Source organism: Gorilla gorilla, chromosome 8 (genome assembly GCF_029281585.2).
Source record: "Gorilla gorilla gorilla isolate KB3781 chromosome 8, NHGRI_mGorGor1-v2.1_pri, whole genome shotgun sequence".
NCBI lineage: Eukaryota > Metazoa > Chordata > Mammalia > Primates > Hominidae > Gorilla > Gorilla gorilla.
This window is the reverse complement of record NC_073232.2, coordinates 112,048,670-112,303,313: the sequence shown is the minus strand read 5'-3', so window position 1 is coordinate 112,303,313 and position 254,644 is coordinate 112,048,670. Positions and strand designations below refer to the sequence as shown.

Here is a 254,644-nt window from a genome sequence, read left to right as displayed (position 1 = left end):
GTGTGTATAATGGTGGTCTCATAAGATTATAATACCGTGGTTTTACTATACTTTTCTATATTTAGATATGTTTAGATTTAGGTTAGATATGTTTAGATTTAGAATACGTAACACAGGCTGAGCGCGGTAGCTCATGCCTGTAATCCCAGCACTTTGGGAGGCTGAGTTGGGTGGATCACCTGAGGTCAGGAGTTCGAGACCAGCCTGGCCAACATGGTGAACCCCATCTCTACTAAAAATACAAAAAATTAGCTGGGTGTGGTGGCAGGCACCTGTAATCCTAGCTACTTGGGAGGCTGAGGCAGGAGAATCGCTTGAACCCAGGAGGTGGAGGTTGCGGTGAGCCGAGATTGCACCACTGCACTCCAGCCTGGGTGACAGAGTGAGACTCCATCTGAAAAAAAAAAAAAAAAGAATATGTAACACAATTACCACTGTGTTACAATTGCCTGCAGCATTCAGTATAGTAACATGCTGTCCAGATTTGTAGCCTAGGAGCAATAGGCTGTACCTTTTAGCCTATGTGTGTAGGAGGCTATACCACCTAGGTTTGTACAAGTACATGCTATGATGTTTGTGCAATGATTAGATCACCTAGGGATACATTTCTCAGAATGTACCCATATTGTTAAGTGACATGGTGTGGTGATCCCTTGGCACCCAGTTGGTTCCAGCACCCCCTCAGATACCAAAATCCAAGAGTGCTCCAGTTCCTTTTATAAAATGGCACAGTATTTGCATTTAGCCTAGGTATATCCTCCCATATACTTTTAAGTCATCTCTAGATTACTTATAATACCTGATACAATGTAAATGCTGTGTAAATAGTTTTGTTATATTGTATTTTTACTTGGTACTATTTTTATTGTTGCATTATTTTATTTTTTGTTTTTCTGACAGCCTCACTCTGTCACCCAGGCTGGAATGCAGTGGTGCAGTCATGGCTTACTGCAGCCTCAACCTCCCGAGCTCAAGAAATCCTCTCACTTCAGCCTCCCAAGTAGCTGGCCAACATGGTGAACACAGGCACGTGACATCATACCTGGCTAATTTTTAAATTTCTTTGTAGTGATAGGGTCTCAAACTCCTGGGCTCAAGTGATCCTCCCGCCTCTCCCTTCTAAAGTGCTGAGATTATAGGCATGAGCCATGGTGCCCAGTCTGTATTATTATTTTTTATTTATTTATTTACTTAAATAGTTTTGATCCAAGGTTGGTTGAATGGGAACCTGCAGATACAGAGGGCTGACTGTATTCCCATACCCATCAGAAAACATAGGTGCTCTAGCTGTGACAACTCGCCCTCCCCTGGAGGCCATTCGGGATTAGGATTAACACGTAATTCATTTTTCTGTTACCTGAGCAATCTCTCTATCTGTGGTCAAAAAGAAAACAGAAGGCCGGGCGCGGTGGCTCACGCCTGTAATCCCAGCACTTTGGGAGGCCGAGGCGGGCGGATCACGAGGTCAGGAGATGGAGACCATCCTGGCTAACACGGTGAAACCCCGTCTCTACTAAAAATACAAAAAATTAGCCGGGCGTGGTGGCGGGCGCCTGTAGTCCCAGCTACTCGGGAGGCTGAGGCAGGAGAATGGCGTGAACCCGGGAGGTGGAGCTTGCAGTGAGCCGAGATCGCGCCACTGCACTCCAGCCTGGGCGACAAAGCAAGACTCCGTCTCAAAAAAAAAAAAAAAAGAAAAGAAAACAGAAGAAAATGTATCTTTTCCCACTTAGGGAATTCACTCCTCAGGTTAAAAGGCTAATTTTTTCTTTCTATTTTTTATTTCTTCCTAATTTTAATCCCACGTTCCTTGGTGCCTTTCTTGTTGTTATAAAGAGGCAGCTATTTGAGAGGGTTTCCATTTTTCAATTCAGTGAAACTTTATACCTGAGGTTGCTGCATGCACTGTTTCCCAGATTGTCTGAATATCACTTACTTTGTGTTTAGGTTCCTTGGTACAAAGTCACCTGACAGCGCTAATGTTTATGAAATACGGTCACAGTACTTTCATTGGCGTAGCCACAGAATTTTATTCATTCTTCCATTTATTCATGCAGGGAACATATTTTGAGTCCTTGCTCTCAATAAATTCAGAAAATATAAAGAGGAAGAAGATACAGTCCATTATCTCAGTGCAGCCACAGGCTACTTGGGAAGGGAAACAGATCACTCCAGTATCTTGTAATAATTGCTGGGATTCTGTTGACTCTGGGGTGAGGACAGAAGCCAGTGGCAAGGGCCTTACTCTAGTCTTGGGAAGGTCAGGAAAGGGTTCCCAGAGCTAGCGGAGTCTAAGGTGAGATATAATGAGGTCAGATAAAGAGGCATTGGCCAGGTGGAAAGAAATGGGGGAAATAGTTAGGCTGAGGAGACAGCACAGCTTGAGGCTCTTGGAAGATTTGCAGCTTGTTCAAGAGAGCTGCATGAAATTCAGCATGGTGGCAGCTGAGTGAGATGCCAGAAGCCAAGGCCAGTGGGGTAGGGACGGACCAAATCATGAAGGACCTTTGAGTCATAGCACAGAGTATGGACTTTATCCTGAGAAAAACAAGTAGCCATTGAAGGGTTCTGCTGAGGGGAGTGCAGAATCAGTTTAGAATGAGTGCCCGACTGCTGCCTGAAGAGCTGGCTGGGGCAGAGGGGAGACCACTAAAAGCCAGGAGAAAAGGTGGCCTCAGCCCAGGCAGGCAGCAGGGGTGGGGAACACCAGGAAACTCCAGAGCACTTCCTGCCAGCTCCCTAGGGCTTCTCTGCTGCTTTTAGACTTCCAGTCTGACTCAGATCCACCCTGCCTGCCACCTGAGGATTTTAAGTACTAAAGGAGATGTAGATTTTTAAACCAAGCCCTAAAAACCATTCTTAGTAAAATGCACTCAAGCCAGAGGTGATTATACAGACCAAGTATTATATGGAAAATACAGGATCTGGCTATAACCACATGAAAATTTCTCTGTGCATACAAAGGGCACGAAATCAGGACTCACAGGACGAGAGTGGGCAGGGTTGACAGGACATGAAGGAAGGTCCTCCAACTTTGGGCTCAGCCCTCTCCTGGCTGGCACCCTTTCTATTTTATAGCTAGAAAGTTACTTTGAAGAGGAAACCCTCTGCTCGGAATGCCAGCCTGTTTCCTAAAGGGGTGTTTCCTAAAGGGGAAGAAGCCCCTAATGAAGGGCACAGGTTTTGGACTCCGACAGACGTGGGTTTTAACTCTAGCTCTGTTCCTTATTGGCTGTGTGACCTTGAGCAAATAACTTACCTTCTCTGAGTCATAGTTATTCATCTGAAGAAAAAAAAAAGAAAGAATATCTGGCCGGGCATGGTGACTCACACCTGCAGTCCCAGCACTTTGGGAGGCTGAGGCAGGAGGATCGCAGGAGTTTGAGACCAGCCTGGGGAACATGGCAAAACCCTCTCTACAAAAAATACAAAAATGAGCTGGGTGTGGTGGCGTGGACCTGTAGTCCCAGTTACTGAGGAGGCTGAGGCAGGAGGATCGCTTGAGCTGGGGAGGTGGAAGCTGCAGTGAGCTATGATTGCATCACTGTACTCCGGCCTGGGCAACAATGTGAGACCCTATCAAAAAAAGAAAAGAAAGAAAAAGAAAAGAGGAAAAGAAAAGAAAGAACAGAAAAGAAAAGAAAAATGAAAAGAAAAGAAGAAAAAGAAAATCTACCTCACTGTAATGGCCCATTGAGTATACCTTGCCTGCTGTGTAGACAGAGGTGATTTATCAAGACGGAAATTGCATGGAGAAAGAGTAATTCATGCAGACCTGGCTGTGCAGGAGACCTGAGTTTTATTATTACTCAAATCAGTCTCCCTGAGCATTTGGGGATCAGAGTTTTTGTTGTTTGTTTGTTTGGTTTATTTTTTTTTGAGACGGAGTCTTGCTCTGTCCCCCAGGCTGGAGTGCCAGTGGTGCAATCTCAGCTCACTGCAACCTCCGCCTCCCAGGTTCAAGCAATTCTCCTGCCTCAGCCTCCCTAGTAGCTGGGATTACAGGCACACGCCACCACACCCAGCTAATTTTTGTATTTTTAGTAGATACGGGGTTTCACCATGTTGGCCAGGCTGGTCTCGAACTCCTGACCTCAAGTGATCTGCCCACCTAGGCCTCCCAGAGTGCTGGGATTACAGGTGTGAGCCACTGTGCCCGGCTTGGGGATCAGAGTTTTTAAAGATAATTTGGTGGGTACGGTCTTGGGAAGTGGGGAGTGCTGATTGGTCAGGTTGGAGATGGAATCCTAGGGGGTTGAAATGAGGTTTTCTTAATGTCTTCTGTTCCTGGGTGCGACGGCAGAACTGGTTGGGCCAGATTACCAGTCTGGGTGATGTGTGCTGATCCATCGAGTACAGGGTCTGCAAAATATCTCAAACACTGATCTTAGGTTTTACAATAGTGATTTTATCCTCAGGAGCAATTTGGGGAGGTTCAGGCTCTTGGAGCCAGAGGCTGCATGACCTGTAAACTGTAATTTCTAATCTTGTAGGCAGTTTGTTAGTCCTGCAAAGGCAGACTGGTCCCCATGCAAGAAGGGGGTCTTTTTAGGAAAGGTCTATTACCAATTTTGTTACAGAGTCAAACCATGAACTGAATTCCTTCCCAAAGTTAGTTCGGCCTACATCCAGGAATGACCAAGGACAGCTTAAAGGTTAGAAGCAAGATAGAGTCGGTTAGGTCTGATTTCTTTCACTGTCATAATTTCTTCAGTTATAATTTTGCAAATGTGGTTTTATCACTCTGAGTTTGTGAGGATTAAAGGTGCCGCCCTTATAAATCAGTCAGGAGGCGGGAGGCCAACCCTCACCCCACACTCTCCTCGGAGGATTATCACTTATCTGCCAGCGACATCAAGGACTTAGGGGTGCAAAAAGGAGCTTGGAAGTGAGGCATTCTCCTGAGAGGCTGAACCAAGCCCACCCTGTCTTTCTTTTTTTCTCTCTTTTTTGAAAAATCTTCAAGCCACTCAGGAGGCTGAAGCAGGAGAATCTCCTGAATCCAGGAGACAGTGGTTGCAGTGAACCGAGATCACACCACTGCACTCCAGCCTGGGCAACAGAGTGAGACTCCATCTCAAAAAAAAAACAAAAACAAACAAACAAAAAAAAACAACTTCATACACTGGAATCCAACCTTTATTAGTTCCTTATTCTTCTTAGCACTTTTCCTTCTAAGTTGAGGATTTCGTGACACAGTAATTCCCCCCCTCACTTGAGGAGATAGGAGAATTGCCAGTTTTCAGACAGCATAACACCTGATGACTTCTGGACCTGGTACTGGTTCCCATGGAGGTTTCTGCTGGTGGGTTTCTGCTCCAGTAAGTTGTGACTGCCCCGTCTTTGTATCTTTATATCCCAACACTCAGAATATAAAGAAACGTATTATACATATGAACTGAGTGCACAATCTCCAATATTACTTTCACATTTTTTCTCCTTCTCTCCTCTTTCACTATTTTTCTTCTTCTATCTAGTAGTAATAGTTTTGCGCATCTATTTTTTAAATTAGAAACCCTGGTAGGGAGAATTCTCACGTCTTTGAATGACCCATGCACTTGTATAATTCTCCTTCCATGCATGTGGGTGGACTCTGTAAATACAAGATAGCATGTGTAAACCAAGAGTATGTCAGACAAGTCTCAATCAATTTAGAAAGTTTATCTTGTCACAGTTAAGGACATGCCCATGACACAGCCTCAGCAGGTCCTGACGACGTTTGCCCGAGATGGTCAGGACACAGCTTGGTTTTATACATTTCAGGGAGACATGAGACATGAATCAGTATACGTAAGATATACATTGGTTTGGTCCAGAAAGGTAGGACAACTCGAAGTGGGGAGGGGGCTTCCAGGTAATAGGTAGATAAAAGACAAATGGTTGCATTCTTTTGAGTTTCTGATTAGCCTTTCGCTGAATACACAAGGCACAAGTGAATACTCACTTATGCCTTAGTCTGGCTTAGTGAAACAATAGGGCAAAGGAAGCAATCAGATATGGATTTGTCTCAGGTGAGCAGAGAGATGACTTTTTGAGTTCTGTCTGTCCTTTGTCTACAAGGAATTTCCTTGTGGGCAAATTGTGAGGGGGGTATGTAGCTTTTATTATTATTATTATTATTTTAAATATTTGTGGCTATCTTACTTAGGAATAGAATGGGAGGCAGGTTTGTCTGATGCAGTTCCCAGCTTGACTTTACCCTTTGGTGATTCTCCTTTCACATTTCTCCCCTTTTTAATATCTTTTGGAGAAAGCTTTTTAGGAGGAAATGAGCCTCTGGTCTCAGGTTATGTCTCATCTCTCATGGCTAGGACGGTTTATTCTTAGATTAGTAAGTCCCACATTATTAGAAAAGCTCATTTTTAGCAGATTGTGGAGTCTTATGTCCAACAAAGAGAAAATAGGGGAGGAAGGGAGAAAACAACAACAAACAAAAAATGAAGAACAATCCTGGAAAATCGATACAGGCCACGTTACTCTGAAGTTCTTACATCAGTAGACATGTATGAAAGTGGCTTACGTATGTATTTTCTTCCAAAGTTTAAGTTGTCTAGCTTCAGTTCACAGGGCTTTAAGAAAGCAAAGCTTAATTTCTAGTGCTTTCTTTTCCTTTTTTTTTTTTTTTTTTTAAGACAGAGACTTGTTCTTTCACCATGGCTGGACTGCAGTGGCATAATCTTGGCTCACTACAATCTCTGCCTCCCAGGTTCAAGTGATTCTCCTGCCTCAGCCTCCTGAATAGCTGGGATTACAGACATGCACCACCACGCCCAGCTGATTTTTGTATCTTTAGTAGAGACAGGGTTTCACCATGTTGGCCAGGCTGGTCTTGAACTCCTGACTTCAAGTGATCCACCCCCCTCGGCCTCCCTCTGGTAATTTCAAATCAGGAAAAATGGGGGGAAAAAGGAAAGGAAATAAGGAAAAAAATGGAAAACATTATTTTGGAGACACGTAGTCAGGAAAAATTTTGAAATTCAGTTAAAACTGTGGAAAATACTAAAAATTGAAAAACACTAGGCAACACTAGAATCTAAAAACAGGTGTACTATAGTTTATTTTAAAACATAATTTTTCTCTCTCCAGTCCTGTTTTCATAAAGACAAATCACAGGACAAACTCATTTGCAAAATAAGTTTCAGTCTTATTATACTTGGCCAGAGTATTTGCATAAAGTCAGAAAGAATAATTATTTGCCATATAGGCTCCTCTTCAAAACAAAAAACAGGCTTTGCTGGAACTTTATTCCATAAAGAACCTCAGATTCTACTTTAATGCCTTAAGCCCAGCCTGTGCCTGCAAATACCTGTAATAATTGGGTGAATACCTCACTTCAAGGTCCCAAGAAAACTTGGGGCTCCTGGGCCTGTCAGAAAGTGACATTCCATACATACCATAGGTGAGGAACCTGTGCAGGGACTATGTAGATAAGGCATGAGGCCAGCGGTCCCAAGGGGCTTTTATTGGTTCATTGGCTCTATAAGTCAACTTTGATTCCTTAAAGGAGTCTGCATCTGAAAGCATACCATTCCAGTCCAAACCTTGGTAAAATTTAACCAGTGTCTCCAATTGTGTCTTGTTACAAAAGAAAACAGATTCTTATTGCACTTATGCAAATAACTATATTGCCATAAGTTAAGAATACTCACAACTAGTTTCCAAATTTTGGAGAAATCAGGAAGAGAGAAACATGCGTAGTGAGCCCACTGTCTCTACAAAAAAACATGAAAAAGCCAGGTGTGGTAATGCATGTCTGTAGTCCCAGCTACTTGGGAAGCTGAGGTGGGAGGATCGCTTGAGCCCAGGAGGTCAAGGCTGCAGTGAGCTATGATCATGCCACTGCACCCCAGCCTGGGTGACAGAGCAAGAACCAGTCTCAAAAAGAAAAAATTTCTAAAATGGTAAGGTCTCAATACAATGAAATCAAGTTTATTTCTGTTAAAGATCCCAGAAATGAATTCACAGTGTGATATTGTGACCTATTAAAAGAAAAACCTTAGACAGGTCAAGTGTAGTGGCTCGCACCTGTAATTCCAGTGCTTTGGGAGGCTGAGTCAGGAGAACTGCTTGAGTTCAGGAGTTCAAGACCAACCTGGGCAACATAGACCTCGTCTCAATTAAAAAAAGTTTTCTTAATTAAGAAAAACCTCGGCTGGGTGCGGTGGCTCACGCCTGTAATCCCAACACTTTGGGAGGCTGAGGCGGGTGTATCATGAGGTCAGGAGTTCGAGACCAGCCTGACCAACATGGTGAAACCCCATCTCTACTAAAAATACAAAAATTAGCCAGGTGTGGTGCCTCATGCCTGTAATCCCAGCTACTAGGGAGGCTGAGGCATGAGAATTGCTTGAACCCAGGAGGCAGAGGCTGCAGTGAGCCGAGATCGCACCACTGCACTCCAGCCTGGGCCATAGAACGAGACTGTGTCTCAAAGAAAAAAAAAAAAGAAAAAGAAAAACCTACATTTTCTGTTATTTCAAAAAAAAAAAACAAAACCTTAGATTAAATTTAACAATTTTTAATTGAGCAAAGAATGATTTGTGAACCAGGTAGCACCCAAACCAGAATAAGTTCAGGGAGACTCTGTCACTGCTGTGTGGTCTAAATTTTATAGACAGAAAAAGGAAAGTGATGTACATAAAGCAGAAGTGGACGTACAGAAGCAGCTGGATTGGATACAGTTTGATATTTGCCTTATTTGAACACAGTTTAAACAGTTGCCCACCTTTGATTGGTCAAAACTCAATGATTGGTATAACAGTAAGGTTACAGCCCATTTACACATTTTGGTTACAGTTCACTATGTACAAAAAAACCTTTAGGCTGAACTTAAAATATGTAAGAAGGCAGCTTTAAGCTTTCACATTGAATTCTGAAGGGAAACAAAAACAAAAGTGTTCTCTTAACCCCTAAGAGAAGTCCAATGTTCTGTTTCTGACTGATTATGGACCAACAAAGGTATTAAAATTTCTTGCCCATGTTGCCTCCTTATCTTCCATGTATCAAGGGATAAGTTTGTCCATGTACAAATAAAAGTATAGCCTGTGAGTGCACACAAGATACCTCTTTTTCAGTTCTATTGTTCATAGAGGCATAAGCAAGGAAAAAACTGAGAGATAACAGTCTCATGATACCAGAGGAGTCTTGATCTGTGATCCTGGGAAATAGCTGTCTACATCTAAGATGCTGTCTGCTTATAGGGAGAAACTTCCCTGGGTAGATTTCTTTCTTTCTTTTTTTTTTTTTTTTTTTTTTTTGAAAGAGTCTTATTTGCTCTGTCGCTCAGGCTGGTGTGCAGTGACACAATCCCAGCTCACTGCAGCCTCGAACTCCTGGGCTGCAGCAATCTTCCCATCTGAGCCTCCCGAGTAGCTGGGACTACAGGTGCGTACCATTGTGCCTGGCTAATTTTTGTATTTTTTGTAGAGATAGGGTTTCACCATGTTGACCAGAGTGGTCTTGAACTCCTGAGATCAAGGTATTAGCCTGCCTCAGCCTCCCAAAGTTCTGGGATTACAGGAGCGTGCCACTATGCCTGGCTACTTTTTTAAAGTTTTTTTTTTTGAAACGGAGTCTCGCTCTGTCGCCCAGGCTGGAGTGCCGTGGCGCAATCTCAGCTCACAGCAAGCTCCGCCTCCCGGGTTCACGCCATACTCCTGCCTCAGCCTCCTGAGTAGCTGGGACTACAGGCGCCCGCCACCACGCCCAGCCAATTTTTTGTATTTTTAGTAGAGACGGGGTTTCACCGTGTTAGCCAGGATGGTCTCGATTTCCTGACCTCGTGATCCACCTGCCTCGGCCTCCCAAAGTGCTGGGATTATAGGCGTGAGCCACCGCGCCCGGCCTTTTAAAGTTTTTGTAGAGACAGAGTCCCACTATGTTGCTCAGGCTGGTCTTGAACTCCTGGGCTCAAGCAGTCCTCCCACCTCAGCCTCCCAAAGTGCTGGGATTATAGGCATGAGCCAGCATGCCCAGCCAGATTTACATTAAGGTCCCCAAAGGGGGATAGTTCTAAGAATCTGGAGGGACCCTTCTGAGTTGTGAGATTAGGAACCTAAAGTTTAAGGTTTAGAAGTTTTGCTGCAATGTGGGTGACAAGGGCAGTCTTTCTCTAATGTTCTCAGAAGAACCCATCTTTTAGTCCTAGGTTGTGAAGAGTTTGATCAGTGAGTAGACCATGAAAAGCTTTCTTAACCTGATGAAAACACACTTTTGGGATAATGCATTAAAGTTTTTTTTGTTTGTTTGTGGTTTTTTTGTTTGTTTTCCAGATGGAGTCTTGCTCTGTCACCCAGGCTGGAGTGCAGTGGCACGATATCAGCTCACCACAACCTCCACCTCCCAGGTTCAAGCGATTCTCCTGCCTCAGCCTCCTGAGTACTAGGATTACAGGTGCTTGCCACCATGCCTGGCTAATTTGTGTATTTTTAGTAGAGACGGGGTTTCACCATGCTGGCCAGGCTGGTCTCAAACTCCTGACCTCAGGTGATCCGCCCGCCCTGGCCTCCCAAAGTGCTGGGATTACAGGCGTGAGCCACTGCGCCCGGCCATAATGCATTAAAGTGTTAAAGCATTTAGCCATTTTAGAGTTTAGGAGCAGAAGATACATGGGGTTCTATGATTAACAGCATAGGCTTTTCAGTGACTATTTCATGAGGATTCAATTTATGTTTTCCGCTAGAGATGGATCTGATTGTCATCAGTCTGCAATACCTTTGACCAAGGCAATCTTTTTTTTTTTTTTTTTTTTTTTTTTGAGACAGAGTTTTGCTCTTGTTGCCCAGGCTGGAGTGCAATGGCACGATCTCGGCTCACTACAACCTCCACCTCCTGGGTTCAAGCAATTCTCCTGCCTCAGCCTCCCAAGTAGCTGAGACTACAGGCACCTGCCACCACTCCCAGCTAAGTTTTTGTATTTTTAGTAGAGACAGGGTTTCACCAGGTTGGCCAGGCTGGTCTCAATCTCCTGACCTCGTGATCTGCCTGGCTCGGCCTCCTAAAGTGCTGGGATTACAGGCATGAGCCACCACACCCGGCCTTACCAAGGAAATCTTAATCTTATAATATATGTGTATCTATTTTTTGAGACAGCTTCTCACTCTGTCACTCAGGCTGGAGTGCAGTGGTGCTATCTCAGCTCACTGCAGCCTCAACCTCCTGGGCTCAGGTAATCCTCCCATCTCAGCCTCCCGAGTAGCTGGGACTAGAGACATGCACCACCACACATGCCCAGCTAATATATTTTTGTATGTTTTTTATAGAGTCAGAGTCTCTATGTTGCCCAGGCTGGTCTTCAACTCCTAGGCTCAAGCAATTTGCCCATCTCCCAAAGTGGTGCCTTTCTAAAGTGCTGGGATTATAGATGTGAGCCACTGTGCCCAGCCAATTTTTTTTTTTTTTTTTGAGACAGAATCTCACTTTTTGTCACCCAGGCTGGAGTGTAGTAGTGTTATCTCGGCTTACTGCAAGCTCTGCCTCCCGGGTTCAATGATTCTCCTGCCTCAGACTCCTGAGTAGCTGGGATTACAGGTGTGCACCACCATGCCTGGCTAATTTTTTTTTTCTTTTTTTTTTTGAGATGGAGTCTTGCTCTGTCACCTAGGCTGGAGTGCAATGGCATGATCTCGGCTCACTGCAACCTCCACCTCCTGGGTTCAAGCGATTCTCCTGCCTCAGACTCCCGAGTAGCTGGGACTACAGGTGCATACTACCATGCCCGGCTAATTGTTTTGTATTTTTAGTAGAGACACGGTTTCACCATGTGGCCAGGCTGGTCTTGAACTCCTGACCTCTGGTGATCTTCCTGCCTTGACTCCCAAAGTGCTGGGATTACAGGCATGTGCCACTGCACCTGACCTTTTTTTTGATACAGAGCCTTGCTCTGTCATTCAAGCTGGAGCACAATGACATGATCTCAGCTCACTGCAACCTCTGCCTCCCAGGTTCAAGCAATTCTCCCTCAGCTACCTGAATAGCTGGGATTACAGCCACATGCCACCAGGCCCAGCTAATTTTTTGTATTTTTAGTAGAGACAGAGTTTCTCCATGTTGCCCAGGCTGTTCTCGAACTCCTGAGCTCAAGCATGAGCCATCATGCCCTTCCTGGCCAAGTATTTTAAATACTGAAAAGAATTTTGGGCTGGGTGGAATGGTTCACACCTATAATCCCAGCACTTTGGGAGGCCAAGGTGGGTGGATCACTTGAGTTCAGGAGTTGGAGACCAGCCTGGGCAACATGGCGAAACCTCGTCTCTACCAAAAATCCAAAAGTTAGCTGGGTGTGGTGGTGGATGTCATCCCAGCAACTTGGGAGGGTGAGGCATGAGAATCACTTTACCTGGGAGGCGGAAGTTGCAGTGAGCCGAGATCACACCACTGCACTCCAGCCTGGGCTATAGAGTGAGACTCTCTCTCAAAAAAAAAAAAAAAAAAAAAAAGAGAATTTTGAAACTGTGTCACAGGTACCCTCCCCAATGTCTTTGCTAGTCGTCTTGGGTCTCATGTAGTCATGTGGCACCCAGAGGGACTATAAAGGGCAGGGCCTGAGTCCTGAATTTATATACCAGATGTAGAGCTCAGGACAGAAGACAGAGTGTGAAGATGATACCTGGAGGATCAAAGCCCTCCTAGAATAGGTAGGAGGCAAAGCTGGGGCAGGGAAAAGGGACCATAATTGAGTTTGACTCTGCCTTGCAGCTGGTGGTCTAGGCACTGGGAACATGTCCCCAGGCCCGCCTTTGTAATCACCCCACAGGTTCTTCTTGCCTGCTGCACAGACAAAATCAATTTATTGAGACCACCACATTGCAGTAGACAAAAAGTTTAACTGATGCAAGACTGGCCCATTTGACTGGAGTTATCAGTCAAATCACTCTCCCTGAAGGTTTGAAGGTTAGGGGATTTTATGGACAATTTGTTGGGCAGGGGGCTAGGGAATGGGTGCTGCTGATTGGCTGGAGATGAAATCATAGGTGTGTGGAGAACCGTCCTCTTGCTCTGAGTCTGCTCCTGGGAGGGGCCACAGGATCAGCTGAGTCATAAGTCATGAGTCTAGGTGGGGTCAGCCTGAAAGATATCTAAAGAAAACCAACCTTAGATTCTACAATAGTAATGTTTTCTATAGGAGCAATTGGGGAAGTTACAAATCTTGTGCCCTCTGGCCACATGACTCCTAAGCAGTAAGGGCTTATTGAAATTACACCTACAAACCTGGGAAACAATGTGAGACCCTGGTGATATGGTTTGGATATGTGTTCCCACTAAGTCTCAGTTTGAAATGTAATCCACAATTTTGGAGGCGGGGCATGGTGGGAGATGTTTGGGTTAGGGAGGCAGATCCCTCATGCCTTGCTGGAATCCTTATGATAATGAGTGAGTTCTCGTGTGATCTGATTGTTTAAAAGTACACAGCACCTCCCTCCCCACTCTCTCTTGCTCCTGCTTTCATCAAGTGAAAACTTCCTGAGGCCTCCTCAGAAGCTGAGTAGAGGCCAGCACTATGCTTCCTGTACAGCCTGCAGAACCATGAGGCAATTAAACCTCTTTTCTTTATAAATTACCTAGTCTTTGGTTTTTCTTTATAGCAATGCAAGAACAGCCTAACACACTTGGCTCTACAAAAATTAAAAAATAAAAAAATTAGTAGGGCGTGGTGGTATGCATTTATAGTCCCAACTACTTGGGAGGCTAAGGTGGGAGGATCAGTTAAGCCTAGGAGTTCAAGATTAAAGTGAACTATGATTGCACCACTGCATTCCAGTCTGAGCAACAGAGTAAGACTCTGTCTCTAAAGCAAAACAAAACAAAAGAAACTATGCCTCTATCTTAGCAGAATTCAAGCCCCTCCCATGATGCTATTCTTGTGCCCTTTCATTAATCTTAAAAAGGTAGGTTTCAGTCTCTGAGCAAGGAGTGGGTAAGTTTTAGGGAGGGACTATTATCATCCTTTCCTTAAACTGTAAACTAAATTCCCCCCGGAAGTTAGTTTGGCCTATGCCCAGAAATGACCAAGGACAGCTTGGAGGACAGAAGAAGATAGAGTCAACTATGCCAGATTTATCTTACTGTCATATTTTTTTTTTGACATGGAGTCTCGCTCTGTCATCCAGGCTGGAGTGCAGTGGCATGATCTTGGCCCAGCGCAACCTCTGCCTCCTGGGCTTAAGCAATTCTCCTGCCTCAGCCTCCTGAATAGCTGGGACCACAGGCATGCGCCACCATATCTGGCTAACTTTTTTTTTTTTTTTTTTGACATGGAGTCTCGCTCTGTCGCCCAGGCTGGAGTGCAATGGCGCAATCTCGGCTCACTGCAACCTCCGCCTCCTGGGTTCAAGCAATTCTCCTGCCTCAGCCTCCTGAGTAGCTGGGATTACAGGCATGCACTACCACGCCTGGCTAATTTTTGTATTTTTAATAGAGACGGGGTTTCACCATGTTGGTCAGGCTGGTCTTGAACTCCTGACCTTGTGATCCACCGTGCTCGGCCTCTCAAAGTGCTGGGATTACAGGCATGAGCCACCACGCCTGGCCTAATTTTTGTATTTTCATTAGAGACTGGGTTTCGCCATGTTGGCCAGGCTGGTCTCAAACTCCCGGCCTCAAGTGATCCACCCACCTTGGCCTCCCAGAGTGTTGGGATTACATGAGCCACCACGCCCGGTCTCTTACTGTCATATTTTGCAAAGGCAGTTTCACCATGACCACTCATCCAGACCCCAGAATCCAGAGGCTCAAAACCAAAATCATAAGCTCACAGTCAAATCAAACAAGTATCAAAAAATATTAAGAAGCAGCAGTAGTATAACTTTAAAACATGTAGCAGAGAGAGCATACATCTGTCTGACCAGTAAATCCAGGCAAAAATATCTTGATTTACTTTCCAACCTGACTCTGCATAACATTATGAGACAAAGAAGGTCAAAATATTTTACCCTAAAATACATTTCTGTCTGACCAGTAAATCCAGGCAAAAATAACCTAAAGAGATTAACTAAATCTGAATAGGAAACATTTGTCATCTATTGCCTCTAAGGGCAGCCACTATGAGACTTCAAAATAACTTTGGTCTCCACAATCTTTATCTTAACCTGAACATTCCCTCTCTATCAATCCCAGGTCTTTAGACAAACTCAACCAATTGTCAACCAGAAAATGTTTAAATTCACCTATAGTCTGGAAGCCCTGCCCCGGTTTGAGTTGTCCCACCTTTCTGGACCAAACCAATGTATTTCTTAAATGTATTTGATTGATGTCTCATGCCTCTCTAAAATGTATAAAACCAAGCTGTGCCCCGACCACCGTGGGCAAATGTTCTCAGGACCTCCTCCTGGCTAAACTCCACTCTTAAGCCTGGAACCTCTGCCCTAAGCAAAAACAGCTGACCCTATTTTTTCCGCCCAAATGATTGCCTTTTTGGCCCACCCCACCCCCTATCCTGTGTCCATAAAAACCAGACCAGTTGGCAGAAAAAAGAAAGAGCAACATGAGTAGCCGATGCAAGTGGTCCGGAACGCAAGCTGCTGAGCCTCAGGATACAAGCAGCTGAGCAGCAAGCAGAGAAGCAAGCAACTGAGCATCAGAGACTACAAATAGCTAACTTCAGATGGTGCGGCTTTAGGGAAAGATCACCTTCTTCCTGCACCATCCCCTTTCCAGCTCCTCATGCTGCTGAGAGCCAGTCTTCAAACAGTCTGTGTGATCTGATTCTTCCTGCACACTGAAAAAGAACTTGGGTGTCAAAAAGGCAGGTGCAGGAGGCTGTCACCCTGACCCTTCACTGAGCTGTTAACACTTAGCCATCCAAGGACTGCAGGCTGAGTGAAACGAACCACTCCAGTTCCTGCCCACCCACGAAGGGGGTCAGGGTCAAGGGAACTATCCCATCTCATGCCAGATAGTAATGAAGCTAAAGGATGAGCAGATTTAATTCCTCTTGTTCTTCCTTTTCTTCTTTCTTCTTTCTTCTTCCTTCTTTGATCTTTCTTCTTTCTTCTTCTTCTCAGAATCTTGCTCTGTTGGCTAGGCTGGAGTGCAGTGATGTGATCATGGCTTATTGCAGTCTTGACCTCCTGGGCTCAAGCAACCCTCCCACCTCAGCCTTCTGAGTAGCTGGGATTACAGGCACACATTACCATGCCTGGCTAAGTTTTAAATTTTTTGTAGAGACAATGTCTCACTTTGTTGCCCAGGCTGGTCTGGAACTCCTGGGCTCAAGTGATCCTCCTGTGTTGACCTCCCAAAATTCTGGGATTACAAAGATTTAACTCTTCTTATCGTTTAGTCACATAAGCCTTCTATTTACTCTTTATAAACAGTCTTTTTTTTCCCCTTTGTTTTGTTATTTACTTTTTTTTTTTTTTTTTGGAGACAGAGTCTCGCTTGGTCACCCAGGCTGAAGCGTAGTGACGCCATCTCAGCTCACTGCAACCTCTGCTTCCATGTTCAAGCCTTTCTCATGCCTCAGCCTCTTGAGTAGCTGGGACTACAGATGTGCGCCGCTACGCCCAGCTGATTTTTGTATTTTTAGTAGAGACGAAGTTTCACCATGTTGGCCAGGCTGGTCTTCAACTCCTGACCTCAAGTGATCTGCCCACCTTGGCCTCCCAAAGTGCTGGGATTACAGGCATGAGCCACCATGCCCAGCCAATTATTTACTTTTAAACTATGTTGTTCATTGGCATTTTCACAACATATAAATATCTTTTTATTTATTTATTTATTTTTATTTTTTTGAAGTGAAGTCTCGCTCTGTCGCCCAGGCTGGAGTGCCGTGGCATGATCTCGGCTCACTGCAACCTCTGCCTCCTGGGTGCAAGCAATTTTCCTGCCTCAGCCTCCCAAGTAGCTGGAATTACAGTTATCTGCCACCATGCCTGACTACTTTTTGTGTTTTTTAGTAGAGAGAGGGTTTTGCCGTGTTGACCAGGCTGGTCTTGAACTCCTGACCTCAGGTGATCTGGCCACCTCGGCCTCCCAAAGTGCTGGGATTATAGGCATGAGCCACTGCGCCCAACCAGATCTTTTTTAAAAAGCAATAAAAATATTGAAATCTTTTCAGAAGCTTCTGTACATCAATAATTATCTCTGAATGAAACTAATTCTGGAGACCTCGTTTTTTTTTTTTTTTTTTTTTTGAGACAGAGTCTTGCTCTGTCGCCCAGGCTGGAGTGCAGTGGCGCGATCTCGGCTCACCGCAAGCTCCGCCTCCTTGGTTCTCGCCATTCTCCTGCCTCAGCCTCCCGAGTAGCTGGGACTACAGGCGCCCACCACCATGCCCAGCTAATTTTTTGTATTTTTAGTAGAGACAGGGTTTCACTGTGTTAGCCAGGATGGTCTCGATCTCCTGACCTCATGATCCGCCTGCCTCGGCCTCCCAAAGTGCTAGAATTGCACGCGTGAGCCACTGTGCCTGGCCTGGGGCCCTCATTTTTTTAAACTTTTTTTTTGACACAGGGTCTTCTTCTGTCACCCAGGCTGAAGTGTAGTGGTGTGATCACAGCTCACTGTAGCCTCAATCTCCTAGGCTCAAGAGATCCTCCCACCTCAGGCTCCTGAGTAGCTATGACTACAGGTATGTGCATCACACCTAGCTAATTGTGTTGTATTTTTTGTAGAGACAAGATCTCACTGTATTGCCCAGGCTGGTCTCAAAGTCCTAGGCTCAAGCAGTCCTCCTGCCTCAGACTCCCAAAGCGCTGGGATTACAGGCGACAGCCACCATGCCCAGCCTGGGGCCCTCATTTTTAAATACACTTTTAAAAGTGCAGTATTCATTTGAAATGTTGTAATTTTGTATTATTTTTAGTAAGATGTTGCCATTTCTGTGTTTGCTGCTTCCAGGGCCTAATTTTTTTTTTTTTTTTTTTTTTAGACAGAGTCTGACTCTGCTGCCAGGGCTGGAGTGCAGTGGCGCGATCTCGGCTCACTGCAACCTCTGCCTCCCGGGTTCAAGTGATTCTCCTGCCTCAGCCTCCTGAGTAGCTGGGATTACAGGTGCCTACTACTACACTCAGGTAATTTTTTGCATTTTTAGGAGAGACAGGGTTTCACCATGTTGGCCAGGCTGGTCTCAAACTTCTGACCTCGTGATTTGTCTGCCTCGGCCTCCCAAAGTGCTGGGATTACAGGCATGAGCCACCATGCCTGGCTCCAGAGCCTAATATTTATGCATGTATAGGTAAGCATAGCTGGAAGGTGGAGTACTAAGTTCTTCAGTAGTAAAGGATCATTATTATTATTATTTTGAGACGGAGTCTCACTCTTGTTGCCCAGGCTGGAGTGCAATGGCAGGATCTCAGCTCACCACAGCCTCCGCCTCCCAGGTTCAAGTGATCTCCTGCCTTAACCTCCCAAGTAGCTGGGATTACAGGCATGCAGCAGCACGCCCGGCTAATTTTGTATTTTTAGTAGAGACGTGGTTTCTCCATGTTGGTCAGGCTGGTCTTGAACTCCCGACCTCAGGTGATCCGCCGCCTTGGCCTCCCAAAGTGCTGGGATTACAGGCGTGAGCCACCGTGCCTGGCCAGGGACCCCCATTTTTACTTTGGATCTTGTCCTTAACTCTCAGATCCCTTTGATTAACTTAGCTAATGCTTTTTTTTTCTACCTAAGTGTGCAAGAAAAGGAAACAAAAGGAATACTACAACACAAAAATCTCTGTGAATTTCTAAAAGCTGAAGTTCACAGCCTCTGTGCTATTACCATTTACTGCCAGTTTCTCTCTGAACCACTCAGACATCTGAGGCCTCTAACTGGATCAAAGCCAGTTAACTATTGCATGTAGTCTGATCCTAGACCTAGTCCAGTTTGTATCACAACTTCTAAACCCAATTCATATAAAAAATTCACTCAAACAGATAGCTCAAAACACAAACCCATAGAGCTTCAGAATCTGAGAGAGAAGATACCCACGATCCTCACTTGTAAGAGAGAGCAATGGACAAAATGAGTCTGGTTGGTACCTCGTTAGTCACTCAATGCCCCTGGTGGGTGTAGAAGCTCTACTTCAGATCCCATTTCTGACACCATCTGTTAAAAAGAAAACCTTAGGGCTGGGCGTGGTGGCTTACACCTGTAATCCCAGCACTTTGGGAGGCCAAGGCAGGTAGATCACCTGAGGTCAGGAGTTCGAGACCAACCTGCCCAACATAGCGAAACCCTGTCTCTATTAAAAAAAAAAACACAGGCCGGGCTCATGCCTGTAATCCCAGCACTTTGGAAGGCTGAGGCGGGTGGATCACGAGGTCAGGAAATCGAGACCATCCTGGCTAACATGGTGAAACCCTGTCTTTACTAAAAATACAAAAAATTAGCTGGGCGTGGTGGTGGGTACCTGTAGTCCCAGCTACTCGGGAGGCTGGGGCAGGAGAATGGCGTGAAACCAGGAGGCAGAGCTTGCAGTGAGCTGAGATCATGCCACTGCATTCCTGCCTGGGTGACAGAGCGAGACTCCATCTCAAAAAAACAAAAAAGCTGGGTGTGGTGGCAAGCACCTGTAATCCCAGCTACTCAGGAGGCTGAGGCAGGAGAATCGCTTGAACCCGAGAGGTAGAGGTTGCAGTGAGCTGAGATTGCGCCACTGCACTCCAGCCTGGGTGACAAAAGCGAAACTTCATCTCAAAAAAAAAAAAAAAAAAAAAACCCTTAGGCAAATTAAATTTAACAGAGAGTTTATTGAGCAAAGAATGATTTGCAAATCAGGCAGCCCCCAAAGCAGAATAGGTTCAGAAAGACTCCTGCACAGCTGCGTAGTCAAAAAAGACTTAACAGGCAGAAAAAGGAAAGTGATGGACAGAAACAGTTGGATTGGTTACAGCTTTGCATTTGCCTTATTTGGACACATTTTGAATAGTTGGTCACCTTTGATTGGCTTAAATTCAGTGGTTAGCACAAGAATAGGTTACAGTCTGTTTATGCATCCAATAAGGTTGTAGTTCACTATGTATGGCAAAATCTTTACACTGAACTAAAACTGTGTAAGGAGGCAGCTTTATGATAAACCTAACTTAGCAGACCTATTAAGAAATATATATTTTGTCTTTGTCCCCTGGCGTACAACTTCTAAAACCCTTGTAACTTCCTGAATGACAGAGGTGATAGGAGCTCTTTTGCTACCCGTAACAAGCCCCTGAATTTGAATTACACCTGAGTTTATGTTAATGAGATGACTGGTAGCTGAAAGCCCCTAGATAGCTTCAGGATGGGTCTGGTTGCCAAAGAAACCCACCAAGTGCTTGTGATGGCAGCGGCGGGCCATCTGGAGTGGCTGCTGCCATCACGCCGGCTGCAGCAGGGAGGTGCAGCTGGGGCTGCAAGCTCCATAGAGCCAGCGGGAGCCAGGGACCAGCGGGAGCCCCATTCCTTCCGAGTTGGGGCAGGAGCTCCCCAGGTGCCGCTGCAACTGCCCAAGGCATGGCTATGGACCCAGGCATCCCGGTCCTCTTGGGGCCCGGGATCAGGCAGGAGCCCCATCCTCCCAGGCACAGCTGCAGCCACTCAAATAGCAAGCCCAGGAGCCCTGTGGCAGGAAAGAGCCCACCTGGTTCTAGCAACTGCATCTCTTGAATGTAAGGGGGTGTGTGTGCATGCTCAGTTTCCTGATTTATGATCTCAATGTGCTAGAAGTCTAACTCAGCATAGGTCCAAGACAGCGTAGCATCCAAACCACACTGAGTCTATTAATAAGTGAGCCAGTAAGATTCACTTTTTCCATGGCCACAGAAAACACCCCTAAACCCAACCAGCCATCTCGAAAGCAAGGATATAGAAAGTAGGACAGCATGACTTGGTACAAATCTGCCATCAGAACTGGAGAAGTTAGACTTCCTGTGTCTAGAGCATCATCTTTACACATGTGGTACCACAATTTGTCTCATACACACACTCTCAGCACACACCCTGCACTCCATCATGCCCACCTCCTGCCTGGAATGCAGCTTCATTTCTACTTTAACACTAACTGTATTCTGGGTTTAACCATGAGTAAACATTCCCCCTGAGCAAATGCCTAAGCAAACATCACTTCTCTCCCTCCTCCCAGAAGTTAAATATCACTATTTATAAAGGCTTCCCCCTACCCCTACTGTCTCTTATTCTTTCCCTCACCACTTGATGATCCTCCCCACACTGCTACTCGTTAATCTTTCTTTCTCCCACCTTCATTCTGTTCACATACTTCCTGCACCCCTTCACCCCCACCCCACCAGGCCCTGCTGCAGGTGGGTGTAGCATCACCTAAGAAGCACGGCCTGGAGCCATTAAGGGATAGGAGGCCAGCAGCCCGGGGAAAAGCAAAACAGAAAAAGCACTGCTTGTTTCTGCTGTTACTCTGCCTGCCTCCCCCTGCAGTCTCAGGGAGGAGGCAAAGAAAGTCACCGCTTGGATCCATGTTCACCCTGCAGGAGGAGGGAGAAAAGGCATCTTTGACTTCCTTTTAGATTGTCCCATATGAGCCCTTTGGGATGAAGTCCATCCTGGGCACTAGATCAAAGGAATTGAGTGAGTTTCCTCAAATCCTTTCTGGAATCAGATGAAGAATAAATAAATGAAGAAATAAAGTGACCACAATTTTGTTCTTTTTAAAAATATCCAAATATAGTATTTGAAACACACAGTAGTTTATAGAAGGCTTTTATTTTACAAGCCAATGATTTTTTTTTAATGTCAGACATTGGTACATTACCAATGTTGTAGCAAGGTTTGAGGGAGGTACATCTCACACATGAGCATGAAAACTCAATCATCATGCTTATGACCTACAAAATGACCTAATTTTTTTTTAATGGAAGGATAGATAAAGGGCCCACCAACTTTCTTTTTTTTTTTTTTTCGATAGGGTATTGTTCTGTTGCCCAGGCTGGAGTGCAGTGGCACAATCACAGCTGCCTGCAACCTTGACCTCCTGGGCTCAAGTGATCTTCCTTTCTCAGCCTCCTGAGTAACTGAGACTACAGGCATGTACCACTATGCCTGGCTAATTTTTAAATTTTTTGTAGAGATGGGGGTTTCACCATCTTGCCCAGGCTGGTCTTGAACTCCTGAGCTCATGTGATCCTCCTCCTTCAGCCTCCCGAAGTACTGGGGCTACAGGCATGAGCCACCATGCCTGGCTACTTTCTATTTTGGACTAACTTTCTAATTTTCTATTAAGGACTATTGGTAAAATACAATTGTTATCCACTATCACCATCAATTCGTAAATACTCTAACACCAAAAATTAGGAAAGGTATAATCTCAGAATAAAGAAGTCTTGTAAATGAAATTTTTCTCATCTTACTAGGAAATAGTAAATCTTCCATCTTAGACTGGCATATTGAGCCAGTAGTTTAAAGATGAGAACTTTAGTGTCATATAACTAAAAATCCAGACATAGCTGGATTGAGGTGCCTAAGTTAGGTGGTATGGAATCTCTCTCCATTTCTTGATTTCATTGTCTTCAGTAGTGACTTCATTCTCACATAGTCTCTCTCCATGAGGCAAGGTGAACAACAGCTCCTTTTAGCTTATCTTCTCTCAGCTATCAAAAGACAAAATTACAACAAATTTAGATTAAAGATCGAATTGGCTTTTATTTGCAATTCTAGAATTGGGCAACAACTCATTCTATAAGGTAGAATGAGTGTTCAGATGAGTTGAGCAGAGAAATTTGACTTTATAGGCAGAAAAGGGCTGAAGAACGCAGGAACAGAACAAAAACTGATTGGTTGTTACAAAGTTACTTTCCTTATAAAGGTTAAAGCAGAGGGGGCCACCTCATCATGCTTCCCAAAACAGGCCTGTTTGGGGATTTGGCTATTATCTATTTCTTGCCTGATTTCTTGGAAGATCAAATAAATAGCTTAGTTTTGGCTTGGTGGAAACTTCAGTATGAGTAACTCCATTTTGGTTTTATCTGTTAAGCCTAGTGCAAGAGCTCAGTTCCACCCAATGGCCTCCTATAAATTTCATTTAACACAGTTTAGCAACAAACTATTGATTCTTGAGCATGAATCTCAATAGCACAAACTGGATTACGTGCCTATCTCTAAAACTATCACAGTGACTCTGATTGGTCAGTCTGGGGTCATATGATCACTTCTGGGTGCTGGAATGGAAATATGGGAGACTGCGAGTATAGATGAGTTGTTTCCCATTAAAACAAACAAACAAAAAATCCCTGGGAGATCAAGACAGGCAGATCATTTGAGGCCAGGAATTCGAGACCAGTTTGGCCAACATAACAAAACCCCGTCTCTACTAAAAATAGAAAAATTAGCCGGGCATGGTGGCACATGCCTGCAATCCCAGCTACTTCGGAGGCTGAGGCAGGAGAATTGCTTGACCGTGGGAGGCAGAGGTTGCGGTGAGTGGAGATCGTGCCACTGCACTCCAGCCTGGGCAACAGAGCGAGACTCCATCTCAAAAAGAAAAAAAACAGAGGAATGATGGTTGTGGACAAAACAACAAAAGAACATTATAATTTTGTTGAATTTAAGCATCATTTTGATTTTACTGTGACTTTTTTCTGTTTTATTTATCTTTCATTGACATATAATAATTGTACATATTTATGGGGTACAATATATGTATACATTGTATAATTAGCAAATCAGAGTAATTAGCAAATCCATCATCTTAAATATTTATTACTTCTTTGTGGTGAAAACATTCAGAATGCTCTCTTTTAGTTAATTTGTTTTTATTGATTCTTATTTTTTATTTTTAAATGGAATTTCGCTCTTGTTGCCCAGGTTGGAGTGCAATGGCATGATCTTAGCTCACTGCAACCTCCGCCTCCTGGGTTCAAGCAATTCTCCTGCCTCAGCCTCCCAAGCAGCTGGGATTACAGGCATGCGCCACCACACCCGGCTAACTTTTTTGTATTTAGTAGAGACAGGTTTTCACCATGTTGGTCAGGCTGGTCTAGATCTCCCGATCTCAGGTGATCCATCCACCTCGGCCTTCCAAAGTGCTGGGATTACAGGCGTGCCTCACCATGCCTGGCCCTTATTTTATTTTATTTTTTCTGGAGATGGAATCTTACTCTGTTGCCCAGGCTGGAGTGCAGTGGCACGATCTCGGTTCACTGCAACCTCCGCCTCCCAGGTTCAAGCTATTCTCCTGCCTCAGCCTCCTGAGTAGCTGGGATTACAGGTGTGCAACACCATGCCCAAGTATATTTTGTATTTTTAGTAGAGATGGGGTTTCACCGTGTTGGTCAGGCTGGTCTCAAACTCCTGACCTCAGGTGATCCCCCTACTTCGGCAAAGAAAGTCACCCCTTGGATCCATGTTCACCCCGCAGGAGGGGGGAGAAAAGGCATCTTTGACTTCCTTTTAGATTGTCCCATGTGAGCCCTTTGGGATGAAGTCCATCCCGGGCACTAGATCAAAGGAATAGAGTGAGTTTCCTCAAATCCTTTCTGGAATCAGATGAAGAATAAATAAATGAAGAAATAAAGTGACCACAATTTTGTTCTTTTTAAAAATACTCAAACATAGTATTTGAAACACACTGTAGTTTATGGAAGGCTTTTATTTTACAAGCCAATGATTTTTTTTTTAATGTCAGACATTGGTACATTACTAATGTTGTAGCAAGGTTTGAGGGAGGTACATCTCACACATCAGCCTTCCAAGTAGCTGGGATTACAGCCACGCACCACCATGCCCGGCTAGGTTTTGTATTTTTTGTAGAGACAGGGTTTCAGCATGTTGGCCAGGCTGGTCTTGAACTCTTGGCCTCAAGCGATCCACCCCCCTCAGCCTCCCAGAGTGCTGGGATTACAGGTGTGAGACATTGCGCCCAGCCATGGTTTTTACTTCTGAGTGTGAAATAATTCTCTGTTTTGCAGTAAACCAATTCAAGCTTCTGCAAGTAGATAGGAAGAGGAGTCCCTAGGCATCAGTATATCAATATATTAAGAACAGCCCTGAAGATAAACATGATACAGTCTTTTCTTCGGAATGCAGAAGCTTTCTTATAGGGTCTGTTCTCTTCTAGGAAGAACAAAACAAGACCTGGTCTTACTCTTGCCAACCAGGGTCTATCCCTAAATGAAACCAAATGGCCTCTGTTGTCTTCTAGGAGTTGGCCTTGTCCTAGTTCAAGTCCACCAGACAGATGCCCTCTGTGAAAACCATCCTGACTTGGCCGGGTGTGGTGGCTCCGCCTGTAATCCCAGCACTTTGGGAGGCTGAGGCAAGTGGATCACCTGAGGTGAGGTCAGGAGTTCGAGAACAGCCTGGCCAACGAGGTGAATCCCCATCTCTACTAAAAATAGAAAAATTAAATGGGTGTGGTGGTGGGCGCCTGTAATCCCAGATACTTGGGAGGCTGAGGCAGGAGAATTGCTTGAACTCGGGAGGCGGAGGTTGCAGTGAGCCGCGATCGTGCCATTGCACTCCAGCCTGGGCAACAAGAGCGAAACTCCGTCTCAAAAAAAAAAAAAGAAAAGAAAACCATGCTGACTTCTCCTTTGCCTATGAGATCTGATCACCAATCTTCCTCTGTCGATCTCTTTTCAACTTGAATTCTCACCGTTCTGAACCTTGGCCATGAGACTCCCGGGTGCATTGTGTCAACATTTTGATGAATAGTTGTTAGTATTTCCATGTGATGTCTGACATTTTAGGATGCAAACCTATGTCTTCATGTTCTATCACTAGGTTGTTGGATCACATTTTCTTTTATAACAGAAATAAGCATATATTAACAGTATTTTATCTATACATCCCCTCCTCCCCACCGCCCTGGAATTTGGTCCCCTGGCTATTCCAGGATGGACGGTTAGCTGACATAGCATGAGCAAGGCCAGCTTTGATTAGTTTCAGCAGCTCACTACTCTCATCTGCTTGCCATTGCAAACAACAGCTTATGGCTGTGACATGGTGCATTGTGGGGGGAAGCCAGAGGGAGTTGCCTTTGATATGGGGCCAAGTCATGCCAAACTGTTAGTTCATGGTGCAGCCCCTCATAACCGTGATAGAACTTACGGTATATCCTGACAGGTTGGATTTCAGTTCAGACAAGAGCTCAAAGGATGACACACCCAAATAGTTTTAATCAATTAGATGAATCAAAATATGAATTGAGCCATTCTGTGTTTTGGTTTATTCAGGATTATTCAAGGGGGAAAAACAATGTACTTTTTAGTTTTACTATGACATATACAGATATAATCCTTATTGTTAACAAGGCAGTTCCACACACATTTATCTCGTTTGGTTATTTTCATTTCAGTCCCTTCATTTGGGGATATTTTAATCATGTCTCAATACATCAACTTATCACAAAAATCAATCTCTTTACCATGGCTCACCAAACCAGGAATGACCTACATACTGTTTGTTAGATAGTTATTATTTGGCCGTGTGCGGTGGCTCATGCTTGTAATCCCAGCACTTTGGGAGGCTGAGGAGGGTGGATCACCTGAGGTCAGGAGTTCAAGACCAGTCTGGCCAACATGATGAAACCCCATCTCTACTAAAAATACAAAAATTAACCAGGTGTGGTGGCGCATGCCTGTAGTCCCAGCTACTTGGGAGGCTGAGGCAGGAAAATCATTTGAACCTGGGAGGCAGAGGTTGCGGTGAACCAAGATTGCACGCACTACTGCACTCCGGCCTGGGCGACAGAGCGAGACTGCATCTCAAAAAAAAAAAAAAAGAAAAAAAAAGGTAAGTTATTATTATTATTATTAAGAGACAGGGTCTTGCTATGTTGCCCAGGCTGGAGTGCAGTGGCTATTCACAGGCACAATCATAATGTGCTGCAATCTTGAACTTCTGGGCTCAAGTGAGCCTCTCACCTCACCCTCCAAAGTAGCTGGGATTACAGATGCGTGACACTGCACCTGGCCCTGTTTGTTTTCTAATCTGATCTCATAAAACTGCCTCCTTTGTTCACATGGCTTATTTTGTGTTTCTGAAACGTACTAGATGGCTTTCTACTTCAAGATTTTGCACCTGCAGTTTCTCCTGCCTGAAGAGCTCTTTACATGGCTGATTCTTTCTCTCTTTTTTTGAGATGGGGTTTCACTCTGTCACACAGGCTGGAGTGCAGTGGTGCCATCACGGCTCACTGCAGATCATGGGACTACAGGCTTGAGCCACCACGTCCAGCTTGATTCTTTCTCATTATTCAAGTTTCAGGTAAATGTTACATCCCCAGAGGGGATTTCCCCAACTATCTCTATATTCAGAGAAGGTTCCCATCCCTCACTTTGGCCTTTATCAGCCTAGATTCCTTATCTAAACCACATGACATAGAAGCTGTGTGGAGTGAATTGTCCTCTTAGTTCTTTCAAGTACTAAGTATGACTTGAACCGTTCTGGTTGCTGTTGGGGTCAGGTGAACTTCCTCTTCGCCCTCTGAAGTTTTGCTGAAAAATCAGGTCACAAAAGGCAGATTAATTGGAGAAAAGGCATATGCATCTGTTTGACAATAGTTTTATGTGACACGGAAGACCAACCCCCCAATGGGGTGCAGAAGCCTATGTACCATCTTGAGGCTACAGAAAAAATGGTGACTTGGATGCTGGCAAAACAGGTTATGGGATGGTGAAGAAGAGGAATTCTATTGAGGGCAATAAATGATTACTAGGGAGAATTCAATGAACTTGAGGAACTTCCAATGGTCTGGGACAAAGTCTGTTGGGCCTGCAGACCAGACAGTGGTTTGTGACAAAAGTCTGTCCAGGTTTATTGACAGACTTTGGTCTTCTTTCTTGCAATGTGGGTTCAGTTAATTAAAACTCAGGAAAGAGATCAGAGATAATTGTTTTTCTTTGGTAGGTCAGGACTTTGGACAGATAAGGAAACTTCAGAGAATACTATACTTTGGGAGAGACAGTGAAGAGGGGCAGGTGGGAGGAGGTTGAGAGAGACCTTGAGGCTGCTTTTTCAGCTCAACATGTACAAAGCACCCTATTTTAGGGTATTGGTTTCTAAGCCCCAACATTGCATAGGAGAGAAGTTAACTCATTACATACAACAAATGCCTAGGGCACTAGGCTTTAATTCTCTATGATCTAATCTATCACATCAGTTGGTTTGTTTCCTTCATAACACTCAACTACACCCCATGATTGTCTGGATTATCATTTGTTTATTTCTTTATTGTCTGTTACCCTACTCTAGAATGTGAGCTCCATGAAGGCAAGGATCTTGTCTGTGTTGGTCAGCCTGAATGCCAAACACCTAGCACAATGCCTGTTACATCACAAATGTACAGTAAGAATTCATTGATAAATGAAAAGTATAAAACCACCTTTGCAAAACTATAACTGAGGAACTTATGAAGTGAAAGAAAGCAGACCTAACTGACCCCATCTTGCTTCTAACCTTTAAGTTGTCTTTGTTCATTCCTGGGCATAGGCTGAACTAACTTTGGGAAAGAATTCAGTTCATGGCTCTGAAACAAAATTGATAATAGCCCTTTGCCAAAAAGACCCCCTTCTTGCCTGGGGACCAGTCTGCCTTTGCAGGACTAATAAATTAGCTACAAGATTAGAAATTACAGTTTAAGGCCGGGAGCGGTGGCTCACACCTGTAATCCCAGCACTTTGGGAGACTGAGGTGGATGGATCACTTGAGGCCAGGAGTTTGAGACCAGCCTGGCCAACAATGTGAAACCTCATCTCTACTAAAAATACAAAAATTAGCTGGACGTGGTGGTGCATGCTTGTAATTTCAGCTACTAGGGAGGCTGAGGCACGAGAATCGCTTGAACTCGGGAGGTGGAGGTTGCAGTGAGCTGAGATTGCACCCCTGCACTCCAGCCTGGGCGGTAGACTGAGACTCCGTCTCAAAAAAAAAAAAAAAAATTACAGTTTAGGGGTCATGCAGCCTCTGACTCCAAGAGCCTGAACCTCCCAAATTGCTCCTGGGATAACATCACTATTTCAAAACCTAAGATCAGTATTTGAGATATTTTGCAGACATCAAGTGCAGGCACTTGATGGATCTGCTGACACCATCCAGACCGGTAATCTGGCTCAACCAGTTCTGCATTGCACCCGGGAGCAGAAAACAGCAAGAAAACCTCATTTTGACCCCCTGTGTTTCCATCTCCAACCTGACCAATCAGCACTCCCCACTTCTCAAGACCCCACCAGCCAAATTATCTTTAAAAACTCCACAAGGTCAGGAGATGGAGACAATCCTGGCTAACACGGTGATAGTCCGTTTCTACTACAAAACTACAAAAAAAATTAGCCAGGCGTGGTGGCGGGCGCCTGTAGTACCAGCTACTCGGGAGGCTGAGGCAGGAGAATGGCGGGAACCCAGAAGGCGGAGCTTGCAATGAGCCGAGATCACGCCACTGCACTCAAGCCTGGGAGACGGAGCGAGACTCCATCTCAAAAAAACCAAACAAACAAAAAAAACTCCGATCCCCAGGCTGGGCGCAGTGGTTCATGCCTGTAATCCCAGTACTTTGGGAGGCCGAGGAGGGTGGATCACCTGAGGTCAGGAGTTCAAGCCCAGCCTGACCAAAGTGGCGAAAAAAATAAATACAATGAAATGCTTGATTTTTCATCTGAATTTCATATGGCATACTTGACTGCAAACAACTTTAGAAAGCTACATCCACAGAAAACAAAATTGTATGCAACTGAATAATAAGTTATTATTATTTTGGCTAATAACATTATCCAAAAATAAAGACAATAGATTTGCAATGTTAATTACTTTCTCGAGGAAAGAAAAGTCACTTGTTTTAAAATATTTATTTATTTATTTATTTGAGACGGAGTCTCGCTCTGTCACCACGCTGGAGTGCAGTGGCGCAATCTCAGCTCACTGCAACCTCTACCTCCCGGGTTCAAGCGATTCTCCTGCCTCAACCTCCCGAGTAGCTGGGACTACAGGCACCCACCACCATGCCCAGCTAATTTTTTATTTTTAGTAGAGACAGGGTTTCACCATGTTGACCAGGATGGTCTCGTTCTCTTGACCTCGTGATCCGCCGAAAAGTCAGTTTTACAGGCAAATGAAGCATTTGCTAAGAATTTTAATGACTCTCAGAACGTTGATATTTTACTACAAAATGTTCTCTTTACAGTGTTAACATGCTTCAAAAAGCAAAGGAAAAAAAACAGTATGGTGGCTTCTCAAAAAATTAAACACAGAATTACCACCTGATCCAGCAATTCTTCTGGATATATACCCAAAAGAATTGAAAGTAGGGACTCAGATATTTGTACACCCATGTTCATTGCAGCATTATTCACCATAGCCTAAAGGTACAAACAACCCAAATGTCCACAGAAAGATGGGATAAACCAAAGATGTTATATACGTACAATTGAGTATTATTCAGCCTTCAAAAGGAAGGATATTCTAACGCATGCTACAACATGGGTGAACCTTGAAGACATTATGCTAGGTGAAATAAGCCACTCACAAAAGGACAATATTGTATGATCCCACTTATATGAGGTATCCAGAGTAATCACAGAGACAGAAAGTAGAATGATGGTTACCAGGGGCTGGAGAATGAGGAGTTAGTGTTTAATGGGTACAGTTTCAGTTTGGGAAGATGAAAAAGTTCTGGAGCTGGATGGTGGTGATGGTTGCAGAACAATGTCAATGTACTTAATGCCACTGAACTGTACACTTAAAAAGGATTAAAATGGTAAATTTCGTGTGATGTATATTTAACCACAAGTTTTTAAAAAGCAAAGGGAAGGAGAAACATATATAGCATGGGATGAGATTTGTGAAATATTTATTTTTGTTGTGCATGCACAGTCTTAGACTCGCCGCCTTCTTCAGAATCCCCTAGGTAGATTCCAGAAACGTGAGGCGCAGCAATTCCAGCAACATAGCCAAGCTGTGTAACTTCGTGATCTTTAAACAAACAACGGGAATACTGCGGGGATTCAGAAACTGAGTTGGAGGAGTTCTGTCAGTTCTGCCCAATTCTTGCTTTCTGTCATTTCTTGCTGTCAAATTCTCAAAGATGTCCTGAGAGACTTTCCTCAGAAAAAAATGGGACAGATAGAGGCGAACCCCAGCGAGTATTGTGTGGCATAATAAGGGAAACTGCCTCGGGGTAGCAAAGAGGACAGCATCACACGCAGACAGGAATCGACTTGGACTTCTCTGAATGGAATTTTGACTTTTTTCTAGGTTGGAGGGTAGTGTCGGGAGTGGGGGAACAGCAAGAGGGGAGGAACTTGTCCGCAGCCCGGGCTGCACGTAGGACTGCGTGAGGCCGAGGCCCGACGAGCCGTGTCGGCGCGCTGCGGCGGGGGCGGGCCCCCGTGCCTCAGTTTCCCCGGTGGCCGTTCTGGGAGCGACGCCCCTCTGACGTCGCGAGGCGAGCAGGGCCGGGCCGGCCGCCAGGGGGCGCGAGCGCGGGGCGGGCGCCGGGGAGGTGGGCGCGCGGGCAGCGGAGCTTGGCGCCCCCGGGGCCGCGCGGACCGCGCCGGCAGAGGCGGAAGCCTGAGCGGGAGGCGGGGCGGCGCGCTGACTCAGACGGGATCGACCCGCCCGCCGCTTCCAGGGGCGGAGGTGACAGCGGGCCGGGGACGGGCGGCTGCAACTGCCTGCCGCGCCGAGGGACCGCCGGGCGGCGGAAAGCAGGTCAGAGGCCGGGCCAGGCCGGAGCCGGGCGGGGGCCGGGCGGGGAGCGGGGGTCGCGGTCCGGGGCCGTGGGCGGAGGGGACCCGCACCCCGAGAGACGCGCCGCGCCGCGCCGCGCCGCGCGGCTAGGCCTGTATCGGCTCTTTCCCAGCGGCGGCGCTGCGCTGCGCTCTGTGGGCCAGGAGCCCGCGAGGGACAGTGGGGCGCCGCGGGCCCCCTCGCACTCCTGTAGTCCCCGGGAGTTGGTGGTCAGAGCGATGCGAACGTGGGCTTTTCAAGCGGTGTCAAGCCCAGGGCTCTTTCTCTGCACTGCCCTGCCACTCCGGCGATGAGGCGGAATTTTGAGAGCTGGAAAAAAAATTCAGCGTTAGTCCACCCCGCTGATTTTACAGATGTTCGGAGCCTTACGGCATAGGAGGCCGTGATTCTGTGTCAGGGAGACAGGGACAGATGGCTTCCGAAGCAAGGGTTAGACCTGTTCAGCTGGAGATGCAGCTTTGGTCATGGTGGAGTTTTGCAGAAACCCGCGGACACCCGCGTTCCTGCTGCAGGCACAGATGTCCACCGGGCATCAGTGTCTCAAAGGGTGGTGATGCTGTAACTTTAGTAAAGGAATATTGAGGTTACCAAACAGGCCGGGGCCTGATGCAGATGAGGAGTATAGACTTAAATTTTAAGTGCAAAAACAACTTTAAATGCAGTCTCATTATTACTGCCTGTCTCATTTGTACTGTAATGAAGGGTGAATATTTTTGGCACTCACTTATTCTGGAATATGGGTAACTTGCCTTTAGGTCTGTTTTATAGTAATTCTTTTACACAAATATGAAGATCTTGTATTAAAACACTTTCATAACTAATGATGCTGTAGTATGTGGCAGGCGAGTGGTAACGCTAATATTTAGGGTTTGAGCATAGTCTAGCTCTGCTTGTTTACATAGCTGAGTTAAAGGGATGAGCAGGACTGATTAGTCTGTAGTAGTTTTTGCAAGACTGAAGTACCTGACAGCATTCGGGGATCATTTCTCAGTTGGTGTTCCGTTTATTACTTTCGCAGCATGAATACCGACACGGTGATCAGCAAGTTAGTTTATCCTTTACCCATTTTTCTCTAAAATATTGAATTAAAGGATCTCTAAGGTCCTCTTCTGTCTCGAGTTCTCCGATTTTACATGTTAACTTGAAACACGTCACTCATTGTGATAATAAAAATGTTTTAAGAAGAAAAGATTTTTAGAATTCTGCATAATGGGGCATAGCGAATCTTCGAATTCATTATTATTCTCAGCTCTCTCAGTCACTTTATCAGGGTTGGGCTAAAATAAGTGAAAAGTGACTTTTCAAATTGCAGATACTTACGTGTTAAATTCACTTAAATTCAGAGGCTGCAATGGAGTGATTTCTGGAGGGTGGAGAGTAGCTCAAGTCTGGCTTGGGAACGGGGTTCGTGCAGTGCACTGATAACTTTTGCAATAAGCCAAGAACAGTCTGACTCAGAGAATGTGATAAATTGACTTTTATACAGTGTTCATATTGTGTATTTTTTGGCTGAGATAATAATAATATTCATAAACGATCTGTGTAAATATGCACCAGTTATTTATTTGTCTTGCAGCCCCAAGGCAGGGCATTTCCCTCTATGTTCCATCAATCTCTTCCTCTTTTCTGGCTCCTGACTTCAGGTGATCTGCCTGCCTCAGCCTCCCAAAATGCTGGGATTACAGGCGTGAGCCACCGAGCCTGGCTTTTGGCTTATTTTCTAGGTTTAGTATTCTGTTGTTTCTAGAGTCGGCTAATGGATTACCTACAACATGGTATTATTACGAGATTATCTCCTGTGGAGTTCTCGAATGTGCTTGATCATCTGCCAAAGCATCCTTAGAATTCATTCAGAATACTTCTGGAAAGTTTTGCAACACCAGTTCAATTAATATGAAATAGTTTCTTATTATACACACTCTGGAAAACATCTGAATAAGCTAATTTTCAAGATTGGTTAACTTAGTCTTGTTGGTCAGGAGTTAATTATGAGATATTAGTTTCTTGCCTGGAAAGGCAGAAAGTTCTTAAGTAGCAGCAGTAAAATGAGCTCTCTAATGAAAGAGCCGTTAAACAAACCAAGGTGTTAACTTTTAGTTGTGTTCTTTATCCTCCCTGCTATGAAAGGCAGCTGTGGGAGGTGAAATAGAGTAGCTAAAATGTATTATTTCATTTTTAGATTTCTAGATCTTTTCTTCTCACTGAAGGACGTGACCACCAAGAACTGAACCAGCACTTGAGGGCAGGCACATAGGGCATGGTGTGAGGAGTCTGAAGGCATGGCTTTTGGTCCTTACTTGTTTATTCACTGAACACATTCTCACTGAGCACCTGTGTGTGCTGAGAGGGTGGGCACCTGTGTGTGCCGGGAGGAGGAACACCTGTATGTGCTTGTGGGGGGGCACCTGTGTGTGCCGGGGTCGGGGTAGCACTTGTGTATGCTGTGGGTGCTGGGAGGGGGAACCAGTTTGAACAAAACAGACTAAGCCCTCGTGGAACAGACACATTCTAATTGGGTGGAGACAGACAAATATGTGAATGAATAGGTCACAAGATCATAATGCTACGGAGAACTTTAGAGTCAGGAAAGGGTAAGAGTGTGTGTGTGTGTATGTATATATGTGTGGTAGGGGATTTACTTTTTATATAGAGGGGTCAAATAAAGCCTCTACTGAGATAACTTTTTTTTTTTTTTGGAGACAGAGTCTTGCTCTGTCACCCAGGCTGGAGTGCAGTGGCATGATCACAGCTCACTGTAGCCTCAACCTCCTGGGCTCAAGCGATCCTCCCATCTCAGCCTCCCGAGTAAGCTGGGACTGCAGGCTTGTATCACCACGCCGGGCCAATGTTTGTATTTTTAGTAGACGCGGGGTTTCACTATGTTGCTCCGGCTGGTCTGGAACTCCTGGCCTCAAGCGATCCACCCACCTTGGCCTCCCAAAGTGCTGGGATTACAGGCATGGGCCACCACACCTGGCCTAACTCATGGTGGGAGACTGGAAGGAAATGAGGAAGTGAGCAGGAGGCAGTGGGATGAGCATGTTCCAAACCCTGGTGCAGGAGCATGCTTGGCATGTTAGGGGTGGCAAGGTCATGGTGGCCGGTCAGTGTGGATGTGGGTTGCGGGGAGGTGGCAGCAGATGAGAGGGGGTGGGAGTGGGGAGGGCACATCAGTGTAGGTCATTGTAAGGATTTTGGCCTTTACACTGAGTGAGGGGGAAGCCGTTGGAGAGCTTTGAACAGTGAAGTTGATGATGACTTATATTTTAAAAGGATAACTGGCTGCTGGGTTGAGAATAGACAGGAGGAGGACAAGGGCTGAGTCAGGGAGACCTTTTCAAGCTAGAGCTGTGTGACTCACACCATAATTCTTCCCTGAGTCTTCGTTTCCTCATCTGTAAAATAACTGGGCCCTCTCTAGCTCAAGAATTTTAAGTTTTCAAGTAGTGCAGGGTATTATTTCTACAGGGAGGCAAGAGGATTGCGTGGGAAGAGGTTCTGAAAGTAAATCGCTTCAGATGACCTGAAAACTTGACACCAACCTGCCTGTAGCTGAATCATCCCAAATCAAGAGGTAATCAGGTCTTTTTCAGTCAGGTTGTCAGGTCATGAGAACAAAAACACTGTTTCGTAAATATTCTCTGCTCATCCCTTTTGTACTTTGCTGATCCCTGAATTTTCCCTTCCTGATTGAAAAAGGATGAAAAGCTGTTACTCATCAACAGAACTGGCAACCAGAGTAGCTTTTGTTGTTTGGAAAATTGGGAACTTTGGGGAAGGAAACAATTCTGTGTTTATCGTAGGTCATAAGAGTTTTTCTTTTATAACACGCAAGGAATCTAAAAGATTGGTTTTGTTGTAGAATTCCCTTGTCCCATTCATCTCATGTCTCACAGGTGTTCATTCTTAATGCATTGCATGTGTTTCCTTTTGTTTATGTAGGAGCTTGCAAAGTGGGAATGTTTGTTTTATGTGTATGTATCTTGATTTATAATGCTGTAATTCATTTTCCTTTATGTAGTGTTTTTTCTTTTTTTGGAGACTTTTGAGACAAGAGTCTCACTCTGTTGCTCAGGCTGGAGTACAGTGGCGAGATCTCGGCTCACTGCAGCCTCCGCCTCCCGGGTTCAAGCCATTTCCTGCCTCAGCCTCTTGAGTAGCTGGAATTACAGTCATGCGCCACCATGCCCAGCTAATTTTTTTGTATTTTAGTAGAGACGGGGTTTCACCATGTTGGCCAGGCTGTTCTCGAACTCCTGACCTCAGGTGATCCGCCTGCCTTGGCCTCCCAAAGTACTGGGATTACAGGTATGAACCACGATGCCAGGTCTCTGAGTAGTGTTTTTAAGATCCATCCATATTGTTACGTGTCTAATTCTCTGCTTTGGAATGCTGCATTTATACCCCATGCTGTTTGCATCCATTGGTTTTGCTTTATCTGCTCTCTGTGTAGTGAGTGGTTACTCAAGTTGTTCCTACTCCCTAACACCATAAATATTGCTGCAGTGAACATCTTCCTACATGTCTACTTACAAAGCTGTATAATATTTCTGTGGAATTGCTGGATTATAGGCTTGCAGAGACTGAATTTGATTAAATAGTGCCAGATGCCTCTCCACAGTGGCTGCCCCAGTCTCTGTGCCTCTGGAAGTATTAATATTTGAGGACTCCTGTATCCTCATGTCCCACCAGCACTCGCCTCTTTCCAGCTATCCATGTTTTTCAATCTCGTAAGCACAAAGTGATATCTTGTTTTAATTTATATTTCTTTGATGACTAGTGATTTTGAGTATCTCTTATACAGATAGCTTCCTCTGTAAATTGCTTATTCATGTCTTTGGCATTTTCTGTTGGAGTTGATATCTATTTTGTTGCTGTTGACTTGCAGAAATGATTTTATAATATAGGTATTTATTCCCTGTTATGTTTAGACTTTGCAGATGTCTTCTCATTTGGGCATCTTGACATCTGGTGATGAAATCTTCTCATTTAGTTCTCGTTTTGTCTTTGCCATCCTTTGATCAAGAAATATTTTTAATTTTGATGTAATCAAATAGATAAATTCTTTGACTTGTGGTTTATGTTTTTGGAGTTTTGTTTAAGGAACTCTTACTGAACCCTAGGTCATGTCTGTGACTTTCATCTCTCTAGGGCCCGCATTTTCATGTGTTGGATAGGAATCCAGCCCTATTTTTCTCCATTTAATGACCCAGTTTTTCTAATAACATGTCAACAAAATCCATGCTTTCCTCTATGAAATTATGGTATCTCTTTCTCATTTGTGGTTTCCATGGATACACTTGTCTGGCCCTAAGCCTTTATTTTGTTCCATTAGTCTGTCAGTTCTTACTTCATTTTTTTTATTGCTCTAATTTTATTACAGTGACTTTGTAGTATGTCCCAATGACTGGCACAGCAAGCCATTCATCTTAAAGTTTATTTAGCTCTTCCTGGACCAAAATTTATTTTTTCCATATAAAATTTGGAATAAGTTTACCAGGCTACCCAAACATTATATATACATACATACATATATATTTATATATATATATTTTTTCTTTTGAGACCTTGTGTCACTCTGTTACCCAGGCGGGAGTGCAGTGGCACCATCACGGCTCACTGCAGCCTCAACCTCCCAGGCTCAAGTGATGCTCCCATCCTAGCCTCCCAAGTAGCTGAGACCACAGGTATGTGCCACCATCCCTGGCTAATTTTTTTTTTTTTTTTTTTTTGTAATTTTTTTAGAGATAGGGATGCCCTTTGTTGTCCAGGCCGGTCTTGAACTCCCGGGCTCCAGCAATCTTCCTGCCTTGGCCTCCCAAAGTGCTTGGATTACAGGCACGAGCCACTGTGCCTGGCCAAAAAATTATATTTTTGAGGAATTTTTGTTGGAGTTTATTGAGTTTATAAATTATTTGAGGAGGGTTAACATCTTATTTTATTTATTTATTTATTTTTTATGTGCCATGTTACTTTTTTATTTTTTATTTTTCTTTTTAAGACAGGGTCTCCCTCTGTTGCCCAGGCTGGAGTACAGTGGTGCGATGATAGCTCACTGCAGCCACCACACCCAGCTAAATATTTTTATAAGTTTTTTGTTGTTGTTGTTGTTGTTTTAATAGAGATGAGGTCTCACTCTGTTGCCCTGGCTGGGCCCTGGCCAGTAACTCCTGGCCTCAAATGGTCTTCCCACCTCAAAGTGTGCTGGGATTACAAGTGTGAGCCACTGAAATAGTAACTCATTCCATCCAAGAGCATATAATGTGTCTTTCCGTTTATTCAGCTCATTTTTCTTGACAGTTTTATAATTTTGGAAATAATTTAAAACAGAAGAGTCCTAAGAGTATGTTTTCTTTGTGTGCTTTTTCCCCTGACCCCTTTAATTGTAGACATCATGTCCCTTTAATCTCTAAATACATGCTTCATCAGTTCTTTTTGTTTGTTTGTTTGTTTGTTTTTTGGAATGGAGTCTCGCTCTGTCGCCCAGGCTGGAGTGCAGTGGCTCGATCTCTGCTCACTGTAACCTCCGCCTCCCAGGTTCAAGCAATTCTCCTGCCTCAGCCTCCTGAGTAGCTGGGGCTACCTACCGGTGTGTGCCACCACGCATGGCTAATTTTTTTTGTATTTTTGGTAAAGATGGGGTTTTACCATGATAGCCAGGATGGTCTCAATGTGACCTTGTGATCCACGTTCCTTGGCCTCCCAAAGTGCTGGGATTACAGGCCTGAGCCACTGTGCCCAGCCCTTTCCCATTCTTATACTTCTTATTCATTTTTCTTTCCTTACAGCATTGGCCAGGACTTCCAGAACTGTGTCAAAACAGCTGCTACACTAACGGGCATCTTTGTCTTATTCTCAGTCTTAAAAAGAGTCTAAAGATTTCCTATTTCATATAATGTTTGTGTTAGGTTTTGTATGTAACCTTTATCAAGTTTTAAGGTATTACCCTCAATCCTAGTTTACTGAGAGTTTTCATCATAAATAGGTATTAAGCCTTACCAACTACTTTTTCAGGATCTGTCCTTGAGGAAATAAGATGGCATTAGGAAGGCTGTATACCAAAATCCTAACCCTATGCTGACTTTGTTTCAAGCAGAAGATATTTATTAACCCTACATATATAATTTATGGAAAGCATCTCAAGATTCCAATACAAGTTTATTTCACCATTAGGTCAGCGTTTTCCTCCTGGCATTACGAGTCAGAATTTAAATAGCTGATGTGAAAAATGAGAGAAAGAGCCATACTCAGGATGATAACTTTTGTTGTCAGCATGATTGTAAATATAAGATATGTAAAATTATAGTTTCCTTACTCTGTGGATCGGTCTTTACTCCAGGTATAAATCTTACTAAATTATATCTCAAGAAATATTGAGGTGGCTCGTCAGTAGAGCCATAGATAGCTGTTTAGCAGCACTAACTGCTAGGGTGTTGGGCAGTGAATTCTCATGGCCAGCTCTTCTCTCTCTTTCTTTTTAGACTAGCCATTTTTTTTCCTAATTGCAGAAATTATACCTCTTTATTACAGAACATTTGTAAAATATAGAAAAGCAAATCTATAATCCTGCCTTTTAGCACCAACCCCTGTTAAAATGTTGGTTATTTCTCTGTCTGTGTTTTTTATTGGGGTGGGGGAGCATGTTGAGGAGGAGAGGGCACTTAACATTGCACTATGTAATTTTCTATCACCCCTCCTTTTTCAGGGCTAGATCATTAACTCATGTTCATTTTGCTTGATTGGCTCTCTGGGGAAAAATCAATAGAAAACTTATAATTAACTTGTAGCAGTGGGGTGATAGCTTGCTCCTCTCTTGGAACAGTTTATGCCTGAGGGAGCCTCCGTGCACAAACAGCCCAGAGTCATTGTCAGAACTTGGAGCAATCCTAGCCCTAAGCCCAACAGACCAAAAAAACTAGCTTAAGGGTGTGGAGGGGAGAAGTACTTTTGAGGTCTCTTTGCTTCAGTTCAGTCCCCCCAGGTTGTCACCTTCCTTATCTAGACCACACTTGCTTTAATCTTTCAGAAAATAAATAGAATGGAGAAAATAGTCATTTATTTTCTTTTGACTCTGAAAACCTAGCACAGGCCACGTACGGTGGCTCACACCTGTAATCCCGGCACTTTGGGAGGCCAAGGCGGGCGGATCGCTTGAGCTCAGGAGTTCAAGACCAGCCTGGACAACATGGCCAAACCCCATCACTACCAAAAAATACAAAAACTAGCCGGGCATGGTGGCATGTGCCTGTAGTCCTAGCGACTCAGGATGCCGAGGTGGGAGAATTGCTTGAACCTGGGAGGTGGAGGTTGCAGTGAGTTGTGCTTGCACCACTGCACTCCAGCCTGGGCAACAGAGTGAGACCCTGTCTCAAAAAAAAAAAAAAAAAAAAAAAAAAGACAACAAAACCCCATCACAATTGTTTTGTTTCCCTAATCACTTTTTGCTAGTGTGGAAGTGACAGAATTCATAGGTGAACATCCCTATGGTGAGGAGATTCAATGTCTACCTGCTTTCCTTTCTCACTCTCTATCTTTTTTTTTTTTTTTTTTTTTTTTTTTTAACGAGACGGAGTCTTGCTCTGTCCTCCAGGCTGGAGTGCAGTGGTGCCATCTCGGCTCACTGCAACCTCCACCTCCTGGGTTCAAGCAGTTCTCCTGCCTTAGCCTCCCGAGTAGCTGGGATTACAGGCATGCACCACCACACCTGGCTAATTTTTGTATTTTTTAGTAGAGATGGAGTTTCCCCATGTTGGCCAGGCTGGTCTTGAACTCCTCCCTCGTGATCTGCCTGCCTCGGCCTTCCAAAGTGCTGGGATTACAGGCGTGAGCCACCGTGCCCAGCCCTTTTTTTTTCCCAGTGTCCTTTGGTGTTGAAACTGAAATTCCCCATTCCTGTACCCTGCTGGTTTTTTTTTTTTTTTTTTTTCCATAACAGGTGTCACTTTCTAAAACACGATGGTCTGCCTTCCCAATTCCTCAAGGAGAAAATTCTTCAAGGGCAGGAATCTTTGTTTTGTTCCCTGTTCATAACCCAAGCCCACCTTGAACAGTGCCTGGTACCTGATGTGCCCTCAACAGATGAATCTATAAGATGAATCAACCTGTAAAGAAGCCACACTGTGATCCAGAGAAGGGTCATCTAAGGGAGGGGTGAGAGAAGAAAGCTCTCTTAGCTTCCTTTCAATGCATAGGTTCAGCAGGCTAGTAGAATCCCCGTTTTTGTCTTTGACATTGCAAATGAAACCATCCACCCAGACACAGAGAAATTAGCTCTCTGCATCTGTTCTAGCCCCTCCTGCGGAGGCTGCATTTTCCTGAAAGTAGCACGTGAATGTTTGTGTTGCTGACAAACACATGGACTGGGAGAGAATAATCAGCACTGACATTCTAGCCATGGGTCTGGGCCCAGCGTGCATTCTGCATTGTTTTCATGAGGTGATTCTCTTAGGATAAATGAGCCTGCCCCATCAGCAGAAAATGTTGCAATGGATGTGCCGAGTTATGCTTACCTCCCCAGCCTCACACCCCAGGTCCTCCTGCTTTCCAGTTGGTTCTTTCCTCCCCTCCCCTGCAATGTGGAAACTTTTTAGCTTTTCTGTCATTTCTGAACAATAAGTATTCTGAACGGTAAGTATTCTAATCTGGTTCAGAATTGTTACAATGAACAGTTATGCCTTGCATACCTGGTCACTGTTTTCTAAAGCAAGACTTCAAATTATATTAATAGCACTATATAAAATGCTAAAAAATTAAAAAGCTGCCACAAATACACCATAATGGTGTTCTTGAGGCCAGTGTCACACACCCAGTCTATCCTGTAGAGGCCATTGCTTGGCTCATATTCCTGAAATACCGCTTTTGTTTATTATTCTATTGCCTGACACTTACCAGTGCCTACCACCTCTCCCAGTAAATTTTAAACTCTGCTGCCTGCCTGGCCCTCAAGTCTGGCCCAAATCCACTTACATAAAGTAGTCCCTGCTTTTCCACAGGGCATACATTCCAAGACCTCCAGTAAATACGTGAAACTGTGGATTGCACCAACCCTACATATACTCTGCATTTTCCTATACGTACCTACCTGCGATCAAGTTTAATTTATGAATTAGGTGCAGTAAGAGATTAACAACAATAATAACAAAATAGAATACTTATAACACTATATTGTAATAAAAGCTATGTGAATGGGGGCTCTCTTGCTATCAAAATGTCTTAGTAGTGTACTCACCTGTTTTTAGACCGCAGTTGACCATAGGTAACTGAAACTGTGGAAAGTGAAACCGCGGATAAGGTGGGGACTACTGTGTGTAACAACAACAATAATGTAAAAACAGCAGCTCATATTTTAGCTACCATACTACATGCATTGTCATTTAATTGTAAAATGATTTTATGAGGAAGGTGCTGTTAGAATCTTCATTTTATAGATGGAGAAACTGAGGTACAGATTGTAAGAAACTTGCCCTAAAGTTGTACCACTGTTAAGTGAATAGAATTAGAATTCAAACTCTTGTCTGTTTACCTCCAAAGCCCGTGCTCTTAACCGTCTTGCCATAGTGGGCCCCGGGTAAATGAGTGCCTGAAGACAGTGAGTGACTTGTACAGTCCAGCAGTTACTGAGGTTGTCCTTTTTCAGGGTATGCGAGACTAACTCACCAGCACTCTGTTAGCTGTGGAGGGAAGGGAGGATTCTGTGTGGAGCTGGAACTGCTCAGGGAGCCCCTCTGTGGATTCTGCACTGACAGCTGCAGACAGAAACCACGTGGCACCTCTGAAAGGAGAAAGCTCTGAAATCATCCAGGTAGCATTCTTTGACTTTTCAATCCTTTTCATAATAAAGTATTTAAAATGTACAAAAATGAATAAAGAATAATACATCTGACATCCATGTATCCAACACTCAATTTAAAATCTAAAAAGCTAACTTGGTTTCTGTATTCCACCTCCCTTTGCCATTTTATAGACCTTTTGGTTCTAATGACTTAAAAAAAATAGGATTCCCTTTTATTTACATATGACAACAATACCATTATTATCACCCCCCAAAACAGCAGTAATTCCTTAATATAATCAACAGTCTAGTCAATGTTCACAATTTCCCACTTACCTCATTTTTCCTTAAACAATTGATTTGTTTGAATCAGCGTTCAAGAAAAGTACATGTATTGTATTTAGTTAATGTGTTTCTTTTTTTTTTTTTTTTTTTGAGATGGAGTCTCACTCTGTCACCCAAACTGGAGTGCAGTGGTATGATCTTGGCTCACTGCAACCTTTGCCTCCTGGGCTCTAGCGATTCTCCCGCCCCAGTCTCCTGAGTAGCTGGCATTACAGGCGTGTGCCACCATACCCGGCTAATGTTTTTTGTAGTTTAGTAGAGACGGGGTTTCACCATGTTGCCCAGGGTGGTTTCAAACTCCTGAGCTCAGGCAATCCACCCACCTCAGCCTCCCAAAGTGCTGGGATTACAGGCGTGAGCCACTGCGCCCAGCCGTTAATGTGTTTCTTAAGTGGCTTTTAATTTATGAATTTATGGTTTTCCTTTTTTTTTTTTGGAGACGGAGTCTTGCTCTGTCACCAGGCTGGAGTGCAGTGGCGCGATCACTGCTCATTGCAACCTCTACCTCCCGGGTTCAAGCGATTCTCCTGCCTCAGCCTCCCGAGAAGCTGGGAATACAGGCGTGTGCCACCACGCCTGGCTAATTTTTTGTATTTTTAGTAGAGATGGGGTTTCACTGTGTTAGCCAGGATGGTCTTGATCTCCTGACCTCGTGATCTGCCCACCTTGGCCTCCCAAAGTGCTGGGGATTACAGGTGTGAGCCACCGCGTCCGGCTTTTTTTTTTTTTTGAGACGGAGTCTCATTCTGTCACCCAGGTTAGAGTGCAGTGGCGTGATCTCAGCTCACTGCAGCCTTTGCCTCCTGGATTCAAGCGATTCTTGTGCCCCACCCACCCAAGTAGCTTGAATTATGGGTGTGAGCCACCATGCCTGGAATAGAGATGGTTTTGCCATGTTGCCCAGGCTGGTCTCGAACTCCTGAGCTCAAGTGATCCACCTGCCTCAGCCTTCCAAAGTGCTGGGATTATAGGCATGAGCCACCGCACCTGGCCTCCTTTTTTAAATTTAAATTTTTTGCTTGTAATTTATTTGTTGAAGAAACTGGTCGTTTATTCTCTAGAGTTTCCCACATTCTGGATTTTTTAAGGGTGTCTGATATAACTTTGCTGTTGTCTCTGTAGTGAGTTAACTTACCCTTTAATCTGTTGGTCACTGCAGGAGGTTCCAAGTTATTCAGGCCTCCATAAATAGAAGGGATTCACTGGCCCTTGTAGTTTGGTCTGGCTCGAAGGTCATTTCTGAGGAGTCTTTCAAAATGTTCCAGGTGTCAGGGAATGACATTATCAACAGCAGGCCATCTCTAGTTGAAAACATTCTGCCTCAGAAGGAATTTTACAACTGCTGTGTGGAAAGGCATTTTCGTGTTCCCTAGTGTTAGGGGAGAAAATCGTTAAGAGGATAAGTACCCTGGTTTTCTTCTTTTAGACAGTGCTTGTTGCTTTAAGGATTTCTGAGGCTCAGTGCCAGAAACTCCTTGGGATATTATTGTCTTACAGTTTAGATCTGCTTATCAGGAAACATCTGAGAATCCCTAGAGGGTCAGGGAAGAGGAGGATGAGTTTACATTAAAACCAGACTTTGTTAGTGCCTGTTAGAGTGCCGTATTTTTGAGCAGCTATATGGGCTGTGGAACATAACACTCATCCATGTTTTTCAAACCCATAGTTTTAATTGCTTGTTCTTTTTGCTACCAGTGTCTAGATGTTGTTCAATAATTATAACATCTGGACTGCTGTAGACACGAAGAAATCCGTTTTGTTGTATTTTTCTTTTAGTTTTGCTGCCTTAACCTTCTAGTCAGCTGTGATAGTTCTGTGGGATAGTGAGCCAGTATTAAAGTGAAAAGAATGAAAATTGTTGAAGTATGCAGCTGTGTTTGGATTTATTTAGTGATTTGAAGGGTGTAAGAAGAAAGTATCTCAATGTCAATATTTTCATTTAAACTCAAATGGTTAATAAGTCAAGACTAAAAATCTAAACTAGAAAAAGAAAGACATTCAATAAATTTATTATAACCCTACTTAATACTTTTATTATTATTTTACTAGCTGGTTATTTTAAGTAAGGATTTTGCTTTGATTAAAGACGTTGAAAACAGTTATGAAAATCTTTTGGGTTGAATTTTATTTTTTTAATTTAGTTGGAGTCTCGCTTTGTCACTCAGGCTGGATTGCAGTGGTGCGATTTCGGCTCGCTGCAACCACTGCCTCCTGGTTTCAAGTGATCCTCGTGTCTCAGCCTCCTGAGTAGCTGGGATTACAGGCGGGTGCCACCATGCCTGGCCAATTTTTTATTTTTAGTAGAGACGGGGTTTCACCATTTTGGCCAGGCTGGTCTCAAACTTCTGACCTCAGGTGATCCACCTGCCTCGGCCTCCCAAAGTTCTGGGATTACAGGTGTGAACCACCACCCCCAGCCTTTGGGTTGAATTTTACCAATATGTTCAAACTTTATTCTTGTATCCCATAGGTGGGATTCAGGCTTGGTGAATATTCTCTTCTTGTGATTCCAAATGTTTAAAAATTAAAATATAATTATTATTCACAGTAAGTGTTGATGAGAGGTGATTTGCTAGTTTACTGATTGTTTTCCCTGCAGTGATCAGCTAACAATAAAAATAGCACTTCATGTTCACAACTGTTCACAGGTAGCAATAATACATACAGGAGATAATGTATTTGAAAAGCAGTCTGTAAATGTAATTGTACTGTAATAATGTGTCCACGTGGCCTTGCAGAGAACTGCCCATTGTAGATCAATGCCCACTGTGCCTGACGTGGCAGCACCTGGGTGACTCCACTGTCCCTTCTTGAAGACAGACGTGCTTATTATTTTGGCAACAGCCACTGGCCCCAAAAGGCAAAGATAATCAGACAGTGTTTATATAGTTGCTCTTCCAGATTAAGTTTGTCACATTCTTATAGAATAGCCTGTCTCTCTGTGTGTTCACTTTTATTTCTGTCCATCATAAGACACAGGTGCTCCAAGTCACATATCTGCAACCACTCTGGCCCACCAGCACTTCAAAGCTCACCCCATGAAATGCCCCCAACAACCCTGTTTGGTCATGACTTAAACAAAATTGGATGTCTTTTTCCTAGATTCCCCTGCCAGTATTTTGGTGAGGCTAGAGCTTAGTGTATATGGTAGGTAGAAGGGTGTCAAGAAATGAGGTCAAACTTGTATGCCGGGACTAGCTCATGACAAGCTTTGTATGATCTGCAAATAAGTTTTAGACACTTCCTGCAAGTGATGGATGGGGGAGCCTTAGAGGAACTTCAGGCAGTAAAGATGTATAAGATTTCTGTTTTTGCCAGGCGCCGTGATCATGCCTGTAATCCCAGCAGTTCAGGAGGCTAAGGTGGGTGGATGGCTTGAGCCCAGGAAGAGACCAACCTGGGCAACATGGGGAAATCCATCTCTACAAAAAATACAAAAATTAGCTGAGCGTGGTGGCGCACGTCTGTCGTCCCAGCTACTTGGGAGGCTGAGATGGGAGGATTGCTTGAGACTGGGAGGTCAAGGCTGCAGTGAGCTGTCATCGCACCACTGCACTCCAGTCTGGGCAACAGAGTGAGACTGTCTCCAAAAAAAAAAATTGTTTTCAGGCTGGGCACAGTGGCGCATGCCCAGCTGCTTGGGAGGCTGAAGCTGTAGGATCACTTGAGTAGGAGTTTGAGTCCAGCCTGGGCAACATAGCAAGACCCTGTCTCTTTAAACAAACAAACAAAACCATTTTTAAAAAGATAATCCTAGTTGGGTGTGGAAAATAGGACAAAGGCAGATAAGATTGGTAGGTAGCCATTTAGGAAGCTATTGCAGGAGCCCCAAAGAAAAGATGATGAGAATCATAGTTTGATGTGTTTAAAGGATTTAACAGTAATGCCAATGTTTTTCCTAGAAGTACAGGATATGTTTTAGAAGAGTCAGTAAATTGATTTCATATCCCTCTTCTGTTCCTGGAAGGCATTTGGCAAAGGCTTTCCTGGACCCATATGCAGGGATCTCATTTATAAATTTCTGCCAAATCCTTGTGGGTCTGCTGTGAAGACACAGCTCATTTTAGAGCTTAGAGTAGAGGGGCACGTCAATTGCGTTGTCCTGGTGACCAGTAACCACAGAGTCACATGACTCCCCCTTCCTCTCAAGAAGACAGCAGCAGTTTTGAGAAGTTGGCCCTGCCTAGAGCCTGCTGTCTCATCCCTATTATTTATGTTCCCCTCCGCCTGGGTGATGATGGTCATCATCGTCATCACCCGCCATTGTCATCACTGTTCTCATTGCTGACATTTACTGAGTACTGTATGTACCATTTACCAGGAAATGTATTAAATGTTTTACCTACATTATCAAATTTAATCCTTATACACCCTATGAAATAAATTACTGTTATTATCTTCCATTACAGATGAGGAAACTAAAGTTCAGAGGGGTTTAAGTAACTTGCCCAAGGTCACATAGCTTGATAAATGGCAGAGCCAGAAATTGAAACTAAATTCTGTCTGACTGGAGTCTGGGCTCCTAACTGTTATGTAGTTATTACTTAATACAATTCAGTAGCAAATATGACTTCTCTTTAAATTTGCTCTTTTATGTAGCATCATCCACCCAGTGAAAGTTCACTTAATCAAACACTGTGTTTGTTACCTACCCTCCATGCCCATCCTATAACAGGCATAAAACACAAGTTTAAAGTATCTATTAAAACATTAAGTGTAGGAAAAACTTTGTAGGGGAGGGGAGGTGGATGTGGGTGGCAGAATAGGGAAGATATTTAAATTTCTAGCTTTTTTCAAGGCAGAGTATTCATGTATGCCTTCTCTATTTTTTTTTCTACCTTCACAGTTTTTTTAAAGACAGGGTCTTGCTTTGTTGCCCAGGCTGGAATGCAGTGGCATGATCACAGCTCACTGCAGCCTCAAATCTCCCAGGCCTAAGTGATCCTTCCACCTCAACCTCCCAAGTAGCTAGGACTACAGGTGCACACCAGCATGCCCAGCTAATTTTTAATAAATTTTTGTAGAGACAGTCTCACTATGTTGCCCAGACTGGTCTTGAACTCCTGGCCTCAAGTGATCCAACCCCCTTGGCCTCCCAAAATGCTGGGATTACAGGCATGAGCCAACATGCCTGGCCTGCCTTCACTATTTTGTGTGAAGTATAGAGATTTCGGAAAGAGGAGAGACACTTACTTTTAAAAATCGAGATACAATTCACATACCATAAAATTCACCTTTTAAAAGTATATAATTCAGTGGTTTTTAGTATATCCACAAAGTTGTACACCCATTCACCACTAATTCCAGAGCATTTTCATTACCCCCAAAAGAAACTTCATGCCCAGTAGCAGTCAGTGCTCATTTTCCATTCCTGAGACATTCATTTTCAAACATATTAAATACCAAAATACATCCCAATGCTATGAAAAAGGTTTTGGGAGTGTCTATCTACAATTCCTCTCTCTTTAATGCAGATAATGATAATAGCTGACACTGGTGTAATACTTACTATTTGTGAGGTACTATTTTTAGTGCTTTACATATATTAATTTCATTATAACCCTATGAGCAGGTTTTATTTTTATTTTTATGTTGAGTCTTTATTTTTATTTTTATGTTGAGTCAGGTTCTTGCTCTGTAGCCCAGATTAGAGGGTGCAATCACCACTCACTGCAGCCTTGACCTCCTGGGCTCAAGTGATCCTCCCACCTCAGCCTCCTGACTAGCTGGGGCTACAGTTGCACACCACCATGCCCAGCTAATTTTTTGTATTTTTTGTAGAGACCAGATTTCACCATGTTGCCCAGTCTGGTCTTAAAACTCCTAGACTCGGCCGGATGCGGTGTCTTACGCCTGTAATCCCAGCACTTTGGGAGGCCCAGGCGAGCGGATCACGAGGTCATGAGATCAAGACCATCCTGGCTAACACGGTGAAACCCCATCTCTACTAAAAACACAAAAAATTAGCCGGGTTTAGTGGCGGGTGCCTATAGTCCCAGCTACTCGGGAGGCTAAGGCAGGAGAATGGCGTGAACCCGGGAGGTGGAGCTTGCAGTGAGCCGAGATCACGCCACCGCACTGCAGCCTGGGCGACAGAGCCAGACTCCGTCTCAAAAAAAAAAAAAAAAACTCCTAGATTCAAGCAATCTACCTGCCTCAGCCTCCCAGAGTGCTGGGATTACAGGCGTGAGCCACTTTACCCAGTCAGGTTCTATTATTAAACCCATTTTACAGATAAGAAAGTTAAGACACAGAGAATTAACTTGCTCCAAAGAAGCAAGTAAGTAATTAAGTAATTGTTTTAATAAAAAGTTAAATAATTGCTGTAATAAGGGATGGAGCTGCCATATAGATCTAGGCAGTCTGGCTCTATAGTCTGTGCTCTTAACTATTACATTTTGTTTTGTTTTGTTTTTGAGACAGGATCTTGCTCTGTCACCCAGGCTGGAGTGCAGTGGTGTGATCTCAGCTCACTGCAGCCTCAACATCCTGGACTCAAGCAGTCCTCCCACTTTAGCCTCCCAAGTAGCTGGGACAATAGGCACATGCCACCTCACCCGCCCAATTTTTGGATTTTTTGTTTTAGAGATGGGGTCTCACTATGTTGCCCAGGCTGGTCTTGAACTCCTGAGCTCAAGCCATCTGCCCCTCTTGGCCTCCCAAAGTGGTGAGATTACAGGCATGTGCTACTGCTCCCAGCTTAACTTACATATGCTCTAAGCTGATCATATTTTTTTTGAGGCGGAGTCTCGCTCTGTCACCCAGGTAGGAGTGCGGTGGCGCAATGTCGGCTCACTGCAAACTTCGCCTCCTGGGTTCACACCATTCTCCTGCCTCAGCCTACCGAGTAGGTGGGACTACAGGCGCCTGCCACCACGCCTGGCTAACTTTTTGTATTTTTAGTAGAGATGGGGTTTCACCATGTTAGCCAGGATGGTCTCGATCTCCTGACCTTGTGATCCGCCTGCCTTGGCCTCCCAAAGTATATGGGGTCTTTTGTGATTGGCTTCTTAGCACAATGTTTTCAAGGTCTTCATGATGAAGCTGATCATATTTCTATTTTAAAATGATATGAAGACCTTGAAAACATTGTACTAGGAAGCCAATCACAAAAGACCACATATTACATGATTTCATTTATATGAAATGTCCCAAATAGGCAAATCTATATATAGAGAAAGTAGATTAGTGTTTGCCTAGGGCTGGAGAGGAGAGGGGATGTTGTGGGGAAATGGGAAGTGACTGCTAGTGAGTATAAAATTTCTCAGACCGGCCGCAGTGGCTCACGCCTGTAATCCCAGCACTTTGGGAGACCGAGGTGGGCAGATCACGAGGTCAGGAGTTCGAGACCACCCTGGCCGACATAGTGAAACTCTGTCTCTACTAAAAATACAAAGATCAGCTGGGCATGGTGGCACGTGCCTGTAGTCCCAGCTACTCAGGAGGCTGAGGCAGGAGAATCGCTTGAACCCGGGAGGCAGAGGTTGCAGTAAGCCGAGATCACGCCACTGCACTCTAGCTTGGGCAAGAGAGTGAGGCTTCATCTCAAAAAAAAAAAAAAAATTCTTTATGAGGTTTTGAAGTTCTAAAATTGATAGTGATAATGGTCACACAACTCTGAATATGCTAAAAACTCATTGTACACTTTAAATGGGTGAATTGTATAGTATGTGAATTATGTCTCAATAAACCTGTTTTTAAAAAATGAGATGAAGAGAAACAACCAGAATAATGATGTTGCTTAGAATATCTTTGCCTTCACCTGGAAAAAGCTATATATATATATATATATATATATATATATATATATATATATGTGTGTGTGTTTGTGTGTGTGTGTGTATATGTATATGTGTATATATGTGTGTATATATGTGTATATATGTGTATATACATGTGCATATATATGTGTATATATATGTTTGTGTGTATATGTGTGTGTATATGTGTGTGTATATATATGTGTGTATATATGTATATGTGTGTATATATATATACACTTATACACACACTGTCTCTCTTTTCCTTTTTTTTTTTTTATTCATTAATTTGGGGTGTTTAGTCATTTGCAACCAATCCTATTTTTTATTTTTTTTTTTGAGACAGGGTCTGGCTTTGTCACCCAGGCTGGAGTGCAGTGGTGTATCTCAGCTCACTGCAACCTCTGCCTCCTGGGTGGAAGCCATCCTCCCACCTTAGCCTCCCGAGTAGCTGGGACTACGGTTGCACGCCACCATGCCCAGCTAATTTTTGTATTTTCAGTAGAGATGAGTTTCACCATGTTGCCCAGACTGGTCTCAAACTCCTGAGCTCAAGCCATCTGCCCACCTTAGCCTCCCAAAGTGCTGGGATTACAGGCATGAGCCACCATGCCTAGCCAGCCAATCCTAATTTTAACCATTGTATCTGCCTACTAAAAAATCTTCAGGTGCCGCTAATTGCCCAAAAAACAAAACCCAACCTTCCTAACCTGGAAATAAGTCCTGTGAAACCTCATGTATCTCTGTGGGAAAGAATAGTGTGATCACTGGGAATGTGAATGTACGTTTTGATGTATAAATTAAGATAGTTCAGTATGTTAAACCATTCATCATGCAAATATTTATGGAGGGCTTACTGTGTATCAGGCAGAACTCTAGGTGCTTGATTGACATCAGTGAATAAAATAGACAAAAAGAATCCCTGCCCTGTAGGACATACAGGAAACAGGGATGGATCCAAAAGAGAATAGTTAACTCAGATGATAAGAGTTATGTGTGGGTTTAATAGAAGAGGGGGAAGTTTAATAGAAGAGGGGGTACATAGCAGTTTAATAGAAGAGGGAGTACATAGCAGTTTAATAGAAGAGGGGGTACATAGCAGTTTAGCTGATCTGAGCTAGACTAGGTTGAATCCTATAGTCTTCCATTTGGTTCAAGTCTGTTTTTTCTTTTTTTTGAGACAGAGTTTCGCTCTTGTTGCCCAGGCTGGAGTGCAATGGCGCGATCTCGGCTCACTGCAACCTCCGCCTCCCAGGTTCAAGTGATTCTCCTGCCTCAGTGTCCCAAATAGCTGGGATCACAGGTGCCCACCACCACACCTGGCTAATTTTTGTATTTTTAGTAGAGATGGGGCTTCACCTTGTTGGCCAGGCTGGTCTCGAATTCTTGACCTCAGGTGATCCACCTGCCTCAGCCTCCCAAAGTGCTGGGATTACAGGCGTGAGCCACTGCGCCTGGCCTCAAGTCTGTTTTTTCTTGTCTTCATTCTGGGGTCCAGGCTAAAAAGCCAGGGGCTTTTGGGGCATGCTCTTCTAATGGCAGATTACAGGAGCACCAGAGGACAGGCCAAACCATAAAATAATGGCTAAAAGCCTGTGCTTATGCCATCTCCACTCCACTCCAAGTCCTACCAAAATGTGACAGGGAAACATACTCTGCCTGTAGTGGGAGGCACTGCATGATTACACAGTAAAGGGTATGGATATGCAATTCTATATTTGTATACTATTAATGATATACATTATTATACACACATAATTATACATCTTGTAAGGATATATAATTCCTACAAGAGGGTGAAGATTATTGAATAGCAGTTCTGTCTACTAGAGTATATATTATAAGAATACGAAGTAGCTGAAAAAGTTTGAATATAGAGGTGAATGGACATGGGTATAGAAAGGGCTAAAAGTTGGCTGGGTGCAGTGGCTCACGCCCATAATCTCAGCACTTTTGGGAGGCCGAGGCAGACAAATCACTTGAGATCAGGAGTTTGAGACCAGCCTGGCCAACATGGTAAAACCCCATCTCTACTAAAAATACAAAAATTAGCTGGGTATGGTGGCTCATGCCTGTAGTCCCAGCTCCTCGGGAGGCTGAGGCAGGAGAGTCACTTGAACCCAGGAGGCAGAGGTTGCAGTGAGCCGAGATTGAACCACTGCACTCCAGCCTGGGTGACAGAGCAAGACTCCGTCTCAAAAAAAAAAAAAAAAAAAAAAATTGTCAGACATATCAAGATATTGCTAGAGGAGTGGGGACAAATTGTGAATTATGGTGGTTAAATGATGCACTGATCTTTGTCTTGTTTCAATGTTGCTAGTATGAATTCTAATTCATAACACTATGGTGTAAAGACATTAGATATTTACTTATCTAAATCTCATTTTACCTATTCTAAGCTCCCCTCTACCTGGCTATTGGAAAACTTAATTTTAGGCATCATTGGAGCCCTTCTTCCTTTCCTGTACCCAGTGGGCCAGGCACGAACAGAGCAAGACTAACCCTTATATGCAAATCTGACAAGGACATTTAAAGAAAAGGGAGTTATAGACTAATAACCCTTGAGAGCACAGGTGTAAAAATCTGTAACAAAAAAGTACCAAATTGAAAATTGAAGTCTCTAAAGAGGATAATACATCATAAGCAAGTAGAATTTATCCCAGGAATGTAAGGTTGATTTAACATTTAAACTTATGACATCAGAATAAAGGGGGAAAATGGTCATCTCATTGGATGCAGGAAAAGCATTTGATAAAATTCAACAACTATTCATGATTTTTTTTTTAAGCAAAATGGAACACTGCAGAACTGGTGTGAAGTTGTGAACTATTTCCCCCACCCGCCTCTGAGCAGGAATCCCAATGATGAGACATGCTAGCTGCCTAGATGGCCCCGCAAAAGTCTGTGGAGTCTCTAGGACATAGTTAATTAATCGACCTGTGATCGTATGCGTTTGCTAATTGTTAGGAAGTTAGTAGTCCAGTTTATATCAACTACCACATGCTACTGTTAGTTTCTGTATCAATTTTGTAATATTATTAAAATATCCTTTTTGTTCTCTCTCATAGCAGTCTGTAATATAAATCTCCCACCTGTTTCTTTCTCCTTTCATCTTTTTTTTTTGACATGGGGTCTTACTCTGTTGCCAAGGCAGGAGTGCAGTGGCATGATCTCAGCTCACTGCAACCTCCACCTCCCCTGGGTTCAAGTGATCCTCCTGTCTCAGCTCCCAAGTAGCTGGGACTACAGGTACGCACCATCATGCCCAGCTAATTTTTATATTTTTAGTAGAGACAGGGTTTCGCCATGTTGGCCATGTTGGTCTCGAACTCCTGACCTCAGGTGATCCACCTGCCTTGGACTCCCAAAGTGCTAGGATTACAGGCGTGGACCACTGCACCCAGCCTCTCCCTTATCCCAGCTACTCTTATCTTATCCCAGCTACTCTTCGTAATGTTTTATCCCCAGATTCATGGGTTTTCATGTGGATATATTATTTTCTTTTTCTTATTTATTTGTTGTGGAGATGAGATCTCACTATGTTGCCCAGGCTGGTTTCTAGCTCCTAGCCTCAAGTGATCCTAGCCTCGGCCTCCCAGAATGCTAGGATTACAAGCATGAGCCACCCTGCCTGGTCTTATTTTCTTTACATGTCATGTTAGTGCCCCCATCTCCTGTTAGAGATTTCTTTTTTTTTTTTTTTTTTTTTTGAGATGGAGTCTTGCTCTGTCGCCCAGGCTAGAGTGCAGTGGTGTGATCTCAGCTCACTGAAAGCTCCGCCTCCCGGGTTCATGCCATTCTCCCGCCTCAGCCTCCCGAGTAGCTGGGACTACAGGTGCATGCCACCACACCCGGCTAATTTTTTTGTATTTTTAGTAGAGACGGGGTTTCACCATGTTAGCCAGGATGGTCTCGATCTCCTGACCTTGTGATCTGCCCGCCTCGGCCTCCCAAAGTGCTGGGATTATAGGTGTGAGCCACATGCCCGGCCTTAGAGATTTCTTTTACATGAAGTGAACCTTCCCACCGTTGAATTTTGGGATGAGTTCTAACATACCTCAAGAGTCATAGACTGTTTTTACTTTGTTGTATTATAATTTCAGCCTCACTTTGTTGCTCATACTCTGGGCCTTGATATACTGTATGGATGTCCTAACCTCTGATTGTTTCAAGCTCACTTGCGTTTGTTGTCCGTTTTCTTCATTAAATATTATCCTGCATATTATCCTGCCTTGCAGGTTTTTTTTTTTTTTTGAGACGGAGTCTCGCTCTGTCTCCCAGGCTGGAGTACAGTGGCACGATCTCAGCTCACGCCTTGCAGTTTTATATCTGGGGCTTTGTACTTTTTCTTTTCTCTTTTTCAAAATTCAGCTTAAAGTAACTAGAATCATTTTGGCACATTTCCCACCAAATAAATTCTCCCTTGCTTTTGTGAAGGGCAGCCGTCCTTTACCAGAACATATCATGGAAATATTGTTAGTCTCTGAACTAAATTTTTTTTTCCAGAGATGGGGTCTCGCTATGTTGCCCAGGCTGGACATGAACTCCTGGCCTCAAGCAACCCTCCCACCTTGGCCTCCCAAAGAACTGGAATTACAGGCACACACCACTGCATCTGGCTAAGAACTAACATTTTAAATCAGAACTTTAATAAATTGATGTGGGTCAAGATTTTCCATGAAATAGCATTAACTTTACTCATGAACATTCCCCTTTGCTTTCTTGAACGGATAAGAAAGATGTATATCCTCTGTGTCTTAGAGAGGGAAAAAAGGCTTGAACATCTAGGACATTGAGAGGCCAGGCGCCGTGGCTCACACCTGTAATTCCAGCACTTCAAGAGGGCGAGGCAGGCGGATTGCTTGAGCTCAGGAGTTCGAGACCAGCCTGGCCAACATGATGAAACCCGTCTCTACAAAAAATATAAAAAATTAGCCAGGCGTAGTGGTGCATGCCTGTGGTCCCAGCTACATGGGAGGCTGAGGCAGGAGGATCACTTGAGTGCAGGAGGCAGAGGTTGCAGTGAGCCGAGATTGCGTCACTGCACTCCAAACTTCACTTTCTGACACCTCTCATCCTTTCACGCAAAGAGAAGAAATTATTCATTTAGCCTTCGTGTTGTCTTGTATGAGCTCTGTATTGTCAAGGACAAGAGAAATGTGCAGTTGCTTTTAAGGTTAGATATGCCTTCTCATTGCTGGGACTTGAGATTTTTTAAATGGATTCTCATTCCCAAAAGGTAATGTTAACTGGGGAGTTCAGTTCCAAGACATAAGGATGCTCGTGGAAGCATATTCTTTTGAAGGAACCTCCACCTGACAGCCCCTACAAAAAGGGAACCCCTTTCCCAGCTCTTCCCAGGTAGGTACTCTCCCCTGGGTGGCTGAGCGAGACCCTGACTCAAAAAAAGAAGGACACTGAGTTCTTTTGACACCATCTAAAGAATCAGCCATTCATTGGGTTTGCCGTGTTGTGGGATATTCTCTGGTTCATCTTGAAATTATATATACATTTTATTTTCAAGTATAGTGGCTGTAGTTTCTATAAAAGGCAAGCAATACTGCAGTTTTTGTTGTTGTTTGTGTAAAGCTGCTTGTCCCTGGTTTTCCATGGTGCTCAAACGTTGGTACTCCTTAAAATGATCTAAAATCACCTGCCCTGCTAATGATCTTAGCTATTTTTAACTCCAGTTGGACAGTTTGTTTCCTCCCAATTTTTCTTCCTCAGAATCTTGAGTTTTCTAAATTCTTTTCCTGATTTTTCTTCCAAAATATCAAGAATATTTTATACCTTAAAATAGGTTGAGGCCAGGCACAGTGGCTCATGCTTGTAATCCCAGCACTTTTGAGAAGCTGAGGCTGGAGGATTGCTTGAACTCACGAGTTCAAGACCAGCCTGGGCAACATGACGAAATCCTGTCTGTACACAAAAAAGGAAAAAATTTGTAAATTAATTATCTGGGTGTGGGGGCACATGCCTGTAGTTCCAACTACTTGTGAGGCTAAGGTGGGAGAATCACTTTAGCCTGGGAGGTCAAGGCTGCAGTGAGCCGTGATCATCACTGCACTCTAGCCTGGGCAACAGAGTGAGACCCTATGTCAAAAAAAATAGGTTGAAAGGTAGAGAAATTCCTCATGTCTTTTTAAATCTTCTGTAGCAGAAACACAAGTTTGTGCTTGAAAGAGATAAGAAAAAGAAACAAGATGCCTGCCTTGCAGATCTCGCTAACATTTGTCCTCACAACTTGGAACACTGGGTTAATAAATTTTCTTAGTGTCTTCTGGAAACTGTCTTAAAAACTGCGTGTTTTTACACGTTTATTGTGTTCTTTGTTATCTATAGCCACACCCTAAAGTTTCACTTTATAGTTTCACTTAATCTGCACGTCTGCAACTGCTGTCATGTGTATTACATCTGCAACATAGTGGAGCTGTTAATTTTAATATGTTGCTCAGCTACTTAGCTCTGACATGTCCAGTTTATTTAGTTATGAGTCAGTGGTTCTTAAATTTCCACCCATAATTGAGATTCATGCATTATTTAAGAAATGTGAATCTGAGAGGATACTTAGGAACTCCTAGGTTAACCCATTTGAAAATATTTCTTGAATGTAAATTTCCTCAAACTTTGTAGGTCCTGAAATATTAATCTTGGGACCTCCCTCCACCAGTGCAGTTTCATTAAAAAGACAAAACTGATGTGGAGATATAGAAGTAATTTTTTTAAAAAAGAGCTAAAAATGGAAGGAAAACAGCAGTTTAATATGGGTGGTGTAGAAGCTGTAAATTAGTTAAAACTACTGTACTGTGAGAGTCAATCCTGAAGCTTTCTTATTTTAAATTCTGTCTTTCGTAAAACAAAAAAAATTTATAGAAGTGTTTGGGTGGTTTAGACAAGGGTTGCTCAGTTTAAATCCTGAGAAGGACTGAGGCAGCCTTCCACGATTGGTGGAAACTCTGACATGTATCCTGTTCCATCTGGAGTTGTTGCCTTCCAACTTGGGCCAAGTTTGAAATCAGCAAAGTGTTGCAATATAAGTAGTTTCAGACGGTATAGGACAGCAGATTCCTTTACTTTCCTACCCTAGTTTCTCTGGTCAGCTCACCTAAGCCAGCGCAGGGTTTTCATTTGTTCTTCCAGTTCGACATTCTGTACCCTGTGGAACCAGAGTCCGTGTGGTGAGTCAGTGCTGCAGTCCTGGGGGCACGCAGGGTAGGAGGCCGCTGTTGAAGAGCAGATGGCCCAGGCCGTGCTTCTCAGCCATGTGGGGATGCCGCGGCCAAGAGGGGTCCTGCTTTTCCCTCATCTGTTGCTAGTTATCTGAAGAATCTCTGAGGAACCTGGCTGTGACTGCTGACCTTCTGTCCAGAGTGAACTCCAGCGACATAAACCATAGGAGGAAGTGCTGTTTTCCTAGCTTCTCTCATTTCCTTCCTTCCTGAAGCAGATTTAGACTTCATTTTCTGACACCTCTCGTCCTTTCATGCGAAAGGAAAAAATTACTCATTTAGCCTTCGTGTTGTCTTGTATGAGCTCTCGTATTGTCAAGGACAAGAGAAATGTGCAGTTGCTTTTAAGGTTAGATATTCCTTCTCATTGCTGGGACCTGAGATTTTTTAAATGGATTCTCGTTCCCAAAAGGTAATGTTTTCTGGAAAGCAGTTCCAAAACATAAGGATGCTCATGGAAGCATATTCTTTTGAAGGAACCTCCGCTGGACTGCCCCTACAGAAAGGGAATCTCTTTCCCAGCTCTTCCCAGGTAGGCAGTCTCCCCTGGTAGAGTAAGCAAGAAAGGAGAGACAGCTGTTTTTTGTATTTCAGTTAAGGAAACCCCTTCAGAAGTTTTGTTCTGGGACCCCAGAATTTGAATTTTTTTTTTTCGGCGGGGTCTCGCTCTGTCGCCCAGGCTGGAGTGCAGTAGTGCGATCAGCTTGCTGCAACCTCCACTTCCCAGGTTCAAGCAATGCCACCTCAGAGCTGCTCCCCCATACCCCCGCCCTGAGTAGCTGGAACCACAGGTGTTCACCACCACGTCCAGCTAATTTTTATATTTTTGTAGAGACAGGGTTTTGCCATGTTGCCCAGTCTGGACTCGAACTCCTGGGCCCAAGGGATCTGCCTGTCTTGGCCTCCCAAAGTGCTGGGATTACAGGCGTGAGCCACTGTGCCCAGCCTCACCAGTGCTTTTTGAAAGAATATACTGACTAATTTAGGGGAGTACAGGGAACCCAGGCATTAATATTTTTCTAAATTTTTTTTAAGCCTTCAAAATGTATGTCTCCAGTGCTTATCTCTCACCTGGATTTAGAATGGTGGATTTAGGGAACTATTTTTATAGTTTTCCATATACTTTGCTCAATTCTTTATTTTATTTTATTATTTATTTATTTATTTATTTATTTTTTTGAGACAGGGTCTCGCTCTGTTGCCCAGGCTGGATTGCAGTAGCATGATCTAGGCTCACTGCAGCCTCCACTTCCTGGGCTCAAGTTATCCTCCCACCTCAGCCTCCCCAGTAGCTGGGACTACAGGCATGCACTACCACGCCCAGCTAATTTTTGTGTTTTTATAGAGACAGGATTTCACCATGTTGCCCAGGCTGGTCTCGAGCTCCTGGGCTCAAGCAATCTACCCTCCTCTGCCTCCCAAAGTGCTGGGATTATAGGTGTGAGCCACTGCGCCTAGCCATCCCCATTCTTTTCATGTGTTGTTCTCATAAATCCAAGTCATCCTTTTGGGCATGTGTCACTCAGGGGCCCAGCAGAAAACAGAAGGCACACTCAAATTGGGTAGTTGGAAGAGGTCCAACTTAAAGCAGAATGGAGAAGTTTAGGGAAAATAACAAAGGATTGTACCATATGTCACGGCTAGCTGGAGAGCCACCCTGCTCCTGAAGAGGTGGGGGATGGAATGGTTACCTGATGCAAGAGGAAGCTGTTTTGAGGAGGTCTTCATATGGTAGCTGTGGTGTTTAATAGAACAACACAGCCAACTCACAACCCAGCAGGGAGAGAGCCAGGGGAGTAAATATCACAATCTCACTGTCCCTCTGCCTTGAGACCTCCTGCCAGTGCCATCCATTGGCTGAACCCAACTGAAAGCCAGAGATGGGGGAGGCCTTGTTCAGTTCTGGTGGGCCAGCCTCCGGGAACACAGGATAGGCTGGGGCAGACCTGAAAGGGCAGATTTTCAGTATCCTCAATCTGTGCCAAGTTCAGACTTTGATTCCAAAGGCCACATTAGAAATTACTTATTAAACTGTTTGATATCAGTGTCTATCAGGGTAAAAGTTTATAGTTTGTGATCTCAGGAGATTTTTTAATGAAGTATGTCCAGACTTGAAGATATGTTGCTTAATAAAAATTACTGGCCAGGCACAGTGGCTCATACCTGTAATCCCAGCTCTTTGAGAGGCCAAGGCGGGCAGATCACTTGAGGCCAGGAGTTTGAGACAAGCCTGGCCAACAAGGTGAAACCCCATCTCTACTAGAAATACAAAAATTAGTTGGGTGTGGTGGTGTATACCTGTAATCCCAGCTACTCAGGAGGCTGAGGCACGAGAGTTGCTTGAGCCCAGGAGGTGAAGGTTGCAGTGAGCTGAGATTGAGCCACTGCACTCCAGTCTGGGCAACAGAGCTAGATTCCGTCTCAAAAAATAAAATAAACATTACTGAGTCCTCCAGGCCTTCTTTCACATTCACATTTTATGACATACCTTAAAATTTTTTTTTATTGTGGTAAGTGTACATAACATAAAATTTACCATTTTAACCATTTTTAAGTTTACAGTTTTGTGGCATTAAGTAATTCACATTGCTTTTCAACCGTTACTACCATTCATCTCCAGAACTTTTTTTATCTTCCTAAACTGAAATGCTGTACCCATTACATACTAACTCCCTATCTCCTCTTCTCACCCCTACCCCCTGGCAACCACCATTCAGCTTTTAATCTCTTATGAATTTGACCCCTCTGCATACCTCATTCATGCAGTATTTGTCCTTTTGTGTCTGGCAGATTTCACTTAGCTTAACATCTTTTTTTTTAAGACAGGGTCTCACTCTGTGGCTCAGGCTGGAACGCAGTGGCACAAACACTGTTCATGGCAGCCTCAATCTCCTGGGCTCAAGCAACCCTCCCACCTCAGCTTCCTGAATAGCTGAGACTATAGGCACCTGCCACTGCACCCAGCTAATTTTTTTTTTTTTTTAATTCTAATTTTTTGTAGAGTTGGGTTCTCACTATGTTGCCCTTCTGGGCTCAAGTGATCCTCTCCTCTTAGTCTCCCAGAGTGCTAAGATTACAGGCATTAGCCACTGAGGCCAGCCTTAGCTTAATGTCTTCAAGTTTCATCTGTGTTGTAGCACTTTACAGTGATACATATTGTAACTTTTTTTTTTTTTTTTTTTTGAGATAGAGTCTTACTCTGTTGCCCAGGCTGGAGTGCAGTGGCCCAATCTTGGCTCACTGCAACCTCTGCCTTCTGGGTTCAAACGATTCTCCTGCCTCAGCCTCTTGAGTAGCTGGGATTGTAGGCATGCATCACCACACTTGGCTAATTTTTTTGTATTTTTAGTAGAGATAGGGTTTCGCCACGTTGGCCAGGCTTGTCTTGAACTCCTGACCTCAGATGATCCGCCTGCCTCAGCCTCCCAAAGTGCTGAGATTACAGGCCTGAGCCACCGCACCCAGCCCTACATTGTAAATTTTATTTTATTTCTGAATATGTTTTCTCTGATACATTTACTCTCATGGCTTTTAACTTTTACATGTCCAGTCCAATGTCTCACAAATCTGCAAGATGGATGATATAAGAGCAAGGGCTGCAGGACTTAAGACATGGCAAATGAGTGGACCTGAGCAGGAGAGGTGGCATCATTTGGGGGAAGTACTCCAGGTGTGGAAAGTGTTTAAATATGTGGGACTGACCATGGAGGAAATAAACAGCAGTAAACCAAAAAACAAGTTCTGAGCGGACGGTGCCTTATGGGAGCTGAGACATTTCGTTTGGATGGGACTGTCCTGAATATTATTTATGAATGACAAGTGGAGTGGGACAAGGTTACACAAATCTGAAGTGGGGCCTGAAAACGGCGTGCTGTGGCCAGACAAGTTTAGAAATGCCAGATTGAAAAGGATTCTTGCCAAATTGTTTCAGTCTTTAATATGCTAATTTTTAAATGCTCCTCTAAGAAGGAAATATGGTTTATAGCCTTCCTGGAGTTTATCATGGTCATGGAGCTCTTGTGTCTTGGAGCACAAAGATTAGTGTCCTCAGAACATGTTTTGGGAATTGGTGGGGACTAAACTAAGCTTCTTGGGTGCAGGGACTGTAACTTATTTCCCACACAACACCAGGAAGGTTCCTGGACACATCATTGGAGCAAAGCTGGATTAATAGGTAACTGCCAAAGGCTTTAGTCCATAGAAAGTATTAAAATATCCTTGAGGCACAAAAAAAGTCACTGCAGATTTGAGTCCTTCCCCGACCCCCACATTGAATGGGTAAGACTGAGTGAGTGTCTCCTTTTGAGATTAGTGCTCAGGCTTTATTTTTTTCCCAGTTGGGTAGATACTTGGTGATAGGAGTTGAATTGCTTAGGACAATAGAGGAGACTCTAAACGCTACTGTCCGCCACCAACAGGATTAGAGAATAAATACCTAGAATGTTGGGTGAAGGGTCATCAAATGATTAGCTTACCCAGTCAAGCCAGATTTTTAGTTTGCATAGGGCTTTGGTTGATGCCATTTGGCTTGATAAATATTCATTGAATGTATGAATTATAGAAAATAGGAGGACCTGTAAATTCTCATCCAACTGTGTTATATATATAAATTGACATTTTAGAAAGATTAATCAGATTTACTGCCATTTTAGTGGGGAAAACAGAACTGCAATTCTGTTAAAATCCAGAATTTGTAATTCCTTGGCCAGTAGGGAGAGGAAAAAGGTACTTTAAAAAAACAAAAATAAAAAAAAAACTGCTGGCCAGGCGTCGTGGCTCACGCCTGTAATCCCAGCAATTTGGGAGGCCGAGGAGGGCAGAGCACCTGAGTTGAGGAGTTCCAGACCACCAGCCTGGGCAACATGGCAAAACCTCACCTCTGTAAATAAATTAGCCAGGTGTGGTGGTACACACCTGTGATCGCAGATATTCAGGAGGCTGAGGTGGGAGGATCACCTGAGTCTGGGAGGCAGAGGTTAGAGTAAGCCAAGATCACGCCACTGCACTGTAGCCTAGGTGACAAAGACCCTGTCTCAAAAAAGAAAAAATAAACAACAAAAACTGTAAACAAATATTGGACTCTAGTTAAGATATATATGTCAGAGTTTGGTGGGAAATGTTTATGATTTATTTTGAAGTGCATCAAAATAAAAAATATATATATTTGAAATGCATCCAAAAAATAACACAAATTGATAAACGAATAAAGGGATAGATAATATGTGATAAAGTAACTGCAGTAAGATGTTAATGCTAGAATCTAGGTGGTGGGTGTAAAATTCTTTCAACCTCGCTGTTTGAAAATTTTCATAGTTAAATGTTGGAGAAACAGAAAAATGGAAGTCTAGAGGATGTTGAAGGAAGAACCAATGAAGTTTAAGAAAAGTGATGTTTGCCGTAAAAAGAACGTGGGCATGGGAATCAAACAGGCCTGAATTCGGGTTCTGGTTTAGCTATTTGTCAGCTAAAGAGATTGAGTAAATTGCTCAGTGGTGGTGCTGGGATTGGAATGCAGGCACCCTGGCTTTGGAGACTTGCTGTCTATCTTGCGGAGTCGTGAGGATTTAAGCTCCTAGATCAGTGTCTGACACTTGGTAGATAATCATACAGTAGCTCTTGTTCTTAGTGTACCGTCTGCCATAGAGGATGAAGAAGTCCAAGATATTAATGCTTGACCTGGAAGATTTCTATGACATTGCTATGACACTGTTGCCAGTGCCATACATAGATAGACAAGCTGGAAGGTAAAACTATTTTTGGGGAAGAGATGGTTAATTTAGTTTTAGGTAAGTAAAACTTGAGATTTTGATATGAATAGTTTCATATATTGTGACAAGTTGGATTATTGGAAAAAAATTTTTAAAAGATAAGAATAAAAAAAGAGTTTCATATATTTTCCCAAACTTCAACAAATCATTTGTTCATCAAAAATCTGAAAATATTTCATGTGCCAGGCACTGCTGTAGACCAGTGAATGAAATAAATCTCTTCCTTCACAGAGTTTACATTCTAAAAGGGTTTGAAGAATTTTCTTTCCAAAGATATCTATATTTCAAATGCAGAATGACTCTCTAAAGGTGGAAAGATAGGCATTCACCAGCAAGGGAAGAAGATGGTGTTTTCATAGCAAATTTTTCTGCTGTCCCTGAAATCATGCCATATAAGCAGTAATTTCCTCGGCATTCTCTCAAGCCCATCTGTGTTCTGATTTCCTCTGCAGTTCTTTTTACTTCTATCTGGAGTTGGTGGAACAGCTTATAGAAGCCATTTATGATTGTTTCAAAATATATGCTCAGGCTTCTAAAATGGCCCTGGCATGAATAAGAGTAGCTGCTTTTCATAGGGTATACAGGGCAGAGAAGACAGATGAGATTCATCATATTATACATACTTTTGGGTCTCACACATGAATCATGTAATTTAGCGAGGCCGTGACTTCAGTATGCTTCTAGGGTGTGTGCTCCTCAGTGATTACACCCTCATTCCAATGGAGTAGGAGGTCAGTCAGTAAAAGTATTTATTGAGCCAGATTCTCCTCTGCTTCTGAGTCATTTTCTGGTAGAGTGAAAAGGTTCTCTGGGAGAAGCTTTAACTCTTTCAGATTACAAGCATTACTCCCTTTGTGTAATGGGGTAGTTCTCTAAGTAATTATATGGGGTTTATGCTAATTCTTTACTTGATATTTTAGATAATTAGATATATCTAGTCTGATAGATGAAATTTGAGAAAATGTAGTATAAGAAGAAAAATAGTATCTAATTTGGCCGAAGGTTAAGGAATAGTTTTAATAACATAAACATCTAGATGGCTAAGAAGTTTGCACGACATTATGTGTGGTTTTTTTTTTTTTTTTTAAGAAAATACTTAGGACACCACCCTTATGTGGAAATCTGACATCTGGCAACTTCAGTCCTCTGGAAGACAGCCAGAAAGTAAGAAAGGGGCCTCAGTGCACATGAAAATAACTGTTGAAAAACTCTACCACGAACATGTGTCCTTTCCCACCACAGTAGAGTTCGTTAGCCTCGCATTTAGAGCTTGTTTACTTTTATTTATCTAGGAACTTTACATAATTTTGGTAGTATGCGTGTGGTCTCCCCTCCATAGCAGATCATAAACAGCAATATAGCAAGGGCGTGGAAAAGTTGACAGAGGAGAGCAGAGGGTAGGCTGACGTTGAAAGAGAAAGGCCTAAAAGATAGACAGTGCTGGTATTGTGTATCACAGCTTAATACAGTAATGTGTAGTCTTAATAATGAACTTGGACCCATCAGCCAAAGAGTAAGTCATGTTCAAGGTCTTCTAATAAAGAAGTCAGGGAAGTCTGGAGTGTGTCTATTTTTAAACAATCAAAGTTAACCAGGTTTTGACATGTTGAAATGGTAAGCTCCGTAGTGTTTATATGTTTGAAATAGCACATTCTCTGATGGTGCTATATCAGTGACACAAATTTGAGCTTGCAGTTGATTATGGAAATGATGCTTTGTAATAATGACTAATGTTTATTGAGCAGCTACTATACCAGCCCTGACCTAGGTGCTTTCACACTGTTAGCATACTGGTTAAGGCTTTGGAGACAGACAGATTTGGGTTCCCATTACACCTCTGACTTACTATGTGACCTTGGACAGCTATCATCTCTCTGATCCCGTGTCCCCACCTGCCAAATGGGAACCAATAACATATGATAGGGTCCTTGCGAGGACTCAGGGAAGTACATGGTAAATGCATGTACCTAGGAAGTACTCAATGAATGTTAGGCACTGTTATAACTATAATAGTCTTGATGGTTATTATGAAAGTATGATTATCTCCATTTTTCTGGATGAGGAAACTGAATCCCAGAGAGTTTAAGTAAGATGTCCAAGGTGAAATCGCTAATAAATAGTGGAGCTGGCCTGTGGACCTGGGTCTCTCTGACTGCAGAAGCCTAGTGCTTTACATTCATATATGCTGCCTCTTCAGCATGTGATTATAATTAGATTTTTTTTGGTAATACTTAGAGAAAATGTGTTAGTAGCATCTGTGGGAAATACCCACTTACCACTTCTCTTTTCCACTGTGGACTCAAGTCATCTTATTATAGACAAAAAGTCTATAATAAGTAACACAAAGATAACCTACTTTTGCTTGACAGTACAAATTAAATAGGTAACGTTTGTGTAGCATGATTTATTAACATCTTCTAGGTACTCCATATTAATATACTAAATGATTTATTATATGCCTAATATGTTTATCCACATCAGTGTTTTCTTGGATATAATTTTTTTTTTTTTGAGACATAGTTTTGCTCTTGTTGCCCAGGCTGGAGTGCAATGGTGCGATTTTGGCTCACTGCAACTCCGCCTCCGGGGTTGAAGTGATTCTCCTGCCTCAGCCTCCCGAGTAGCTGGGATTACAGGCATGCACCACCATGCCCGGCTAATTTTGTATTTTTAGTAGAGACAGGGTTTCTCCATGTTGGTCAGGCTGGTCTCGAACTCCCTGACCTCAGGTGATCCACCCGCCTCAGCCTCCCAAAGTGCTGGGATTACAGGCGTGAGCCACCGTGCCTGGCTGGATTATAAATTAACAGAGGTCAGGTATGGTGGCTTCTCCCTGTAACCCCCTGGCACTTTGGGAGGCCAAGGTGGGTGGCCCAGGAGTTTGAGACCAGCCTGGGCAACATAGTAAAACCCTGTCTCTACAAAAAGGTACAAAAAAAATTAGCTGGGCATGGTTATGCATACCTGTAGCCATATGTACCCAGGAGGCTGAGGTGGGAAGATTGCTTGAGCCCTGGATATCGAGGCTGCGGTGAGCCACTGCACTCCAGCCTGGGCCTCAGAATAGGACCCTGTCTCATAAATAAATAAAATTAACAGAGCTACCACTACCTTTTCTTTTTTTGTAATTAGGCACTTCATGCTTTTTGATGTGATGATGGTTGTATGTGAGATGGAAGGTAGAGTCCTCATTCATCTCTACCAAGACCAAATAAGTACTTGAGATGGTTGAAAATAGACTTGTACTTGGGAGGCTGAGGCAGGAGGATCACTTGAGCCCAGGAGTTCAAGGCTGCAGTGAGCTATTATTGCACTCCAGCCTGGGCAACAGAGCAAGACCCCATCTCTAAAAAGAAAAGAAAAGAAAAATAGATTTCAGGCCTGGATACTCTGGTGATCTTCAGCTGCTCCTTTAAGAGACCTAGGGAGAAATGTAGCTGTCATCAAGGCTGATTGTCTACAGAGGGATGGATGTCCACTACTTATGTCCTCTCTTTCTGCTGCTTCAATACATACGTAGGTTCCCCAGCCACATGCATCAAGGTAATGGACACATCGTCTTATTACAGCACAGACACCGTAACAGTACAAGGATACTCTCTGGGGTTGGGCCACTGACTTCTGTGAACTGAAAACATATACTTGATCTGGCATAGGGTGCTAAATCTTGTCTGGAGGTGCCATCTACATAGTCCTTTCTTCCTTTCTTACAGATTTTTACTTTTCTAACTTTTTTTTTTATAAAATAGAGGTGAAGTCTTGCTGTGTTGCCCAGGTTGGTCTTGAACTCCTGACTGCAATTGATCCTCTAGCCTTAGTCTCCCGAAGTGCTAGGATTATAGGCATGAGCCATTCAATAGGTTTTCCCTTTCCTTTTCCTTTTCCTTTTTCCTTTTCTGAGTCTCACTCCGTCACCCAGGCTGGAATGCAGTGAATGGCGCGATCTCGGCTCACTGCAACCTCGGCCTCCCAGGTTCAAGTGATTCTCCTGCCTCAGCCTCCCAAGTAGCTGGGATTACAGGCACCCGCCACCGTGCCTGACTGATTTTTGTGCTTTTAGTAGAGACGGGGTTCCACCATGTTGCCCAGGCTGGCCTCAAAACTCCTCACCTCAGGTGATCTGCCCACCTCGGCCTCGCAAAGTGCTGGGATTACAGGTGCGAGCCACCGTGCCAGCCCCCAACAGGTTTTCCATCTAGGCCTTTGAGGCATGGTTCTGCTGCTGTTCTTCAGGCTGTGGTACATTTGTTTGCAGATAGTCTCAGTAGGTAGGAACCAGAATGCCCTCAGTTTGAGTCCTGGCCCTGCTGCTGTGAGCACTGTGATCTTGGACAAATAATGTTTTCTAACTATACTGAGCCTTAGTATCCTAATCTTTAAGATCTATGGGGAATAAAATGCCATATTTAAAATCTCTACTTTTTAAAGTGTTGTATTTTAAAATTACCATGTTGTCTGGTGTTTTAAAAATGTTAATTTCCTTACTGCCCTCTTCAGGCATTCTGAAAAGCCTACATTTGCTGACACTTGAATCTTTTCTATCACTGAGAGGTCTAGGGTTTTTGTTTTGTTTTGTTTTGTTTTGTTTTGTTTTGTTCCTGAATTCCTTTGTGGTCCAAATGAAAAATATATGAGGAAATTATTATTTTTAAATTAGACCAGGTGTGGTGGCTCATGCCTGGAATCCCAACACTTTGGGAGGCCAAAGCAGGAGGATCACTGAAGCTAGGAGTTCAACACTAGCCTGGGTAACAAAGTGAGATCTCATCTCTACAAATAAATAAATAAATAAATAAATAAATAAATAAATAAATAAATAAATAAATAAATAAATGCCGCGGGCAGTGGCTCACGCCTGTAATCCCAGCACTTTGGGAGGCTGAGGTGGGCAGATCACTTGAGGCCAGGAGTTTGAGATGAGCCTGGCCAATGTGGCAAAACCCTGTCTCTACTAAAAATACAAAAATTAGTTGGGCATGGTGGTGCATGCCTGTAGTCCTACCTACTTGGGAGGCTGAGCCTTGAGAATCACTTGGGAGGCTGAGCCAGGAGGCAGAGGTGGCAGTGAGCCGAGATTGTGCCACTGCACTCCAGTGTGGAACACACAGCGAGATTTCATCTCAAAAAATAAAAATAAAAAGCCAGGCACAGTGGTGTGCGCCTGTAGTTCCAGCTACTCAGAAAGCTGAGGTAGGAGGATCACTTGAGCCCAGGAGCTGGAGGCTGCAGTGAGCTATGATCACACCACTGCACTCCAGCCTGGGTGATAAAGCAAGACCTGTTTCCCCCGGCCCCCAAAAAAGGAAAAAGAAATGAGAAATAACTTTAATATTTTAAAATATGAGGCCAGGTACAGTGGAGCATGCCTGTAATCCCAGCACTTTGGGAGGCCAGGGTAGGCAGGTTGCTTCAGCCCAGGAGTTTGAGACCAGCCTGGGCAACATGGTGAAACCCTGCCTCTAGTAAAAATACAAAAAATTAGCTGGACATGGTGGCACATGCCTGTAGCCCAAGTTTCTTGGGAGACTGAGCTGGGAGAATCACCTGAGCCCAGGAAGTCGAGGCTACAGTGAGCCATGATTGCTCCACTGCACTCCAGCCTGGGCGATGGGAGTGAGACCCTGTCTCAAAAATAAAATAGGAAGTACTAACTTATTTGCTTAACTTTGGCTTCATTTTAAGTATATTTGTATCTTAAGCTTTATCATTCCAAGAAATAGATCTATATTGCAGTGTCTTAAATATTGATGTTTTCTGTTTCTCTTGATCTATCTTTCCAGGTTATAAAACATGGAGGCTGGCTCAGTGGTTCGAGCCATTTTTGACTTCTGCCCTAGCGTATCAGAAGAACTGCCGCTCTTTGTGGGAGATGTTATTGAGGTGCTGGCAGTGGTGGATGAATTTTGGCTTCTAGGAAAGAAGGAGGATGTTACAGGTAAGTAAGAGACTCATAGTGGACCACAGGCCCTGACTTCTTTCCGTATTAAAAATAAAGGCTGGCACTGCACTCCAGCCTGGGCAACAGAGTGAGACCCTGTCTCAAAAAAAAAAAAAAAAAAAAGAAAGAAAGAAAGAAAATTATTCCTAGCTGGGCACAGTGGCTCATGCCTATAATCCCAGCACTTTGGGAGGCTGAGGTGGGTGGATTCCCTGAGGTCAGGAGTTCAAGACCAGCCTGGCCAACATGGTGAGATGGTGAGACCCTGTCTCTACTAAAAATACAAAATTTGCTGGGTGTAGTGGCGCGTGCCTGTAATCCCAGCTACTCAGGAGGCAAGGCTGGAGAATTGCTTGAACCCAGGAGGTGAAGATTGCAGTGAGTTGAGATTGTGCCATTGCATTCCAGCCTGGGCGACAAGAGTGAAACTCTGTCTCTAAATAAGTAAATAAATAATAAAAATAAAAATAAAGGCTGGGCACGGTGGGTCATGCTTATAATCCCAGCACTTTGGGAGGCTGAGATGGGAGGATTGCTTGAGGCCAAGAGTTCATGACCAGCCTGGTCAACATAGCAAGACACCATCTCAATAAATAAATAAGAAAGGACAGGACGTAGGGAGGGAGGTAGGGAGGGAGGAAGAGAAAGAAAAGAAAGAAAGGAAGGAAGGAAAGAAAAGAAAGCTAGCTAAATGGGAAGCCCAAGTCAATAAATTTCAGAATCCTTTTGTGTTTTCCTACTGTATTCACATGTGGTCTCTACCAGTTAGGGGAAGATTTCTGTTACCATTCCATCTCTCTGTGTTGATTCCTTCAAGAGGTTGCACCACTAGACACCAGCTGCCCCAGCCCAGGTTTCTATCCAAGTCTTTGTCTTTCACCCCCTTTCCCTTCCCAGGTCTTTATCCTTTGTGTTCAGTGCTATTATTCCTCTTCTCAAAACATGTTATTCCTTTCTTCATAACCCTGTTGTTTACTACTGCTTTCCTTTTTTTTTGAGATGGAGTCTTGCTCTGTTGCCCAGGCTGGAGTGCAGTGGCATGATCTCGGCTCACTGCAAGCTCTACCTCCCAGGTCCATGCCATTCTCCTGCCTCAGCCTCGCGAGTAGCTGGGACTACAGGCACATGCCACCACGCCTGGCTAATTTTTTGTATTTTTAGTAGAGACGGGGTTTCACCATGTTAGCCAGGATGGTCTCAATCTCCTGACGTCATGATCCGCCTGCCTAGGCCTCCCAAAGTGCTGGGATTACAGGCGTGAGCCACCGCACCCGGCACTACTGCTTTTCATAACCAGCTTTATGATTTGTGGAACACAAGGTGCTCTCCACCTTGTTTCCTCTGGCTGTCTTCTTTGAACATTTTCTACCTTTTCTTTCATTCTTCACTTGATCTTAGGCAAAAGGCTGAGAAGTGATCTTTCTTTCATTTTCTTCAAAGGAGCATGATTCATCCTGTTCACTCCTTCTTGGATCCATGGCTGGCCCAAATTTATTAAAGTTATCCCTTACCCTACATGGTACCTACCACCCATATTCCACACACCTGGTTAGCTTTCTTCAATTCTGTAAGATATATGTTCACATCGATTTCTTTCATTAATAAGCCTAGGGAAGGGTGGAAGCTTTTCCCACACCACATGCATCTGTGTTAATCCAATCCTTAACTTGCATATACTCATATTTATGTAAGTCTGGGTTGGAGTCCTTCGAGCACACTCTGTTGACACTTAACCCACATTTGGGAGATAAATTATTTCCCAGTAGAAATGATATCTCAGCTGAGACAAAAATGATGAGAAGGAGTTAGCAAGGAAAGATGGTAGGCAGAGAGGATTGCTTGTTGAAGGTCTCTGGAATGTGAGAACACAGGGGACCTAGAGAAGTTTAGTAGGGCATGAGGTGTGAGTGGTTGAGGGAGAAAGGTGGGCTGGAGAGATGAGCAAAAGCTGGATCATGGGAGACAGAGTATGCCATGGTAAGGAGTGAAGAAAATGGGAAACCCTGAAAGTGCTTTGAACATGATCAGATTTGAATTTTAGAAAACTCACTGCTGCAGACTTAAGAATGATAGAAAGGACAAAACTGAAGGCAGGTAAGCATTTGGAAGGTCGCTGCAGTAATCCAGGTGAGAGATGGTGATGGCATGGACCAAGGTGGTGGGTCTGGAGATAAATATACCCAGAGATAGAAGGTAGAATCAATCAGACTTTCTGATACTTTCCAACTGGCAGGCCCTGTCTTTCTCCCACCACCTATTAAAACCTTGTCCACCGTCAGATTCAAATGCTATTGTTTTCATAAAGTTTTTTATGTTCTTCCTGACCTATTACCTACCTTTTCTGAACTTCCGTAACAATTTGTGTACTTACGTTATGATACCAGATTTCAGGATTGAATTATTATTTATGTCTGAATTCGACTTTTTGTCTGAACTAGGTTTTTAGATCTTTGAAAACCAAAACTGTCTTATGTTTTCCTCTGCAGCGTGCTTTGCATATAGCAGCCCCCAATAAATGCGTACCAAATTGAATTGCATTCTGTCTGTCCTGCATGCATCTAGTTTTGTGCACTATACTTCTTCTCCAACAGATTCTCCAATTATGAGTACTTCCTGAGTTTTCAAGTTACCGTCTATACATGGACTCAGAAGAAAAGTTTTTGTCCTTGTACATAGACGGGAAAAGAAATCTCAGTATTAAAATTTAATATGTTTGCTTTTATTTTCAGGACAATTCCCCAGCAGTTTTGTGGAAATTGTGACCATTCCCAGTCTAAAAGAGGGAGAGAGGCTGTTTGTGTGCATTTGTGAATTCACATCCCAAGAATTGGATAATCTTCCCCTCCATCGAGGTAAGCTGCTCATCAAATAGTAGACTATTTGAAATTAGATTTTTGGAGTCTGCCCGTTTCGACAACCAGATCCTTTTTGAATTTGTGAAGTGGCTTAACCTCTAGAGAGTCCTCGGCAATACCAAAGTAGCGTGGACGTAATGATGCCTTACAGTTTAGTACCATTTTACAATTTCCAAGGTATTTTCTCACAAATATATTCTCATTTGATCCTCAGCACAGACCTGGGAGGTAGGAAAATGGGGATTATTAACTGTATTTTATAAATAATGAGAGCAAAATTCAAAGACTGTTGGCCGAAGGTGGGAAGTCTTGGCCTCAGAATATGAACTCATCATATTCTAAGTCCAGGGTTATCTTTCCAATGCCCCCGTGCAATAGCCACACTTCAGGCTCATGCTCTCTCTCTCTTTTTTTTTTTTTGAGACAGTAGTCTCACTCTGTTGCCCAGGCTGGAGTGCAGTGGTGCGATCTCAGCTCACTGCAACCTCTGCCTCCCAGGCTCAAGCAGTCCTCCCACCTCAGCTTCATGAGTAGCTGGGACCGCAGGCACGTGCTACCACGCTGGGCTAATTTTTAGTATTTTTGGTAGAGATGGGGTTTTGCCATATTGCCCAGGCTGGTCTCGAACTCCTAGGCTCAAACAATCTGCCTGCCTCGGCCTCCGAAAGTGCTGGGATTCCAGGCATGAGTCACTGCGCCTGACCAACTTCAGGCTTTATTTCTCTTTTTGTCTTTTAAAAACTGATATGGGGCGTGGGGGGAGGGAGAAAAAAAATAACTGGGTACGGCTTTGCTAACAATATTACCATTTATTAATGTATAATAGTAGAGCAGGAATTTTGATGTGGAAATTAAGAGATAGGTGCAAAACATCCGCATTTTACTACTGTCTTATCAGAGCTAGTTTAAAAGGAAGTGATTTAAAACAGATAGTCATACTTAGCCAGGCATGGTGGTGTGCACCTATAGTCCTAACAACTCAGGAGGCTGCGGCAAGAGGATCGCTTGAGTTGGAAGCGTCAGTGAGCTATGATCACATCACTGCACTCCAGCCTGGGTGACAGAGCGAGACCCTGTCTCAAATAAATAATACATAAATACATAAATACATAAATATAAATTAAAACAGGTAGTCATAGCTATCTCTCAGTGATTTTCCAAATATTTCTCCCTTCTTGCACTCTGATTAGATGAACAAACTATAAACCATTTCAACAAGTATCCTTAAGTCCATTCTGCATAAACAGAGAAACCAGTAGTGTCTAAAAGACAGAAGCTTCTGATCAATCCAATTTTGTGATGACTCAGTCATCAAAACAGTAGAACTTATTAGGTGTGTTATTAATATCATTACTTGCTCTTTGGCATATGGCACAAAAGGGACAGGCTTAATTTCTTAAATCATGTACACACACACCCCCCGCAACACACACACCCAGAAAAACCTAGCAAACTTCTCTAACCCTTAGTGATAAGAATGGAATAATGGATTTTGACCTTAATCCTCAAAATCTATTTTGAGAATTTCTTTATTTTTAGATTTTGTTTTATTTTGTTTATTTATTTATTTGTTTGTTTTTTGAGACGGAGTCTCATTCTGTTGAGGCTGGAGTGCAGTGGCATGATCTCGGCTCACTGCAACCTCCGCCTCACAGGTTCAAGCGATTCTTCTTCCTCAGTCTCCCGAGTAGCTGGGACTACAGGCACCTGCCACCACACCCAGCTAATTTTTGTATTTTTAGTAGAGATGGGGTTTCACCATATTGGTCAGGCTGGTCTTGAACTCCTGATCTTGTGATCTGCCCACCTTGGCCTCCCAAAGTGCTGGGATTATTTATTTTTTATTATACAAATTTTGTTTTATTTTTTAAGACACAGGGTCTCACGTTGTTGCCCAGGCTGGTCTGAAACTCCTAGCCTCAAGTGATGCTACCACCTCAGTCTCCCGAGTAGCTGGGATTACAGACCTTACTTAACTTTAAGAAGTATCATTAGGATTGATAAGAGGCTGGGTATAGTGGCTCATGCCTGTAATCCTAGCATTTTGGGAGGCCAAAGGCAAGAGTATCCCTTGAGCCCAAGAGTTTGAGATCAGCCTGGGCAACATGGCAGGACGTTGTCTCTACAAAAAAAAAAAAAAAAAAAAAAAATTAAATTAGCCAGGCATGGTGGTGCATACCAGTGGTATATGCCTGTGGTCCCAGCTACTCAGGAAACTGAGGCAGGAGCCTGAGCCCAGGAGGTTGAGGCTGCAGTGAGCTGTGTTTACGCCACTACACTCCAGCTTGGGCAACAGAGCAAGACCTTGTTTCAAAAAAAAAAACAAAAAAAAACGTATTAATGAGAGAAAACGCCACCACGCTGTTTTGAGAGTTTCTTACACTTCACTTTATACTCAGTCTCTACTTCAGCTCTATGCTTTCTTGTTAATCAGTGTTGGGAAGGCAGACAAAAATAGATTAAGAGATTATAGCAGGGACCTTATCTATCCTTACTCGTAGCTCTCCCAGTGGAGTCTGTAGTCCATATCTGATGGAATGGAGAAAGGACAAGAGTGCAGTGGCTTCCGCTGAGCTGTTCAGAGGATGTGGGTAGCATGGACTTTTCTTAGGAAGCATGCCATCCGAGAGATTCTCAGAAAGAATCTGGCATCGTGAGTCACCTGTCTGAAGACTGACTCAAGGTCAGGCCAGGACCTGGAATCTGTAGATTTTATCTTGACTACCTTTTAACCAGTTAAGCCTAATAAGCTTAAAGATGTAAGTGGAATCCAAAGGAAGAGGATGCGGGTAGGGGGTACACTGGGAAAGAGAGACTAGAATGAGATGTACTAATTATCCATGGTTTTATCTTGTTCTCCTCTCTGTGATAATCTACTGCCAGTAAACACACTGACCAGTCAGCTTTCCTTCTATGCCTTTCACGTTTTTTTTTAGCTCTGTCTTTTAATTTGGAAACACAAGGCTTGGAGGATGGAGAAGTTAGTTATACCTGTGCAATTTGCCTTTTTCTGGGAAACTTAGCTTGTGCACAAATGATTTTAATTTCTCTTTTTGTATACGTGACAAGTCACATCAACAGATATTTACTGGTGGGAAACAAAATCACTAAAAAATGAAAGTATTGTTTTATGCCAGATATAGTTTATCAGACTTGCATCTAGGCTTCCTGTTTTTTAAGTCTAGTGCTTGGGATGGTGCTTCAACTTCCTAGACTGAAAATCACTTTTTCCATTAGATCAGTGTGTCTGGAAATGAAATGTTGATGATGGAATAGGTCAGGAGGGGATTTGGAAACCTTAAGAGTATGTGGGGCCAGGCATGGTAGCTCAAGCCTGTAATCCCAGCACTTTGGGAGGCCTAGGCGGGTGGATCACCTGAGGTCAGGAGTTCGAGACCAGCCTGGCCAACATGGTGAAACCCCATCTTTACTAAAAATACAAAATTAGCTGGGCATGATGGTGCATACCTGTAATCGCAGCTACTTGGGAGGCTGAGGCAGGAGAATTGCTAGAACCCGGGAGTTGGAGGTTGCAGAGAGCCAAGATTGCGCCACTGCAGTCCAGCCTGAGCAACAAGAGCGAAACTCCATCTCAAAAAAAAAAAAAAAAAAGTATGTGGGATAATGTTTGAGATCTGTTGTGTTTTACCACGTGCCTTTTTAGTTCATTGTTACTTACTTACCTTTAAGAAGTATCATTAGGATTAATAAGAGAAAAAATCTATGTATAATTTATAGATGTCTGTATGTATTTAGAGAAGGCAGTATAGCTTAGGGGATAAGAATTCTGACAGGCCTAAGTTTAAATCCAAGTCCACCACTTAATAGCTGTGACCTTGGACTAGTTACTTAAGTCTCTCAGCCTCAGTTTTCTTATCTACAAAATGAGGATAATAATATAATACCTACCTCAGGGTGATTGTGAGGATTAGATGAGGTTGTACATGGAAAGCATATGGTAGTAGGTAAGCGCTCAGTAAATGCTAGCTATTCTTATTAGTCTTAACCTGGGCGCCTGGGCTTCATTGATGTGCTTTGGGTATCTTGTTTCTGGGATAATTCTGTTAAGTTTTGTGTGTCTGTTCTCAGAGAGATTCTATGTGAAATCAGAACCACCGATCTTTGTTCCAGCAGGTGTCACCCTTCTTCCTTTTCCTGAAGCTATGTAATTGTTTCGGACTATTCCTACTGTTTTGAGTTTATATATATATATATATATATTTTTTTTTTCCTTGGGATGGAGTCTCACACTGTCACCCAGGCGGGAGTGCAGTGGTGCAATTTCTGCTCACTGCCATTTCCGCCTCGTTGGTTCAAGTGATATTCATGCCTTAGCCTCCCAAGTAGCTGGGATTACAGGTGTGTGCCACCACACCCGATTAATTTTTGTATTTTTAGTAGAGACAGGGTTTCACCATTTTGGCCAAGCTGGTCTCGAACTCCTGACTGCAAGCGATCCGCCTGCCTCGACCTGCCAAAGTGCTGGGATTACAGGCATGAGCCACCACGCCTGGCCTCGAGTTATATTTAAACTGAGAAACAAGTCTGTCTCTTAGAAGAAGAATCAAAACAGGTGGCCAGTGCCCCTGACTACCCTAAAAAAAAAAAAAACAGGAGAAAAGAAAGGTGGGGGTTGGAGGGGAGTAAAGAACAAAACCAAAATAAGAGATTAGTGCAAGGAGGCTGGGCGCAGTGGCTCACGCCTGTAATCCCAGCACTTTGGGAGGCTGAGGCGGGTGGATCACGAGGTCAGGAGTTTGAGATCAACCTGGCCAAGATGGTGAAACCCCATCACTACCAGCATGGTGGCAGGCACTTGTAATCCCAGCTCCTCGGGGGGCTGAGGCAGGAGAAATTGCTCGAACCCGGAAAGCAGAGGTTGCAGCGAGCCGAGATCGCACCACTGCACTGCAGCCTGGGCGACAGAGCAAGTCTCTGTCTCCAAAAAAAAAAAAAAAAAAAAAAAAAAAGAGAGACTAGGACAAGGAAAAGACAGAGAGGAGAGAAACAAGTTAGTGCATATTATGACAAGTGATAGAATATCACTAATAATTGCCTCACATAAGACAGAATCCTCATCCCTTGCCTATAACCTGCCCCCTCAAACAACAGGCCAATAAAAAATAAATTGACCAGTGGTATTCATCAGTCAAAGCACATGTGTTGTAAATTTGTGATGCCATGAATGTGAGCTCTCAGGAAAGAAGTTCTGACATGGCTCGTATGGAAACCTAAATAAAATACTATACGTGGTCAGGCTGCATAAAGCACATAGTTCCCCTGGCATTTAGAGACAGCCCAAAAGGAGTCCGTGAGGAACCCAGGACTGCAGTCAGACTGCTCATATCCGATTCTAAGAAAACCTGCACTCCTTTTTACCATTTTATTCCTAATGCATTTCCTGTTCAAATAAAAAATCCAACCAGAGGAAACAAGCAGTGTGGCTGGGATTAATCGTGCATGAGTCAAAGGCTCAGGCTGACCCTAAGGGTCACCACACTTCCTATTTTTCTGTTCTCAAAATCTGGTCTTGTTCGTGCAGGAGTTCTTCATATTGGTATTTCAGAAGTCTGGGAATGACCACTAGTTATTCTGGAGATACCAATCTAATGGAAAAAGTGATCCGTTCCTAAGGAATCACCTAGGATCCCAGGGGAATAGCTTGTATGACTCTTTCTGATGAAAAACAGACTTACGCTTCACTAACAGGGCTATAAAACAGGGGCATTGAGGCAGAATATGGTGACCCACACCTTTAACCTCAGCAGTTTAGGAGGCCTAGGTGGGAGGATCACTTGAGCCCAGGAGTTTGAGGCCAGCTTGGGCAACAAATGAGACCCCATCTCCAAAATAAGAAAAAAAAAATTAGCTGGGCACAGTGGCACACACCTGTAGTCCCAGCTACTCAGGAGGCTGAGGCAGGAGGATCACTTGAGCCTGGGAGGTCAAGGCTACAATGAGCAGTGATTGAGCCACTGCCCTCCAGCCTGGGTAACAGACTGAGACCCTGTCTTAAAAAATAATAATAATCAAATGAATTTTAAAATAAAAAGGGTATTGAACTAAATAATCTCTAAAGTACTTTCCAGGTTCTAAATTGTGTATGTTTTTGAAGATTCACCTTTACTGTGTAGAAATAACCAATAAAATAGCAATCCATCAGGTAATAAAGCTTATCAAAACAGTTATCCTGTTGAAAATAGACAGGAAAACAAGCCTTATTATATGGGTTCAGGGGGATCTGGCAAAACAAGGAAAATAGCATAATTCTACAGCTTTAAGAAAGCCAGTTGATTTCAAAGCCAGCAGAGTGGGAGTTATGGCACGCTTTTATTCTTCCCCTTCACCAAGAGGCCCATTGTGTCTGAACAGCAGTCAGTCACCAGTGCATTCCCTCTGTGTTCTCCCTGGATGGCCTTAGGGCCAGAGGGGGAAAAATTACTTGTGGTTTTTTGTTTTTTTTTTTTTGAGACGGAGTCTCGCTCTATCGCCCAGGCTGGAGTGCAGTGGCACAATCTCGGCTCACTGCAAGCTCCGCCTCCCAGGTTCACACCGTTCTCCTGCCTCAGCCTCCCTGGTAGCTGGGACTACAGGCGCCCGCCACCACACCCGGCTAATGTTTTGTAATTTTAGTAGAGACCGGGTTTCACCGTGTTAGCCAGGATGGTCTCAATCTCCTGACCTCGTGATCCCCCTGCCTCGGCGTCCCAAAGTGCTGGGATTACAGGCGTGAGCCACTGTGCCCAGCCTTGTGATTTTTTAGGACCCCAACTTCTGACCAAGGGATAGGGAATCATAAGTTAAAGGAATGTAGAAATACAGGACCAAGACCCTATTTTGGGGGAACATTGAAACCAAATAATATCAAATTTGTGAAAATATTTTGGGCACCTCTCTCTAAGTCTAAAATCTTATGTTAGGTGCTGTATAGTATATAAAAATACAAGTGTCAGAATTCATGATGTAGACAATAATTTCTTTTCTAGGCTATAGACAGCCAAGATGAATGTGAGCTTCTAAGGTTTTTTAGAGAAGCAAGCCTAGGTTTCAGATGGAGAGACAGTGTAACTGGAGTAAGGCTTTGGGGTTAATAATGATGTGGCTTCATAACAATAAAAACCTCCTTGTGTGGAATAGGGTCTCATATCATAGGTGAGATAATACTGGATAGTTGGAGAAGGGGAAAGTTGTGACTGGATAATCATGAATGTAAGTTTGCTTTGGGGTGAAAGCATAAGTCTTTTGGTAGCTCAGTAAACCTCTACAGAGAGTGTCCAGAGCAAATTTATTTTTTATATATTTTGGGTAATAAGAATAGGATTACTGAGGAAGAAGCCATTAGCAGTAGGCTCCTTGTGCTTCATGGTAAAAGTTTGGCCCGGGGAGGGAGATGATAAAACTGGTACATTTGTAATCTTGATTTGTCAGGAATCATTTGGTAGACTTGAAGAAATAATGCCTGGGGACAAGATTTCAAAGGGTGAGATGGTGGGAATTGGACCAGGGTCGTAGCATAGAGCAATTAGTAGAAGGAAGAGGCCGGGCACAGTGGCTCACACCTGAAATCCCAGCACTGTGGGAGACTGAGGCGGGTGGATCACTTGAGTCCAGGAGTTCGAGACCAGCCTGGGCAACATAGTGAGACCCTGTCAAAATAAAAATTAGGTATGGTGGCGCATGCCTGTAGTCTCAGCTACTTAGGAGGCTGAGGTGGGACAATCAGTTGAGCCCGGGTGGTCAAGGCTGCAGTAAGCCATGATTGCACTACTGCACTCGTGCACTCAGCCTTGGTGATAGGGTGAGACCCTGTCTCCACAAAAAAAAAAAAAAAAAAGAAAAAAGAAAAGAAAAAAAGAAAAAGGGAAGAAATATTTTGAAAGAAGGAATTAGAAGAAAAAAGGAAATTAGCAGCAGAAGTGAGTTTGGAAAGCAGAATGTAATGAATTTATTTGGGAGTTGGAGTTGAAGAATAATCATCATTAGCAAATGAACATCAAGTGCTTGCCATGCAAAAGGCATCATACCAGACTCTTGAGATACCAAAGAGAAGGTGGTACCTACCATTAAGGAACTGTAACCTACTTGGGAATATAAGACAGACTTAGTTTTTTTTTTCTTATTTATTTAATTTTTTAGAGACAGGGCCTCTCTTTGTCACCCAGGCTGGAGTGCAGTGGTCCGATCATAATTCACTGTAGCCTTGAACTGTTGGGCTCAAGCAGTCTTCCCACCTCAGCCTCACGAATAGCTGAGACTACAGGCAATAGCCACCTTGCCTGAGTAGACTTAAATTTTTTGTTGTTGTTGAGATGGAGTTTTGCTCTCGTCACACAGGCTGGAGTGCAATGGTGCAACCTCAGCTCACGGCAACCTCTGCCTCCCAGGTTCAAGCCATTTTCTGCCTCAGCCTCTCGAGTAGCTGGGGTTATAGGCGTGCACCCCCCCACCCGGCTAATTTTGTATTTTTAGTAGAGACAGGGTTTCACCATGTTGGCCAGGCTAGTCTTGAACTCCTGACCTGAGGTGATCCCGCGCACCTCGGCCTCCCGAAGTGCTGGGATTGCAGGCGTGAGCCACCGCACCTGGCCTAATTTTTTTTTAAATCAAGAGCATATAAAAATCAAGAGCATAAAAGATAACCTGGTTTTCCAATGTGCTTGACTATAAAATGACTCATAGGATTTTGCCAGGTGCTTTGCTACCCAGATCTTATTTTACCTAGGCCAGGTGCATTCCTTGAGCACCTCTGACTTGGGTACTGAGTGAGAAGGAAATTTTAACTATAAAAGTATAGGTAAGATTAGCTTTAATCTTAACGGTAAGATTAACTTTAATCTTAACTGTAAGATTAAAATAGATAATCTACAAGTGAATAGCTTATAATCAGATAATCAAGAGTTTGTTATAAAACAATTGATGATAAAATTAGAGTAATTTTTTCAAAATTAAATCATAAATCATATAGAACTGAATTTTAATTTCATTTTTCAAGAAACATATACTGTGCTCTTATCCTTTCTTTACCTCAACTTCTTCTACAATAAGACAGATGCTAACTGTTCAGCTTACGTTTTGTGAGGATAACCTGAAAATTGGTTATTTTCAAAAACAAAAGTGGTGATTATTGGTACCTTCTTTTAAGATCTCATTATAATATATTTTCAGGATAGGGACAGTTCAAGAAGGCCTCTGGAGAACATGATTGAACATTCATTGTCTATACCCTTCATCTCCAACAAAGAACCCTTTACTAAAGATTTTTTTTTTTTTTTTTTTTTTTTTTTTTGAGACACGGTCTCACTCTGTTGCCCAGGCCGGAGTGCAGTGGTGCCATCATAGCTCACTGCAGGCTCAAATTCCTGGGCTGAAGCGATCCTCCTGCCTCAGGTTCCCAAGTAGCTGGGACTATAGCGCTCACCACCACACCCGGCTAATTTTTTTTTAAATTTTAAATAGAGACGTGGTCTCGCTATGTTGCCCAGGCTGATCTTGAACTCTTCTGCTCCAGCAATCCTTCTGCCTCAGCCTCCCAAAGTGCTGGAATTACAGGTGTGAGCCACTGCACCTGGCCTCCCTGTATACTCTTAAAAGTTATTGAGACCCCAAAGAGCTTTTTTGTTTTTTTGGGTGGTTTTTTGGTTTTGTTTTTGTTTTTGAGACAGTGTCTTTCTCTGTCGCCCAGGCTGGAGTGCAAGTAGCACAGCCATGGCTCACTGCAGCCTTGACTTCCCAGGTTCAAGTGACTCTCCCGCCTCAGCCGTCCAAGTATCTGTGACCACAGGTGGGCACCACCACACCTGGCTAATTATTGTATTTTTCCCAAAGACCTTTTGTTTATGTGGGCTGTGTCTGTTGATATTTATCATATTAGCTATTACAACTGGGAATTTTTAAAACTTGTTTATCAGTCTATTAAAAACCCATTACATATTTATGTAAATAACATATTTTTATGAAAAATAAGTATAGCTTTCCAAACAAAAAAAAAATTAATGAGGAATGACATTACTTTACATGTTCGTAAATATTTTTAATGTTCAACTTACTAAAAGAAAACCAGATTCTATTTGCATCTGTATTCAATCTGTTGCAGTGTGTTGTTTTCATGGAATTATGTGAAGAAAATCCAGCCTTACACAAATATGCAATGGGAGACAGGAAAAGGTATTTTAATAGTCTTTTCAAATAATTGCAAATATTCATCGTTGACACTGCACCAAAATTCAATGATTGGTAATTTCTTATGAGTTAATTGCAGTGTGGGATCTGAAACTATGTCGGTGAACTTTCATAATATTACACTAAAATTCATTAATCTATCTTGCTTTTGGAGTGTGAATCTTTTAGCCATGAATGATTTTATACCAGCATGCATTTGTCATTTGGGAAATATTGATTCAATTAGCTACTCAGTTATTCCAAATGTTGACCATTTCAACATACAATATGAAAAAATCATATTTGTTACTATCTCATCAGAAGAATCTTTAAGTATGGGAAAGCTGCCAAGCCCATGGTAGTAGATACAAGTTTTCTAAAATTCTCATTTTCTCTTGGAAGTTGGAATTTTATCATTGGCAACGAATACTGTCATTTGTTCTCCTTGATGTTTCAGACTTACTTTCATTTTGGAGGAAACATCTGCCAGATATCTAAGTCTGAATAAACATAGTTGTCTGTTATTCATTCTTGCACATAAAATGGTGTTATGTGAAAATAAACAGATGGTTCAGGCATATAACTCAGTTACTCGTGCTTCTCCTCAGCAGTAAAAGTGCTTTATGTGTAATTCCTATATTGTCACACAGAATGTTACAAAAGAATTGTTCTTAAGGGTTGAGATTTAGCACAGTGCATAATTTGTATTGCTTCTTAACTGAAAATGGCTTTTTTAAAAACTGTGAGTACATGGTTGTGAAGAATACGATGACCATACAGTGACTATTCATGTAACTTGTGGCTACTGCCTTTGCTTATGAATTGCCAGCAGTTTTTAATTAATTAATTATTTTTTTGAGATGGAGTCTTGCTCTGTTGCCCAAGCTGGAGTGCAGTGGTGCGATCTCGGCTCACTGCGACCTCTGCCTCCTGAGTTTAATTTCTGCCTCAGCCTCCCGAATAGCTGGGACTACAGGCACGTGCCACCATGCTCAGCTAATTTTTGTATTTTTAGTAGAGATGGGGTTTCACCATGTTGCCCAGGCTGCTCTCGAACTCCTGACCTCAAGTGATCCGCCTGCCTTGGCCTCCCAAAGTGCTGGGATTACAGGCATGAGCCATCGCACCCAGCCATTTTATTTTTATTTTTGAGACAAGTGTTGCTCTGTCACCCAGACTAGAGTGTAGTGGTGAAATCACAGCTTACTGCAGCCTTGACCTCCTGGGTTCAAGCTATCCTCCCACCTCAGCCTCCTGAATAGCTGGGGCTACAGGCATGAGCCACAATGCACAGCTAATTTTTAAATTTATTGTAGAGACAAGGTCTTGACATGTTGCCCAGGCTGGTTTTGAACTCCTGGTCTCAAGCGATCCTCCTGCCTTGGCCTCCCAAAGTGCTCGCATTTCTGGTGTAAGCCACCGCACCTAGCTGGCCAGCAGTTTTAATCACCATTGCTTTTTCACAGAGATTACAAAAGTCAGCAGAGTAAAATATGTAGATAAAGTCTTAGTGTTATTATGAGAATGGTTTTGACCTCACAGATTCTCTGCTAGGATCTTGGAGACCCACCCGTAGGGTTCCATGGAACACTCTGAAAACTACAGGTTTATAGAACTGCTCCAATTCAATAAATTGTCAAAATTGTTCATGCTCCTAAAGCTCTAGGTGTATTTCCTTGAATTTGGTAGCTGTTTAAAATGAGAGGTTGCACTATTAGTCGTGATAATGTTCTGCTGGGTGATGACTGAGGTCACCATCTCTGCTCCTCTTTTCTTTAGGTGACCTGGTGATTCTCGATGGCATTCCCACTGCAGGCTGGCTGCAGGGCCGAAGTTGCTGGGGCGCACGGGGCTTCTTCCCGTCTTCATGTGTCCGCGAGCTCTGCCTCTCCTCACAGAGCCGGCAGTGGCACTCCCAGAGCGCCCTGTTTCAGATTCCGGAATATTCCATGGGACAAGCCCGGGCCCTAATGGGGCTTTCTGCTCAGCTGGATGAAGAGCTGGACTTCAGGGAAGGGGATGTGATCACCATTATTGGAGTTCCTGAACCAGGCTGGTTTGAAGGGGAGTTAGAGGGCCGAAGAGGCATTTTTCCAGAAGGTTTTGTAGAGCTGTTGGGGCCCCTGAGGACTGTGGATGAGTCAGTAAGTTCTGGAAATCAAGATGACTGCATTGTTAATGGTGAAGTAGATACCCCTGTAGGAGAAGAAGAGATAGGGCCGGATGAGGATGAAGAGGAGCCAGGGACCTATGGGGTCGCCCTGTACAGATTCCAAGCCCTGGAGCCAAATGAGCTGGATTTCGAGGTCGGGGATAAAATCCGAATTCTGGCGACCTTGGAAGATGGCTGGCTGGAAGGATCCCTGAAGGGCAGGACAGGCATCTTTCCTTACCGGTTTGTGAAATTATGTCCTGACACACGGGTGGAGGAAACCATGTCTCTGCCCCAGGAAGGCAGCCTTGCCAGGATCCCGGAAACTTCTTTGGATTGTTTGGAAAATTCCTTAGGAGTAGAGGAACAAAGACATGAAACCAGTGACCATGAGGCCGAGGAGCCTGACTGCATTATTTCTGAAGCACCCACTTCTCCCCTCGGTCATCTGACTTCAGAGTATGACGCAGACAGAAACTCTTATCAGGACGAGGACACCGCAGGAGGGGCCCCGAGAAGCCCAGGCTTGGAGTGGGAAATGCCTCTTGCCGCAGACTCTCCCACATCTGACCCTACAGAAGTAGTCAATGGTATTTCCTCCCAACCTCAGGTCCCTTTTCATCCCAACTTGCAGAAAAGCCAGTATTATTCTACAGTGGGAGGGAGCCACCCGCACTCAGAACAGTACCCTGACCTTCTTCCCCTAGAAGCAAGGACTAGAGACTATGCCAGCCTACCTCCCAAAAGAATGTATTCCCAGCTAAAAACTCTTCAGAAGCCAGTGCTCCCTCTTTACAGGGGCTCTTCTGTTTCAGCTTCAAGGGTAGTCAAACCCAGCCAATCGAGTCCTCAGCTCCACGACCTAGCAAGTTATACTAAAAAGCACCACACGTCCAGTGTTTACTCCGTCTCAGAGAGATTGGAGATGAAGCCTGGTCCGCAAGCCCAAGGGCTTGTTATGGAAGCAGCAACACATTCACAGGGAGACGGCAGCACTGACCTGGACTCGAAGCTGACACAACAGCTGATCGAGTTTGAGAAGAGCTTGGCAGGGCCCGGCACAGAGCCAGATAAAATTTTACGCCACTTTTCAATCATGGACTTTAACTCTGAGAAGGATATTGTCCGAGGTTCCTCAAAGTTAATCACCGAGCAGGAGCTGCCGGAAAGGAGAAAGGCCCTAAGGCCACCGCCACCTCGTCCCTGTACTCCGGTATCCACTTCTCCCCATTTGCTGGTTGACCAGAACCTAAAACCTGCACCACCCTTGGTGGTGCGACCCTCTCGCCCAGCTCCCCTGCCTCCCTCAGCACAGCAGAGAACGAATGTGGTATCCCCCAAGCTCCTATCTCGACACCGTCCTGCCTGTGAGACCTTAGAAAAGGAGGGCCCTGGTCATATGGGAAGGAGTCTGGACCAGACCTCCCCATGCCCCTTAGTGCTGGTGAGGATTGAGGAAATGGAGCGGGACTTGGATATGTACAGTAGAGCTCAAGAAGAGCTAAACCTCATGCTGGAGGAGAAGCAGGATGAATCATCAAGAGCAGAGACCCTCGAGGATCTCAAGTTCTGTGAAAGTAACATTGAAAGTTTGAATATGGAACTCCAGCAACTAAGAGGTAAGTGACGAGGAAATAATATGTAATTGTTTCTTGACACTCACAAGTCCCAGAAACAGCCTACCCAGGCTTTTTAGGGATATGTTACCATCCTCGATGGACAAAAAATGATTTACATTTTCATTACCTAATTTCTTTTTTTTTTTTTCCTTTTTTTGAGACAGTCTCGCTCTGTTGCCCAGGCTGGAGTGCAGTGGCATGAACTTGGCTCACCGCAGCCTCCACCTCCTGGGCTCAAGTGATTCTCCTGCCTCAGCCTCCCAAATGGCTGGGATTGCAGACGTGCGCCATCACCACACCTGGCTAATTTTTGTATTTTTAGTAGAGACAGTGTTTTGCCATGTTGCCAGGCTGGTCTTGAACTCCTGACCTTGGGTGATCCACCTGCCTCGGCCTCCCAAAGTGTTGGGATTACAGGCATGAGCCACCACGCCCGGCCTCTTTTTTTTTTTTTTTTTTTTTTGAGACAGAGTTTCGCTCTTGTTGCCCAGGCTGGAGTGCAATGGCGCGACCTTGGCTTACCACAACCTCTGCCTCCCAGGTTCAAGCGATTCTCCTGCCTCAGCCTCCTGAGTAGCTGGGATTACAGGCATGCGCCACCATGCCTGGCTAATTTTGTATTTTTAGTAGAGATGGGAATTCTCCATGTTGGTCAGGCTGGTCTCGAACTCCTGACCTCAGGTGATCCGCCCACCTTGACCTCCCAAAGTGCTGGGATTACAGGCATGAGCCACCGCACCCAGCCTCACTACCTAATTTCTTATTTCATCACCCTAGATAGGCTGTCTTGAGCCTCTGACTCTGTTTTGAGCCTATGACTGCTGTAGCCTCCTGACTTCATTTGCTGCTCAGATAAAGAATCTCAAACCTTGCCGGGTGCGGTGGCTCACACCTGTGATCCCAGCACTTCGGAAGGCTGCGGCGGGTGGATTGCTTGAGCCCAGGAGTTTGAGACCAGCCTGGGCAACAGGGCCAAACCCTGCTTCTACAAAAAAATACAAAAAATAATTAGCCAGGAGTGGTGGTATATCCCAGTAGTCCCAGCTACTCGGGAGGCTGAGGTGGGAGGATTGCTTGAACCTGGGAGGCAGAGGTTGCTGTGAGCAATGATCATGCCACTGCTCTCCAGCTTGGGCAACAGAGTGAGACCCTGTCTCCAAAAAAAAAAAAGAATCTCGTACCTCGGAGACACATATACCTCTGGGACATTTATGTCTCTTATTCTGCTATGGCATCCATAGCAGTGGTGCAGATGGGAAGTCCCTAAGTAGAACTTTCTTTAATCAGGCTCCACTAAGCACTAAAGACTTCCAGGTTAAGACTCATGAGAAAACTCCATCTTGTATCTTTGCTGTCCAGAGAGTAGATTTCTTTTTTTTCTTTTCTTTTCTTTTTTTTTTTTTTTTTGAGACAGAGTCTTACTCTGTCACCCAGGCTGTAGTGGTGAGATCTTGGCTCACTGCAACCTGTGCCTCCTGGGTTCAAGTGATCTCATGCCTCAGCCTCCTGAATAGCTGAGATTACAGGTGCATGCCACCACGCCTGGCCAATTTTTCTATTTTTAGCTGAGATGGGGTTTTGTCACGTTGCCCAGGCTGGTCTCGAACTCCTGACCTCGAGTGATCCACCCACCTTGGCCTCCCAAAGTGCTGGAATACGATGCCTGGCCAAGGGAGTAGATTTTAATAATAGTAATAGCTAACATTTATTACCATATTAGTAAGCATGTGTTAGAATTTGCCTACAGGAAGAATGTTCACAGCTACCCTAAAGGTACAGTGATAATTTATATGGCTACTCTATAGATGAGGAAACTAAGACATAGATATTAAGTAGACTCAAGCCTGTAATACCAGCACTTTGGGAGGCCGAGGTAGGAGGATCGCTAGAGCCCAGGAGTTCAAGAGCAGCCTGGGCAACATAGAGAGACCCTGTCTCTTAAAAAAAAAAAAAAAATTTTTTTTAATTAAATTTGAAAAGAGATTAAGTGACTTGCCAAGGGAGTTGGGATTTAAGCTTATGTTTCTAACAACTATAGTTCACCGCTTCCTATACTGGCACACTGAAAAATTCAAATTATTTCCCTTAATTTGGGAATGATAAGCCTCTGGAGACTTCATTCATATTCACCAGACTCACAGGAGAAAAAATTTATAAATAGGAAGAGTACAAGAGGTAGGCAACCAACAGCAATTGGTCTAGGGCCCAAGAACGTGAATACATGTCACTTTTGGCTTGTGTACCAGAGATTTGAACTTATGTGTCATCAGGAAAGTCAATAATAGAAAGCAACCCAGGGGGTCTAGGAATAGCAGGATACTAATAAGAGATAAAAGCGGAATGGTGATCCAGAGATCCTGGATCAAGATGGCAGACTGAGCACATATAGCTGCCTCCCTCCCTTTCTACTTTAGGTCTATAAAAGTGAATGGAAATAATAGAATAAAAAAATTCCAATAAAAAAGAGTATTATTGGAGATCAAGTAATCTTCTGAAAGATGATATAGCAGAAAGAGAGGGAAACCTCTATTCAAAATATTCTCAGGAAAGGACTATTATGCATGTGGGCAGAGTTCTAAGGGAACTGCAGACTAAGAAATGGTGCGGTAGGAGGGGTCCTAGAGCACATTCAGTGTAATTGATTAGGGGATAGCTAGGGAGCCGGGCCGCTGGGTTGCTTGTACTGAACAGCAGGAGCATTTACCCTCAAGCTACAGCATGAAGTAGATGCTTAGACAAGTCTTCAAAAAGGTGTTCATTTAATATGAGTACTTGAGCTCTCAGGGGAATGCCAGATACCTTGATTTCAGAGTCCCTGAAAAAGAATTCTGAGGGAACCTTGGCTGAGTGTTACATTCCCAAAGCCCTAGCAAACTCCAGATTCTCCATCACTTTCTATACCTACAAGTTTCAAGATAAACCTGTAAACAATTCTTGCATTAGATATTGTATTAGTCCATTTTCACACTGCTGATGAAGATACCAGAGACTGGGCAATTTACAAAATGAAGAGGTTTAATGGACTTACAATTCCACGTGGTTGGGGAGGCCTCACAATCATGGTGGAAGGCAAGGAGGAGCAAGTCACGTCTTACATGGATGGTAGCAGGCAAAGAGAGAGTTTGTGTAGGGAGACTCCCATTTTTCAAAACCATCAGATCTCATGAGACTTACTCACTCTCACGAGAGCAGCACAGGAAAGACCTGCCCCCATGATTCAATTATCTCCCACCGGCTCCCTCCCACAACACATAGGAATTCAAGATGAGTTTGGAGTGGGGACACAGCCAAACCATATCATTCTGCCTGGACCCTCCCAAATCTCATGTCGTCACATTTCAAAACTAATCATGCCTTCCCAACAGTCCCCCAAAGTCTTAACTCATTTCAGCATTAACTCAAAAGTCCACAGTTCAACGTCTCATCTGAGACAAGGCAAGTCCCTTCTGCCTATGAGCCTGTAAAATCAAAAGCAAGTTAGTTACTTCCTAGAAACAATGGGGATACAGGCATTGGGTAAATACAGCCATTCCAAATGGGAGAAATTGGCCAAAACAAAGGGGCTACAGGCCCCATGCAAGTCTGAAATCCAGTGGGGCAGTCAAATCTTAAAGCTCCAAAATGATCTCCTTTGATTCCATGTCTCACAACGAGGTCACACCGATGCAAGAGGTGGGTTCCCATGGTGTTGGGCAGCTCTGCCCCTGTGGCTCTGCAGGGTACAGCCTCCCTCCTGGCTGCTTTCACGGGCTGATGTTGAGTGTCTACAGCTTTTCCAGGCACACGGTGCAAGCTGTTGGTGGATCTACCATTCTGGGGTCTGGAGGATTTTGGCCCTCTTCTCACAGCTCCACTAGGTGGTGCCCCAGTAGGGACTCTGTGTGGAGGCTCTGACCCCACATTTTCCTTCTGCACTGCCCCAGCAGAGGTTCTCCATGAGAGCCCTGCACCTGCAGCAAACTTCTGCCTGGACATCCAGGCATTTCCATACATCCTCTGAAATCGAGGCAGAGGTTCCCAAACCTCAGTTCTTCTGTGCACCCGCAGGCTCAACACCACATGGAAGCTGCCAAGGCTTGGGGCTTGCACCCTCTGAAGCCATGGCCTGAGTTCTACATTGGCCCCTTTCAGCCATGGCTGGAGCAGCTGGGACACAGGGCACCAAGTCCCTAGGCTGCACACAGCATAGTGATCCTGGGCACAGCCCAGGAAACCACTCTTTCCTCCTAGGCCTCCGGGCCTGTGATGGGTGCAGTTGCCGTGAAGACCTCTGACATGCCCTGGAGACATTTTCTCCATTGTCTTGGGGATTAACATTTGGCTGCTCATTACTTACGCAGATTTCTGAAGCTGGTTTTTCTCTTCAGGAAACGGGATTTTCTTTTCTATCACATTGTCAGGCTGCACATTTTTGGAACTTTTGTGCTGTGTATCCCTTATAAAACTGAATGCCTTTAACAGCACCCAAGTCACCTCTTGCATGCTTTGCTGCTTAGAAATTTTTTCTGCCAGATACCCTAAATCATCTCTCTCAAGTTCAAAGTTCACAAATCTCTAGGGAAGGGGCAAAATGCTACCAGTCTCTTTGCTAAAACATAACAAGAGTCACTTTTGGTCCAGTTCCCAACGAGTTCCTCATCTCCTTCTGAGACCGCCTCAGCCTGGATTTCATTGTCCATATCTTTATCAGCATTTTGGTCAAAGTCATTCAACAAGTCTCTAGGGAGTTCCAAACTTTTCCACATTTTCCTGTCTTCTTCTGAGCCCTCCAAATTGTTCCAGCCTCCACCTGTTACCTAGTTCCAAAGTCATTTCCACATTTCCGGGTATTTTTTAAGCAGTGCCCCACTTTACTGGTACCATTTTACTGTATTAGTCCATGTTCACATTGCTGATAAAGACATACCCAAGACTGGGCAATTTACAAAAGAAAGAGGTTTAATGGACTTATCGTTCCACATGTTGGGGAGGCCTCACAATCATGGTGGAAGTCAAGGAGGAGCAAGTCACATCTTACGTGGATGGCAGCTGGCAAAGAGAGAGCTTGTGCGGGAAGACTCCTGCTTTTCAAAACATCATCTTTTGTGAGACTTATTCAGTCACGAGAACAGCACAGGAAAGACCTGCCCACCATGATTCAATTACCTCCTACCAGGTCCCTCCCACAACACGTAGGAATTCAAGATGGGATTTGGGTGGGGACACAGCCAAACCATATCAAATATATAGGTGGGAGAATAAAAGACTCCCAAATTTCAGGTAGCAGGAATTTCCCAGTAATGGTACTTTTTAGAATTAATAGTGTTCCATGGAAAATGTTATGTCTTCTGTGCTTAAGAACACTGCAGTGTTTTTATTTTTATTTTTTGTGTGTGCAGTGTTTTTAAATGGGTAAATGGACTGGTACTACATAAAACTGGTGTTCTTTTTTATTCACCAGACCTTCATTTTCAGAATTAGTTTATTCAGCAAGCGTTCTGACTTTTTAAAAAAATTGCTGTTTAGTGCTGTGAAAGACTTAATGTGGGTGTAGTCTATTTCAGGAAGACTTTGTAAAATTTGAATCCACCAAATACAGTATTGGGTATGTTAATGTTGATTTGATTGATTTCTCAAAAGGTGTTTTGATAATATCTATTGCTAATATGATAAAATTACTTATTCCTTGCAGTAACAGCCAATTTCTCATAAGGTCATTTTTTTCTGTCTTCATAAAAGGTGTATCCAACAATATAAGCTATCCCTCAAGAGGTGGAAATTAACCAGTTTGAGCACCAGACATTACTTCTCTAATCTGGTTCTGTATAAGTTATAATTTTAAAATTTAAGGCCTAAGATTTAAAGAACTTTCAATATAGCATTTATCTAATTCTGATCAATATTATATTTAGTTGTTAATATGCTTACTGAGAAGACAGGTTTTATCTATTATTCAGTGTGTCATTTCCCACACACCTGGTATGATGTTCTATACATAGTAGGGACTCATATACCTAATGAAGGGAGTTGAGTTTAACTGAATTGATTTGAATTGAATTGCCTGCTCTACCTGCCAGAGTTTTCAGAGATCTCCTACTTCTGTTGTTACTTTGAACTGGTCTACTTGGGACCTGGTAATCAGTGCAGAGATGGCAGGCCCCTTGTCAGACCAGTGCTGTGCCAGACCCACAGTGAGGTTTTTAGTGTAGCTACTGCCTCTTCTTAAAACTCTGCATTTATTTATTTATTTATTTATTTATTTATTTATTTATTTATTTATTTATGAGACGGAGTCTCACTCTTGTTGCCCAGACTGCAGTGCAATGGCGCGATCTTAGCTCACTGCAACTTCCGCCTCCCGGGTTCAAGCGATTCTTCTGCCTCAGCCTCCCGAGTAGCTGGAATTACAGGTGCCCGCCACCACGCCTGGCTAATTTTTGTATTTTTAGTAGAGATGGGGTTTCACCATGTTGGTCAGCCTGGTCTCGAACTCCTAGCCTCAAGTGATCTGCCTGCCTTGGCCTCCCAAAGTGCTGGGATTACAGATGTGAGCCATCATGCCCAGCCTTGGTTTTTATTTTCTTTCCATATGGTAAGCATAGCTGTTTTATAGTCTGTGTATGATTCCAAGATATTCAATGTTAGTGGGACTGTTTTTGATGTCACATGGGTTCTCATTCTTGTGGTCTAGGCTCTTTGCGTGTCTGGTTATCTTACCGTGTGCTGGTCATAGTATTTGGAAAATCTTAAGAGTTGAGGTGAAGACACCTGAACTCTAGAAGGAATTTGCATTTGTTTCTGTCAGTTGTTTGTAGTCAACTAATGTTTTCAAATTCCTGAAGGATAATAATATTTGAGATTCAGGAGTAAGAAGTTGGAATTCCTGGGAATTCCTAAATTATAACCTTGTATTTTAAAAAACTTTTACTTACACATTCTTGAATAGTAGTAGAGATCATAATCAAAGATGACAAGTTTTCCTGTGCTAGTATTATACTAACATTTTCAGAGGTTTTATATTTGTGTATGATAAATGCACAGTTTGTTGTTGTGAGCCACAATGTCGTGATATGATTATATATTTTAATAACGTGTAAAAATATTCTCTACGTGATAATAGACTTTTTTAAAGGACTTGTTTTTTGTAAGAGCTGTTTTAGATTAACAGCAACATTGAAAGGAAGGTACAGAGATTTCCCATATCCCGTGCCCCCACAGATACATAGCTTCCCCTATCATCAACATCGTAAAAACATTCTTAAATTTCATTTTTAAATAATTTTAGATTTATAGAAAGCTGCAAAAATAAGAGCTTCCATATACTTCGCTCAGCTTCTCCTAACCTTAATATCTTACACACCTACAGAAGATTTATAAAATCAGAAAATTAATGTGATAATGTAAAACATTAAAAGAAGAGCATTAGTACAAGATAAATGTCAAAACCTATTTAAAAATTGAAAGAAATACCACAAATATTTAGTATTTTAAATTACTCTTAAAATAGAATTTTATTTTAACTTTTAAATGTTAGATTCAGGGAGTACATATGCAGATTTGTTACAAGGGTATATTGCGTAATGCTGAGGTTTGGGCTTCAATTGATCCCATCACCTGTGTAAGAGAACATAGTACCTAATAGGCAGTTTTTCAACCTTTGTCTCCCTCCCTCCCTCCCTCCCTCCATTATCCTGTAGTCCCCAGTGTCTGTTTTTCCTATCTTTATGTCCATGTGTACCCAGTATGTAGTTCCCACTTATAAGTGAAAACATGCGATATTTGGTTTTCTGCTTCAGCCTTAATTTTCTTAGGATACTGGCCTCCAGCTGCATCCATGTTGCTGCAAAGGACATGATTTCATTCTATTTTGTGGCTACATACTATTTCATGGTGTATATATACCAAGATTTCTTTATCCAGTCCACTGTTGATAGGCACCTAAGTTGATTTCATGTCTTTGCTGTAGTGAATAGTGCTGGAGTCAACTGAGTGCAGGTGTGTTTTTGGTAGAAGAATTTTCCTTTGGGCATATACCCAATACTGGGATTGCTAAGTCGAATGATAGTTCTACTTTTAGCCCCTTAAGAAATCTCCAAACTGCTTTCCACAGGGGCTGAACTAATTTACATTCCCACTAACAGTGTATAAGTGTTCCCTTTTCTCTGCAACCATGCCAACATATCTGTTATTTTTTTACTTTAATACCCATTCTGACTGGTGTAAGATGGTTTCTCATTTGGTTTTGATTTGCACTTCTCTGATGATTAGCGATGTTAAGCATTTTTTTCATATATTTGTTGGCCACTTGTATGTCTTCTTTTGAGAAGTATCAGTTCATGTCCTGTGCCCAGTGTTTAGGGGGGTTGTTTTTTTTCTTGTTAAGTTCCTTATAAATTCTAGATGTTAGGCCTTTGTTGGATGCATAGTTTACATATAGTTTTTCCCAGTCTGTAGGTTGTCTGTTTACTCTGTTGATAGTTTGTTTTGCTGTACAGAAGCTCTTTAGTTTAATTGGGTTCCAGTTGTCAATTTTTGTTTTTGTTGCAGGTTGCCTAAGCCAATGTCTAGAAGAGTGTTAACTAGGTTTTATTCAAGGATTTGTGTAGTTTGAGACCTTACATGTAAGTCTTTAATCCATCTTGAGTTAATTTTTGTATTTGGTGAGAGATGGAAGTCCAGTTTCATTCTTCTGCATATGGTTAGTTTTTCCAGTACCATTTATTGTATAGAGAATTCTTTCCCCATTGCTTATTTTGGTCAACTTTGTTGAAGATTACTTGGTTGTAGGTGTGCAGCTCTATTTCTGGATTTTCTGTTCTGTTCCATTGGTTTACATGCCTTTAAATAGTATTTTAAATACACAGAGCATTAGTTGCTCTATCTGATAGTGTTGATCTTTGTTTTGTGACTAATATTTCATACATCAAAAAAAGGTTTTCATTTTATGTTGATGTTGGTGGAATTGTTAAGTGTGGAGCTGGGCTCAGTGGCTCATGCCTGTAATCCCAGCACTCTGGGAGGCCGAGGCGGATGGATGACTTGAGGTCAGGAATTTGAGACCAGCCTGGCCAACATGGTGAAACCCCGTCTCTACTAAAAATACAAAAAATTAGCAGGGCATAGTGGTGTGCACCTGTAATCTCAGCTACTTGGGAGACTGAGGCAGGAGAATGGCTTGAACCCAGTAGGCAGAGGTTGCAGTGAGCCAAGATCGTGCCACTGCACTACAGCCTGGGCAACAGAGCGAGACTCCGTCTCAATTAAAAAAAGAAAAAAAAGCATTTCTGGGTAGGGCTGTTCGGTTGCATGTTGTCTCATGAAAACTCATTTTCTTTTTAATGTTGAAAACATTTTTTCTGCTTCTTCTGATTGTGGCTTTGCCATTGAAATTGATATTGCTTGTGCTAATTCAGATTTTAGATATGTTCCTGATTTTGTGTAGGGATATTTCACAGCAATATTCATATCTCTTTTGCATTTCTTCTGTTAAAACATTTATAAAGAACTATATAGCAAATATTAAGCAGTGGAAAACACTGGACAAACATTACTGGGTGGTTTTCAAATAATGGAACATTTGCCTCTCTGAGCAAGATTAGCACTATACAGAATCATGTGTCAGAATTGCTAAGGACTTACTTTGTTTGCAAAACTTTATTTCTTAGACTACCCTTATAAGATCTGTATAAAGCATACTATACAAGTAAGCTTATTAATCTTTATTTTATTTGCAAGAATGACTCACTGTTGGCAACACACAGGGCCATGAGCACACACTCTTCTAAACACATGTATTACATAGCAACAACTATGAGCAAAGCTAACTGATTAGACCCTGGCCCTCCTACCCACTCTTGTCCTCATTCCCAGAAATGTCACTTTGTAACATTTTACTCCGCGTGCCAGTATTCTCTGCTCTTGCGTCAACTTGACATTGGTGGATTTCTTTAAACTCTTAATGTCTCTGCATTTATTGTTAGGCTTTATTCTCCCAGGAGAATCCTAGTACCTTCTCTCGTTTTCTAGAGTCCTCAGCTGATTTTTTTTGTTTTTTTTGTTTTTGATTTAGAAAGACATATAAATTTCCTAAGAAATGCTGAGAAGGAATTTCCACATGGAAACAAACACTAGTCATTCTCAGCCCAGGTCCAGCTTAAACCAATTTCAAGGCTCAGTGTACCTTGTACCTTGGATGACCAAGGTATCGGAACTCAGCTGTAATTTAGCAAGAGGGCTGGCCCAATTCCGATTTGCCCTCGGGAGTTCTTTAGGATCTTAGCTTATTACAGAAAAGGTCTCCTTTTAGATTTCTATTTAAAGATTTTTTTTTTCTATGAGAGACTGATCCAAATAACGTAGACTTCAATTATTGGAAATAAAAAGTCCAGTATTAGTTTTAGATAAGCCAGTCTTTGGCTGTAACTGAGAATTAGGAGTTTTAAATTTGGAATTATCATCTAGAGTCAGGGTAGAATACTAGACAGTATTTATGATTGCTGTGTGTTGGGGAATGAAACATCATTTTGTGGGCTTCCGTGTGGTATTCAGGTCAATCACTCATTCATCCAGGAAATACTCATTTATTTTTACCATGTGCCAGGCACTGTGCTAAGGGCTGGGTACATAGCGATGAACATTATAGATGTGCTCGCTGGTCTCAAGGAGCTTCCAGTCAAATGAGTTGCTAATTAACAAGTTAAGGTTCAGATCTCAAGCACACTACCTTCAAGTCTGAACAGGCTGACTTGCAAAGCAGTAGAAACATTAAGAGTTAGTTCTCAGACTTTCAGGTTTCCCAGTACATATTATTTTTAGAAGCTCTGATCAGGACTACCTAGTGCTACCCTATCTCTAGGTGAGGTTCACACACCTGAATTTGAAAAGAGGGTGTGCATTCATTTCTTTATTCAGTGTATATTTCTTGAGCACACACGATGAACCAGGCACTGGCTACACGTTGATTAATTTAAAAAAACATAGTCATATTATCATTCATATTTATGTGTGTTTGAAACCCCAGTGATCATATTGATATTGACCTCTACAGCTAATTATGCTCTTTCCTGCTGCCTTGGAATCATGACCAATGGCTACTTTCGGTGTGGGTCAGTTCCGGAACCCCATTGTTCTAAATCAGTGCAGTGGATGCCAAACTACAGAGTGAGTCAGGAACCTTGCTCCTAAACTTTCCTCTTTCTGGCCTTTAAGGTAATGTCAAAGGAAGGTTGACCAGAGACTCTAAAAGTAATTTTCAGTGATGTCTGTTGCAAATTAAATCAGAACATGTTTTTCAGGAAAATAATATTTCCCCAGTCTACTGGGTAGCATCTAAGATGCACTAAAGACAGCCAGTAGATTAACAAGCTGGAGAATGACTGATATGGAACAATAACATCTTTATACTAAAGTGATACGTAATATTCTAGACAGATTTTTAAAATTTTAAAGTGTAACTGTTTTATATGCAGAAGCAATTTGTCATTCTGCAGCCTCCTTGGAATCCCTTAGGTATAAGAATTATTTCTCAGCCGGGCATGGTGGCTCATACCTATGTGTGGCAGTTCATGCCTCCCAGCCCTTTAGGAGACCAAGGTAGGAGGATTGCTTCAAGACCAGCCCAGGCAACATGGTGAGACCCTGTTCCTAAAAGAAATACAAAAATAGCTGGATGTGGTGGTGTACACCTGTAGTTCCAGCTACTAGGGAGACTGAGGTGGGAAGATTGGGTGAGCCCAGGAGGCCGAGGCTGCAGTGAGCTGTCATCATGTCATTGCACTCCACACTCCAACCTGGGTGACAGAGTGAAACTGTCTCAAAAAAACAAACAAACAAACAAACAAAACCACACACAAGAATTCCTTCTCAAACTAGTAACAGATAATAGAATTAAATAGCCAAATCATTCTGTGTTTTTTTTTTGTTGTTGGTTTTTTTTGAGTCACAGTCTCGCTCTTGTCACCTAGGCTGGAGTGTAGTGGTGCAATCTCAGCTAACTGTAACCTCTGCCTCCCGGGTTCAAGCGATTCTTCTGCCTCAGCCTCCTAAGTAACTGAGATTACAGGTGCCCACCACCATGCCCAGCTAATTTTTGTATTTTTAGTAGAGACTGGGCTTTGCCATGTTGGCCAGGCTAGTCTCGAACGCCTGACCTCAGGTGATCCGCCCCCCTCAGCCTCCCAAAGTGCTGGGATTACAGGCGTAAGCCACCACACCCGGCCCATTCTGTGGTCTTTCAAGATAATGAAAGTTTATGTAAAGGAAATAATAATCTTTCTTTCTAGTTTGTCAGTATGTAGGAAAAAAGCAAGTATCTTCAACTTGTGTAACATCTGGTTGAGGGTGTTGGCTCAGTAAAAATGAGCTCAGAGTTACTTCTAAAGGATTTTATCCTAGTATAAGACAGCAGCCATCATCAGAACCCGTTCATAGGCTATGTTAAGTCAGGAGAGAAACTAGTTTCTGATTTTAGGATGGATGGTTGAATGTATGTCAAGAAATGTAGCTTAGAATGGTGAACTGAGGTATAATTGACCTGTGAGTCACTGTTCTTAGCAGTTTGTAGGATGGCCTTGTGAACATTTCCGCACTCTCAGCTCCAGGCACAGGGTGAAGAAGCTGGAATGCATTGAGGTACTTAAGTATCGGTTTCAGATTTCACTGAGGCTTTGCAGCATCGTACAGGAAAATAATTCATCTTCAGATAGCCTGAGACCCTTAGTTGCGAGTGTTCCCACCATCACACCCCTATCTGAGCTGCTTGCTGCCTTTTACTGTTCACTTTACCAGATGTAATAAGACCCAAAAGACAGGACAGTCATCAATCAACCAGTATGATTGAGCTCCCACTGTATTCCAGGCAGTGCTCTCGAGTCACAGTAGCATTCTCTGCCCTCATGGGAAAAGACAAGCAATAAGTAAGTAAAACTCTAAGTATATTTTTTTTCCTTTTTGTCAGAAGGGAAAACAATCTATGGAGAAAAGAAATCAGAGAAAACCTTCTGAAAAATAATGTTTGAGTAAGATTGTTGGGGGCCAGCCAAACCATTTCTGGGGGTGGGAGGCATCATTCCAGACAGATAAGACAGCAAGAACGAGAGTATGTTAGATGTTTGAGGAAAAGCAAGGAGACTGGTTCAGCTAGAGCAATGGCACAGTTGTAGTTCATCATTTAGGGTAAGAAGAGAAGTTACTGGAAGGTTTTGAGCAGGGGAATAATATGACCTGACCTACAATTTAACAGAAGAGAATAGACAGAAGAGACACAGGGCAGAGGCTGAGAGACCAGTTAGGAGGCTACTGCAGTGACCCAGGCAAGGGATGGATGCCAGCACCTTGGACCAGGATGGCAGCAGTAGGGATGATGAGAGGTGCTCAGCTCTCAGCATATTTTGAGTTAGAGCCAGTAGGACTTTTTGGTGGATTAGATGTGAGGTATAAGAGACTGAGAAGAGGCCAGGCGTGGTGGCTCATGCCTGTAATCCCCGCACTTTGGGAGGCCAAGGCGGGCGGATAACCTGAGGTCAGAAGTTCAAGACCAGCCTGACCAACATGGAGAAACCCCGTCTCTACTAAAAATACAAAATTAGCTGGGCGTGGTGGCACATGCCTGTAATCCCAGCTACTAGGGAGGCTGAGGCAGGAGAATTGCTTGAATCTGGGAGGTGGAGGTTGCGGTGAGCTGAGATCGTGCCATTGCACTCTAGTCTGGTCAACAAGAGTGAAACTCCATCTCAAACAAAAAAAAAAATTGAGAAGAGTCAAGGGTAACCCTGAGGGGTAACCCTGAGGTTAGGCAACTGGAAGGATTAGAGTTGCAAGTAGCAACCACATTTCTGGTCATATCAATACTTCTTGAATTCCTGCTGTGTGCCAGTTAATTGGGCGTATAGGAGAATATGATCTAGAACTTAGCCCTGGGGCATTCCAATCTTTAGGAATATGGAAGACAAGGGAGATGGGCCAGCAAAGAAGAAGCAACCAGCCAAGGAGAAGGAAAGCCAAATGGAAAAACGGTTTCACGAAGGGGCAAGTGACGCCAGGTGCGGTGGCTCACGCCTGTAATCCCAGCACTTTGGGAAGCTGAGGCGGGCGGAGCACTTGAGGTCAGGAGTTTGCGACCATCCTGACCAACATGGTGAAACCCCGTCACTACTAAAAACACAAAAATTAGCCAGGTGTGGTGGCGGGTGCCTGTAATCCCAGCCACTCGGGAGGCTGAGGCAGGAGAATCACTTGAACATGGGAGGTGGAGGTTGCAATGAGCCAAGATCGCGCCACCGTACTCCAGCCTGGGTGAAAAAGTTAGACTCTGTCTCAAAAAAAGAAAGGGCAAGTGACAGGATCAGAAGCTGCCAAGAGGCCAAGTAAGGCGAAGCCGCCAAAATGACTGTGGGATTTGGTGACCTTGTCAAGAGCAGTTTCACTGAAGGGATGATATTGGGATGCAAGCCCTATTGGAGTGGATTAAAGAGAAAATGAGAGGTAAGGAAGACAGGCATTGAGCATTTAGTGTGCTCAAAAGTCTTTCGAAGAGTTTTGCTATAAAAGAAAGCAAAAAAACAGGGTAGTGGCAGCAGGGGACGTTGGATTGAGGTGCCAGCGGAAGTCGTTTGTAAGATGAGAAACATTAGTACGCGTTCATAAGCTTACGGGACTGATCCACTAGAATGGGCACATTGAAGAAGCAGGGAGAGGAGGCCTCACTGCTATTAGATAGTGAGTGGTCAGGAGGGGAGGGGTCTGGCAAGCCAACAGAGAGATTGGCCTGGGATCAGAGCAGGGACACTTCCTCCATTGTTAAAGGTGGGAGGCAGAGTGTTTGGGTTCACAGGCAGGTAGCAGGGTAGGTTTGATGGTGAAAAGGTGAAGAAACAAGCCTAGAGAGATTAAATAACCTCCCCAAGATTATACAGCTAGTAAGTGGCAAAGTCAGGATTTAAGTCCAGGGCTATCAAAGCCTGTGCACTTAACCTCTAAGCTAGATTGCCCTCTACCTAGCATCTAGCCTGTGCCAAATAAATGCTACATGCATTGATTCATTAAACATTTAAATACCTACTGTGTACCCCATTGTAATCACCCAATGGGTTCTTCCTGCCCACTGCACAAACAAAACCAATTCACTGAGGCCATTGCATGAAGAAAGAGTGATTGACATGCAGCTGGCCACTCCATGTGGGAGATGGAGTTACTACTCAAATCAGTCTAAAAAATGCAGAGGTTTTTCCAGGGCAGTTTAGCGGCCAGGGGGCTAGGGGAATGGGTGCTGCTGATTGGTTGGGGATGCAACCATAGGGATGTGGACAATGGTCCTCCTGTACCAAGTCCCTTTCTGGGTGGGACCACAGGGCTGGTTGGCAGGTCCAGGTGGAGCCATCAGTCCTCAGAAATGCAAAAGCCTGAAAAGACATCTCAAAAGATTAATCTTAGGTTCTACAATAATGGCGCTATCTGCAGGGGTGATTGCGGAAGTTGCGAATCTTGTTACCTTCTAAATAATGGCTAGTAATCCTTTATGTCTATATCTTAGCAGAATTAGGCTCCTCTCATCCTTCTGACTTGGTGATCTTTCATTATTTTTACAAAAGTGGTTTAGTTTTGTGGAAGGGCTATTTCCATTTCAACTGTAAACTAAATTTCTCACACAGTTGGCTTAGGCCAAGCCCAGGAGTGATCAAGGACAGTTTGGAGGTTAAAGACAAGATGAGGGTTGGTTAGATCCAATCTCTTTCATTGTTATAATTTTCTCACTGTTATAATTTTCTCAGTGTTATAATTTTTGCAAAGAAGTTTTACCATCTACAGAGCTGTGCTAGAGATAGGAAGACAAGTTAGACCATCCTTGCCCTCAAGGAACTTTCAGTATAATAAAAGGAGGTAAGCAAGTATAATGAAGTAACAGCATAGGTTAGCCAAGAGAGATATTTGCAAGGTGCTCTGGAAAATAGCAAGAACTATAGGAATCAGAATGTCACTGGGCAGAGTCCTAGAGAGTGAGGAGTTGTTGACCCTCAGAGTGGAGCAACAACATGGGCAGTCACAGAGGAATCCACAAAAGTTTAGGGAGTTACATATTCTTGCTCTTCTTTTTTTTTTTTGGCACACTTTTCTCCCTTTTTTTCCTTTACCCTTCTTCTACCTTCTCTGTCTCTTCTCTCTCCTTCCAAATCCTGCTTCTCCATCCTCACTTCTAGAATAGGTGGCAGTCTGTCCACTCTGGGCATCACACAGATAGTCATGATGGCCCACCCACTAGGAGCAAATAGCAAACATCACGGTGAGGTGGTGCTTCAGGACTGCTGAAAAGAGCCAGTGGAGTGTGACTGTTGTGTAAAGTGAGAGGGGGTGCTGAAGGAGGGATGGTTGTCTACAGGGTTCTATTTCACCAGCAGTCCTACCATTGAGAAAAGTAGAAAAGTCATCCTCCCTTTTTCCTCGGCCACTTTCTCTGTACACAGATTTATTACTCAAAAATGGCAACCCATTCACAGCTTTTGTTTACATCTGAGTCATAGTAGTGTGGAGATAAAGCTGAGGGAGTTTACCTCTTTATGCAAACTGCTTATCTTTAATGTCCTAAAGGCAGTCGGACTTAGAAAAGGTGGGGGAAGCCCCCTTTTGTAACCAACTGTTCGCTCTCCACTTGCCCAACTATAATTTCTTTTTTTTATTTTTTGAGACGGAGTCTCACTGTGTCACCGAGGCTGGAATGCAGTGGCACCCATCTTGGCTCACTGCAACCTCCGCCTCCCAGGCTCAAGCGATTCTCATGCCTCAGCCTGCTGAGTAGCTGGGATTACAGATCCTGCCACCACACCCAGCTAATTTTTTGTATTTTTAGTAGAGATGGGGTTACACCATGTTGGCCAGGCTGGTCTGGAACTTCTGACCTCAAGTGATCTGCCCACCTTGGCCTCCCAAAGTGCTGGGATTACAGGCCTGAGCCACCACACCTGGTCAATAATTTCTTTTTATAACTAGGATCCTTACCTACAATTTAGTCCTCTCTTTTTATCTCTTCTCTTGGTTGATTAGGTGTATTTTTCTTATCTTGCTAGCTTTATCAAAGATATCAAGTTGCCAGAGAACTTTGTTTTCCATAACAGAGAAAGTTTAATCTTTTAATTGGATTAGAAATAAGCAAGATCATAGAATTGTAGACTTAAAGTGGCAGAGAAATCATTAATATCCACATTTCCTACATAGGAAAGTGACAGCCAAAGAGGGTAATCATACCTGAAAACTGGTTATTAGCAGAAATTGAACTTCTAGAAGGCAGGTGTCATTTCCTCATTTGGTCTCCAGTGCTCTCTCTGTTACACTGTTGCTCTGTTTTAACTCGTGGTGAAAGCTGTCCTCCGGAATAATGTTGACTTCCTATTGGTTTGGTGAACCAAGTCACAATCTTTGTTGGGTTTAGGTGATAGGTTGTAATGACTGAGTCACTCAGTGCTGGGCTGTCTTGTGTGTCACTGCCATTCTGTGTGCTCATGGTGGTTGGCTGGTGAGGCCCAGCTGAGGGCAGGGTTGGTCGGCCAGGACTGGAAACAAAGAGGGAATGGTGGTGTTGGGGTGTACATGGCTTGCCTCGGTAGTGGTCCACTTTTGAATTAGGCCAGGATACTTTCTATTTGTTTGTTCACTTGGTTTGAGAGAAATTAAGATTTACTGTGTTTTGAGATATTCTTCTTAGTCTAGTGCCATGAAATCAAACAGATCTGCGTTCAAACTGTGGCCCTGCCATGTACTAGTTTATGTGATCTTGGACAGGTTATTCACACTCGCAGATTGTTTCTTTATCTGTGGTAAAACAAGTATAATAAATACCCTCCTTGGAGGGTAGTGAAAATGGAAAACCTCTACCATCTTCCTAGTGCTGATCGTAGCCCATAGTACACACTGAAAACATGGTAGCTGCCGGGGCTGTTGCTGCTGCTGCTGTTGGTTGAGGAGGTACAAGGGACCAGAACAAGTGGACATCAGAAGGTTTGACAATATAGAGATTCTTCGGGTCTGGTGCACCTGTAGTCCCAGCACTTTGGGAGGCCAAGGTGGGCGGATCACTTGAGGAGCGATCAGGTCAGGAGTTCAGGAGTTCAAGACCAGTCTGGCCAACATGGTGAAACCCCATCTCTACTGAAAAATATAAAAATTAGCTGGGCGTGGTGGCAGGCACCTGTAATCTCAGCCACTTGGGAGGCTGAGGCAGGAGAATCTCTTGAACCCTGGAGACGGAGAGGTTGCAGTGAGCCAAGATCATGCCACTGCACTCCAGCCTGGGTGACAGAGTAACACTCTGTCTGAAAGAATAAGAAATAAAAGAAGGTTTGACAATCTAGAGTTTCATTTCGGCTGGGCATGGTGACAAATGCCTGTAGTCCCAGCTACTAGGGAGGCTGAGGCGGGAGGCTCCCTTGAGCCCAGGAGTTCAAAGCTGCAGTGAGCTTAGATCATACCACTTCACTTCAGCCTGGGCAACAGAGCAAGACCCTAATTCCAGTAAATAAATAAAGGCTTATTCAGTAAGTCAGTAAAGAATCCAAAAGGCATGTAATAGCACATCAAGTATTTGAGGAAAGCAAAAATAAGTTGTGAGGGAAAATAGAAACATGGATTGTTTGAGCCTGCAGTGAGCTGTGATGGCACCACTGCACTCCGGCCTGGGCAACAGAGTGAGACCGTGTCTCAAAAAAAAAAAAAAAGAAAAAAGAAATCTTCAGTAAAGGGTTCTTTGTTGGAGATGAAGGGTATGGGCAATGAATGTTCAATCATGTTCTCCAGAGGCCTTCTTGAACTGTCCCTATCCTGAAAATATATTATAATGAGATCTTAAAAGAAGGTACCAATAATCACCACTTTTGTTTTTGAAAATAACCAATTTTCAGGTTATCCTCACAAAACGTAAGCTGAACAGTTAGCATCTGTCTTATTGTAGAAGAAGTCGAGGTAAAGAAAGGATAAGAGCACAGTATATGTTTCTGGAAAAATGAAATTAAAATTCAGTTCTATATGATTTATGATTTAATTTTGAAAAAATTACTCTAATTTTATCATCAATTGTTTTATAACAAACTCTTAATTATCTGATTATAAGCTATTCACCTGTAGATTATCTATTTTAATCTTACAGTTAGATTAAAGTTAATCTTACCTATACTTTTATAGTTAAAATTTCCTTCTCAGTACCCAAGTCAGAGGGGTTCAAGGAATGCACCTGGCCTAGGTAAAATAAGATCTGGGTAGCAAAGCACCTGGCAAAATCCTATGAGTCATTTTATAGTCAAGCACATTGGAAAACCAGGTTATCTTTTATGCTCTTGATTTTTATATGCTCTTGATTTAAAAAAAAATTAGGCCAGGTGCGGTGGCTCACGCCTGCAATCCCAGCACTTCGGGAGGCCGAGGTGCGCGGGATCACCTCAGGTCAGGAGTTCAAGACTAGCCTGGCTAACATGGTGAAACCCTGTGTCTACTAAAAATACAAAATTAGCCGGGCGGCGGGGTGCACGCCTATAACCCCAGCTACTCGAGAGGCTGAGGCAGAAAAATGGCTTGGACGTGGAAGACAGAGGTTGCAGTGAGCTGAGGTTGCACCATTGCACTCCAGCCTGTGTGACGAGAGCAAAACTCCATCTCAACAACAATAAAAAAAAATTTAAGTCTACTCAGGCAAGGTGGCTATTGCCCGTAGTCTCAGCTACTCGTGAGGCTGAGGTGGGAAGACTGCTTGAGCCCAACAGTTCAAGGCTACAGTGAACTATGATCGGACCACTGCACTCCAGCCTGGGTGACAAAGAGAGGCCCTGTCTCTAAAAAATAAAATTAAATAAATAAGAAAAAAAAACTAAGTCTGTCTTATATTCCCAAGTAGGTTACAGTTCCTTAATGGTAGGTACCACCTTCTCTTTGGTATCTCAAGAGTCTGGTATGATGCCTTTTGCATGGCAAGCACTTGATGTTCATTTGCTAATGATGATTATTCTTCAACTCCAACTCCCAAATAAATTCATTACATTCTGCTTTCCAAACTCACTTCTGCTGCTAATTTCCTTTTTTCTTCTAATTCCTTCTTTCAAAATATTTCCTCCCTTTTTCTTTTCTTTTTTTTTTTTTTTTTTTTTTTGTGGAGACAGGGTCTCACCCTATCACCAAGGCTGAGTGCACGAGTGCAGTAGTGCAATCATGGCTTACTGCAGCCTTGACCACCCGGGCTCAACTGATTGTCCCACCTCAGCCTCCTAAGTAGCTGAGACTACAGGCATGCGCCACCATACCTAATTTTTATTTTGACAGGGTCTCACTATGTTGCCCAGGCTGGTCTCGAACTCCTGGACTCAAGTGATCCACCCGCCTCAGTCTCCCACAGTGCTGGGATTTCAGGTGTGAGCCACTGTGCCCGGCCTCTTCCTTCTACTAATTGCTCTATGCTACGACCCTGGTCCAATTCCCACCATCTCACCCTTTGAAATCTTGTCCCCAGGCATTATTTCTTCAAGTCTACCAAATGATTCCTGACAAATCAAGATTACAAATGTACCAGTTTTATCATCTCCCTCCCCGGGCCAAACTTTTACCATGAAGCACAAGGAGCCTACTGCTAATGGCTTCTTCCTCAGTAATCCTATTCTTATTACCCAAAATATATAAAAAATAAATTTGCTCTGGACACTCTCTGTAGAGGTTTACTGAGCTACCAAAAGACTTATGCTTTCACCCCAAAGCAAACTTACATTCATGATTATCCAGTCACAACTTTCCCCTTCTCCAACTATCCAGTATTATCTCACCTATGATATGAGACCCTATTCCACACAAGGAGGTTTTTATTGTTATGAAGCCACATCATTATTAACCCCAAAGCCTTACTCCAGTTACACTGTCTCTCCATCTGAAACCTAGGCTTGCTTCTCTAAAAAACCTTAGAAGCTCACATTCATCTTGGCTGTCTATAGCCTAGAAAAGAAATTATTGTCTACATCATGAATTCTGACACTTGTATTTTTATATACTATACAGCACCTAACATAAGATTTTAGACTTAGAGAGAGGTGCCCAAAATATTTTCACAAATTTGATATTATTTGGTTTCAATGTTCCCCCAAAATAGGGTCTTGGTCCTGTATTTCTACATTCCTTTAACTTATGATTCCCTATCCCTTGGTCAGAAGTTGGGGTCCTAAAAAATCACAAGGCTGGGCACAGTGGCTCACGCCTGTAATCCCAGCACTTTGGGACGCCGAGGCAGGGGGATCACGAGGTCAGGAGATTGAGACCATCCTGGCTAACACGGTGAAACCCGGTCTCTACTAAAATTACAAAACTTTAGCCAGGTGTGGTGGCGGGCGCCTGTAGTCCCAGCTACCAGGGAGGCTGAGGCAGGAGAACGGTGTGAACCTGGGAGGCGGAGCTTGCAGTGAGCCGAGACTGTGCCACTGCACTCCAGCCTGGGCGATAGAGCGAGACTCCGTCTCAAAAAAAAAAAACCAAAAAAACAAAAACAACAACAAGTGATTTTTCCCCCTCTGGCCCTAAGGCCATCCAGGGAGAACACAGAGGGAATGCACTGGTGACTGACTGCTGTTCAGACACAATGGGCCTCTTGGTGAAGGGGAAGAATAAAAGCGTGCCATAACTCCCACTCTGCTGGCTTTGAAATCAACTGGCTTTCTTAAAGCTGTAGAATTATGCTATTTTCCTTGTTTTGCCAGATCCCCCTGAACCCATATAATAAGGCTTGTTTTCCTATCTATTTTCAACAGGATAACTGTTTTGATAAGCTTTATTACCTGATGGATTGCTATTTTATTGGTTATTTCTACACAGTAAAGGTGAATCTTCAAAAACATACACAACTTAGAACCTGGAAAGTACTTTAGAGATTATTTAGTTCAATACCCTTTTTATTTTAAAATTCATTTGATTATTATTATTTTTTGAGACAGGGTCTCAGTCTGTTACCCAGGCTGGAGGGCAGTGGCTCAATCACTGCTCATTGTAGCCTTGACCTCCCAGGCTCAAGCGATCCTCCTGCCTCAGCCTCCTGAGTAGCTGGGACTACAGGTGTGTGCCACTGTGCCCAGCTAATTTTTTTTTTTTATTGTGGAGATGGGGTCTCATTTGTTGCCCAAGCTGGCCTCAAACTCCTGGGCTCAAGTGATCCTCCCACCTAGGCCTCCTAAACTGCTGAGATTAAAGGTGTGGGTCACCATATTCTGCCTCAATGCCCCTGTTTTATAGCCCTGTTAGTGAAGCGTAAGTCTCTGTTTTTCATCAGAAAGAGTCATACAAGCTATTCCCCTGGGATCCTAGGTGATTCCTTAGGAACGGATCACTTTTTCCATTAGATTGGTATCTCCAGAATAACTAGTGGTCATTCCCAGACTTCTGAAATACCAATATGAGGAACTCCTGCACGAGCAAGACCAGATTTTGAGAACAGAAAAATAGGAAGTGTGGTGACCCTTAGGGTCAGCCTGAGCCTTTGACTCATGCACGATTAATCCCAGCCACACTGCTTGTTTCCTCTGGTTGGATTTTTTATTTGAACAGGAAATGCATTAGGAATAAAATGGTAAAAAGGAGTGCAGGTCTTCTTAGAATCGGATATGAGCAGTCTGACTGCAGTCCTGGGTTCCTCACGGACTCCTTTTGGGCTGTCTCTAAATGCCAGGGGAACTATGTGCTTTATGCAGCCTGACCACGTATAGTATTTTATTCAGGTTTCCATACGAGCCATGTCAGAACTTCTTTCCTGAGAGCTCACATTCATGGCATCACAAATTTACAACACATGTGCTTTGACTGATGAATACCACTGGTCAATTTATTTTTTATTGGCCTTTTGTTTGAGGGGGCATCTAGAAACATGCTGGGGGAATCCGAGGAGTCATTGTGGCCAACCGCCTCATTTTATTGATGGGTAGATTGAGTTCCAGAGAGAATTAGTAGTTACCCAAGAGTAAACATGTAATTATTAACAAAGCATATAAGGCAGTTTTCCTCAGGGTTCTGGATATTATTTCACAAATAAGGATTAAAGTTCAAGGAATCATTCCTAGATATCCAAGAAATGACCAGACAGCTAAAAGAGTAATCTTATTAAGGTCTGTCTCTTAGCATGTGTTTCCCGTGCTCAAAAACCTCATGACTCTGCTTTCCATTGAATAAAATAAATGTCATTGACGTCCTCTGGGGTCCACCCCAACCTATCTCTTCAGCCTCCTCTGTTATTTTCCACGTATTATATCCTTCAGATGATTTCCCATTTCTTAGTGCTCCATATGTGAAGTCTGCAGAGATCCTGCTTCTCCTTGAAGTCACTGTTCACATCCAACCGCTTCCCTGAAGCCTCCACTTGCCATGCCAGGGACTTTGCTTTGGTGCTGTTGCTGTTTGTCTTCGCTCCATAGCACTTATCACATTAGATCTTTCTTTAAGCGTGTTGCTTCTGCATTGTAAGAGGCGGGGACTAACTTGTTTGTCTTTTTCTGTTCCACAATGCCTCCTCTATGATAGGTAACCATCTAATATTTGTTGATTTAAATAGCCATTTACCTGCCTTTTTGATTTCTGGCCTCATTTTCGACTTCTTAAATATGTTGTATGAATTAACTAGAAAAGAGGTTTAAGAAATGAATGTTTTTGATGCTTCCCTGGCATGACAAGTATCTGGGAAAATGTGAAAGCATACCTAACTCCATTCTGGGAAGAATGTTTACGCTATAAAATCACCTACTCACCAGATCAAAGTAAAAGGAAGTACTTTTTCTTCCTTCAGTCGTATGACTAACTGTCTGCAGGTGGGAGCTTCAGCAGCTTGCGACTGGAGTGTACACTAACTGGTGACTTGAATTCCAGAAAAGCAAAGCACTCAGAAGAGTCCTGCCTCTAAGGGATGAAGTCCTGAAAGGTTTCAGATGTTCAAGGATTAGAAAGGTGGACTTGGAGGATGGGGAATGGAGGTGCAGCTTGAGAAGGAAAGCACTTGTTTATACCCCTGGTGGCTTACTAAAGGATTAAAGAGGCGGGGGAGACTGATATATGACCTGACCTGGACTTCTAAAGGGGTGCTGTTTCTCTTTCACACGACTTTTCCTGCAAAACCTTTAGAGTAGCAGAATGCCTCTATCTTCAGCAAGTAAAGCAGCCAAGCCAGTTTGACCAGCTTGAGGGAAACACCAAACAAAGCTGGCAACTCCAATCACATGCATACTAGTTACTCATTATCTTCTGGCCTCTGGAGAAAGATAGAGTAGCTCGCTGATTGGATCCTGAGGTTGAAATAACTCCACATCTCACTGCGCTCCGACTAGAGCAAGGAGAAGAGTGTCCGGAATGCTTGGGAGACATTTTAAGCAGGACAAATCCAGCCTTAGGCTAGACTGCACCTGTCCACAGCCCAGCCCAGGCCCATGGAAAAGAAAAGTAAAACCTTTGTCTTTAAGCACATAGAATATGTGTGAAACCCAGAAGGCTAGAAAAGAAAGGGAAGTGGAGGAGAAAAGGCACTGGGACTCCAGCTGGGAGTATGAAGACTACGGGAGTGTACGGAAAAGGAACCTTACAGTGCTGGATGGACTCTACAGAGAAAATGACTTGGATCCCAGGTACTGGGCCAAGGGGCAGCATCGGCCCTACAGAAAAAGGGATTGTGGATACTGGGATTTTGAACAGAGTGAACCAAGCTATATGGACTGTGGGGAAGCACACGAAGGTGGAAAGGGCTGTGTGTACCACGGAGGTCATGATGGTTATAGGAGTCCAGAAAATGTAGATTATGAGAGTCTCAGCCCTGGGATGAAGGATAATTCGCCTACAAGAAGCCCAGATGTGACCTCAAAAGCTGGTGGATACAGGGAGGCAAATGGCTACTCAGACTGTAAGAATCTGAATTATAATCCTGAGGACTCTAAAAAAGCTGAACAATTGACTGACTGTAGGGGTTTGGATGATTCTTCAGCGAATTTAGGTCAACCTCAGTTGTGGTATATAGACCATGAGAATGTTAACCATAATCTTGAGGATTGTCGGGCAACTAATTTTTATTGTAGAGAACACAGCAATTTATATCACATTCCTGGGAGTTATCCTGATGGTCAGCCTGTGAGCTTTTCAGATTCGAATGGTGTCAATGAAGATAAGGAATTTATCAAATACCATGAAGGGGACAGGAATGTTCATCAAAATGACAAAATGTATCCCAAAGCAAAGACTCATATTATGGATCAGGGTGATTTTGATACAGAAAATAAAGGCTATGATGCTTTATTTGCAAACTGTGCATATAAATCTCGTAATTCCAGAGGAACAGATTCTCTCCATCAAATGGAGAATTTGGAGTATAATGGCATTGACATACCAAGAACAAAGGCACATGGGGGCAGCGGGATCCTTCTGGATGGTCTGCAGACTCAGTATACCAGGGGAGAACAAGGAGGACATCGTTTGGGGATTCCTCAGAGCTCGTCATTAGAGAAGAACATCTGGCATTTCGAGGAAGAGAAAAAATTAAATGGCCCAGAGACTTGGAGAAGGAATAGTTGTCTCCGCCGCACAGCACCCAGCACCCTGAGGCGCTCAGAGTTCATGCAAAACAGGAAGAAAACCCAAGGTATGAACTCAGCCAGCCTTCTTAAGATAAAGCATAAAAATAGATTTAAAGGGTAGTTATACCAGGTACTAGGAGCACTTGTGTTCTTAAGGAACCCGGGCCCTGAACTTCTTATCAAGTGCACCTTGAGTGAGAACAACCTTAGAGATTTAATTACTTTGGAAGGCATTGTACAGAGCAAGAGTATATATACAGTGCTAAAAATATGCAACATTTGGACAGCGCTCTCGTGGGAACTTTTATTTACGCTTCCTGGTTTTTTCAGATGTCTCTAATCTCAAGTATCTTTCCTTTCTTACTTTCATGTTTTTGTTCATCTTGTCGAGGCAGCAAGTTTATTATCAGGGCATCAAGCTAAAATTCATTTTCCTGGCATGTTTTTTTTTTTTTCTCTCAGTCTCTACACTTCTTTGGACATTAATGGAAAAGAAGACTTGACTTTATTTTTATTTATTTATTTTTTTGAAACAAGATCTCATTCTGTCCCCCCGGCTGGAGAACAGTGGCACAGTCATGGCTGACTGCAGCCTCAAACTCCTGGGCTCAAGAGATCCTCCCACTTCAGCCTCCTGAGTAGCTGGGACTATGGGTACATGCCACCATGCCCGGCTACTTTTTTATTTTTTTTGTAGGGGCAGGGTTTCACCATGTTGCCCAGGCTGATCTTGAACTCCTGGGCTTGAGCGAACCACCCACCTCTGCTTCCCAAAGTACTGTGATTACAAGTGTAAGCCACCATTGCCAGGCCTTCATTTTAATTTTTTTTTTACCGCTCCTTTCAGAGCAGGGCTACCCCATAGGCAGTGTGCCCAGAGTAGCCCTAATTTGTTTTATAGATTGTTCACTCCTTGACATTCAGGAATCTTAAGGGAATGATGAGTACTGACACTCTTGTGGATTCCAGAAGATTATTTCTAGCTTTCAAATCACTTCATCTCACTGAGCCTTAACTACGTTGTCTGTGAAATGAGAATATTAGGAGTCTTTTATCATGTAGAGATTCATTCTTTCTTGCCATTATATCTTTTCTTCAATTCTCATAAGTGAGCTTTATTTCTACTGTGTTATTTTTATAATTACTGGACTCTCTGTTAAACCTTTTGTGTGTGTGTATGCTGTATGTTGTCTTCATGCCAAACGGCCTTTCTGGTTCTGGCCAATTTTGGGGTCCAGGCTGTGACCAGAGGATAAAGGTTAGTCAGAGAATGGGAATGATCTGAAAAATCCATCTCATACCCTCCCCTTAAGTGGAAAGTTTCTCGTCTAGGTCTCCTTCAGAATGGGCTGGCTGGTTAGATTTGTACTAGGGGCCACCACAGACTGAAAAGATAAGCCTGCTGTGGTCCTGGGATGGCCGGTGGTTTACCTGGTGGTCTTCCAACATGGGCTTGACTTAACTTGAATTTCCGGGGCACCATTTTGGACCTAACAGGCTCTTAACCTGCACCTATAAAGACAAAAATGAAACCAAACCCAGCTTTAGTTGGGAGGCTGAGGTTTTTAGCAGCTAGTCATTTTTTCCTAGGTGCATTTTCTCTCTGAAATGATAGGGACTGGATAACTTCTAAATTCCTTCCAGCTAAAAAAGAAAAAAGTCTGATTCTGTGATTCTTTATATTGGTTTTTGTATTGTTCCTCTTCCCTTCCCCCCACATCTGTTCCTTTGGTGAACTTTGTTTCCTATCTTTAGTTCCTTATTGTATTAAGCCTCCCAACTGTAATCAAAGTGTGTTTATTCTGTTTGACTTAACAGGAGTGAAACCCTTCTCTCTGCAGTGTTGTAATGTGCCCTCTGATCTCCCTGAAACCAGCTCGGTTCCACCCAATATCATTTCCATTTCTACAACTCTCTTTATCTTTGAGGACTTAACTTTTGAAAGTATATTCATATTTAGTTCACCCCTTTTTGTACGCCTAATATCCTTCTTGACCTATAACAAATTCTGTCTCTACTAGAAATCTTTCAGCATTCTAACGTTCTTTGTTAGCTCTCTCACGCCATTGCCCTTCCTGAATATTACAAGGGAACACTGTGTAATTACACAAAGGAACAAGCATCAGAGTTGGTCTGCCTTGAGTTCAAATCTCAGCTCCACCATTTACTAAATGGCCTTAACTTGACAAAAATTACTTAAGCTCTGGGAGCTTCGGATTCTCAATTTGTAAAGTGAAGATAATACCTCTCTCATAATGAGATAGAAAAATAAAACAGTCACATATCCGGAACATAGTAGGTGCTCATAAATGGCCATTTCTTTGTGTTTTATCTGCCCACCTCCCTTCCCCTTTATAAGTTGCCCCACCCACCTGTCACTCCATGGTTTCTTCTCTGAGTTCCAGATTGATAGTCCCTGCTCCCTGTTGGACATCTACCCCAGACCGTAAACACTTCAAGTTTGATTGTCTAAGTGGAATGCCCTGTCGCTTCCTCTTCTCCCGTCTTCCCCTTGCCACCCCTCCTCCATCTGAGACAGAGCTCTGTTCAGTGGCTGCTCTCCAGCCTCTCCCCCAGGCAGGAAGCCAAGTTTTCCCCCAGGCTTTCCTTTCTCACCTGCCTGATCAGTCATTCTCCTGAGGCCTCCATCTGAGGTTTTTTAGGGCAGGTCTGTTAGGGGTTTGCTCTTAGTCCTAGGGTGTGGCCCTCTAGTTCTGAGAGGTGGGCCTTATTCCTAAGGTGTGGCCCTTCTGAGGTTTCAACAGAAAACTGGAAGTGTTTATTGAACCTCCTAACTTGGAGGGACTCAAATTTCAAACTGTGTCTTCCCAGAGCCAGACAGTTGGTGAAGATCTATCTGCTGGGCTCTTCTGGCCTCCAGCTTTCCACGGGGTTCCTTGGAGTCTCATCTCCTGCATGCACAGTTGAAGGATTGAGAGGCATTTCTGCACAGATTTTGGGGCTCTCCTCTCTGCGGCTTACTGTTTTCCAGGATTTCCCCCTTAATAGCTAATGTCTTCAGAGCCCCCAGACTGGAACCTTTGGCTGCTCAGCCCAGTAAGATTGCCCCATGTGGGCTTTCTTCTTTTGCTTTATTTCCCAGCGTGCTAAAAGACTAGGGAGTGCCCTGAGGGGAGGACTGGAGACAGGTGCATCTTACCTAGTTTGCTTCCCTTGTTTTGAGTCATATCCCCTCCAAATTCTGCCTGCTTTTGATTGCTTTTCAGTGCCTGCATATATATAGTTATTTTTTAAAATATCTGTCAGAAGGCTGAGGTGGGAGGATCACTTGAGCCTGGGAGGTCGAGGCTATAGTGAGCTATGATGATGCCACTATACTGCAGCCTGGGTGACAGAGTGAGACCACGTCTCTAGAAAAATAAAAGTAAATAAAAGTTAAAAAAATAAATCTTGTAAAGTGTTTTTGGTAGTTATAAGTAGGGAGATTAGTACAATGTGAGCTACTCTACCATTACTAGACCAAGTGTGGGCACTAGGGTTTTGCACTTGCTAATAACATACGTGGTTATGATGAGAAGGGGACCTGGTGTTTCAAATTCCACGTTACCTGTTTTGAATGTAAGTAATATTAGGATATCTAAATGAAGAGCTCTTACAGAGAAAACTATGAAACTAGAGAGGGCTCTAAACAAAACTAGAGAGGGCTAAAGGTTCAGGGTTGGAAGGCTACAAAATAGGAGCCTCTTATGTTATTACTGGAAGGAAGCTTATATAGCCACAATCCCATGTTTTTGTAAATAATGGGTAGCCACTCATGACTGGGTCTTGAAGTCTATTTGGGGGTTGCAACCAGCAGTTCTGAAAAATAAAAGTAAATAGAAAAAACTTTCATACTACATTCTATGTAGTAAAAGTAAGCATGTAATACTTTGTGTATGTGTATGTGTATAGACATAAATGTATTATGTAAATGTGAGTTACAGCCTAAAGTGTGGGTCAGGCCAGGCACAGTGGCTCACGCCTGAAATACCAGCACTTTGGGAGGCCGAGGTGGGCAGATCACTTGAGGTCAGGAGTTTGAGACCAGCCTTGCCAACATGGTGAAACCCCCTGTGTACAAAAATACAAAAATTAGCTGGGCATGGTGGTGGGCGCCTGTAGTCCCAGCTACTCCGGAGGCTGAGGCAGGAGAATCGCTTGAACCCAGGAGGTGGAGGTTGCAGTGAGCTGAGATTGTGCCACTGCACTCCAGCCTGGGCGACAGAGTGAAACTGTGTCTCAAAAAAATAAAATAAAAAATAAAGTGTGGGTCACAGTAAAAAATGTTTGAAAAACACTTAAATACAACCCATTTATTTTATAAATGAAGAGATAGAGCTCAGAGAAATTGAAATGTGTTTCCAAGGTAACTGGGTCAAGGATTAGGGCAGGAATAGAATCTGGCTCTCTTGACACCTAGACCACTGCTTTTCCAGCATTGCCACATTTGAAGGCAGAAGCACAGCCGTAGATTGAGTCTGCAAAGATGAATTTAGAATATGAGAAAAGTGTTAGGTATTTCTCTGCAGAGTGCACAGAAAAAAAAGTGTTAGGAAAGTCGGAGGCTGCCAACAGAGGTTGCAACTATATTATAGACAGCAGAGGTGCAAAGGTGCAAGAGAGGATATGGACTCAGGAAAGACCTTTGCATTTGGTAGGTTGGTGGAGGGTAGGAGCAGGGGCACAGAGCATATGACAGGGAGTTTAGGAGGGCAGTGGTGATAAGGATATGAAAGCAGTCCCTTAAAAGTTGGGACGGTAATTGCTGTGGAGCAGGAAAATCTTCTGTTTTGTCTTTCTCCCAAGATAAGAAAAACCTGCATTGATTTGAAGGCACTTTTGCGAAGTAGTACACAGACAGCTCAAAGTTTTTAGGACTCTGGTATTCAAGATTTCTTTTCATTGCAAACATGTGAACATGGTGTCTGTTCCAACAGTCTGTATTCAAGCTTATTATTAATATACCAGCACATAGATCCCATATCTCCTTTAATTGCAGTCCACCAGGTGTTTATTAACTAATGTCTGTACTTGGCATTGTACCAAGCATTGAAGGTATCCAGAGAAGGCAACTGTACTCTTAAACACCTGCTATGCAGGAGCTTGCAGATCAGTTGAAGAGACAAAATACAAAAGAAGTATGTATAGCATAGACAGTAAATGCTATGGACAGTTGGAAGGTAGACCAGGTTTTTTGTTTTCTTTTTTGTTTTTTGTTTTTGTTTTTTTTTTTTTTTGAGACAGAGTCTCACTCTGTCGCCCGGGCTGGAGTGCAGTGGTGCGATCTCAGTTCACTGCAAGCCCTGCTTCCTGGGTCCATGCCATTCTCCTGCCTCAGCCTCCCGAGTAGCTGGGACTACAGGTGCCCGCTACCACGCCCGGCTAATTTTTTTTTTGTATTTTTAGTAGAGACGGGGTTTCACTGTGTTAGCCAGGATGGTCTCGATCTCCTGACCTCATGATCCACCCGCCTCGGCCTCCCAAAGTACTGGGATTACAGGTGTGAGCCACCACCACCGCGCCCGGCCTGGAGTCTTACTCTGTTGCCCAGGCTGGAGTGCAGTGGCACAATCTCAGCTCACTGCAACCTCTGCCTCCCAGGTTCAAGCGATTCTCCTGTCTCAGCCTCCCGAGTAGCTGGGATTACAGGTATGCACCACCATGCCTGGCTAATTTTTGTATTTTTTTGTAGGGATGGGGTTTCACCATGTTGGCCAGGCTGGTTTCAAACTCCTGGCTTCAGGTGATCCACCCACCTCGGCCCTCCCGAAGTGCTGGGATTACAGGCGTGAGCCACTATGCCCAGCCGAAAGACCAGTTTTTGCTTGAGCTATTAGAAAAGACTGTAGGGAAATGTTTGAACTTGGCTGAAACTTAAAGAAATAATGGAGTTGGGATAGGCAGAGAGAAGCAAGGAGAACAGTTCTGGTTGGGGAAACTATGAGAAAGACACAGGGTTGTGGTGACAAAGACGTGGGGAAGGTGGTGAGGAACACAGTGGAGGAAAGAACTAGAGTACTGAAATCTTAGACGCCAGTAGGAGTTTGGATTGGAGCTCAAGGAAGAAATCAGAGCTGGGCCTGTATGGAGGTGAGCCACCTCCATAGCTGTATCACTGAGATACAGCTCAGGTACAGAGGGAAGGAACAGCTGGGGAGAGGAGCAGGTGCCTGAGAACTGAGCCTCACAGATGCCCACAGTTACAGTGCAGGAGGAGGAAGGCAGTAAGAGAGATGGGGCAAGAATATTGGAGGAGGTCAGGAGGAAATCAGAATTTTATTATTATTATTTTTTTTTTTGGAGACGGACTCTCACTCTTTTGACCAGGCTGCAGTACAGTGGTGTGATCTCAGCGCACTGCAGCCTCCGACTCTGGTGTTCAAGTGATTCTGCCTCAGCCTTCCAAGTAGCTGGGATTACAGGCATGTGCCACCACACCTGGCTAATTTTTGTATTTTTAGTAGAGACGGGATTTCACCATGTTGTCTAGGCTGGAGTCGAACTCCTGACCTCGTGATCCGCCCACCTCGGCCTCCCAAAGTGCTAGGATTACAGGTGTGAGCCACCACACCTGGCCCTAATTTTTGTATTTTTAGTAGAGACAGGGTTTTGCCAAGTTGGCCAGGCTGGTGCTGAACTCCTGACCTCAGGTGATCTGCCCGACTTGGCCTCCCAAAGTGCTGGGATTACAGGAGATGTCAATGTCTGAAGCTATTTGTTATGCAATAAGATCCTCAAAGTGTCAAGAAAAAGAAAACGAAAAAATATTTGAAGATAAATGGGGTAGTTAAGAGGCAAAGGAGAGGGAAAAAATAAATATGTGGAGGCAAGAGGAAATGAATGCAGGGCCCTATTTCTTCAAGAGTTGGGAGATAACTGAAGCTTTCAAGTAAATTAGGCACTCCTCTTCCAAGATTGGAATGCTCCAATTTGGCCAACTCTCATCCAGCCTTGCTTCCTGGGATCATGAGTTGTATTCTCAAGAAGCTAGACAAACAAAATTAGCAGGGTATGGTGGTGCGTGCCTGTGGTCTCAGCAGTTCAGGAGGCTGAGGTGGTTAAGATTGCTTGAGCCTGGGAAGTTGAGGCTGCAGTGAGCTATGATTGCACCACTGCACTGACTCCAGCCTGGGCAAGAGAGTGAGACCTTTTTTTTTTTTTTTAAGAAAAAAAAAAAAAAAAAACAGCAGCAGCTAGGTTATGTGTTTTCTTCCCAAGCCATTACCTATATTATTTTTACATAACATTCCATCAACAATGAAGGAATGTTGGTCTGGGGAGACCCCAGGCCTCTGTAAAAGCGAGAGATATCAAGGAAAGGCAAGATAATGAGTTAGGATGGGAAGATGTACTCTTCTAGGGTATCTTCTTTCATATGGACCTGAGGGTGTTAAGGGGTACAGTGTTTGGAAGGGGGAGTGAATCAAAGCAACTAACTTGCAATATCATGGCATGCTCAGGTGGGACCTCAGATCTCTGACTCACTCACCCTGATACCACAGTTTTCCAATTTGATATTTCCTGAGAAACCAGGAAGTGCCCGTGGCTGTACATAAATACCAGGCCAACAGGCTACAGGGGTGTGACAGTGCTGGTAGTCATATTTGGGAGGAAGATCCATGTTCATATTCATAGCTGCACAGCAGACCTGGTTCCACAGTGTCAGACACCCCTTTCTTCTCATCATAAACTGAAAGGAAACAAATCAATGAAATATATTGCACTTCATTGAATCCAAAACATCACAATCATAGCAGAGTGATGCTTTTTTTAGATGGAATCTCACTCTGTTGCCCAGGCTGGAGTGCAGTGGCATGATCTTGGCTCACTGCAGCCCCCACCTCCCAGGTTCAAGTGATTCTCATGCTTCAGCCACCTGAGTAGCTGGGACTATAGGCATGTACCATCACACCCAGCTACGTTTTTGTATTTTTTTTTTTTCAGTAGAGACAGAGTTTTGCCATGTTGGCCAGGCTGATCTCAATCTCCTGGCCTCAAGTGATCCACCTGCCTCGGCCTCCCGAAGTGCTGAGACTACAGGCATGGGCCACCACGCCTGGTCTCAATTGCTGCCATTTATTAAATGCCAGTTGCTGTGCTAAGTACTGTAGGTTGAGTGCATACAGAGTACACAGGTCAGTCCAGTAGAGTCTAAGCTCCATGATAGCAGTGGATGAAGATGGTATTTCCAGAATCTAACATAGTACTTGGCATATAATAGATGCTCAATAAATATTCTACTTTGGGTCCCAGAATGTGTGTATCAGAAGTTAAATAGCAAGGGTTATTACCTGTTGCCGAAGAGGTGAATTTCGAGGAAAGAGCAGTCCAAGGACTAGAGAAAGTGTCATGGAGAAGCTGGGACTTGAGCTTTAAAAGACAGTAGGTGAGCAGAAAGGATGGAAAAGGCCCAGAGACAAGCTAGGCTTGTCCTGTTCAAGGACTAATAGGGAAACAGACCATTAAACTTTGTTGTTACAGGTTTCATAATAGTGGCAGGTGCCCAGTTCTCTGGGCTCGCTGAGAGGAAATGACTAACTGGATGATTAGAAAGAGGCCTCCCATAGTAAGTGATGTTCCTTGCGGAACTGGTTAGAAGTTAGTGTGCTCATACCCAACTGAGAGGAGTAAATGAAGTAAAAGAGTGGGAAGTCGGCTGGGCACGGTGGCTCACACCTGTAATCCTAGCACTTTGGGAGGCTGAAGCAGGAAGATTCCTTGAGCTCATGAGTTGGAGCCCAGCCTGAGCAACATAGTGAGACCCCATCTCTACAAAAGATTAAAAAAATAACTGGGCATGGTGGCTTGTGCCTGTGGTTCCAGCTACTTGGGAGGATTGCTTGAGCCCAGGAGGTTGAGGCTACAGTGAGCTTTGAGTGTGCCGCTGCATTCTAGCCTGGGCAACAGCGAGACTCTGTCTCAAAAACAAAACAAAAAAGACTGAGAAGTCACGTCAGAGTTCAGAGCTGAAAGTGACAAACAGGCCCAACCCCTTTGTTACACACACAGAAGCAACGGCCCAGAAAGGTTGTATAACATGTCCAAGGTCACACAGGTAGGAGGGAGGCAGGGTGAGGCCTTCTGAATTATTGTCTGAGTGCTTTATTCACCACACCTGCTGCTCTCCCAAGATCTAGGAGCAGCTCCACATATATCCCCAAAAGTCGAAGCCCGGGAAGAGATAGGGGAATGAAATGACTTTACTCCACCCATATCCTAGGTTTAATCAGATTTTACCATCAAAATATTGGAAATATAGGGCTGGGCGTGGTGGCTCACACCTGTAATCCCAGAACTTTGGGAGGCCGAGGTGAGTGGATCACCTGAGGTTAGGAGTTTGAGGCCACTGTGACCAACATGGAGAAACCCCTTCTCTACTAAAAATACAAAATTAGCCAGGCGTGGTGGCACGTGCCTGTAATCCCAGCTACTCGGGAGGCTGAGGCAGGAGAATTGCTTGAACCCAGGAGGCGGAGGTTGCGGTGAGGCAAGATCACATCATTGCACTCCAGCCTGGGCAATAAGAGCAAAACTCTGTCTCAAAAAAAAAAAAAAAAAAAAATGGAAATATAGTAATCCTTATTTTGAGAGATTAGGTTCACCCTTTTAAATAAATAAAACCTAAACACTTACTACCTAAGTTTATTCTATTTTGTCTTATTCTTTTGTTTCATGAATTTATATCTTGCCTGTTAGACTAGATTCATTCACTCAAATGGAACTAACTTTAAAGACCATCTAGTTTAACTCCACTTATTTTGCTAGTCCTGAAGTTCCAACAGATGAAACAACTTGACTGAAACTACAGAATGCTTTAGAGGACATTTCAGCTTTCCATATCCTTGCCCCAGCTCCCAGATGGAGTCTTCCTCTGTCACCCAAGCTGTAGTGCCGTGGCACCATCTTGGCTCACTGTAGCCTCCGCTTCCTGGGTTCAAGCGATTCTCCTGCCTCAGCCTCCCAAGTAGCTGGTGGCACACGCCACCATATCTGGCTAATTCTTGTATTTTTAGTAAAGATGGGGTTTTACCATGTTGGCCAGGCTGGTCTCAAACTCCTTACCTCAGGTGATCAACCTGCCTTGGCCTCCCAAAGTGCTGGGATTACAGGCGTGAGTCACAGCACCCAGCCTATAATTAAAACTTTAAACGATTATAATTTAGATCAACTGATTTTGGGGGGGAAGGTGGGATAGTTGTAAAAGATATATAAAATGTTATGAGAGCAAGTGGAAGGAATAAAAGTAAACCGCCTAATTAATATAAACTGAAGAAAGTGATTTTTATAGAGTAGGAGAGAAAAATAGAGGGTTATGTAGTTGAGCAAATTTTGAACCATCACTGTAGTGTTAATGGAAATATAATGCAGGAAATGGCCATGCTTTCATGGATAAGACACAAAATCCAGAACGGACCTTGACGTTTAATGGAGAGCACTGGCTTGGGAGGCCAGTTTTGAATATGCTGCTTTATGAGCTGTTTGGTCTTAAACAAGTCATTTTATTCCTCTTTGCCTGTTTCCTCATTTGTAAAACGTGAGCACTATTACCTTGCCTCAAGAGCCTTGGTAAAATAGAACATCGGATTGTGTGTCTATGTGTGTAGAAAATAGAGCTTTTCATGTAGTTTTATTGACTGACATTATAAAAATTTGCTTATTAAACAGTGATAACTTTAATTTTACAAGAATTATCTTTGCCGTGTCGATTATTTTACTTATGCTGCCTAAAGATTAAAAAATAATAATCCCACAGTTTTAAGATTATCAGCATACCATGCTAGGATTTATGTGTGTTTGGTGAGTGTTCAGAAATGGTGTTTGAGTTACTCCTAGTATTAAAATCACTATCCTGCAGCATAAGAAGTTGCAGACCATGGTGAAACCTTGTCTCTACTAAAAGAACAAAAATTAGTTGGGCGTAGTGGCGGGTGCTTGTAATCCCAGCAACTCGGGAGGCTAAGGCAGGAGAATTGTTTGAACCTGGGAGGTGGAGGTTGCAGTGAGCCCAGATTGTGCCACTGCACTCTAGCCTGGGCGACAATAAGACTCCTTTTCAAAAAAAAAAAAAGAAGTTGCAGACTCCTGTAATTTGGGCACTTGATCCTCATTTGTTGTCCTGTTTGCCTAGATTGGGACCTGGATATGAAAAGGGGAAAGGGAGGCTTTGAGCTGGGTCTCCGAGGTGGAATTTCTCCCAGCAGGGATTTTACTTCAGGCTACTTGCCAAAATAGACCGACATTACAGAGCAAAAGCCACCAGGAACGTTTTTCCTCTTGCTGTTGAGATTTAGGACCTAACTGTAATAGATTTACCTCTGAAGTTTGGTGATCCAGGAAGTCTGCTATGAGCCCTGCAGCTCTGGAAGTTTTACACAGAGCAGGATAAAATTTCCCCAAATAGAAGTAAAGTAGGTGCTAGAGGAAAAGCAGTGGGGGTTGGGTGGGCTGGCCAGAGTGTTGTGGTAACACGGAAAACCAGGGTTTGTGATTCCTCCAGGCAGGGCTGGGGAGAAGATGAGCACGTGTACAGACAAATCGCCTCCTCTCAGGGTTTGCTGCAGAAAGACTGCTTCTAGATGCATTGCTAGGCAGGCAGTTGTGTTTTTGCTTTCTTTTTTGCATATTATTTCAACAATGTTTTCCTTTCTTTTCTTTTTTTTGAGACAGAGTCTTACTCCATCGCTCAGGCTGGAGTGCAGTGGCGCGATCTTGGCTCAATGCAACCTCCGCTTCCTGGGTTTAAGGGATTCTCCTGCCTCAGCCTCCCGAGTAGCTGGGACTACACTACAGTTGGGCACCACTGCGCCCAGCTAATTTTTGTATTTTTTTTAGAGACGGGGTTTCACCATGTTGGCCAGGCTGGTCTCGAACTCCTGACCTCGTGATCCACCTGCCTCGGCCTCCCAAAGTGCTGGGATTGCAGGCGTGAGCCACCGCGCCCGGCCCCTATTTTCTTCATCCATTTAAAGGGATTGATAGGTCAGGAAAGAAACCTCAGATTATTAAAAGGTAAAGAACGTTTGAAATGGACTAACGGTAATTGGGGGCTGACTGTTAGAACATTCTCGTTTTACAGCAAATGTTCTTTTTTCTACTTTATTATTCTTTGTCATAGCAATATTATATATTCATCATAGAAATACTAGAAATGGGAATAAGTGAAAAGAAAGGAAAAACTCGGTTTCTGTCACCTTTAACACTTTTTTCAAATATGTGCATTTAAAATATTTTTCCCTTTTTAACAAAACTACAATTCTCTCATAAACTTTTTTCAGCAATTCACGTTAGATGTCACCCAGGCTGGAGTACATTGGCACAACCTCAGCTCACTGCACCCTCCATCTCCCAGGTTCAGGTGATTCTCCTGTCTCAGCCTCCGGAGTAGCTGGGATTATAGGCGTGTGCCACCACAACCAACTAATTTTTGTATTTTTAGTAGAGACGGGTTTTCGCCATGTTAGCCAGGCTGGTCTTGAACTCCTGACCTCGGGTGATCCACTGCCTTGGCCTCCCAAACTTCTGGAATTATAGGTGTGAGCCACTGCGCCTGGCCTTATAAGAGTATTTTATTATATGGACATGCCATAGTTTATTTACCTGGGCCCTTTTGCTCTTTTGGGTTTTTATTGAGACAGAGTCTCACTCTGTCACCAAGGCTGGAGTACAGTGGCGTGATCTCGCTCACTGCAGCCTCGGCCTCCTGGATTTAAGCAATTCTTCTGCCTCAGCCTCCTGAGTAGCTGGCACTACAGGCACACTCCACTGCTCTCTACCCAGACCCTTTTGAGGAAATTTTAGTTCTTTCTGTTTAGGTTGCTTCTAAGCTTTTTAAAACATTGACCATCCCTGAATGAACATATTTGTGCCCTTGTCCAATTATTTAGTAGAATAAATTCCTAAAAGCAGGCTTCTGGGCTATAAGGTTTGATTTTTTTTAAAGTAGATAAAGTATTGAGGTTCGATTTTTTTTTAAGTAGAAAAAATATTAAAGTTTTAATTTACTCCCCTATCCCTCTTTGCCCTCGATTTTAACTTTTAAAATGAAAGGACTTTATAAAATTGGCCTTTCCCTTCATTTCACATAATTTCTGCCATAAATTACCTGGAATACTGTTGCATATTTGCTGTGTATGACACAACTAGGTTAGATTCTGTCTGAGGGATTTACTTATTTATTTTTTTATTTTGAGACAGAGTCTCGCTCTGTCGCCCAGGCTGGAGGCGCAGCCTCTGCCTCCCAGGTTCCAGCGATTCTCCTGCCTCAGCCTCCTGGGTAGCTGGGATTACAGGCACACGCCACCACGCCCAACTAATTTTTGTAATGTTAGTAGAGACAGAGTTTCACCATGTTGGCCAAGCTGGTCTCAAACTCCTCACCTCAGGTGATTCGCCTGCCCTGGCTTCCAAAAGTGCTAGGATTACAGGCATGAGCCACTGTGCCCAGCCTAAGGGATTTATAATTTATGTTATATTGGGTGGCGTTTTATAAATGCAATCATATTAATATGTGCAAATATGCTTAAATGTATCATTGTTCACAGTCTTATTGTGGGCAAACTGTGGCTCTAATTATCAGCTTAAATTGTGCTCTAGAATTGCACCACTTTGCTATTAGCTACCAGATGGCTACCAAAACCCAAAAGTGGAATTCCAGGTTAGAATGCATATGGTTTGCCTGCCTGGGAAAAAAAGAGACAGAATAGCTATTGGTCAAGAGCACAGACTCTGGAGCCAAGGTAGGTTGAGATCTCAGCTCTTCTACTTACTGGGGCAGTTACTTAATTTTTCTTCCTTCCTCATCAGTAAAATGGGGACAATAATAGGGTGTTTTGAAGCTAAATTAATATTTGTAAAATACCTAGAACAGTGCATGACACACATAGTGCCATATAAATATTTGTTTTCTTTTCTTTTTGATACAGGGTCCCACTCTGTTGTCCAGGCTGGTGTGCAGTGGAGCTATCACAGCTCACTGCAACCTCAACCTAGCAGGCCCAGGTGATCCTCCCACTTCAGCCTTCGGAGTAGCTGGGACTACAGGCACGTGCTACCACGCCCAGCTAATTTTGTTTGTTGTTTGTTTTGTAGAGACTGAAGGTCTCACTCTGTTGCCCAGGCTGGTCTCGAACTCCTGGTTTCAAGTGATCCTCCTGCCTCTATCTCCCAAAATGCTGGAATTATAGTCATGAGCCACTGTGCTCAGCCAGTATGACTTTTTTTTTTTTTTAATTATTTTGTTCCTGTGAGGTTAAAAAGTATCGGTTAAGTTTGAGTCCCCATTGATCTCCACTTCTCCCCCAAATCCTAGGTCCTTCCCTGAGACAAACTCTGGGATGAATTTCGTGTGTTTTCCTTCCAGACGTTTCTCTGTACACTTACATAATTTTATATATATATATATATATGTGTGTGTGTGTGTGTGTGTGTGTATATGTATATATGTGTGTGTATGTGTATATATGTATATATGTGTGTGTATGTGTATATATATGTATATATATGTGTGTGTGTATATATATATATATATATATTTTTTTTTTTTTTTTTTTTTTTGAGACAGAGTTTCACACTTGTTGCCCAGGCTGGAGTGCAATGGCATGATCTCGGCTCACTGCAGCCTCTACCTCCCGGGTTCAAGCGATTTTCCTGCCTCAGCCTCCCAAGTAGCTGGGATTACAAGCATGTGCCACCACACCAGGCTAATTTTTTTGTATTATTAGTAGAGATGGGGTTTCACCATGTTGACCAGGCTGGTCTTAAACTCTTGACCTCAGGTGATCCGCCCATCTCGGCCTCCCAAGGTGCTGGGATTACAGGCCTCACGTGAGCCACTGCGCCCAGCCTATATGTTTATATAGAAATATGTATGGGTTTTTGCAGATTTTCCTTTCTTTGGTCTCTTTTCCCTGTTCTCCATTTTCTTACAAAATTGTGCATTTTCTTAAAAAATTGTGGCATATTGTTGTGTGCCTTTCTTCTCCCTGGTTCATTTAAGTGTAAATGTTTGGAAGATGTGAGCGGGACTCCCAGTTCCTGTGAATCACTCCTGCCATCCCTGTTCTTGCTGTCCTGGGACTACCCAGCTGAAATCTGCTCTGTGATGGCTTTAGGGTTCATTGCCTAAAGAAGGGGGAGGTTTGGGGTCCCTTGGCTAAGCTGTGGGTGAAAGACTGCAGAAAGAGGCCCAGGGGCAGACTAAACAGGCAACTGCTGCCCACTTCACAGTTTTGCCTCTCATCACAAGAGATGGCTGGGCCTTTGGAATTCTTTCCTCAAAAGGGCACTCCCCATTTCCCATGCAAAACAGCAACAAAAAGTCTTAGCATGGGGTAGAAAAGGAAGAGATAATAACCTTAGATTCACACTCCAGAAGTGGAATTTCGAGGGTTTTAGGACTAGGAAAGAACACCAAATAGAAAGGAAGGTGTTGATCCAGGTACTGCTGGGCCCGCTGGTGCACTTCTCAGTCCAGTACGCTTAGGGTTCCAGCTCCATCCTTTAGGACGAGCCCTGCTGTGATAGCCCGGGTGACTTGCGCGATTCATATGTAAATGTGGGAAGCCTGGGGGAAATGCCGACCCTATTCAAAGGAGTTTAGGGGGTTGTGGAGCATTCCAGAGCTCTGGGAAGATTCTGTCCCGCCTGCTTACCTTCAGGCCCACACCTCCACACACAGCCAACTCTGGGCACTGCAGGTAGGTCCTGGGGTGTGGGAGCCAGCACAGAAGGAAGTGGAACAGGCAGCCTCTTCGTCCCCGCTCAAGGGCACCTGGGATCTGGCCGGGAGCTCAAAATTTTCCCCGTTAGAAATAGAGCCAGCTTTCTGAGGCAAGGGAAGGGCGCATGGCTCTGCTCTTTAACTCTGAAGTGTGTGTGATGGAGTTGTGGGAAGCCGTGGGCTAATGACTCCCTTCCTTCGAACTTTAGGAAGTGAGCCTGGTGATAATGTACTAACCGGAAAGGGCTGGGGGTGTCTTGAGAAGGAATGGAATCAGGACTTGGGGTGGGGGGTAAGCCACAATCACTGAAGGAACCCCACAACTAATTGTTTTATCACAGGAAGTACAATTGTGCAACAGTCCCAGCTCCTTTAACACCTGCCGGGCTATCCTAGGAAGAAAATAAGAGCTCGTCTGCACATTTTATTGTTCTCATAGAAAAGTGGGATTTTAGAGTCTGCACAGGGCACTTTTCTGCTTGGTACATTTACCATCTATCAGGTGCAGATGGCATATTCGGGCCCATTGTGGGAAAAGGACTAATGTTTGTTGGGTTATTACCTTGTTTAACTCCCTCAACTACTCTGCAAAGCAAGTATTATTATCCTCATTTTATAGATTGGGAAATTGAGGCCAAGAGATAAAAGTGGACATTTCCAAGGCTCCCCAGCTACATAGTGGGGAAGTGCAAGATTCAAAGCTTCTTTTTCCACCACAGCTGGCTGGGGGTGAAGGCTGCCTTCTCCCGCTTTGTTGTCCGGGATACTAAAAATTTAATTTTTTTAGAGACGGGTGTCTCACTATGTTGCCCAGGCTGGTCTTGAACTCCTGGGCTCCAGCAGTCTTCCCACCTCAGACTCCCAAAGCGCTAGGATTACAGGCATGAGCCACCACGCATGGCCCAGATACTAAAATTTTAGAGCAGATATTTTTATTAGAATATATGTGGCATAAAGGAAAAAGTTTTTATACTTACAGTCATTTCAAGCCAGACTTTAAAATTTGACTTAATCTTTGAAAACTCTCTGAGTGTTAATAAATGTTTGTGGCACCTGAAGGTCACCAGTGTCTTCAGAAATACCTTGGGTTGCCAGGAGCAGTGACACATGCCTATAGTCCCAGCTACTTGGGAGGCTGAGGTGGGAGGATCGCTTGAGAGCCCCAGGAGTTTGAAACCAGTCTGGGTAACAGCCCCCTCCTTTAAAGAGAGAGGAAGAGAAAGAGGAGGGAAAGAAACACCTAGGGTTTTATTAAAATTGCGGATACCCCGGTCCCACCCAGGTTTGCTGAATCTGAATCCCAGGGATGGTGTCCAGGAAACTGCAATATAGTGAAAACATCCCACAGGGGTTTTTAATCACACCAAAGTGTTTGGGGTTTTAAAGGCTGCTCAAGAGTTTGTAAACCCCATTTTCGGGGGGTGGGGGCACAGGGGAAGGCATGCTGGTAGTTTAAAAGAATTGTTATTGTTTTTCTGCATTTTAAAGAAATAAAAATCTAATACATAGGCTGGCTGGCTTCTGATTGATGAGTAAGTGCTTGCTGGTACTTTGTGTTTTCAACTACTATAATTAGTAGAATTTTGATTCTCAGGAGAGTACACAGTGGTTTCCAGGGAGTTTTTAAGATTTGAAGCAAATAAGCCCCTGACCTTTTCTCATTGAGATTCCAGGCCAGGGAAACCAAATGGTGCAGGATTAAGTGCACAGGATTTGGATTTAAATATATTTAGGTTCTAAATCCACAACTGCCATTTACTCACTATATAACCTCAGACAAGTTTGTCAGCCTCTCCAAGCCTGGATTTTCTTACCTATTAAATGGGAGTAATAATACCTACTTAAAAATTCTGATGTGAGTATTAAATGAGTTCAGGGATATAATCTGTAAAGTACCTGGCATGTGATAGGAATTCAGTAAATGTTCTCCCTCTCCAGAGGTTTTTAGTCTTGTATTTAAAATGAGTTTCTATTCTCAACTTGGCACTAATGAGACCATATTTGGGATTGAAAGTCTGTTGCTTTGAGATCACAAAGAAAATTTAAAACAAGGCTATTAGAAATAAATTTTACATGTAACACAATGAATTTAGAATCATAATCGAACACTGATGAAATCAGGGTTATGCTTCAAGTTTTGCCATTCATTCTACCAAAAAGTTCAAGAAAGAGCTTTTTCTGTTATGTCTTAAGTTTTATTTTGAATAATATCAAATATACAGAAAATTGCAATAGTACAATGAAAACTCCTGTATACATTTTATACAAATTCACCCATATTTAACATTTTGCTGTTTTTATCTCATTCTCTGTCAATCCCCACTCTCCACATGCAGTTTTTTCCCTTTAATGAACTAAGAGTACATTGCATATATTGTGCCCCTTAGTAAGCTTCAGTGTGTATTTTGTATGAACATGGATTTTTTTTTTGAGATGGAGTCTTGCTCTGTTCTCCCAGGCTGGAGTGCAGTGGTGCAATCTTGGCTCACTGCAACCTCTGCCTCAGCCCCCTGAATAGCTGGAATTACAGGCAAAATACAAATTTTTGTATTTTTAGTAGAGATGGGGTTTCACCATGTTGGTCAGGCTGGTCTCGAACTTCTGACCTCAGGTGATCTGTCCGCCTCAGCTTCGGACTCCCAAAGTGCGGGGATGACAGGCGTGAGCCACTGCACCTGGCCAGATTTTTTTTTTTACTCAGGCTAGAGTGCAGTGGCATAATCCCAGCTTACTGCAACCTCTGCCACCCAGGCTCAAGCCATCTTCCCACCTCAGCCTCCTGAGTAGCTGGGACTATAGGTGTGTGCCAGTCCATGTGCTGCTAATTTTTGTATTTTTTGTAGAGGTGAGGTTTCACCATGTTGCCCAGGCTGGTCTTGAACTCCAAGCTCAAGTGATCTACCCACCGCGGCCTCCCAAAGTGCTGAGATTATAGGCATGAGCCACCACACTTGGCCTAAAATGGTGATTTGCTGACTCCATTATTTCTTCTCTTATTTATCAGCTGACATTCTACCATAACAAAGAGTTTTCTCTTCTCCCCCATTTATTTATGTACTTAAATATTATCAATATGTACTTACAGATTCTTATTCAGTGGAATAATCCATTGTGCTTTTTCATTTATACTCAAATTGTGCCAGATTGGCCAGTGGGAGCCCCTTCAAGCTGGCCTCTGTGCCCTTTGACCTATCCCCACCATGTTGTTGAGTACTTCTTCACTTTCTCCCACATTTCAGGCTCAGCTATACCTTCTCTGCCCCAGCCCTGGAATTAGCCATTTCTTCAAAGAACCCTGCCTCCTTTTAGTGGAGAATGGCATCTAGAAACCAGAATTTGGGTTGTATTCTAAAACACTGGAATTACTTTTTTGAGACAGGGTCTTTCTCTGTCACCCAGTCTGGAGTGCAATAATGGCACTATCTCGTGTCGCTGCAACCTCTGCCTCCTGGGTTCAAGTGATTCTCATGACTCAGCCTCCCAAGTACCTGGGATCACAGGTGTGTGCCACTATGCTTAGCATTTTTGTATTTTTAGTAGAGATGGGAGCTTGCCATGTTGGCCAGGCTGGTCTCGAACTCCTGACCTCAAGTGATCTGCCAGCCTTGGCCTCCCAAAGTGCTGGGATCATGGGCGCGAGCCACTGCACCCGTCCCAGAATTCCTAACTTCTGAGAGAAAGCAGTGTGGAAAATTTTTTGGAGAATAAAATCTGCTGTGAAGGCCGACTTTCCTTAAGTAGTTTGAACACTTGTGTTTTTGCTTCTTAAACCTGGGTTAAAATATTCCTGTAATTGTACTCAGACTTACTAGTATATTTACATACCAAATTTGTAGTTGTTTAATTGGATCATAAAGAATTTGATAGACTAAGCAGAGGCTGATTGTTTCACTGCTGTTCTTTTCCTTTGCTTATTACCGTGTTTAATGCTCATTTCAGATGAACAAATGCTGTTCCATGTTTATAAATAACTCTCTCATCCTATGTATCTAAGTAATAGATAATTGTAAAAGCTAATGACAGGATACATATTTGTTTTTTAGAATAATGCAGTTTAGTTCTTAGAGATTCTTATACTTGAAAATACCATTGATAAGCTTCATGTTTATAGTAAGTTTGTATGTACTAGGACATTTGAGGTAACAAAACCTGCTTGTGAGTTTTGGTTAAGGTTTTCATAGGGAAAATCTAAACAATTTTTTTTACCTATTTCATTATATGCTAATGTTGACCTACCATTACAGTGACTGGAAAGTGATAGGTCCTATAATTATCCAGATCTCAGATGGATAATTTCTTATTTTTTATTTTACCCTTAGTTGGCATTGTTCTGTGTTCCCCATAATATTCTGTTTAATGTGCTACATCTGTATTTTGAACTTCCAGCTTGTTATTTCTGGTGCTTTGATCATGGACCATGTTTTATATCTGATTAAGTGAAAGCAAGTCTTTATAAGGTCAGACCCCTCTAACCTCTTTTGCAAGGAGCTTGTAGACATGCTTTGTTCACTCAAAGTGGGCTAGCTACTTCTTTTCAGGACACATTCTCAAAATGGTATTGCACAGGTTGGAGTTCTCTCTGCAGTGATGGCTTTCTAAGCGCTTCAGCTGTCCCTGTTTACAACTGACATGTGCGATCTGATTTCCTGAGGGTTGACAATAGTGAGACCTTTGGTTCTCAGGGAATGGGTTCTGTTTGCCTCAAACTGTGGAAGGGTGCTGCTTTTACACCCAGAGCTGCTAACCAGTTCTCTTTTCCCTTCTAGAAATGACGCTCCTCTCCTCCCAGTCTTCATCACTGGTGACCCCTTCTGGGTCTGTGTCTGCCGAAAATCCAGAGCAGAGGATGCTGGAGAAGAGAGCCAAGGTCATAGAAGAACTTCTTCAGACAGAAAGAGACTACATTCGGGATCTGGAAATGTGTATTGAGCGGATCATGGTACCCCTGCAGCAGGCACAGGTGGGAACTGGGAGACAGAGTTAGTATGACTTTGAATATGGTCCTCCAGGCCAGAAGCATTAGGATATAGGAGCTTTCCCCACAGATTTATTGGATTTGAAATAGAAACTGTGACTGTGAGTGCTGCTGCTCTTAATCAAGGGCCTCAACATACGTGTGTCATCAGCTAAGCCTTCAGCATCCTTTCACTTGTCAAGTCTACTGTTAACCTACCAGACACTGCAGTCACTCCTAGGACACTTCCTGTTTCTGTGGCTCCTGAAAGCAGTTCCAGGGAGTCTGAATCGTGGCCCTGCTGGAAGGCTGAGTGATGATGTAGCAAAGCCTGGGGGTGAGCAGTTACATGACTCTAGTACCTGTTCATATAGAGTTTATCCAGGAAACCCTTACTAACATGTGAGTAGGCTAGGGACTTTTCTAGATGCTGGAGGTAGTAAGAAAAGGGTAACAATGTCCTGGGGTTTATAGTCCTTATTGCTTGTAACTTGACCAGCTGGGCTGGGCTTGGGTTTACACCCTTGGAGCATTCACTCCCAAGTACTTCTGCAGCAGGTAGGCAGTGCTACGGGATGTTGGTCGCGGGTGGGAATTTGTATCCCAGTGCATTTGTAGACCAAATTGGTTCCATTATCACTTTACTAAAGTGCTGGTGGGGGTGGCAGAGAATAGTTGGATCAAGGACAAAGGATGACACTAAAGATAATGTTGGATATTTCTAGTCTGGAAACTTCGTGAAAGTGAGTGAAGAAAGTGACCTTGAGCAATTTTTCTACAATTCTTGAAGAGCTGTTCCTAAGATGATTGAAATGCCATTAAGCTCATTTCCATGCATCTTTATGTTTTGTTTCCTTTTCTCAGGTACCAAACATTGATTTTGAGGGACTTTTTGGAAATATGCAGATGGTGATTAAGGTCTCGAAGCAATTATTGGCTGCTCTGGAAATCAGCGATGCTGTAGGTATGAGCTCCTGTGTTGTTTCAGAAGCAGCTTTTTAAAAAAACTTCATGGGCAGAAGTAAGGGGCCTTCCTGATACTGAGTAACTATGCCTCCGGGAAGATACAGGTGTAGGTACTTAGTCCAGAGGTTACTTGTCCTCTGCTTTCCTTCTCTCTCAGCCTACTTTGGGGTAATAATAGGATGTTAGCAATAGAAGTAGTTTTGGATGTCATACAGTACAATGTTTTTCCACACTCATGGTTGCAGCCCATTACTGGGTCATGAGATCAACTTATTTTTCAAGAAAATACCAGAATGCGGCCAGGCACAGTGGCTCACACCTGTAATCCCAGCACTTTGGGAGGCCATGGCAAGAAGATCACCTGAGGTCAGGAGTTTGAGATCAGCCTGGCCAACATGGTGAAACCCTGTCTCTACTAAAAATAGAGCTGGGCGTGGTCATGGGCTCCTGTAATCCCTGCTACTTGGGAGACCAAGGTGGGAGGATTGCTTGAGTCCAGGAGGTTGAGGCTGCAGTGAGCTGAAATCGCACCACGAGCCACTACACCACTGCCTGGGGTACAGAGCAAGACTTGGTCTCAAGAAAAAAAAAAAAACAAAAGAAAATATCAGAATGCACTGTAAGTTTAACTACCAATTTTTGAAATTTATCTGTTTGTTTTTTTTTTTGACACAGGATTTTTACACTGTCGCCCAGGTTGGAGTGCAGTGGTGTGAATTCAGCTCACTGCAGCCTCAACCTCCCAGCCTCAAGCCATCCTCCCTACCTTGGTCTCCCACATAGCTGGGAATACAGGCATGTGCCACCACGCCCAGCTAATTTTTGTAATTTTTTTTTTGTAGAGATGGAGTTTTGCCATGTTGCCCAGACTGGTTTCAAACTCCTGGGCTCAAGCGATCCACCCACCTCGGCCTCCCACATTGCTGGGATTACAGGTGTGAGCCACCACTTCTGGCTGAAACTTTTATTTTCATTTCAAATATATGTGTACTGAGTCATAATTTAAAATACATTTATGTGGGACATTGTCAAAATGTTTTTAAAACATCTAGTTTTTATAAACAAGGGAACTTATTGGTTATCCATTGCTATTTAACAATTTCACCGAAACTTAGCAGCTGAAAACATTAAACATGTATTACCTCACTGCTTCTGTAGGTCAGGAGTCTGGAGGTGGCTCCGCTGGGTGGTTCTGGCCCAGGGTCTCATGAGGTTGGAGTCAGTTGTTGGCCTGGACTGCCGTCATCTGGGGCTCAGGGATCTGCTTCCAAGAAAGCTCACTCAGTTCTTCAGGCGTCAGTTTCTTGCCACGTGAGCCTCTCCCTGGGCTTTCCTCACGACGTGGCATGAGTCATGAGTCACCTAGAGTGACCTGTGAGAGAGAGCGAGAGACAGAATGAGAGAGAGCACGCAAGAGCAAGCACGCCTGAGACAGGAGCCACAGAGTCTTCTATAACCTGATCTTGAACATGACACAGCATCACTTCTGTCATGTTCTGTGGGTCATACAGACTAGCCCTGGCACAGTGTGAGAGGGGACATCCTATCATTTTGCTGCTTTATTGGAATCCTAATTACAAGAGGCTACCCCAGTTCCAGCCATGACACCATATACAACAACATCCAGCAGAAGGAGTGACCCCTGTGTCATTTTAAGAGTTTGCAAACTTTTTCCAGCGCTCCCTGACCAGATACCTTATTTCTCGTTGGCCAGAAGTGGGTGACATGCATGCAGCTAAGCTGATGGCTGGAAAGGGGAATGGGTCATGACGCTGGCTTACACTAGATGGAATTTACCTGACTCACCTGGGAGAAAAACGGACACAGGAACAAAATCAGGGTTCTGCCCCCTGAAGGGAGGAGGAAACAGCTCTGGGATGTTGTAGCATGGTTAATGTTTCCTGAGTGTTTCTCTCACCACATACCCTCTCAAGATAGGTCCAGCTGGATCTCAGTTGTTCTCTACAATAGACAGCCGTCTGAGGTTTAGGTACTGTTGTTTCTTCTTTTTTTAGACAGGGTTTCACATTGTTATCCAGACTGGACTGCAGTGGCACAATGACAGCTCACCCACAGCCTTGATTACCCAGGTCAAGCAATCTTCTCACCTCAGCTCCCTGAGCAGCTGGAACTATAGGCATGCACCATCAGGTCCAGCTAATTTTTAAATTTTTGTAGAGATGGAGTCTCACTATGTTGCCCAGGCTAGTCTTGGATGCCTGGCCTCAAACGATCTTCCCTCCTCAGACTCCCAAAATGCTGTGATTATAGGCACGAGCCACCACACGTTTTTGAGACAAGGTCTTACTCTGCTGCCTAGGCTAGAATGCAGTGGTGTGATCATGGCTCACCTCAGCCTCGACCTCTCGACCTCCCAGGCTCAAGTGATCCTCCCACCTCAGCCTCCCAACTAGCTTTTTTATTTTTAGTAGAGATGAGGTCTTGCTCTGTTGCCCAGGCTGGTCTTGAATTCCTGAGCTCAGTCCTCCCACACTGCAAGATTACAGGTGTGACCCACTCTGCAGCCAGTTTAGGTACTCTATCCTATTTTACAGTGAAGAAACCGACACTTAGAGGGAAGGTAATTTGCCCAGGTCACATGGCTAGTAATTGATGGGACTGGCATTCAAACTCAAGTCTTTCTGCCGTGCAGGCAAATGCCATTAGCCTCTATACAGAACACAACTGTGTCTTTTGCATTTTCTGGAACAGTTACAAAAACTGGAACCTGAGGTTCTTGCCCTTAGTCTAACCAGAGAGGTCAGGGAAGTTGAGGAAGGAGATACACACATTGAGTTGGGCAGAAGGAAGTCACAGTGACTCAGTTTTAGTGTGATGGTGAAGCATAAACGACAGTGTATACGACTTTTTAAGGCACTTGAAATAAGTATCTCTGAGTCATTTATTTGTATTAAGAAAGAAATGAGATAAAGTTGGCTGCTATCTAAAAGAGCTTAATTTTAAATTAAGCAGTTACTCATTTTTCTTCCAGTTTATTACCTGTTGTTGTTCCTGGGGCTCTCAGGTGGTTGGAGTTAACCAGCTTCTGCAAGGCGCCTTCTCCCCTTAGGTCTGATTCAAATCAGAAATGAGAGTCTTAGCATCTGTGTCTATAGTGTACTATACCTTACATTATGACAGTAAACTGAGAAATGAAAGCAAATATCCATAACCCCACCTCCATAAGATAGCACCTGCATTTATTTTTTCTTCTTCCCTTCGCTTCTTGTCCAAAGTCAAACAAGGAGTTGGGTAGCAGGCTTCGATGTGTTGAAGACACACAGAGGTGGTGGAGAGGCCTCGACACTGAAAGGCTGAGACCTAGGTGCAAGGACTAATTTTTAGAGGAGGGATGGTGGGTGGTGGGCTTGAGGGAGCCAAGACTGAGAGTACCGTGCCGGTGACTCTAACGGAAGGCCAGGCGTGCGTTCAGTGGGGGATTCATAAAGGACAAACGAGGTCTGAAACATCCGATGAGGGAAGGCTCCGAGAAGACCATGAAGGGCAAGTTAAAGCCTTATGGAGCCATGGGCAAAGGGCAGGTGGCTGAGATAGAGAATGATCAAGCAGCACCGGGAGACTCCGGGTACATGGTCATAGGTGGAAAGTACTCGCTTTACCTGATTTTAAACACATCCCGCCGAGAGCTATGTTGTTCATAATGACCCAGGATGTGTGTTTCTGTGTATGTCTGTGCTTAGTTTTACCATGTCCAGTGTTTTCCTTTTTTTTTCGAGACAGTCTCACGCTGTTTCCCAAGCTGGGGTGTAGTAGTGTGATCACAGCTCACTGCAGCCTCTACCTCTTGGGCTCAAGCGATCCTCCCACCTCAGCCTACCTAGTAGCTGGGACTACAGGTGCATACCACCACACCCAGCTAATTTTTATGTCCGATGTTTTCTGATATTTTCTTTTCTATTTGATCAGCCGGGCGTGTTGGCTCACACCAGTAATCCCAACACTCTGGGAGGCCGAGGCAAGGCGGGCAGATCATGTGAGCCCAGGAGTTCTGGACCAGCCTGGGCAACATGGGAAAACCCCGTCTCTACAGAAAAAAAAAAAAAAATCCATTCTATTTCATCAAAACAGTGCTGACTGTGACCCATTAAGTATATTTCATGACCCAGAGTTTGAAAGAGATTATAGGTGTAGCTTTGCTAGTTTGTAATTGATGTAGAATAGTGACCATCAGGGAAGTTGAAGAACGGCGAATTGAATGTAATTCAATCTGGATGGTGAAGATTCTAAGAATGCAACTAGGGAAAGGGCTGCAAAAAGAAGGCGGCAGACTAATGTAGAATGGTGAAACCAGATGAAGACATGGGTGGCTTTAGGAATTCCAAAGTGGCCGTGAAGACCAGGCGCGGTGGCCCACGCCTGTAATCCCAGCACTTTGGGAGGCCAAGGTGGGTGGATTGCTGAGCTCAGGAGTTCGAGACCAGCCTGACCAACGAAGTGAAACACCATCCCTACAAAAAATACAAAAATTAGCCAGGTATGGTGGGGCACACTTGTAGTTCCAGCTATTTGGGGGGCTGAGGGCAGAGAATTGCTTGAGCTTAGGAGGTCAAGGCTGCAGTGAGCTGGTTCATGACAGTGCACTCCAATCTGGGTGACAGAGCAAGGCCCCATGTCTTAAAAAAAAAAAAAAACAAAAAAAAAGTGGCCGTGAAGATGAAAAAGGAGCCAGCCCCACCCCCACTGTTGTGACTGGTAGGTTGCAGGAGCAGACAGAAGGGAAGCTTCTGGCCAGGTGCAGTGGCTCATGCCTGTAATTTCAGTAGTTTGGGAGGCCAAGGCGGGAGGATTGCTTGAGGCCAGGAGTTCAAGCCCAGCCTAGGCAACATAGTGAGACCTCGTTTCTACAAAAAAAAAAAAAAATTACCCAGGTGTGGTAGCACATACCTGTAGTCCCAGGTACTTGAGAGGCTGAGGCAGGAGGATTGCTTGAGCCCAGGTGTTGGAGGCTACAGTGGGCAATGGTCACAACACTGCACTCCACTCTAGGATATGGAGTGAGACCTTGTCTCAAAACAATTTTTTTTTTTTAAGACAGAATCTTGCTCTGTGCCCAGGCTGGAGTGCAGTGGCATGACCTCTGCTCACTACAACCTCTGCATCCTGGGTTCAAACGATTCTTCTGCCTCAGCCTCCCGAGTAGCTGGGATTACAGGCGCCTGCCACCATGCCTGGCTAATTTTTGTATTTTTAGTAGAGACGGGGTTTTGCCATGTTGGCCAGGCTGGTCTCGAACTCCTGACCTCAGGGGATCTGCCCACCTTGGCCTCCCAAATTGCTGGGATTACAGGCTTGAGCCACTACGTCCGGCCAACAATTTTTTTTTTTTTTTTTAAAGGGAGGCAGCCGGGTGCGGTGTTTCACACCAGTAATCCCAGCACTTTGGGAGGCTGAGACGGGCGGATCACCTGAGATCAGGAGTTTGAGACCATCCTGGCCAACATGGTGTAACCCTGTCTCTACTAAAAATACAAAAATGAGCCAGGCGTGGTGGCGCATGCCTGTGATCCCAGCTACTCAGGAGACTGAGGCAGGAGAATCACTTGAACTCAGGAGGCAGAGGTTGCAGTGAGCTGAGATCATGCCACTGCACTCCAGCCTGGGTGACACAGCGAGACTCCATCTCAAAAAAAAAAAAAAAAAAAAAAAAGAAGGGAGGCTTCCAGTGAGAAAGGGCAGTGTGAGGTGATATGAAAAAAATTAAGTTTCTCTTACAGAAAGGAGTTATACATTAAGGAAAATAATTTAAATAGAAACTTTTTAGGCCAGGCATGGTGACTCACGCCCGTTATCCCAGCACTTTGGAAGGGCTGAGGCAGGTGGATCACTTGAGCCCAAGAGTTTGTGACCAGCCTGACCAACGTGCCGAAACCCCATCTACCAAAAAATGCAAAAATTAGCAGGCGTGGTGGTGTCCCAGCTACTCAGGAGGCTGAGGTGGGAGGATCACTTGAGCCCAGGAGGTGGCGGGTGCAGTGAGCCAAGATTGTGCCACTGCACTCCAGCCTGGGCAACCCAGGAGACCCTGTCTTAAAAAAGGAAAAAAAAAAGGTTCTGCACAAGAACAGGGACTTCCATGGGACACAACAGTGAGAGAACAGAGGTGACTCCACAGAAGCAGCGATAGGCTCCCTGAGGGAGGGGTCGTGCCTGGACAGCTGGTAGGGATGGTTGGTTGTAGGGAAGCAGTAAATAGTATCATATTGGAGGGAGGAGAACAAGGATGAGAGCTCTTTTTCGTGGAACGTGGAGCTGAAGAAGGGAGCACCAAATACACTGAGAGGAGGAAAGAAGGGCAAGAGGAAGAGTCCTCATAGTAAGCCAGGGACCCGCACGTTCAGGCCACAGCTCTGAAGGCAATTGTTCTGTGGAATTTTGCTTAGGAACTGTTCTTATGCCTAACTGACTCTAGATGAGGGGTCTGGGGATAGGGAAAAAAATGACATCTTTATTTTTTTACTAGTTTTTAACTGAAATATAGCATTTATTTAAAGTATGAATGTAGGGAATAAGTCACATAGTAGTAGCTGTGACTTTGTCACCAACAGAAGTCACATGTTTCTGTCAGATTAGGTCGTTGCAAATGTCTTGAAATTTCAGTAACCCTCAACCAGAGGCAGCCAGTGTTACCAGTGTGTGTCACTCCTCAAGCTGTGACAGTATGGGGATTGTTAGACTCAGTGCTACATTTGGTTATTTAATACCTTATAAAGAAGTACATATGGCTGGGGCTCACACCTGTAATCCCAGCACTTTGGGAGGCCCAGGCAGGTGGATTGCTTGAGCCCAGGAGTTTGAGACCAGCCTGGACAACATGGCAAAACACTGTCTCTACTAAAATTACAAAAATTAACCAGGTATGGCAGCGCACATCTGTAGTCCCAGCTGCTCAGGAGGCAGAGGTGGGAGGATCACTTGAGCCTGGGAGGTAGAGGTTGCAGTGAGCCAAGATCGTACCACTGCAGTAGAGCCTGGGCAACAGAGTGAGACCCTGCCTCAAAAAAACTACAGAAGTATATAGGTTACTATATCATAAGTTGGGGATTTATCATTATAGGTATTTTAATGTAATATACTTTATCCAGTCTTATTTATGCACAAAAATGTTAGAAACTGCTGCTGTAGAAGAACTCTGTCTCTACTAAAAATACAAAAATTAGCTGGGTATGGTGGTGTGTACCTGTAATCCCAGCTACTTGGGAGGTTGAGGCAGAAGACTCACTTGAACCAGGGAAGCGGATGTTGCAGTGAGCCGAGATGTGCCCCTGCACTCCAGCCCGGGCGACAAGAGACTCCGTCTCAGGAAAAAAAAATAAATGAGGGGGTCCTCCTTATGGGGTTCTCATTACATCCCTACATGGAGAATGCTCTCAGATGCCTGACTTGGCTCGACTGCAAAGGGACTGGAGGCTCTGTTTCAGAGGCCAGTCACGTGTGTGTGTGTGTGTGTGTGTGTGTGTGTGTGTGTGTGTTCTAAAACAAATACATGAGCCTGGGCAACATGGCGAAACCCCCTCTCTACCAAAAATACAAAAAATTAGCTGGGCATGGTGGCATGCACACGTGGTCCCAGCTACTAGGGACTGACCCGAGTCTGGGAGGTCGAGTCTGCAGTGGGCTGAGATTGTGCCACTGCACTCCAGCCTGGGTGACAGAGACCCTGTCTCAAAAAAAAATAAAATGAATACATACATATATGGATGACATGGCTTTCTAAATTTTCCTTTAAATGATTACAACTTTAAGCTGTTAGATGGAAGTTTCTTACTATTTGATGGATAGTCTTAGTATCATTTCTTGTAATAGGTAGGATTTAGCTGGTACTAAAGTTTGGCTGTGTACCTTACATTTAGTATACTGAGAAGAAAGTTTACTAAAAACACTATATGTTTGTGTGTATTCCAAAGGACCTGTGTTTCTTGGTCACCGGGATGAGCTTGAGGGAACATACAAGATTTACTGCCAGAATCATGATGAGGCCATTGCGCTGCTTGAAATCTACGAGAAGGATGAGAAGATCCAGAAGCATCTTCAGGACTCCTTGGCAGATCTGAAGTAGGAGTTTTGACCACTTAACTTCCATTACAGCTCTTTAGTTCTCTAAGTTATACCTGTGTATATGTCTGGACTTGATGATGACATCTTGTTTTAAACATAAGATATCCATGATATATATCATTTAAGTGGTTTCCTGATTGTATTTTTGTCCATGTGAATAAGTTTTATCTGTATAGAGTATTAGGTTAGCGTTATCAGGTTAAAAAGCAGCCAGGAGAGGATGGTTTGGGCCAAATAAACAAGAACATAGGTGAGAAGACTAAATACAGGGGTTTTTTTTTGAGACAGAGTCTCACTCTCACCCAGGCCAGAGTGCAGTGGTGTAATCTCAGCTCATTGCCCAGGTCAGCATGCAGTGGCACAATCTTAGCTCACTGCAACCTCTGCCTCCCGGGTTCAAGCGATTCTCCCGCCTTAGGCTCCCAAGTAGCTGGAATTACAGGCACACACCACCATACCTGGCTAATTTTTGTATTTTTAGTGGAGATGGGGTTTCACCGTGTTGGCCACCCTGGTCTCAAACTCCTGACCTCAAGTGATCCGCCTGCCTCGGCCTCCCAAAGTGCTGGGATTATAGGTGTGAGCCACCATGCCCAGCTAAGGTATTCTAGACATCAGGTGAGATTGTCCTGGTCTTAGGGAAGCAAGGTATAAAGATATAATATATGGATAAGTAGAGTAGATCAAAGAGAAGTTAGGGGCTTTTTTTTTTTTTTATTTTTTGGAGAGAGAGAGTCTCACTCTGTTATCCAGGCTGGAATGCAGTGGTGCTCTCAGCTCACTGCAACCTCCACCTCCCGGGTTCAAGCGATCCCCTGCCTCAGCCCCCCAGTAGCTGGGATTACAGGCACGTGCCACCATGCCTAGCTAATTTTTATGTTTTTAGTGTAGACGGGGTTTCACCAGGTTGGCCAGGCAGGTCTTGAACTCCTGACCTCAGGTGATCCACCCGCCTCGGCCTCCCAAAGTGCTGGGATTACAGGCATGAGCCACCATGCCTGGCCGGGGCTAACATTTTTTAGTAGACTAAATATGTTACCATAAACATTCATAATTTTTTGTCCCACATGATTTATGTTCTGAGAAGAATGTGAAACTCAAGATTCTCTCTCTAATAAACTGTCTCTTTTCTTTTCATGCCCACTGCCTTGCAGGAGCCTATACAACGAGTGGTAAGTTCCATTGCTGCTTGATGTATGCGCTCATTTCTTCTGTGGATTTTTCCTAACTAACTCTTAAACAACTGTATTTTCTTCCTTTATAGACAAACCTAGAAGTAGACTCACCTTGCTGGGTTTTCTTTCGTAGCACTTATCCCCAAGGGAACACTTTACTTATCTGTTTATTGCCTATCTTCTCCTACCAGGGCAGGGACTTTTGGGGTCACTATTAAATCCCCAGCACCTAGAACAGTACCTGGTGTTTATTAGATGAATACATGTTGAATGACTGAAATTGGAAAGTAGGGTAAAAGAGTAGAGAGCAATATTTAGGAACAAATCCTGCCCATAGGCGTACATTATTATTATGTTAAAAAAATTTTTTTTAAGATGGGGTCTCACGATGTTCCCAGGCTGGGCGCTATATTATTGATAGCTTACTAAAGTCTTTTTTCCTTCTCTTACAGGGGATGCACAAATTATATTAACCTGGGCTCCTTCCTCATCAAACCAGTACAGAGAGTAATGCGTTACCCGCTGTTGCTAATGGAGTTGCTGAATTCCACCCCAGAATCCCACCCAGATAAAGTGCCTTTAACCAATGCAGTCCTTGCGGTCAAGGAAATCAACGTTAACATTAATGAATATAAACGGCGAAAGGACCTGGGTAAGAACAGCATAATTGCTGAAAAGGAGGTGTGCCCTTTGAGAATGCTTTTCTTCTCAAAACAATTCATTACTTCGCTAGAGTTGGACAAGGCAGGTGGTAGGTATAATAGGGCTGTGATGAAGAAATGGTAGAATTTGGGGCAAATATGATATTTTATTATTATTTTTTTTGAGACAGTCTTGCTCTGTCCCCCAGGCTGGAGTGCAGTGGTGCTATCTCAGCTCACTGCAACCTCCACCTCCCATGTTCAAGCAATTCTCCCGCTTCAGCCTCCCAAGTAGCTGGAATTACAGGCATGTGGCACCATGCCCAGCTAATTTTTGTATTTTTAATAGAGACAAGGTTTCACCATGTTGGCCAAGCTGGTCTGGAACTCTCAGCCTCCCAAAGTGCTGTGATTACAGGCGTGAGCCACTGCACCCGGCCCAAAATGTGGTATTTATTAAAGGCAGAAGTAACGATAAAAAGCACAAGTATGGTATATTGGAAATAAGGCATCTGTAATAAAATATATAGCAATAAGAGCCTTTCTCAAGAGATATGAAGACAGTGGAGACTAGGTGATGGGAAGTTTTATTCGAGCACGGGCAGTTTCCTCCTCACCTCATTTATGGAGCTCCTCTGGAGTCCATGCATAGACTTGTTTTTTCTAAGTGTCTAACTGGATGTCTTACTACCTCTACTAAATCTAGGACTTCTTGTCTTTTAGAAAACCCCAAACTGCTCACCTTTCTTGTCCTGTCTTCACTGCCCATGCCCAGTGACCTCTCTGGGTTGAGTCCCTCACTTCCCCTCCTAAAACAGTCAGTTGCCCACCCACCCACTCCTTCTTCATAACACTGAATGCACTCATCACGTCTCTTGAGGCCCTAACTTGAGCATTCAGTGAGTATATATAGCACAGTGACTGTGCTGAGCTCATTTATTATTCATATCCTCAAGATATAATACAGTGTAACCTTTTTGTCTTTCCATTCTTCTCCACACTTTAAAGTTATCTAAAATCATTTCTCTGCCTTCTACTTCAACTGTGTCACCCTCATTAGGATGGGATGTTGACTGTGGCTTCTAAAGCTCTCTGGTCATCCAGCCCTTTCCCTTGGTTCAAATCTCCTAATGCGATGTAGTCTCCCACTTCTACAACCAGGTATACCTTTTTGCTGCCTCCCAGTCTTCCCCTTGCCACCCTTCTACTTTTATCTCTACACTTTTCTGTAGGTTGTGCCTAATGTTTAACATGGTAATTAAATTACTGCTGTATAGCATTTTACTATGGGAGACGATTGGATATCAATATCTCATTTGTGTATGGCACCATTTAAGATGGCCTTACAAGTATTGCTTTCTGCATTTTATTGAAGAGGAAAATGAGACTCAAGGTAAAATGACTGATTTAATGCCATACCTTAAGTGGCAGACCCAGGCATTGACTTCAGATTTCCTTAAGTTCTTTCCCTTAACACCCTCTGCTGTTTTCCTCCTTGTCTCTGACCCCTCTCCTGGCTGCCCATTGTCTCTCTGCTGTGCTTCAGATATCATGTCTGTCCATAAATCATTATTTGGATTAATATTTTGTTATAAGCTCATTGAAGACAAGGACTAGCTCCCGTTTGGGTGTTCATCTCATTTTATGGCTCATTTTGTAGTATGTCCATGCTGAGGAAAGTGCTTTTCTGACTTACTCCCTAGTCCTCAAGTACCGTAAGGGTGATGAAGATAGCCTTATGGAGAAAATTTCCAAACTGAACATCCACTCCATCATCAAGAAATCGAACCGAGTTAGCAGTCACCTGAAGCATCTCACTGGCTTTGCTCCTCAGGTGAGATCCCCATCCTGGAAGGCTTAGCGCATCTTTGACAGCTTTTCAGGGCTCCGTGAGACAGCCTGCCTGGCGTCAATTGGCGTGGTTCCCTTCCTCAGACGTCCTCTGGTTTTACGAGCTGGTGGAGACAGGGCCCTCCAGCTGCTGGTTACAAAGGCAAATTAGAGGGTCAGATCAGTTGACATGTAATAATTATGGTAGTTTTCACCACCTCTAAGGAGCTTATAATTGATTTGGTGGGACAAAACTATAGTTGTAGACTTACTAAGCTAGCAGGAATTTAAGAGATCACCTAGTTGGATACATGATGTTACAAAGAAGGAAACGTTAAGTGTAAGAGATTGAATGGATTGAAAAACAGTTTATCGGCAATGCTGAAAGTTGACCTGAAGTCTCCAGACATCATTCTGCTATACTATATATATTAAGGTACAATTCATGGAAAATATAAGCCAGAAAATAGTCCATTGCTAGGTTTTGTATTTTGTTCTCCAAATGCTATAGTATTTTAGAAAAACAGTTCAGTGAGAGCAAGAGTCATGTTGACCTGAGCCTTATAGGAAGGGGGCAGGCATGCCACAGGGAGGGAGAAGACCTGCCAGGCAGGAGAACCTCATGAGGAACAGTCCTAGGATCAGCAGACATGGCAGTGCTGGGGTGAAGAGGGCAGCCTGGCCAGAGCAGAGGGCTCGCAAAGAAGGTTTAAAGGAGGGCCTGTGTGTATTTTGGAGGTCTTTTGAAACCACATGCAGGTGTTTAAATCAATTCACTATGATTCAGGAAAACATTAAAGGTTTAAAATTTGAACAAAAGATGTTTTTAAGAAAGCTACTTTTGGCTGGGCGTGGTGGCTCATGCCTATAATCCCAGCACTCTGGGAGGCCAAGGGGGCGTGGATCACCTGAGATCAGGAGTTCGAGACTAGTCTGGCCAACATGGTGCAACCTCATCTCTACTAGTAATACAAAAATTAGCTGGGCGTGGTGGTGCAAGCCTGTAATCTCAGCTATGCGAGAGGCTGAGGCAGGAGAATTGCTTGAATCCAGGAGGTGGAGGTGGAGGTTGCAGTGAGCCAAGATCATGCCATTGCACTCCAACCTGGGCGACAAGAGCAAAACTCTGTCTCCACAAAAAAAAAAAAAAAAAAAAAAGAAAGCTACTTTTGCCAGTAAGATTAAAGGAGTGTCCAAATTTGCTAACAGCACTTGTTTATTTTTGAACAGATTAAAGATGAAGTATTTGAAGAAACAGAAAAAAACTTCCGAATGCAAGAAAGATTGATTAAGTCTTTTATCCGAGACCTGTCTCTCTACCTCCAGCACATCCGGGTGAGCGTCAACATCACTGTAGTTAGATTAACATATGATGTAATTCTGTCCCCTTTCCTGTTCATCAGTCATATTGTTTAATGAATGCTGAGTAATCTGGACTCAAATCACTATTATGCCCCATCATACTTTTTGTTGAGATGCCAATAGGTTATTTAACAGTAGTAGCATTTAGATCAATGTTGTCATATTCATTTCAAAGCAGCCCAACTTTTTCCACCCTCTTTTTGGTCTTCATCACCCTTCATCCCACACACACCTTATTTTTCTTTTACTTATTACAGTTCATTTTGTCAAAACCAGTTTGAAAATCAAATATTGAATGCAAAAGCTAGGAAGCTGTAAACAGGAAATGTAAACAAGAAAGAACAAGCAGTGAATAATGAGTAAGAGAATGTTCCTATGTGGTATGCTTTCTGATCACTTCAGCTCCCAATTTATTAATATTCAGTTGCTATAATAAGGCCTCTAAAGGTATTAGAGCCATAAACAGCTTTGAGATCTAGAGAAGCCAAGGAGATCAGGTGAGCCTAGGTCTTTCCTTGCCTCAAGCAATGCTTCCTCCCTGAGGTCAGAACCAGCACCACCATCCTTTCTATTCTTGTCTCTAATTTCTCTATTGATTTAATATAGGATGCTGTGAGTGTACTGGATACTCCTGTCCCTCTGATCTTTTAGAGACAGAGTCTCTTTCTCTCACCCAGACTGGAGTGCAATAGTACCATCATAGCTCAGTGCAGTCTCCAAGTCCTGGGCTCAAGCAATCCTCCCACCTCAGTGGCTGGGACCACGGGTGCACACCACCACACCTGGCTAATTTTTTTAAGCAGAGATGAGGTCTTACTATGTTGCCCAGGCTGGTCTTAAACTGGCCTCCCGAAGTGCTGGGATTACAGGCATGAGCCACCATGTCCAGCCTGAATATCTAAAAGAATTTCCTTAAAAGGGATCCTTAATTTTTTTTAAAAAAAGTTTTTAAACTGAATAAAATGGTATAAAATTTAAAGGTACCAAAGGGCTAAGTAAAAATAATTATTCCTCCTACCTTGTCACCTTCTATAGAGACAGTCACCATCCATTAAGTTCTTCCCTCCTATCAGAGATTTTGTGTGTGTGTAGGTGGGAGATACACTAGCATCTTGGGTTTCACAATCAAATTTCAGAAGTGATGTTGTAGTCATACACACAGAGGCCCATTGTTCTTTTTTCCTTTGAGACAGAGTCTCACTCTCGCCAGGCTAGAGTGCAGTGGCGAATCTCAGCTCACTGCAACCTCCGCCTCCCGGGTTCAAGTGATTCTCCTGCCTCAGCCTCCCAAGTAGCTGAGGTGTACACCACCACGCCCAGCTAATTTTTGTATTTTTAATAGAAACGGGGTGTCATCATGTTGGCAAGGATGGTCTCGATCTCTTGACTTCATGATCCACCCACCTTGGTCTCCCAAAGTGGTGGAATTACAGGCGTGAGCCACCGCGCCTGGCCTTGGTCCATTGTTGTTTACAATTGCATAGTATATCACTGTGGACAAGTCATAATATATTTAACTAGTCCCCTGTTGGCAGATATTTAAATCGCTTGTAGTTGCAAAAGATTAGAACTAGTCATACAAGGAATATCCTTGTGGATACATCATTTTCTGATCTATGTGAGTCTGTCTGAAGGCCAGTGTACTTCTGAGCCAAATCTTGTGGCAGTATAAATTTTGACAACTACCGTTAAATGTCAGAGATGTTGTAAAGGTGAAAAGTTCCACAAGCAATATCCCTTGCTAACTCAGTGTTATCAAAACCAGTGGGTTTTATCTTTGCCTGCAAGAGAGGTAAAAAATATTTCAATATAGTTTAAATTGTCATTTCTTATATTAGGAATGGAGTTGAGAATATTCTTATATGTCTATATCATTATATTTTTCTGTGACTTACCTATATTCTGGCATCTTTATCAGTTTGTTGATCTCTGTATCTGTTGGAGGAAATAGTCCTTTGTCTGAGATGGTTTGCAGGTGTCCTCCCCCACCTCAGTTTGTTGACTTCTGAGTTTTGCTTAAAGTGTTTTCTCCGCATAAGAGTTTAAACTTGCATTTTATGGCTTCTTAGTTTTGTGTCATATGTAGAAAGGACTTTGCTGTTCCAACATTTAAAAATTCTCATGTTTTACTACTTTTATCATTCCATTTTTTAAGATTTTAAAATCTTTTTTTAAGTTTTAAGATTAAATCATTGCTCTGTCTGGACTTTAGTAAATGAGGTTTGAAGCAGGGATTCAACTTTATTTTTCCAGCTGGTTACCCAGTGGCCTATCATTTATTGAGTAAATAGCCAACTTCCACCCTTGTGTTTTAAAAATGTAACTAGGGCCGGGCACAGTGGCTCATGCCTGTAATCCCAACACTCTGGGAGGCCGAGGTGGGCAGATCAGCTGAGGTCAGGAGTTTGAGACCAACCTGGCCAACATGGTGAAACCCTGTCTCTACTAAAACTACAAAAATTAGCTGGGCATGATGGCTGGCACCTGTAATCCCAGCTACTCAGGAGGCTGAGGCAGGAGAATTGCTTGAAGCGGGGAGGTGGAGGTTGCAGTGAGCTGAGATCATGCCATTGCACTCCAGCCTGGGTGAGAGTAAGACTCCATCTCAAGAAAAATAAAACACACAATATTGGGGCAGCTACTGAGTATGTTTCTTTGTCTTGCTGCTTCATAGGACTTTCCCCTAATATCCGTCTCATGCTGATATCCCTCTGTTGGCCATTTTCTCCCCAGGTTTTCTAAAGCGTGACACTATATACCTGAGCCCTCAGCCCTTAAAAGGCTCACCTCCATAGCAGTGACTGATACATTTTGGGTTGGGATATATGTAACGTTGAAAACCATCTGATGGAAGTATCAATTTAGTTCTGACTGCTGACAGAAATTGAGAGAAAATGTTGAACAGTTTTGTCATGCCACAAAATGAAAAGCCTGCCCAATAATAAAATTAGATTGACTAACAGCGAGAAAACCAGCAAGAACATAAGCTGAGGGCCATTGGCTGGATAATTTGGTATCTACATTGGCATATGGGCTGATATTTGGGGACTTTAAAACATTCCTTTAAAAGAAAACAAGAGGACATCACTTTTCACATTAGCTCTCCCACTCAAGAGGAATTAGCAACATTCCCTGGGTTATCTTACTGATGAAGCCCTGGCTTTATATATACAGATAATATTTAAAGACAAAAGGTCTAAAAATGTTATAAAAATAAAGCTTCAAACCAATGTATGAGGCACTGATGGTTTTGCTTAGGGACTTTGCTTAGGAATGGGAAACCAGGTTGTGATGATCAGTAGCACGGCAGGGCAGTTGTCTTTGAGACAGTGACAGCATGAACCAAGACTTGAGGAAGGAGAGGTGACTGGTCATTATCCTAATCCTATAGGAATCATCTTGGTTCTAATTTGATAATTTACTTTTTGGTAAATTAAGAATCCCTATTAGGGACATAGGGGAATGCCAAAGAGATGATAAAAGCCCTCAACACTTTTTTAAGAATTAAAAGTCTTAGACTTTTCTCTGTTTGCCCTTGAAATAGACTAATGGAGTATTTAGTTTGTTTGGGTTACAGCCCAGCATTGTAGAGATGGGGTCTCACCATGCTGGCCAGGCTGGTCTCGAAAGAAAGCCTGGAAAACCAACCTGGAGTTCAAACTCAGTCACTGTCAGGAGGAGTTGACTATGTGATAGTGGAGTCAGCAAACAAAACAGACAAAAGTCTCTACCTTTGTGAAACTTGCACTTTTACCAGGAGGGTGGGTGAGGGAGACCACGACAATAAGCAAGCATTAATCATGTGAGAGGGTATTTTTTTGCAAAGACAAAAAAAGGAAGCAGCACAGCAGGAGCTATTGGGAGTGCCAGGGTCGGATGGGAAACCAGGTTGTGAGGATCAGTAACGTGGCAGGACAGTTGTCTTTGAGATGGTGACAGCATGAACCAAGACTTGAGGAAGGAGAGGTGACTGGTCATTATCCTAATCCTATAGGAATCATCTTGGTTCTAATTTGATAATTTACTTTTTGGTAAATTAAGAAACCCTATTAGGGACATAGGGGAATGCTAAAGAGATGATAAAAGCCCTCAACAATTTTTTTAAGAATTAGGTCTTAGACTTTTCTCTGTGCCCCGTAAGTCATAGTTTATGAAAATATGCTTATTTCAAAGCTAAAATACCAGACTAGTGAGAAAATTTCAAATTATGGAACTCATTTTTCCAAGACTGCTATTCAGGGTGATGTATGATAAAAGCTGGAAAGTTCTGTCTGTTCTGACTTGTGTCTGTCCTAACTGGCTCCAGGAGTCCGCATGTGTGAAAGTGGTGGCTGCTGTGAGCATGTGGGATGTGTGCATGGAGAGAGGACACCGGGACCTGGAGCAGTTTGAGAGGGTGCATCGCTACATCAGTGACCAGCTCTTCACAAACTTTGTAAGTAACTTTTTCTTCAAAAGTTGGCCCCTTCCCAGGGTCATCTCAAATACATCAGCTCATGCAAGTCAGTTCCACGGACAGAGGCCCTGGGCATCAGGCATATTAGTCATCCTTTAGCTATATTCATATTGGGGTTTGATATTCACAACATGACTTTCAATTAGTTAAACGGAGATGTAGGACCTGTGTCTGTACAAACAGGTTTTTTAAAAAATAGCTTGTGATTAATTTAGTTTCAGAGGACAAAGGAAAACTAGGCAATGAACTCTGATCAAATAAAAGCAACTATAGGAATAATAACTTGAAGAGGGTCCAGGCACAGTGGCTCATGCCTGTAATCCTAGCACTTTGAGAGGCAGAGGCAGGCAGATCCCTTGAGGTCAGGAGTTCAAGACCAGCCTGGCCAAGGTGGTGAAACCCTGCTGCTACTAAAAATACAAAAATTAGCAGGGCATGGTGGTGGGCACCTGTAATCCCAGGTACTCAGGAGGCCGAGGCTGGAGAATAGCTTGAACCCAGGAGGAGGAGGTTGCAATGAACCAAGATAGCACCACTGTACTCCAGCCTGGGCAACAGAGCAAGACTCTGCCTCAAAAAAAAAAAAAAAAAAAAAAACCTTGAAGACAAATATTTAGGAATATAGTTAATATGTTACCAAAGAGATTTGAGATGGTAAAAACTACTTTAAGTCCGGGCACGGTGGCTCACGCCTCTAATCCCAGCATTTTGGGAGGCCGAGGTGGGCGGATCACCTGAGGTTGGGAGTTGAGACCAGCCTGACCAACATGGAGAAACCCCGTCTCTACTAAAAATACAAAATTAGCCAGGTGTGGTGGCGCACACCTGTAATCCCAGCTACTCGGGAGGCTGAGGCAGGAGAATTGCTTGAACCTGGAAGGTGGAGGTCATGGTGAGCCGAGATCATGCCATTGTACTCCAGCCTGGGCAACAAGAGCGAAACTCTGTCTCAAGAAAAAAATTACTTGAAGTACTGAAGACCAAATTTCTTGAGAAATTCTAAATCCATGTATATGGGATTGTTTAATCCCTTGTAGAAAAAACTGGATGGGGTTTGATAGTTTTGTAGGGATCTATAAGTGGCCTGAGGGTGAAAAAGACATGCCCACCTGGGGAGCTGACAGATGTTCTAATTGTACCTTATTTTTAATAAGATGCTACTGAGTACTACTAAGTACCTGTTTATGTTCTTTATGTATTCATTGCCTTACCCTTAATGTCTGTGTGTTAGAAAGAATTAAAGAGAAAAATTTATTATTTTTGTTTTGAGATGGAGTCTCACTCTGTCACCCAGGCTGGAGTGCAGTGGCACAATCTCGGCTCACTGCAACCTCTGCCTCCCAGGTTCAAGCCTCTGCCTCCCAGGTTCAAGCGATTCTCCTGCCTCAGCCGCCCAAGGAGCTGGGACTACAGGCATGCACCACCATACCTGCCTAATTTTTGTATTTTTAGTAACTACAGACAGGGTTTTGCCAGGCTGGTCTCAAACTTCTGACCTCAAGTGGTCTGCCCACCTTGGCCTCCCAAAGTGCTGGGATTATGGGCATGAGCCACCATTCCCAACCAAGAGAAAAATTCTTTGGAAGATAAAAATGGGGGCTGTGCGCAGTGGCTGACGCCTGTAATCCCAGCTACTTGGGAGGCTGAGGCTGCAGTGAGCTGAGATTGCACCACTGCACTCCAGCCTGGGTGACAGAGCAAGACTCTGTCTCAAAAAAAAAAAAAAAAAAATGGGTATTACCTAGTTATGATTAAAGGTTTATGAGTGTATGAAAGTTATTCCACCTCAGATTTATGTAACAACTAACTCTGGAGTTAAATTCAAGCTATGTAGACATGTACACATAATAAATGTTACCAGGTAAACTTCACGGCTGGTTTCTAATGCACACATCATATCAGTGTGCAGCTTAGCATTTATCACCTCAAGGAGGTCAAGTGAGATTAGTATATTTTACATACTCCTTGATGTGGGAATTGAAGGTATCTAGTGAGAAGTCTTGTGGAGTATTTAAGTAGAGGCTAGTGATGGGTTAGTAGAATACTGTTGTAGATCTGTATGGGTTTAGCTTGTGTATGGGTTTAGCTTGTGTACTAGAAACGAAGTAGGTGGTTCAGGACACAACAAAGTCAGCCTTAAGAGTGACTTGGATAATCACAAATGTGGGATGCTGTCCAGCTGAGCAATGTGCCTTTCTCGTCCCTACAGAAGGAGAGGACAGAACGGCTTGTCATCTCCCCCTTAAATCAGTTACTGAGCATGTTTACAGGGCCCCATAAGCTGGTACAGAAACGCTTTGACAAGCTCCTGGACTTCTATAACTGTACAGAACGGGCAGAGAAGCTAAAGGACAAGAAGACCCTGGAGGAGCTGCAGTCGGCCCGGAACAACTATGAGGCCCTGAATGCGCAGCTGCTGGATGAGCTGCCCAAGTTCCACCAGTACGCCCAGGGCCTCTTCACCAACTGTGTCCACGGCTACGCTGAAGCCCACTGTGACTTTGTGCACCAGGCTCTGGAGCAATTAAAGCCACTGCTTTCGGTGAGTTTCTTACCCGTTCAGTGGGATGGTCATCTATGGCCTTTGCCTGGTATTTTTCTGGGAAAAATGGTAGCATGGTTTGAAAAATTATCTGAATTAGATAAACTGAACGTGTCACTAGTTCATCCCTCAGGAAATCTTAATCCCTTGATGGTGTCATGAAGCCTGTGGCTTCTGAAACATCCTTTTCCCTCTTGAGCAGTTCCCAGAAGAGCCAGCCAACCTGGCCCGCAGGCAGTGCCCTGGAGAACTTGTGTCTTGCATCGGGCTGCTGTGTCGGTAGCTCAGAGAGTGAGCTGCAGCTGAACTTCAGCTTCCAGTGGTTCTAAGGAGACTGTCAGTCCGGGATCTTTCATCGTGTTTTCTTCTTTTCTCTGGGATCTTTTATTGTGTTTTCTTCTTTTCTCTATCTCTGCTCTTCCCATGGACTCCAGTTACTCAAAGTGGCTGGCAGAGAGGGAAACCTTATTGCCATCTTCCACGAAGAGCACAGCAGAGTTCTGCAGCAACTCCAAGTTTTTACCTTCTTCCCGGAGTCTCTTCCAGCTACCAAGAAGCCGTTTGAGAGGAAAACCATTGACCGCCAGTCTGCTCGAAAGCCACTCCTGGGCCTGGTGAGTAGGGAACTGAGAGCAGCAGCCCCGCCTTGGGGTAAAGAGTGGGAACCCTGCAGCCAGGCCCCCAGGCCCAGATCCCACTATTGGAGTTTCTGTATTTCATAATAAATGGAGAATAGTGTTGCATTTTCACCCATCATGGGCTCATGCATTCGCCATGTTTTTTTTTTGAGACAGAGTTTCATTCTGTTGCCAGGCTGGAGTGCAGTGGTGTGATCTCGGCTCACTACAACCTGCGCCTTCTGGGTTCAAGTGAATTCTCCTGCTTCAGCCTCCCAAGTAGCTGGGACTACAGGCACACGCCACTACGCCCAGCTAATTTTTGTATTTTTTAGTAGAGATGGGGTTTTACCATGTTGGCCAGGGTGGTCTCGATCTCTTGACCTTGTGATCTGTCCGCCTCAGCCTCCCAAAGTGCTGGGATTACAGGCATGAGCCACCATGCCCAGGCTTTTTTTTTTTTGGGGGGGGGGGGGCGGGATTAACCCAGTATTAATGAACCAATGAATTAATTCAGGAAACTGATTTAAGGGTATATTAATTCTGCCAGGCCTATTTTTTTATCATGTATTCATAAAAGTAATACAGCTAAACAGTTAATGGTTGGCTGCCTTTTTTACCTGGAGTTAGTCTTTTTTAACCTCAGTTCTTCCATATGTTAAAAATTAGCATAAGGCACACCAGCTAGAGGACTGCTGATACGTCTTTGCTTACGGGGCAAATATTTTTGCCCCATATGATCCCATAGACATTAATTTATATTACCTTAAAAGGGAGAATTATGATTTTTTGAGACAGAGCCTTGCTCTGTCACCCAGGCTGGATTGCAGTGGTCTGATCTTGGCTCACTGCATCCTCCACCCTCCCAGGTTCAAGTGATTCTCCTACCTCAGCCTCTTGAGTAGCTGGGATTACAGGCATGCGTTACCATGCCTGTATTGTATTTTTAGTAGAGACAGGGTTTCGCTGTGTTGACCAGAGTGGTCTCCAAGTCCTGGCCTCAAGTGATCTTCCCACCTTGGCCCCCCAAAGTGCTGGGATTACAGGTGTGAGCCACCATGCCCAGCCTGAATTTATTATTACCTTTTTTCTTATGACTTCCTTGCTTTCACAGGTGGGGAAGTCAAGATAGATGAACCTAACCGAGAATGTCCCTAACAAAAGACAAGACCTACTAATATCACTTAGATATTTTGATTTTTTTTAAGTGGTATTTTAATCACGTTTGTCACAAGAAAACAAATGTAAGAATAGGTGTGTGTTAAATTTTCTTAACTATAAAGGCATCAAACATTGCCTAAGGGCTCTTGATTTTTACCTAGCCACATGGGCTGGCTTCATCACAAAAACATCTGATGGGAGTGAGATGGGCAGTGACTGACTGTCCCTGCCTCATTTCTGAGACTGGCCACATGTTGGGATGAAATATGGCTGCTGGGGTAGTGGCCACTGAGAGATTTTTGTTAACGTCTTACCTTTCAGCCAAGTTACATGCTACAGTCAGAAGAACTCCGGGCCTCCCTTCTGGCCAGGTATCCCCCTGAAAAACTCTTCCAGGCAGAACGGAACTTCAATGCTGCTCAAGACTTGGATGTCTCACTTTTGGAAGGTGACCTGGTGGGTGTGATTAAGAAAAAAGACCCCATGGGCAGTCAGAACCGCTGGCTGATTGACAATGGAGGTAAGAATTTTAAGCAGCAGAGGATTGTAACTGGAAAAAAAAAAAAAATAGTAGTTTTGGCTGCACCCGAATCCGGACTAGGCCAGGAAAAAAAAACAAAAAGTATCTTTGATTAAGGGGAAAAATAACCTGAAAAATAACCTTAACCTTCTCTAGAGAGTGAAGATCGTTACTGAAACAAAACCTCTTTTTGTTTTGACAAATTCCAGAGGAGACACCCTTGCTTATCATGCAAGCTCTTGCCATATCTTACAGCACTTACAGGCAGGAAGTCCTGCCTCACGGAATCCTGTTCCTTCTTAGCCTGTTCCCAGTATGCCACAAAATAAGCTGCCCTCTTTTCAAATTTTTTTTTTTTTTTTTTTTGTGGCAGTCTTGCTCTGTTGTCCAGGCTGGAGTGCAGTGGCACAATCATAGCTTATTACTCCTGGGTTCAAGGGATCCTCCTGTCCTAGCTGGGACTACAGGCATGCCATCATGCCCAGCTAATTTTTTAATAATTTTATAGATATTACGTCTTGCCATGTTGTCCAGGCTGGTCTCCAACTTCTAGGCTCAAGCCATCCTCCTGCCTGGACCTCCTAAAATGCTGGGATTATAGGTGTGAGCCACTGCACCCAGCACCTCTTCCAGTTTCCATGAATTTGTCTTGTGGAAATTAAAAACCTGTGGGATTTCATTTGCTTTCTTCTCCCCATGACAGTTTTACCTCATGACTATTTAGGGAATTACTTTAAAAACAGCTTACAACTTTTTTGGAGGGAGAGTGATTTACAGAATTTAAGTAAGTGTACAAGGGATAATACTGATCTGTAATCCCTTTTTCCAAAATCCAAAAAGCTCTAAAAAACAAAGATTTTTTTCAGAATACTTTTGCCAAAACCTGAATGAAGGTGATGTGAGACTATTTATAATTGTAACATCCCTTTTGGTGTGAATAGTCATGTGTATGTATTTTTCATTTTTATTATTTTTTAAGACAGGGTCTAGCTCTGTCACCCAGGCTAGAGTGCAGCAGCACAATCTCAGCTCACTGCAACCTCTGCCTTCAAGCGATTCTCCTGCCTCAGCCTCACAAGTAGCATGCACCACCACACCTGGCAAACTTTTTGTATTTTTTGTAGAGATGGGGTTTCACCATGTTGACCAGGCTGGTCTCCAACTCCTAACCTCAGGTGATCCATCTGCCTTGACCTCCCAAAGTGCCAGGATTACAAGCATGAGCCACGGCACCTGGCCTTATTTTTTTTTAAATGCTTGATTGCAACCTGATTCAGCCAAGAGGTTGCTCACATCATGGATGGATGACTACAGCTCCAACATGAATGACACAAAAACATCAGAACTTTCCTATTTGCAATTATGTGAGATACTTTAAGTTTTAGTTTATAACTGACACATACTTGTTCATATCTATGGGGTATGGTGCGATAATTTGGAGATAGGGTCTAGCTTTGTCACCCAGGCTGGATTGTAGTGGCACAATCTTGGCTCACTGCAGCCTCCACCTCCCAGGCTCAAGCAATCCTCCTGTCTCGGCCTCCTGAGTAGCTGGGACCAGAGGCATGCGTGACCATGCCCAGTTAATTTTATTTTAGTAGAGACAGTCTCCCTGTGTTGCCCAGGCTATAAACTTGTCATTTCTTTGCGGAGATATCATTCAGAATCCTTGGCTTCTAGCCATCTTGAAATATACATTATCATTAGCTATAGTAACCTTACTGTGCAATAGAACACCAGAGCTTATTTCTCCTAACTTTGTACCTGTTGAGCAACCTCTCCCCAGACTCACCTCCCCCTCCACCACCCCCAGCCTCTGGTATCTAGCATTCTACTCTCAACCTCTATGAGATCAACTTGTCTAGATTCCACGTGAATGAGATTATATGGTATTTGTCTCTCTGCGCCTGGCTCATTTCACTTAACACGTCCTCCAGGTTCAACCATGTGGCCGCAAATGACAGGATCTCATTCTGAATATTCATTAACAGAATTGATTACGGGGTGCTGACCCTGCTGGGGGGTTTTACAAAATAGGTAGTATAGGTACTTGACTACCTTCCCAGAATTAAAAAGAATCTGAATTCCAAAACATATCTGGCCCTAAGCATTTTAGGTAGGGATTGTGGTCCCTATCTAGACAGACATCTATGTATTCACCACCCAGAACTGAAAAATGTCACATTTCTTGGTTTCTTTAAAAGCATCTTGTGGATTTTTTTCTCCCCACTTCTGCTTACCCAGAACGAGAGATTAAAAGTGGGACAGGAAGGACAGAGGATGGAGCCTGTTAGGGTGACATCAGGTGACAGCTACTGCTGGGGTCAGAGACAGATGGACCTAAAGTCCCAAGCTGTTTAAGAAACTGCTCCATCCTTCAGTTTTTATCTACTCAAACTTGAGAAGTGGTAGCAGGAAGCCACAGTATTCAGATCAGCTGTCAGGTATAGGAAATGCATCAAAGATCAATAGAGTGATGGCCATTGTTCTCATGGAGGCTACATACTCTGGGCCTGTGCCTTGACAGTGTTATGAAAAATTGTCACGTGGATGCTCGCGCAATCCCTAGTTTATACTTGAGTTTTAGCTGAAAGCCCCCTTGGTCATCATCTTGGGCAATTTATTAAAGTGAACCATGTGCAGCACACGTTACGTGTATATTCTAACAAACAGTTTCCTACATTAGAACATCCTTCCAGTATATCCAGACTCTCAGAGCAAAGGATTCACGTGTCCTGGTGGGAAAGAGGGCAGGGAGGTCTATGGAGGGGCTTCTTGAGCTGAGGCTTTTTTTTTTTTTTTTTTTTTTTTTTTTTTGAGACAGAGTTTCGTTCTTGTTGCCCAGGTTGGAGTGCAATGGCGTGGTCTTGGCTCACTGCAACGTCTGGCTCCTGGGTTCAAGCGATTCTCCTGCCTTAGCCTCCTGAGTAGCTGGGATTACAGGCGCGCACCACCACACCTGGCTAATATTTTTGTATTTTTAATAGAGACGGGGCTTCACCATGTTGGCCAGGCTGGTTGTGAACTCCTGACCTCTGGTGATCTGCCCTCCTCAGCCACCCAAAGTGCCTGGATTACAGGTATGAGCCACTGTACCCAGTTTTTTTTGTTTTGTTTTGTTTTTAAATAGAGATGAAGTCTCGCTGTGTTGACCAGGGAACTGGGCTCAAGCAATCCTCTCATCTCAGCTTCCCAAAGAGCTAGGATTACAGGCGTGAGCTCTCGTGCGCGGCCGAGGCTGGTTCTTAACTCGGTCTTTTCCACTCTTGCTGTATTTGAACATAGGCTTGATCAAGCCTTCCTCTTAGGCATCATCTCAGTGTCCTATGACATTCTCTTCCCATGCCGGTTCCCAGACATGGATTGTTTTCATTGCTGTCTTCTCAGTTGGCCATGGGCCTCCTGAGCACACATCTGTTGTGAGGTTGTGAACATGAATGAACCGGCAGGCAGCTGCGGCTCTTCATCTCTACCTACACACATCACATCCTGGGACTGAGTGTTCCAAGCCGCTTTGTCACTAGGCATTTTATTTTGTGTCTCTCACTATTGGCCTGGCTTTTGAGTTTTTGTTTTACTCTTCATTTTACAGATGAATAACCTAGCTTTTAGATCAGTTTTTTTTTCTCTCAATGCTCCCTCTGTCTGACCAGCCTTCTGCTAAGAGTTCTTGTTTATATTTCCTGTTTCCTTTATAGTCACCAAAGGCTTCGTGTATAGCTCCTTCCTAAAGCCCTACAATCCTCGCCGCAGCCACTCCGATGCCTCCGTGGGTAGCCACTCCTCCACAGAGTCTGAGCATGGCAGCTCCTCCCCCAGGTTCCCACGCCAGAACAGCGGCAGCACCCTGACCTTCAACCCCAGCAGCATGGCTGTATCCTTTACCTCGGGGTCTTGCCAGAAGCAGCCTCAAGATGCAGCTCCTCCGCCAAAGGAATGTGACCAAGGAACTCTCAGTGCATCCCTAAATCCGAGTAATTCAGAGAGTAGTCCTTCCAGATGCCCTTCAGACCCAGACTCTACCTCCCAGCCAAGGTCAGGGGACTCTGCAGATGTAGCTAGAGATGTAAACCAACCCACTACCACGCCGAGGAGCTACCGGAACTTCAGGCATCCAGAAATAGTTGGCTACTCCGTACCAGGACGAAATGGGCAAAGTCAAGACCTCGTCAAAGGATGTGCAAGAACAGCCCAGGCTCTGGAAGACAGAAGTACAGAGCCAGACGGCAGTGAGGCAGAAGGCAACCAGGTGAGTGCGTAAGTGGCCTGCCACTGTGGCACAGGCGGCAGCAGATGTGTTGTGGGTACCAGCGGGGGTGAGGTAGAAGCGGCTTGCCTGAGGCCTAGGGGTGATCTGAGATGAGCTCACAGACACACCTTTCAAGCACACAAGGAATCTCTGCCATCAGAGCCTTCTGAGCACCTTCCCCTGCTGATACTTCACAGGCTATTCCTGGACCCCTCTGTGTCACTGGGTGTTTAAAAGGTGCCATAATGACAACTTCATTATTCTTCCAGTTCACTAATTCTTCAGTTGTATAACATCCATTTAATCCACTTGTTTGGTTTTTGATTCAAGTAACCATACTTTTTTTTTTTTTTGATGAGTTTGCCACCCAGGATGGAATGCAGTAGCATGATCTCAGCTCACTGCAACCTCCACCTCTCAAGTTCAAGCAATTCTCATTTCTCATGCCTCGGCTTCCTGAGTAGCTGGGATTACAGGTGTACACCAACACACCCAGCTAATTTTTGTATTTTCAGTAGAGACAGGCTTCACCATGTTGGCCAGGCTGGTCTGGAACTGCTGGCCTCAAGTGATCCGCCCACCTCGGCCTCCCAAAGTGCTGAGATTACAGGCGTGAGCCGTTGTGCCCAGCCCCAGTTTTTCCTGTTCTCTTTGTAATGGCCTGTTCCCGTTTATGAGTTTGATTGTAGGCTTTGTTTCTCAAACGTTTTGGGGTTTTTTTTTTTGTTTTTTTTTTTTTTTGAGACAGAGTCTTGCTCTGTCGCCCAGGCTGGAGTGCAGTGGCACGATCTCAGCTCACTGCAACCTCCACCTCCCAGGTTCAAGCGATTCTCCTGCCTCAGCTTCCTGAGTAGCTGGGACTACTTTATTAGAGACAGGGTTAGAGACAGGGTTTCCCTATGTTGGCCAGGATGGTCTCCATCTCCTGACCTCGCTGCCTGCCTTGGCCTCCCAACTTGCTGGGATTACAGGCGTGAGCCACCCACACCTGGCCATATCTTGAACTAACCTGTATGCTTTAAAGCCATTTTCAGATTCACAGCTGCAGAGTCTTTGCTTCACCCTTTGTTGCCTTTGCTCGCTCTTCAGCGGAGCATCTTCCTGTGTTGACTGTCAGGTTTGTCTGCGAGCTCATCTCCAGAAGTATTTGCCCTCATGGGAAGGCCCAGTCGTGTCCTGGGTTGTAGAGGTGCTGCCTCTGCCACTGTCTGGATTCTAGGAGTCCAGTTTTTACCCACTTTCTCAGTTCAGGCTTCCCATAGCACATTCCTCAGTGCCACAGCCGAGCTTTGTGCATGCTTGTTTTTCTGGTGATTTCTCTTACAACCTACTTCCCGGGTCAAACATCCCCATTCTGGGCCTACCAAGCAGACAGTTATTATAGACACATCAAAGGGAAAAGAAGGCCCTTTCTTAGATTGAGTTCGAGCAGGGAATGTAGTTGTAGTCTCAGCTCCAGTCCCTGACCAGGTCCTAAAGCTCCAGCCCTGGGCACGTGTCCCTCCCTCTGGCCCCCATGGGCCTCATGGCTTCTCCTCCTCCCTGAGCTCCTGCCTTCCATGGGCATTAGATCATGAGATCTTTGTTTGTGGCATCTAAAGATCAACTTTTCTTTGAAGTTGGTTGTGGTTTTCTGGTTTTTCTTTTTCATAATTTGTGTTGGAGGTATGGAAGAGTATGCTCGTCTTCCACCCTTTAAAGCAATTCTAAAAGACTGAAAAGGTAGTTTTTTTAAAATGGAGTCTTGCTGTGTTGCCCAGGCTGGAGTGCAATGGTGCAACCTCTGCCTGCTGGGTTCAGGCAATTTTCCTGCCACAACCTCTGGAGTAGCTGGGATCACAGGTGTTCACCGTCATGCTTATTTTTCGTGTTTTTGGTAGAAATGGGGTTTCACACCATGTTGACCAGCTGGTCTGAAACTCCTGCCCTCTAGTGATCTGCCCTCAGCCTCCCAAATTGGTGTTTGTTCCAAGACAGAGTCTCACTCTGTCGCCCAGGGTCTGGAATCCAGTGGCGCGATCTTGGCTCACTGCAACCTCTGCATCCTGGGTTGGAGCAATTCTCCTGCCTCAGCCTCCTGAGTAGCTGGGATTAGAAGTGTGTGCCACCACGCCCGGCTAATTTTTGTATTTTTAGTAGAGGTGGGGTTTCACCATGTTGGCCAGGCTGGTCTTAAATTCCCGACTTCAGGTGATCCACCCATCTCAGCCTCCCAGAGTGCTGGGATTACAGGCACGAGCCACCGTGCCCGGCCAAATTGGTGTTTTCTTTTAATCATCCCTATTATGGTAGCCATCATCCATATGTACCTATTTAAATTTATTTTAGTTAAAATTAAATAAGATTAAAAATTCAGTTCCTCTGTCTCACTGGCCATATTTCAGGGGCTCAGTAGCCACATGTGGGCATGTGGATGTGGAACCCTCCCCAACACCGCACGAAGCTGTTGGATGGCATTGCTCCCAGCAGTTTCCGATTTTCTCTCTCTCCCTCACACAGGTCTATTTTGCTGTCTACACCTTCAAGGCACGAAACCCAAATGAGCTGAGCGTGTCAGCCAATCAGAAACTCAAGATCCTCGAGTTTAAAGATGTTACAGGAAATACAGAGTGGTGGTTAGCTGAGGTTAACGGGAAGAAGGGCTACGTTCCCTCCAATTATATCCGCAAAACCGAGTACACCTGAGCCCACGTTGCCTGCCACCCAGCCTTGCTGCCTTTGCTTTCAGGCCGCCGAGGGTTCTGGCGGCCTGCCGAGAGGGCGCCTGCTCCTGAGACACAGGCCCTGTCTGCGTTGCTTAACCATGGCATGGTGGAGCACACCACAGATCTTGTTCTCCTCGATTGGGTTGTAAACCTTGATGCTCACTAGAATCTCTAGAATTTGAAATGGACCCTGGGGCTTTGCAAATGACTTAGTGACTATGAGAAGAGAGACAAGTCTTGGAGCTGGCTTTTGGAAAGGAGAAACTTGCAGTCAGAAGCCCAGTGTCCTATGTATGCAGGAAGCTGTGCTCTAGCAATAGACAGTGTTGGTATTGGTTGTGCTGTACAGCGTTTGGGGTGGCCCCACGTTCCATGCTCAGCTGACCGGATGCCAACTCAGATGAAAAGAATTCATGGCTCTGGGCACCCCGTGAGGCAGTGCTTGCACATGGCTGGGAGTTTGTCGGGATTGAACCAAACCTAGTGCTTCAAAGCTCCTGGGACACCTCCAGTGTCCAGCACACATTCTCATACATACTGCCTCTAATTTCTAAAGTCCCTAAAGCACTACCTTCTGTAACCTTGTTTCTTTTACTCCATTCCCAGATTAGTTATGCAAAATTCAACTGCATTCTACTTTTAGAAGTGTTTAGGGTCTTTATTTTCTGTTGACCCTTCATCTGAAAGATTCTCTTCCGTTGTTAGGTACAATCACTGCCCCCCTTTTTTTTCTGAGATGGGGTCTTGCTATCTTTTTTTTCTGAGATGGGGTCTTGCTATGTTGCCCAGGCTGGTCTTAAACGCCTGGGCTCAAGCAACCCTCCTGCCTCCTTGCTGAGATTACAGGTGTGAGCCACCATACCCCAACCTCAATGACACCTTTTTGATGGTCTTTACACAGTCTATGATGTCTGGTGGCTCCTGCCCTGGACTCAATAATTGATAGATTTTCCTAGAGTAACAGTATGAGAGCTCCAGCCATTCCATTAAAAGTATTAGTTCTGCTTTGAGCTGAAACCAGTTGAGCCTAGTGGAAGACTGGATGTCTTTCTTCTTCATCCAAGCACCCTAATGACTGTTTAGTTACATCCATAGATGCAGACAACATAACACCTGTGACTTACTTGAATTGGGATAAGCCATTCCAGAAGTAGCTTATCCTAGACTTGGAAATAAGATTTTTTCACCACTAACTTCCATGCTTCAGAGATGACATTCAAAGCCAGATTCCCAAGTGCCTGATCATACCTCCCAGTCTCAGGAAGATATTTGCTTACCCCTTAGACCAAGAACCTTAAGATCTTCCCCAGCTATGAAGCCTATCTTGGAATGGGAAACCATGAAATTTGTCTTTTAAAAGAAAGGGAAGAAATAGCCTTACAGCCCCTGTTCCTCCAAGTGCACATTTAGCCTTAAAATCCTGGGAGTCGGGAGACACCGTGGAGTCCTTACATCCACAGTGTCTCTGCTGGTCGTGGTCAGAAGGCAGTAATGCAAGAGTCCTTTTGTGAAGAGTGTTTCTATGTAGAGATGTTTATATTTAAGTAGTTCTTTTATAAATAAAAGCATTTCTAATGGCCTTGGATATTTTCTTGATTTCCATGTTTAAGCTGAATGGGTTTTTTTGTTTGTTTGTTTAAGCTGAACATTTTTCCTGGGCTTCTGGGGAGGCCTTCTTGACAATGAGTGATGTCCACATCTGGGAGAATGGGAGAGGCTAACTGAAGAAATGCAGGCCCAAAGTCATTCTGTCAAAGATTCCAACAGAATCTCTATATACTCAGGCCGAGTGTGGTGGCCCACACCTGTAATCCCACCAGCACTTTGGGAGGCCAAGGTGGGCGGATCACTTGAGGCCAAGAGTTTGAGACCAGCCTGGCCAACATGGTGAAACCCCATCCCTACTGAAAATACAAAAATTAGCCGGGCATGGTGCTGCATGCCAACAGTCCTGGCTAATCAAGTGGCTGAGAATTGCTTGAACCTGGGTGGCAGAGGTTGCAGTGAGCCAAGATCACCCCACTGTACCCCAGCCTGGGCGATAGCAAGACCCTGTCTCAAAAAAAAAAAAAAAAAAAAATCTGTATACTCAAAAGATGTCCATGCTGCAGGTGACTGCCTCTATTTTCATCTTGTCCTATGAAATTCTAACGGAACAGAAGAGCTGGGATCTCTAGGGGATAAGTATTTCCCTGATATTGCAGATGTGGACACTGATACACAAGGTTATCTAACAAGGTCACGGAGCAGCAGCTCAGGCAGTTGGGGGCAGGGAAGAAAGTGGCAGGGCTAGTGGCAGAGGTGGGATTGAGGACAGTATGGTGGGTGACAGTAAAGCGATCACCCAGTGTTAAGGAATAGAAATCACTGAATTGGGTAAGCTGCAGGAAAGCAGCTGACAAGTCACCTATGCTACTCTCATGTGATAGACTAGGAAAATGGGGTCCAGAGACATTCGTACTCACCCAAGTCATACATCAAGTTTTTGAGGGGTTGTGAATTGAAACTCGGGCCTGCAGGCTCAGGCTGAGTCTGTACACCTTGTTCTGGAGCCAGACTGTCTGGCTTCTGACACTTAGCAGCTTTGTGACCTTGGCAACATACCCACCTCTGTCTCAGTTCCCTGGTTGAGGTAGAGATAGTAATAGCATCCACCTTGTAGAGTTGATAGGAAGATTCCGTGAGTTAATACATGCAGCATGCTGCAACAGGACAGCTGCGAGATACTGGAGGAGGACTTTCAGTGCTTGTCCCCCCATGGAAACATCTTAAACTATCCGTGCATGAATACCCTAAGCGCTAAGAAAACCATGTGAGAGATGACAGCACCTGGGTGTTGCATGCCAATATTAAGAAAAGATGCATTGGAGATGGCAGGGAGGACATGTTCACAGGACCTGTGCCGACCCCTCCCTCAGCCGCAGGCAGCGCAGCACACATCGGAACACCCTCTGCATGGGGGGAAGAGAGGGAAGTGAGTCCCAGACTCAACCTTGGACCTCAGCACTACCCCCCAGTAAAACCCAGTGCCCAGCAGGTCCTCACAGCCCCAGACTCCAGGCTCGTAGCTGCACACTTGCCCCCAGGCCTGCCTGTAGCATAGAAGCTTCACGGGAATGCCTGAGACCACTATGGACACTCATGTGACTAACATTTGCTCAAGACAACACACCTGCCCATTCTTGATAGAGGAGTAGTAAGGGCCTAGGATAACAAGCCCTTACTATTCTAGATAACCTATCTATATATCTAGGATATATGGATCCCAGGTTTCTAGCTTAGGAGACAGCAGAGAAGTGATGGGTGCCAATGGACCATCCAGCTGGAAAGGGGAAAGAAATACATGCAAAGCATTTCAACAGGCTTGGTGCTTACTCCTGAGTTCACTGTGGGTCAGATCATTGACCCCTTATGTTCCCCTCTTGATTCAAGCCATGAGGAAGAAGAACCCGGAAATACAGTCCTGGATGGAGTTTGTGTCTTGTAGGAGCTGGTTGTTACCAGCTTGTACCCACTGCTCCCACAGCACCCTCTCCACCCAAAGCACCCACCATCAAATTCCCCTTCCAGCTCTGCAGATCCAGCAGGAGGTTAGCGTGAAGGAATCACATCAGATATAGGTAAGAAAAACATTCAGCCACTCTCCTCTTGCCTTACTGTCCTATCTCAACATCTCTATGCATCCAGAACACTTTCTTAAAGCACAAAACCTACTTCAAAGCCATGAAGAGTGGTACAGACCTTTATGGAAGATTTCTTGTGGGTATGAAAGACGACAACCCCACCTATGACAAGGCAGAACTTTCTGGAAATATTGCTTTTCAACATCGACACAAGACTTCTACTTCTTCCGGCATCAGTCCAACTCTCCCTCAATATTCCTCTCCACCCATTTTCCTACTGCCGAGCTTTCCCCTCTTCCTCCCTGTCCCCTACTCCCCTTGTAAGTCAAATGACTGAGTTCTTGCACTGGCATCTACCCCAAGTACCAACATCATCACACCAGAACAAAGGCCTCATGGCCACACAGTGCAAAATGGCCACACAGTGCAAACAAACAGAAGACTCTCAGAATATGAGGGAATGGCCAGACGTTTCTACTTAGTTATTTTGTATTATATATGATGCTAATATGAGTGCCTTGGTTCCAAGGAACATCCCATGGCACACAATGTCCTCAAGAGAGTCTGAAAGCTTTCTGGGAAGCTCAGGGGTCTGTCCAAAATAGCATCTTCCACTCACTGAGCCACGCACTGTGCCAAGGCTTACCCTGCATTATCCTATGTCACCCCCTACCCCCGCCCAACAAAAGAACACTACAAGGTGTGTAGAAGTAACAAAACATGTTCAGAGCCCAGCAGGTCGAGGCTGCAGGAAGCCGTGATCGCACCACTGCACTCCAGCCTGGACAGCAGAGTGAGACCATCTCAAAAACAGAATGACTGATGCTCAGAGGATAAGAAACTCAACCTGGTTTACCCAGATAGAAATAGTAAGACTCAGATTTCAATCCCAGCCCTGAGAGCAAAGCTCATGTATTTAACCCTTTGCTATATACCCACTTGAGAACACACCAGCTCATGTGTACAACCAAAAGGACTTTGGCCCTAAGCCATTGAATGGCCCTTCCTAGTCAGTTCTGTGGGAGCCTTCATCAAAAGAGGACACTGGCCCTTTAAAGGAAGGATTGAATAGCAGTAAGAGTCTAAGCCAGTCTCCATTGCCTTAGGTCAATGTGGAAACAACACATAACCTTCAACTCTCCTCCAGGGCCTGGTCTACATAGAGCTGTCTGGAGCCCTGCCCTGGCTGCCTCTGTTCCTGAACCTTTGGATTTCTTGGAATTCTAATCCTCTAAATCCAGTCTTTTGACTGAACCATTTGGAAATTGAGGCCTGCATGGCAGTAGGGAGTACCCTCACCCAACTCTTTAGGAAATTTCCAAAATACACCTAGTACCAGTAAACAACCTGCCTGGTTCCCTAATCTTTCCTTCACCATGTAGAGGCTTCTGGATAATTTTGGTCCTCAGAGTTCACTATTGGGAGTCTTCTAATAGCATCTGCTCCAAGTTAAGAAGATTCGCACACTGATCCTAAAATTCATACGGAAACGCAAGGGACCCAGAGTAGCCAAAACAATCTTGAAAGAAGGAACAAGATATAAAACTACAATAAGTAAGACTATGTGAGACTGACATAAGATAGACATAGATTGAGGGTCTAACACTTTGGCCAGGCACAGTGGGTCACACCTACAACCCCAACACTTTGTGAGGCTGAGGTAGAAGGATTGCTTGAGCCCAGAATTCGAGACCAAACTAGGCAACATGGTGAAATTCCATTTCTACAAAAATACAAAACTTAGTTGGGCATGGTGGTGCACACCTGTAATTCCAGCTACTTGAGAGGTGAAGTAGGAAGATTATTTGAGCCTGGGAGGTTGGGGCTGCAGTGAACAGTGAACAGTGAACACGCTACTGCACTCCAGCCTGGTGACAGCGTGAGACCTCGTCTCAAAAAACATAAAAATAAAGCTTTATATGTATTGTCAAATATGAATTGACCAAGGTGTCAGAACAACTTAATGGGGAAACAACCATCTTTTGCACAGATGGTGCCAGGACAACTGGATATCCACATGCAGGAGAATGAAGTTAGACAGCTTCCTAAACCACACACGAAAATTCACTCCAAATGGAGCATAGACCTAAATGTAAGAGTTAGAACTACACAATTCTTAAAACGGGAAAAAGTTCTCACAACCTTGGATTAGGCTTTAGTTTCTTCAAATGACAACAAAAGTGACCAAAAAAAAAAAAAAAAAACCAAACCAGATAAATTAGACCTCATCAAAATGGAAAACTTTTGTGCTTATAATGCCATTGGCCAGGCATGATGGCTCACACCTATAACCACAGCACCTTGGGAGGCCAAGGCAGGAGGATTTCTTGAGCCCAGGAATCTGAGACCAGCCTGGGCAACACAGGTAGAACTCGTCTCTACAAAAAAATTTTTTCAATTAGCCAGGCATGGTGGTGTAGTCCCAGCTACTTGGGAGGCTGAGGTGGGAGGATTGCTTGAGCCCAGGACGTAGTAACTGCAGTGAGCCATGATTGTGCCACTGCACTCCAGCCTGGGTGACAGAGCAAGACCTCATCTAAAAACAACCAAACAAAATAAGAAACACACTATCAAAGTGAAAAGACAACCCACAGAATAAGAAAAATATGTTTCAACTCAGACGTCTGATAAGAGAATTGTATCCAGAATATATAAAGAAGTCTTATAACTCATTGATAAGAAAATAAACACCCAATTTAAAATTGGGCAAAGGGACCAGGCCTGTTGGCTCACACCTATAATCCCAGCACTGCGTGAGGCTGAGGTGGGAGGACTGCTTTAGCCCAGGAGTTCAAGACCAGCCTGGGCAACATAGAGAGACCCCACCTCTGCCAAAAATAATAATACTAATTAGCTGGGAGTGGTGGTGCCTGCCTGTCTGTGGTCCCAGCTACTTGGGAGGCCGAGGTGTGAGGCTTCTGGCTTGAGCCCAGGAGGCTGAGGCTGCAGTGAGCTATAACTGAGCTACTGTACTCCACTCTAAGTAACAGAGTGAGACCTTGTCTTAAAAGAAAAAAAAAAAAAAGCTCAATATCACTAACCAGATAAATGCAAATTGAAACCACAATGAGATATCATCTCACCACAGTGAAAATGGCTTTTATAAAAAAAGAAAAGAAAGAGGGGAGGGGCCGAGATAGAATAGGAAGAACTCTGGTCTGCAGCTCCCAGTGAGACCAATGCAGAAGGCGGGCGATTTCTGCATTTACAACTGAGGTACCCAGTTCATCTTACGGGGGTTAGGCTGTGGGTACAACCCATGGAGAGTGAGCAGAAGCAGAGCGGGGCGTCGCTTCACCCCAGAAACTCAAGGAGCCAGGGGACCTCCCTCCCCCAGCCAAGGGAAGCCGTGAGGGACTGTGCTACCCAGCCCGGATACTACCCTTTTCCCTTGGTTTTTGTAATCTGCAGATCAGGAGATTCCCTCGTGTGATAACACCATCAGTGCCCTAGGTTTCAAACACAAAACTGGGCGGGTGTTTGGGCAGACATTGAACTAGCTGCAAGAGTTTTTTTCATACCCCAGTGGCGCCTGGAACCCCAGTGAGACAGAACCGTTCACTCCTCTGGAAATGGAAAGGGGGCTGAAGCCAGAGAGCCACGTGGTCTCGCTCCGCAGATGCCACTCCCACGGAGCCCAGCAAGCTAAGATCCACCGGCTTGAAATTCTCACTGCCAGCACAGCAGTCTCAAGTCAACCTGGGATGACCAAGCTTGGTGCAGGAAGGGGCATCCGCCATTACTGAGGCTTTAGTAGGCAGTTTTCCCAACAGTGCTAAGAAGATAGGAGGTTTAGACTGGGCGGGAATTCACCATGGCATGGCTAAGCAGCCATGGCCAGACTGCTTCTTTAGATTCCTCCTCACTGGGCAGGGCATACTTTGAAGGAAAGGTAACAGCCCCAGTCAGGGGCATACAGATAAAATTCCCACCTCCCTGGGACAGAGCACCTGGGGGAAGGGGCGGCTGTGGGTGCAGCTTCAGCTGATTTAATTGTTCCTGCCTGCCAGCTCCGAAGAGAACAGCTGATCCTGACAAGAAGGATTCTCCCAGCACAGCACACCAGCTCTGCTAAGGGACAGACTGCCTTCCCAAGTGGGTCCCTGATCCCTGTGCCTCCTGACTGGGAGACACCTCCCAGCAGGGGTCAACAGACACCTCATACAGGAGAGCTCCAGCCGGCATCAGGTCGGTGCCCCCCTGGGACGAAGCTTCCAGAGGAAGGAGCAGGAAGCAATCTTTGTTGTTCTGTTAGCCTCCACTGGTGATACCCAGGCGAACAGGGTCTGGAGTGGACCTCCAGCAAACTGCAGCAGAACTGCAGCAGAGGGGTCTGTTAGAAGAAAAACAGAAAGCAACAACATCAACATCAACAAAAAGGACCCCCCCACACAGAAACCCCATCCAAAGGCCATCAGCTTCAAAGATCAAAGGTAGGAAAATCCATGAAGATGAGGAAAAACCAGCGCAAAAATGCTGAAAATTCCAAAGACCAGAATGCCTCCCCTCCTCCAAATGATTGCAACTCCTCTCCAGCAAGGGCACAAAACTGGATGGAGAATGAGATTGATGAATTGACAGAAGTAGGCTTCAGAAGGTGGGTAATAACAAACTTTAGCTCTGAGCTAAAGGAGCATGTTCTAACCCAATGCAAGGAAGCTAAGAACCTTGATAAAAGATTATAGGAACTGCTAACTAGAATAACCAGTTTTGAGAGGAACATAAATTACCTGATGGAGCTGAAAAACACAGCAGGAGAACTTCGTGAAGCACACGCAAACATCAATAGCCAAGTCAACCAAGCAGAAGAAAGGATATTAGAGATTGAAGATCAACTTACTGAAATAAGGCATGAAGACAAGATTAGAGAAAAAAGAATGAAAAGGAACGAACAAAGCCTCCAAGAAATATGAGACTATGTGAAAAGACCAAACCTACAATTGATTGGTGTACCTGAAAGTGACGGGGAGAATGGAACCAAGTTGTAAAACATACTTCAGGATATTTTCCAGGAGAACTTCCCCAACCTAGCAAGACAGGCCAACATTCAAATTCAGGAAATGCAGAGAACACCACTAAGATACTTCTCGAGAAGAGCAACCCCAAGACACATAATCGTCAGATTCTCTAAGGTTGAAATGAAGGAAAAAATGTTAAGGGCAGCCAGAGAGAAAGGTCAAGTTACCTACAAAGGGAAGCCCCTCAGACTAACAGCAGATCTCTCTGCAGAAACCCTACAAGCCAGAAGAGAGTTGGGGGGCAATATTCAACATTTATTTTCTCGAGATAGAGTTTCACTCTTGTTGCCCAGGCTGGGGTGCAATAGCGCGATCTCAGCTCCCTGCAACCTCTGCCTCCCGGATTCAAGCAATTCTCTTGCCTCAGCCTCCCCAGTAGCTGGGATTACAGGTACCCAGCACCACACTTGGCTAATTTTGTATTTTTAGTAGAGATGGGGTTTCACCATGTTGGCCAGGCTGGTCTCAAACTCCTGATCTCAGGTGATCCACCCACCTCGGCCTGCCAAAGTGCTGGGATTACAGGCATGAGCCCAGCCTTGACATTCTTAAAGAAAAGAATTTTCAACCTAGAATTTCATATCCAGCCAAACTAAGCTTCATAAGCAGAGGATAAATAAAATCCTTTACAGACAAGCAAATGCTGAGGGATTTTGTCACCACCAGGCCTGCCTTACAAGAGCTCCTGAAGGAAGTACTAAATATGGAAAGGAAAAACCAGTACCAGCCACTGCAAAAAAACAACAAAATATAAAGACCAACAACAGTATGAAGAAACTGCATCAACTAATGTGCAAAATAACCAGCTAGCATCATGATGTCAGGATCAAATTCACACATAACAATATTAACCTTAAATGTAAATGGACTAAATGCCCAAATTAAAAGACACAGACTGGCAAATTGGATTAAGAGTCAAGACCCATCCGTGTGCTGTATTCAGGAGGCCCATCTCATGTGCAAAGACACACATAGGCTCAAAATAAAGGGATGGAGGAATATTAACCAAGCAAATGGAAACAAAAAAAAAAAATGCAGGAGTTACAATCCTAGTCTCTGAAAAAACAGACTTTAAACCAACAAAGATCAAAAAAGACAAACAAAGGCATTACGTAATGGTAAAGGGATCAATGCAACAAGAAGAGCTAACTATCCTAAATATATATGCACCCAATACAGGAGCACCCAGACTCATAAAGCAAGTTCTTAGAGACCTACAAAGAGACTAAACTCCCACACAATAATAGTGGGAGACTTTAACACCCCACTGTCAATATTAGAGCAATGAGACAGAAAATTAACAAGGATATTCAGGACTTGAACTCAGCTCTGGACCAAGCGGACCTATTAGACATCTACAGAACTCTCCGCCCCAAATCAGCAGAATATACATTCTTCTCAGCACCACATAGCACTTACTCTAAAATCGACCACATAATTGGAAGTAAAACAGTCCTTGGCAAATGCAAAAGAACGGAAATCATAACAAACTGTCTTTCAGACCACAGTGCAATCAAATTAGAACTCAGGATTAAGAAACTCACTCAAAACCACACAACTATGTGGAAATTGAACAACCTGCTCCTGAATGACTGCTAGGTAAATAATGAAATTAAGTCAGAAATAAAGAAGTTCTGTGAAACCAATGAGAACAAAGACAACATACCAGAATCTCTGGGACACAGCTAAAGCAGTATTAAGAGGGAAATTTATAGCACTAAAATGCCCCCATCAGGAAGCTGGAAAGATCAAAAACTGACACCCTAACATCACAATTAAAATAATTAGAGAAGCAAGAGCAAACAAATTCAAAAGCTAGCAGAAGACAAGAAATAACTAAGATCAGAGCAGAACTGAAGGAAATAGAGACAAAAAAAGCCCTTAAAAAAAGAAAATCAATGAATCCAGGAGCTGCTTTTATGAAGATTAACAAAATAGACTGCTAGCTAGACTAATCAAGAAGAAAACAGAAGAATCAAATAGATACAGTAAAAAATGATAAAGGGGATATCTCCACTGATCCCACAGAAATACAGACTACCATCAGAGAATACTATAAACACCTCTCCACAAATAAACTAGAAAATCTAGAAGAAATGGATAAATTCCTGGACACATACACCCTCCCAAAACTAAACCAGGAAGAAGTCAAATCCCTGAATAGACTAATAACAAGTTCTGAAATTGAGGCAAGAATAGCCTACTAACCAAAAAAAGCCCAGGACCAGATGGAATTCCACCAGCAGTACAAAAAGGAGCTGGTACCATTCCTTCTGAAACTATTCCAAATAATAGAAAAAGAGGGACTCCTCCCTAACCCATTTTATGAGGCCAGTATCATCCTGATACCAAAACCTGTCAGAGACACAACAAAAAAAGAAAATTTCAGGCCGATATCCCTGATGAACATCAATGCAAAAATCCTCAATAAAATACTGGCAAACTGAATCCAGCAGCACATCGAAAAGCTTATCCACCATGACCAAGTCGGCTTCATCCCTGGGATGCAAAGCTGGTTCAAGACACTCAATAAAACTCAAAATCCCTTCATGCTAAAAACTCTCAATAAACTAGGTATTGATGGAACATCTCAAAATAATAAGAGCTATTTATGACAAACCCATAGCCAATGGGGAAAAGCTGGAAGCATTCCCTTTGAAAACCAGCACAAGACAAGGATGCCGTCTCTCACCACTCCTATTCAGTGTAGTATTGGAAGTTCTGGCCAGGGCAATCAGGCAAGAGAAATAAAGGTATTCAAATAGGAATGGAGGAAGTCAAATTGTCTCTGGTTGCAGACGATATGATTGAACATTTAGAAAATCTCATCTTCTCAGCCCAAAAACTCCTTAAACTGATAAGCAGCTTCAGCAAAGTCTTAAAATACAAAATCAATGTGCAAAAATCACAAGCATTCCTATACACCAACAATAGACAAGCAGAGAGCCAAATCACAAGTGAACCCCCACACACAATTGCTACAAAGAATCAAATACCTAAGAATCCAACTTACATGGGATGTGAAGGACCTCTTCAATGAGAACTACAAACCAATGCTCAAGGAAATAAGAGGATACAAATTGAAAAACATTCCATGCTCATGGGTAGGCAGAATCAATATCATGAAAATGGCCATACTGCCCAAAGTAATTTATAGATTCAATGCTATTCCCATCAAGCTACAATTGACTTTCTTCACAGAATTAGAAAAAAACTACTTGAAATTTCATATGGAACCAAAAAAGAGCCTGTATAGCCAAGACAAGCCAAGACAATCCTAAGCAAAAAGAACAAAGCTGGAGGCATCACACTACCTGACTTCAAACTATACTACAAGGCTACAGTAACCAAAACAGCATGGTATTGGTACCAAAACAGATATATAGACCAATGGAACAGAACAGAGACCTTAGAGATAACACCACACATCTACAACCATCTGATCTTCGATAAACCCCACAAAAACAAGCAATGGGGAAAGGATTCCCTAATTTAATAAACGGTGCTGGGAAGGCCGGGCACAGTGGCTCACACCTGTAATCCCAGCATTTTGGGAGGCTGAGGCAGGCGGATCACCTGAGGTCGGGAGTTCAAGATCAGCCTGAACAACATGGAGAAACCCCGTCTCTACTAAAAATACAAAAAAAAAAAAAGAAAAAATTAGCTGGGCATGGTGGCTCATGCCTGTAATCCCAGCTACTCAGGAGGCTGAGGCAGGAGAATTGCCTGAACCTGGGAGCCAGAGGCTGCAGTGAGCTGAGATCACGCCATTGCACTCCAGCCTGGGCAACAAGAGCAAAACTCCATCTCAAAATAAAATAAATAAATGATGCTGGGAAAACTGGCTAGCCATATGCAGAAAACAGAAACTGGACCCCTTCCTTACACCTTATACAAAAATTAACTCAAGATGGATTAAAGACTTAAATGTAAAACCCAAAACCACAAAAACCCTAGAAGAAAACCTAGGCAATACCATTCAGGACATAGGCATGGGCAAAGACTTCATGACTAAAACACCAAAAGCAATTGCAACAAAAGTCAAAATAGACAAATAGAATTGAATTAAATGAAAGAGCTCCTGCATAGCAAAAGAAATCATCATCAGAGTTAACAGGTAACCTACAGAATAGGAGAAAATTTTTGCAATCTATCCATCTGACAAAAGTCTAATATCCAGAATCTACAAGGAACTTCAACAAATTTACAAGAAAAAAAAAACCCATAAAAAGGTAGGCGAAGGATATGAACAGACACTTCTCAAAAGATGACATTTATGTGTCCAACAAACATGAAAAAAAGATCACCACTGGTCATTAGAGAAATGAAAATCAAAACCACAATGAAATACCATCTCATGCCAGTTAGAATGGCCATTATTAAAAAGTCAGGAAACAGATGCTGGCGAGGCTGTGGTGAAAAAGGAACGCTTTTACACCGTTGGTGGGAGTGTAAATTAGTTCAACCACCGTGGAAGACAACATGGCAAATTCCTCAAGGATCTAGAGCCGGAAATACCATTTGACTCACCAATCCCATTACTGGGCATATACGCAAAGGATTATAAATCATTCTACTATAAAAACACATGCACACGTATGTTTATTGCAGCACTATTTACAATAGCAAAGACTTGGAACCAACTCAAATGCCCATCAATGATAGACTGGATAAAGAAAATGTGGCACATATATACCATGGAATGCTATGTAGCCACAAAAAAGTGAGTTCATGTCCTTTGCAGGGACATGGATGAAGCTGGAAACCATCATTCTCAGCAAACTAACACAGGAACAGAAAACCAAACACCACATGTTCTCACTTATAAGTGGGAGTTGAACAATGAGAACACATAGACACAGGGAGAGGAACACCACACACTGGGGCCTGTTGGGGGGTAAGGGACAAAGGGAGGGAGAGCATTAGGACAAATACCTAATGCATGCGGGGCTTAAAACCTAGATAATGAGTTGATAGGTGCAGCAAACCACCATGGCAAATGTATACCTGTGTAACAAACCTGCATGTTCTACGCATGTATCCCAGAATTTAAAGTAAAATTTAAAAAAAGGACACACACACACACACACACAAAGACAAGAAGTAACAGATGCTGGCAAGATTGTGGAGAAAGGGAATTCCTTGTACACAGTTGATGAGACATAAATTAGTACAGCCAATATAGAAAACTATATGGAAATTCCTGAAAAAATAGAACTACCATATATCTAGCAATTCCACTACTGGGTATATATCCAATAGAAAGGAAATCAATATATCAAAGAGATATCTGCACTCCCATGTTTATTGCAGCACTATTCACAACAGCTGAAATGTGGAATCAACCTAAGTGCCCATCAGTGGATGAATGGATACAAAAAAATGTGGTACAGGCCGGGTGTGGTGGCTCACGCCTGTAATCCCAGCACTTTGGGAAGCCAAGGCAGGTGGATCACCTGAGATCAGGAGCTCAAGACCAGCCTGGGCAATATAGTGAAAACCCATCTCTACTAAAAATAAAAAATTAGCCAGCCATGGTGGTGCCCACTTGTAGTCCCAGCTCACTGGGAGGGTGAGGCAGGAGAATTGCTTGAAACTGGGAGGCAGAGGCTGCAGTGAGCCATGATAGCACCACTGTACTGCAGCCTGGGCAACAGAGCAAGATTGTCTCAAAAAAAAAAAAAAAAATTGGGGAGATATATACACAACAGAATATTCAGCCATAAAAAGTATGGCACTCATTTGCAGCAACATGATGGCACTAGAATCGTTAAGTGAAACGAGGCAAGTACAGGAAGACAAATATTGCATGTTCTCACTCATATGTAGGAGCCGAGACAGCAGATCTCATGAAGATAGAGAATAGATTAATGGTTACCAGAGGCTGGGAGGGGTAGGGGAAAGGGAGGTGAGAGCTTGATTCATGGGTACGAATATACAGTTTGATAGAAGAAATAAGCTCTAGGGTTTGATAGACTGGGAGGGTGACTATAATTTACAAAAGTCTATTCTATATTTCAAAATAGCTCAAAGAATGTGGAGAAAAGGGAACCCTTGTACACTCTGTCGGTGAGAATGTAAATGAGTGCAACCACTATAGAAAACAATATGTAGGTTCCTCAAAAAATTAAAAATAAGACTACCACATGATCCAGCAATGCCACTACTGGGATTCCAGAGGAAATGAGCTCTGTGTTGAGGTATCTGCGCTCCTATGTTCATAGCAACATTATTCGCAAGAGCCAAGATACGGAATCAACCTATGTCCTTCAACAGATGAATGGACAAAGACATTGTGGTTCATATACACAATGGGATACTATTCAGACTTAAAAAGGAAGAAGTCTTATCATTTGCAACAACTTAGATGAACCTGGAGGACATTTTGTTAATTAAAATAAGCCAGGCAGGGCTGGGCAGGGGGTCTTATGCCTATAATCCTAGCGCTTTGGGATGGCTTGAGCCTAGGAGTTTGACCAGCCTAGGCAATATGGTAAAACCCCATCTCTACAAACAAATACCAACAACAACAAAAAACCCCACAGAAATTAGCTGGGCATACTGGTGTATGCCTATAGTCTCAGCTGCTTGGGAAGCTGAGGAGGGAGGATCACCTAAGCCCCAGGGGCCGAGGCTGCAGGGAGCCGTTATTGTGCCACTGCACTCTAGTCTTGGGTGATGGAGTGAGACCCTATCTCAAGAAAAAAAAAAAAACAAAAAAAAACGAGGCACAGAAAGACAAACATGTGATGTCATATATATGCAGAATCTAAAAATGAATTCACAGAAGCAGAGAATAGAATGGTGGTTGCGATGCACTGGGGGAGTGAGGTAGGGGTTGGTAGATGCTGGTCAAAGAATTTAAAATTCCAGTTAGACAGGAGTAAGTTCAAGACACTTATCAAACAATATGGCAACTATACCTAATGTATTATATTGAATAATCACTGTTATTTTTTATTTTTTTAAAAAGACGTAGGTTCGCTCTGTGGCCCAGGCTGGAGTGCAATGGTACAATCTTCGCTCACTGCAACCTCTGCCCTCAGGGTTCAAGCCATTCTCCTGCCTCAGCATCCCGAATAGCTGGGACTACAGGCGTGTGCCACCATGCCTGGCTAATTTTTTTGTATTTTTAGTAGAGACAGGGTTTCACCACATTGACCAGGCTGGTCTCGAACTCCTGACTTCAAGCGATCCATCCACCTCGGCCTCCCAAAGTGCTGGGATTACAGGTGTCAGCCACCGTGCCTGACCTAAAAATCATTGAGATTTTTAAGTGTTCTCACTACAAAAAAAATGAAAAGCATATGGGGTGTGCCTATGTTAATTAGCTCAATTTAGCCATTTTACAGCATACGTATTTTAAAACATGTACACAAATATGTACATTTTTGGGGTCCATTAAAAAAAGAATGCTACAACATTGTCTGACACAAACAATACATTGGAGAGGTTTGAGGTCCAAATCAAGGAATTTCAATTTGAGGAGTCAGGTAATCAACTCCCGTAAGTTTTTAAGGGGATGACCTGTTTTAAGAAAGCTAAATAGCAGCCAGGCATGGTGGCTCACGCCTGTAATCCCAGCACTTTGGGAGGCCGAGGTGGGAGGGTCATGGGATCAGGAGATCAAGACCAGCCTGGCTAACATGGTGAAACCCCGTCTCTACTAAAAACACAAAAAAATTATTTGGGCATAGTGGTGGCGGAGCTTGCAGTGAGTCGAGATCACACCATTGCATTCCAGCCTGGGCAACAGAGTAAGACTCCATCTCAAAAAAAAAAAAAAAAAGCTAAATAGCAACAGGCTGCTGTGGAGTGAGAACAGACCAAAGGCAGGAAAAGCCAATGAGTGGGGAAAAGAAATCAACTGATTCGGGCATAAGATTGAGAATGGAAAAAAATCAGCATCTATCAAAAATATGAAATTGAATAATGGAATCACAGGCACAAGGGAGATAATTGGGATGGGAGCAAGTTTATAAGATGAGTCTTTGTGTTTGTAACTTTAAATATAAGTATTCCACAGTACTGCAAAATCTATGTAGTTACTTCATCTCGAAATCATTTTTGATAATTAAAAAAAAAAGATGAGTTTTGTTTTAAATACCAGATGTCTTCTAGGCTCTTCCTCCTTAAAATGTGACCTGCAGATCCAGGCACAGTGGCTCAAGCCCTTAATCCCACCTGCTTGGGAGGCTGAGGCGGGAGTATCCCCTTCAGCCCAGGAGTTCGAGGCTGCAGTGGGCTATGATGGCACTACTGCATCCCAGCCTGGGCAACAGCAAGAACCCACTTTTTTTTTTTTTTTTTTTTTTTGAGACAGAGTTTCACTCTTGGTGCTCAGACTGAAGTGCAATGGTGTGATCTCAGCTCACTGCAACCTCCGCCTCTCGGGTTCAAGCAATTCTCCTGTCTCAGCCTCCCGAGTAGCTGGGATTACAGGCATGTGCCACCACGCCTGGCTAATTTTGTATTTTTAGTAGAGACAGGGTTTCCCCATGATGGTTAGGCTGGTCTCTAACTCCTGACCTCAGGTGATCTGCCTGCCTTGGCCTCCCGAAGTGCTGGGATTATAGGCGTGAGCCGCTGTGCCCGGCCCTACCCGAATCCACCTCTTTAAAAAAAAAAAAAGTGGTCTCTAGGCCGGCAGCATTGCCATCGCCACCACCTGTGAGCTCGCTGGAACTGCAAGGGGCCCACCTCCGCAGCATTACTGAATCAAAGTCTATTTTAACAAGATCCTCAGGTGACTTGTGTGCACATTAAAGTTTGAGAAGCACCTGTTTAGACAACTTTTTAAAGTAGGACTTTTTGCTGTCAGAAAAGTAGGATTTACAAAAACCAAGGAAGGAGAGGGTGTCAGATGTTTCAGACACTCTAGAAGGAAATGTCAAAGAAAATTCTTAAATCCAGCTTGCTGGCTTACCTCCTGATTTTTCTCCCCTTCTGTCTGGAAGTAGCTCTTCAGTTGTGCTTTCATCCATGAGTCCCACGACAGGGACTGATGGTGGGAACCTATCGTGTAAATATAGATATGGGGCCTCCCCTCTGATTATTGTGTATAGATATCTCTTCCTCTCAGGAACAGATCCAATGAGATGTGAGAATCCAGTGAGATGATGTCCACAAACTTTCATGAAATGTGAGCTCCAGAGGAGCTCAGTTTCAATAAGGATTGAATTTTGTGTCACCCCATTTTAGTTAATTGTGAAGCTTGGATTCTGTTTATGAGGGTGTTAGTTCAGGGTCAGGAGTACAAACGGGCCTTAGAAGAAAACAGTTGTGCTCTGAACTGTGTTTCATTTGCAGAACCTTATGCTTGAGGACTGAGAAACCTCCAGCTTTAAATACTTCATGCTAAATCCCCTCTCTGGTCACCACATAACTCACGGGGCATTAAATTCTCCCGCCTGTTGGTACATGATACTGCTGAAGTCTTCACGGTTTTACCTTTGCCATGTGTAGCAGATCACCCAGTGCTTCAGAGCAGGGGCAGCAGACTCCGATCTGTCTGAACCCCTGGCTTATGTCCCACAGCCTCTGCTAGAACTTTGCTGCAATTGTTGGTGCAGGTCAGCATTAGTATTTTACAATACTGTCAAGAAAGGAGTTTTCCACAAGTTGCAGATTTTGCAAGCTACATAGGGATACCTACACCTTAACACTCAAGAGATGACCCTCAAGCAGAGAGGAACAGAATTAGTGCCTTCCCAGCAACAGGCTGTGGGGTGGTGGTGGAAGGGAGCAAGCCTCTGATTAGAGTCTCGGCAATGTATTCATTCAGGAAACATTTCTGGGGAGCAGTCAGGTGGGTGAGACCCTGCAGCCACCCTGACAGGTCCTTAGACGGAGCAGGACCACGGCACACAGCAATGCCTGTGAACCGCCACACCTCGGCATCTCACCCAAGCATTTCTCACAGCAACCACCCCAGAGGTCCAGAATTAGGAAAGCTGAGGGTGAGAAATTCTCAATCTGCTGTCGTCAAAAACAGGACTCACTTTGACAAGAGCCCTCACTACAGCCTTCAGTTGAGATCAAGAAAATACCCACAACTCTGTTCAAACTGAATAAGATTTTTGCAATTTGATAGAAGGGATGCCAGGCACGAGTATTGCAACCAACCTTTAGCTGGGCTTAAAAGGCAGCATGACCCCCTACATACTCAAACTACAGTGGGATTTAATGAAGAAGATCCATGAATTGTCATTAAACTGACTTTAGCTGAAGAACTGTGGCAGTTTTATCACAGCTACTTGGGCTTACTTTTATTAGTTTCCTATTGCTATAACAAGTTACCACAAATTTAGTGGCTGAAAACAAATTTATCTCAGCATTCTGGAGGTCAGAAGTTCAAAATTAGTCTCACCAGGCTAAAGTCAATGTGTTGGCAGGGCTGGTTCCTCATGGATGCTCCAGGGGAGAATTCATTTCCTTACCTTTTCCGATTCCTAAGGTCTGCATATCCTGGCTTGCGGCCACTCTCTCCATCTTCAAAGCCAGCAGTGTGGCACCTTCACCTGTCTCACTCCATCCGTCATCCCAGCACGTTCTCGCTCCGACTGTCCTGCCTCTTTTATAAGAACGCTGTGTTTACATTGAGCCCACCTGGCCAATCCACGGTGCTCTCCCCATCTGAAGACCCTTAACTTAATCACATCAGTGAAAGTCCTTTTTTCCAGGGAAGGTGGCATATTCACAGGCTTTGAGGATTAGGATGTGGACATTTTTGAGGACCATTATTCTATCACAGGTGTGAAGCCACATGACATTTTAAAGGCAAATAGTTTTGTTTTTTTTTTTGAGACAGATTTTGCTCTTGTTGCCCAGGCTGGAGCGCAATGGCACAATCTCAGCTCACGGCAAACTCCGCCTCTCGGGTTCAAGTGATTCTCCTGCCTCAGCCTCCCGAGTAGCTGGAGTTACAGGCATGCACCACCATGCCCGACTAATTTTTTGTATTTTTAGTAGAGGCGGGGTTTCTCCATGTTGGTCAGGCTGATCTCGAACTCCTGACCTCAGGTGATCCGCCCACCTCAGCCTCCCAAAGTGCTGGGATTACAGGCGTCAGCCACCGCGCCCGGCCATCAAATAGTCTTTTTGAGCATGTAATCGTGACCCAGTCCAGACTACATAGGTGGCTCTAGAGCAGTGGTCAGCAAACCTGTTCTTAAACGGCAAGATAGTAAATATTTTAGGCTTTGTGGGCCAAATCCTCAACTCTGTATTGTAACATGAAAGCAGGCATAGATGGCAAAGAAAGGAGCATGGATGTGTTTCAGTAAAACTTTATGTGCAAAAACAAGTAGCAGGGCAAATTTGGCCCTAGAGCCATACCCCTACTCTAGGTCCAACTAAAATAAAATAATTCTGTTCAACCATTAACATTGGAGTCAAGTTCGCAGAGAAATTAGACTGTTGGATTAAGGACAATGAAAAGCTGGCCAAAGAGTAATTGGTTTACAGATTGGACCTAATAAAAATTGTGTCAACCAGACAAATATTTATTATACCAGAAGGTACCTTTATATTACCAGAATGCAAACCCTGACAAACCAGATCACAAGTTTCCGCAGATGAGCACTAAAAAAGAAGCAGCCAGGCAAAGATATTGTTTAGCACCAGGTATCAAGAGCAATACCTGTGACCAGAGCTAATAGTACAACCAGTGCTATCCACAATCTCCTGACAACCAAGTTGTTTCCCAGAGAAGAACGAGTGTCTATAGCAAGCTTGTCCAGCCCATGGCCTGTGGGCCGCATGTGGCCCATGGCTTTCAATGTGGCCCACCACAAATTTGTAAACTTTCTTAAAACATAATCAGATTTTTTTTGCGATTTTTTTTTTTAGCTTATCAGCTATCATTAGTGTTAGTGTATTTTGTATGTGGCCCAAGACAATTCTTCTTCCAGTGTGGCCCAGGGAGGCCAAAAGATTGGACAACCCTGGTCTCCAGGCTTGAGCAGCAAGTAATTGTCCCAAAGATGGCTGCCAAGGAACAGGGCAGATGGATCTGAAATCCGTGATAGTGTTTGTCAGGCATAATCGCCAGATGGAAATCAAGTGAGAACCAAGAGGATTAATCAAGAGATTACCAATATGGTGACCAAGGCCTTGATTGTTAGAATTGAAGAAGGAGCTCTATTGTAGTTCATTTTCAAAATTCAGTAAGAACCAAACTAGCCTAGTTTTTCTTCTCTTCCTGAAACTCTATTTTTATGTTCATTTACCTTAAAGAAACACTGCCATACATATATTCCCAGTCTGGTCTCGAACTCCTGAGCTCAAATGATCCTCCTGCCTAGCCTCCCGAAGTGTTGAGATTACAGGTGTGAGCCACTGCACCTGGCCATTTTCTCCTTTTTTCTACTTTTTCCATAAATAGTTGCTTTTTATATTGTAACAGTTAAATTCTACAGCATAACTACTTGCATATGAAATTAAAAGGAGGGCTATGACAATGGAGTGCTTTTTACAGCCAATTGTTTTATGCATTTTTACAATCTTTTACTTATGATGTTCTTTTTTTCTTTTTGGAGACAGAGTCCCACTCTGTCACCCAGGCTGGAATGGAGTGGTGTGATCTCAGCTCACTGCAACCTCGACTTCCTGGGCTCAAGCGATCCTTCCACTTCAGCCTCCTGAGTAGCTGGGACTACAGGCATGCACTACTACACCTGGCTAACGTTCTGTACTTTTTTTTTTTTTTTTTTTTTGTAGAAACGGGGTCTTACCTTGTTGCTCAGGCTGGTCTCGAACTCCTGCACTCGAGCATTCCGGCCTGCCTAGGCCTCCCAAAGTGCTGGGATTGCAGGTGTGAGTCACTGTGCCTGGCCTACTTATGGTATTTTCGAACAATATGAAACCTTTCAAAAAACCAGTCTAGTGTCTAGTCCATGTGGAAGACCAAACTCAGAGTAGAATATAGTCTTTGCTAACTAAATGTAAGTTGCAGGAGCTTGGAGATTTAAATATCAATGTTTGTACAATATTGTTTGCTAATTCTAAAATAAATTCATGATCGGTATGCATTTGTGGTTAAATGTATTCTCATTCTATTATATAAACAGGACAAATTTATTCTGAGGATGTTTCCGAAAGTGCTTATGCAAAATTATTCTGCCAGAAATGTAGGCCTGATGGTTTATTCTTATAGGTTTATTCTTTATATTTTTATAGACTTATTCTTCCTGTTTGTGCCAATGTGCCAATGTATCAATGTAAAATTAGTTTGTTTTCTTTCAATCTGTTTATTGCTTCTGAAAAAGGGGACGCTGCTCAGCTGGTGTTGGTGTTGGGCCTGACGACACTTTCTGTGAATGTTGAAAAACTGCAAACTAAAATCAGTGTGGCTACTTGTGAGAACTGCTGCTGCAGAGAAACTGTTAGAGTGGTGCTAATAGCAACAGAGCCAACGAGAAGGAGCACATTTTCTTCCTCATCCAGGCTGCGTCCAGTGTCCCTCCAGCACCTCCTATTGTAAGAACTTAATAGGAATAGTTGGCAAAGCAGAAATGAGACTTATAAGTCCCAGCATCACAGAGCAAAATCTAAAAGGGTAGGTTTGAAACTGAGAGATAGTAGCTTAACGATGGGCATACGCACCTTTACTTCTGAAACACTATGATTCCATGCACCCAGAAGAATTGGGAAGGGCACAGAAAGTGGACAAAAGATCAGTGAAAAACAGTGAAGATATGGTGGAATTTGGGAAGGTATAGGTTTTAGGTAGTTATCTAAAATTGCCCCTGAAATCGGTAAGTGAAATAAAGCTTGTGAAAGGGATATTAATTAGGCCACAATGGAAAGTAATCTTTATTTAGTTTATATTAGATAGCTTTTGTTTTTGTTTTTTTTTTTTGAGATGGAGTCTTGCTCTGTCGCTCAGGCTGGAGTGCAATGGTGTGATCCTGGCTCACTACAACCTCCGCCTCCCGGGTTCAAGTGATTTTCCTGCCTCAGCCTCCAGAGTAGCTGTGATTACAGGCATGTGCCACCATGCTTGGCTAATTTTTGTATTTTTAGTAGAGGCAGGGTTTCATCATGTTGGCCAGGCTGGTCTCGAACTCCTGACCTCAGGTGATCCACCCACCTCAGCGTCCCAAAGTCCTGGGATTACAGCTGTGAGCCCTAGATAGCTTTTTAAAGTTTTTTGGCACAGTGTCAGACATTTACTGGAAGCTAAATAAATAAGTGATGGCTGATAATCTTCAAAGTTCTCTGGTGATAACTATATCGACATCAGCCTGGACCATTTTGTTTGAGAAACAAATTGAGAAAATATCAGGCTTCTCCTTTAGTTTCACTTTTACTGTTGGTGCTTTACCTAGCTTGCATTTCTCTGGCTTCTGCAGTCAGCGTAAATAGTTCCTTTGTTTTCCAAAGTTCCTCCTGCCCCTCTAAATGCTCTATATCTAAAAACTCATTTAAGAAGCAAGTTTGGAAAGTATGCATGTATGGAATGTGCTTTCAAAATAAACACTAAAAAATAAATAAATAAATAAATTTTAAAAACACCACTAAAAAAAAGGAAAAAGCAGTTTTTTGAAATTCTAATGATTAGAAAGAATAGATGGTAAAAACAGTAGTTAGCTACCTAGCAGTGAAATAGTTGAGAAAAAGAGATAAAGGAAGTGATGATGATGATGATGATGCTGATGATGATGATGATGATACTGATGATGATGATGATGATGATATTGGATTAAAAGAGCAATACAGACTGGAACAATCAGGAAAAAAGAACAAAGATCAATAGCAGAAATAAAGGACATGACTTAGCTCTTATAGAGCTTTACAGGTATTGTATTGTATTAATCTTAAAATGCTAATTTTTTTCCACAAATAGGATGCATTTTACCAACAATGCATACCAAAGTTTAACTGGCAGTATCCTTTCTTCGTGGTATAGAAAATAACAGGTATTTTACAATTGATGGCATCTTAGATTAATATACACTAATCTGCAATTTACAGGAGCTACATTTCATGTACATAAGCAAGTATAGATCTGAAAAGCTAGCTGTAAAAAATAGCCAATGATTATAGAATATTCACAATGTACTAGATCTGGTTTGCAGAATTAAGGAGGGGATTCTCCATGAATAGCGCCCCCCCAGCCAACACTTCAATATCTATACAACTTTGTTGATCTCCATCCATGCTGTGATTCAAAATCGAATTCACAGGGCTATGTGTAGGAGGCACACAAGTTTATCATACAAATGAGACAATTTTTGTGCGTGTGTGAAAGGGGGAGCTATTATTGTTTTGGGAAAACAGATGTAACCCATAACTATTCAGGGCAAACCAGAGGTATGCTTACACTAGCTATACGCCCTTCATTTCAGAAGTTTAATGTTAAGCACCTCACTAAACAGACCGTGAAATGCTGAATAAATCAAAATCTTTATCATTACATCACTGAAAGGGAGGTAAGGAATATGAAGAACCCAAAAGAACCTGACACAAAGGCCCTAGGAGGTGAGGAAGGCCCAAAACTTAGGCTGGCTTCTGAAATCTCCTGCCCAGGAGATCTTAAACTCTCAGTTTGTTGATAATGTAGGAGGTCAAGGCAAGAGATAAAGCCAAGGTCTGCCACAGTGCAGACTAAAACCCTCTGATGAACCTGCGTCATGAAAGGGTTATACCTGCAATGTACAGGTAAAGAGGCCTAGGTCCTGCCATGCAGAATGCAGGAGTCAACAAGAACAACAACAAAACCCCACGCCTATCTCCAACCTGTCACTTTCCCTGGAGAATTTGTAAATCACAAGCTGGCTTTTGTACAGGATTGTGGTCTGAAGTTGCACTGTGGTTTGAAACCCCTTAGTGAAGAATTTCATTCAAAGAGGTTCTGGGTAATGCCCCAGGCAACAGGCTAAAGCATTTCCAATTCCCTTAGGAAGAATTCACGGTCAACTTAGGCCTCAAAGAATGTCCACAGATAAAGTTTTAAGGAGAACGAGCTTATAATAAAAATGCACAAGACATACAAGGAAATAAAATACCATGAGTAAAAACCAACAGAAACAACAGATAAACAAAGAATCCAGACATTGGAATTATCAGACACAATATTTAAAAAACAATTGGAAATGCAAATGCCCCAGAAACATGAAAATATATTCATCCCCAATAGATACTAGGGAAATGAAAATGAAATTCTCAATGATACATCAATTCATATGCATCAGATTGACAGCAATGTTTTCAGTTGGCATTACCAGTTTGGCATCAGCTAGTTTGTGCATGTAAACATGTTCATACCCTCCATTCCTAGGTTATACCCTAGAGAAACTCTTACATATGTGCCAGGAGATGTAGACCAGAATGTCCATAGTAGTACTGTTTATAATTTTTAAAAACCTGAGAATAATGCTAATGATCCCCAATATTAAAACCGATACATTGTGCTGTATTCATACAATGCCAGACTACAGAGCAGTGAAAAAAAATAATGCACCTATTTGCATCACCATGGATGAATCTCAGATATAATATTGAACAAAAGAATCAAGTCATAGAAGATGTATGCAGTATGAGTCAGTCCATTTACATAAGTAAAAAAGGGTATATGTTGTTTAAAGATACATACAAAGGTGATAAAACGGAAATGAAAGGCAAAGGAATAATTATCGTGAAATTCAGGACAGTGGTTGTCCCTGAGAAGGGTGGGTAGCAAGGAAGTACGATCGAGGTAGACAATCGAGGGGTTTCTCAAGTACCTGGTGATATTTATTTTCTTAACCTGGGTAGTAGGTTCATGGGTGTTCACTTATCCTTTTTTAAAACGTACATTTTATACACACTTTTGTATGTATTCTGTATTTTATAAAAAATAAAATTAAATAAGAAATTATTCTTATAGTCCTTTTCTAACCCATGGGGCCTTCTGCTAGAATTTTGTGCTGTTCACATTCTCAATGCCAGCTTCCTTAGCCATAAAGTAAAAGGGTCCAGGGATTTGTAGCAGTTCTTCAGGGCTGCCGTACTCTATAATCTTCCCGTTGTCTAGGACCATTACCCTGAAACAAGGAAGAAAGAAATAAAAGTCTTAGAAAGCAGCATCTCAAGTCTAGGCATTTATAAGAATAACCAGGACTAAGTTGTGGTATAGTCAGACAAGGCTACAAAGCAGTGAAAATCAATGAGCCACAGCTACACATCAACATGGATGAATTCTGCAAATAATACTGAACAAAAGAATCAAGTAATAGAAGAATACAGGCAGTATGAGTCCATTTACATGAGTTTTTAAAAGAAGTGCACATTGTTTAAGGAAAGATTGGTTTACAAAGGGTGCCTATCATCTCTAAACAGCTTTCTAAGATTACTGACTTTTGATTGTAATATGACACAGCTGGAAGGAATAGAAAGCTTCTAGCTGTTTTACAGAGCAGCAGCTGAGGCTCAGGACAGTTAGGAAGGTCTACGGTCAACATCTGCCTCTCACGGCTTGAGCTTCCACCTCCCCATACCCAGTTAATTGTTACAACACACAGTTTCCTATTTTGCCCTCAAGATATGAATAGTTCCCTTAACCTTGTTCGTTTTCATTCGCATGATGTAAAATTTTGGCCAGATTACTTGACATCTCTAAGTCTCAGTTTCTTCATCAGTAATGTGGTGGTGGTTAAACCTTCTGCCATCAGGTGTTTCCCGGCTGACACTGTTACTGTTGAGCAAGGGTTAAGCCATCCGTGTCAAGCCCTGTCCCCCTACACTCACTTGTCACTGTCCATGATGGTGTGCAGCCTGTGGGCGATGGTGATCACTGTGCAGTGGGCGAACTCGTTTTGGATGGTCGTCTGAATGAGGTTGTCTGTCTCTAGATCCACCGCAGCAGTGGCCTCATCCAGGACCAGGATCTTGGATTTCCGAAGCAGAGCCCTGCCCAGGCACAGCAGCTGCCTCTGGCCTATGCTGCAGCCAATAGAAGCAACCATGTGTTAGCTCCTAAAGACCAAGGAAAGACGCAGGGCAGGGGGACCATTTTCATGTTCCAGATCAGACTTTCAAAACCCCCCCTCCAAAATTCCCCTGGAATGTTTGGGCCTCTTCAACTAGCTGTACCTTGCTGCTGTGAGTGTCGTTTTTCAAACTTTCCCAATTGAAGACCCACCCCAAGTACTTAATTAAAAAGTCATATTTCTGGGCCCTTGCTTTGCTCAATCAGAGCGGGCAGGAGCCTAGGAACATGCCTTTTTACTAAGCACCCCAGGCCATTTTTATGCTTAAACAAGTTTGGATAACAATGGCCCAGGAACCATGCTTTGTATTTGGTTGCCATGATATCAACATTTCCAAAACAACATGAGTGTCACCAAGTTTACTTTAGCAGTATTTGACCTGAAACTATTAATATAGGGTGGAACAACACTAGAATGCCCCAGTGGCATTTCTTTGTGGCCTTAGCAAATCCATTTATTATTTTAGTGCGTAATTCTAGTCTCAAGGCTAATTATTTGTTCAAGGCTTTCTGCTTTGATTAGAGATGAAGCTGTCTAATGAACGTGATGTCTTGGTGTGAGATGCAATGTATATGGAATTCAAATATGCTTCTAAAATGCAAATAGCTTTAATTTGCTAAAAGCCTGTAATGAAGGCTGGACCTCTTACTTAACATAAAGAAGCTTTGGGAAATGATGTGAAGGAAATATTCAGGAATTTGCTAATTGCTCTTTCCTGCTGTGGCCATTAGGGAACATATTAAACAGGGGGTGGCCAAAGTTCTGTAATTCTCTGTAAGAAAATTTCTGCAGGAGGTGAGAAGTCACCCAAGATGAACTTCCAGTTTTCCCCTGTAATGTAAGATCAGAGACACTGAAAAACTATTTACTTAGCTTGTACCAAACTCCTGCCTGGCCCAAAGTGTAACGTAGACTTTGGACTTTAGAGTAACAGAGTGTTGCTGAGGTGCCACTTTGTCTTTCAGCTGCTCTCTCCAAGCTGAACTTACCCATCATTCAACAGAGAAATGTAAGTTTTAGTCCCCCAGGCCAGGTTTGAAACTCAGGTCTGAAATCAAGGCATTGGTAATACCATTTAAGCATCTCTCAGCTTGGACAGGAGAAAGATGGCATGATTTTTGTTTTTACAAACCAGAAATGTCAAGGCCTCCCATTGTACCCTACCATAGCGTCCCAAATGTACCCTCTGTAGCACAGACTGTACTGGCATTTACTGACAGAGGTCTGTCTTCATTATGCTGTAAATGCTAGGAAGTCAGGGTTGTGTCTCTGTTTGCCTCTGTATTTTCAGTACCTGGCACATAGTAGGTGTATATATATTTTGGAGACGGAGTTTCGCTCTTGTCTCCCAGGCTGGAGTGCAATGGCGCAATCTCAGCTCACCACAACCTCCACCACCCAGGTTCAAGCGATTCTCCTGCCTCAGCCTCCTGAGGGATTACTGCTGGGATTACAGGCCTGTGCCACCATGCCCCGCTAATTTTGTATGTTTAGTAGAGATGGGGTGTCTCCACGTTGGTCAGGCTGGTCTCGAACTCCCGACCTCAGGTGATCCGGCTGCCTCAGCCTCCCAAAGTGCTGGGATTACAGGCATGAGCCACTGTGCCCGGCCGGTGTTATTACATTTTTGCTGACTGAATGTTTGAATGATCTTTTACACTGGCCTAAAGACCTACTTGAGTCCTGCTAGATGCTAGATCTGTTGTGGAGGGAAAGTAAACTGACGATGTTCTCTACCAGGGCTTGTTCCCTGGGGCTACACACTGAAATCACCTGGGTCCCCGAATCAGTTGGTCTGGGCTACAGTTTAGGTGTTGGGAGCTTTAAAGCTTCCTGGGTGATTTTAGCTTGCAGCCTAGTTAATCACAACACTCTAGGCAGTGCTTCTCAAGTGTAATGTGCACACAAATCACCTGGGAATCTTGCTAAAGTGCGGATTCTGATGAGTAGGTCTATGTCCTGAGATTCTGCACGTGTAACAAGCTCCCAGGTGAAGCCAGAGTGGCTGGCCCCTGAATCAGTTACTGAGCCCTCCCTTCCTTCCTGAGCTTCAACTTGCCAATGGCCTATTCCCTGCCTACCACCACTGAGGCCCCTGGGGCAGGAGCAAGACCTGTCCATGAGAAGTGGGCTTTGGCTGAGGGCAGAACTTCAGTGTGTGGAAGGAAAAACAAAAATGTTACAGGAAAAATGCCAGATCAACTTATTAATGGAGAGGCAAACATACACTGAAGGCCAGAAGTGAACTGTCAACTATATAAAAATGTTTTGGAAAGGTTAAAAATAACTGTGAAAGCCAAGAGAGTCTTTTGTTGATTTCAGGTGTTTCAACAGTGCCTACGGATTTTACAGATGTCACGTTCCCTGTCATCCGCATGCTCTTTAGATCAGTGGTTCTTTAACTGCGATGCCCTTAATAGCCTCGTGGGGATCCTTTAAAACTCCCTATGTCCAGTCTAGCCTCAAACAATTAAATCAGACTCTAGGATTGGACCAGGCAGCCAGACTATTTTCATCCTGATTGTGCACAGCTGGGAGCCTCTGCTTTCTGTGGGATGTGTAAGCTCACATTGTGTAATGTCATATGAGGAGTACATTTAATAACAAAGGTTTTTTTTGTTTGTTTGTTTGTTTGTTTTGAGATGGAGTCTTGCTCTGTCTCCCAGGCTGGAGTGCAGTGGTGTGATCTCAGCTCACTACAACCTCCGCCTCCCGGGTTCAAGCAATTCTCTGCCTCAGCCTCCTGAGTAGCTGAGATTACAGGCGCCTGCCACCACGCCCAGTTAATTTTTTGTATTTTTAGTGAGACCGGGTTTCACCATCTTGGCCAGGCTGGTCTTGAACTCCCGACCTCGTGATCCACTGGCCTCAGCCTCCCAAAGTGCTGGGATTACAGGCGTGAGCCACTGCACCCGGCCAATAACAAAGGTTTTCAAGAGTTGATTTTTTTTTTTTTTGACGGAGTCTTGCTCTGTTGCCCAGGCTGGAGTGCAGTGGCACAATCTCGGCTCACTGCAACCTCCACCTCCTGGGTTTAAGCGATTCTCCTGCCTCAGCCTCCTCAGTAGCTTGGGACTACAGGTGCCCACAACCATGCTCGGCTACTTTTTGTATTTTTAGTAGAGACAGGGTTTCACCATGTTGACCAGGCTGGTCACGAACTCCTGACCTCAGGTGATCTACCTGCCTCAGCCTCCCAGAGTGCTGGGATCACAGGCATGAGCCACTGTGCTCGACCAGTTTTCAAGAGTTTTAAAGCACTTTCACATCTATTTTATCTTGTGAACTTTACAACAGGTTCATTTTACACTTTAGGAATCAGACCTGGATGAAAATTCTATGCCAGGCATCACCTAACACGAGGAACACGAGGAGTGGCCCCCTCACATCCTCTCACTGCCTGCAGGGGTAGCAGGCTATGGAACATTACCTCAGGTTGCCACCAGCCTCTGTCACTTCGTGGGATAACCCAAGTTGCAGGCTGGCCACAAAAGACTTGAGGTGAGCCAGCTCCAGGGCCTTCCAAATCTCCTCATCTGAGTAGTTGTTGAAAGGGTCGAGATTCATCCTCAGGCTTCCAGAGAACAGGATGGGGTCCTGCAAGTGAAAGGACAAGGGGGCTGTTGGGGCTCATGCCAGAAAAGGACCTCGGAGTTCCTCAGGACTGGGAGATGGTGGATAGGACTGGCCTGAGATGGATTCCTGAGGCAGGAAGCTGGTTTGTGGTTGAGCTTCTGCAAGGTTTTCCCTCCTAAGGCTCGGAGTGGCTACCAGCCAGGGGCTAGGCACAGGGTTAGAAGTCCTCGGTTTATTTTTTGTTTTTGAGGCTGAGTTTCACTCTGTTGCCCAGACTGGAGTGCAGTGGCACGAACACCGCTCACTGCAGCCTTGACATCCTTAGCTCAAGTGATCCTTCCACCTCAGCCTCCCGAGTAGCTGGGACCAGAGGCACGCACCACGATGCCTGGCTGATTTTTTAAATTTTTTGTAGAGATGGGTTCTTGCCATGTTGCCTAGGCTGATCTTGAACTCCTGGGCTCCAGTGATTCACCTGCCTCGGCCTCCCAAACCCAAACTCGTGATTTCAAGGTAGAGGGATCAGAGGAGGGTAGAGGAAAGAATAGTACAGCTGCATGAGAAGAAGGTGTCACGCTTTTGAAGAGGCTGGAGAAAAGACTATCCAACTGAGCAAACACCAGACAGACCAAAACTACCCCCAGAGGAACTGGGCTGCAGTGGGCGGAGGAGGAAAAGTTCTCCTGAGGAGCCGCTGCGGGGAACGGAGAGGCCTCGCGGCAGTCCTTATCTGGCAGGATCCAGAGAGGAAGCCGAAGGGAAATCTTTCTTGCTGATGCACGAAGCGTTCCGCTCGCTGGCAGAAACCTGCAGCAAATTCCCTCCTCTATCTTTTAACCATAGCAAATGGGGAGTATAAAGCTTAATGGCTTCAAGCTTCAGCGGCAAAACTGCTAATGCTGATTGCAAAAGTCTTGCAAACCGTGATGGGCTACAAGCAACGCTAAAGAATCGTCTGCTGTACTTGACTTCTGTTGTGTTGCTGCCACCTAGTGGTCAGATACAGGCAGCCACAAATGCATATTACCAAACATTTCAAAACTTAAGTTCTGGAAACGACGTGTCCATCCTAGGGAACTAGCTCAGGTATCCCGAGTAGACCGTGGAATTGACAGTGCTGACTGAATAGACATCAAGAAGAAGCTGCATATGTTTCCTGTAAAACAAGCTGCTCCCCACGGCATGTGCCCGAGTAAGTTCTAGAGCTCACCTGGGGGATGATGGTCAGCTTCTCTCGGAGGTCGTGGAGCCCAATGGAAGCAATATCTACTCCATCAATGATAATCTGACCACCGGCAGCCTCTAAGATTCTGAAGAGGCAGTTTGTGAGGGATGACTTTCCAGCTCCTGTCCTGCCCACCACACCAATCTGCGAATATAGTTCCCTTACACATTAGTTCCACAAATAATTCTTGGGGAAAAGTTATTTAGCCTGGGCATTCACAGTCACAGGAGGTAAGAGGCAGTGACTGGCTACTCCATCTCTAAGATATTAAACTGATTTTGGTTTTGGTGAGGAAAAAAGTACCCAGATGTCAGAAAAAGATGCCAAAAATCATTGTTTGCTGAGAACTATAGTCACTGTTTGAAATGGACTCTCTTGGCAGCTGTTGTTATAATTATTATTGGAAATTATAGATAAAAACAAAATCCTTGTTTAGGCCAGGCGTGGTGGCTCATGCCTATAATCCCAGCACTTCGGGAGGCCAAGGCAGGCAGATCACCTGAGTTCAGGAGTTCAAGACCAGCCTGGTCAATATGGCGAAACCCCGTCTCTACTAAAAATACAAAAAAAAATTAGCCAGACATGGTGGCATGCACCTGTAGTCCCAGCTACTTGGGAGTCTGAGTCAGAAAAATCACTTGAACCCAGGAAGCAGAGGTTGCAGTGAGCCAAGATTGTGCCACTGCACTCCAGCCTGGGTGATAGAGTGAGACTCCATCTGAAAATAAATAAATAAATAAATAAATAAATAAAAATAAAGAAAAAAGAAAAATGCTTGTTTAGAAGTGAAGAAGGGAAAGATTAGGTCTGCCACCAGCTGAGAGCCAGACTCTGATCTGGACCTCAGCGTCCTTGCTCATCAGACCCCAAGTCCTCGCAGAACAACAGCACCTAAGGAGGGTGTCTGACTTTGAAGACTGGGAGGAGAACTGGGCCATTCTTCCTTCAGGGACAACCTCCACACTGCTATTCTCAACAGTTCCTTCACCAGGCCTGGCCGCCCCCTTGTTTCCTTCCTGACTTCCTCTCTGCATACTGTGGACCTTATAGGAAAGGGGCCCTGGTCAGCTGGCTAGGAGGCAGGGAGGAGCTGAGCAGAAGGCCCCGACAGCTGCAGTAAGTCTGTGTGATCCCTGGCTGCTATCCTTCCCTCTGATACTGTGTCCCCACACCTCCCCAGGGCAGAGGAAGTGCCCTGACCCTTTCCCTCCATCCAAATGATGAAGGCTTAGGGCCCAGCTGCTCTCCACTCTGTCCAATTGTTGTTTGATCACAAGGCCTCCCATCCAGGCCTTCCTTCACTCCACCTACCTTCTCCATGCTACCGATGTCACAAGTGATCCCTCTGAGGACCAGATCCAGCTCAGGTCGGTACCGCACTTGGTAGTTGTTAAACTGGATCTTGCCTTTGCTGGGCCAATCTGGCGGAGGCCTCTTATCAGTCACCCAGGGTGCCTGGCAAGGAGACAAGATGAGAAGTAAGTTTTATAAGGTGGCAACTCAGCCGAACAGTCCACCCGGGACTCGTGTCATAGAACAGGAGAAGGGTAGCAGTGTCCCAGCTACCTAATGGCCTCTGCATTTAATAGACTGAACTAGACTTGCACTTTTGGAAAGTTCCTACCTTATTCAGTTAAAGAAAAATACACCATGAGCTTGTGCTGTAGATCTCCTTGGTATGTTCCAAGACCCGACATCCCCTAAACCATTTCCTATTCTAAGTTTGAAGAAATTAGGTCCTTTGAGTTAGAGGAAAGGAAACTTTAGGGACCCATTATGGGCCCATGTGAAATATGGAGAAATTCTAAAGATGCACTCTCGAAGGAGTTGCATGTTGTTTTTGCCTTGTTCCTGGATTTTTCCAGTTCCTCCTTACCTCATTTTCCACTTTTGTGTACTCAGTTATTCGCTCAACAGCCACAATGTTGGTCTCTATTTCTGATGTCATCCTCACCAGCCAGTTCAGGGTTTGTGTGATCTACAGAAAAACCAGAAGACTGAAAATCATCATAGGCACAGAAACCAACTCAACCACTCAAACCACAAGGACAATCCAGTGCCGACTTTGTACCCAGCACTGTGCTGGACTCTACAAGGGAGTAAGGAAAAGTGTAAGAAAGACAATCCTTGCCTCCTTGGGGAAGGAATTAAGAGCAGTGCATTGAATGGCTGCAGACTAATTAGGTGCTCACGCGAAGGGCAATGTGAGTGTCTAGTGGTTTGGGACTAAAGCTGGAATTTGAGAGTCTGGCAATGGGTGGAGTGGGAGCAGAGCTCAGGCCTCCTGCCTGGATGCCTAGTGTTCTTTGTGAATCAGGGAAAGGCATGATCCAGGCCAGGGAATCTGTAGATTACTCAGATGCAAACTTCTTTCAGAAAAAGACTCAGGAGTTTGCATATATGCACAGAGAGTTCTTGTTGAGCAAATGGTGGTTAAAGAAAGGGAGCCGCAGAAAGCAAAGGACGGAATCATGGGGACTCAGAGTATCCACTTTGTGTAGATTGAAGCATATGTAATTGTTGGTGTTTGAGTCATTTTGTTTTGGTTCAATCTAATAGTTTCCTGACTATTTGCCTTGTCTGTCCTGGGTTAAAAAGCCTAGAAATGGGGGTATGAAAGGGCAGTGACACAAGGAACTAAGTGACTCTGGTGAATAAGAAAGTCCTTTTAGGTGCCCTGGCAGGAACACATTGGGCCTTATTAACTTCTTTTTTTTTTTTTTTTTTTTTTTGAGATGCAATCTTGCTCTGTTGCCCAGGCTGGAGTGCAATGGCACGATCTTGGCTCACTACAACCTCTGCCTCCTGGGTTCAAGTGATTCTCCTGCCTCAGCCTCCCCAGTAGCTGGGATTACAGGCACACGTCACCATGCCTGGCTAATTTTTTTTGTATTTTTAGTAGAGATGGGGTTTCACCATGTTGGCCAGGCTGGTCTCAAACTCCTGACCTCAGGTGATCCACCCGCTTCGGCCTCCCAAAGTGCTGGGATTACAGGTGTCAGCCACTGTGCTCCACAGGCCTTATTAACTTCTAATGAAGAGAGCACTATTATATAATGCCCACATGTAACTATGCAAATCTCTTTGAACTAAAAAAATTAGTTCAAAAAGATGGTCAAATGACTCATTTATAACAAATATTGATTGAATAATTACGGTAGTGCCAGCCACTGTCTTAGGTGCTAGAAAAGAATCATGCCTGCCATGTATCCTCTAGTCATGCTGGGGATGCTGCAGTGAGACACATTCTATAGTTTTATCAGACTCTATGTTCTTTATTAGAATTACCTCCAATTATTCTACGATCTAAGAAAAATAAACACAGGAGGAATTATTTGTTCAAAAAGCCTTTCTGATTACTGCTACATTCTAGAGAAGAAAGTTATTTATTCTCTCACTAGAACCAAGCAAAGAGGCAGACAGGGAACAATTAGATTGAAACATATGAAATTGCCTTCTTAAGCCCTAAGGTCAATATTTATGTCCAGTTTTCTAGATGGCATTCATGTCTACTTAGGAAGAGTAAGGAATATGTCCATGGGTAAAAGATGGAGCCAGGGTTTGAACCTCAGTCTTCTTTAGTCCCTCTAGGTTTAAGAAGGAATCAAGAGCACAGACTCCACAGTATACATCAGGCTTAATTTAAGAATGAGCACACTAACGAAACCAAACTCCCAACCTTCAAACTCACATTGAGTGCATTGGACAGAACAAAGCCAACAGTGTCCCCACTTAGGGTATCTCTATAAATAACCATCATCAAGGCTGAAAAGAAGACAATCAGGTTCCCAACCAGCTCCAGGCGAATTGCAAGCCACCTGTGGGGCAACAGAACCAGAGAGTGCGTGTCACTGATCACGTCCTCATCTTAACCAGCAACCTTGGCGTTCACAGAACATTCTCAGAGGGTTTGACTTGATCGGGCCGCACTCTTAGGCAATGCCTCAATTTGACTTAGAAACACCATGTATTCCTAAAAGCCTATTGATATATTTTTTAAGAAAATAAATAGCATTTTAAAGATCCTAGAGGTCTTTGCTGAACTAAGGGAATCCTACAGTGCAATGTCTACCAAACTCGCCAAATCATAAGAATCACCTAGGGCAACTGTTAATATACAATGTTACAAATTCATGTGGAAAATTCCTGGACCCTTTCCTTTAAGATTCTGATTTCAGGGGGCCTAGGATGGGATTCAAGAATCTGCATTTTTTTTTGTTTTTGTTTTATGAGACAAGGTCTTGCTCTGTCACCAAGGCTAGAGTGCAGTGGCATGATCATGGCTCACTGCAGCCTCGACCTCCCGGGCTCAAGCCATCCTCCTACCTCAACCTCCCAAGTAGCTGGAACTATAGGTGCACACCACTACACCCAGCTAATTTTTTTGTATTTTTTGTAGAGCCAGGATTTCATCATGTTGCCCAAGCTGGTCTTGAACTCCTGGGCTCACGTGTTCTGCTTGCCTCAGTCTCCCAAAGTGCTGGAATTACAGGCATGAGCCATTGCTCCTGGCCAAAAATCTGCATTTTAAATGAACGCTCCAAATGACTTCTTTTGATCAGGCTGGAGAAGCAATGCCATAGTGAATCCATGTGTAAGATTAAAAAGTAAGCACCATAGGAAGGGTCAACGTGCCCTGTTTGATTTCAGTATTTGTAAAAGGGGAAGAAGAAGCTGAGGGTGAAAGGAAGTTAGGTGCAAGTTGGCCACAGGGAGATATACTGGGGTTTCATAGAGAACTGAAGAATACATGTGTATAGACACAGTTTATAAAAATGGACTTTCCCAGGCTGGCCGTGGTGGCTCACGACTGTAATCCCAGCACTTCGGGAGGCCAAGGCAGGCAGATCACCTGAGGTCAGGAGTTCAAGACCAGCCTGACCAACACGGAGAAACCCCGTCTCTACTAAAAATAAAAAAAATTAGCTGGGCGTGGTGGTGCATGCCTGTAATCCCAGCTACTTGGGAGGCTGAGGCAGGAGAATTGCTTGAACCCAGGAGGCAGAGGTTGTTGTGAGCTGAGATTGCACCATTGCACTCCAGCCTGGGCAACAAGAGGGAAACTCCATCAAAAAAAAAAAAAAGGACTTTCTCAAAGAAAATGTATTTAAATGTCTGCACCAATAATTCCAGCATGTGTATGAATAAATATGATATGTCCTTTACAGTGAAGGTCTAATAAGATTTACTTATATGCCTTTTCCTTCTTGGAAAGTCTCTAAGAAATAAAATATCTTTACAATCAAACTCCTGACCTGTCCACATTCCAAATAATACTGACCATCTTTAGCGCCTCAAGACACTTTGGAAGCCACTCAATAATTTTTCTTCCTGAAAAAGATCTTCCTCTTTCCAGGACATACTGCTTGCCAGGGCTTAAGGATACTGGAGAATAATGCTCACCCTGTTCACAGGACGGAAGCTTCCCTTTCTGTCATCAATGGTCTTACCTAAAAATTCCCAACTCTCCTCTCTCCAACCTCCACTGCCTTCACTACCCAGAAAGAGTGTCATGACTATGGAGAATCTCACATCTGTTCTCAGAAAAGTAAACAGAGGATGTTCAGTTCACCCAGCACTTGTTTGGTACTGGGTTACAAAATGCTCACAAATGTCATTTGACTTCCACCATGAGACAGGTGGAACCCTGTGAGATAGGGTGTGTTCTGGCCATTACAAAAACAAAGAAACGGAGATTCTCCTTAGAGAAGTCAAGGCAATTCACCCAGCTTGGTAAACGGCAGAGCTGTCATGGGGACCCAGTCTCTGACTCCAAAGCTCATGCTTTCTTCTCTCCACTTACATAGCATGACAGTGTGTGTGGCCAGAGTGAATTTCATACCACTAGCCATGCCTGCCCTCCCACCGCTAATATCAAACATATAGAACCCCAAAGTACACACATGGGTAAATACCCAGGGGAAGCCTCACCTGTTGGAGGTGATCCAGGAAAAGACACATTTCTGGTTGGTGTCAATCCTCACCTCATTGTGTTTCAGAAATCGCTGCTGGTGCTCAAAGGCACGGATAACTGGCAAACCTGATACGGTCTCGCTGAAGTGAGAGTAGATTGGGGACCTGGTGACAGAGTCCAGACGCCTCAGCTGGCGGGAGGTAGACACATAAAACATCTGGACACAAAAAGTAAAGAATCAGCCAGTCCCGCAGTCATGAGGCATCCACCATCTTCCTCCTTTCTGGCCACAACCCAGCATTCTTCCCCTTGACGGGCACAGCTTACGTCTGAACAAGACAAAAGCCTGCAGTGCCATGTCTGGGAGCAGAATGATGAGAGAGGCTCCGAGGAGGAGACCAATGAGAAGACTGGGGTTGGTGGGGAACAGAGTGGGGTGAACGTGAGGAGAGCACACTGCAGCCTCAGAGCTTTGAGTCTCCAAACCTCCTAAGGAGTTCCTTCAGCCTAACCCATATCCCCCAGATCTACGGCTATCGTCCATGTGACAGTTTCTGTACTCATTAGAGAAAAGGTCCCCAAAAGGATTTTGTAAAGGCAGTGGGGCCCGTGGGGTGTGTAAAGTGGGGATGGGCAGGAAATGGCCAGAAAAAGGCATGCCTAGGTTTGGGTAAAAATGGAAGAATCTGTTCAGTTAAGTGACCAAAACTGTGCCTCGGTGGTGTGTGAAGGTACAGAGAATTCTGGAGGTATGCAGAGTGCTGAGCGGGTAAGAACTGGAACAGGGTAGAATCCAGTGCAGGAAGAACCCTGTGGCCTGAGGGCAAGGGGGAGTGGAATGGGTCCGTGCTGCTACTAGATTCTGTGAGGATTTGTTGAAACCTGGGAAGAGTGGGGCATTGGAGAGACGGGATGCAAAATGTTAAACATGGACATACAGATGTTCCCTCCAATAACCCTGCTTCTTGTTTGTTGGCTTGTTATTAATAGTTAAAAGGCCGCTATGGTGACAATGTGCCTGAGGAACTGTACACGGACATGGGGGCGAGCCGCCAATCGCAGGCCACAAGGCCACGAGCCCCTGATCAGTGTCTTCAGAATTGTTTCCCCAGGCAAACAATTCACCACAAAAGCAGCTGGTGGGACCAGAGTTCCTCCACAGCCTCCCCTTCCCTCATCCATTTTATTGTGGGAATAGGGTTCCTTCCACTCATTCCAGTTTCCCTGTTTTGCTTTCAAGCTGCACATTCCCTCGAAGAATACACTGGAATTGAGCCTAAACTACCCACGGACACCCCAGTGAAACTAGAACTTTGCCGAAGTAAAAAGAAAGACCCAGCTGCTGCTGAGAGACGTCTCCAAGCAGCTATGCCTGTCCAAAGTCAACCAAGGAAGCACCATAGCATGGCTCTTCTGGAACCGACCTAATCGTCATGGGGGTTCTTATGGAGCTGCAAGACTGTGTCCAGAGCCAATCTCAAAGTAGTCTTGGATCCAAACATAAATCTGTCCCACCTAAGCTTCCAGGGAGTGAAGGGTGGGCAGCAGTTAGGGTGACATTTGCCATAAATGGTGCGCCCATTGATGCTCTCACTTCAGCTTCAGACAGTGGCCTGTGGGCTCCTGGGTATGTCAACGTATGACTAAATGGCAAAGATGCTGAGGGGAGGAGTGAGTGACTAGCAATGAATCAGAGAGAAGATTCTCAGGAAAGAGGCTGGGCTTTTATAGATAGAGAGGAAGGAAGGATGACTTAGCCATTTCCAAACCTACCTGAACAGATACATAGATAATGCCAAGAGGAATGACAATGATGGTGAAGACAGGAGTGGCCATGCAGATCATGACAAGGGTGCTGATTATCCCCAGGAAGCATGTAATCCAGCTGCGCAAGGACTGAGGCAGGGTGTCATCCACTGTGGAAATATCCTAGGAAAACGATTAGGAGAGATACACCATCATTGAGGTCTTCCTAAGATAGTTTACATCTTCCTAGTTCTAGCAAGGAATCTGTTGGAGTCTGTGTGTTCCCAGTACTCCTTCATGTAATCATTTCATTGTGTTCATTTGCAATAGGCTGCATTGCTTGCCCCAATAACCAATTTCATTTCCATAATTTCTTCATTTAGGCCTGGCGTGGTGGTCACACCTGTAATCCCAGCACTTTGCAAGGCCGAGGTGGGTGGATCACCTGAGATCAGGAGTTCAAGACCAGCCTGACCAACATGGTGAAATCCCATCTCTACTAAAAATACTCAGGAAGTTGCTTCCTCTGCCAAGCATAGAGGACCAAGGGGAAGGGAGCTGGGGTTGAACGTGAGCCTGCCTGGACAGTGTTCTAACCAAGGAACCCAGCGGGAACAGATGTGTCTTACTGCCATGTTGCCTTCGTGTCATGTGAACTAAATGAACAAATAAGAAAAATGAATGAATGGATGGATGGTTTGGAGAACACTCAAGAAGCTTGGTTTATATTTTGGGTTGCCCTTGCCTAAATTTCTGGGGATTATATTGATTCTATGATTGGTAATATGTGAGTACCAAAGTGAGTTTAAGTTATCTCTGGAATTTCTCAAACTGTATCAGGGATAATGGTCTTCCAGGAAAGCTCTGAATCATGGATGACTCCTGAGTCTAACCTACCTTTCCCAAAGTCCTATCAGAATGCAAATAACTATACCCACAGTTGGCAGAGAAAAGAAATCCCTACCAGTTATCAGTTCTATGCAGATTACTTTTGATCCTTACCTGGCGCAGAGTCTCCATCTGTCCTTCCTCCACTCCATCTCCTCTTAACTCAGCCATTGATCCCAGAGGCCCCTTGATCAAACTCCCCTTAATAGGTCTGAGCCACCTCCCCAACGAAACATACTATATAATTAATGACAGTTTCCTTTCTCATGCAAAAGCAGTCTTCGAACTATGACTGTTGCCTAAGTAACTCACAGAAAACCTCTGTGTTCTCTTTCCCAGAAGATTATATATATTACAACATGGGGAAAACTGTGATCTTTACAAAATTACTATGAGAAATTTCTCACCCAAAATTGAGTGTTCTTTTAGGTTCTAGTAAAGAGCAGAAAGGCCATTGAAGTTGTCTCTAGTGACATCATGCCCACTGTTTCTGCCCCAGAGGAAGATGACACAGGGGGACCAGTTAACGGCCCACTTTTGAAGCAGTTACTGTGTCCCCAGAACCTGGCTGTGGACTGTGAGCTATACTTTCTATGTCTGCCCCAAGACCAACAAACAAGAGTCCAGAGCTGCTCCATAAGCACAGGGCTAAAAACTGTGCTGGTGATAGTTACTTATCATTCAGAATTGCCTGATCTCTGCCTCTGTTCCTGAATTCCCATCTCAGATACACTAAAAAATCAATGAGTTGGGTCTGGCCCATGGAAGAGAGACATCTATGATCTTCACATTCATTGAGTGCCCCAGTGCCTAGTACAGTAGTTGGCTCATAGAAAGTGCTCAATAAAGGTTGTTGAATGAATGAATGAGTGAATGCCAAGGGTTCCAGGATCTGTGGTAGATGGAAACAATATTTGAGAACTTTTTAAAATCACTGATGACTCTATTCCATAGTCCAGACCAAATTTACTCATTCTTAAAGCATTCAAGATAGAAGTTTCAGGAATGGAGGCAGAGGCCAAGCAAAGGGTTATCCTACTATCTCTCGTATTTCCTGTCCCAGGCAGTGACAGTGCTTTTATTTATGTTCCTTCCTCTGCAGCATAATCCTTCTCACCCTGCTCTACTGCCATCCCCCAACCCTTGCCATCTCCCTGGCTTGCTTCTATGACTTAAGTTTCACCTTTTCTGACATTTCCCACCTTTATCACGCAGGCTGGGCTAGTGCCTTTTTTTCCTTTGTACTCCCAGACCACCTTTCTACACACTGCTGTTACTGGTTTTACTATATTCTATTATAATCCTTCACTTCTTTGGTTGTCTTCTTCACTAGATGCTGAGCTACTTGAAGGGTCAGAGATGTTCATCCCTCAATCTCCAGGATTCTTGGGAGCTCACAGCAGGTACTCAAGAAACACTTGCATGTTGAGTGACAAAAGAACTGGAACTGAACCGTGTTGTCTAGGGGGACACAATAATTCCTCCCTGTCAGAAAGATCCTCAGTATATAAACATACCACCTGACAGTTCTTGAGATACTTACGCCGGCAAACCTGTTCACAATCCGGCCTGTGGGTGTTGTGTCAAAAAATCTCATAGGTGCTCGAAGGATATTGTTCAGCAGTTGCTTGTGCAAGATATTTGATGCATGGACGAAACCAAAGGCACTCCAGAAATGTGCTATGAACACAAATATACCTAGAGATGGAAGCAGTTTTGTCAGCACCATGCATAGGAATCCCTGAAGACTTGTGCCCAGGACATAACGGCAAATGCATTCCTGAGTCCAGGAAAAGTACAGGTTCCAGACAGATTCTGTAAGATGTCATAGCCATCAGACATACCTTGGGCTAATCCCAGAGCTCCGTAGACTCCAACTCTCATGTCCCTCTGAGATGCTGGATAGTCGGTGCTATTGAAGATTTTAGAGTCACTGGTCCAAGCACTGAGCCAGAGGTTGGATCCAATAAAAGCCACAGAATTCATCACAAACGCAAGGATGATGAAGAATATCGAAAACAATCCTATTGCTTGTAGGTACTCCAGGTAGATGGAGAACTTCACCTGCAAAGTCCCCACCTCAATATTAGTAGAACTCCCTAATGGCTTTTGATAAGAAATCACCTAGAATGCCAACCACAAGGAGAAGTGGAGTCCCCTGGGAGCATGGGTAGCAGGTAGCAAAATTTGGTAGTCTGTGGTCACCATTTCTGCACTGTGCCAGGAAGGATAATAGAACAATGCTGAAACACAATGCAGGGTAAATAGTCATCAAAGCTAAAGGCATTTAAGAGGAGAAGATATAAAAACAGATTGGGACAAGCCAGACATGGTAGCATGCCCCTGTAGTCCCAGCTACTCAGAAGGCTGGCGTGGGAGGATCTCTTGAGCCCTGAGATTTTAGTCCAGCCTGGGCAACATAGTGAGACCCTGTATCTAAAATAAACACACAAACAAAAAATCAGAGTGGAACAGATGATGGGGTTCTACTGCCAACCTTGAAATTTGTGGTTAAATTTCATTAATTTGAATTATGTGCTCTAGGTCTGAGTTTTCCTGTTCCTCCACACATCAGAATGGAATCAAACACTCATGAAGTGTAGGATGAGGACATTCACAGGAAACATAGCATTCTTTATGGAAATATGACTTGGTAGAAAGCCCACAGCCTCTGCTAACAGGTTAATAATGAGTCTGAAGATTTGCAAAGGACAGAGGACATATTGCTCCTGTAAGTATGCGTTCAATTTTCACTGAACGTTAAAAATTTTGGGTTCTAAACCTTGTAACACCTCAAATGCTACTTTTCTGTGTGGTGTTCACCTTTCCAGTTTCTATGAATTCCTTCTTAATTAGTTTTTGTCCTTTCACTAGTTCTTCGTCTTCCTTCAGGCTATTCACATTCCGAGTTTTCAAGGAGTTTCTCAGGGACTTCAGATGCCTGCCATTGGACCTAGAACTGAGAGAGGGAAGCTTCCCTGAGCATGCAGGCGATTCCCAAGGGTCTTCTTGCAAGCAGATGTCACAGTCACTCAGCTGGCATCGAAGCGCATTTCGGGGCAGATGACCAGGGGAAACTGACACAACCCCGATCTTTCCCCATCCCCACAACAAAGAAACAAAGGAAGAGCTTGGAGTGTCCATGGTGTTAACCCTCACAGGAAAAGCCCAGGAAGAAAAAGAAAAAGATCAAGTGGAAATATAGAGCTGACGAGGGCTGCCAGCTGAATAGATGGCCAACCTGCGGCTAAGCGTTCGACGAAAGCTGTTCTCTCTTCTCATGGTTATGGAGGCTGCATCTTCGGGGATCTCTTCCACACTGGATATCAGCCCATAGTCATCGTCTTCTTCTTCACTGCCATCATGGACTAGGGAGACACAGTAGAGGTTAGGGAAAGAGCTGCATAGATCCCTGTCAGTCCTATGAACAAGGAGAGAGAAGCCTCCTCTGATCTTGCTGGTTTCAGCAAGGGATCCCAGATGTACATACAGCATGGAATACTTTACTCCATAAATACTCCATAAATAGTTATTAGTACATCTTGTTATTAAGAAATATCAGGATAAAGGAGAGATGAATTAATATTCCACTGGAAGAGAAAATGGTCAAAATGGAGAGAAAATTCCTAGAAATGCCCAGGTTCCTTTGGAGGAGGAAAGAGCTTTTAAGGATTATGGTAGACAAATAGAAGAGTCACATTCTCAGAATTGACTAAAGAAGTGATTGTAAATTGAAAATGCTCATCTTGGCCAGGCGTGGTGGCTCACACCTGTAATCCCAGCCCTTTGGGAGGCCAAGGTGGGAGGATCACTTCAGCCCAGGAGTTTGAGACCACCTTGGGCAACATAGGCAAACTCTATGTCTACAAAAATTTAAAAATTAGCAGGGTGTGATGGTGCATGCCTGTGGTCCCAGCTACTTGGGAGGCTGAGGTGAGAGGCTCACTTGAACAGAGGAGGTTGAAGGTGAGCCATGATTGTGCCAATGTACTCCAGCCTGGGCAACAGAGTGAGACTCTCTCAAAAAAGAAAAGAAAATGCTCATCTTGAAATTCAAATAATTTAACAAACTTATATTAATTTAAATCACTTAAAAGACATACCCTGAAAATAAAATAAAATATAAGACACAGTGTGGGCATCAGTGGGGATGGTAGAATAGGAACCTCCAGATATCTACTCCTCCATAAAAGCAATGAGAATAATGATAAAAAAATGGTCAAAGTCAACTTTTTCAGAGCTCTGAAATTAACCAAAGGCTTGCAACAATCCCAGGAGCATTTGCGTTTTTGAAGAGCTGAAACTTAGTAAGAGCAGTAAGTTTTGTGGCAGTTTAACTTACCCTATTTCTGTCCCCCCTCTCCTTGGCTGCTATAACCTAGAAAACTAGCAGCCATACAATCATAGCAGCCATGAAAACCAGCAGCCTAGCAGCCACTGGAGGGGGCAGAGTGGGTTCAGAATGCTCCCAAAAACCCCATCCCTGGAGAACTGACATTATCTCACCTATCTGGAATTCTCTGAAAACCCCCATTTATAGGGCCTATTTGACCTAACACTGAGCTAGCTCAAAAAACCAGCAGCAATTATTTAACATCACAGCAGCTGCCTGAGGTGGTGATAACACCTGGGGCAAATAAGAAGCTGACCAAAAACTTAAAAGGAAAAGCTGGGGAATAAGATGCTCACAGGGGCTCTGATCTGTCTGATATATTCCCAGCAATCTAGAATGCCACCTACACATGCAGAGCTGTGCACATGTCCAGGAAAGATGGAAGAGGGCTCTAATCTTTCACTTCCGGCTGACTATGTGGCTCTGTATAAGCAGGAAGTGAAGGCTAAGGCAGAGATGTAAATTGCTGGAGTGCTGAAGACATGCTCCCCACCACCCACAACACACACACAGAACCTCTCAGCAAAGGCTGAGACACTTATTGTTTCCAAGCAATTAAGGGAGTATCTGTCTAATCACTAGCTGACCACTAAGCCAACCAAACAGACTTCAGTGGTCACACATGACAATGACAAAGAATACAGACTTAACAGAATTAGTTCAGGAAATGAAACAAACAAATAGGAAGAACAACCACAACAAACAGCAACAACAAAGATCACCAAACCACCGGAAACTAGGCGAGAGGCCTTGAACAGATTATTGCCTAACACCTTAAGAAAGAACTAATCCTGCTGACGCCTTGATTTTGCCCTTCTAGCCTCCAGAAATGTGTGGCCATTCAGTTTGTGATGTGTTGTTAAGGCAGCTAATTAGGAAACTCATACACAGAACCAGTCTCAGTGCAGCTCACCTTGCCCTCCTGCCCTTCTCTTCATTCCACCAAGTCCCAGATCCCAGGGCCAACACAGCAGCATCCTAGACTCTGGAGCTTACAAAACTGCTCAGAAATGTTCTCTCAGTGTTCACCAGAAAAAGGGCTTACGGGGATGTTTTGCAAACTGTTCTTTGTACATTAAAGACAGGATTCTTCAAAGGAGAAGGGGTTTATAACAGAATCCAGAAACTCAGATCCAGGCTAATCAGAAAAAAATGTTTACCATTAGCATGGGAAAACTGCCCAATTTTCTTACAGTAACCATGGTGATGTGGCTGACTGAGCAATAACTCAGAGAACTCTAGCATTAGACACTGTTCTTTCCTTGGGAACTTCACCCTCCATTCCAGGCAGGTGCTTTTTGTTTTCTCCACGCTACTACCTGGAGCACATAAAGGCTGATGCAAAGCTTTCAATCGCTCCTTTCTGCTGGTCCCTGATACTCCTGCCCCACTCTCCTGGCCTGGCTCCCAATTCCTGTCACCTACACCATCCTGTTCTTTGTTCCCGCCTTCTCCCTCCAAAGTTACAGACTTCCTGATTTAGATTTTTCTTCTGTCTTTTTTGAGCAGAGATGGGGTTTCACTATATAGCCCAGGGTGGTCTCAAACTCCTGGGCTCCAGTGATCCTTCCGTCTTGGCCTCCAAAGGGCTGGGATTACAGGTGTGAACCACCACGTCCAGCCCTGGCTTAGATTTTTCTTTCAAACTCTTGGGCTTCTCAGGGTGGTTTTCTTGTTGTTGTTGTGTTTTGTGTGTGTGTGTGTGTGTGTGAGATGGAGTTTCACTCTTGTTGCCCAGGCTGGAGTGCAATGGCATGATCTCAGCTCACCGCAACCTCTGCCTCCTGGGTTCAAGCAATTCTCCTGCCTCAGCCTCCCAAGTAGCTGGGATTACAGGCATGCGCCACCATGCCCGGCTAATTTTGTATTTTTAGTAGAGACGAGGTTTCTCCATGTTGGTCAGGCTGGTCTCGAACTCCTGACCTCAGGTGATCCACCCGCCTCAGCCTCCCAAAGTGCTGGGATTACAGGCATGAGCCATCGTGCCTGGCCCTCCCAGGGTGGTTTTAAACCATTACTTGTCCTCACCTCATGGTCAGAACATGCTGTCACTTGTAGGCTGTGTAGCTACTCCCTCATCTGACTGATTTCTGGAATGTCTCTACAGCCTTCTGCCCTGGCTTTCTCAGACCTGAACTCCTGCTGGTGACAACCACCTGAGGGTGATAACCAGACCAATGCACAGGACTGCTGTTGGCAGGTCCTTGGGAAGGGTCACAGTAAACAGAGCTCCACTGCTGACTGGGGCTAACTGGTGAACCCAATGGTGGTGATATTAGAGGCTGTTGCTATGGTATACTCTGAGACTACGCAACTGCCATAATTTTTTTCTGGTTCAAACACCCAGTGGTTTTGGTATATTAATCAAAATCCCTTTGTTAGGATCTACCAAGAATTTAGCAGTACACTAATAGTGCCAGCCCATGAAGCTGTCGAGGAAGTGGTTTTAATGGATTTGGGGTAGATGGGGTGACATGTGTGACTAGTCAATAGGAACATGGCATCCCTAAAAGAGGGACCGTTGTGCCACTGGTGTTTCTTCCACAAGGGTTACTCACTCAGACTTTCAGTTGTACCCTTCTAAAGAGTGTCCTTTGATTGTGTGTCAGACATCAGATGAGCAGGATAAGTCACCAGTTTGGCCCAGGCATAGAGTTTCAATTTCTATGTTTCCTCAAAGAGACTCAGAACCCAGAAAGCAGAGTTTGAATCTCTGGGTAGTTTGCTTCCAAATCTAGTTCACTGGATACTGAGCAGTTCAGGAATTAGATATTGGTTTACCATTCCACCCATGGCCCAAGTTCTATCTTGTCCCAGTCCTTCTTACATACCTGTGGCTTCCTCTTCAGGGCCTGTATGTCTTAGAAATGTCTTCAGATTCTTAGCAAACTCTCCTTTTTTGGCCAGGAGAACACTGTAGGATCCTTTCTCTACAATTGTGCCATTCCCCAGAACTACAATCTCATCCACTTGAGGAAGAAAGTGCATGCTATGTGTAACCAAGAGTCGAGTCTATAAAAATAATATGAAGTTGTGTTGATTACCGTATGTCCACCATCTTCCCTGTCTTACTTGCCAGACATGTCCTCCCCTCTCCCTCCCACCCCACCTTTATATCTTCATCATGTTCAATGATTTCTCACCTTGCCTTTCAACAGGCCATTGGGGCCCAAGACCTTATTAAAAATATGTTTTCCTACATGAGCATCCACCGCAGACAGGGGGTCATCTAGAAGATAGATGTCTAAATTTTGGTAGGTAGCTCTGGCCAGGCTGATCCGCTGCTTCTGACCCCCACTAAGATTTATACCCTGAAGAAGAAAATAGTTTATATTAAGCACTACTCCCTAGATCCACCTTCACAGAATCTAATAGGGAGGGGTAAAAGGAAGAAATTTGTCTCAATAAGGTGTCAAGGGGTTAAAAATCTTACAAGTTCCTTTATACAAATAAAAAACTGATTCAAATAAATAACTTTAGGCCTAATAATTAGATATGGCCAACTTACCACTTTTTATCAGATAATTTACTTATTTAATAGTTTTGTTGCTTGTCACCCTGTGAGAATGTAGAGCAGAAGTTTTTTCTATTTTGTTCATGGATGTAATTCCAGAACTTAAAACAGTGTTTGGCACATAGTAGGTGCTCAATAAGCATATGCTAATTAATGAACAAAATTACTCTAGAGCTGTATCTTCATTAATCTTCTAACATCTCAAGATTTTTGTTCCCCAAGATTGCTACATTTATTTCTAGTAATGGGGAGGGAGGATGAAAACATCCTGAATATGCAGGGTCTTTATTTAGAGGTTTCAAAATAAATTATGCTAGATCTATATAATGAATACAATACAGTCATTAAAAATCTTTTTTTTTTTTTTTTGAGATGGAGTCTTGCTCCATCTCCTAGGCTGGAGTGCAGTGGCGCAATCTCAGCTCACTGCAACTTCTGCCTCCCTGGTTCAAGCAATTCTCCTGTCTCAGCCTCCCGAGTAGCTGGGACTACAGGCGCCTGCTACCACACCCGGCTAATTTTTGTATTTGTAGTAGAGATGGGGTTTCACCTTGTTGGTCAGCTGGTCTTGAACTCCTGACCTCAGGTGATCCACCCACCTTGGCCTCCCAAAGTGCTAGGATTATAGGCGTGAGCCACTGTGCCCAACCCTAAAAGTCTATTTTTAGGAAAGGCCTTTAATAACATCAAAAGATAATTCACAATAAACATCTAAGTGTTCAAAGAAGATTAGTAGAATCTTCCTCTGGCCTCACTGATACAGAAGTAGAATCAGGACACCTAGGCCCTGGTCCCACTTCTGCCCCACCACCTGTGAGATCAACCTTGGGCCAGTCACTATTAACTTCTCATGGCCTTTGCCTCATCATCTTTGATTTAGATTACATAATTCCTGTATCTGCTTCCAAGCCGAAAGTTTGAAATTCTGAGTCATTTACATGGAATATTGTGGCCACTTAGTACAAACACATGATTTCTGGTGTTTGTTCCAAATATGACTACCTAAATTAATCAACTAGATTACCCCTGTGTAGTTCTTCACCACCATCCTCACTTTTTCTCTTCAATATGCCTTCACCCTTGAAGATCCCTTGTTATCCCAAGTACCTTCTCTCCAATCTCAGCCAAATCTCCTCCAGGCAGCATTTCCAAGTCTGGGAGGAGAGCACAGGCCTCCAGTACTTGCTGGTACCTCTTTTCATTAAACTCTGTTCCAAAAAGGATGTTGTCCTTTATGGTGCCATTCTGAATCCAGGACTGCTGTGGGACATAGGCAGTGGTGCCCTAGATGAAAAAGGATCAGATCGTGTTACAGCTGCACCTCCAGAAACGCAAGGTTGAAGGACGGGGTGGCTGGAGAGGGGAAGAAACAAATGGAGCTTAAATTTGAATAACTGTGCATCAGGATGACTGAGGATCTGATATGTATTCATGTGTTTGTAGTTATTCCACTCTCAGGACTCAATATCCTCTTCACCATTAAAAGCCCCACCCCCTTTTGTTGGACTATCGTTTTCCAGCCATGATCCTGAAAATTAGATGATAAATGTGTGTGTTGCTTCTAGAAGAGGGTTTTAGTCAAACCCAATTGAGTTTACTAGGACCAACAAAAGGCTAACACTGACAAGGGAATGGTATAGATCAGCGGTCCCCAACTTTTCGGCACCAGGGACCGGTTTTGTGGAAGACAATTTTTCCATAGATGGGGTGGTGGTGGGAGATGGTTTCAGGATGAAACTGTTCCCCCTCAGATCATCAGGCAGTAGATGCAACCTAGATCCCTGGCATGTGCAGTTCACAATAGGGTTCGTGGTCCTATGAGAATCTAATGCTGCTGCTGATCTGACAGGAGGTGGAGCTCAGGTGATAATGCTCGCTCGCCGCTCACCTTCTCCTGTGTAGCCTGGTTCCCAACAGGCCATGGAACAGTACCAGTCTGAGGCCCAGGGGGTTGGAGACCCATGGTACAGATGACATCTTAAGAAGCAAGATTATAACCAAAGAGAGATGGAAACTGGGCGCGGTGGCTCACGCTTGTAATCCCAGCACTTTGGGAGGCCGAAGTGGGCAGATCACCTGAGATCGGGAGTGACCAACCTGGCCAACATGGCGAAACCCCATCTCTGCTAAAAACACAAAAAGTAGCTGGGCGTGGTGGCACAAGTCTGTAATCCCAGCTACTCGGGAGGCTGAGGCAGGAGAATCGCTTGAACCCAGGAGGCAGAGGCTGCAGTGAGCTGAGACTGGGCCACTGCACTCCAGCCTGGGAGACAGAGTGAGGCTCCATCTCAAACAAACAAACACACAAAAAACGGAGATGGAGGCCGGGCACGGTGGATCATGCCTGTAATTCCAGCACATTGGGAGGCTGAGGCAGGTGGATCACGAGGTCAGGAGTTCAAGACCAGCCTGGCCAAGATGGTGAAACCTTGTCTCTACTAAAAATACAAAAATTAGCCGGGCATGGTGGCACGTGCCTGTACTCCCAGCTACTTGGGAGGCTGAGGCAGGAGAATTGCTTGAACCCAGGAGGTGGAGGTTGCAGTGAGCTGAGATCACGCCACTGCACTCCAGCCTGGGTGACAGACTGAGACTCCGTCTCAAAAAAAAAAAAAAAAAACAACCAGAAATGGAGACCAACAAAGGCCTGTGTCTGAGGAAGAACCCAGTTATGAGTTAGCAAGAAAAAAGCTTCTCAAAAGGAGTTAGAAGACAGACTTAAATCTGTAGCCTGCTCTGCTATAGCTCATGTTTTTAAAATTGCAGATTAGTTCATTAGTGATTGCTAAATCAGCAAATGATGTCAGTATATGGTAGAACAGCTGGTTCTTACATTTTTTTTCCAAGCAGGTCAATATAAATCAATTGGAGGAAGCATTCTCATACTTAAAAAGAAACCCTTAGCAATATATGAAGATCTTAAGAAAAAAAGCTGAAAATCTATAGATACTCCTCTGTTTGGTACAAGTAGTGGTAACAATTCAAAAATAACTATAATTTTCCCTAAATTTAGCTCTCTGGAAAAGTTCAGAGTACTGATGAAGATGCCATGAAAACATTTTCCTCTGTTAAAAAAAAAAATCATAATTAGCCAGGCCCAGTGGCTTACCCGTATAATCCCAGCACTTTGGGAGACTGAGGCAGCTGGATCACTTGAAGCCAGGAGTTTGAGACCAGCCTGGCCAACATGGCAAAACCCTGCCTCTACTAAAAGTACAAAAATTAGCCGGGCATCATCAATGATAGACTGGATAAAGAAAATGTGGTACATATATACCATGGAATACTATGCAGCCATAAAAAGGAACGAGATCATGTCCTTTGTAGGGACATGGATGAAGCTAGAAGCATCATCCTCAGCAAACTAACACAGGAACAGAAAACCAAACACTGCTTGTTCTCACTTATAAGTGGGAGTTGAACTGGGAGAACACATGGATACAGGGAAGGGAACAACACACACCAGGGCCTGTTGGGGAGTGAGGGGTGAGGGGAGGGAACCTAGATGACAGGTCAATAGGTGCAGCAAACCACCATGGCACACGTACACCGATGTAACAAACCTACACGTTCTGCAAATGTATCCTGGAACTTAAAGTAAAAAAAAAAAAGTTAGTGGGGCATGGTGGCACACACCTGTAATCCCAGCTATTTGGGAGGCTGAGGCAGGAGAATTGCTTGAACCCAGGAGGTGGAGGTTGCAGTGAGCTGAAATTGTGCTATTGCACCCTAGCCTGAGTGACAGAGTGAGACTCTGTCTCAAAATATATATATACACACACACATATGTGTATATATAGTATATATAATATATATACACATATATGTGTATATATATGTATATATACTATATATACATATATATATACTATATATACATATATATATATATATATATACAAAATTGATGAAGAAGACAACACCCTACACCAGATTTTTATTTTGGAAGCAAATGCCATCAAAGATTTAGCTCTCAAAGGAGGAAGAGAGAGGCCCAAGAGTAATTGCAATGTTGGGTGCAAATGCCAGTGTTGATTGTACAATGCTACTGTTTTTATTGCTCTTGATGTTATTGTTATGGTTGGTATTGTTTTTGTTGGTAGTTTGGTTACAAAGTTATATAAGTTTTTAGTGATCTATTACAATTCTTTTCCCCTAGGTCCTGTTATTTTTATTGTACAGTTTTGCAGGATGTGTGATTTTTCAGAAACAAATACATAGATAAAGCAGAAATGCCTATACTTTTTTTTTTTGAGACAGAGTCTCTCTCTGTCACTCAGGCTGGAGTGCAGTGGCATGATCTTGGCTCACTGCAGCCCTTCTGGGCCCAAGTGATTCTCATGCCTCAGCCTCCCAAGTAGCTGGGATAACAGGCACATGCCACCACACCCGGCTAATTTTGTATTTTTAGTAGAGACAGGGTTTCACCATGTTGACCAGGCTGGTCTCAAACTCCTGACCTCAGGTGATCCACCTGCCTTGGCCTCTCAAAGTGCTGGGATTATAGGCGTGAGCCACCGTGCCTGGCCAGAAATGCCTATATTTTGAAGGAAGACATCTCTAATCAGCAGTTTTCACACTGTAGTATGCATATGAGAATCACCTTTAGAGCTCATTAAAAATGCAGATTCCCAAATCTTATCCCCAGCAATTGATTACATAAAGCTGAAATGGGAAGGAGAATCACAGTCCACAAATCTATCAGATGTCTCCAAGGCCTCACCTACTAGCTCTCAGTGCCTTCTCCCCAGTGAGGCAAAAGCACGAAGCTGCTGACATTCGGGAGTCAGAGGCTTTTGCATTGGCATTCCCTCTCACCTTGATGGTGATGTGCCCGTGGACATTTTCCATTTCTCCCAGCATGGCTGATATCAAGGAGGATTTCCCAGAGCCGACAGGGCCTATCACAGCCACAAGTTGTCCTGGCATAATGTCCAGGTTCACACTGAAAGAGAGGAATGTCTTTGAAGGAGATAGCAGGGGTTGGGTATTGAAGAGTAGTTCAAGTCACTTCTCTGAGTCTCCATGAAGTCTGGTATTAGGAGATTTCCCCTCAAGATTGGAAAATTTGCCTTGGATATACAAGACCCCAAAGTGCTTCTTTTTTTTTTTTTTTTGAGACGGAGTTTCGCTCTGTCGCCCAGGCTGGAGTGCAGTGGTGCGATCTCGACTCACTGCAAGCTCCGCCTCCCGGGTTCACGCCATTCTCCTGCCTCAGCCTCCCGCGTAGCTGGGACTACAGGCGCGCGCCACCATGCCCGGCTAATTTTTGTATTTTTAGTAGAGACGGGGTTTCACCGTGTTAGCCAGGATGGTCTCGATCTCCTGACCTCGTGATCCACCCGTCTCGGCCTCCCAAAGTGCTGGGATTACAGGCGTGAGCCACCGCGCCCGGCCCCAAAGTGCTTCTTTAATACTTTTCCTTTTTCTTTTCTTAGCTAAAAGGCTAGAGAATGAGCCCTAATGAGCCCTAATTTATCCAACTCATCTATAAGCTGTTTGTGTCAAATGTGCATTTCCAATGATAAAATTCTCCTAGAACTAACATGGTTACCCATTGAACAAGACCCTAGTGGGGGCCTGGAGACCTGGCTTGGTTCAAGTCCCAACCCTGACACTGCTGGGCTATGTTATCTTGGAAGGTCACTTCCTTTGGACTAAGGACCCCTCCTTTCTTACTAATGGGATTGGACTAGATTAACATTTCCCAAATTAGGTACTAAATGTGTCACCTGGAACATTTGCTGAAAGTAGATTCCCTGGCCCTTCTCCTAAATATTTGACTGTATCTGGCTGAGTAGGGGCCCACAATGGGATAGGTTCCCGGAAACTGTGTGTGCCAGCCCTGTTATTTGAGTTTCTAGAACATTAGGAACATTAGGAACTTGTTTACAGTCTTTCTGAATCTGCGCATTGAGGTGAATTTCTTCCAGACCTACAACAGTGAAGTGGAAGCCCTGCCCAGTTTCCTCTCTGGAAAGGGAAACTGCTGGGTTAGGAAGGTTCAGAGCATGTGCTCCTGCCCCAACTCATCCTGGGGCTAGCTCTGGAGTCCACGTTAAAGGCTGTAGGAACAAGATAGAGGAGTGGGAAGTCAGGAGTATAGTAAGGAGACAGTAAGATGTGCTCAGTTGTGAAGAAAGAAAGGTATGGCCTATTCAGCCTCCTGGTGTACTCTGTATGCTGTGCTCAGTGGATGAATTGGGTGTGCTATTACACATGGTGCTTAAGAGACACACTATGTGCAGAAGATACACACTGAGAAGCCAGATTCCAATGTTTCTGATTGCTATTCTTGAATGAATGAACTTATATGGAATTCAGGTTCTTGTGTTTGTCTTCTACCATACCCAGAGACGCCGGCCACCTGCCAACGCTGCACTACCTCCATCCACAATCTGCACACAAAAATGTCCTCATGGGATCACAGCTGGATATTCATGGTCCCATAGTAGGAAAGCAGCGTGGCAAATGCAGTTATCAGGGGAAGGGGCTGAGAACCTTTGCTTTCAGCTCATCTCTCCAGGGGTTTATCCTGCACTAGTATCTAACCGAAGACATGCACATAGCTCATTTCCCCATGTATTCTATTACATGGAATTTTCTGAGAATAGGCCAGGCAGTGAGAATGCTAAAGAACATTAGGATGGAAAGAAGGCAACTCACTCTCGGATTGTGGCTTCCGAATCACGTTCCCAGGTAAAGGAGGCCTCAGAAAACTGCACGGCTTTGTCTGTTGAGAAAAAGCCGTCTTTTAGTCCAATGTACGTCCCCACGTGACTGTCTGCCCTCACGTGTCTCTCTCCGCTTTCTCCATCAGCTCCCAGGATTGTTTCTGCTAAGTGCTGGCTTCTATGCTAACAGGAGGCAAATGAAATCTCCTAGAATGAGACCATGAGAACAGAAGTGGCCTGCATATGAGGTCCTTTTTTTTTTTTTTGAGTCATGGTCTCACTTTGTCACCCAGGCTGGAGTGCAGTGGTGCAATCTTGGCTGACTGCCGCCTTGACTTTCCGGGCTCAAGAGATTCTCCTACCTCAGCCTCCAGGTAGCTGGGACTACAGGCATGCACCTTGCCCTGCTAATTTTTCTATTTTTAGTAGAGACAGGGTTTCGCCATGTCACCCAGGCTAGTCTCAAACTCTTGGACTCAAGCAATCTGCTCATCTCAGCCTCCCAAAGGGCGAGGATTACAGGTATGAGACACTGCATCCAGCCTAAAGTCCTTTTCTTTTTTTTTTTTTTGAGATGGAGTTTCACTCTTGTTGCCTAGGCTGGAGTGCGATGGCGCAATCTCAGCTCACCGCAACCTCTGCCTCCCAGGTTCAAGTGATTCTCCTGCCTCAGCGTCCCGAGTAGCTGGGATTACAGGCATGCACCACCACACTCAGCTAATTTTGTATTTTTAGTAGAGACGGGGTTTCTCCATGTTGGTCAGGCTTGTCTCGAACTCCTGACCTCAGGTGATCCACCCACCTCGGCCTCCCAAAATGCTGGGATTACAGGCGTGAGCCACCGCACCCGGCTAAAGTCCTTTTTTATTCAGAACTCCCAAGCCTACTGATAGCCCAGATTCCTGACCTATGGATACTCTGGGTATACTCTCAGGCCCTCTGTTGCCCAGTCCCCTTGTATGAATTCCACCTCCATATATAAAACCTCCCCACTATGGATTCCAGCCCTATGCCCACTCTGGCCATGGCTGGCCCCCAATCTTTAAACCTTCAAATCTGAGTATTCTTTCACTCCAGGCTACCTTCCCAATCCCACACACTTGGCTCTATCCTGACTTCTGCTTTCTGGATCTTTTGCAAGATTCCCTGCTTATCCTCAGAAGAGCTGGCCCAGCTTTACTTAGCAATCTAGTTGAGCAATCTGCTCTAAGTGTAAACATAATTCAAGTAAGAACAGTTTGTATCTTATGCAAGCATAGGCTCAAGACAAATCTCCACACTCTCTCTCAGTTTGCTGCTACTAAGCTCTTGTATTATCAAAATTCTGGCACCAGCACTGCGAATAAGTTTGGGAAGCAACTTCCAAATTTATTTACCAAAATTGCAGTCATGTCGAATGGCAGATGTGTCCAAGTCATCCCCTCCCAAGTACTTCTCTAGCCGCTCTGTGGAAACACTGGCCTAGAGAAGGACACAAAGGATCTCAAGAATTAAAGTCAGTAACGAGCACAAGCAGTGAGATTTTGACTTTGTCATTAGCACATGATTTTCTATTTGCCACAGCTGGCATCTCCTAATCTCCACCGAACTCAGCCCTGGAAGCTATCCCACCATAGACAGACGGAAGTGGATGCTCTATTTCAGTCCTTGAGCAAACTCATGGAGTTCAACTCTTCTGCTGTCTCTCTCCAGTCTTTGGCCCTAATTCCAGAAACTACCTCCTGCCTTCTAAGACAAAAACTTAACTTCTATCTGGTTCTGGTAACTAGGCCCCTGGCTTTCTCTTATTTAACTGAGTCTATGCCCTGATGCCCATCCAGCATCCTAACTAAGCCACTCCTGGGAGCCTCTAAAGAGGAACTGGCTATGGCATCAGGGGGACCCTGCACACTTCCACATAGGCCAGATAGCCAAAGCTTAAATGGCAGGTGAGGTAAGTGTTGGCAGAATACCCTGCAGTCCCTGGAACTTGAGAACTTGGGAAGATTTCGAGGCACTTCTACAAGGATGTTTCTCACCTACTTCCCTCTCTTCCAAAGAGGCTGTCATGAGATGGTTTTTCATTGCCACCCAGGCTCTAATGAAGTCTTAGGCTTTCTGCCTGTTCCCTCCTTAGGGTACAGAAGCAGGCTATAGAACCACTTAACTGCTGCATGGATCAGCTCCTCAAAAACAGAGTACCCCACTGCTCACATTGCATCGCCATCTGACCCTTTTGTTTCGTTTCGTTTTGTTTTGTTTTGAGATGGAGTCTCACTCTGTCCCCCAGGCTGGAGTGCAAGGGTGCAATCTTGGCTCACTGCAACCTCCACCTCCCAGGTTCAAGTGATTCTCGTGCCTCAGCCTCTCGAGTAGCTGGGACTACAGGTGTGTGCCACCACGCCTGGCTAATTTTTGTTTTTTTAGTAGAGATGGGGTTTCACCATGTTGGCCAGGCTGGTCTCAAACTCCTAACCTCAGGTGATATGCCTGCCTCAGCCTTCCAAAGTGTTGGGATTACAGGTGAGAGCCCAGCCACCATCTGACCCTTTTTGATTCAGTGTCATCCTGAGGACCAGGAATGCAGGGAGCTGATACCTTTGCTGATCTTGCTTTTGCTATTTTTGCAATAAATTGTATCTAAAAAGATCCTGTTGCTTCTTTATCTGCCAAATCTGCCAGCTTTTCTTTACACCCTCCAGGACAGGGAGGCCTTCTCTTTCCCATGGTCTGAGCTCTCTGAAGCCAGCCACTTCGGGGATAAATGCAAGTCACCACACTCCTGTCATTCAGGCCTTCTCATCAGTCTGCTGCCTGTCCGGTGACCTTCCTCTGCAGATCTGGTACTTGTCGCGTATCAGTGACTATGCTCAGTTTTTCAGAACCCAGGTATTCCCTCTGGTCCATCCAAGGTTTCCTGAACTCCAGACTCATTTTCTGATAGCTTGAGGCTCTCAATTTGCATTTGGTTTGACCAACACATGGGTTTATGCAAAGGGAGGGTCTCTCTTCTCCCTTTGGGCCATATTTGCCTAATGCTATCTCAACACCTCAAGAGCCTTGGAGAAATATGAGAGAAATTGGGCTGGAAAATGTTCCCAGTACTAGGACTAAACATAATAATCTCACTAAATGCTTTCACAAGATTGTCTCCCTGTGAAGTAGATGAGATTGGTATGATTATCCTCATTTTATAGTTAGATAAACTGGGGCTCAGAAAACTCATGATTTTATTAAGGTCAAACCATTGCTCTCCAGAGACCAAACAGATCTCTCTCTCTTGAAAGTTTACCAGCAAAAGTCAGACATGGGATGTGATAGCCAGTCATTCTGGACTCCAAGGCTTTTAACCAGAGACAGGCAGTTAGCAGTGAGAATGCCGACCTACCTGGAGCATGGAGGAGATCATCATGGGAAGCATGCTCAGGGGAAAGCGCAGGATATTGAAGAGGGTAATGGAGGTGAAGGCCTTTTGTGCATCCAAAATATTGTTGCTATCCACCAGGACATAAACAGAAAATGTGACCACAGATACCTGGAAAGGGCAAGGTCATGAGCAATTTATTCCTAAAAGGAACCAAGCAGCATTGTGCTAAGTTTCAGGAACACCATATATCAGAGTTGAAGGCGCCTTAAGGATCATCCAGCCTCCCCATGTTACAGATGAGAAAACTGAGCCCAGGAGAGGAGGAAATATCTTCTCCAAGGTCACAAAGTCAATTAATGGATTACTAGGACCAGAGCTCAGGTCTCCTGGATCCTATATCAGTGTTCCTTCCACTATAGACCTACACCACCTCCCAAAGAAGACAAGAAAGCCTCCTAAGCCAATCCTTCCTGATACCACATTCTTGCTGTGCATCCTGAAAAGTTGCTCTGGGCCCCAGACCATCGTACAGTACACGAAGGTGAAACTAGAGCTGGGGGTATGGTACAAAGGAGGAAAAGCAGCTTGGGGCGGTGAGAGGGACAAGTCCCCCGGATCTTGCGGTCAGGCCTAGAGGTGCCAGCTAGTCTATCAAAAGTGAACTTCCTCTTCAGGAAGCTGATGCAGGTCCAGGTGAATACCCAGCCCACGGACCCCTCTGCTACTCACCAGGACTGGAGTTAACTGGAAGACGAATATTACTACACACTGTAGTTGACTAAAGGCCAGCAGGTTCTTGAGCTCTTTCTTCCGGAGGTTTTGTACTTGGTCTCTGAATGAAGGTTCCCAGGCAAAATATTTCAGGATCTAATAAGTTGGAAAAAAAATACAGCTCACATGACTGCCCCTGAAAGGGCACCAGGTGTATCTGATCCACCCATGTTTTATGATATAGTCCCCAAAATGTGGGGAATAGAAATACAGATTATAAAGTATGATTACAGAAAGGTAGCTTGTATTTGTTGACAACCTACTATGTACAAAGCATTTTAAATACATTATCTCACTTTATAACAACCTTAGTATGACTAACTGTTCCAGTTTGCCTGGGACTAAAGGGCTGCCTAGGACACAGGCCTTCCAGTCTTAAGACTTAAAAAGTTCTGGGCAAATTGAGGTGAGTTAGTCACCTTACATTTGTAGAGTTATTATCTTCATTTAAACTATAAGGAAACAAGTTGAGAGAGGCAAGGGAACCTTGCCAAACTTTTGGCAAGTTAAGCTACCCAGTGGTAGAGCTGAGATTCAAAACCAGCTCTCTCTTTTAGTTTTGCCACATTCACAGAAGGACATGTCAGAGCTCTGTGTGGAGAATTAACAAGGAGTTAAAAGGGGGCTCTGTTTCATTTTTAAGAAGTTTAGGATAATGTTAAGATGCATTAATTCAAAACAATATTTAGTTAAAAGAACTTATTGGTCACCTCTGGAGGATGAAATGCATTATCATGAAAGCTGGTAAATAGAGGGAAAGAAGCAAGCATTTTTTCTGTCTATCCCATACCAACTTCATTTTAGGGTAACCAACAAGTTGATGAAAGATAATTCTTCTTCATAAAATTCCAGCTAATCAATGTCAAGGGAATAACAGAATTTAAAAATTTCACTCTTTTGCAATTCCTAATGAAATAACAGACCTAGGCAATGATCATAAAATTCTTACAATAGTGTTTTTCACCTTGGTGGCATATTAGAATCATCTAGGGAACTTAAAAAAATATACATGTCTGGGCCTCACTCCTAGAGTCCAATTTAAATGGTTTGAAGTAGGCCCCCAGCCTCAGTGGGTTTTACAAACTTCAAATTTCTCAGGTGATTCTAATGTGCTGCCAGCATCACAAACCACTGCTCTAGTGAAAGACTAGCAGGAAACCTTGTAAGGGATGGATCAGGCTGACAGCGCCTGGGCCCACTCAAGTCACCATCGCTGCAGTTTGGGAAGCACACAGCACCACTTGAAAGCAACCTTGTACTCCCACCCCCAAATCAAATATAAATCAATCAAACCTTTAGATCTAACTATCAATTTACAGGAAATACAGGAAATAGGACAAATAACCTAGTTTTTTTGGAATGACCAAGACACACACACACACACACACACACACACACACACACACACACACACACACACACACAGAGACAGAGAGAGAGAGAGAGAGAGAGAGACTGTAGTAGATTAAAATCACTATCAATTAAATATCATGCATGGACATTTTTTGGGCCCTTATTCAATCTAATCAACAGCAAAACAAACAAAAGGCACATATGAGGCAACTGGAGAACTTTGATGGTATCAAAGAATGTTAATTTTTTTTGTAGGTATGATAATGGTATTGTGGCTATATTTTAAAAATAAGTCCTTCTTTTAGAGCTACATACACAGTATTTATGAATGAAATGACAAGATCTCTGAGATTTGCTTTAAAATAATCCAGCAAGTGTGAGGGGTGTGGGTTTATAGATGAAACTAGTTAGGTCATGCTGATAATTCCTGGAGCTGGGTGAAAAGTTCGTAGGGGTTCATGACAGTCTCTACTTTTCTACATGTTTAAAAACTTCTACAGTAAAGTGTCAAAACAAAACAAGCTATTTAGGGTGAATAAATAGAAATCGGGGTTCAACGGAGGACCTGAGAGGGACAGGAGGACATGAAACAAAAGTCATGTGACACAACCGGCCCAGAAGCAAGAATCCATCACCTCTACCGGGGTTTGCAAAGGCCAAGAGAGCCACTGCTTCTGTCCTTACCCACAGAGAGCCACCTACGCTCAGATTCTCACCTTGATTCCACTAAGAATCTCATTCATGATCTTTAAACGTTTGTCTTTATTCTTCATATTTTTGACCTGCCAGGAAAAAGGCAAAAGAAAAACAATATACCCTTCCATGAGAGAGGGCTCAGGTTTGCTGCAGACATCAGGCCTCACTGCTACTTTGTGGCTGTCACTTAGTAAGAACTTGAGGTGCCCAGTGATGGGATTCACCTCCCTCCACTCTCCTCTTTGCCCACTCTGCTCCTGCCACACCCATCTTCTTTCTGATCCTTGCTTGTTCCAAGCTTGTTTCTGCCCCATAGCCCTTGCCTGACTGTACCCACCTCCCAGGCTGTTTTTCCCCTGCCCTTCCCAAGGCTTTCTCCTTTACAGTCAGCTTGTATCATTCAGAGTTCAGCTTAAATGTCCACTCCCCAAGAGGCCTTCCCTGAACTCATTGAAAATAACCACCCACTCACTCGCTATCTCATCACCCTGTTGAATTCTCTGTATAATACTTATCATGATCTGATATTTTTCTTCTTTGTGTATTGCCTGTCTCTCCACCACCCTACCAGGTAGAATGTAAGATCCATGAGAACAGGAGCCCTAACTCACTGCTGTGTTCTCAGAGAAGTAAGATATGCAATAAATATTTTCAAAACAATTATTTGTAACTTGAATGCAAAACAAATGAGTGAATAAATCATAAACACTGTCAAGTCCACCCACCCAACCTGTGACTTCTGGCAGGACTGAGGACACTGTCCACACGGAGCCCTCCCACCTGGTGGTAGCGGGGTGATTGCCAAGGCTCAGGCTGAAATTTGGATCACTCATGCGACTGCTCTCTGTGGTTGGTTTAGATTGCCATAATGGAGAAGCAGGGCCCCAAATCCCTGTTCTTAGGGCAGCCCAGCAGAGCAAGATGGAAGAATTATGTGCAGCATCTCTGGGGCAGCCCTTCCTTCCCCAGTCAGGCTCTTCCCTCTAACATGAATGCAGAGGAGTATATATAAACCCTAAGAGTCATCAGAAGATGAAAAGGGAACTCAGAGACAGCTAAGTACAATTGAGATGGTAGAAAGTCTTCCACCAGCTTTGCCTTGCCCAAACTCCCATTAAGAATTACAGTAGAGTAAGAAAAAGGGTTTACACTTTAAAGAAAGCTTATATTCTTCTGGGTGACTTTTTCTTTACCTGAATGGTCTTACTCTTGGTGGACAGTATCGCATTAATTGGGATTACAAGCACCATCACCCCAACACCTGCTAAGACTGAGGGTCCCAACTCTCTCCATAGGAAGAAGATAGATAAGACAATCTGTAGAACACTCGACCACAGCATGTGCATGAAGTTGGTCACATCCATGAGCTTCTGGGCATCCACAGACATCAGGTTCACTGTTTCTCCAACGGTGTACTCTTTCCTGGCCAAGTTGGATAGGGTCAATGCCTAAAGATAAAGATTGAAATTAGGACCCATGGACAAAGCCAAGGATACTAGGGAGTAGAAGAGGAAGCTCAGGAAGTGAGATTACAATGGAAGGATGTGCTCCATATGGACACAGCTTCTCCAAGGCACTGTGACTTCTTGCCTCCAAATCTTACACATGGTATTCTCTCATTCTTGACCACTCTTTCCTCTTATCCCCACCTTCCTCCAACTCTACCCATCCACACACTTCTTTGCCCAGAAAACTCCTATTTATCCTTTGGTGTCAGCTGAGACGTAACTTCCTGTAAGAAAACCACCATGACTACCAAGTTGGGGTTAGATATTCGTCCTGTGTACTCTCATAATATCCTGAGCTTACCTTTGTCATTACATTCATCACAATGAACCATAATTACTTTGTTTTTTTTCTGTTTCTCCACTAGATGTAAACTCTGTGAGGATGAGGGCAACATCTGTCTATTTCACTACTATATTATGTGGCACATAGTAGAGAATCAAATACTGAAGGATGGAAGAAAAGGAGGGATGGATGGATGGAAGGAGAGAGGGAGGAAGGGAAGGAGGACAGGGAGAAGGGAAGGAGGGAACCAGCATGTATTGATTTTGACCTCAGAGGCTTTTGATGTGGCAATGTTATTTGGAGTCATACTCTTATGAAGAGGTTGCAGTCATTCCCAAGAAGGACAGAGAATTTAGAATGAAGAGGAAAACTTCAGACTTCATACTTTGAAGTAAAATCACTTTTGTAGGCTGGGTGCAGTGACTAACGCCTGTAATCCTAGTACTTTGGGAGGACAAGGCAGGCAGATCACCTGAGGTCAGGAGTTCAAGACCAGCCTGGCCAATATGGCGAAACCCCATCTCTACTAAAAGTACAAAAATTAGACGGGCATGGTGGCAGGCACCTATAATCCCAGCTGCTCAGGAGGCTAAGGCAGGAGAACTGCTAGAACCTGGAAGGCAGAGGTTGCAGTGAGCCGAGATCATGCCACTACACTCCAGCCTGGGCTACGGAGCGAGACTCCGTCTTGAAAAATAAATAAATAAAATAAAATAAAAGACTTTCGTATTGTCAGGATTTTTCCGGCACTATCTAGATGCCTGATCTTGTAGTATGGGCTTCCTGTTCTCATGTTAGAGAGGTTAGGAGGCTGATACCCACAGGTCTGTCACTTACAACAATGCCTTGCACAAATGTACCACAGCACTGAAACCAACTTGCACTATGCCACCAAGGCACCATCTGGAGTAGGCTGCATCTTTCTAGAAGAAGGAGAGCCACCTCGTAATTCCCACAAAGACAGTGTACAGGCTACAAGTGGCCCATACTACTTCCATCTCCTCCTAGAAGCATTACTGTCATCTTAATCCACCAATACATTCTTTGGAACATATCAGGATTCTTGGCTGTACAGTAAAAAGAAGAAAGTCTTCTAAAACGTTAGACCATCAAGGTTCTAGAGGAATCAACCCACTGCTATGCCTTCCCTTTGGTATGGAAGAGGGGGAAAAAAACAACTAACAACATCTAATTGCCCTTCAAGGTAATCACTATACATTTCTATTTTCAATAAATGTAGTCCCAGTAGCCCTTGTCTGGGGACAACTCCTGGCTATGTGATTGCAGGCATTGAAATTATCTAAGCCTGATTTTTCTCTGTAAAATAGGTATAATGTACTTATTTCACAGGGCAATAGCCCTGTGAATTGATAATGAATGTAAAAAATGTTTCATAAGTAGTGAAGCATTGCCTAAACATATAAATAAGTAATTTTCTTCCACTCTTCTAATAGCGATATTTATTTGAATAAAAGTATCATTGAGGGTTCTATTTTATAAATCTCTTTATTGATTGTAATAGTTGCCAAACCTGGAATATTAAGAATCAAAATAGTGCGAATGAATAATCACAATTATGAAAAAATTGTAGAAGTGTACTTTACTAGCAATGGCTGAGACAGGCTGGTTAGTGACCTCATGACCTGTAAACCAGCAAAAACTCAGTATCTCCAGAAGGAATAAGAAGATTTTAAAAATCAACTGGAGGAAGGCAAATTCCAGTGGGGGGGTATCTGGGAGTTCAAAGGACTTGACCAGACTTCTGATCTAAAGACACTTGGATTATCTGCCACTGTCTCTCAACAAACCAACATCTACTCAGGGAAGACAAGACACAGTGGTGTTTCTAGAGAGGAAAGCAAAGGAGAAAAGGAGGAACTGTAACAGAGAAGTTACTGTGATGGAACTTTCCAGTGATGGAAGAAAAAAAGGAAGAAAGTCAACTAGTGTTCCAACTTATAAAAAGATTGGAACCTATCTCCTCCTGGATGGATTTTCTCCTCAAGCCTGTAGTCACTGATCATAACTACTTTTTTTCATTTCTTTTTTTTTTTTTTTTTTTTTTTTGAGACGGAGTCTCGCTCTGTCGCCCAGGCTGGAGTGCAGTGGCGCGATCTCGGCTCACTGCAAGCTCCGCCTCCCGGGTTCACGCCATTCTCCTGCCTCAGCCTCCCGCGTAGCTGGGACTACAGGCGCCCGCCACCACGCCCGGCTAATTTTTTGTGTTTTTTAGTAGAGACGGGGTTTCACTGTGTTAGCCAGGATGGTCTCGATCTCCTGACCTCGTGATCCGCCCGCCTCGGCCTCCCAAAGTGCTGGGATTACAGGCGTGAGCCACCGCGCCCGGCCTTTTTTTCATTTCTTAAGGAACAAAATGGGACTTCATCTTGGTATGGAGGACATGAGGAACATACAGTTTCCTTGAGAAAGTTAACCCTTAAAAACAATGTCTCGGCCAGGCGTGGTGGCTCATGCCTATAATCCCAGCACTCTGGGAGGCAGAGGTGGGCAGATCATGAGGTCAGGAGATCGAGACCATCCTGGCTAACACGGTGAAACCCTGTCTCTACTAAAAATACAAAAAATTCAAAAAATTAGCTGGGCGTGGTGGCACGCGCCTGTAGCCCCAGCTGCTTGGGAGGCTGAGGCAGGAGAATCGCTTGAACCTAGGAGGTGGAGGTTGCAGTGAGCCAAGATTGCACCACTGCACTCCAGCCTCGGTGATAGAGCGAGACTCCATCTCAAGAAAAAACCAAAACAAAACAAAACAACAACAACAACAAACAATGTATCAGAGGGAAGATGAGCAAAATCATCTTAAGGAAATGAAAAAGCTTCCAGGTCTGCAGAACTCAGTAATCAGCATGAATGTATTTACAAATTGAAAAAAGAAGTCAGACAGAGGAGGGTTGGGTTAGCACTAAAGGTTAGAAAAAGAAGTTGCTAGGTGAAATTTGGTCTGGGGAGATGGAGCTCCGGCAAGACTGCAATTTGAGATGGATACACCAGGTCTCTGAGCTGGATTTCATTAAGTATTTGAGTTAAATGTTGGTGGTTTTAAGAGTTTGACCCTTCACCAGCTTCTCTTCTGACCTTATATTCTTTTCCAAGGCATTTCACCTTGTCAAGAGAGGCAGGAAGAGATGGATGGGTAGCCAAGCCTTCAGGGCTGCAAGGTGGATCCTGAGCACCAGAACAGCTTGCAAGCTTCTCCCTGGGGAGTACGTTTTCCCTCCTGGCCTCTCCACCCATTGTCTGTGAACACACTTCTCAAAATCTAATTTCCAAAAAAACATCTAAAGGAGGCTGTATGGCCAGTCAAAATTAAGTGTTGAGATGAGTTACCATTTCCATCACATTTTCCTCAACCTTGGAATCAATGCTCATATTTACTGAGGGGATTTTCTTTGGTGATACCTGCCATATTCTGCTTACCTTCTTATATACAGAAGCCATGATAGCTGTCCGTACTTTTACACCCAGCTTGAAGCACAGTTGGAAATAACACTGAAGGCAGAAAGACTGAATGAGAGCCGCAGCGAATAAGAGGATTGCACAGAGATATCCAATCCACAAATATGTGTCACGGTCACTTGCAAAGGAGATCAGCAATCTGCCAGAGAGAAGCCAAGTTAGTTATACCCATAAGGCCTCCAAGGATGCCTCTCTCCTCATGCACAGCCAGCTAGACTACGCTACCTTTACACTGTAGGTAACAAAAGTGACCAGAATTGTCCAAAGCCTTTGAAAGACCTAAGTCTACAGTTTTACCGGTGTCCTTTCTGTTTTGTTTTGTTTTTGATACAGGGTCTCGCTCTGTTGCCCAGGCTGGAGTGCAGTGGCAGGATCATAGTTCATTAAGCCTTGAACTCCTGGGCTTAGGTGATCCTCCCACCTCAGCCTCCTGAATAGCTGGGTCTACAGGCATATGCCATCGCATCTGGCTAACTATTTTCTTTTGTAGAGATGGGGTCTCGTTATGTTGACCAGCCTGGTTTCTAACTCCTGGCCTGAAACAACCTTCCTGCCTCAATCTCCCTGCCTCAATCTCCCAAACTGCTGAGATTACAGTCATGAGCCACCATGTCTAGCCTGGCGTTCTGGCTTTTACTTGGAGATGAGCAGCAAGAGCTTAGGGTTGATAACCCACGGCTGTGAGAATGGATAATGACAGAAATGCTCCACCTAGCTGTCACTGCAATGCTTTGGCCCTGTCTTTCCCTGCAGGTGGTTCACTCCACAGGTCATGGCAGATTGTGAAGTCTTGTCAAGATTAACCCGAAGCTGCCATGGAAGGCTGCGATGGAGAGATGAAGTCAGTTACTCTCCAGGGGTATGCTACCCGCCACTTGGACCTGGCTCAGCCCTTAGCAGTTTAACAAGAAACAGCCCCTAACAATTACCCGGCCCCCTATGAGGAGACAGACATGGAAAAGAGAGAGGCTAAAGTACATATCATTATACATCTTGAAAACTGCCTGCGGTCTTCATGAACACAATGCTGTAAGGTTAAGGTGGAAGAAAATTACGAGCATTTTTAAAAAATGGGGATTTAAGAAAAGCTCCTGCTTGCATACACAGGGGCAAAAAGAAGGGTGGCAGAGGAGGCCCTGAAAGGACCATGTGAGGCCTGGGGACTCACTTCAGCAGCTGAGGACTCACAAACGTGAAGATATCATTCACTAGCTTCAGTAGGAATGATTTCAGGAGCACCATGTAGAAAGTTTTGAACAGGGCCTTGATCAACCAGGATTTTGGAACATCTTTTTTGGTCCCAGACTTCTTTTTTTTCTTTGTAACATCTTCCTAGGTACAAAACCAAACAACAGTGTCCACAGAGTTATGTCTGTTACTGGCCTGAGCAGCTCCAGGGTGGTCAGCCTGTGAGCCCCGTGGCCTTCTCTGTACAGGTTTTGATCATCTCTCCCTGGCCTAGTTGCTTCTGCCCTTCTAGCTGCCTTCACTGTTCCACTCTCCCGCTCCTAACTGATACTTGTAATCTATTTTAGATTAGAAAACCAGGCAACTAAGCTGGTAAGAGTCCCATGTAAAAAGAGAGACCCATCTGCGTGGGGGCCTGAGGGGCAGTCCTGAGAGTGAAGGGCCTGGGCATGATGCTGAGAGGTCCTTTCTGTTCTTTTCATGCTTGTTCTTTTCATGGTTGCTGTGAGATGTTATGGGTTGAATTGTATCCCCACCCCCAAAAGCTATGTTGAAGCCCTAACACCCCAATACCTTAAAATGTGCCTTATTTGGAAAGAGGGTCTTTGCAGATGTAACCAAATTAAGATGAGGTCACTGGGGCCCTAATGCAGTATGACTGGTATCTTTACAAGAAGAGAAGAGACAGACACAGGGAGAAGATGGTCCTGTGATGGTGGAGGCAGAGGTCAGAGTGATGCATCCAGAAGTTAAGGAATGCCAAGCATTGCTGGCGAACACTAGAAGGTAGAAGAGAGGATTTTACCCTCCAGGTTTCAGCGGGAGCGAGTCTGATATCTTGACTTCAGCCTTCTGGCCTCCTGAGCTGGGGACAGTACATTTCTGTTTTAAGCTATCCAGTTGTGGTACTCTATCATGGCAGCCCTAGGAAACTAATACATGGGGCATTACGACTCAGTCACCAGCCTCTTTGTCTATGCTTTGGCCTCCTCATTACATCCTCCTGAGTCTTATCTTGCCCAGCTTCTCAGCCTACCAGTGATACTCTCTCACAATGTCTTTCACTGAGGCCCCATCTGATGGGTCTCCCTTGCCGGGACAACTGCCCTGGCCTCCCTTCTAGCTTCCACTCTTGCCCACAACAATCCATCCTCTGGGGAGCCGCCCAAGTAAGCTTTTCACAACATGAATCCAGTCTCATTACTCCTCTGCTCAAAACCTTCCGCTGGCAATCAGACTTCAGACAAAGTCCAGATTCCTTATTGTGGCCCACAGGGGTCCACATAGCTTAATCCCTGTCCACTTCCTTGAGCCCATCTCACGTCATGCTCACCCTCTCCTGGATCTTCTTGCCATTCCCTGAGCAAGCCAAACGTGTTCCCCTCTCAGCCTCGCATGCCTGCTCCTTCTGACTGGAACACACTTCCCTCTGACTGTCCCTCGGAGGGCCTGATCTCATCATTTGAGTGTCTGTTCAGATGTCATCTCCTCTGAGAAGCTTCCCCTGTTACCCTGTCTCAAGTCGCACTTCACTCCAAATACACTATTGTTTTATTTTCTTAATAGCTACTATTACTTTCAAAGAGTAACCTATGTATGGGCTTACTATATATTTTCTAGCTCTCAAAAGATGAGCAATATTTTAGTGCCCAGAATGGTCACTGACACACAGTTGTGCTCAATAAATATTTTCAAGTGAATGAATCAACAAATTGGCTACTTATGCTAATTTGTACCAAGGTGCAAAATCTAGAAATGCTAAGGTATTATTTTTTTCAAAACCACGTTTCATTCTGGAAAATTTCAAAAGTACCCCAAAGGAAAGAGAACAGTACATTACACGCCATGTATCCATCACTAAGGTAGTATCAGTATTGTGAATACCATTAATAATATGAAGTGCACTGAGAAGTATGAAGTGCTATAAAAATGTAAGGACAGAATCGCCATGATGCTGATGTACCCTTGCCTGAAACATGCAGCGCGCTCACACAGACACTCAAGGGAAAGTTACCAGGACAAGGACATCTTGGCTTTGACTCTGATTCTTGTTCAAGCCAGGCAGCCTGGCTCCAGAGTTCTGCTGGGAGCTCTTCTGCTGCCGTCTCTGGAGTGCCCGCCTGGCTTTCTGTAGCTCTCTCTTCATGTGCGTTTCAAACTTGCTCACTAATGTCTTGGTTTTCATCTCTTCATCAACTTCCCAGACATCCTCGAGTGTCAGAGGACGCTTGTAGCCTTTCAGAATGATGCTGGAACAAGAGCGAACCACAGGCTGAGACCCCCAGGCTGGGTCAGAGGCTATCTCCACCACTTCTATCAGAACCTACCTCCAGGTTCTAGGATAGAGGGACAGAAGAATGGGACTATCCCCATCTCCTGGCCCTTTGAACTTGACAGAGGAGTGGGGAGAGCAGCAAAAGGAATGGGTGGGGGCAAAAGAATGTGTTAGAAGACAAGAGAAGGGGAAGACAGCTAAAAGAGCATCACCTTACCCTGCTCTTGCTCCTTCCTCCTCAAACACTGGCTGCCTCTCTGCCACTCTGGCATCTCCTTGGGGGCCTCCTTGATGCCCTCAAGAAATAAAGCAGCCCCTGTGGCATCTTTGTTTTTTGTGTGTGTGGTTTTGTTGTTGTTGTTGTTGTTGTTGTTGTTTGTTTTTTGTGTTTTTTTTGAGACAGAGTCTCACTCTGTTGCCCAGGTTGGAGTGCAGTAGCGCAATCTTGGCTCACTGCAACCTCCATCTCCCGGCTTCAAAGTGATTCTCCTGCTTAAGCTTCCCAAGTAGCTGGGATTACAGGTTTGCACCACTGCACACGGCTTCTTGTTCTTCTTCTTCTTTTTTTGTTTCTGTTGAGACGGAGTTGCGATCTTGTCGATAGGCTGGAGTGCAGTGGCGCGACCTCGGCTTACTGCAAGATCTGCCTCCCAGGTTCAAGCGATTCTCCTGCCTTAGCCTCCCAAGTAGCTGGAATTACAGGCACACACCACCACGCCTGGCTAATTTTGTATTTTTAGTAGAGACAGGGTTTCACCATGTTGGCCAGGCTGGTCTCAAACTCCTGACCTCAGGTGATCCACCTGCCTCTGCCTCCCAAAGTGCTGAGATTACAGGCATGAACCACTGCACCAGGCCCCCAGCTAATTTTTGTATTTTTAGTAGACATGGGGTTTCACCATGTTAGCCAGGCTGTTCTCCAACCCCTGACCTCATGTGATCTGCACATCTCAGCCTCCCAAGGTGCTGGGATTACAGGTGTGAGCCACTATGTCCAGCCACTGTGCCATCTCTCTTGATCAGGGCTCTTAGCCAGGAGTTTGAGAATATGGATGGAAAATAAATTATATATATGTTTAGAGACATGGTCTTTCTCTGCCCAGGCTGGAGTTCAGTGACACAGCCATAGCTGACTGCAGCCTCAAACTTCTGGGCTCAAGTGATTTTCCTGCCTTGGCTTCCCAAAGTGCTAGGATTACAGTTGTAAACCACCGTACCTGGCCTAAATTATATTGTTATTTGTAATAGCATCTAACTGAAATCTAGCATTTAGAAATCCCTTTCTTTCTTTCTTTCTTTCTTTCTTTCTTTCTTTCTTTCTTTCTTTCTTTCTTTCTTTCTTTCTTTCTTTCTTTCTTTCTTTCTTTCTTTCTTTCTTTCTTTCTTTCTTTCTTCTCTCTCTCTCTCTTTCTTTCTTTGGATGGAATTTTGCTCTTGTCGCCCAGACTGGAGTGCAATGGTATCGCTCACAGTAACCTCTGCCTCCCAGGTTCAAGCAATTCTTCTGTCTCAGCCTCCCAAGGAGCTGGGATTACAGGCACGTGCCACCATGCCAGGCTAATTTTTGTATTTTTAGTGGAGACAGGGTTTCACCGTGTTGGCCAGGCTGGTCTCAAACTCCTGACCTCAGGTGATCCACCCGCCTCAGCCTCTCAAAGTGCTGGGATTACAGGCGTGAGCTACTGTGCCAGGCTGAGAAATCCCACATGTTCTCATAGCTCACTTATGCTCATCACTACTTTAAAATTATGGCCATTATTAGACTCATCACTAGATCTTGTTATTTAATGCATTAATAAAGAAGTACTTATATTACTAAATCACACATTTGTTTTTAAAATATTTTGGTAACTATATTTCAATATATTTGGTTTTCTTTAGAATCCAATGTCTTTCATTTTATTTTATGCATTTAAAACACTTCCTGAGAAGGGATTCATAGACTTCACCAGGCTGCCAAATGGATCCCTGCAACTATAAAGGCCAAGGGTGCCTGCTCCAGATCCTCTGGTAGCCCAAGCCAGCTATTTCACCCCTTACCCTCCAAACCTGCCTCCAAATTTTTCCTTTCCTGTCCTACTGCCTCCTTTCTTTTCTCCTGTGGGACCCCTAGGCTACCAAAACAAATCCCCCTCCATCTTCTCCTCAGCATCCCAATCTGCCCAGTGGAGGGCTTGGATTAAGTTGGTCTGTAAGTTTTAACACTCTCTGACTCTAAGTAGAAGATAAATGGAGGTCACACGAGGCATTTTTAAAAAATTAATCTTTCGGCTGAGCATGGTGGCTCATGCCTGTAATCCCAGCACTTAGAGAGGCCAAGGCAGGTGGATCATGAGCTTGAGTTCAAGACCAGCTTGGCCAACATGGTGAAACCCCGTCTCTACTAAAAATACAAAAATTAGCTGGGCATGGCGGCTCACACCTGTAATCCCAGCTACTCGCGAGGCTGAGGCAGGATAATCACTTGAACCCAGGAGGTGGAGGTTGCAGTGAGCCAAGATCACACCATTGCACTTCAGCCTGGGCAACAAGAACGAAACTCCATCTCAAAAAAAATTAATAATAAAATAAAAAATCTTTCTGACACTTTCAGAGGAGTGAGAGAGTAAGGATACAGCCAACCCATACTCCAGGCTTTCCTACCTGTCATACCAGCTGTAGGTAATGCTACTCAGGAACGAAGCTATGGATGATGGATTCTGAAAGACACAAAAAAATCGAAACGTAAACCAATTGGAGACAGGAACTTCATGGGACTCTAAAATCAGAAACTTATTTTTTAATGATATAATGTTGTGCTAGAAACTAGATATGATGTTAAAGTCAGCTTATCAACATGTGTTTATTTGGAGACCCTAAAGCCACTAGTAGAATGATAATCAGATTTTCTGGCATAGATATATGAATGAATTAACTACGCTGACAATTGGTAGGTGAAAGTAAAAGTCAGTATTTTAATACTCTCATCACTGTCTGTTTCCTTATCATAAAATGGTCTGTACTACCTTATTCTGGGCTTGTGGGGCCTCTGTGAGACCCAGACATCTTAAAGTTATATTCATTAAGATATCATCCAATTAAGTAATATATGAGATGGGCATATTTAGAATCTTACATTTGATGACGCATTATTTTCTGAAAATGCTGAAAAGATCAGGATCAGAATCTGGAATCCGTAGGAGATGAAGAACAGGCAGGAGTAGGCTAGATTAGAATTGTCACCCTATGAGGAAAAAAACAAAGAGGAGAAATGAGCCTTTTGTCCAAAGGAAGTCTACATGGCCCGTATATATCAATGCTTGTGATTAAAGCCTATGATCAAATCCCTCTAATACAATTCGATCCTGGAGCTCAACTTGATGCCATTTACTATGAGTTAGAGGTTGCCCCATGGTACCTCCTCGTGTCATCCACTCTTTTTTTCCTTACCTGTAAGAGTGTCCGGATCAGAGTCTGAAATTGGAAAGTGCCACAGAGTATTGAGAGAATCCAGAATAGGGACAGGAACCAGGAGTTTTTCTGTACACACCATTGTCTGCTGTATTGGATCAGCAAAATCAGGAGCTGAAGAGAAATTCACATGATGTTCTGAAGAATACTGCTACTAACCGAGGACTGAGGGGAGAAGGATGTCAGAGAACATGGGAAGAAAGGAGGGCTGAGGGAAGAGACCGTTGTGACTAATCTGGCCAGGTAGAAAGCACACAGATGCCAGGTTGAACATGTCCCCCCCATGCCATCCAGCTTTTTCTTTTAGTGCTTCATCTCCATGGACCACACTTGAGTGGGATGTTAGCCAAGAATGTAGAAGGTCACTATCTGCATTTTAGTGGAGTTACTTTGAGAGCTAGAAAAACCTTTCCAAGACCCATGAAAATTAATTTCAGACATTGCAGTAGTAAGGTCGGAAGGCAGGTTCTAATTAATTAGGTGCAAGGTGTCTGTAGCTTGATTTTCTAATATAAGATTAAGCAATTAATTTTTTTAAAAAATATTGCCTTATATCATCTCACATTAGATATAATAAATTAAATGTTGATTTCCTAGACCTAGTGCTGTGCTCCTAAAACAGCATTCTGGTAGGGAAAGAGCCATGATTTATAACATTTGCCCAGGGAGGATTGTGCCGAGCGCATGGTCTAAAGGAGCCACTGCTACTGAGGCCCAGCTGACATTGCTCTGCCTGAACGTAGGTTTGCAATTGCCAGACATTTTGATTTTTCAATAAAGTTTGAAAGTTCAAATAATTATGTGTCATTAGTTGCCACTGAATTGATGGCAATTAATTCAATTGCTTTTTAAACACTGTCTAGGCCCCACCCCCTGAAAAAATGCCTGCAAGAGAGACATTAGTTTTTTGATATCAAGTTTATATAAACTCTAAGCTCACTGATCCATTGTTTAGAGTCATCAATCAATTTAAAAACAATATTTACAGATTTAAAATATTCTTTTACATCAAGAAACTTAGCTCTCTTCTGTGACCCTTAGATGGCAAGATATGTGGACATAAGATATACATCTTAGTCATGAAAGCTAATACTTAACCTAAGAAGAAGGCTCTATACATTAATGCTCAAATGAAGATGAAAAGCTAAAATTTGTTTCACCCCATTCCAACCAAGCTTTGCCTCACTATGGATCCCGTGAAAAAGACAGATGACCTTGGAATTAATTTCATCCCCAAAGAGTACATTTCAGCTAGATGCCTATGGGTAATGAAAAGGTAAACAGGGCAGAAGTGGTGTAGGTCTTACCCATGTGCCTATGTAGAGGCTTGGATTGGTATATCGAACAGCAGGGACTGTGGCTTGTCCAGAGTCTTCTGTGAGTACAAGGGCCAGCTCTATGGCTGCTAGAATAAGAAGAAAACCAACGAATACCTGAGAAGGGAAAAAGACCGCTGTTAAGAGGATATCATTCTTTATAAGGCTCTTAGAACAGAATGGTTTCCAGTGATGGATAAGAAAAATGGTATGCAGTGATTCAGATAACACAATAAATATTTCTGGAAAGAATGGATACATACAGTTCAAGTGATAGAATAATGCTCAAAGTATGCCATGATCATTGTTTTTGAGGAATGCTGAGTGTGAAGTTTTAAAATATGTCCGCAGATTTTTTGATATTCCTCTCTTCAAAGAGCAGAGCTTAATTCCCCCTCCCTTGAGTGTGGGCTGGGGACTTACGGATGTACTTCTGGTGAATAGAAAATGGCAGAAGTGACAGTGTGTGACTTCCAAGGCTAGGGCATAAAAAAGGAATGTGGATTATTTCTCCTTGTTCTCTGTCTCCGATTGCTCACTCTGGAGAAAGCTACCAGTCCAGTCATGAGGACACTCCAATAGCTCCTTGGAGAAGTCCACTTGGTAAGGAACTGAGACCTTCTGCCAACAGCCAGTGAGAAACTGAGGCTTCCTGCCACCAGCCATGTGACAGTCATCTTAGAAGCAGATCTTTTAGCCCCAGTCAAGCCTTCACATGCCAGTAGCCCCAGACAGCACATATTAACTTCAACCTCCTGAGAGACCTTGAAGTAGAACCTGGGTAAGCTGCTCCCAAATTCTTGATCCACAGAAACTGTTAAGATTTAAAGAATTCTCTTTTAGCTGCTAAGTTTTGGGGTATTTTGTTATATAGCAACAGAAAGTACTAGGTTTAAAAGGCACTATTCCCTTTCTTAGGCCATAGGATTTTGTTTTTGTTTTGAGACGGAGTCTCACTCTGTTGCCCAGGCTGGAGTGCAGAGGCGCAGTCTCGGCTCACTGCAACATCCACCTCCTGGGTTCAAGTGATTCTCCTGCCTCAGCCTCCCGAGTGGCTGGGATTACAAGTGTGCGCCACCACACCTGGCTACTTTTTGTATTTTTAGTAGAGACAGGATTTTACCATGTTGGCCAGGCTGGTCTTAAGCTCCTGATCTCAGGTGATCTGCCTGCCTTGGCCTCCCAACCTGCTGGGATTACAAGCATAAGCCACCACACCCAGCCCCAGTCTTGATCCCAGATAATGCCAATCAATATTTGTCCTATGAGCTCAGAAGACATGATACACATTACACTGTTTTAAAGGCCCACATCCCCACCTATCAGGGGGAAAATTACTGCCTCTACTGAGTATACCAGCATCTTAGCCATCAAAACGAAGATATTTATGTGGCACCATCTCCCCTCCCCTCATCCTTTTATGCCCCTATCCATCTACCCTTATTCATTATTTTAAGTCTCATTTATCCAGAATGGCACAGGCAGAGATAATGGGCTCTTTGTAATGAAAACCAGCCAAGAAAGGAGATGAATGCGCCTTTACTTTAACTAACAGGATCAGTGCTATTATTTAGTAAGGAGTAGAGTCAAAGACATGTTAATAACTGAAATGCATTTTTTCAAGTATATAATACACTATAGGGTGTTTTCCTCACAAGAGACTATGAGGTTTTGGGAAAAAAAAATAGCTTCATAGGCGGTAAGCTACGGTTGCCTTTAGGTAAATTAGGAGGTAAAATAGAGCAAGCTAGAGCTAAGGCACCTGCCACTGGAGATGACTAGAGGGTACTAACCAGCAGCCTACTCCCCAGGCCAGGGAAAAGGAGGGGGTCTTGCCATAAGCTTATATATATTAAACTCATATAATGGATTTGAAATACACTGAGCAGTTCATATAAAAAAAAACCAGTTAACTTTATAAAGAACTTCTACAAAGTAATTTTAAAAAATACCCTAATAACTCAATGTAAAAAAATGAGTATATAATATAAATGGATTTAAAAAAAACACAAAAGGCTTCTAAACATATGAACATGTGCTTAACCTCATTAATATGAGAATATAATTTGAAAGTATATATAATTTGAAACATAACATTTTTGCCTAACCAATTAGCAAACATCAAAAAATGTGATACAAAGTTGATGAGACCAAGGAAAGCCTCTTTGAGGGCAGTTTGCACTGTGTATAAAAATTCTGAGTTCACATATCCTTAACTCAGTCATTTCATTTTTGGGAATTTATCCTATAGACACACTTGTATACACAAGTATATACAAAGCTGTGTATGGCAGCATTGCTCATGATGCAAAATATTAGAAACCAATGAAATTCATGTCATATAGGACACATAAATTATGGTACATTCAAATAACAGCATCTCAAGGAATCATTACAAAGAAAGAAGCAGACTTTTTGTGGGATTGAGCTGGTTGTCTGCCAGTAATGTGGAGGGGACTGACTTCATCCTGGCTTTTTGATACTTTTACATTTGGAGAAATTTTACATATTTCTCTAAGATCTTCTACCTAGATACTTCAATCTTAAAGCCTTAGCCATTTTTACAGTCCAGCTCTTTAATTTTCCTCCACCTTTCCTTTTCTTTCTTTTTCTTTTCCTTTTTCTTTTTCTTTTTTTTTTTTTTGAGACAGAGTTTCGCTCTGTCATCCAGGCTGGAGTGTAGTGGTGCTATCTCACTGCAACCTCCGCCTCCCAGGTTCAAGTGATTCTCCTGCCTCAGCCTCCCAAGGAGATGGGATTACAGGTGTGAACCATTATGCCCGGCTAATTTTTGTATTTTTAGTAGAGATGGGGTTTCACCATGTTGCCCAGGCTGATCTTGAACTTCTGACCTCAGGTGATCCACCCACCTCAGCCTCCCAAAGTGCTGGGATTACAGACGTGAGCCACTGCACCCGCTCCTCCCCGCTCCTTTTCAATAACATGAGTGTGAGTCCAGCTTGTCTCCAAAGCCTGCCTTATTCTAAAGCATCCAATTCTAGGGACTCTTTCACCAATGCCTGTGACTCGTGGCCCTAATGAAAGTTATCCATCCTTGCAAATGACATATGAGGAGGTGTCCCACTCAGAGGCTCCCTCACCTTCCTTCCTCCATGGATCTATTTATTCAGGAAAGCTCTAATTCTTCAACTAGTCCCACAGTAAAACTACCCATTTCTGCAGAGAAGAGCACAGTGAAGAATGAAGATAAGATCCAGGAGAAGAAACAGAAGACCAGAATCATGTTCTCTCCGGCCCAGCTGTGTGTAATTAATGATGGATTTCAGAGACAGAAACACCGCAGCCTCCAGCAGCCGCAAGAACTTTCCAATACCCTGAATCTTAGATACAAACAGCATACAAGCTAGTTACAGAGAATGAAAGCTAAGAGGTGGTAGAAAGCCAACTGACCAAAGAATAAGCAACAATATGACTCAGGGCTCAGCATCTACAGAATACCCAGGCCTCTACTCTTCCTACCACCAAGAATGCCTGGGGAACACATCTGGAAACCTTCCAGTGTGGATCAACCATTCCCAGAAAAGTCAGACTTGGCACCCAGAAAACTAGAACAACCAGTCCCGGAAAAATCGGTTTCATAACTGTGGGGAGGAATCTTGGTAGTCCTGCATGCAGCTCCAGCGAAATTCTCCTGCCAGTTTTTGGAAGCTGTCTTGGAAACTGCTGGGGAAAGCTATGATGTAATACAGCAAACCACTAAGTATTTCAGTGCTTCACAAATCATAGGTTTATTCCTAAATTACTCCATGAACACGCAGCCTGAAAACGTGTGGAGATGAATATATTAACTCAATTTTAGTCTGGGTAGTGGCGGAATTCTTCCTTTTTCCCTCCCTCCCTCATAGGATTTTTCTTGTTTTACAGCTCTGTATTCTGCCTTGATATACTGGTTTTCATTGTACCTATTGGGTCGATTTGGGGGTGGGATATGACTGAAGTCTAATCAAAGAGGTTTCAGTAACCTTGGCTGCATGGTGGTATCAGTACGAGTTTAGCTGCTTAGGTACAAATGAATAAAATATCCACAAAAAGAGAGAAACATGCAGATTTTTATGTGCTAAAATGGAAGGAGCTCTAAGACACAGAAAAGCACATATGGGACACCAGCATTTGTGTGAAAAAATATATGTACGTAGCTGTTTGTAAAAGCACAGGCTATTTCTGGAAGGAGATATGAGGAACTGGTATCAATGGTTGCCAACTAAGACATGAATGAGTGACTAGAGTACTGGGTACCCTTTTGTCCTTTTTTTTTCTTTTTTTTTGAGACAGGGTCTACCTCTGTCACCCAGGCTGAACTGCAGTGGTGTGAACATGGCTTACTGCAGCCTTGACCTCCTTGAACTTGTCAAGTGATCTTCCCACCTCAGCCTCCCGAGTAGCTGAGACCACAGGCACATGCCACCATGCCTGGTGATTTTTTTTATTTTTTGTAGAGATAGGTCTCACCAAGTTGGCCAGGCTGGTCTTGAAATGCTGGGCTCAAGCAATTCTCCCACTTCAGCTTCCCAAAGTGTTGGGATTACAGGCGTGAGCTACTATGCCCAGCTCCTTTTGTACTTTTTGAACTTTGTGATCCTCTGAGAATTATCCGTTCAAAAGATAAGTTAAATACACTCACACCCCCATTAAAAAAATAAGGAAGTGATATGAACAGACAATTCGCAAATGAAATACACTTAACAAATTAAAAAAAACAATTGCGTTAGTATTCATAAAAATGCAAAGCAACTCAGTGAGATGTCATGTTTACACATAAAAGTTGAAAATAACTCAATGCTGACAATGGTGCAAGGACATGCACTTTAATACACTGTTGGCAGGAATCTATGTTGGCAGCCTGCCTGGGCGACAGAACGAGACTCCGTCCCAAAAAAAAAAAAAAGGAGTAAAATATCAATACATGGTATAGCAATGGTACAGCATAGATAAACCTTGAAAACATTGTGCTAAGTGAAAGAAGCCAATCAAAAAAGACCCATATTATATAATTCCATTTATATGAAATGTCTAGAACAGGGAAATCTATAAAGACAGAAAAGAGATTTAGCGGTTGCTAAGGATAAGGGGAATGAGGAGACGGGGTTAAAGATAATGGAATGTTCTAAAATTGACTGTGGCGATGGTTGCACATATGTGTTAATATACTGAAAAAAACTGAATTGCATTTTTTTTTTTTTGAGACAGAGTCTGAAGCTGGAGTGCAGTGGCACGATCTTGGCTCACTCTAACCTCCACCTCCCGGGTTCAAGTGATCCTCATGCCTCAGCCACCTGAGTAGCTGGGGTTACAGGTGTGTGCCACCACACCAGGCTAATTTTTTTTTTTTTTTTTTTGAGATGGAGTCTTGCTCTGTCACCCAGGCTGGAGTGCAGTGGCATGATCTCAGCTCACTGCAACCTCCGCCTCCCAGGTTCAAGCAGTTCTCTGCTTCAGTCTCCTGAGTAGCTGGGATTACAGGCGTCCGCCACCATGCCTGGCTAATTTTTGTATTTTTAGTAGAGACGGGGTTTCACCATGTTGGCCAGGCTGGTCTCGAACTCCTGACCTCGTGATCCACCCACCTCGGCCTCCCAAAGTGCTGGGATTACAAGCATGAGCCACCATGCCCAGCCGAATTTTTTTGTATTTTTAGTAGAGATGGGGTTTCACTGTGTTGGCCAAGCTGGTCTTGAACTCTTGACCTCAAGTGATCCACCCACCTCGGCCTCCCAAAGTGTTGGGATTACAGGCGTGAGCCACAGCGTCCGGCCTGAATTGTATTAAATGAGAGAACTGTATGGTATGTAAATTATATCTCAATAAAGTATTTTGTAAAAGAGTTAACTAATAGCTTTTATTAGGATGGGATATTGGTTTGCTCATTAACCACCTTCTTCTTGGAAGCTCCAGAAAGTAGAAGAAGCCTCCCAACTTGATTGCTTCTAACCTCGAACAATGACCCAATTCCAAGGGTACTGAGAATGTTATTAAATGTTCAGAGTTGTTTAATGTTCAGAATGTTCAAAGTCTAACATATGTTTCTTTCCTTTTTATTTTTATTTTATTTTTTTTTTTAAGAGATGGGGACTCGCTATGTTGCCAGGCTGGCCTCTAGTGATCCTACCACTTCTAGCTTCCAGAGGAACTGGGATTACAGGTATGTACCACTGAGGTCAGCTCTAACTTACTCTTGAATCAACCACTATTCCTAGAATGCATTTAACACCAACATTCAACAAATGTTGAATTCCAGTGGGAGTGTTTGAAACATGCTAGGTCCTGTGATGGGCACTCAGGTCAACAAGGGAGACAGTGACACTGTCCCAAGCTCTGAGACTGTTCTTTTTCTAATCAGAATCTAATAAAACCCACAATCAACCCCGACCTCAAAGTGTCAAGGTGAAATCCACTTCCTTTGGCCAAGCTCTTTCCTCCTTTAAGATTCCAGGTAACCTGAGTCATTGTTAGGTATGCTAGTAGAACAATGGAATCTAGTTTGCCTTTCTAAAAACCTGTTGAAAGATAAGGACTGACAGAGGCTGGGCGGGTGGCTCAGGCTTGTAATCCCAGCACTTTGGGAGGCCGAGGCAGGAGGGATCACTTGAGGTCAGGAGTTCGAGACCAGTCTGGCCAACATGGCGAAATCCCGCCCCTACTAAAAATACAAAAATTAGCTGGGCATGGTGGCGTGCTCCTGTAATCCCAGCTACTCGGGAGGGGTTGAGGCATAAGAATTGCTTGAACCCAGGAGGTGGAGGTTGCAGTGAGCCGAGATAGTGCCACTGCACTCCAGCCTGGGCAACAGAGTGAGACTCCATTTAAAATGGTAGTAATAATGATAATAAGGAGAGATAGAAAAAAAAAATAGTGAAAGGAAGCAGATGGAAGATTTTATGAGATAATTTTACAACCTCGAATGAGGGTCTTGGGTTCCCACAAGACCCTTCCCTGAGTGAGTTGGTGCAGCTGGCTGAGGGCTCCTCCCCTCCTGGCCCCTCCTGGGCCTCTCCCGCAGACCTGTCCTTTCCATTATTTCCCTACTCGTGCTTGTCACTGTGCACACTTACCCCTCCTCCTTCTACTGTGAGTGATCATCCTGACTCATCACATATGCGGGGAAAATGGAAACCTGATTTCGGACCCAAGTTTTTGAAGATAAGTGATAGTTGGATTGCCTCAGTGGGGCAGGAGATCCATTATCTAGCTCATTTTCACGAGGTAGATGCCAACTGAATTACAGTCCACTGATTTATTAGAGCTGTTTAAAGACAGGTGATCCAGTGTTCATTTCTCAAATGCTATAAAGATAATTTGATTGATAATATGCCCTTTGTGTTTAGGGAACCCAATATCCACAAGAATTAAGAGTCACCATTCTTATGCAAAAATCAAAGCCACTTTGATTTAAGAAATGCAGCAAGGGACCCGTGAGAATTAGGGTAGATGGAGAGAGAGAAACCTAGAGCCTGGCTCTACCTGAGACAATGGCACCTGGGACAGCTGCTTAAAGACAAGGAAGAGAACACTAACCACCAAGAAAATGTCTCTACTGTGCACCAAGGAATTAGAGTTCAGAAACAGTGGTGTTAATTTTACCTGCTTAGCAAGATAGAGTTTGGTGGTAGAGGATCTCTTGGTCCTGGATTTATACACGTGGAGAAGCTGCCAGGGGGCCAGGAGCCATAGGAAGCCCAAGGGAATCCACACCAGAACAGTTTGCTCAAAACAAAGTGGCAGGTCTGCCTCCGGACTGTCCAGGAATGAGGAATTCTGGAGAGACCAAAGGGGAAGAATTGTTGCATACATGCATTGTGAAGACAGAAAACCGCCCTGCAGCACATCCCACTGCTTTCACACAATTTAAACTCAACTCCATATCCACATCCAGCCTTACCCTTTAACTATCCGTATTTTCCTATTTGTGCACATGGATACAAATTCACCATTTAATGACAAATGTAGTTACTTTCTGGCCAACCCACCCTCCAAAAACCTGTCTTCTTGTGATTCTAAGTGAATTTTGTACCAGGTATTCTGAGTAAACCTCACCACTGCATTTGCCGAATTATAGGATGAAGAAGGACTGTTCCCCAGTTTAAAGGACAGAATAGTTCCCTGGGATATAAAAAATTATTCAAGTTTCTAGCACTAACTGAACTCACTGGCAGATATTCAAACATGCAGGCGCCATGCAGGGAGAATGCTTAGTCATACTGTAACATTTGCTCTCTGATGGCCCAAAGCGCTTACATTAAAAACCTGGCCAGTTTCAGCACAGCAGTGACAACAGCATTGTTGGACAGAAGGCTTCCAACCAGCAAGTTTTGTGCAGTCTTTGCATTCTGCGATAAATGGAAGTGTCTTGTGAAGTGGAAGTTGGGGGGTGGGGGGTGGGCACCAATTCTTGTATCTGAGTCACATGAGTGTAGATTTTTCTTTTCCTATAAATAGTTAAAAATTGTTTTATATGGTTATTTATACAGACTCTTTAAAGAATTGCTTGCGATGCCCTGACCAAGAAAGTTTGTCAGGTAGTTCTCAGAAAGAATTCTCAAGAGATGGCCTGTCTAGATACTACAGCCCATGAAGATCCACCTTGCCGTGGTATACACTCCTGGCCTCGAGGGTCTTGGGACCCAGGTCCTTTCTAAAACACGAGGTGCTGCCCAGGTGCTCTGCTATCTCATCCCTGCCCCTCTCACCTCTATATAAGGTTATCAAATGTTAGAATTCAGAAGAATCACTTAAGATACTTAAACTATATTTATTGCCCCAGGTGATTCTGATGCTGAGGCTAGGAGTTTGCAGATGACACTTTCTCACCAAACCCTTACTAAAATCACTAAATCTAACGTCCTTTTTTGTTTTCTATTCCACTAGACCTTTGATACTGTTGATTGGCCCCATCTTGAAATTTTTTGCTATCTATGACTTTGTAATGTTACACTGTTCTTGTTCACCCTCTAAGTAGTGTCTCTTCTTTTCCTTAAAAACAATATTACCCAACTCTAGTTGTTCAAAAATTATTTCAGTGCTCATGATGCCCAAAGTTGCATCCCTAGACTCAACTTCTAGTCCATATCATTAGTTGCCAGTTCTTCTAGAACTTATCATTATCATTTCAACATCAACATGTCTCAGCAAGACTCAGTCACGGACCTTCTCTTCCTTCTACTAGCAAAGTATGCAACAATTCTCCTTTCTCACACGGATTAAATTGGAAGGTTTTTACCTGTTTCTCTTTAGAGAAGGCAATTTTGCAACTAGCTAGTACAAGAGTCTGATATAAAAAACATATGACAGAGAATAATTTGCATTACCTTTCCCAGATCTTATATCCTCTGGAGATATTATGAATTATGCTTTCTAAAAAGCCTGAGCTTTAGACCAATTGCACATCTAACATTTCTGGTTCTTGTTGGTGACCACCCTAAGTTAACTAACTACCACTTGTTCTGAGTCTGAGAAGAGTCAATATGAAGAGAAATGTAATTTCTCACCCAAAAAGTAGAGTTGCAGAACTTCTCCAGCATGATTCCTGGACTGCGTCTGGAACGAAGACTCTTCTATTAATATGATTGTGTTGTTTCTTCTTTACTTGTTTCGTCAAAGAAAGTGGAACAGGAATTATCTACCATTCTGACGTTCTGCGTAAAGGATGACCTTTCATCCCAACCATTTAATCGTTAACCTTGCCTAGATGCATGTTACACTGAAACAGTGGATGGACATGTGACTAAAAAGCCCTAGGGGCAGGGAGACTCACCGGTTCCCAAAGTACAAGAGGCCTCTGTAGGAGTGCCCATACATAAAAGGAACCACTGAAAGATGTCAACAGAGCTGGCCAACAAATCAAGAGTGCACAGTCTTTCATTTTCCTAAGGACATATGACCCACAAAGGGCAGCATCAGTAGAGGGGCAGGCACCCCTAAATGTGCAGTTTTGCTTCTGCTGCAAGATCTTAGAGTTTACAGAAATGTGAAATATCCTTCTTCCTTAGATTTTTAATTAAAAATATAGAATCTAAAACATGGTTTAAACATGATGTAAACTTTCTTTGAAGAAGTCAGGTTATAAAATAGCTTATCCAGTGTGAGCCTATATGTTATATACATAATACAGGCTTTCAAAAGGTCTATTTGGCTGAGAGGTAGTATGCCAAATGGGAATGAAGCCTTTGCCAGGCATTGTAAATATGATATCATGATAAAACATCAGGGCCAGAGGAGAGGGGTGATTCTGTAAACAGAGTGGTGGCATCAGTCGCTAGAAACTGTCATCGACCCAACCTTTTCTTTTTTTGTTATAGTTTTTTGTTTTTCGAGACAGGGCCTTGGTCTGTTGCCTGAGCTAAAGTGCAGTGTTGCCATCATGATTCATTGCAGCCTTGACCTCATGGGTTCAAGCGATCTTCCTGCCTCAGCTTCCTGAGTAGCTGGGACTACAGGCACATGCCAACAAGCCCAGCTAATTAAAAAAATGTTTTCTGTAGGGACGGGGTCTCACTATGTTGCCCAGGCTGGTCTCGAACTCCGGGCTTCAACAATCCTCCTGCCTTGGCCTCCCAAAGGGCTGGGATTGCAGGCATGAGCTACCATGCCCCACCTGACTCAACCTTTTGTACTGTCACTTAAATTGCTTTAAGAACATGCTTTTTTCATGATATCATGAACCACCCATGCGGTATCCTAGCTAAAATATAACCACCCATGCAGTATTCTAGCTAAAAAAATTGGCCTTAAATCTGGTCAAATTCTAGATCTAACTACCGGATTATAAGAAACACAGGAACATGCTAAAGGACTCCATTGGAATGCAATTGTCATAATCCAGAATGTGGGAGATTCTATAGTGCAAATGATTCCATTTTTTAACAAATAAATTAAAAGAAGGAAAGGAGTCAAAGGAACTTACAAATTACAAGAGAATCAAGAGGCATATCAGCCAAATGTGAATTGTATGGACCTTGTTACTGATTTTAAAAGTCAAGTATACACATAAAAAAAATGAAAAGGCAGCATTCAGAGTGGGAGAAAATATTTGCAGACCATATAACTGATGAAGAGTTAATATCCACAATATACTATAAGGAACTCATACAACTCAATAGCAAACATACACTAACAAATTAAAAAGTGGGCAAAGGACTTGAACAGACACTTTTCCAAAGAAGACATATAAATGGCCAACAGGTATATGACAACTGAATCAACTTCACAAGTCATCTGGAAAACACAAATCAAAACCACAGTTAGATACCACCTCATACCTATTAGGATGGCTATTACGAAAAAAAAAAACAAGATAAGTGCTGGCAAAGGTGTGGAGAAAAGGGAACCCTAGTATACTGTTGATGGAAATGTAAATTGGTCTGACCATTATGAAAACATATGGCAGTTTCTCCATCATTTTCCATACCACTCACCAGAAGAGCCAGGAAAGGTCAGCTGTGGAACTAAGAGATCTCACTTGGGGCAGGGTGCACCTTTAGGCTGCATACTTCTCTTGGCACTGGTGGTAGGACTCGGGGTCCGGGGGAACTCTTGGTAAAACTTTGAGAAATATAAGGTCAAGGATTAACTCTGAAATTTCTAGTTAGGTATCTGCAAGTAAATTTACTTGTATATGAGGAAGACAGTCATCAGATTGACTTACATGAGTAAGGATCAAAACAGGGTTTGTAGAGGACAGGGAGAAGGAAAAATGCAAAATCAATCTTGGAACAGTGAGTTTTAAATTTCTTTTCCTGGGTAGAATGATCAACTGGAGGCCATCACAGAAGCCAGTCTGAGATATCTGCCCTTGAAGCCTAGTTGGTTCATCAGGGGAAAAATTTTGTTATTTCTGGACCCTGAAAAGCCTTGAGGTTTGAGCTGTAGAGCGTGCAGAAAGGTTGTCTTTGTGTAATGTCCTCCAGTGTCTTTCCATTGGTCCATCCACCTTAGTGAACTGCGTTATTTACCTTGATCAGTGTAGGCAGGGTTGGGGTGGGGTAAGAAGGGTAGGAACAGGTACAAGTCTGAGGGGGAAGGGGTGAAATGGGATCAGTCTTTGGGCCTCAGTTTCCTTATATATAAGATGAAGAAGACTGCGAGTTTACATCACACATTGTATTATAAGACTGGGTGGACACAATGTGTCCTATTTCTCTTCACAGTACTATTCTCAATTCAAAGGTCATAGAAGGAGGAGTAGAGGTGGTAGCCGTAGTAATAATAATAATTAAAATGACAGCAGTAAACATTGAGCACTCACTATGTGCCAGGCACTATCATAAGCTCTTTACAAACAATCTCTCTCTCTCTCCTTTTAAAGTCGGGTTTACTGAGGTAAAATTGTTTTTCTTTTGAGACAGGGTATATGGCTCAAAAGAAAAGGGCTAGAGTGCAGTGGCACGCTCATGGCTCACTGCAGCCTTGAACTCCTGAGCTCAAGCGATCCTCCCACTTCAGCTGCCTGAGTAGCTGGGACCACAGGCTTGTGCCGCCATGCTTGGCTAATTTTTTTGTACTTTTTGTAGAGACAGGGTTTTGCCATGTTGCATAAACTGGTCTCAAACTCCTGAGCTCAAGCAATCTGCTTGCCTCAGCCCTCCCAAAGTGCTGAAATTAAGAGTCATGAGCCACCACACCTGGCTGAGGTATAGTTTATATAGAGTATAGATTCACCCTTTCTAAGAGTATTGTTCTGAGTTTTGACAAAGGCAAGACTGACAGCCTTCTAGCCTCACCACACCTGTTTCCCACTCTGTCCCACATCCAGACAAGCTGATGAGACAGCATGGGTGCTCCCTTCTTTAGCACCAGTGGGAAGTTCAAACTATGCACCCTGCCTGCACATGGAGGATGCTGCACTCCAGCCCACCCCCAACCACCATAAAGACCGAAGCCTGTCACCCTTCCTGTTCCCCCAAGTCATTTTAAGCTCTGCCCTGCTCTTTCCAGAAATCTTTTCTCTTTTTTTTTGGCTTTTTTATTTTAGATGGAGTCTTGCTCTGTCACCCAGGCTGGAGTGTGGTGGCACAATCTCAGCTCACTGCAACCTCCACCTCACTAGTTCAAGTGGTTCTTCTGCCTCAGTCTCCCAAGTAGCTGGGACTACAGGCACACGCCACCACACCCAGCTAATCTTTGTATTTTTAGTAGAGATGGGGTTTCGCCACATTGGCCAGGCTGGTCTCAAACTCTTAACCTCAAGTGATCCACCTGCCTCGGCCTCCCAAAGTGCTGGGATTACAGGCATGAGCCACCGCACCCGAAATCTTCATTCTAGGGATATTAAGTCTTTTCATACTCTTCTGGTGTGTGTGCATCATCAGTCTTGACATCTGAACCAAATTTTGGATGGTAGGGACCATCCCGCCCCTGCAGGGTGATCACAACAGATAGTAAGAAAGTAATGTGTAGTAGAAAAATCTTTTCAACTACATTTTAAAAATCATTGTGATCTTATGTAATCTTTGTTGAAAGACAGATAAAATAAAACTTAGGATCCCCAATATTCTTTCTTGAAGACTTTTTGTAGGAATCTAAATTTGAAGAATTTACTCCAGGAATACTAAATACCTGTTTTCCAGCTCTCTTGTTTTCAATGAGAGTCTTGTGGAACTACTTCCTTAGAAAGGTAACCCATGAGATTATCTGTTCAAAACAGCAGTGACTCCTGAAATATGATACAGCCTACATCCCTGTAAATTCAATCTCAATCACACTGTTTAAGAACAATGTTGGAGGTATAATTAACATACAGACAAACGCATAGATCTTAGATGTTCTATTCAAAGAGTTTTGACAATTGTATGTACTCAAGCAAATTGTATCCCAAGCAAGATACATTAAACTATTTCAGGAACAATGTAACAATATATAATAATAATCTCAACCAACAGTATAATAGTATAATTTCATTTATTCCTTCTAACTTTTGTACTTTTGTTTTCTTATGTTTTACTTCTGCATATATCATAAATCCTAAACAACATTGTTATTATTTTTGCTTTAAATGGTTAATTATATTTAAAAGACATATATATGCACACAAATGTAATTTATTAAATATGGAATATATATAACAAAGGTACTTAAAGTAGGCCTTTTATATGTGCCAGATATTTACCCTTTCTGGTACTCTTCATTTCTTCCTCCCTTTGGCCTGAACAACTTGTTTAAGAATTTTTTGGGGCTGGGCACAGTGGCTCACGCCTGTAACCAACCCCCGCACTTTGGGAGGCCGAGGCAGGCAGATCACAAGGACAGGAGTTCAAGATCTGCCTGGCCAACATGGCGAAACCCCGTCTCTACTAAAAATACAAAAATTAGCTGAGTGTGCTGATGGGCGCCTGTAATCCCAGCTACTCGGGAGGCTGAGGCAGGAGAATTGTTTGAACCCAGGAGGCAGAGGTTGCAGTGACCTGAGATCGCACCATTGCACTCCAGCCTGGGCGACAGGGTGAGACTCCGTCTCAAAAAAAAAAAAAAAAAAAAAATTTCTTATAGTGAGGGTCTACTGGAGACACATTCTTTTAGGTTTTGTCCGCATGAGAATATCTTTATTTCACTTTTATTTTTGAAGGGTATTTTCACTGGATAAAAAATTATAGTTTGAGAAGTTTTTTAAAAACTGTTACTTACTTTAACACTTTTTTTTTTTCATTTTGTGAATATGTAATGTTTTCTGAGCATCTATCTCCGGAGGAAGTTAATAAAGTGAATTAACATCTGTATTAGAAATTTAAATCATTTAATGTAACCCTTAAATGTATACAATAAAAAAGAAATTGAAATCATTTTAAAACAAGCAAGATTTTTACTTTTTATGCTTAAAACATTCTTTTATTTTTCTATTTATGTATTTATATATTTTGAGACAGAATCTCTCTCTCTGTTGCCCAGGCTTGATGGAGTGCAGTGGCGTAATCACACGGCTCACTGCAGCAGCCTCACCTTCCTGGGCTCAAGGGATCCTCCCACTTCAGCCTCCCGAGTATCTGGGACTACAGGCACACACCACCGTGCCCACCTAATTTTCTTTTTTTAATTTTTTTGTAGAGCCTCAAACTCCTGGGCTCAAGCGATCCATTCGCCTCGGCCTCCCAAAGTGCTGGGATTACAGGCATGAGCCATCGTGTCTGGCCTAAACGTTCTAAGTAATCAAAAAAAGAGAGGGTGGAGAATCTAAATGTTCATCAAAACAAGTTGCTTAAATTATAAAATATGTACTCATAGGGAATATTGAATGAGAAAAGCAAGTAAGGAGCCAGGAAGTCATGAATCTTTCCTAACAATAAGTAAAAATCTGAACAAATAGAAAAATCAATAACTCTTCTTAGATCTGTAGAGAGATAAGGTTACAGGGCAAACTGAAGAGATAAACAAGAGAATATCAAAAATCACAACTTACTGGCGCAGAAATCTCAGCAGGGGCCGGGGGCGGTGGCTCACGCTTGTAATCGCAGCACTTTGGGAGGCCGAGGCGGGCGGATCACGAGGTGAGGAGATCGAGACCACAGTGAAACCCTGTCTCTACTAAAAATACAAAAAATTGGTCGGGCGTGGTGGCGGGCGCCTGTAGTCCGAGCTACTCGGAGAGGCTGAGGCAGGAGAATGGCGTGAACCCGGGAGGCGGAGCTTGCAGTGAGCCGAGATCACGGCACTGCCCTCCAGCCTGGGCGACAGAGACTCTGTCTCAAAAAAAAAAAAAAAAGAAAGAAAGAAATCTCAGCAGGAACCAGGGCTAGGGCAGGAAAACCTGAACTGTAATTGAATTGCCGGAGGCCCAGTGTAGATAAGTTTGAGAGAGAAAAATTCCAGAGTGACTCAGCCATAAGGAGGGGATGATCTCCACACTTTCATGAGTTTACCCATAGGAATTCAAAGAGGTTCTCAAATATTGTTCTCTTTTTATTAGAGAAAAATCTCCTCCTGCTTCCATGTCCCTGGCAGAGGGGATAGGAAAAGTAACCATTTGAAATATACCTGGACACTCTATTCTTCTCTTCTAAACAAAGTCTGCCCTTGGGAAAAACTGTTTAAATAGAGCCTAATGCTCATGATTTATAGGAGCCTAAATGATGCAGGAGAAGGGAAATAAGAACTCCAGTCTCTTCTAGCCTTCCACATGAAAACTGAAAATACCCAGCTGCAGCCCACTCTAGCCATCACGTCCCACCTAGCAGGGATCAGGGCAGATAGGAACTGAGAAGCACTTGTGAAATTCAGTTTAGAGACACAGGTTTACTAAAAGACTGAGACCTCTTCACAGAACTATAGAACTCTTCCTCTCCCCCTCCCCCACTGTATACCACACTACTAAAGGTCTAGTTACAGCACTTCCTTTTACCCCGTATATCCTGTCCAGCTATGAAGAAAACATTGCCAGGCATACTAAAAGGCAAAAAAAAAAAAAAAAAAAAAAAAAAGGCTTTAAAGAGACATAGAGCAAGCATCAGAACCAAACTCAGATATGACTGGGATGTTGGAATTATCAGACCAGAAATTTAAAACAACTATGATCACAATGCCAAGGGCTCTAAATGGATAAAGTAGACAGCATACAAGAACAAATGGGTCGATGTAAGCAGAGAGTTTAAATTCTAAGAAAGAACTAAAAAGAAATAAATACTAGAGATCAAAAACACTGTAATAGAAATAAAGAATGCCTTTGATGAGCTTTTTGGTAGACTGAACAAGGCTGAAAACAGAATATTTGAACTTGAAAATAACTGCCAAAACTGCAAAAATAAGTAAGACTATATAAACAGAATCTCCAAGAACTATGGGACAACTACAAAGGGTATAACATATGTGTAATGGAAATAGCAGGAAGAGAATAACCACAGAAAGGAATAGAATAAATATTTGAAGCAATAATGAAAGAGAATTTCTCTCATACTAATTTCAGACACCAAATCACAGATCACAGAAGTTGAGAGAACACCAAGTAGAACAAATGCCAAACAAACAAACAAAAGCCCTACAACCAGGCATGCATATGTAAGTTGCAGGAAATCAAAGATAAAAAATTCTGAATGAAGCCCGGGGAAAAAGACCTTACTTGTAGAGGAGAAAAGAAGAAAATTATGTCCAACTTTTCCTCAGCAAGCATGAAAGCAAGAAGAGAATGGAATGAAATATTTACAGTGGTGAGAGAAAAAAGCCACCAACAGCCAGCATTCTGTACCCACAAAATTATACTTTAAAAGTAAAGAGAAGCCAGGCACAGTTGTGCGTGCCTATAGTCCCAGCTATTCAGGAGGCTGAGGTGGAGGGATTGCTTGATCCAGGAGTTTGAGTCCAGCCTGGGCAGCATAGTGAGACTCTCTCTCTCTCTCTCTCTCTCTCTCTCTCTCTCTCTCTCTCTATATATATATATATATATATATATAATAATAAATACATAAATACATTCTCACACAAACAAAGACTGAGGGAATTTGTTGCCAGTAGACCTGTCTTGCAAGAAATGTTAAAAGAATTCCTATAGAGGAGTGGTCCCCAACCTTTTTGGCACCAGAGACCAATTTTGTGGGGAATGGTTTCAGGATGAAACTGTTCCACCTCAGATCATCAGGCATTAGATCTCATAAGGGTGTGCAACCTAGATCCCTCACATGCACACTTCACAATAGGGCTCACACTCCTGTGAGAATCACATGCCTCTGCTGATCTGACAGGAGGTGGAGCTAAGAAGCCTGCTGCTCACCACCTGCTGTGCAGCCCTAACAGGCCTTGTACCAGTACCAGT

At 43.7% G+C, this 254,644-nt stretch overlaps 2 protein-coding genes, 1 long non-coding RNA gene and 1 other non-coding gene across 12 annotated transcripts; 1 reads left to right on the top strand and 3 right to left on the bottom strand.

Annotated features, from left to right (window-relative positions):
- Nucleotides 1-21,658: 21,658 nt before the first annotated feature.
- Nucleotides 21,659-21,764, bottom strand: LOC115936143 (small nucleolar RNA U13). Its single transcript, XR_004071721.1, has one exon. It is a non-coding gene; the product is annotated as a small nucleolar RNA U13 (small nucleolar RNA).
- A 9,604-nt stretch (nucleotides 21,765-31,368) lies between these two features.
- DNMBP (dynamin binding protein) lies at nucleotides 31,369-164,274 on the top strand. 6 transcript variants are annotated; one of them, XM_031015532.3, is made up of 18 exons: nucleotides 31,400-31,566; nucleotides 38,394-38,475; nucleotides 69,259-69,413; nucleotides 72,146-72,268; nucleotides 84,209-86,200; nucleotides 132,208-132,401; nucleotides 133,260-133,359; nucleotides 141,287-141,434; nucleotides 142,592-142,609; nucleotides 143,065-143,264; nucleotides 144,957-145,087; nucleotides 146,314-146,418; nucleotides 150,752-150,880; nucleotides 153,111-153,443; nucleotides 153,878-154,057; nucleotides 155,543-155,741; nucleotides 159,440-159,990; nucleotides 162,490-164,274. In XM_031015532.3, the coding sequence occupies exons 3-18, from the start codon at nucleotides 69,269-69,271 to the stop codon at nucleotides 162,673-162,675; spliced, it is 4,734 nt and encodes a 1,577-aa protein (XP_030871392.2). In that variant the 5' UTR covers nucleotides 31,400-31,566; nucleotides 38,394-38,475; nucleotides 69,259-69,268; the 3' UTR covers nucleotides 162,676-164,274. The 6 variants fall into 6 exon arrangements, with proteins under 6 accessions (XP_055208711.2, XP_030871392.2, XP_055208713.2 ...); XM_055352738.2 differs by lacking the exon at nucleotides 31,400-31,566 and adding an exon at nucleotides 34,825-35,179; XM_055352736.2 differs by lacking the exon at nucleotides 38,394-38,475 and having other exon boundaries at nucleotides 31,369-31,566.
- LOC115936041 (uncharacterized) lies at nucleotides 82,416-114,190 on the bottom strand. Its single transcript, XR_004071620.3, has 5 exons — nucleotides 114,096-114,190; nucleotides 113,155-113,235; nucleotides 85,582-85,740; nucleotides 84,823-84,932; nucleotides 82,416-84,625 (listed from the first exon to the last, which is right to left on the bottom strand). It is a non-coding gene; the product is annotated as an uncharacterized lncRNA (long non-coding RNA).
- A 23,777-nt stretch (nucleotides 164,275-188,051) lies between the features above and the next one.
- Nucleotides 188,052-252,687, bottom strand: ABCC2 (ATP binding cassette subfamily C member 2). Of its 4 annotated transcripts, none has more exons than XM_055352735.2 (33): nucleotides 252,302-252,687; nucleotides 246,402-246,498; nucleotides 244,498-244,671; nucleotides 236,890-237,015; nucleotides 235,562-235,696; nucleotides 235,248-235,355; nucleotides 234,776-234,831; nucleotides 231,872-232,106; nucleotides 229,838-230,001; nucleotides 228,631-228,808; nucleotides 224,598-224,852; nucleotides 223,425-223,490; nucleotides 221,314-221,451; nucleotides 220,606-220,752; nucleotides 218,615-218,699; nucleotides 217,231-217,297; nucleotides 215,383-215,509; nucleotides 211,672-211,848; nucleotides 210,194-210,361; nucleotides 209,882-210,062; nucleotides 205,899-206,025; nucleotides 205,481-205,616; nucleotides 204,502-204,721; nucleotides 204,201-204,355; nucleotides 201,797-201,952; nucleotides 200,041-200,240; nucleotides 197,801-197,927; nucleotides 195,986-196,087; nucleotides 195,421-195,564; nucleotides 194,095-194,253; nucleotides 192,739-192,905; nucleotides 189,067-189,261; nucleotides 188,052-188,363 (listed from the first exon to the last, which is right to left on the bottom strand). In XM_055352735.2, the coding sequence occupies exons 2-33, from the start codon at nucleotides 246,432-246,434 to the stop codon at nucleotides 188,234-188,236; spliced, it is 4,638 nt and encodes a 1,545-aa protein (XP_055208710.1). In that variant the 5' UTR covers nucleotides 246,435-246,498; nucleotides 252,302-252,687; the 3' UTR covers nucleotides 188,052-188,233. The 4 variants fall into 4 exon arrangements, 3 of the variants coding, with proteins under 3 accessions (XP_055208710.1, XP_055208709.1, XP_018891063.3); XM_055352734.2 differs by having other exon boundaries at nucleotides 246,402-246,450; XM_019035518.4 differs by lacking the exon at nucleotides 252,302-252,687 and having other exon boundaries at nucleotides 246,402-248,270.
- Nucleotides 252,688-254,644: the final 1,957 nt, after the last annotated feature.

Bases quoted from the DNA above. Each gene is read 5' to 3' on its own strand.
- DNMBP (XM_055352736.2), top strand. From the start codon at position 69,269: ATGGAGGCTGGCTCAGTGGTTCGAGCCATTTTTGACTTCTGCCCTAGC. The intron at 72,269-84,208 runs GTAAGCTGCTCA...TCTTTTCTTTAG, and splicing joins TAATCTTCCCCTCCATCGAG to GTGACCTGGTGATTCTCGAT. The intron at 146,419-150,751 runs GTGAGCGTCAAC...AACTGGCTCCAG, and splicing joins TCTACCTCCAGCACATCCGG to GAGTCCGCATGTGTGAAAGT.
- ABCC2 (XM_055352735.2), bottom strand. From the start codon at position 246,434: ATGCTGGAGAAGTTCTGCAACTCTACTTTTTGG. The intron at 235,697-236,889 runs GTAAGACCTACA...ATTTCTCTTCAG, and splicing joins GCCTCTACATAGGCACATGG to CTCCTGATTTTGCTGATCCA. The intron at 232,107-234,775 runs GTAGGAAAGCCT...CTCTTGTTCCAG, and splicing joins ACCTACAGCTGGTATGACAG to CATCATTCTGAAAGGCTACA.